Here is a 288358-nt window from a genome sequence, read left to right as displayed (position 1 = left end):
ATTAAACCTGAGAATGTGCACTTTCAGCCCACATCCATTATATAACTATAGCTTGAATATGTGTTGGTAAATACCTGAAAAAAACTAAATTGTGCCTGTGTCCAAATATATATAGCACTAACTGTATGTATAATATTTTTCTATGTTGTATAGAACTGCATCAGTATTTTTTCTGTAGTATGCTGACATCTAATGGTAGTTTAGGGTCACTACATCTTTTTTTTTATATGATTTGCCATCTTCCTCTGTCCTCTCCTGTTTATTGCTGGTTATGGAATATATTCTTTTTAGTTTTGGACAGAGTGAAGATGGATTAGAATACCTGCCTGGTATCTCTATTTGTCCTGTTTACCATTATTGAAAGTGAAATTAAAAGAAAATCCTACATTTTGAGTTGCCTTCCGAAAACTAATAGAGGGGAAATCTTCACTGGTTCTGGTGACCTGGGGGTCCCAATGGATTCTTTTAATTTGTAGGGATTTCCTCTCACTTCCTGTTTTGGCTATGGGACAGGAAGTAATGATATGTCTCCCCAACGCGACACAGATGGCTAAAAAGATTTGACAAGGGTTATAACTCTCACTCAATCCAAAATAAAAAGAAAGTTTTGCCTATAGTTCTACTTTAAGTCCCAGCTATACTCTCCTTCTTTATTCCATGTTCATTCAGTGTTAGTACTTTGCAGAGACAGGACTTAGGAAAGTCTCTGTCTTCTTACACTTCAAAAAACTGAAATGCAATTAACTGAAGTAAAATTGCTTTGGATTCTGCTTCTGTGACTTATTGAAGAGTTAAGCTGCCTATGGATGGAGTCAAGTCTGCGGGTGATCATACTCTCTGGACAGACTGGGTTTAATGGCATACATCAATGCATATGGTTTGTAGCATTTGAAACAGAACAGTGAAAAGTTAGATTAATAAAGCCTTAAAGTGGTTGTAAACCTCAGACATGAAATATGAACAAAGCACATCCCTCTATAGTGTGTCTCAACCAAGAGCACTAAGTGTCATTTCAGCCTGCTGCTTCCTCTGCTATCTTCATGAACCACTCCTGACAAGGTTTCTGACACCAAGAGAAAAAAATCACAGGGGGAGATCTCCAGAAGATTGATAGCCCCACCTCTGTTCCTGTGTGCTCTGTTCGGGGGGGGGGGGGGGGGGTCCCGGTGTCCCTTCCCTTCCCTCCAATCAGCTCTCAGAACTCTCCTGACTGTGCTCTGCAGTGTGCAAGTTCAGCTCTCGGACCCCATTTTTTCTGAGCTCTCAGACAAGCTTTATAAATTCAGCATGACGGATGTAGGGAAGGAAAGTCTGCAAATAAACTGGAACAACTTATGTTTCATCTCTGTGTATCATCTGAGGCCAGCCACTTCACTGGGTATATGTAAGGGTTTACAACCACTTTAATACTCTGCTGCCTCTTTTGTGAAGTTTTTACTATGTCTCAGTAAGCCCATGGTATTTGCACTGAGCACATGCTGCATTGCAGACTCAGGGACCTACAGTACATAGAAGCAGCTGAGGATCAGATTAGGCCTGGTTCGAACCTCTGTGTTTTTTGGTGTTTTTTGCAGAAATGCACTACAGTCCATTTAACATGGTTTCCTATGGGACTTGTTCACATCTATGCTTTTTTTTCAGCTTCTACATTTTTGGAAAGTGTCAGGAACTTTTTTTAAATGCAAAATGTTTTTTAGCCTTCAATGGAAATGCTGCAGAAAAGCATGTAGTGCATTTTTGGCACATGTTTGACACTTTGTGCATGTTTTAAACTGACCAATAACAAATTGGCCAAAAAACCCCCATAAAAACCACAAACCACATAAAAAAGTGTCAAAAATGCATGTGCAAAAAGCACTACAGAAATGGATGAATAGCAAACTGCATAGGTGTGAACCAAGCAGTCTACTACATTTTCATGTGTTTGCTCTCACTATTTAGAAGCAGCAGTTTTCTGAATATTGAATTTGCCCATGGAATTACAAGGACTATTGTTTCTAGAATTATCTCTGCTGTTGGAATTGCACTGCTGAGATTGACGCACAGTTAAGCTTTCCTTGAAGTTTAAGTAGAATTATGAAACATAAGGCAGAAATGACTAATAGTTTATCTGATATGTGGAATAGGACTATGCAATGCATAATTGCTGCTGATGAAACATATAATGATGCAAAGCAACTATACAATGCACTCACATAGCTAAAAAGAGCTTATGAAAGCTATAAGAGACTGTCTGAAAAATATTCCTTTCCTATGTCAACTATAGATAAAGAAGAGACATTTTACATTTTGAGGCCAAGGCACTTAATGATGACAATATATCACAACTGAATAAAACTGTTGTCTACTACTCTATTTCTTCAAAGAATTCTAAGGCATTTTATGGATTGCTAAAATCCTAGTCCCAGCGATCATCACTAAACTCCTACTCCCGGGGATCCTCATTGCGTACTTAAGGCAGTCATTGCCAGTAAAGGATTCTCAAAAGAAGCAGCAGCAAAGACAGAAGCCTATTGCATTAGAGAGAAGAGCTCTTAAATCCGAATCTGCAAGAAGCAGGCACATATGCAGACTCAAGGCACTGCCCTATAATGCACAAGTACAAGCACAAGCTGCAAGGATTCAAGCAGAGGTGGTAGCACCATTAAATGTCCTTTAAAAAAAAAAAAGCGGCGGATGTAGCTAAGTTCATATTTCTGGAACAAGCTGTGGAGAAAGAAGTAGACCATCCATCCATCCCAACTTGACAACCTCTGAGGACCCTACAAGATGAACCCTGTAATTCATTCTAAGTCAGGACAATGTCAACCCACAGTACATTCGCCAGCAAGAGAACCTGCAGCACCCAAACACACAGATCATTCTGGCACATTGAACACTTCTCTATGTCCCACATTACTAATAGCCTATGCAGCAAGTTGTGTGCCAAAACAGACTATACTGAATCCAGCTAACAAATTCACCTCAAAACTTTCTGAGATAGGTCATACTGTTCTCGAGACCCACACCATGAGACCTCTAGATCCCAATCCTTCATGTAAACTGAACCCATTTGCTACTCCATTCTCTCTTCCAGAACCTAAAACACCAGGCATTAGATTCTACCACCTTCAAAAAGAAACACCTTCACAAAGGAACACCTGTTATGACAAGGCCTCAAGGAACGTGGACCTTGCTAAGTTCATGACCTGCAAAGAACTTATTAATCTGGGCTCCGTGAAGTTTTACAATTCTCCAGAGAACTACTGGTCTGGAGATTCACCTTTTAAGTCAGTAGTCAAGGACCTCAGCTTACCACCTATGTAAGAACTTGATTTGTCACGCAGATGGTTAGGTCCTCAGTTGTTAGACTGTGTTAAGGTACTTAAAACTGTTCACATCCATGACAAAGGCCTTAAACTCGTATGGGAGAGGTTAAAGCAAATTTATAGGTGCTGTGAAGTTATTGAGCTTGCCTTTTTTAGGAGTCTGCAGAACTTTCAAAAACTATCCAACAAAACAAACCAGAAGTAATCTTGAGATTTAAATCGCCAAGACACACATCTACCAAGTCTTAGCTAGGCAGACACTGCGCACGTTGTTAACCCGGTTGTAGCAAAATTATCATACAATAATCAGGAAAAATGGGAAACAACTGGTTCCAAGTACAAGCAGTAGCATCAAGTGTCCAGCCTGCTATTTTTGTTCTTTTCAAAGTTCATCAAAGACTTAGTCAGAGCTAAGTATGATCTAAGCTTCTCTATTATCAACTTGAGCATTCCTAATCCTCCAACTTCAAATAAAATAAAACCTGACCACTAAATACAGATACTCTAGAAATGCTGTCTGTTAGAAAAACAGGAGTTATTCTCTCAAAAGGTGTTGTGCATTCAAAGGAAAACCTTTTGGAGAATGCAAGAAGTTTCCAAAGAACCATGAACTTTGTTTCTGTTGATCCAAAGTGCACTTCACCAGAGACTGCAAGGCTACAGTTATGTGCTTAGAATGCAACAGCAAAAGGCATGTATCAGCTATACACCAAAACACCTTTAAACAAAACTCTACATCCGCCAAAGATCTTGTACCTGTCTCAGTTCATGACAGGAAGAGCCATAAGCATCTAGCCTCTGGACATCTAGTCTTATACATACAACCAGCCCTTTGAGGGCAACCATAATGTTGATGCGGCCCACAATGAAACTGAGTTTGACACCCCTGCCCTACACTGTGCACACATATGCTAGCACAGTAGAAACCAGATTTGCCCATACTGGATAAGTAATTATTTCAAATATGACAGGAACTAAAGGAATTCAACTTCTTAAATGTATCAAGAGCAATCAAATACGAAACTATAGAGGACAAAGTTCAGGACAAGTCTACACACCACCATTGAAAGATAATTCCAAAATCATGCTTCTGCCAGGAGGAGACATTTCAAGAATCCACAAAGTACAAGAACAGCGCATAGGTGATCTTCATAACGTTCACTATATCTGGTCTCCCACAGTACAGAGAACATGGAAGTGCAATTATTTTAGTAAATATAAACTGCTAAATACCTTTTCTCATCAGCAGTTAGAGCAGTCTTGTGACTTCTATCAGTGTCCATCCGAGCACATGTTAAAGCTTGTAGGAGGAGTTTTCCTTCTGCTCTAGAAAGATGCAGGACCCCTGACCTCTGACTGGACAGTGCTGATTGGCCCTGTGCTGATCACATGCACTCGTCCAAGAAAAAAAAAAACCTCTATAGCAATACACACCAAACTGAGCATGTGCAGAGTGACTCCACACAATATGTCTTATCAGGAGACAAACTAAGTTGGATTGTTATTGGCGCTCCTCACTCCAGTAAAAGGCAGAATTCAATTATTACGTAAAACTATTGTTGAGAGAACTCAAGAAATCCCATTCATCTCTCAAAACTTGAGTTATGGGATGTCAAAAGAGATAACCACTCAGAGAATTAGACTTCCTCTGAGCAATCAAGTCTACATCAGAGAATCATATTACAGCAATGTCGGTAGAAAAAAAATGTCAAATTTCTACTGATGATGGCATCAAGACTGATCTTTTAATAGGTGTCCAGAAATCTACTATTGCCAGGAATTTGCAGGACGATACCAATATTCATCAGTTCATGGATTGTGTGACTAGCAACTCTAAGGCTCCATTCACATGCTGTGATTTGAACACATCTGTCAACTCCAGTCAGTTCCAATACCAGCTACAATCTAGGCTTTCCATCAATGTTGCTTCACATAGATTGTCCCAGCAAGAGCCCCAAGGAGTTCGATTTCTCATTATTGCCACAGAGGATTGGCCTAAGCTGCAATTCATTTGCATATAAATCTACCTAGATCCAAGCTATCATGGTTGACAGCTTGAGCGATGCATCACAAGTCTTTCTATCAGGTATTAGCCCAGGAGATTCATCTAAGTCTTATATCAGTCTTCAGAAAGGTGCATCCTTCACTTCCCAGGCTGAGAGCGGAACCTACTCTAGACAGAATCATCCAAAATTCCTTCAGATTAACAGAAGAGACTTTTTCACTTCTGCCTCAAAGTGGTTACATGTGCTTTGCCACCCAAGCATTGTTAGGTATCAAGACTGCAACGTCTTTCAAGTTTTCATAGATAGAGATATATATCCATAAAATAGTTCCAGAGGTAGCCATGGCTCTCTATATTTGAAGTATATGCCCAGGTGCTCACGCACAATGAAATCCATATACTGTAAATCCCAAACTGGTTTAGAGGCACTCTCAAAGTGGTTACGCATGCTTTGCCACCCAAGCACTGTATTAGGTATCAAGACTGCAACATCTTTCACGTTTTCATAGATGGATATATATAGATACACTATGTTGCCAAAAGTACTGGGACACGCCTCCAAATCATTGGGTTCAGGTATTCTAATCATCTCCATGGCCACAGGTGTATAAAATCAAGCACCTAGGTATTCAGACTGCTTCTATAAACATTTGTGAAAGAATAAGTCATTCTCAGGACCTCAGTGAATTAAAAGCATGGTACTGTGATAGGTTGCCACCTGTGCAATAAGTCCATCCGTGAAATTTCCCTGCTACTAAATATTCCACGGTCAACTGTTAGTGATATTATAACAAAGTGGAAGCAACTGGGAACAGCAGCAACTCAGCCACGAAGTGGTAGGCCACATAAAATGACAGAGTGGGGTCAGCTCATGCTGAAGCGCACAGTACACAGAAGTCTCCAACTGTCTGCAGAGTCAACAGTCAAACTTCGTATGGCCTTCAGATTAGCATAACAGAAGTGCATACAAAGCTTCATGGAATGGGTTTCCATGGCCGAGCAGCTGCATTCAAGCCTTACATCACCAAGTGCAATGCAAAGTGTCGGATGCAGTGGTGTAAAGCACGCTGCCACTGGACTCTAGAGCAGTGTAGACGTGTTCTCTTGAGTGACAAATCACGCTTCTCTGTCTGGCAATTCGATAGACTTGTCTGGGTTTTGCAGTTGCCAGGAGAACAGTACTTGCCTGACTGCATTTTGCCAAGTGTAAAGTTTGGTGGAGGGGGGATTATGGTGTGGGGTTGTATTTCAGCGGTTGGGCTTTGCCCCTTAGTTCCAATGAAGGGAACTCTTAAGGCATCAGCATACCAAGGCATTTTGGACAATTTCATGCTCCCAACTTTGTGCGAACAGTTTGGGGATGGCCCCTTTCTGTTCCAACATGACTGTGCACTAGTGCACAAAGCAAAGTCCATAAAGACATGGATGAGTAAGTTTGGGCTGGAGGAACTTGACTGACCTGACTTCAACCCGGTAGAACACCTTTGGGATGAATTATGTAGAGCGGAGACTGCGAGCCAGGCCTTCTTGTCCGACATCAGTACCTGACCTCACAAATGCACTTCTGGAAGAATGGTCAAACATTCCCATAGACACTCCTAAACTTTGTGGACAGCCTTCCCAGAAGAGTTGAAGCTGTTATAGCTGCAAAAGGTGGGCCAACTCAATATTGAACCCTACAGACTAAGCCTGGGATGCCATTGAAATTCATGTGCATGTACAGATAGGCATCTCAATACTTTTGGCAATATAGTGTGTATATATATATATATACAGTATATATATAATCTATATTATATATACTGTGCATGTTTATATATATATATATATATATATATATATATATATATAAACAGTTCCAAGGGTAGCCCCATTACTCTCTATGTTTGAAGTAAATGCCCAGGTGCTCATCCACAAAGAAATCTACATAAATCCAAAACCGGTTCAGTGGTCTTACTCCTCTACATGACACAGGAATGCCTCTAAACCAGTTTTCAATATATATATATATATATATATATATATATATATTTATTTACAGCAGCGTTAGTGCATACATGGAACAGTCTGTGGTGATCAAGTTTCTTGTGAATAAAGGTGTAAAACCCACAGATATCTACAAACTTAAAGCACAGTGCGGTGATCACGCTCTCAGCTGCAGTAAGATATTTGAATGGTGTAAACATGTCAAAGATGATGATGATGATGTATGTGATGATCTCAGCCGTGATGGTTTCCAGCGCACAACAATCATTCCTGTGAACATTCAGCGAGTGGAAAGCCTGATCCTGGATAATCAACACATAACCTGTTGTGAAATTGCACAAGAGACAAGTCCTTCTGTGGGAACGGTGAACACATTCATTCACAAAATTTGCATTTTCAAAAAATTAGTGCACGCTGGGTACCAAGACAACTTTCCTGTTTTGACCAGAGACAGAAGAGTTGAAGTCTGCACTGCATTGAAGGAGCGTTATGACAGGGAAAGCCAGGATTTTCTGGATCGCATCATTACATGTGACGAAACCTGGACACACATAGGCATGCAGACTGCTTCTACAAACATTTGTGAAAGAATGGGTCGCTTTCAGGAGCTCAGTGAATTTAAGCGTAGTACCGTAACAGGTTGCCACCTGTACAATAAGTCCATCCGTGAAATTTCCTTGCTGATAAATATTCCAAGGTCAACTGTTTGTGGTATTATAACAAAGTGGAAGCAACTGAGAACAACAGCAACTCAGCCATGTAGTGGTAGGCCAAGTTAAATGACAGAGCGGGGTCAGCACATGCTGAAGCGCACAGTGCATAGAGATCGCCAACTGTCCGCAGAGTCAATAGCTAAAGACCTCCAAATTTTGGGTGACCTTCAGATTAGCACAACAACAGTACATAGAGAGGTTCATGGAATGGGTTTCCATGGCCGAGTAACTACATGCAAGCCTTACATCAGCAAGTGCAATGCAAAGTGTCGGATGCAGTTGTGCAAAGCATGATGCCACTGGACTCTAGAGCAGTGGAGACAAGTTCTTTGGAGTGATGAATCATGCTTCTCTGCCTGGCAATCTGATGGATGTGTCTGGGTTTGGCGGTTGCCAGGAGAACAGTACTTGCCTGACTGCATTGTGCCAAGTGTAAAGTTTGGTGGAGGGGGGATTATTGTGCAGGGTTGTTTTTTAGGTGTTGAGCTTGGCCACTTAGTTCCAGTGAAGGGAACTGTTAAGGTGCCAGCATACCAAGACATTTTGGACAATTTCATGCTCTCAACTTTGTGGGAACAGTTTGAGGATGGCTCCTTCCTGTTTAAACATGACTGTGCACTAGTGCAGAAAGCAAGGTCCATAAAGACATGGATGAGCGAGTTTGGGGTGGAGGAATTCGACTGACCTGCACAGAGTCCTGACCTCAACCCGATAGGACACCTTTGGGATGAATTAGAGCGGAGACTGTGATCCAGGCCACCTCGTCCGACATCAGTGCCTGACCTCACAAATGCGCTTCTGAAAGAATGGTCAAACATTCCCATAGACACACTCCTAAACCTTGTGGACACCCTTCCCAGAAGAGTTGAAACTGTTATAGCTGCAAAAGGTGGGCCAACTCAATATTGAACCCTACAAACTAAGACTGGAAAGCCTTAAAGTTCATGTGCGTGTAAAGGCAGGTATGTAAACATGACTGTTCATTCAATCCATGGTACAGAAATATGTAGCATGAAATGTTTATGGTTTTACCTATTAGTGCTCACTGCAGTATCCTTTGGTAGTCTGAGTAAAAGGTATGCACTAATTATTTATTATATAGGCCATTTTTGCCCTTCTGAAAGCCTACTAAAAAAACTCCCATAGTGGGAATTCTCTCATTCTGCCCTATTGCTATGATGTTCCAGCCGTTAATGCCTGCCTCTGCCATCACAAGTGCAGATTCTCTCTTGAATTCCAACACTGTGCATGCACAGAACCCTATTTACCCCTTTGCCATGGTGCTGAGCCCAGAGCTACTATGACAGATAAGAGAGAGCACATGCATGAAGTTTTGAATCTAAAGGAGAGAGTACTGCCACAAAAGAAGATAGCAGAGGTCAGGCAGGAGATATCTCAGGTGGATGCCAGGGTTGACTCCCTGGAGGAAGCAAGGGACTTGGTTAACTCTCGCCTGACTACACTGGAGGAATATTGTGCCTCCTCCCGCAGACGCTTCACCAGCATTCTCCTCTGCCTGGAAGACGCCGAGAATCACAGCTGGTGAAATAATCTGTGCTTAAAGGGAATTCCTGAATCCACGTCTGGTGCTGATCTTAGAACCACGGTCCAGGCTATTTGTAATACCATTCTGGGCAAAGCCCCAGATACAGAGCTGGAGTTATATGGAGTACCTTCCTTTGCCCAGATCTGGAGGCCCAGATTCTCCTAGGGACGTTTTAAGTTGAGTCCACTTTTACATCGTTAAAGAAGATATTCTCCGTAAGGCTTGGCAGAATGGCCCGTTGGACTTTGATGTGGCACATATCCAGATTGATCAGGACTAGAGATGAGCGAATCGAACCAGGCGAACCGGAATTCGAGTCGAATTTCAGGAAATATTCGATTCGCGGCGAAACCGAAATTTTGCCTACTTCGGGTGCGCGAATCGAACATTTCCCGATCAGCCGGCAAAAGTGTCCCTGCAGTGAGCTCCGCTATTTCTGACAGTTCTCTGACAGAAGGAACACATGTTTAGCGGTTGAAACATTGTATCTATTAGTTTACATTTAGGATACAGATGTTTCAACCACTGTACATGTGAAGAAGCTGTGAGAGAACTGTCAGAAATAGAGGAACTCTGCACATACACTTTTTGCCGGCTTGGAATTATTCTTCTTTTCATCCTACTTCTTCTTCTTCTTCATCTTCATCCTCAGAATAGACTATTTCTGACAGTTCTGGGACAATCACTCCATACAGCTGTTTCAACCGCTGTATGGAGGGAATGTCATGGAACTGTCAGAAATAGACTATTAATGACAGTTCTGGGACTGTCCTTCCATACAGCGGTTGAAACATTGTATGTATTTGTTTCCATAAATGGGTTGAAACATTGTATGTATTTGTTTCCATAAATGGATCCATTTATGGAAACAAATACATACAATGTTTCAACCGCTGTATGGAAGGACAGTCCCAGAACTGTCAGAAATAGTCTATTTCTGACAGTTCTGGGACATTCACTCCATACAGCTGTTTCAACCGCTGTATGGAGGGAATGTCATAGAACTGTCAGAAATAGACTATTAATGACAGTTCTGGGACTGTCCTTCCATACAGCGGTTGAAACATTGTATCTATTTGTTTCCATAAATGGATCCATTTATGGAAACAAATAGATACAATGTTTCAACCGCTGTATGGAAGGACAGTCCCAGAACTGTCATTAATAGTCTATTTCTGACAGTTCTATGACATTCCCTCCATACAGCGGTTGAAACAGCTGTATGGAGTGAATGTCCCAGAACTGTCAGAAATAGACTATTTATGACAGTTCTGGGACATTCACTCCATACAGCGGTTGAAACATTGTATCTATTTTTTTCCATAAATGACATTCTGCAGATACACTTAGAGGAGCGCTGCAAATACACTTTTTGCCGGCTTGGAATTATTCTTATTTTCATCCTACTTCTTCTTTTTCTTCTTATGAGGATGAGGATGAAGAAGAAGAAGTAGGATGAAAATAAGATTAATTCCAAGCCGGCAAAAAGTGTATCTGCAGCGCTCCTCTAAGTGTATTTGCAGAATGTCATTTATGGAAAAAAATAGATACAATGTTTCAACCGCTGTATGGAAGGACAGTCCCAGAACTGTCATAAATAGTCTATTTCTGACAGTTCTGGGACATTCACTCCATACAGCTGTTTCAACCGCTGTATGGAGGGAATGTCATAGAACTGTCAGAAATAGACTATTAATGACAGTTCTGGGACTGTCCTTCCATACAGCGGTTGAAACATTGTATGTATTTGTTTCCATAAATGGATCCATTTATGGAAACAAATAGATACAATGTTTCAACCGCTGTATGGAAGGACAGTCCCAGAACTGTCATTAATAGTCTATTTCTGACAGTTCCATGACATTCCCTCCATACAGCGGTTGAAACAGCTGTATGGAGTGAATGTCCCAGAACTGTCAGAAATAGACTATTTCTGACAGTTCTGGGACAATCACTCCATACAGCTGTTTCAACCGCTGTATGGAGGGAATGTCATGGAACTGTCAGAAATAGACTATTAATGACAGTTCTGGGACTGTCCTTCCATACAGCGGTTGAAACATTGTATGTATTTGTTTCCATAAATGGATCCATTTATGGAAACAAATACATACAATGTTTCAACCGCTGTATGGAAGGACAGTCCCAGAACTGTCATAAATAGTCTATTTCTGACAGTTCTGGGACATTCACTCCATACAGCTGTTTCAACCGCCGTATGGAGGGAATGTCATAGAACTGTCAGAAATAGACTATTAATGACAGTTCTGGGACTGTCCTTCCATACAGCGGTTGAAACATTGTATCTATTTGTTTCCATAAATGGATCCATTTATGGAAACAAATAGATACAATGTTTCAACCGCTGTATGGAAGGACAGTCCCAGAACTGTCATTAATAGTCTATTTCTGACAGTTCTATGACATTCCCTCCATACAGCGGTTGAAACAGCTGTATGGAGTGAATGTCCCAGAACTGTCAGAAATAGACTATTTATGGCAGTTCTGGGACATTCACTCCATACAGCGGTTGAAACATTGTATCTATTTTTTTCCATAAATGACATTCTGCAAATACACTTAGAGGAGCGCTGCAGATACACTTTTTGCCGGCTTGGAATTAATCTTATTTTCATCCTACTTCTTCTTCTTCATCCTCATCCTCATCCTCATAAGAAGAAAAAGAAGAAGTAGGATGAAAATAAGAATAATTCCAAGCCGGCAAAAAGTGTATCTGCAGCGCTCCTCTAAGTGTATCTGCAGAATGTCATTTATGGAAAAAAATAGATACAATGTTTCAACCGCTGTATGGAGTGAATGTCCCAGAACTGTCATAAATAGTCTATTTCTGACAGTTCTGGGACATTCACTCCATACAGCTGTTTCAACCGCTGTATGGAGGGAATGTCATGGAACTGTCAGAAATAGACTATTAATGACAGTTCTGGGACTCTGACAGTTCCATGACATTCCCTCCATACAGCGGTTGAAACAGGTGTATGGAGTGAATGTCCCAGAACTGTCAGAAATAGACTATTTCTGACAGTTCTGGGACAATCACTCCATACAGCTGTTTCAACCGCTGTATGGAGGGAATGTCATGGAACTGTCAGAAATAGACTATTAATGACAGTTCTGGGACTGTCCTTCCATACAGCGGTTGAAACATTGTATGTATTTGTTTCCATAAATGGATCCATTTATGGAAACAAATAGATACAATGTTTCAACCGCTGTATGGAAGGACAGTCCCAGAACTGTCATTAATAGTCTATTTCTGACAGTTCCATGACATTCCCTCCATACAGCGGTTGAAACAGCTGTATGGAGTGAATGTCCCAGAACTGTCAGAAATAGACAGAAACTGTCACAGAACTGTCCTTCTTCTCATCCTTCTTCTCATCCTTCTTCTCATCCTTCTTCTCATCCTTCTCCTTCTTCTCATCCTTCTCCTTCTTCTCATCCTTCTCCTTCTTCTCATCCTTCTCCTTCTTCTCATCCTTCTCCTTCTCCTTCTTCTCATCCTTCTCCTTCTTCTCATCCTTCTACTTCTCCTTCTTCTCATCCTTCTCCTTCTCCTTCTTCTCATCCTTCTCCTTCTCCTTCTTCTCATCCTTCTCCTTCTCCATCTTCTCATCCTTCTCCTTCTCCTTCTTCTCATCCTTCTCCTTCTCCTTCTTCTCATCCTTCTCCTTCTCCATCTTCTCATCCTTCTCCTTTTCCTTCTTCTCATCCTTCTCCTTCTGCTTCTCCTTCTCCTTCTCCTTCTCCTTCTTCTCATCCTTCTCCTTCTTCTCATCCTTCTCCTTCTTCTCATCCTTCTCCTTCTCCTTCTTCTCATCCTTCTCCTTCTTCTCATCCTTCTCCTTCTTCTCATCCGTCTCCTTCTTCTCATCCTTCTCCTTCTCCTCATCCTTCTCCTTCTTCTCATCCTTCTCCTTCTCCTTCTTCTCATCCTTCTCCTTCTCCTTCTTCTCATCCTTCTCCTTCTCCATCTTCTCATCCTTCTCCTTCTCCTTCTTCTCATCCTTCTCCTTCTTCTCATCCTTCTCCTTCTCCTTCTTCTCATCCTTCTCCTTCTTCTCATCCTTCTCCTTCTCCTCATCCTTCTCCTTCTCCTTCTTCTCATCCTTCTCCTTCTCCTTCTTCTCATCCTTCTCCTTCTTCTCATCCTTCTCCTTCTCCTCATCCTTCTCCTTCTTCTCATCCTTCTCCTTCTCCTTCTTCTCATCCTTCTCCTTCTTCTCATCCTTCTCCTTCTTCTCATCCTTCTCCTTCTTCTCATCCTTCTCCTTCTCCTTCTTCTCATCCTTCTCCTTCTTCTCATCCTTCTTCTCATCCTTCTCCTTCTTCTCATCCTTCTCCTTCTTCTCATCCTTCTCCTTCTTCTCATCCTTCTCCTTCTTCTCATCCTTCTCCTTCTCCTTCTTCTCATCCTTCTCCTTCTCCTTCTTCTCATCCTTCTCCTTCTCATCCTTCTCTTTCTTCTCATCCTTCTCCTTCTTCTCATCCTTCTCCTTCTTCTCATCCTTCTTCTCCTCATCCTTCTCCTTCTTCTCATCCTTCTCCTTCTCCTTCTTCTCATCCTTCTCCTTCTCCTTCTTCTCATCCTTCTCCTTCTCCTTCTTCTCATCCTTCTCCTTCTTCTCATCCTTCTCCTTCTCCTTCTCCTTCTCTTTCCTCATCTCCAAGGGCATTTAAATTAAAGGTACAGTGTTCTGCACTAATTTAAAGGCTCTCTGAAGCCTAGAAACCCTTTTTATAAGTCATCTTCGTAGCGAAGAAATTCGCATCGAATCGAATTTCACACTGGAATTCGCCGAATCAGCCGAATCGAATTTTTGAGAAATTCGCTCATCTCTAATCAGGACCTTTCTCGACATACCAAGCAAATGCTGGGCATGATGCGCCCTCTGTTGGAGATGATACAAACTGCAGGGGCTAATTACAGATGGGGATACCCCTTTCATATTCTTATCAGCAAGCAAAACGGTTCTTCACTTTGCATACCCCTTCCCAGCTGCCAGATCTTTTTCAATTTCTGGAAGCTGCCCCATTGGAAGTTCCAGACTGGCTGGAGTGGCCTGACAATGGCTGTGCTGCCACCAATATGACTCCTCACCCGTCTCGGGTGCGCCGTGCAAGATCAAGAAATGTCTCCACCTGTTGTTAGTCTCCTATGCCTGTGGAACCAAAGCTCTGAACACAGAAACCACAGAGGAAGACAGCTACTACTAGCTCTTGTGAGTCAAGGATCGGGTTTGGCATCATACGGGGGGTTTGGGCTGCTTTAGGCTATTTTGTTATATGTTTCACCCAGATGTCCAACATGTCAGATGTAGGATAACAGATTTAGAGGGTTCCTGCAGCCCACATATATTTCCCCGTGTGAGGGTCCCTGATTTAACTGCTATTATGGGATGGACACTGGTGGGGATACGGGGCCTCATTCATCTGAATATGCTATACACATAGGAACCCTCTTACAGTTCTACGTGGGGTACGTAAGTAGCGTCAGTGCTGCTACATATCATGCAATGGGGAGACTAGTAATGAAGGATTACGGTGGGATTCTGCTTGGGTGGGAGTGGGGAGTGGCGGTGTCCCCAAGGATGGCTGTCCTCCCATGCCTTAATGACAGCTGCTTCTTTCTGGAGAGGATAGGGTTGCTAGTTCATTATTTACTGGTTATATTGTTGTGTGTTGTTCTGTAAAGTAGTATTACTAGGCTGCCCTTGAGTAGTCTGTGGGGGGGGCTTGGCATTTACGATACGTGTTTCTTTTTCTTTATACTTTTCTGGTGCCAGTGCATAGTTCTACCCCTCCTCCCCCGAAGGACCCTCCCGATCCCATGGGTTAGATAGGGAGCTTATACCTACATATTGTAGATGCTGAGGCAAGCAGGCATTCAGTATTTGCCTGTTAGCATTTTTACTTCAGCGAGCCCCCCACCCTTTTTTATTTTACTCTTTCCCCTCCTCCTCTTCTTTTCTGCACCCCCCCCTTTTTTTTTGAGATGAGACTGGGAGAGATGGACGGAGGGGGGAAACCACGGCAATACCTCATCAAGTTCACCTCATACAACTTCAGAGGCTTGAACGCACCTGAAAAGAGAACAAGATTGTTATGTGACTTGGCTAAGATGCAGAGCCAGGTGGTCTTTTTACAGGAGACTAATTTTCACTGGGAGAAGTTGCCCAAGCTGTTTAACCATAAGTATCCTGTGGCATATCTCAGCACTTCCTCTATACCCAAGGCTAAGGGAATGAGTATTTTGTTAGCCTGATCCCTTGCATGGACTTTGGGAGCATTAGTAGCAGACAATGACAGCAGATACCTCATAGTCAAAGGTACAATAGGGACGACTAAGGTGAACATATACTTCTCTAACACTGGCCATCTCTTATTCCTAAAAAGAATGCTACCACGTATTCTGGAACATAGTAAAGGGTATTGATAGTGGGGGGAGACTTTAACTTCGCATATGACCCCCTATTGGACATGTCTAAAGGGTCTTCCCTCCTCTCTTACTCCTATTTAAAAAGGCTAAAGTCAGAACTCCACCTCCTGAATCTAGTGGACACATGGGGGTTTATTTACTAAAGCTGGAGAGTCCAAAATCAGACTCCCTTCTGCATAGAAACCAATCAGCTTCTAACCTCAGCTTGTTCAATGAAGCTTTGGCAATGAAACCTGGAAGCTGATTGGTTTCTATGCAGAAGGGAGTCTGATTTTGCACTCTCCAGCTTTAGTAAATAAACCCCATGGTGCCTAGGCCATCCAAACAACCGAGACTATACTTTTTTTTGTCCCGTCCATTAAACCTATTCATGCCTAAACTCCTTTTTTCTCCTGCCTGGAAAACAAGCCAGAGTATACAACACTTCTATCCACCCAATAATTCTCTCTGACCATGCCCCCATACATATGGAGCTAGACTGTTCACTTACTATACCCAACTCTCCTCCTGGAGACTAAATGAGGCATTACTAAAGGACCCTACTACCATGGCAAAAGAATCACAGGCGCTTACATCTTATTTTCAAACAAATGATGTACCTTAGACGGGATCCTTGACCCTTTGGGAAGCTCACAAGTGTACAATGCGGGGGTTCTTTATTAAGCATGGAGCTAGACTAAAGAAGGAGAGGACAATGCAGACGACCACACTGTTTGTACGCATTAGGCAATTGGAGGTTGTTCATAAAAAATCCCTAGCCTTGACTACGCAAAAGGAGTTTCTGCAGTTGAGAGAACAACTAAGATAGTTAGTACAGGTGACCATACAAGATAAAATTTGTAGATGCCGATGGTCATTTTATGAATTCGCTAGTAAGCCTTTTAGTGAACACCCTTCGGAGCACTCAGTTGAAACCCATGGTAACTCAGATCACCACCCATACTGGGACCAAGGCTACAGATTCCTCCACAATCGCCAAGACGTTTCAGCGATTCTATCATAATCTCTATAACTTGAACGATCACACTCCCCAGCTCCTTCCTCAGGGACAAGAACTAATAACCTCTTTATCGGCAACCTCTGGCATGCCATCCCTACCCCCCGCGAATTTGCGAAGAGATGGAGAGTCCAATTACCACAGAAGAGTTAGACATTGCTATAGCCTCCACCAAAGCGAATTAAGCCACTGGCCTGGATGGCCTAACTCTAAACTATTATAAAGCTTTCAGAGAGTCCCTCTCTCCTTACTTCCTAAGGGTGTACAACTCACTTTCAGATGGTCATCTCCCCCTGCCAGACATAATGAGGGCACATATCACTATTCTTCCGAAACCGGATAAGGATCACACCTTATGTAGCAACAACAGACCCATTGCCCTTCTTAACGTCGACCTAAAATTGTTTTCGAAGATCATAGCAAATACACTGCTCCCCTACATTCCTGAGCTTATCCATGCTGACCAGGTGGGATTCGTCCCCCAGAGAGAGGCAAGAGATAACACAATGAAAGTTATCGATCTGATCCATTCTGCTCGTCGAGGGACCAACTGTGTGGCCTGGAGGAGGCTGGTTTCACACAGTGTAGGCATTTTACGACTTGGCAGGGGTAGATGCCCCTTCAGACAATTAGCAGTCTAGTACAACTCCCTTTAAGTTCCTGGTCAGCTTATCAGCTGCGTCAGTTTATTCAATCTATTCCAGACTCGGTCAAGTACGCCAGATCACTCACCCCCTTTGAGCACTTTTGTAAAAAAATGTTAACCGTGCCAAAGGAGACTTTCATCCCTCCTTACATGCGCAAATGGTAAGCTGATTTGCTGGTGTCCTTTTCAGGAGAACAAGTGAAGCGAATCATTCAATTAGCGCACAAATCCTCCTGTCCAGGTGGTATAGGGTCCCAGTGCTGCTGAACAAATTTTACCCTTCAGTCTCCAGGTTGTGTTGGGAATGTCAGGAGGAAGAAGGCACTTTACTACATATTTGTTGGCAATGCCCTCTGCTGAATAAGTTCTGGAAGGGAGTGAGGAACTTAGTCTCGCAGCTGACCTCAGTGGACCTGGGAACCGATTAATTGGTCTATCTACTACATCTCAACTCTATTTCGCTATAAACCTCCCGTCCTCCCTGACAGTTCATCTTCTGAATGCATGCATTCCTGATCTGTGGAAGCAAACCTCTCCCCCAACTATGAGTCATTGGTTTGCGAAGTTGAATGAAATGATTTCTATGGAAAGTCTATGCCTCCCTTAACAATAAGGAAGATGTATTTCTGGAAATGTGGTGGCCTTGGACGATGTTCACTTGTTCTGCACAATACCTATACGTAGTGTCTGCTTCCTCTGAGCACGATTGAGTCCTTTCAAGTGTTAATGCATACTTTGAACTGTTTGAGTGTGCTAGTTCTATGGGGGGGAGTAGAAGGAGTGGGGGGCCGCTGTGCCACTGTGCCCCTGCACCCCCCGATCTGCCTCCAGCACTGTCTGCGTGTTCCCACTCCATCCTGGCTGTCTGGTCCCTCCCTCTTTTGGCATCTCCCCTTCCTCTCAACCCCTTGATAGACAATTTGTATCTATCCTAACGTTCCTGGTTACTGGAACATTTTGACATGTTGTGCCATAATGCTCTAGTAAGTGTTTCATGTGGAGTGTACCTTCACACCTTTTGTCTGCTGTGTGATGGAACTTCTTCGTAAATGCACAATGTCTAAATAAAGAATTACAAAAAATAAAGGAGAGAACATGCTCTTGTGATAATGAAGTAGAATATCTACATGTTAACAAGATGATGGTGAATTAATTAGTGACTTGTTTTATGCTGTATATATCTGATTGTCTGCATTTAGATCACCTGTCTACAGGCTCCCCAGTGGGGAAGGACCGCCTTCCCTTGGGAAGCACAGGGATTATAAAATGGGCTAGTAGGGGGACATGTCTTTCTCTTCATTTTTTGCAACATTTGTACCAGGATAGTGGTGTGTTCTCATGTATGCAATACATCAACACAAGTGCTGAGTGTTTTAGACCGGTATGGCTTTTTGAATTTTTATGACTGCGTATGATGCTGAATGTCCTCTCCCTGTGTTTTGTTTGATTCTTTTAGAGAGGCCAAACCATATAAGAGACACACATCTCCTATGGCCATTATGGTCTGTCTCTTCATTACATATCTCTATCATATACAGTATCTCACAGAAGTGAGTACACCCCTCACATTTGTGTAAATATTTTTTTATATATTTTCATGTGACAACACTGAAGAAATTACACTTTGCTACAATGTAAAATAGTGAGTGTACAGCTTGTATAACAGTGTAAATTTGCTGTCCCTGCAAAATAACTCAACATTAATATCTAAACCGCTGGCAAAAAAAGTGAGTACACCCCTAAGTGACAATGTCCAAATTGGGCCCAATTAGCCATTTTCCCTCCCCGATGTCATGTGACTCATTATTGTTACAAGGTCTCAGGTGTGAATGGAAAGCAGGTGTGTTAAATTTGGTGTTATCACTCTCACTCTCTCATACTGGTCACTGGAAGTTCAACATGGCACCTCATGGGAAAGAACTCTCTGAGGATCTGAAAAAAATTGTTACTCTACATAAAGATGGCCTAGTCTATAAGAAGATTGCCAATACCCTGAAACTGAGCTGCAGCATGGTGGCCAAGACCATACAGCAGTTTAATAGGACAGGTTCAATTCAGAACAGGCCTCGCCATGGTCGACCAAGAAAGTTGCGTGCACATGCTCAGTGTCATATCCAGAGGTTGTCTTTGGGAAATAGACATATGAGTGCTGCCAGCATTGCTGCAGAGGTTGAAGGGGTGGAGGTCAGGCTGTCAGTGCTCAGACCAGGGGCAGACTGACAACTTATGGGGCCCCCGGGCAATAGGGGATCATGGGGCCCCTGTGTCCTTGCCCAAACTCAAAAAAGCCTATGAAAAAGGTACCAAGGGCATCTCAAGGGCCCCCTACTGACCCCGGGTCCTCGGGCAGTGCGCGTGTCTCCAAATGGTCAGTCAGCCCCTGGCTCAGACCGTTCACCTCACACTGCATCAAATTGGTCTGCATGGCTGTCGTCCCAGAAGGAAGCCTCTTCTAAAGATGATGCACAAGAAAGCCTGCAAGCAGTTTGCCGAAGACAAGCAGACTAAGGACTTACTGGAACCATATCCTGTGGTCTGATGAGACCAAGATAAACTATTTGGTTCAGATGGTGTCAAGCGTGCGTGGTGGCAACCAGGTGAGGAGTACAAAAGACAAGTGTGTCTTGCCTATAGTCAAGCATGGTGGTGGGAGTGTCATGGTATTGGGCTGCATGAGTGCTGCCGGTACTGGGGATCTACAGTTCATTGAGGGAACCATGAATGCCAGCATGTACTGTGACATACTGAAGCAGCACATGATCCTTTCCCTTCGGAGACTGGGCCACAGGGCAGTATTCCAACATGATAACGACCCCAAACTCACCTCCAAGATGACCACTGCCTTGCTAAAGAAGCTGGGGGTAAAGGTGATGGATTGGCCAAGCATGTCTCCAGACCTAAACCCTATTGAGCATCTGTGGGGCATCCTCAAATGGAAGGTGGAGGAGCGCAAGGTCTCTAACATCCACCAGCTCCATGATGTCGTCATGGAGGAGTGGAAGAGGACTCCAGTGGCAACCTGTGAAGCTCTGGTGAACTCCATGTCCAAGAGGGTTAAGGCAGTGCTGCAAAATAATGGTGGCCACACAAAATATTGACACTTTGGTCCCAATTTGGACATTTTCACTTAGGGGTGCACTCACTTTTGTTGCCAGTGGTTTAGATATTAATGGCTGTGTGTTGAGTTATTTTGAGGGGACAGCAAATTTACATTGTTATACAAGCTGTACACTCACTACTTTACATTGTAGCAAAGTGTCATTTCTTCAGTGTTGTCACATAAAAAGATATAATAAAATATTTACAAAAATGTGAGGGGTGTGCTCACTTCTATGAGATACTGTATATATGTTTCATCTTCATTTTGAGTAGTGGCGTGGCCTTTCCTATGAATAATATTAGCTGGGAAATCTCCCACCTGCTATTTGGGAATTTGAACTACATTGTTAAATCGGAGTAAGTAGGTTGTGGACTAAGAAATGTAATCCACATATTTTTATTATTTATTTAATGACCACACTCTATTGATCTATTTTTAGATATGTTTATTATCCATTTATTGACACTATAAAATTGAGGATATCGTGGCTATTGCTGCCTGTCTATGGTCTCTTCTTTGTATGCCTCCCCCTGGTCCCCTCCCCCTATATGAAGATGACCACATCTGGAAGCTTTTGTAAGTTGCTTGTTGTGTGTGTATTTTGTGTCTTTTTTTTTCTTTCTTGATGTTGTGTGTCCATCTTTCTACTCCTATGGGCCAGTTGATATTTTGATTATTTATGTTATGTACCTATGCATATATATGTATCTTATATAAAAGGATGCTAAGCGAGCGCTACCCTTAGCGTTAAAAAGTAAAGATTAAGCTGCTGAAACACCAAAAAGGTAACCATAAGAAAACCTCCAGTACAATATATATCACAGTAAATAGGTGCAGCGCTAAACATCTGGAATTGTGATCCCTCAGGATCCACACGTTGTTATCACTTTGAACTATCTAGTCACTAATAATAATCACCATTAGGTGATATTCTCCTGCACTTGCTGATATTGTATCATACAGTATATGCCATATGTATCTTATATATATATATTTTCTATTTGTAGAGATGCTATGAATATTTATCAAACTTGAGTGCAATAATCTGAAGAAGTGGTTGTTACCGTGAAACTCGTTATTATCACCAACAAGTATATTGTGCAAATCATGATTTTTCAATCATTTTATCATATGTAGTTTGGATATTTTCTTTGAATAAAACTGTGATGCTATTTTATACTATTATATGTGTATCTTTTTGATTTTTCATATGCCTATACTGGTAGGTCACCCTTGATTCTCCTTTTTTTTTCTTGTATATTGGTAATGAAGTAAAATATCAACAGCTGGAGAGTCAGCAGAAGTGTCATAACACCTTCCTAATAACAAGGCAGGACAAGGGCATGTCTACTATGGAAGCTTTTTGGGCAGGCTTCTGAAGGGGTGGAAATTAATAATTGTATCAAAGGCCATCATTTTCCTTTCTTGAAACCAATCCATGGTAGCATACCTATGATAGAGCTCTATCCCTATCCCCACCTACAAGACCACTTTAAATCTATAAATGGAAAGAGGGAGAAACCCCCCCCATTCTCCCTAAAAAAAGAACAAGGGAGGGTCCGTATCCTGCCATGGATTGGCATCAGGAAATTAAAACTGCAGTCAGTATATGATACAATTTTTCATTTTCCTGTTGCCAACATGGCAGCACACCTATGATCAATAAAGAGCTGAACATATTTTATGTATGTTGGACATACAGAAGAAGCCTGAATTGTCTTACCACCAAAGATCACTGTCATGAGAGCCCCTGGATGTATCCTGTAGTGTCTCAGGAAAATGCACTCTTGCATACCTTACCCAGGATATAAAGACAGATGTAGTTGAATGAGCTCAGCCACTCTGTATGCTCTCTGGACTTGAAAATCCAGGATGACAAGGTCCTAGCTGTAGCCTCCTTCCCTTTGAATTTTCTTTACGGCAGTATGGACAGGCTTTTGGAGGACCTAAACAAGGCAGTGTCTTATAGGTAGGCATTCAAGACTTTTGGAACATCCAGGCTCCTGCTAGGTTCTATTTCTGCTGGAAAAGATGGAAGTACACACTTGTTGGTAGGATGAAAAACAGAAGCCACGCCACTGTGAGGATAAAGTGTTCAAGTTTTCTAAGCACGACTCTGTCTGGGAAGTACAAAACATAAGGTTCTGTTGCCTCAACAGCTTGCAGTTCTGACACTCTGCCCCAGAGGTTATTGCTACTAAACATACTGCCTTTTGTGTGATGATCCACAGCATATTATTTTCTGTTGGTACAAAAGGAACCTGGGCAAGGAAATCTGGGACCAGTGGGAAGTCCTACTAAGAAAACCTACTCCTCCTTGGGGGGGGTTGCAGAACAGCCCTCATGATGCACTCCACTAGCTGTTAATACGTTCACTTCTGGATAAAAGCTGAAATAGCTTGTACCTTAAAGGAACTCAGGCTAAGCCACAATTCCAGACCTGTCTGAAGAAAATTTAGCACTTGGACCCTCTGTGAGGGTCAAAAGCTGTGAATTTGTTCCAGACTTTGGAATAGATATTGTTAGTTGACAATTTTCAGGAACTCTGCAAGGTTCCAGTTACTTTCGGGGAGCAGCCTAGCTCCTTCAACCCTTCTTTTTCAACTTTCAGGCCACTAAGACCAAAAGTGTAGGATGTGGATGCAACATTTCTCTCTGAGACAACAGATGTGGAAATTTTGACAGCTGAAGAGATGGGTATACGCTGAGATACATTACAAGGGCAAATCACAGTCTGCAGGGCCAATAGGGCATGAACCATAAGACTCTTGGGTAGAGAAAGGGGTGGAGCTCTAACTTAGGTATGCTGCCATGTTGGCGTCAGGAAAATGGCCTACAGCAATACAGGTACAGTATTCAATATTGTTCATATCAGCACAGTTGGTATTTACCAATGCCACTTACCTGTTGAGGCAGTTTTTTTTTTTGTAAATGTGAACTAACCCTTTAAGGAGTTTTCTATAGTCACAACCAATTGAGACTACAAGAATCAGCAGATATTGACCATCTTTATCTTCAATATACACTGCTCAAAAAAATTAATGGAACACTTTTTAATCAGTGTATAGCATCAAGTCAATTAAACTCCTGGGATATTGATCTGGTCAGTCGAGTAGCGTAGGGGGTTGTTAATCAGTTTCAGCTGCTTTGGTGTTAATGAAATTAACAACAGGTGCACTAGATGGGCAACAGTGAGATGACCCCCAAACCGGAAATGGTTTTACAGGTGGAGGCCACTGGCATTTTTTCCCCTACTCATCTTTTCTGATTGTTTTTCACTAGTTTTTCATTGGGCTAGGGTCAGTGTCACTACTGGTAGCATGAGGCAATACCTGGAGACTACAGATGTTGCACAGGCAATCCAACTCCTCCAGGATGGCGCATCAATACCTGCCATTGACATAAGGTTTGCTGTGTCTTCCAGCACAGTCTCAAGAGCATGGATGATATTCCAGGAGACAGGCAGTTACTCTAGGAGAGCTGGACAGGGCCGTATAAGGTCCTTAACCCATTAGCAGGACCGGTATCTGCTCCTTTGAGCAAGGAAAAACAGGATGAGCACTGCCAGAGCCCTACTAAATGACCTCCAGCAAGCCACTGGTGTGACTGTCTCTGACCAAACAATCAGAAATAGACTTCATGAAGGTGGCCTGAGGGCCTGACATCCTCTAGTAGGCCCTGTGCTCACTGCCCGGCACCATAGAGCTTTATTTGCATTTGCCATTGAACACCAGAATTGGCAGGTCCACCACTGGTGCCCTGTGCTTTTCACAAATGAGAGCAGGTTCACCCTGAGCACATGTGACAGACATGAAAGGGTCTGGAGAAGCCTTGGAGAACGTAATGCTGCCTGTAACATTGTTCAGCATGACTGTTTTGGTGGTGGGTCAGTGATGGTCTGGGGAGGCATATCCATGGAGGGACGCACAGACCTCTACAGGCTAGAAAATGGCACCCTGACTGCCATTAGGTATCGGGATAAAATCCTTGGACCCATTGTCAGGCCCTATGCTGAGCTGGTGCATTGGATCCTGGGTTCCTGCACGACAATGCCCAGCCTCATGTGGCGAGAGTATGCAGGCAGTTCCTAGAGGATGAAGGAATTGATATCATCGAATGGCCCCCATGCTCATCTGACCTAAATCCAGTAGAACACTTCTAGGATATCATGTTTCAGTGCATCTGACGCCGCCAGGTTGCACCTCAGACAATCCAGGAGCTCAGTGATGCCCTAGTCCAGATCTGGGAGAAAATACCCCCAGGACACCATCTGTCGTCTCATTAGGAGAATGCCCCGACAATGTCAGGCATGCATACAAGCACATGGGGGCCATACAAACTACTGAGTACCATTTTGAGTTGCTGCAATAAATTTCAGCAAAATGGACTAGTCTGCTGCATCATTTTTTCACTTTGATTTTTGGGGTGTCTTTGAATTCAGTCCTCTGTAGGTTGATAATTTTAATTTCCATCAAATGATGGGGCAGCCTTACATTCCTAACACACTACCTAGTCCATATTAGTATAGATATCCAGCATTATATTTTTCTCCATTGAGATCTGATGTGTTTTCACATTATAGTGTTCCTTTAATTTTTTTGAGTAGTGCAGTAACATATAATGGTAAAAATGTATGTAAAAAAAAGAAAAATGCCCATGATCAAACCCGTGGCATGCAGGTCATTCCTTACATATGCTTCAAATGCTCAATTATCACCAGGGAAAGTAAGTGATGGTGAATATACAATTTTAGAGTTGACACTAGTACAGGAATTGAAGGAAAATCTCACAAATGAGATTTCTGTTTTAGTGACAGCTCTCAAAGGTTGGATTTCCTCCTATATTAGGGGGAAACATTTTTTCTTGCTATCTTCCTGGTACAGAATGTGAGACCAAATCTCTGTAATGGGGAGAAATACAGCAATAAAACCCAGACGGGCTCTTGGCCTTCCCCACTCTATGTACCCAAAACTTGCATTGCTGCATTGCAATATTTTAGTGCTGAACTGTGGGTTTGATGAGTTTAGGAAGAGGGGGAAGACACAGTTTAATTGCAAAGTTCAAGTATTAGGTCATCATTCCCATGCAGATCTGATCATACCCCTTGTTGTGTTTTCAAAGCTTTGTTAACGTCTGAGCTTTGTGTCCTGTGTGTTTCCATTTGTTTTCACTGGTCACCCCATTTTTGCTTTTGTGCTAAGAAGCCCCAGTTTGTTGAATTCGCCCCCTATAGCATTTCTGCTGTCTGTCTTCTCCCTGTCTTTATGTACCTTCCATCGTCCCCGTATTAGCCAGTTTTCAACATTTTATTAGCCTACAACCCAAAAGCACCTCAAAATAGTCTATAGTTGTCCTGAGCTGATAAAAAAGATGGAAGCCCTACATACATTTCACTAGGGAGATTCCTGACAGTGCAAAAATGTGGGTTTTAGGTATGGAACCTCTAAGCTCCAAAAAGCCAAGGTTTGCTTAACTGACTAATTGGGGTTTATTAACTAAAGCTGGTGAGTGCAAAATCAGGCTCACTTCTGCACAGAAACCAATCTTTTCCCAAGTTTTATTGCCAAAGTTTAATTGAACGAGCTTAGGTTAGAAGCTGATTTTGATTTGGTGCCATTGGCCATTTTACCTTCCATACCAGAGGCCTTTAGCTCTTATTTTTAATAAATTAGTGGATTGGGATGATTTTGCAAATCTTGTTGTTCCATTAAAGTGTGTACAGCCTTAAGGTAACCCCCAAACATGTAATTTAAACTTTTTTGATTTCTCCATGTCACCATCAAAACAACCCAGTTGTACTTTTTGGCCTTTTCACAATTAGCTCATAATAATACCTTGCTTTCCATGTTTTGTTTTAGATTAGCTTGCCTAATAGTCCTGGAAATGGCTAAAATCAAGATTTTTCAATTGCAACAGTGATCAAGACTGGGCATTTGACAGCCTTATCTTTCCAATAGATCATTGCTATCTCACAAAGCCTAATTTTACTAGTGCCTAGTGCCCTGGTAGTTCATTGAGAACTACAAGCCGTCAGCTGCATAGGCTGTCGGTGCTGGTAATTCATTTATTCACAGATCTCTGTGAATGAATGACATGGCCATGTGGGTGGAGCCCTGCACAGCCTCATTATTTTCAAATTGTGACAGTGGGTGCAGGGAGAAGATCCCTGGCCCGCTGTCACAATGAGGTGGGGGGATTGGTGAGAGGCTGCAGGAGTAGAGACATGTTGGAAGTTGTACCCTAAAAACGGGTGGAGCATGTAACATTTTCCTTAAGGTGAACCTATTCTTTAACACTAAACCATAAATAAAACGTTCTGCTGAAAAGTATTGATTTGCTTCAAACAGGCCATCACATTTGTCAATAAGGCGTCAACAACATCCTCCTCATGCTGAATGCTGCAGTAATGACAGAGTAGTGACAAAGTGGTCAGCGAGAGGACCCACTGAACACTGTGGGGGACCACAAGATTGATACCGCTGAAAGTTTCAGTTTCTGAAGAAGACATCAGCCAAAGATTCGGTGGTGCAGGCATCAGGAAGAGCATCCATTATCTTCTTTACAGGTACAAGATTTTGTCCGATGTTTTAATTTGCTGATAGGGTCACTTTAAATCTAAAGGCAGCACTTGCTTACCTCATATATATGGGCAGGGAAGATGGGCCTATAGATTCTATTTGCTGTTGTATTTTTGTTGGGAACCAATACAAAGACACATAGTCTATCCTTCCTGTTCTCCATCTATTGGAATAAGCAGGGCAAGCATCATGCTGCACCTCTGTTAAGTGCATAAAGAGCAATCTAAAAAATATACACATTTAAGGGCAGTCTTGCAAAGCTGCAAAACTATGTTGCTCTTGGTGACAGCCTGAACTAAATATAAAGTCAAGATTTTTAGCCAAAGAGATCATTGTGTGTGCTGTATATCCCTGCAACAAGTATGTTTGTATTCATTTGTTTTTATTTTTTGTCTTATTTTAAGAATATCTTTATAACTGGTACTTTTGGGTACACTATATTGCCAAAAGTATTGGGACACCTGCTTTTATATACACATGAACTTTAATGGCATCCCAGTCTTAGTCCGTAGAGTTCAATATTGAGTTGGTTCACCCTTTACAGCTATAACAGCTTCAACTCTTCTGGGAAGGGTGTCCACAAGGTTTAGGAGTGTGTCTATGGGAATGTTTGACCATTTTTCCAGAAGCACATTTGTGAGGTCAGGCACTGATGTCGAACAAGAAGGCCTGGATCGCAGTCTCTGCTCTAGTTCATCTCAAAGATGTTCTATTCAGTTGAGGTCTGGACTCTGTACAGGCCAGTCAAGTTCCTCCACCCCAACCTCCCTCATCCATGTCTTTATGGACCTTGCTTTGTGCACTGGTGCGCAGTCATGTTGGAAGAGGAAAGGGCCATCCTCAAACTGTTCCCACAAAGTTAGGAGCATTAAATTGTCCAAAATGTCCTGGTATGCTGATGGCTTAAGAGTTCCATTCACTGGAACTCAGGGGCCAAGCCCAACCACTAAAAAACAACCCCACACCATAATTCCAATGGATTACATTGCACTTGGTGATGTAAGGCTTGGATGCAGCTGCTCGGCCATGGAAGCCCATTCCATGAAGCTCTCTCTGCACTGTTGTTGTGATAATCTGAAGGCCACATGAAGTTTTGGATGTCTTTAGCTATAGTATCTGCAGACAGTTGGCAACTTCTGCACACTGTGCGCTTCAGCATGCGCTGACCCCACTCTGTCATTTTACATGGCCTACCACTTCGTGGCTGAGTTGCTGTTGTTCCCAGTTTCTTCCACTTTGTTACAATACCACTAACAGCTGACTGTGGAATATTTAGCAGCAAGGAAATATCACGGATGGACTTATTGCACAGGTGACAACTTATCACGATACCATACTTGAATTCACTGAGCTCCTGAGAACGACCCATTCTTTCACAAATGTTTTAGAACAGGAATGGGCAAACTACGGCCCGGCGGACCTTTTAATCCGGCCCACGGAGCGTGATACAAAAAAAAAACAGCCAGGGCAGGAAAACATTTGCATTATTCAGCGCGCTCAAATGCAATGATTGGCCAGTCTCGCTGCCACTCACATCCTGATAGCCAGTGATTGGCTGTCAGGATGTGTGTAGGCGGGGCAGCGTGACGAACGTGAGGGGAGCTAGGCTCCTCTCACAGTCCGTCCTGAAGACCGGAACGGCGCGGGAACACGGCGAGAGGAACGCGCGGAGCAAAGGTAAGTAAATTGACACGGGGGACTTGGCTTACTACTTGGGGGGAAATAGTACTATGGGGGATGAAATGTTACAAATTTTAATTTAATTTATATTAATTCACACATACACATCATTCATCTACTCTTGGTCCGGCCCCCGGGTTTAATATATGAACCCATTGCGGCCCTCAAGTCAAAAAGTTTGCCCACCCCTGTTTTAGAAGCAGTCTGCATGCCTAGGTGCTTGATTTTACACACCTGTGGCCATGGAGGGGATTGGAACACCTGAATCCAATGATTTAGAGAGGCGTCTCGATACTTTTGGCAATATAGTGTATTTGTAGAATATTTTTAAATGTACAGTTAACAAATTTGCAAATATGAAATAAAAATAGAAGCAGAACATTAGATATACTCTAGATGGCAGTGTTGATACATTCTCAGAAGTTTATTGTGCAAGGTATTCATTTACAAGTTTACAGCTAAATGTCTTCTGATACACAGCTTGCAAATGTTTCCAAAAATTAAAAGATTGTTGGTGAACACTGTCCAACATTTCTTTATACAAAAACATGCTAAAAGTTAATTTTCTAAATGTTTTTGAACCTGAAATATTCAAATACTGTTCTATGCAAAAGTTAATTGAGCGTATGGCTCACATTGATGTTGTGCGATTTCTATGCGTTTTCAAGTGCAATTTCAGGAGCAGCTGTGGTGCAATTCTGCAGTGATTCTGTTACAATTTTTACACAGCTGCGATTTCTGTTTTGGCTAATTATAGAACATAAGGCTGAGGTCCATTTACACTGTGCATAAAAAATGCTGCTTATACAGGTGTTTTAGGGTTTTTTTCTTCAGCCTGAAGAAGCAGCTTTATGTTAGCCTATGTATCCATGCACATTAGCGAATTTACAGGCATACTTTCAGGAGTGCTTAGAGGCAGAAAAAAAGACCTTCAGAATTGTGTTTTTGAGAGGAGCCTAGACAGAAAAAAATTGTGTTTAGGAACATTCGGCGTTTTCAAGTGTACATTGAAAAATGAGCAGAGGAGAATGTTTTGGAAAAATTTATTTTAAAAGCCAATGCTGAAGCTGTCAGGCTAGGTTTACACTGCTGTGATCCAATTTGATCCGACTTTTAGTGCGATTATGCAGTGCAACTTGGATGTAGTTTGCATATTCTATGGGGCCAAAATCACGCTGGAATTGCACCAAAGTAGCACAGGACCCTTTTCCAAAATCACGTCGCCCTGATTCAACGTTCACCATTGAAAACAAAGTGATTTCCATTGTCATGCGATTCTGTGTGACTCAAGTTACCTCTGAAATCACATGAGTGTGAACTGAGCCTCAGCAGAGCCATGTTCAGATACAATTAATAGGAATCTTCAGGAATCCCCCAGGTATGTTATTTAAATGAAATTTGCATTTTTAATGTTTAGTTTTAACGCTGATCTGCAGCTTTTTGTGAGGTCTAAATAGTTTGGACCAAGCCGGATCAGAGACCGTGATGTCATTATCCTGCCTCTATGCCACAGCCAATAACAGAAAGTTTGTATTCAATCATAGAATACAGAGCTCCTTGTGAATGGCTAAGCACAGCTCAGCCCATCTTGATTTTGTTCTGGGAGGGAGACAGGAAGGTCTTGTCCCACTGATGGAACACAGTGCAAGTTTAGACATTAATGACTGTGTGTTGAGTTATTTTGAGGGGACAGCAAATTTACACTGTTATACAAGCTGTACACTCACTACTTTACATTGTAGCAAAGTGTCATTTCTTCAGTGTTGTCACATGAAAAGATAGAATAAAATATTTGCAAAAATGTGAGGGGTGTGCTCACTTCTGTGAGACACTGTATATATGTTCTATCTTCATTTTGAGTAGTGGCGTGGCCTTTCCTATGAACATTATTAGCTGGGAGATCTCCCACCTGCTATTTGGGAATGTGAACTACATTGTTAAATCGGAGTAAGTAGGTTGTGGACTAGGAAATGTAATGTAATGTCACATGAAAAGATATAATAAAATATTTACACAAATGTGAGGGGTGTACTTACTTCTGGGAGATACTGTAATTGCTACTTACAGTAGTGGACAAAGTACAGAAAAACTGTTTAAAAAAAACAAAAAACATGTTATAGTTACCTGCTCTCTGCAGTGATTTTGCACAGAGCAGCCTCAATCCTCCTTTTCTTGGGTCCCCCTGCTGGTGGTCCTTGCCCCTTCCTCCTGCCGAGTGTCCCCAGAGAAAGTTTGCTTTGGGGGCACCCATGCAGACTCGCTCCCAAGTCACCATTCTGGGTGTCCAGCCACACACAGAGCCATGGCACGGCCCTGCTCCCTCTCTCTCCACATTGGCTCACTAGTTGTGATTAAGAGGTGAGGCCCAATCTAGCCAGTCTGAGCTTATCTGAACCTAATGGCCCCTCAGCGCCCTCCAGATGATAAAATGGGTACCGTTTATACCTTTAGGTGTCAGCTGTTAACTTCTGGGTAATGTTTTAAGTTCATTTTTCATTTTAAGAACATGTTTCTTTAAATGAAGGAGAATAATATTACCATGATTATACAGTATCTCATCTGCAACAGAAAAAAAAGAGGTATACATTTGTACAGAGGAAATAAAAAGTACTACATAGCAGTTGTGTTACTTGATTCAGGAAAAGCGCCTACTAAATCTTTTGTCCATTGTATGTGTTAAGCGACTGTCTGGCAGTTTCATAATTAAGCAGCTATAGCTCTTTTAGGAGATATTGATATGGTATAGTATGTACATATGATTTCATTAGCCAATCATTATTTGAGAACCACTCGATTCTCCACTCAGTTAATGAAGTGTAAAAAAGAGGTTCACAGAACTATTTTCTTGAAATCAATTTGCAAGGTGATATCCAGTAGGCATATCATTTTGGTTTGCAAGTTACAAAATGGGCTTAGCATAAATCTAGCTAATTTTAACGCACTTCCTAAAACCCAGTAAAACCTTTTTATTGGTATTCGTTATACACTGCTTAAAAAAATTAAAGGAACACTTTTTAATATATTGAACTGGTCAGTTAAGTAGCAGAGGGGGTTGCTAATCAGTTTCAGCTGCTTTGGTGTTAATGAAATTAACAACAGGTGCACTAGATGGGCAACAATGAGACGACCCTCAAAACAGGAATGGTTTTACAGGTGAAGGCTACTAACATTTTTTTTGCTACTCATCTTTTCTGATTGTTTTTTTACTAGTTTTGCATTTGGCTAGGGTTAGTGTCACTACTGGTAGCATGAGGCGATACCTGGATCTTACAGAAGTTGCACAAGCAGTCCAACTCCTCCAGTATGGCACATCAATACCATGCAGAAGGTTTGCTGTGTCTCCCAGCACAGTCTCAAGAGCATGGAGCATGGAGCAGATTCCAGCAGGTAGGCAGTTACTCTAGGAGAGCTGGATAGGTCCATAGGAGGTCCTTAACCCATCAGCAGGACTGGTATCTGCTCCTTTGTGCAAAGAGGAACAGGATGAGAACTGCCAGAGCCCTACAGAGCCATACAAATTGACTTCCAGCAGGCCACTGGTGTGAATATCTCTGACCAAACAATCAGAAACAGACTTCATTAGGGTGGCTTGAGGGCGTGACATCCTCTATTGGGCCTTGTACTTACTGCCCAGCATTTGCCATTGGACACCAGAATTGGCAGGTCTGCCACTGACGCCCTGTGCTTTTCACAGATGAGAGCAGGTTCACCCTGAGCACGTGACAGACGTGAACGGGTCTGGAGAAGGCATGAATAACATTATGCTGCCTGTAACATCATTCAGCATGACTGTTTTGGTGGTGGGCCTGTGATGGTCTGGGGAGGCATATCCATGGAGGGACACATAGACCTCTACAGGTTAGACAATGGCACCCTGACTGCCATTAGGTATCGGGATGACATCCTTGGACCCATTGTCAGACCCTATGCTGGTGCTGTGGGTCCTGGGTTCCTCCTGGTGCGCGACAGTGCCCGGCCTCACGTGGCAAGAGTATGTAAGCAGCTCCTGGCGGATGAAAGAATTGATACCATTGAATGGCCCCTACGCTCGCCTGACCTAAATCCAATAGAACACCTCTGGGATATCATGTTTCCATCTGACGCCGCCAGGTTGCACATCAGACTGTCCAGGAGCTGAGCGATGTCCTGGTCCAAATTTGGGAATAAATACCCCAGGACACCATCTGTCGTCTCATTAGGAGAATGCCCCAACATTGTCAGGCATGCATTCAAGCATGTGGGGGCCATACAAACTACTGAGTACCACTTTCAGTTGCTGCAATGAAATTTCAGCAAAATGGACTAGCCTGCTGCATCATTTTTTCACTTTGATTTTCGGGATGTCTTTGAATTCAGTCCTCTGTAGGTTGATCATTTTTATTTCCATCAAACAATGGGGCATCCTTACATTCCTAACACATTACCCAGTCCATATCAGTATAGATATCCAGCATGATATTTTTCCCCATTGAGATCGGATGTGTTTTCAAAATGTTCCTTTTTTTATTTTGAGCAGTGTATACAATTATGGGTACTACTCTTTCAAATTGGAGCCTTAACACCCCTGCCCATTTATGCCATTTATTATTGATAAATGTTAGGTAATAAAAAAACAAAATATAAAGAGTCAGTATCTTGTAGCAAAAAAGCATGTTTCAAGTGATTAGTGTTGGAAGTGCTAGAAGGCAGAGGCTTTGACAGAATCCCATAAGAACAAGGGAGTTATTGTCAGGCAAAGGGCACTGTAGTAAATTCTGGATGTGGTATAAAGTATGGCAAAATTTCTGGTAAATGAAAAAAGGTGTTTTTTTTATGTTGTGCATTTGTTTATGTGCCACAGAAAAAAATACTAACAAAATGAACAGAACACTAATACAATAAAAAAAATTAGAAATTAATAGTATAGAATAAAAATAAGAAGCAGAAAAATAATAACTAAAGGGAGAAGAGGAGGAATGAGTTAGAAGGGTAGATAGATGAATAGGAGCGCATTTTGTTTAAACTTTTTTGCTTACTTGTACAGTGTTTTTAACTGACATCATGTTCAAATCAAAATTTACACTATTGCTCTATATAAGAATAAAATAGCAAATACAAAGTAACAATACATTGTTACACTGTATTACTCATTGACACTTGCAGATTATTGATCATTGACACTTGCAGACACCTGCAGATTAACCACTTCCTGTCCGGACACTTTTACCCCCTTCCTGTCCAGGGCAATTCTCAGCTTTCAGCGCAATCACACTTTGAATGACAATTGCAATACTGTACCCATATGAATTTTTTCCATTTGTTTGAGACAGATAAAGCTTTATTTTGGTGGAATTTTTATTTTTTTTTGGTATGTAAATGAAAAAGTCCAAAAATTTTGAAAAAAAGTGTTTTTCTTATAAAATATTGCAAATAAATAATCTTTCATCATAAATCTTGGCTGAAATGTATTCTGTTATCTTTTTAGTAAAAAAAAAAAAATAAGCCAAATAAGTTTATAACCAAAAATTATAATTTTTAAACATTTTTTTTACATTTTTATTTTATTTTTTTATATTATTATTTTTTTTTTTTTTTTTTTTTTAACATACTGTCACCCTAGCAGTACAGTGTCACCATGGTGTCACTGTACTACTTGTGGGGGGTGATGAAGATTTTTTTTTTTTTACAGTGATTGCTTTTACACCCATATAGGATGTAAAAGCAATCATTTCTGCTTCTCTCTGTCTGCATTCTTGCAGCCATTGAGAAATACTGAGTGAGCTGTGATTGGTCACAGCTTGTCACATGGTACAAGGCTGTTGTGAATAGCCTTGTACCATGTGACCTCTGTGATCATTCACAGATTTCACACGTAGTAAGCAATGATGTCACAAGTGACATCTTGCTTACTACTTTGCATGTGATCACTGACTGGCCAATCACATGATCGGGATCCCGTCTGACGATCGGTGTTTCACTGTGTCCGGAGGACAGAGCGGGCAATGGATCACGGTGCTGTGCACTCCCAGGGAGCGCGCACAGCTAGAAATGGCGGGCGCCATTTATTTACGGCAACCTGCCCCTGGAATGCCACCATCCTGCCGTTTATAAACAGCAGGCGGACGGCAAGTGGTTAAGTGTCATTGCATTATGCCTTCTGACATACTTTTTTGTAATAGTGATTTGTGGCTGTCATTTTGACAGCCATTAATAATCTTAGGGGAGTTATAGCATGGGGAGAAGAGCTGACCAGCTGAATGAAGGAGATACACCTAGAAGCTTTGTGGAAGTTTTTATAGGATAAATATCCTACATTTAAATCGTGATTATAGTGCATTTTTAATGAACTGATCTTTTTCTGCCATCCTCAACCCCCTCCAGAATGGTGAACATAGCTTGTAGTTTCCTTATCTACAACATTGCTGTCATCTGCATGGAATATTCAGAAATCCTCCAAGCCGTGCCAGAGTACACTGTGGTCTCCATTCATTTCAGTGGAAAATACTTCTGCAATCTAGCTGAAGTTTCACTTTAACCAATGTTAACCCCTAAAACTGTATGCTTACCTGCTTCAAGATTTAAATGCCCTGTTGAATCTTCAAAGTCCCTAATCTAAGGTGCCTTATGGTGCCATTCTCCTTGTGCTGAACTGAAATGATTCAGAGACTCCAATAGGTAAATGCTTACATGCAGTGTTTCATTGCATTATTCCAGCAACCAAATGTTTTTATTCCATAGCAGCCACAAATGTATATGTGTTTGTGCAAGTTTAATTGAAGACGGGTAGGTGGTGGCCTAGGTAAGGAATAACAGAAAAGAATAGAAGAACAACCGGTGAGATTATTGGAGTGAACACCACCTTTAATAACTGCAGTTGCCAGTCAGGTTAAAACACACTGACATATATTGAGGGGTCATTGGACACGGTGTGCCACTTATAGCACTGGTTGCCTCAGCCTAATGTCACTGCTGGAGGAAATATTTGTCAGACCAATGGCCAAAAAAATTCCTGTTCTATGGGTTTTGATGGTTCTTTAGAATAGCATATCATGGGCCTCTTTTGAGGGTGACTTGGTGGCCTTCTTTGGGTAAGCATTGATTCTCTGGCAATGATATTGAAAGATACATTTTATAGCCTTAACTTGATAGAAAAGAAGAACTCCAGGCAAACTACACTATATACTCCAAAAAAAAAATTATTGGAGTCATGCTACCTATGAGATGATCTGTATTTCTGTCCATTCAATCTTGAGATTTATACAGATCTACCAAACAGCACAGCCCTATCATAAAGGGTAGGAGGCCCACTTTATTCTGTGCTGCAGTCCAATAACACTTTAAGGGCTTATCCCTTCCCCATTTTGTGAAAGAATGGTGACAGGAGAAGCAGTATACTAGTGATCTTATTTCTTTGTCACTCTGCTTCCTTCTTATATCAAGATACTCCTCATAAGCACATCTGATTGTGCTGCTTCTCTTTCTCCCTGCTCTGCTGTACAAGGATTGACAGGGGCTGATACTTGGCCAAAATCAGGATTGCAATGCACTGCTTGCATGAAAATATATTTAATGATGTGTCAATGAATGCAGACCTGCAATAAGTTGTGTCTTTTATATCTGCCTGGAATTTGGCTTTAAAGCAAATACTGTATTTTGCAGGAAAATATTCTTTGCTAAATATGGACCCTGATTATTCTCATATACAGTATAATGCTCGATTCTGCAGATAGTAAAATATCTCTGCTCACCAGTGTTGTTGATTATTTAGATATCTAATGAAATCTATTCATTTTTAGTACTTTTTGTTTCGAGTACGCTGCATAATATCAGATATTAATATTTGATGATATGGGTGAAGTTATCCTGTGAATAGCTGTGTGATACACGTAATTATATTCTTATTTGACTTTTGAATTATAAGCTCTAACAAACAGGGCTTCTGTTGCGTTTTGTACTCTTTGTATTCTTCACCCTTCACAGTCAAATTTGATAAACTCCCACTATGTGATTGCCAATACAAGTGAAGGGATGGATGCTGCTCACCCGACCCCAGGAGTCCAATGTTGAGGAATGGCCTCAGCCGCCATTCTGGCCACTAAATGCAAAGAAAACAGAGGGCGCACCGGCATAGTGCATTACCTTAAAAAACATTTATTGATAAAAGGTGATAGGTAATATACTCACAAATGACAATAATTTTAAAGGTACATCATAAAAGAACAGCACTGTCCAGTCCACACTAAGTGTCCGCAACGAGAACCTTGGACCTCCAACAGGCTAACGTGTTTCAAAGACTTGCCTCTTCTTCAAAGCCTTCTCTGTTTTCTTTGCATTTAGTGGCCAGAATGGTGGCTGAGGCCATTCCTCAACATTGGATTTCTGTGGTCGGTTGAGCAGCGTCCATCCCTTCACTTGTATTGGCTGACAATGGAATCGCTCGGACTCATGGTCACTTACTTGCCGTGGGGGTGATCCTTTTCCTTCCATCCATAGCTTGAAGCGGCACAAAAAGGTATACTTTTACCACTATATGTTTGTTTTATGTTCCTCTTCACACTGCATACCTGAGAATAATTTTAAAATATTTCTTACTTTTCTAGTTCTTTCTTTGAGCAGCTTTACATATAGGACACTATAGACAGCTTGCATTCTTCAGGAAAGCTTGCATTGTGCAATTTGGGGACAGATTTAGGGACAGTTTTTTTAAAATCCATTAAAGATTAAGTTCACCATGCAGGTAAAAAAAAAGTGCATTTCTTATGTAATTAGGCACCTGGAAAGCATTGCACCTGCGATCAGCAGATCGCGGGTGCAATGTCAGGCTCCTGCAGACTATCAGTGTAGCTGTCTGTCTGTACCTTTGATAGGGGCAGACAGTTATTTCAGTCCAGGAGTGAACTACAAGGATGCTCACCAGCACCCTCGTAGTTCATTGGAAACTACAAGGCATCAGCCGCAAAGGCTGTCAGTACTTCTAGTGTATTCTTTCACAGAATGAATGACACGGCTGTGTGACAAATTGTGACAGGGGGTGGAGGATAGAAGATCCCCAGCCTGCTGTCATGTTCCTGAAGGTGAACTTATCCTTTAAATATTTACCCCTGTGTTAGGACAGTGTACATATCTAGTTTACAACTCATAATGAAGATCTGCCAGTACTATACAGACAGAGTTAACTATTATAAGTAGAGATGAGCGAAGAAATGAAAAATTCGATTCGACTGATTCGGCGAATTCGTGGACAATATTCGATTCGAGTCGAATAAATTCGCTGTGAATTTAACTTAAAAAAGGGTGTTTCTAGGCTTCAGAGAGACTTAATATTAGTGCAGAACACTGTACCTTTAATTTAAATGCCCTTGGAGTCTGCTGGGGAAGAGAAATAATACTGTCTGTCAGTATGACATGCAGATGAGTGCCGTCGATCTTAGAATCACTGCACACTTCACTCCTTTGGCCAGTCACGGGGCCAAAACCAGTGTTTGGAGCCACAGTGTGGCGGTGGAGGCAGCAGCAATGGGAGGCCATACAGCAACCTATGACAAAATGGAAACCAGCAGGAGCGTGAGGAGACCTGAAAGTGGCACATGGCAGAGTGGGAGCAATGGGAGGCGGTACAGGGACCCAGGTCACACTGTGGGCCCAGCAGCAGCGTGACCAGGCGGTACGGGGGCCCATGGCCGATATGGGGCTTGGTGGCACCTATGGAAGGCCTGTAATCTGCCAGCAACCTATGACAAAATGGACAACCGCAGGAGTGTGAGGAGATTTCAAAGTGGCACATGGCAGAGTGGAAGCAATGGGAGGCCGTACAGGGACCCAGGTCACACTGTGGGCTCAGCAGCAGCGTGACCAGGAGGTACGGGGGCCCATGGTCGATATGGGGCCTGGCGGCACCTATGGAAGGCCGCTAATCTGCCAGCAACCTATGACAAAATGGACAACCGCAGGAGTGTGAGGAGATTTCAAAGAGGTACATGGCAGAGTGGAAGCAATGGGAGGCCGTACAGGGACCCAGGTCACACTGTGGGACCAGCATCAGCGTGAACAGGCGGTACGGGGGCCCATGGCCGATTTGACCTCATTCATCCCATAGTCCTGCCGACTCACGAATAGCGTGGCCTCCTCAAAGGGCCTGAGCAAGCGCAGGTGTCACACATGAGCTGACAATGGCTGACATCTAAGTTACACAGGGAGTACCTTTATCCGCTTTTAACATCAGGAAATCTGTGATGGCCTTTAGCTGTTCGTAAAGGCGGTCTAACATATGTAGGGTTGAATTACACCTTGTTGCAACGTCACAGCATGAGGAGTCGGTACGGGGGCCCATGGCAGATTACATGTCTGGCAGCAGCAATGGGAGGCCCGTAATCTGCCAGCACCCTATGTCAAAAAATTTAACACACCAGCAGTGTGAAGAGACCTGAAAGTGGCACATGGCAGCAGAGTGTGGCGATGGAGACAGCAGCAATGGGAGGCCGTACAGGGACCCATGAGAGACTCTAGACTTGGCAGCAGCATGAGGAGGCGGTATATAGGGGCCCATGGCAGATTAGGGGCCTGGCAGCAGCTATGTGAGGCCCGTAATCTGCCTGCACCCTATGTCAAAAAATTTAACACACCAGCAGTGTGAAGAGACCTGAAAGTGGCACATGGCAGCAGAGTGTGGCGATGGAGACAGCAGCAATGGGAGGCCGTACAGGGACCCATGAGAGACTCTAGACTTGGCAGCAGCATGAGGAGGCGGTTTATAGGGGCCCATGGCAGATTAGGGGCCTGGCAGCAGCTATGTGAGGCCCGTAATCTGCCTGCACCCTATGTCAAAAAATTTAACACACCAGCAGTGTGAAGGAGACCTGAAAGTGGCACATGGCAGCAGAGTGTGGCGATGGAGACAGCAGCAATGGGAGGCCGTACAGGGACCCATGAGAGACTCTGGACTTGGCAGCAGCATGAGGAGGCGGTATATAGGGGCCCATGGCAGATTAGGGGCCTGGCAGCAGCTATGTGAGGCCCGTAATCTGCCTGCACCCTATGTCAAAAAATTAAACACACCAGCAGTGTGAAGAGACCTGAAAGTGGCACATGGCAGCAGAGTGTGGCGATGGAGACAGCAGCAATGGGAGGCCGTACAGGGACCCATGAGAGACTCTGGACTTGGCAGCAGCATGAGGAGGCGGTATATAGGGGCCCATGGCAGATTAGGGGCCTGGCAGCAGCTATGTGAGGCCCGTAATCTGCCTGCACCCTATGTCAAAAAATTAAACACACCAGCAGTGTGAAGAGACCTGAAAGTGGCACATGGCAGAGTGTGGCGATGGAGACAGCAGCAATGGGAGGCCGTACAGGGACCCATGACAGACTCTAGACTTGGCAGCAGCATGAGGAGGCGGTATATAGGGGCCCATGGCAGATTAGGGGCCTGGCAGCAGCTATGTGAGGCCCGTAATCTGCCTGCACCCTATGTCAAAAAATTTAACACACCAGCAGTGTGAAGGAGACCTGAAAGTGGCACATGGCAGCAGAGTGTGGCGATGGAGACAGCAGCAATGGGAGGCCGTACAGGGACCCATGAGAGACTCTGGACTTGGCAGCAGCATGAGGAGGCGGTATATAGGGGCCCATGGCAGATTAGGGGCCTGGCAGCAGCTATGTGAGGCCCGTTATCTTGCAGCACCCTATGTCAAAAAATTAAACACACCAGCAGTGTGAAGAGACCTGAAAGTGGCACATGGCAGCAGAGTGTGGCGATGGAGACAGCAGCAATGGGAGGCCGTACAGGGACCCATGAGAGACTCTAGACTTGGCAGCAGCATGAGGAGGCGGTTTATAGGGGCCCATGGCAGATTAGGGGCCTGGCAGCAGCTATGTGAGGCCCGTAATCTGCCTGCACCCTATGTCAAAAAATTTAACACACCAGCAGTGTGAAGAGACCTGAAAGTGGCACATGGCAGCAGAGTGTGGCGATGGAGACAGCAGCAATGGGAGGCCGTACAGGGACCCATGAGAGACTCTAGACTTGGCAGCAGCATGAGGAGGCGGTATATAGGGGCCCATGGCAGATTAGGGGCCTGGCAGCAGCTATGTGAGGCCCGTAATCTGCCTGCACCCTATGTCAAAAAATTTAACACACCAGCAGTGTGAAGGAGACCTGAAAGTGGCACATGGCAGCAGAGTGTGGCGATGGAGACAGCAGCAATGGGAGGCCGTACAGGGACCCATGAGAGACTCTGGACTTGGCAGCAGCATGAGGAGGCGGTATATAGGGGCCCATGGCAGATTAGGGGCCTGGCAGCAGCTATGTGAGGCCCGTTATCTTGCAGCACCCTATGTCAAAAAATTAAACACACCAGCAGTGTGAAGAGACCTGAAAGTGGCACATGGCAGCAGAGTGTGGCGATGGAGACAGCAGCAATGGGAGGCCGTACAGGGACCCATGAGAGACTCTGGACTTGGCAGCAGCATGAGGAGGCGGTATATAGGGGCCCATGGCAGATTAGGGGCCTGGCAGCAGCTATGTGAGGCCCGTAATCTGCCTGCACCCTATGTCAAAAAATTAAACACACCAGCAGTGTGAAGAGACCTGAAAGTGGCACATGGCAGCAGAGTGTGGCGATGGAGACAGCAGCAATGGGAGGCCGTACAGGGACCCATGAGAGACTCTGGACTTGGCAGCAGCATGAGGAGGCGGTATATAGGGGCCCATGGCAGATTAGGGGCCTGGCAGCAGCTATGTGAGGCCCGTAATCTGCCTGCACCCTATGTCAAAAAATTAAACACACCAGCAGTGTGAAGAGACCTGAAAGTGGCACATGGCAGAGTGTGGCGATGGAGACAGCAGCAATGGGAGGCCGTACAGGGACCCATGACAGACTCTAAACTTGGCAGCAGCATGAGGAGGCGGTATATAGGGGCCCATGGCAGATTAGGGGCCTGGCAGCAGCTATGTGAGGCCCGTAATCTGCCTGCACCCTATGTCAAAAAATTTAACACACCAGCAGTGTGAAGAGACCTGAAAGTGGCACATGGCAGCAGAGTGTGGCGATGGAGACAGCAGCAATGGGAGGCCGTACAGGGACCCATGAGAGACTCTGGACTTGGCAGCAGCATGAGGAGGCGGTATATAGGGGCCCATGGCAGATTAGGGGCCTGGCAGCAGCTATGTGAGGCCCGTTATCTTGCAGCACCCTATGTCAAAAAATTAAACACACCAGCAGTGTGAAGAGACCTGAAAGTGGCACATGGCAGCAGAGTGTGGCGATGGAGACAGCAGCAATGGGAGGCCGTACAGGGACCCATGAGAGACTCTAGACTTGGCAGCAGCATGAGGAGGCGGTTTATAGGGGCCCATGGCAGATTAGGGGCCTGGCAGCAGCTATGTGAGGCCCGTAATCTGCCTGCACCCTATGTCAAAAAATTTAACACACCAGCAGTGTGAAGAGACCTGAAAGTGGCACATGGCAGCAGAGTGTGGCGATGGAGACAGCAGCAATGGGAGGCCGTACAGGGACCCATGAGAGACTCTAGACTTGGCAGCAGCATGAGGAGGCGGTATATAGGGGCCCATGGCAGATTAGGGGCCTGGCAGCAGCTATGTGAGGCCCGTAATCTGCCTGCACCCTATGTCAAAAAATTTAACACACCAGCAGTGTGAAGGAGACCTGAAAGTGGCACATGGCAGCAGAGTGTGGCGATGGAGACAGCAGCAATGGGAGGCCGTACAGGGACCCATGAGAGACTCTGGACTTGGCAGCAGCATGAGGAGGCGGTATATAGGGGCCCATGGCAGATTAGGGGCCTGGCAGCAGCTATGTGAGGCCCGTTATCTTGCAGCACCCTATGTCAAAAAATTAAACACACCAGCAGTGTGAAGAGACCTGAAAGTGGCACATGGCAGCAGAGTGTGGCGATGGAGACAGCAGCAATGGGAGGCCGTACAGGGACCCATGAGAGACTCTAGACTTGGCAGCAGCATGAGGAGGCGGTTTATAGGGGCCCATGGCAGATTAGGGGCCTGGCAGCAGCTATGTGAGGCCCGTAATCTGCCTGCACCCTATGTCAAAAAATTTAACACACCAGCAGTGTGAAGAGACCTGAAAGTGGCACATGGCAGCAGAGTGTGGCGATGGAGACAGCAGCAATGGGAGGCCGTACAGGGACCCATGAGAGACTCTAGACTTGGCAGCAGCATGAGGAGGCGGTATATAGGGGCCCATGGCAGATTAGGGGCCTGGCAGCAGCTATGTGAGGCCCGTAATCTGCCTGCACCCTATGTCAAAAAATTTAACACACCAGCAGTGTGAAGAGACCTGAAAGTGGCACATGGCAGCAGAGTGTGGCGATGGAGACAGCAGCAATGGGAGGCCGTACAGGGACCCATGAGAGACTCTAGACTTGGCAGCAGCATGAGGAGGCGGTATATAGGGGCCCATGGCAGATTAGGGGCCTGGCAGCAGCTATGTGAGGCCCGTAATCTGCCTGCACCCTATGTCAAAAAATTTAACACACCAGCAGTGTGAAGAGACCTGAAAGTGGCACATGGCAGCAGAGTGTGGCGATGGAGACAGCAGCAATGGGAGGCCGTACAGGGACCCATGAGAGACTCTGGACTTGGCAGCAGCATGAGGAGGCGGTATATAGGGGCCCATGGCAGATTAGGGGCCTGGCAGCAGCTATGTGAGGCCCGTTATCTTGCAGCACCCTATGTCAAAAAATTAAACACACCAGCAGTGTGAAGAGACCTGAAAGTGGCACATGGCAGCAGAGTGTGGCGATGGAGACAGCAGCAATGGGAGGCCGTACAGGGACCCATGAGAGACTCTGGACTTGGCAGCAGCATGAGGAGGCGGTATATAGGGGCCCATGGCAGATTAGGGGCCTGGCAGCAGCTATGTGAGGCCCGTTATCTTGCAGCACCCTATGTCAAAAAATTAAACACACCAGCAGTGTGAAGAGACCTGAAAGTGGCACATGGCAGCAGAGTGTGGCGATGGAGACAGCAGCAATGGGAGGCCGTACAGGGACCCATGAGAGACTCTGGACTTGGCAGCAGCATGAGGAGGCGGTATATAGGGGCCCATGGCAGATTAGGGGCCTGGCAGCAGCTATGTGAGGCCCGTAATCTGCCTGCACCCTATGTCAAAAAATTTAACACACCAGCAGTGTGAAGAGACCTGAAAGTGGCACATGGCAGCAGAGTGTGGCGATGGAGACAGCAGCAATGGGAGGCCGTACAGGGACCCATGAGAGACTCTGGACTTGGCAGCAGCATGAGAAGGCGGTATATAGGGGCCCATGGCAGATTAGGGGCCTGGCAGCAGCTATGTGAGGCCCGTTATCTTGCAGCACCCTATGTCAAAAAATTAAACACACCAGCAGTGTGAAGAGACCTGAAAGTGGCACATGGCAGCAGAGTGTGGCGATGGAGACAGCAGCAATGGGAGGCCGTACAGGGACCCATGAGAGACTCTAGACTTGGCAGCAGCATGAGGAGGCGGTTTATAGGGGCCCATGGCAGATTAGGGGCCTGGCAGCAGCTATGTGAGGCCCGTAATCTGCCTGCACCCTATGTCAAAAAATTTAACACACCAGCAGTGTGAAGAGACCTGAAAGTGGCACATGGCAGCAGAGTGTGGCGATGGAGACAGCAGCAATGGGAGGCCGTACAGGGACCCATGAGAGACTCTAGACTTGGCAGCAGCATGAGGAGGCGGTATATAGGGGCCCATGGCAGATTAGGGGCCTGGCAGCAGCTATGTGAGGCCCGTAATCTGCCTGCACCCTATGTCAAAAAATTTAACACACCAGCAGTGTGAAGGAGACCTGAAAGTGGCACATGGCAGCAGAGTGTGGCGATGGAGACAGCAGCAATGGGAGGCCGTACAGGGACCCATGAGAGACTCTGGACTTGGCAGCAGCATGAGGAGGCGGTATATAGGGGCCCATGGCAGATTAGGGGCCTGGCAGCAGCTATGTGAGGCCCGTTATCTTGCAGCACCCTATGTCAAAAAATTAAACACACCAGCAGTGTGAAGAGACCTGAAAGTGGCACATGGCAGCAGAGTGTGGCGATGGAGACAGCAGCAATGGGAGGCCGTACAGGGACCCATGAGAGACTCTGGACTTGGCAGCAGCATGAGGAGGCGGTATATAGGGGCCCATGGCAGATTAGGGGCCTGGCAGCAGCTATGTGAGGCCCGTAATCTGCCTGCACCCTATGTCAAAAAATTAAACACACCAGCAGTGTGAAGAGACCTGAAAGTGGCACATGGCAGCAGAGTGTGACGATGGAGACAGCAGCAATGGGAGGCCGTACAGGGACCCATGAGAGACTCTGGACTTGGCAGCAGCATGAGGAGGCGGTATATAGGGGCCCATGGCAGATTAGGGGCCTGGCAGCAGCTATGTGAGGCCCGTAATCTGCCTGCACCCTATGTCAAAAAATTAAACACACCAGCAGTGTGAAGAGACCTGAAAGTGGCACATGGCAGAGTGTGGCGATGGAGACAGCAGCAATGGGAGGCCGTACAGGGACCCATGACAGACTCTAGACTTGGCAGCAGCATGAGGAGGCGGTATATAGGGGCCCATGGCAGATTAGGGGCCTGGCAGCAGCTATGTGAGGCCCGTAATCTGCCTGCACCCTATGTCAAAAAATTTAACACACCAGCAGTGTGAAGAGACCTGAAAGTGGCACATGGCAGCAGAGTGTGGCGATGGAGACAGCAGCAATGGGAGGCCGTACAGGGACCCATGAGAGACTCTGGACTTGGCAGCAGCATGAGGAGGCGGTATATAGGGGCCTATGGCAGATTAGGGGCCTGGCAGCAGCTATGTGAGGCCCGTTATCTTGCAGCACCCTATGTCAAAAAATTAAACACACCAGCAGTGTGAAGAGACCTGAAAGTGGCACATGGCAGCAGAGTGTGGCGATGGAGACAGCAGCAATGGGAGGCCGTACAGGGACCCATGAGAGACTCTAGACTTGGCAGCAGCATGAGGAGGCGGTTTATAGGGGCCCATGGCAGATTAGGGGCCTGGCAGCAGCTATGTGAGGCCCGTAATCTGCCTGCACCCTATGTCAAAAAATTTAACACACCAGCAGTGTGAAGAGACCTGAAAGTGGCACATGGCAGCAGAGTGTGGCGATGGAGACAGCAGCAATGGGAGGCCGTACAGGGACCCATGAGAGACTCTAGACTTGGCAGCAGCATGAGGAGGCGGTATATAGGGGCCCATGGCAGATTAGGGGCCTGGCAGCAGCTATGTGAGGCCCGTAATCTGCCTGCACCCTATGTCAAAAAATTTAACACACCAGCAGTGTGAAGGAGACCTGAAAGTGGCACATGGCAGCAGAGTGTGGCGATGGAGACAGCAGCAATGGGAGGCCGTACAGGGACCCATGAGAGACTCTGGACTTGGCAGCAGCATGAGGAGGCGGTATATAGGGGCCCATGGCAGATTAGGGGCCTGGCAGCAGCTATGTGAGGCCCGTTATCTTGCAGCACCCTATGTCAAAAAATTAAACACACCAGCAGTGTGAAGAGACCTGAAAGTGGCACATGGCAGCAGAGTGTGGCGATGGAGACAGCAGCAATGGGAGGCCGTACAGGGACCCATGAGAGACTCTAGACTTGGCAGCAGCATGAGGAGGCGGTTTATAGGGGCCCATGGCAGATTAGGGGCCTGGCAGCAGCTATGTGAGGCCCGTAATCTGCCTGCACCCTATGTCAAAAAATTTAACACACCAGCAGTGTGAAGAGACCTGAAAGTGGCACATGGCAGCAGAGTGTGGCGATGGAGACAGCAGCAATGGGAGGCCGTACAGGGACCCATGAGAGACTCTAGACTTGGCAGCAGCATGAGGAGGCGGTATATAGGGGCCCATGGCAGATTAGGGGCCTGGCAGCAGCTATGTGAGGCCCGTAATCTGCCTGCACCCTATGTCAAAAAATTTAACACACCAGCAGTGTGAAGAGACCTGAAAGTGGCACATGGCAGCAGAGTGTGGCGATGGAGACAGCAGCAATGGGAGGCCGTACAGGGACCCATGAGAGACTCTAGACTTGGCAGCAGCATGAGGAGGCGGTATATAGGGGCCCATGGCAGATTAGGGGCCTGGCAGCAGCTATGTGAGGCCCGTAATCTGCCTGCACCCTATGTCAAAAAATTTAACACACCAGCAGTGTGAAGAGACCTGAAAGTGGCACATGGCAGCAGAGTGTGGCGATGGAGACAGCAGCAATGGGAGGCCGTACAGGGACCCATGAGAGACTCTGGACTTGGCAGCAGCATGAGGAGGCGGTATATAGGGGCCCATGGCAGATTAGGGGCCTGGCAGCAGCTATGTGAGGCCCGTTATCTTGCAGCACCCTATGTCAAAAAATTAAACACACCAGCAGTGTGAAGAGACCTGAAAGTGGCACATGGCAGCAGAGTGTGGCGATGGAGACAGCAGCAATGGGAGGCCGTACAGGGACCCATGAGAGACTCTGGACTTGGCAGCAGCATGAGGAGGCGGTATATAGGGGCCCATGGCAGATTAGGGGCCTGGCAGCAGCTATGTGAGGCCCGTTATCTTGCAGCACCCTATGTCAAAAAATTAAACACACCAGCAGTGTGAAGAGACCTGAAAGTGGCACATGGCAGCAGAGTGTGGCGATGGAGACAGCAGCAATGGGAGGCCGTACAGGGACCCATGAGAGACTCTGGACTTGGCAGCAGCATGAGGAGGCGGTATATAGGGGCCCATGGCAGATTAGGGGCCTGGCAGCAGCTATGTGAGGCCCGTTATCTTGCAGCACCCTATGTCAAAAAATTAAACACACCAGCAGTGTGAAGAGACCTGAAAGTGGCACATGGCAGCAGAGTGTGGCGATGGAGACAGCAGCAATGGGAGGCCGTACAGGGACCCATGAGAGACTCTGGACTTGGCAGCAGCATGAGGAGGCGGTATATAGGGGCCCATGGCAGATTAGGGGCCTGGCAGCAGCTATGTGAGGCCCGTAATCTGCCTGCACCCTATGTCAAAAAATTTAACACACCAGCAGTGTGAAGAGACCTGAAAGTGGCACATGGCAGCAGAGTGTGGCGATGGAGACAGCAGCAATGGGAGGCCGTACAGGGACCCATGAGAGACTCTAGACTTGGCAGCAGCATGAGGAGGCGGTATATAGGGGCCCATGGCAGATTAGGGGCCTGGCAGCAGCTATGTGAGGCCCGTAATCTGCCTGCACCCTATGTCAAAAAATTTAACACACCAGCAGTGTGAAGAGACCTGAAAGTGGCACATGGCAGCAGAGTGTGGCGATGGAGACAGCAGCAATGGGAGGCCGTACAGGGACCCATGAGAGACTCTGGACTTGGCAGCAGCATGAGGAGGCGGTATATAGGGGCCCATGGCAGATTAGGGGCCTGGCAGCAGCTATGTGAGGCCCGTTATCTTGCAGCACCCTATGTCAAAAAATTAAACACACCAGCAGTGTGAAGAGACCTGAAAGTGGCACATGGCAGCAGAGTGTGGCGATGGAGACAGCAGCAATGGGAGGCCGTACAGGGACCCATGAGAGACTCTAGACTTGGCAGCAGCATGAGGAGGCGGTTTATAGGGGCCCATGGCAGATTAGGGGCCTGGCAGCAGCTATGTGAGGCCCGTAATCTGCCTGCACCCTATGTCAAAAAATTTAACACACCAGCAGTGTGAAGAGACCTGAAAGTGGCACATGGCAGCAGAGTGTGGCGATGGAGACAGCAGCAATGGGAGGCCGTACAGGGACCCATGAGAGACTCTAGACTTGGCAGCAGCATGAGGAGGCGGTATATAGGGGCCCATGGCAGATTAGGGGCCTGGCAGCAGCTATGTGAGGCCCGTAATCTGCCTGCACCCTATGTCAAAAAATTTAACACACCAGCAGTGTGAAGAGACCTGAAAGTGGCACATGGCAGCAGAGTGTGGCGATGGAGACAGCAGCAATGGGAGGCCGTACAGGGACCCATGAGAGACTCTAGACTTGGCAGCAGCATGAGGAGGCGGTTTATAGGGGCCCATGGCAGATTAGGGGCCTGGCAGCAGCTATGTGAGGCCCGTAATCTGCCTGCACCCTATGTCAAAAAATTTAGCACACCAGCAGTGTGAAGACACCTGAAAGTGGCACATGGCAGCAGAGTGTGGCGATGGAGACAGCAGCAATGGGAGGCCGTACAGGGACCCATGAGAGACTCTGGACCTAGCAGCAGCATGAGGAGGCGGTATATAGGGGCCTATGGCAGATTAGGGGCCTGGCAGCAGCTATAGGAGGCCCGTAATCTGCCAGCACCCTATGTCAAAAAATTAAACACACCAGCAGTGTGAGGAGACCTGAAAGTGGCACATGTTTGAGGCATGATTCATGGCGGATTTAGTCAGTTGTGTCAGGAACTGGTGGTTTGAAATCCAGACTAATCCACGCCTGATTCATTTTCACAAACGTGAGTCTCTCCACACTTTGGGTGGACAGTCGTGTCCTCCGCGGAGTTACAATACCTCCTGCCGCACTAAACACGCGCTCCGATGCCACGCTACTGGCCGGGCATGACAGCCTTTCAAGGGCAAATTCAGCTAGTTGGGGCCAAAGGTCAAGTTTCGTTGCCCAGTAGTCAAGGGGATTGTCTACCTCGGTTGGCAGGGTGCTGTCCAAGTAGGCCCAAGCCTGTTGTTTGAGCTCCTGCTCCAGGTCCACCTGATGCTGCTGCTGCTGCTGCGGCTGGTTAGTAGTTTCCTCACTGCGCTGGTGAAGAAAGCTACTCATCATCGACTGCAGACTGAGGCAGCCACTGCTGGTGGAGCTGCCACTGCTCCTACCACCCCACCCCTCCCCTGCTGCCATGCCAGCGGAACGCGAGCGCACAGGGCCCACAGTGTCTGAGGATGGACGTTGGCGCACAAAGGCAGAGACCAACTGACTACATAGGTGGTTTTTATAGTACGTAATTTTGGCCTCCCTCTCAGCAGGTGTGAAAAAGGCCACCATTTTGGACCGGTAGCGAGGGTCCAACAAGGTGGACAGCCAAAAGTCATCCCTCTGTCTGATGGTTATTATTCGGCTGTCGCTACGCAAGCAACCGAGCATGCTATGGGCCATTTGTGCCAAGGAATGCGAGGGACTCCCTGCCTCCATCTCCACAGCATACTGCCACGGTGCGTCTGGGTCCTCTGTCTCCTCCTCCTCCTCCTCTACCAGATGCTCCTGCTCCTCCACTCCTGTCCGCTGAGTGGAAAAACCACCCATTTCACTCAATAATTCCTGAGCACAAATGTCCTCCTCTACCTCCTCCTCTTCTTCCTGTCCTGCCCCCACAGGGGTCATGTGGCGTTGAGATCTGTGCGCCACGTCTACCGCACCCTGACCAGCCATTGTTAACAGCATTTGTTCCAGGACGTGCAACAGAGGAATGACGTCGTTCATCCCATAGTCCTGCCGACTCACGAATAGCGTGGCCTCCTCAAAGGGCCTGAGCAAGCGGCAGGTGTCACGCATGAGCTGCCAATGGCTGACATCTAAGTTACACAGGGGAGTACCTTTATCCGCTTGTAACATCAGGAAATCGGTGATGGCCTTTCGCTGCTCGTAAAGGCGGTCTAACATGTGTAGGGTTGAATTCCACCTTGTTGCAACGTCGCAGATCAGGCGATGCTGTGGAATTCCGTTCTGCCGCTGCAGCTCAATGAGGGTGTTCTTTGCGGTGTAGGAATGGCTGAAATGCATGCACAGTTTACGTGACATTTTAAGGATGTCTTGCAGTGGGATGGTGGATTTTAGGAACCGCTTGACAACCAGATTGAACACGTGAGCCATGCATGGCGCATGGCACAACCTTCCTTGACGCAGAGCAGACACCATGTTCTTTCCGTTGTCAGTCAACATGGTTCCGATTTTTAGTTTGCGCGGAGACAGCCATCTGTCGATTTCTCTGTTCATTACACTCAGCAGTTCCTCCCCTGTGTGACTACGTTCGCCAAGGCATACCAGGTGCAGCACAGCGTGACACCGTTGCGCCCTGCACATGTGATATGCCGGTCGGGTAATGGGACTTGGCACGGGGGTGGCGGCTGAGGACACGGCGGAAAAAGAGGTGGTAGAGGCGGACATGCTTGCTGGACCAAGGACGTGCAAACGTGGAGGCAAAAGCGTCGTGACCTGTCCAAGTTGCTGGTGCGGCTGTGCCGGCACCACGTTCACCCAGTGGGCCGTAAATGACATGTACTGTCCCTGACCGTAGTTACAGCTCCACACGTCGGCGCTGCCGTGCACTTTGGCAGAGACCGACATGCTCAAAGACTGGCCCACCATCTCTTCTACATGTGAATGCAGGGCTGGCACTGCCTTTTGGGCAAAGAAATGACGGCTTGGCACTCTCCACCGCGGCGCGGCACAAGCCATCATTTCTCGGAAAGGTGCTGAGTCCACCAGTTGGAAAGGGAGGGACTGCAGCACCAGCAACTTGGACAGGAGGACGTTCAGCTTTTGCACCGTCGGGTGCGTGCTCGCAAACTGTTGTCTCTTGGATACGGATTCCAAGAAAGACTGTTGACGGAATCCGAGAAGAGGAGTAGCAGGAGAAGGAGCATCTGAACGAGCGGAAGATGCCAACGAGCGACAACTCCCCTCAGCAGAGGTGTTGGAGCCTTGACTGGCTGATAGAGGGCGATTGACGACGTCGGGTGACGGAGCAAGTAACGGAGCGGGTGATGGAGCGGGGGCTGGGGCAGGCAGAACCGCCGTATGTTTATCACGGTTTTCCCAGGCCACCGAATGGTGACGCTGCATATGCTGACGCAACGCTGTAGTCCCAACATGGGCCCCCTGGCCACGCTTGCATTTCTGGCCACATAGTCGACATACGGCTACGTTTACTTCCTCGGGCGGCTTGAGGAAAAATTGCCACACCACCGAGTAGGAAACTTTGCCCCCGCTACTCTTCACTGGCTGACTGCTACTTCCTCCGTGCGCACCGGCACCACTACTGGCCGTGGTGGTAGGCTGCAGTGGAGCTGGTGCTCTACTCCGTGGACGTTTGGCTCCACTGACACTGATGCGACCCTGCTGCTGTCTCCTGGGCAACCCACCGACTGTTTTGCTCGCTGCCAAGCTGCCACCCTCTTCTCCTGATGATGCGGAAGAAATTGCCTGATGACGACGAGGCTGCCAAGTGCGATCAACCTCCTCATCATCAAGTAGGGTCTCCGCCTCACTACTAGCCCCCTCGGCTGCGTCTGGGTCAGGAGACAGACCTGTCTCTAGACCGGCTACCGAGCCACTCTCCTCGCCAGTACTTGTTCGCTTGGCTGCTGAAAAGGCCGATGTCTCCCCCCGTTCCTGACCGCCCTCTGTTAGCTCTTCCTCACTGTACAGTGGGGCTGAGCCCACAGCATGCGATACTTCGCTTGGTGAGGGAACAGCAAAGGACAGGGGCAGGTAGAGGACACGTGATTTCAGTGGGCTTGCTCCCGGGCCATGCCAACTAACGGTTGTGTCTGACGTACCCACCGACCGTTGGCTGTAGGTGTCAGAGGTGACCTGGGAAGAGGAAGACGACCGAGCCAACCAATCAATGACGGCAGGGTTGTCGGTGGAGACACGACCGCTGGATGACACCGGGAGCACTGGCCTCTGGCTGCGAATACTGCTGCCTCGACCCCTTCCTCTGCTGCCACGTCTGCTCGCTCCTAAAACATTGCCTCCTCTGCCACTCCTCTGCATGTTGTCTGACATACTATTTAATTCAACGATTAGGTGTCCCTGAGTAACAATTCTCTGGCACTCAGTAACAATTCTGTCTGTCCCTGAGTATGAATTCTGTGGCCCTGAGTAACAATTCTGTGTCTGTGCGAGTAACAATTCTGTGTCTGTGCGAGTAACAATTCTGTGTCTGTGCAAGTAACAATTTTGTGTCTGTGCGAGTAACAATTCTCTGGCACTCAGTAACAATTCTGTCTGTCCCTGAGTAACAATTCTCTGGCACTCAGTAACAATTCTGTCTGTCCCTGAGTAACAATTCTCTGGCACTCAGTAACAATTCTGTCTGTCCCTGAGTATGAATTCTGTGGCCCTGAGTAACAATTCTGTGTCTGTGCGAGTAACAATTCTGTGTCTGTGCAAGTAACAATTTTGTGTCTGTGCGAGTAACAATTCTCTGGCACTCAGTAACAATTCTGTCTGTCCCTGAGTAACAATTCTCTGGCACTCAGTAACAATTCTGTCTGTCCCTGAGTATGAATTCTGTGGCCCTGAGTAACAATTCTGTGTCTGTGCGAGTAACAATTCTGTGTCTGTGCAAGTAACAATTTTGTGTCTGTGCGAGTAACAATTCTCTGGCACTCAGTAACAATTCTGTCTGTCCCTGAGTAACAATTCTCTGGCACTCAGTAACAATTCTGTCTGTCCCTGAGTAACAATTCTCTGGCACTCAGTAACAATTCTGTCTGTCCCTGAGTAACAATTCTCTGGCACTCAGTAACAATTCTGTGTCTGTGCGAGTAACAATTCTGTGTCTGTGCAAGTAACAATTTTGTGTCTGTGCGAGTAACAATTCTCTGGCACTCAGTAACAATTCTGTCTGTCCCTGAGTAACAATTCTCTGGCACTCAGTAACAATTCTGTCTGTCCCTGAGTAACAATTCTCTGGCACTCAGTAACAATTCTGTCTGTCCCTGAGTATGAATTCTGTGGCCCTGAGTAACAATTCTGTGTCTGTGCGAGTAACAATTCTGTGTCTGTGCAAGTAACAATTTTGTGTCTGTGCGAGTAACAATTCTCTGGCACTCAGTAACAATTCTGTCTGTCCCTGAGTAACAATTCTCTGGCACTCAGTAACAATTCTGTCTGTCCCTGAGTAACAATTCTCTGGCACTCAGTAACAATTCTGTCTGTCCCTGAGTAACAATTCTCTGGCACTCAGTAACAATTCTGTCTGTCCCTGAGTAACAATTCTCTGGCACTCAGTAACAATTCTGTGTCTGTGCGAGTAACAATTCTGTGTCTGTGCAAGTAACAATTTTGTGTCTGTGCGAGTAACAATTCTCTGGCACTCAGTAACAATTCTGTCTGTCCCTGAGTAACAATTCTCTGGCACTCAGTAACAATTCTGTCTGTCCCTGAGTAACAATTCTCTGGCACTCAGTAACAATTCTGTCTGTCCCTGAGTATGAATTCTGTGGCCCTGAGTAACAATTCTGTGTCTGTGCGAGTAACAATTCTGTGTCTGTGCAAGTAACAATTTTGTGTCTGTGCGAGTAACAATTCTCTGGCACTCAGTAACAATTCTGTCTGTCCCTGAGTAACAATTCTCTGGCACTCAGTAACAATTCTGTCTGTCCCTGAGTATGAATTCTGTGGCCCTGAGTAACAATTCTGTGTCTGTGCGAGTAACAATTCTGTGTCTGTGCAAGTAACAATTTTGTGTCTGTGCGAGTAACAATTCTCTGGCACTCAGTAACAATTCTGTCTGTCCCTGAGTAACAATTCTCTGGCACTCAGTAACAATTCTGTCTGTCCCTGAGTAACAATTCTCTGGCACTCAGTAACAATTCTGTCTGTCCCTGAGTAACAATTCTCTGGCACTCAGTAACAATTCTGTGTCTGTGCGAGTAACAATTCTGTGTCTGTGCAAGTAACAATTTTGTGTCTGTGCGAGTAACAATTCTCTGGCACTCAGTAACAATTCTGTCTGTCCCTGAGTAACAATTCTCTGGCACTCAGTAACAATTCTGTCTGTCCCTGAGTAACAATTCTCTGGCACTCAGTAACAATTCTGTCTGTCCCTGAGTATGAATTCTGTGGCCCTGAGTAACAATTCTGTGTCTGTGCGAGTAACAATTCTGTGTCTGTGCAAGTAACAATTTTGTGTCTGTGCGAGTAACAATTCTCTGGCACTCAGTAACAATTCTGTCTGTCCCTGAGTAACAATTCTCTGGCACTCAGTAACAATTCTGTCTGTCCCTGAGTAACAATTCTCTGGCACTCAGTAACAATTCTGTCTGTCCCTGAGTAACAATTCTCTGGCACTCAGTAACAATTCTGTCTGTCCCTGAGTAACAATTCTCTGGCACTCAGTAACAATTCTGTGTCTGTGCGAGTAACAATTCTGTGTCTGTGCAAGTAACAATTTTGTGTCTGTGCGAGTAACAATTCTCTGGCACTCAGTAACAATTCTGTCTGTCCCTGAGTAACAATTCTCTGGCACTCAGTAACAATTCTGTCTGTCCCTGAGTAACAATTCTCTGGCACTCAGTAACAATTCTGTCTGTCCCTGAGTATGAATTCTGTGGCCCTGAGTAACAATTCTGTGTCTGTGCGAGTAACAATTCTGTGTCTGTGCAAGTAACAATTTTGTGTCTGTGCGAGTAACAATTCTCTGGCACTCAGTAACAATTCTGTCTGTCCCTGAGTAACAATTCTCTGGCACTCAGTAACAATTCTGTCTGTCCCTGAGTAACAATTCTCTGGCACTCAGTAACAATTCTGTCTGTCCCTGAGTATGAATTCTGTGGCCCTGAGTAACAATTCTGTGTCTGTGCGAGTAACAATTCTGTGTCTGTGCAAGTAACAATTTTGTGTCTGTGCGAGTAACAATTCTCTGGCACTCAGTAACAATTCTGTCTGTCCCTGAGTAACAATTCTCTGGCACTCAGTAACAATTCTGTCTGTCCCTGAGTAACAATTCTCTGGCACTCAGTAACAATTCTGTCTGTCCCTGAGTAACAATTCTCTGGCACTCAGTAACAATTCTGTCTGTCCCAGAGTATGAATTCTGTGGCCCTGAGTAACAATTCTGTCTGTGCGAGTAACAATTCTGTGTCTGTGCAAGTAACAATTTTGTGTCTGTGCGAGTAACAATTCTCTGGCACTCAGTAACAATTCTGTCTGTCCCTGAGTAACAATTCTCTGGCACTCAGTAACAATTCTGTCTGTCCCTGAGTAACAATTCTCTGGCACTCAGTAACAATTCTGTCTGTCCCTGAGTAACAATTCTCTGGCACTCAGTAACAATTCTGTCTGTCCCTGAGTATGAATTCTGTGGCCCTGAGTAACAATTCTGTCTGTGCGAGTAACAATTCTGTGTCTGTGCAAGTAACAATTTTGTGTCTGTGCGAGTAACAATTCTCTGGCACTCAGTAACAATTCTGTCTGTCCCTGAGTAACAATTCTCTGGCACTCAGTAACAATTCTGTCTGTCCCTGAGTAACAATTCTCTGGCACTCAGTAACAATTCTGTCTGTCCCTGAGTAACAATTCTGTCTGTCCCTGAGAATGAATTCTGTGGCCCTGAGTAAGAATTCTCTGGCACTCAGTAACAATTCTGTCTGTCCCTGATTAACAATTCTCTGGCACTCAGTAACAATTCTGTCTGTCCCTGAGTAAAAATTCTGTGGCCCTAATAACGTTTCTGTGGCCCTAAGTAACAATTCTCTGGCACTGAGTGAAAATTCTGTCTGTCCCTGAGTATGAATTCTGTGGCCCTAACTAGCGTTTCTTTGTCCCTAAATAACGATTCTGTGGCCCTCATTAACAAGTCTGTGTCCCTGAGTAATGGTTCTCTGTCCCTAAGTAACTTCTCTCTGTCCCCAATTCTCGTTTCTGTGGCCCTAACTCTGTCCCTGTCCCTAGTACAGAGCGGTCTGCCTCTGTTCAATGACTGCAGGCAAATGAAGATTTCCAAAATGGCCGCTATATATACCTCGACCATTACACAGTGCTGGCTGGCTGGCTGCTGATTGGCTGATGCGATCACATGTCGTTGAGGAATGCATTATGGGGCAGCGCGCCTTGTCTGCGCGCCTTCCCCGACATCCCCGCTCCGTCGCCGCACATGTCAGCCGCCATTTTCGGAAAAATTTCGATTCGCGCGTCCGAATTAGGCTGTTTTTCGGATTCGGCACGAATCGAAATTTTTCCGATATTCGACTCGAATTCCACTTCGGATACTTCGATTCGCTCATCTCTAATTATAAGCATAACTCCCCATCCCGTTCCTTAACATTACATAGAAGTGGAAAGCCAAGTAGGACTTTTCAGCACATAAAACGCAAGAAATAAGGTACATAGCTATTTTTTTTATCCCAATTTAGCTCCAAGACTGCAAATACATACTGTACATTTACTGTATATAAAATATAAATTAATCTGAAATGCAGTACTGAGGGTGTAAATATAATAACAGAGAAATATGTCTAGAGTAAAATCCTTGGGCAAAAGCTGGCCTAGTTCCAGGGTACTGCATGTCTTGAAATGAAATGTTGAAGTGTGTGGTGGGCATGGTAAGTTCATAGCCCCCAATAAATTCATTGTGCAGTGATGGGGCTTATAATAAGACCCTGACAAGGATCACTCTTCACTTCCCTGAAAAACAGCTGCAGTACAGTCCAAAGAATTGTGACTCCAAGATCCCTCCAGGATGACTTTGATCCAGATTAAGAATACTGACAATGTAATTAACGTAACGTGAGTAATGTGCCTTCTCTTGCCAAACATTGTTAAAGCGAGCTAGAGACCATCATGCGGAACACTGCTGAATCACTGAAGCCAACGTGATAAAAGGTCGGTGGAACAAATAAAAGACACTTTCATCAGGGGGGAGCTGGTGAGGTAGTGCTGGGTTACTGGAGATGTCAAGCAGGCTATTCACACTCTTGGTATAAGATTCTAACTCGCCTTTTTCTGCTAGTGGTGAATTGTATAAGTATCTGTTCAGAAAGCCAAAAAAATGGTGTTCATATGACTAATAGGCATCTGTAGATCACTTCATGTCAGGGTGATTAGTTTTTATTCAAGTCATGTCCACATTTTCTTACTAAAGTTTCAATGACACAACATTCCTGATATTCCAACAATGAAAAGAATGTAATAGGCTATAGCCGGGCTTGTAGAATGCAATCTACAACATGAATTAAAGTGACACTAAATGATATCCCTATTCTCCAAAAATAATCCTTACATATCCACTACTTAATGACCCTAACATCTTTTTTTTATTAAATTGTTTCTTATTGTGTTTTTCTGCCTCCTTGTAACATCCTCTGTGAAATCTACTTTACCCCCTCACTGCCATTTGTACTGAGCAGTATATGTTTGTTGTGGTCATATGCGCTGCTCTATGCACACTACTAATCCCATAGTCCATCATCATCAAGAGAGGGTGGCTACATTCCTACATACAATGTGACCATAGAGAACAAATGTAGCCACCCTCTAACTGGAAGTCAGATCACAGCAGCCCAAAAAAAGTTGAAGAATTGCAGAAGCCTGAAACCAATAGAATGTACTAGTTTGAGTACATAATTGAATAGATTTGTAAAGCGCTGCGTAAATTGACAGTGCTATATAGGTACCTGAAAATAAAAAAATTAAATACATTTTCTGTTTTAAACCAGACTATAGTTTAACTTGTCTCTTTTGCTGTACTTTATGGAGGTGAAACTGATAATAATGTGGTGTCTCTTCTTCCTATCTTAAAGAAATACATTTCCTGGAGGAATTACAGTAATGTGATGTCACTTTCTCCCTTAAAATAAACAAACATCTGGAGTAAGGGTGGTAATTATGTAACTTTCTGTTCATAGAAGAATGATACCTTCTTAGTAGTTCAGTTTTTACCAATACTGCCCATATAAACACACAACAAATCCTACAGTTCTACTCTTTGTGCCACCCACTTTGGTGCGTTGTGACCTGTGGCTGGGTAGCCTATACATGGGTGTTTGTTTGCCCCTTTTGCTTCTGGTGCCTTCCTGTGTCTAAGGTTCTGTTCACACTTAAGCATGGGCATCTTTTGCTGTTTTCCGCAATTTAATTGTACATATGTACAGTTGTGTTCAAAATAATAGCAGTCTGTTGAAAAAGTGAATAAAACTCAAAATCCTTCTAATAGCTTTTATTTCCATACACACAAATGCATTGGGAACACTACACATTCTATTCCAAATCAAAACATGAGAAAAATATATAACATTTGTGTTGTTCCTCTAAAAAAATTGAAGAAAAGTGAATATTAGACTGTTCAAAATAATAGCAGTGTTTGTATTCTTCTTTACAAACTCAAACATTCATTATATAAACTGAAAAATGTTTGAAGATTTTGCTTTCCTTTGAATCACTTAATTAATATTTAGTTGTATAAGCACTGTTTCTGAGAAGTGCTGTACATCTGTGTTGGAGTCAACCAACTTCTGGCACCTGTGAACAGGTATTCCAGCCCAGGATGATTGGACTACATTCCACAGTTCTTCTCTATTTCTTGGTTTTGCCTCAGAAACTGCATTTTTGATGTCACCCCACAAGTTTTCTATTGGATTAAGATCCAGGGATTGGGCTGGCCACTCCATAACGTCAATCTTGTTGGTCTGGAACCAAGATGTTGCACGTTTACTGGTGTGTTTGGGGTCGTTGTCTTGTTGGAACACCCATTTCAAGGGCATTTCCTCTTCAGCATAAGGCAGCATGACCTCTTCAAGTATTCTGATGTATTCAAACTGATCCATGATCCCCGGTATGCGATAAATAGGCCCAACACTGTAGTATGAGAAACATCCCCATATCCCCATATCATGATGCTTGCGCAACCATGCTTCACTATCTTCACAGTGTACTGTGGCTTGAATTCAGTGTTTGGGGGTCGTCTGACAAACTGTCTCCGGCCACTAGACCCAAAGAGAACAATCTTACTTTCATCAGTCCACAAAATGTTGCGCCATTTCTCTTTAGGCCAGTCAATGTGCTCTTTGGCAAATTGTAACCTCTTCAGCACGTCTTTTTTTCAACAGTGGGACTTTGCGGGGGCTTCTTGCAGATAGCTTGTCTTCACATAGGCGTCTTCTAATTGTAACAGTACTCACAGGTAACTTTAGACCTTCTTTGATCTTCCTGGAGCTGATTGTTGGCTGTGTCCTTGCCATTTGGCTATTCTTCTATCCATTTGAATGGTAGTTTTTCGCTTTCTTCCACATCTTTCAATTTTTGGTTGCCATTTTAAAGCATTTGCGATCATTTTATCTGAACAGCCTATCATTTTCTGCACTTCTTTACATGTTTTCCCCTCTCCAATCAACTTTTTAATTAAGGTACGCTGTTCTTCTGAACAATGTCTGGAACGACCCATTTTCCTCCGAATTTCAGAGAGAAATGCACTGTAACCAGCATGTACAACATTTGCTGCCTTCCTTCCTTAAATAAGGGCAATAATTACCACCTGTTTTTCAAAGAATGAATGACATCACTAATAGAACTCCACACTGCTATTATTTTGAACATGCCCCTTTCAATTAGTGATTCAATTACACAGAATCAGCAGCATGCATGTCATGACTGTTGGGTCTGTTGGATTTCTATTACTCTACTACACCTGCTAGTAAATTATTTGCCATGTAGAAATATTATTTCTACCAAAAACAGTGATTGATCAGATTAGTGATGTCTGATTGCTATTATTTTGAAAACAACTGTACATGCATTTTTTGCGTATTATTTAGGTTTGCGCATTTCTGTTTTATCCAGTGGAAAGCTAATTGTGAGATAGTTGCTATGTGCAAAATCCCTTAAAATATGCAAATTTTTAAATGCTCCATTTGAAGTCTATTGGGTTCAAACTATGAATGGGGTATGTAGCGCTAGAGAACAAATGACAAGCAAGGAGGATGTCACCATATAAAGTAACAATACAGCAGTTCATATAATAGTTCATATAATATAGCCAGAAGGAAAATGGATATGATCCAATGGTATTCCAGATCCCATTCAGTGGAATAAGAAAAAATAGTGAGGTTGTGCGCTTACCACAAGTACACACAATATGAGCATTGTATGCAAATAAACAGCAACCGGGCGTCACGGTCTGGTCAGCAGCCTGGGCAACATCTGGTCATATACGGACATCTGGGTCACAGGTCCACCGCTATCCAGGCCCCCTCTGGCTTTCAAATCCAAAACGCCACCTTGCAAAGCTCATTAAAAAATGAGCCGGGAGGCAAGAAAGTGCTAATAGTGAAGTACGTTTATTAAAAAACACAAGAAGTGAGCAAAGAAACCAGAACTCACATCGATAAAATATATGCATCCAGGCCCAAATAGATAGGCTCCCTGGTGGTTAGTGGTTCACTCAGCATGCACCGCATACATATCCTGGTCCAATAGATAAGTCCCTGGTGGCTAGTGGTATCATTAGCATAAAGCCATAGAATAAAATAAGTGATGACAGAAATACTCATCCAGGTCTGGTGAAGATATTCCCTGGTGACTAGTGGTTCCCTAGTAGCAAAGGCGTCAGTAGGGTGGATCCCCTAACATGTTTCGAGCTAAAGCTCGTTTTTCTTATTCCACTGAATGGGATCTGGAATACCATTGGATCATATCCATTTTCCTTCTGGCTATATTATATGAACTATTATATGAACTGCTGTATTGTTACTTTATATGGTGACATCCTCCTTGCTTGTCATTTGTTCTCTAGCGCTACATACCCCATTCATAGTTTATATTCCAAGGTATTGAGGATTACCCTGTATGTTAGCTGCTTACCTGATCTGTTTGCGCTCACTTACCCACCCTTTACATATTGGGTTCAAAAACACGTGATCGTGACCCAAAGAATCTCCTTTACTTTTTCTGAGCATTGAGTGGAAGCACATCACTCAGATGCAAACAGACACAATAGAATAACATGAAAATCTGAGTGTATAACATTGAAGTTCTCTTGGAAACACACTTCAGATTGCTCAGTTGTGAATTGGGGCTTAAATTCTTGCCGACTGTGTAACACATCGAATCATGGCTGGGACTCGGTGTTCGGTGGAGAAGCTGACAGGGGAGATATCTGTGTGTAAACAACACAGATTTCTCTCCTGTCAGCAGGGACATGCTGCTTACTATCTTTCTGCAGAGAGATAGCAAGCAATATGTCTCCTAGTAAAACAGCAGACAGTAAGCACAAAACAGTCCACAGTTACCCTTTGATCGTCCCAGATGTTAACCCCTTTCTGCCCAGTGTCATTAGTACAGTGTCAGTACTTTTTATTAGCACTGATCACTGTATTACTGTCACTGGAGATGTCAATGGCAGTTAGTCAGTTCCCACCCAGTGTCAGTTAGTGTCAGAATGCCCACCGCAGTCCTGCTATAAGTCGCCAATTACTAGTATGAAAAAAAAAAAAGTAATAAATAAAAATTCCAATATACAGTGAGGAACAGAAGTATTTGAACACCCTGCGATTTTGCAAGTTCTCCCACTTAGAAATCATGGAGGGGTCTGAAATTTACATTGTGGGTGCATTCCCACTCTGAGAGACAGAATTAAAAAAAAATTCAGGAAATCACATTGTATGATTTTTAACGAATTTATTTGTCTTGCACTGCTGAACATAAGTATTTGAACACCTAAGAAACAGCAAGAATTCTGGCTCTCAAAGACCTGTTGCTGTGCCTTTAAAAAGTCGACCTCTACTCCACTCATTAATCTAACTTAGTAGCAACTGTCTGAGCTCTTTAAAGACACCTGTCCACCGCACAGTCAGTCAGACACCAACTACTACCATGGGCAAGGTCAAAGAGTTGTCAAAAGACACCAGAGACAAAATTGTGGACCTCCACAAGGCTGGAAAGGGCTACGGGGCAATTGCCAAGCAGCTTGGTGAAAATAGATCAACTGTTGGAGCAATTGTTAGAAAATGGAAGAGGCTAAACACGACTGTCAGTCTCCCTCGGACTGGGGCTCCATGCAAGATCCAGTGCAGCTATGCTGTTCCTTCAGATTGCATGCGCCGGTGATATCACTGCTGTGTGAATTGTGCAAATTTAGGAGATATTCACAGTACCTTCAGGTAAGTCTTAGTATAAACTTACCTGTAGCAACAACTTAAACAAAATACTTTACTACCACTTTAAGTGCTGCAGCATGGGTTGAATATCGGATGTGGCTCTCACACACCATGCCTGACTCTCCTGTGGTTTGATACCCCCCACTAAACACTGGTCCAATCAACATTGCTGCCTCACTCTAAGCAACACTATTTATTAGGCAGCGATCAGAAGGTTGTATCAGAGAGCTCCTTTATGAAGCTGGCAATACACTGATTAAAATCAAGTTGTCCAGCAGGGACCTACTAAACATTGATCAATGTGTGAGCTCCCTTGCTTGACAGAAGTTGATTGTTTAGTCTGACAGGACAGCAGCATATGCCGCTGTATAAATACAATATACCAGTGTAGTTTATTCCTCCGTCCACTCCCTTTAACAACAGTAACCATGTATGGCCAGCTTGAGACTCTCCTATATGCTGCCAGCACAGGGTTTTCTTTTAACCTTTGTAGAAGCACAAATAATAAAAAAAACAGGTCTACTTGTTACTGTAGATGCAGCCTGACTGTATAACAGTGAAAAATTAAGAGGTTCACCTGGAATTTAAAACAAGCCACCCCTACCTCTCAAGTTGCTTGCACTGTGAAGACATTCATTCCCTAGCTGCTAATTCATTATTTTGCTTTGATTACGTCTCTCAATATTTGACCTAAACTGATACTTTTTTCGAGCTTAGCTAACACCTTAAGCTTTAATGAAGAGGAAGTGTTCTTGCCCCTGAAACTTGTTGGCTGTATTATACTTCCTTGTTACCAGTGAATACAACTAATAAAAGATTCTGAACTCTGAATTTTGATCTGGTGCTCCCTTGAGACTTTGTATATGTGATGCAGATATTAATTGAATGTATAGACAGATCCATTAAGCTGCAATTATTGTCTTCTGTGTTCATTTTCTTTACAGCTGTTGCTTAGATTTTCTGGTTTTATCTTATTTTCTGTTTTCTACCATTTAGGCTGTACAGTAATCCATATTATATTTTCTCGTTATGGCTATTTATTTTAAAGCAGCAAAGTAAAAAAAAAAAAGAAAAAACATTTTTTTAATATCTGCTGTATTATGCCTTGATTTTCATATGCTCATAGGGATTTCTTCACTGAGTGTGCCTGTTTGTGGTTTTCTGCCTCCAGGGCTTTATATCTTCTGACGGAGACCAGAAACCAAGGCTTCATACTCATTCAGGGGGTTCCTAGTGATATAATACAGTTAGCTACTGCATGAAAACCGCTGCTCGCACAGATTTGTCATCAATGCAACAGCCACACTTTCCAGTATCATTCAACAACTGGTACACACTTCTTACACATGACATCAGTAAGAAGGATATTTTTAAATTTTAATAGTACTTGGAAAATTAATAAGACACATAGTTCACCAGTTTTTTCCCTTTACACATTAATGTAACATTGTACATCGCCTTAAAAATAAACATTTATTATAAAAATATAAAACTTTAAATCAACACATCCAGTTACATCCTACACCAAGAAAAAAAACTGTACAGTTTTAAGTGAAAAAACAAATACAAATCCACAGGAACACACATTGTACTTCCAGTCATTGTTTAGACGTAATAAACGTGCTGCTCCAGTGTTCACATCACTTGTTTGACAGAATCAGGTTTGTAAAGTGTGTAATCAACTGCTCAAGCCTAAACAGTGCAACCAAGCTTGTGTTCTGGAAGTGGCAGTTTCTGAGAAATCAACTTAGGTGAACTGGAAACTGCTTTCCTACTTTGTCTAGAGTGATGGACACTTGATTTGTTTAAAAGTCTTCAGTTATGACTGACTGCCTATGTTTCTATCAATAATTGGTCCATCTCTTTTCTCCGATGAAAGTTTTTAGCACAACATTGCATGATGAGCTTTCCAGTGTTGACCACTCTGCTTTGAGAGTTACATTTGATAAGTACAGTGTAAAATAAGAAAACATAAAATACAATTTTCTCAACAATAATAAACATAATATACCATTTTAATTTTTATTGGGGCTTATGTACATGAATGCTGTATTTCCATCTGTGTTCTGTTGCAGCTAAGCTTCATTCATTGCTGACTGATCAGAGCCATTTAAGAAAGTGCCAGAAGCATTTATGAGTGTCAATAATTAATGTTTAACCTGCCTCTAGCATTTTCAGTTTTTACTCCAGTGTACACAGCTTGCACCTTTCCCTAAAGAGTTTAGTGAAACTTTCATGGGGATTTGGATCTGTCAACTTGCAGTGACTAGAACTTGGCTCTAGCAGAACACCAATGCTAAAATCGCACCAGTACACAAACCCTTTATTACGTTTGGTCCCTGATGACATTTGCTTTGTAGACTAATACATGAGTTTCTTCATCCTGTTATCCTTTATAAAAATACTACCTTCTTTAGTTTTCCGCCTCCCAAATATAAAACACAGAAATGTAATGGGGCCATTGGTTGAGGTACCATCGGCACAGAAGGTGCAATTCTTCTAGGCCCCAGAGGGCACTGTAATGAAATGATCATGTCCTATGCTTTGCAAATGATTTTGTATGCTCCAGAAATTACAGCACACTATGGCAGGAAATCTAGAACCCTTTCTGATATGTTCGGACATTTTCAAACTCCTAGCACTAGTTTATGCACGCTTTTTTCAGCTTTGAGACTTTGGCCTTCATAACCTGTTCATAGAAACACTGGTGCATCACTGCTGCATTATATTGCAGCTACTGCTAGTGTGACTGTACTAGATTTCCTTGGGATGGTAACCATTGTTTGTATGATTTATATGAGTTTTGTTAAGTCATCTGCTCCCAATATTCATTTTATTATCATTACTGCTCTTTTATTCATTTTGGTTATATATTCTTCTCCAGTAACAAAATGTTCTTCAATTATCGTCCACCAATTTCCCAGTATCTGGCTGAGAATTCTGCACAACTACAGTCAGCAGTTATCTGCCTACATAAAAGTGCTATATAGACATACAGCATAGAACTCACATTGTTTTGGAGATGTTCTGAGAGTAGCCATTCATTTCCCACTATCAGTGAGAGGCCACTTTCTTAGAATTGTGCTGAACACATAGCATCAATATCAATGTTAAACACAAGAAACAAGTAACCGCTTTCCAAATATGTCAATAAAAATGTGTTTCATGTACCATCCTTTTGTACAGCAGTCTGTAATCACAATAATGAACAAATGTCTGCTTCTAGTGCAAAATAACAAAAGTGAAAGCAACGTCAACTGCGTTGACATATAACATCGAAGAAGTACTTGGACAAAAAGATCTCTTTGAAATTCAAGAGTAAGAGACTCAGTCACATGGGTGGGTAGTAAAAAGTCATGTATCCAGATTGAAATCCATGTTTTCTTCAGCCGGTAGTAGAGATGGATAGGGAGCAGTACATTTTATATTGACGTATGTTGTGTTGATAAGCACATAATGCTCCCCAATGAATGTTGAAAAAAGAGATGAAATTTTTGAAACTAATTCAGAAAATGTTGGACGCGACTCTGGTTTTGGATGCCAGCACTTCAGCATGACTTCAAACCTAATGTTTTACAGAAAAAAACAGAATGTTAGTAAATCTGTAGTGAACAGGCCTAGAGAATAAAATACTAAATACATACGTATATCAAACTTCTGCTATCAGACATGTGATGCATACGAACAATGCACTATGATCTTAGTCCTCAGAGAAACTGTGCTTCACATACGTCTCTCACTGGCTACATAAGGATGCTTTTTTTCATTATGTTCACTATGGTTCAGCATGTTCACTTTACATGTAATGTACATTATAAAAATGTACTTTTCAAAGGATAATTGGAAAATACATATGTGTTGAGAGTGCATGCCCTGTACGCTCCCAGCACATATGCCTGTGACTCACGGAAAGGTCCTGATCTCCCCTTTTGATTGGGGCCTTTTCCGATCATGTGACGGCGAATCACGGCGGTCACATGACTCTAAAACCCCGCCCACCTCCCGGCTTCTGAAACTCTTAAAGGGCCGGGAGGTGCCGGTGCGAAGTGGTTAATCTTGTGATTAAAGTACTATTAAACATTCTTATTCAGCAAAACATTGTTGTAGCAGTTATATACTTGGGACAAGGAAATTTTAGAAACAAAGGAGAACCTTAATCTGGAAAGTCCCAAATCAAATTTATGTATGTATATTTGTGTATGTATGTATGTATTTATTTTTACTACTCAAAAATTACATTGTGGGAGTTAGTCAATTCCTATGCTATAAATTCATCTGACACTTACAGTGGATCCGGACAGTATTCAGGTTGTAGTAGTCTTCGTCCTTGTAGTAAATAAATAGTTATATCAAATGAGTTGACATCAGGATATGGGGGTGCTCCTCTTGTCATTAGCTCCCATAGCAGAACACCGAATGACCACTAGAAACAATCAGACACTTTAGTACTGGCTAACACTTTCTATGTGAAAAAAAGATGAAATATTGAAAAAATATAGAAAATAATCTTATAGGTAAACACTATCATTAGTGTAGAAAACCTTGGGATTTTTAAAACCATGTAATAATTTCATTTATTTTGCATATGTTCTAGCTACAAAATTAGTTCATTAGTTGAACTCTACTATGTTTGCTTTTTAATCTGCAGTTTAAGGGTCCATGTAAACTGGGCTTAAAAGAGAAGTACAGCCAAAGCTCTTTTGGCTGTACTTCTCCTGTGGATCACAGGAGTGCTGTTCGTTCTGCACTCCTGTGACCCGTTTTCAGCTGATGGGTCACGGTATAATGTTGATTAAATATATGTGTGCAGTTAAAACACACTATAATTCTATAAGTAATTTCTTTTTTTGTAAAGATCCACCCTAACAAATTATATGAGTGAAAAATTAACAATGTTTTGTGTTCTAGAATTGTATTTATGAAATGTGACAAATGACATTCCTTTGTTTTCATGTACTTCCAGGCCTTATGTAATCCCTTAGTAATATTGTATGGCAACATATTGTATTGCACCGAAACATTCCTAGACCTCCAGTTTCACTTAATTTAAGAAAGATGTTTTTCTGAAACATGTTTCTCACACAGGACATCTCTGGTCCCATGTGAGCATATTAATATAGTAAGCAGATGTTTAATGGAAACCCCATCATAGTTTATAAGTATCCACTATGCAAGTTACAACCTCAAAGATTTGTGTGGTACTGGCTTAGACAATTTGGCTTCCAAAGCAACTACAAGACACATGAGCTTTTCTTCAGAGAAATTATCACATAGTTTACTCGTTCAAACTGATGCAATTCTCAGCAGTTATGACAACAAAGGTTTATTAAATTGGAGAAAATAGCGTCTGCCCTGCTCCTAGCAACTAATCAGTTATATTTTTCTTGTATGTATCAGATAAACTATTGCTGGAAACAAACTGGTTGCTTTAGGCAGCTCAGATACTTTCTCTGTGTTCAGTCACTATTATACAGACTCTGTGGGGTTGATTTACTAAAAACTGGAGAGAGCAAAATCTGCTGCAACTGTGCATGGTAGTCAATCAGCTTCTAACGTCAGTTTGCACAATTAAGCTTTGACAAAATACCTGGATGTTTATATGCAGAGCTGCACCAGATTTTGTACTCTCCAGTTTTAGTAAATCAATCCTTATGTCTCAAGACTAGTTTATTCTTGTTGTACCCCTGCATTATTCCTATAACAGAAAATTACTTTATGTTTATATGGAACTGCTAATTTTAGATGTTCCAGATTGTGTATTTAAAGAAGTTCTGTAGTAAACTTAAGGTAAATAATTGAACCACTTGCAAGCATTTTAGCTGGTTCACCTGCACTGTTCTGTGGCTTACAATGAGCCCTTCACTAAGATGTGGAACCTTACTGACCCATAATGAGCCAAGTAGGGCTGGGATGGGGTGTGTGGGGATGGAACAAGGCACCTACTACCTAGATGAAGCCAGTATTTGCTCAATTAAGCATTCCAAGTTTGGGGATTTTGGGATGCTTCAGAAATAAGCTGAAACTACACCACTACTGGCATGCCCTGATGCTCAATTCATTGCTTCTCCTGGCCTTAATCACCCCCTCTCCTTCGTATGTCCCCTTCTACAATTTTTGCATTTTGTTTTTTCCATTTTTTCCATACTTAGCTTTTTTCCACAGTTTTTGGGCTGATCACTTAACTCATCTGGGCTTAAAGATGAATTCCAGGTATGGAATATATTTACCTAGTCACATTGGTCAAGCTTGGACCAATGTAACTATGTATATACCATATATGGCTGATGCTCCTGAAAGATGGAAATCACTGAAACTGCTACTCCAGTGATCTCCACTTGCTTCCAGGTCCCCTGCCGAGTGGCTGCTCTGCTGCATTCTGAACACAAGAGGTCAGTATGGGTACCATAAAGAGAATGTTTTGTATTTTCTAAATAAATGCGAAGTGTTCTCTGATTGGACAAGGTGAAGAGGTTGGGCAGTGCCATCAAGTAGGGATCACTTGAGTAGTGGCGTCTACTTTTGTGATTTCTACCTTCCAGGGGCATCGGCCAGGTATGTTATATATATTCTATAGTTACATTAACCCAATACCTGGAATTCCTCTTTAAAGCCCCACTTGTTTTCCTCCAATATTTGTTTATTTATAGCACTGGTAAACAAAGTAAAAAAGTGAGCGCTAATCAGTTCAGCAGCTGTACACTCCAGGCAACCAACAAAACCTCAATATAAAATATCAAAGAAATAGTGCAGCGCTTAAATTAATAGTCCTCAGTAATTCCCGATCGGTGGATGTTCCCTTAAAATTAGAATGGAAGAAATGCCCACTCACCGGAACTACACTTGGTACAGTGCAGTATATGAATATTATTCCCTGGTGTCACTGGAAGTGTACATCTGGATCAGCATGTGGAAGGGTATCCCTCTCTGGATCAAGCAGGTCCAGGATCACAATAATTTAGACTCCGACACGGAGTTCCCCTTAAGGGATGTATGGGTGTTGCTCTTACAGTAGTAGGAACTTCCCTCTCTGGATGGATTTGGAGTAACACAGCTTCTGGAAAAAAGTACTCCCCATGCGGGGTTAAAGCAAAAAGGTGCCCATAGTGTGATAAAGTTTGAATAAAGCGAATTTTATTGTGAGAATAAAGGATGCATCCAATGAATATCAGTTGGAACGGCAGATAGCAACATAAGCACTAACCGTCCCTAGAAGGAAATGACCGCCGGAGCTCCACGATGCTCCGACGGCGTGACGTCAACGGCGCGAGCAGGCTCCTCCTTACGCGTTACGTGACACGCACATCGTCAGACGGTGAGCCGGTAACTTACCCTCACACTATGGGCACCTTTTTGCTTTAACCCCGCATGGGGAGTACTTTTTTCCAGAAGCTGTGTTACTCCGAATCCATCCAGAGAGGGAGGTTCCTACTACTGTAAGAGCAACACCCATACATCCTTTAAGGGGAACTCCGTGTCGGAGCCTAAATTGTTGTGATCCTGGACCTGCTTGATCCAGAAAGGGATACCCTTCCACGTGCTGATCCAGATGTACACTTCCAGTGACACCAGGGAATAATATTCATATACTGCACTGTACCAAGTGTAGTTCCGGTGAGTGGGCATTTCTTCCATTCTAATTTGAGGAACATCCACTGATCAGGAATTACTGAGGACTATTAATTTAAGCGCTGCACTATTTCTTTGATATTTATAGCACTGTTTGATAAATTTGAGTAGCACCATTATTATGCTTGAAACTTTATACATGCACACAATGGTAAAATTATTTGTTTAAATATTTTTTCCCCTGAGTATTCTGTTGATTCATAGTAAATTATTGCGAAAAGAAAGGGAACATATTTACCAGTGTGTACTATATATTCCGTGTGCTTTGAAGTTAGAACATAGATTAAGGAATTATTAAATTATACATAAAACATAATTTACCACATCTGATTTTGTAGTGAACTTTTGCGTCTGCAAGCTTTCAAGTGCCATCCATTTCACAGGTAGTTTTGCTCCAGTTTTATTGTGCACACTGTAGTATTCCTTGTCATAAACGTCTCTTGCAAGGCCAAAGTCTGCCACTTTAACGGTGAATGTCTCATCCAGCCTACAAGATAATATAGAATGGTTATGGGGACACAGGTATGGCATAAAAAAGCCATTGTATGCCAGCTTTCAAAGTGTTAATAAAGTACATTTTTTTAAAAATTAAATAACAAACATGTTATACTCACCTGCTCTGTGCAGTACTTTTGCACAGAGCGGCCCTGATCCTCCTCTTCTTGGGTCCCCAGCAGTGCTCCTGGCTCTTTCTCTTTGTGTGTCCCCATAGCAAGCTGTTTGCTATGGAGGCACACAGTGTCTGTCTGTGTGTCAGCGTTGCTGCGCTCCATAGACTTACACAGCGGAACTTAGCTACACCCTCACTGCATTTGACAGCAGAAGGAGCCAATGATTCCTGCTGCTGTTGTTCCGAGTGCTCTGTGAAGAGGAAGAGAGGGGAGAAGAGATGCATCCGTGCACAGCACTGAATTTATTCTCCCTCTTTTCCCCTTTACACAGGGAAGGGGGGGACGACAGAGGAATAGAAAATGTTTTTTTTACCGTAATGTAAGAAGTGCATTAAATTAAAAAACATTTTTTGGTTTAGTATCACTTTAAGTCAATGTCTATTTTAAATATTATACTTACCGGTACTTAGAAGACTACAAATTATTTCCATTCAAGTATTTAAAATGAAATGACTAACTGCTAAAAAAATATATTTTTTTTTACTCATTTTAAGTCAAGTCTGTGCATTGTGGATAGCGACCTTTCATACTAATGTAGAAATTCCTTGAAAGCTGAAATTTAGGTATGGTGATTTTTATATATACACACACAACTGTTAAAAAAACTATTAAAATACAGCTGAAGTAAAACCATTACAGTTTTCTTTTAAAGAACATATTTAGTAAGAAAATGTGGGGACTTTCAAAACAAATCTCACAAACCAAAGTCAGAAAAGTTCCAAGTCTTTTAAGCTTTGCACACACACCTCCAGTGTGCAGGCAGATGTTTGCAGATTTAAGCACAGCTCATTTAAACTTTTGCGGTGCTTTAATGTCTGCCATGTCATGCTGTAATTTGTGCTGCGTTAAGGGAGCCCATTCATTTGAAGTGTATCCTCATGCATTCTGGTGCACTGCAATGCAGGTGTGTTGGGAAAGGAGCACTGGAGCGCAATTTAGAATGAATGGCACCACAGTGGCTGCATATGCATTTGTTCCCCTGTCCATTAGAAAAGCAAACTATCCCCCTACTTTACACAAGCCAAAAAATGTAAAATAGAACAGAGGGTGCACCAGCCTCGCACATTATCTTCAAAACTTGACTTTATTAATAAAACGTGGTAAGTATTATACTTAAAAACCAACAGATGTATATAAGCTTGTCCCAATATAACAGTAAATTCCAACCCAGAGTGCATCACATCACATGGTAGAATGTACAAAGATCCAATCAGATAATGTGTTTCGAGACCTTGCCTCTTCCCCAGAGCCACAGATTTTATTAATAAAGTCAAGTTTTAAGGATTATGCACTAGGCTGGTGCACCCTCTGTACTATTTTACATTTTTAGTGTTCTCAGATGTCCCCAGTCTTGAGAGGTCAGCAAGGTGAAGCATGTCCAGCAGATCCAAGAGGGAAATTTAGCCAACTGTCCTTTTTGGGGTCCGCTTCCAAGTGCAGGAGACTGTGTGGATATATTCACTTTGATTTTACACAAGCCAAGTCAACAGTCAGTGTTAGGCCAATAAAAATATTCTGATATTTGCAAGGGAACTAAATTAGCTTTAGTACTGCTTTAACTGGAAATACTAATTTAGCAACACATTTTCCCTGTAAGAAAAGAATTTAATACTTGTACTGTATTGTCAATTAGAATAAATATTACTTTTTACAAATTTTCTAGCATTGACTTCTGCAGCTAGCACTTTATCCTATTCATTTAACTTCAATTTACAGCTTTATGGCATGAAAATAATTATGTCATAGTAAATTTAAAGACTTTTTAAGTACACTGACCTGTCTTTAATTAAATGTGGATTTTATTGCTACAAGTTGAAATGAGAAATGACTCAGAAATTGCATCAATCAGGTAGAAACTGTATTAAAGGTGGGACTGATTGTAACAGCTCAGAAACCATTCTGGATTGCAAGGGCAGAAAGCCATGATGAGCCAGCCAAAGTCTACACTTAGAAGGCTATTTATAGTGGAGAGCAGATACCACTGCTTAACATCACAAAATTTCTCCAAAACCTGCAATATCATTCATAAAATGCAGGCCACAGTTTGCAGCATGCAGTGCCTAACAGAACAGAAAGAACTCCATGTTTGGAAGAGAGGCTGGTCACATAAATTGTTTTTTTTTTTCATTCCAATTATTTGTACAGTGCTCCACTTGCTTTGGCGTTCTGAAGCAAAGTGAGTGCTAAGCACATTTAAAACCATGCTTCACGTACAGCATGTATGGGTTGTTATTTTTTAAATCAGCGGTGCAAGACCATACTGCTGCTTTCAAAATGTGGCTTTGGTCAATTATTTTCAAATTAGTGATGTCACAGTTTTAACCTTAACAGAGGTTCTAGGTCCTCATGCAAGTTCTGGGGCTGTCAGTCGAGAACTAATTTGAGGTCTAGGAATTACAAAACAGCCACTGCTGATAATGTTTAGAAGCTGTTTATCCGATACAGTACATGCATGTCCTCTGTGTGCTCGAATGAGTTTTTGTCAGGGAAGGAGCTGTGGAACGGACAGGCAGGCCTAGAGGCAGGGTCACGCACTGACTGACGACAACCACCACCCACAGACCGGAGTCCCTCAGGGCGCGGAGTCTAAGTCCCAGGCTGCCTTTCACCAGGGCCCCTGATGGTGGGGATGGACTTGACACAGCCAGGAACCAGGTCGCGGCCTGCGAGACACCCCAGCTGCGGTAATGGCCGCCGCCAATGGCGTGTAGCTGGTAGGAATCAGATCAGACAATAGCGTAGTTGGGCAGGCCAGGTCGACAACAACGGGACAAACGGTACAGAACAGTAGACAAGAATCACAGGTCACATGCCAGGTTCAGCAACGGGAGGTCAGATCAAAGGAAAACGCAGAGAATGGTCTAGTCACAAGCCGAGTCAGATTCCAGGAGAGTCACGAGAGTATACACAGAGCTGTTGCAACACTAACACACAAGACACGAATGCAAAGGGCATGTGCGGACAAGAGACTTATATGTAATCAACCACACCCCTCCAGGGGATGGACCTCAGAGGCCTGAAGGCATAAAAGACTGCCACCATGCTCTTTGCAGAGACCCAAGATGGATGCCAGCACATGGAGCAGCACAACCTCTGGGAAAAGGTAGGACCTTGACAGTTTTATCCTTTTAGGTCCAGATTTATGCATTCTCTACAAAAGCTTTCATCTAGGACAACTTGGCTGCTTGTGGTTGTATACAGCCATCCACACATCATCGTTGACTGTCAGCAACATATTTGCATGTACGTATAATAAAAAGTTCCAGACTGCCGCACTGCCTTCCAGAGCAATTCACCCCAGTCCTAGTTGTCCTTATTGTTGGTGTACCTGCGCAGTTTGTGTGCTTTGCTGGAATAGTTTGCTGTGTACTTTCCAAACAACTAGTAGAAAAGGCTATTTGCTTTACCCACCTACAGCAAACTTTTGCTTTCTGCCTCTCCAACCCCAGCCTTGGTATGTCTTGTCTGGCTTATATAACGAAACAACAAATAGCCAGTAGAAAAAGGTAGAAAAGGTGGGATAGCACAAGATAGTTGGCATTGGGGGGCTGGAAGAAAAAATCTGGCCTTGCCTTCAGGTGATCCATTTTTTTGCAATCCAACAACATGCTAGAAGGCTGTTTTTCTCCCAAAATGACTCTAGTGTGTGTATGAAGTAGGCAGAGACTTGAACTCCAAGCCCCTCCAGAGAGGCGACATGGATTGATTGGTCATATGTACTCTGTAAACCACTGCTAAATGTAAGCACAATATCTTTATAGCTTCTAACTGTCCCTCCTTTGGTGGGACTGTCTCTCTTTTGGAACCCAATGCCTCTGTTCCTTTTTTCTCCTTTGTTGTCTATTAGATATAATACAAAGAACTCTAGCAAAATGGTCTATTTAATGAATAGTTAGGTTTTTATACTAGACTGAACCTTTCATCCCACTTCTAAAATATTGCTTTTGGTATTTTGAAGAACTAGTATAAAGGGAAAGTGGTGAGAACTTGCAGGTTCAACCAATGATTTTGTGTATTAATTTCTTGTGCTAAAGGTTTTCCATCTTTGTCATTTTGGAAATTTGGAAGGTATGCACCTGAGTTTTGTATGAGGCCATGCTAGGTAAAGAACCCTCCAAGGACTTTTTTTGAAGAGGTGAACTGGGTTCTGACTCATTGACTTAAATCTGGACTCCAGGGAAAGGAAAATGCTTGTTTAGGTCTAGTGGCTGCAAAAAGCAGTTTTACTTACCTCATCCTCTTTTTTCTCAGGCTCGTCCTCTTCTTCCCTATGCTCTGGCAGTTGAAGGTCCTCTGATGTCATCAAGTGCAGTGCAGAGCCTATATCCCTGCAATGGATTTGAGGATCCTAAGGGGCAGTCCACTACCAGAGATTAGGGGAGTACAAGAGAGCACTGGCTGCGAGGGAAGCAGACGATTGGTAAAACTGCTATTTGTGGCCACTAAAGACCTAAAAGAGTATTTAACCCTTGCAGTGCAGAGGCCGCCCCACTGCAGGAAAACATTTTTCCTTTCCTCAGAGATAGGCTTTAGGGCTTATGCTCTACAAATTTCCTTTTCTCTCTTCAGGGAATGTGGCCTCGTTGGCCATTGTGGCACATTCTTGCAGTAGGATAATGATACCTGATAGGACTGAGCTCTGAAAAACTTTGTTAATGCTGACAATAGGTCCAGTGGCATTGGAAAAATACATCCACAATGTGTAGCATTCGTTAATATGGCTCCCTTCTAATAAACATTTTAAGGAGGAATACAGCCAAAGCTCTTTTGGCAAACTTCTCCTGTGGATCACAGGAGTGCAGTTCGTTCTGTACTCCTGTGACCCGTTTTGAGCTGACAGCGGTCACCTAACCGATCCAGGCTGGGGAAAAGATCCTGACTTTAAAGCCTGGATCCACCCCAGAGTCTGGAGCAGCACCTGGCTCAGCTTCTCAGTGAGGCGCTGAGAGCCGGAGCCACCCACTCTCTCCCCCTCCACGGCCAGCGCTTCAGTGAGCATGGGGGGGGGGGGGGGATTCAGAGCGACTGTGAGAACTCAACGATCAGTGGCCATGTGGTTGATGAGTTCTCACCCTTAGAGCCGGGGGCACAGATGCAGCGTATGTATTTAAAAAAAAAAAAAAAAAGAATCCCCATACATCTCTATTCAGTATTTTATGTTCTTTCATGGGTGGGATACCTTAAAATCCATTCAATGTGTTTTGTCTATATGTCAACACTATATGCCAACATTAAAAAACAGAATGGAGAGAGCACCCTTAACCTTTGCTCTCTAAATCCTACATGCTCATGCACTGTCATTCACCTGAGCAAACGCTTTATCTTTACAGTATAGGCTAGGCCTTGTCTAGATGAGGATAAAGTGCTTACAGCGGTGTGAGAAGATATCCTGAGACATCTAATGGATATACATTTTAGGTTTATTGCTCATACTCAAGCTAACAGTGAAAACAATCTTTAAAATCAGGCAGTTCAATTGCTACTTTAATAAAAGCTCCCCTCTGTGTCTTCTTTCATACATACATTTAGTAACTGTATTTATACCCTGGGGGAATGTGACTGCATAAGCGTGAGAGATAGGCATTTCTTAAAAGAATCAACTGATAATATCAATATACACCATTCCCTAAACTTGCTATACGCTGACCATAGACAATGTATAGTCTCAGGTGTCAAAAACACAAAAAAAAAAAACTGCAGACGACATTTACAATTGTACTATATTTATATTTCATGGCATATCAACTTCCTACATTTTCACTGACTACAGTCTGGTTTGCTTGACTGGATATCCTTGTACAGAAACAATCCCATTTCCTGGAATAAATATTATCCCTCAGGGACACACAAAACAAAAATATGCTGCAGGTCAGCACTGCACATGTGGAGGAATAACATTTATTCACATTTCTCTTTGAATGAAGTGGCTGATACTTACAGGCTTATCCAATACAACTTTGCAAGGTACTAAAACAAATTCAACAATCTTTACAAGTGCCAGGGGTATATGGCCTATGTGCACATCTGTGCTTAGGGGGCATTACTACGCAGTCATAAGACCCTTTAGCCTTAGTTTAACCACTTGCCCTCCAGAGGATTTACCCCCCCCCCCCTTCCTGACCAGGCCATTTTTTTGTGATACGGTGCTGCATTACTTTAACTGACAATTGCGTGACCATGCAACGTTATACATAAATGAAATGCCCTTTTTTCCCCCACAAATAGTGCTTTCTTTTGGTGGTATTTGACCGCCTCTGCATTTTTAATTTTTTGCGCTATAAAAAAAAAAAGACTGCCAATTTAAAAAAAAAAAACACAATTATTTTTGACTTTTTGCTATAAAACATCCAGTATAAAAATTAAAAAAAAGTAATTTTGTCATAAATTTAGGCCAAAATGTATTCTGCTACATATCTTTGCTAAAAAAAAATCCCAATTTGTGTAAATGAATTGGCTCACGGGTGATAGCGTATACAAATGGCGGTATAGATACTGGAATTTTTTTTTTATATACTAGTAATGGCGGCGATCAGCAACTTCGGCGGGCATTCTGATACTGGGGGGGGGGGGAACTGACTAACTGTCACAGACATTCCCAGTGACACCAATAAATTGATCAGTACTAATGATACTGGGCTGGAAGGTGTTAACATCTGGGGCAAACAAAGGGTTAACTGTGTGCTTCTTTACTGTGTGCTTTACACTGTAAGCACACTGCTCTGTATAGCTCAGAGCCTTACAAAGCAGTGTGCAGGAGCTGAGAGGGGAGAGATCTGTGTTGTTTACATACAGGTCTCTCCCCCATCGGTGATACAAAGCAATCGCCAGGTGCTGGCGAGGAATCACCAGCTGGGATCTGGTGATTGGCAGGTGAGGCTGCCAATGGCGGCACGCGTAGGGTAGGGTACCCGGAAATGCGAAATCACTTATATATACGTGATTTTGTGCACCCCTGCTGCTCTGTACCAGTATTTCTGCTATACGGCAGTCGGGAAAGCGGTTAAACTGGAAGATAAGGCTAATAACAATTATGCTTAAAAATACTACCTCCACCCATTTTTGATATATCATGCATATCCTATATATAAAGATCTGTGGAAATACCTTTTTTAGTCCAGTCCAGACATGTGATCAAGCAGCAACGATTACCCTGTGTCAGAGAGCAGATGCTGCAGGGGAGAGGAGGGAATGCAGACAACCAAGGGGCAATCAGAGCCAGAAGGTGACGTCACGGCTCCTGGAATTCACAGCTGTTGTTGTGTGCTCCCTGATACAGGGAAGCCAGAGCTGCTGGATCACGTGATCAGATTGGATTAAAAAAAGGTGTTTACATTGCTCTTTTATATACATGATAGGTAGGAGGGGAGAGGCAGCAATTTTTAAAATATTTGTAATTAGCCCTTACTAACACTTTAAGCTGCCAGTTAGATCTTAGCACATAGCTCCCCCCTTTAATTGAACACTAAAGTACACATGTAGTGTGATTATATTAGAAAAAGAAAAATGCCCAGCATAGAAAAATCCAACAGCCATCAATCATAGAAACTGAATTTACAATTTAATAATACATTTAGAGTATATATTTGCCACTGTTAACTGATACAAGATTGAAACTGGGTGTTAAGGCAGAAGTTATTTTTACCCTACTGCATTCTATGCATTGCATTAAAAAAACTTTCTGTGTGCATCTCCCCCCCAGTCCCCCTAATACTCACCAGAGCCCGATCTCAATCCAGCTCCTCATTGGCTCAGATATAGCAGCAGGAGAAACTTGCTGCTGTCATTCAGAGCCAGTGACAAGGAGTGGGGGCGGTGTGTCTTATGGAAACACAGAGAAGGGCTCGAGAGCTAGCACGTATGAGTGCCCCCAGAGCAAACCATTTGCTATGGGGACACTCCAGGGGGGTGGGGGTTGGGGTGATGTAGTCAGGAGTGCTGGCAGGGGACCCTAGAAAGGGAGGATCAGAGCTACTCTGTGCAAAACCATTACACAGAGCAGGTGAGTATAACATGTTTCTTAATTTAATAAAATAAAAACAAAGCTTTACAATCACTTTAACTTCTTGTTATTTCAGAAGCTGCATTCAGGCTATTTTAGGCTTCCATTGAATAAATTGTGATTCTGCTACAAAGGTATTTTCGTGCACGTGCATTGTCACCCTGTAACATGAGCCCTTGTTTGAGACTACAGGTGGCCACATCATCAAACAAATTCACTCACATTGTGATTATATATGTACACTGCTCAAAAAAAATTAAAGGAACACTTTGAAAACACATCTCAATGGGGAAAAATATCATGCTGGATATCTATACTGATATGGACTGGGTAATGTGTTAGGAACATAAGGGTGCCCCATTGTTTGATAGAAATGAAAATTGTCAACCTACAGAGGACTGAATTCAAAGACACCCCAAAAATCAAAGTGAAAAGATGATGCAGCAGGCTAGTCCATTTTACTGAAATTTCATTGCAGCAACTCAAAATGGTACTCAGTAGTTTTGTATGGCCCCCACATGCTTTTAAGCATGCCTGATAACGTCAGGGCATGCTCCTAATGAAATGACGGATGGTGTCCTGGGGTATTTCCTCCCAGATCTGGACTAGGGCATCACTGAGCTCCTGAGGTGCAACCTAGTGGTGTCAGATGGACCGAAACATGATATGCCAGAGTTCAATTGGATTTAGGTCAGGCGAGCGTGGGGGCCATTCATTGATATCAATTCCTTCATTCTCTAGGAATTGTTTACATACTCTTCCCACATGAGGCTGGTCATTGTCATGCACCAAGAGGAACCCAGGATCCATTGCACCAGCATAGGGTCTGACAATGGGTCCAAGGATTTCATCCCGATACCTAATGACAGTCAGGGTACCATTGTCTAGCATGTAGAGGTCTGTGTGTCCTTCCATGGATATGCCTCCCCAGACCATCAATAATCCACCACCAAAACAGTCATGCTGAACGATGTTACAGGCAGCATTACGTTCTCCAAGGCTTCTCCAGACCCTTTCACATCTGTCACATGTGCTCAGGGTGAACCTGCTCTCATTTGTGAAAAGCACAGGGCGCCAGTAGCAGACCTGACAATTCTGGTGTTCAGTGGCAAATGCCAATCGAGCTCTATGGTGCTGGGCAGTGAGCACAGGGCCTACTAGAGGATGTCAAGCCCTCAGGCCACCTTCATGAAGTCTATTTCTGATTGTTTGGTCAGAGACATTCACACTAGTGAAATGCTTGAGGTCATTTTGTAGGGCTCTGGCAGTGCTCACCCTGTTCCTCCTTGCACAAAGGAGCAGATACCGGTCCTGCTAATGGGTTAAGGACCTTCTACAGCTCTGTCCAGCTCTCCTGGAGTAACTGCCTGTCTCCTGGAATCTCCTCCATGCTCTTGAAACTGTGCTGGGAGACACAGCAAATCTTCTGGTAATGGCACATATTGATGTGCCATCCTGGAGGAGTTGGACTGCCTGTGCAACCTCTGTAGGCTCCAGGTAACGCCTCATGCTATCAGTAGTGACACTGACCCTAGCCCAATGCAAAACTAGTGAAAAACAGTCAAAAAAGACGAGTAGGGAAAAAAAGCCAGTGGCCTCCATTTGTAAAACCATTTCTGTTTTGGGGGTCATCTCACTGTTGCTCATCTAGTGCACCTGTTGCTAATTTCATTAACACCAAAGCAACTGAAACTGATTAACAACCCCCACTGCTATTTAACTGTAACTGACCAGATCAATATCCCAGGAGTTTAATTGAGTTGATGCTATACTCTGATCAAAAAGTGTACCTTTAATTTTTCTGAGCAGTATATATATATATATATATAAAATCTATATCTATATATATATATCTATATATATATATATATATATATATATATATATTTTTTTTTTTCTTTTAATACACACACTATATGTAGGTTACTGATAAGAATAATCCCAATTCCATTGTAGTGCAATGTGAAGCTTATATACTAAATTTATCACAGCTTTTAGATTAATTTTTTTCTGCATCAGGGGCAGCAAAATATCATGAAAGAAGGATTAAGTGAAGTTACTGCTCCAGCAATAAGATTTCTAAACCTGCATTAAGCTGAAAAGTTAGAGTTTCACTAATCATTTACTTACATACAGTTTCTTGCTGCCAGATCTCGATGGACAAACTTTTTGCTTGCAAGATACTCCATACCTTTAGCAACTTGTAGACCAAATCCTATGAGGTCTTTCACTGTTGGATTCTGAAAAAGACAAAACATACTTGTATGTAATACTACTCCAAGTTTAAAAAACCCCACATTTTTCCCTGGGGTGGCCAGGTCAGCGAATTCTAACCTTTATTCTGATTCCCATTTACTAAAGATGACTTCAGTTTTCAGCATTATTAGATATGGCACTATTTTTAAGCACTCTGATGCTTCAGAAAGTGTGTTCTGTATATGTTTGCTATACCTGTGGATATACAGGAAACATTTTCTGAACCAATATATTCCAAGTGTATGCAGTGTCAATAGAAATTACTTATTTATTCACAAATCAGAAGGTAGTTTAGACATTAGCTGCGGGGCTTATCTGTAAGCTGCATCTAGCTTTATAATTATGCACTGCCTGATTCATTTTTGTTTCCATGTTTTTTGATGCAGATGAAAATTGAAAAATGGCAATGACAAAATTCTAGCTTCAATTTAAATGTTTTCTAAAGGTAAAAAGTACACTAGGTTCACACCTAGGTCCTTGCACCTTTGCACCATGCGATTTCCTGCACTGAAAACATGCTGAGTTTTCAGGTGTATGGGGGTGCCATTAAAAATGAAGTGCAACGCTGCGTGTCTGCAAAAGATCAACACGTTTTGGCTGCAGGTGGTTATGGATGCAAAAATATTGTTATTAATATTATTATTATAATACAGGATTTATATAGCACCAGCAGTTTGCTCAGCGCTTTACAATATAATGGGAGACAATACAGCAACAATACAGTTCAATACAAGAGAGTTAGGAGGGCCCTGCTGCTTAAAGCTTTCAATCTTAGAGGGAGGGGCTAATGGTACAAAAGCTAGTAACTGAGGGGGATGGACTGGTAGGAGGAGTAGAAGATTCCATTATTAGCTGAGGGCTTGATAGGCTTCCCTGAAGAGATAGATTTTCAGAGATCGCCTAAAAGTGAGCAGAGTAGGCGATAGTCTGATAAATTTGGGTAGAGAGTTCCAGAGGATGGGGGAAGCTCTGCAGAAGTCCTGGAGATGAGCATGGGAGGAGGAGACAAGGGAGCTAGAGAGCAGGAGGTCGTGCGAGGAGCGGAGAGTACGGTTTGGGTGATATTTGGAGAAAAGATTGGTGATGTAATTTGGGGCAGAGTTATAAATGGCTTTATATGTTATTGTTAATGTTTTGAATTTTATCCAAAGGGCAATGGAAAGCCAGTGGAGGGATTGGCAGAAAGGGATGGCAGATATGGAACGGTTATTAAGGTGGATGAGTCTGGCAGCAGCATTCATGATAGATTGAAGAGGGGATAGCCTGCGATTAGGTAGGCCAATGAGGAGGGAGTTACAATAGTCAAGGCGAGATATAACAAGGGAGTGAATAAGTTGCTTAGTATTTTCAGAGGTTAAGAATGGGAGTATCTTGGAGATGTTGCGGAGGTGAAGTCTACAAGATTTGGACAGTGATTGGATTTTGGGGTGAAAGGACAGATGGGAGTCTAGGATTACACCTAGTACCCTGGCATGAAGGGAGGGACTGATGACTGTGTTATTGATCTTGATGGAGAAGTCAGGGGAGGGGGCACGGGCTGGAGGGAATAGTATGAGCTCAGTTTTGGAAAGATTGAGTTTGAGGAAGTGGAGTGACATCCATGCCGATATGTCACTTAGTAGGTTAGTAACGCGAGAGGAGACTGAAGGGGTGAGGTGAGGAGTAGAAAGATAGATTTGTGTGTCATCAGCATAGAGATGGTACTTAAAGCCATGGGAGTTTATCAAGTGACCAAGGGAGGAGGTGTAGAAGGAGAATAGTAGGGGTCCAAGGATAGAACCTTGAGAGACCCCTACAGAAAGAGCGAGTGGAGAGGAGGAGCCAGAGTTATAGGTAACGCTGAAGGAGCGCTGCGATATGTAGGAGGAGAACCAGGAGAGAGCAGAGTCTTGGAGACCAAGAGAGTGGAGTTTTGTGAGGAGGAGGGGATGGTCAACTGTATCAAAAGCTGCAGAGATGTCAAGTAGTAAAAGTACGGAGTAGTGGCCATTGGTTTTAGCAGTTAGTAGATCATTAGTGACTTTTAGTAGGGCAGTTTCAGTGGAGTGTAGCCAGATTGTAAAGGGTCAAGAAGGCTGTTATCAGTGAGGTTGCAGCTCAGGTGATTGTAGAGTAAGCGTTCTAAGAGTTTAAAGGTAAACGGGAGCGATTTACAAGCTGTCCCACACCCACAACCACCCGCAGTAGTGTGAACCTAGCCTTAATAAAGAAAATGATGCTAATCACATTTTTAGCCAATTTTCTATTCCTTTTTTGGTGCAAAAGCATTGCACTGTAACAGCAGAGAGGCCAACAACTTTGAAGAAAACAAAAATTATTTTGGGGGACTGTGCATCATATGGGGTATAAATTGACATAAAAAGTCTTCCATAAACATTAAAGTTAACCTCATTTTTTTAATTTTGGATAACTTGGGGAATATTTAGAACCTCTTTTGGGTTCCTTTTGCTGAGTATGTCCCCACCTAGGAGGGTTCCCATCACTTTCTGTCACAGGGACACAACAGGAAGTAGAAATCCCACCTTTGGCAGCTGATCTGTGAACATGGAAATGTTAAAGTGTTACAGTAACTAATGTAAAATTTTGAATCCCCTTAGTTCTATTCCAAAACCAACGGCTGCCATGATAAATGGTGAGACTGAACCTCTGGCAAAAAAGTTTGACAAAGGGTATAACCGTTTCACAGTTTGGAGAGGAACAGCGTAGGCATGGGGAAGCTTGCAAGATGTCAAAGTCATCCCAATGTGAAAGTGGCACAGAACTTTACAAATGGAACAGCACATAGAACCAAAACATTTTGAAAGTGAATCAACCATTTATTTCCAGTTTTCTGAGCAAATCAATTTCCTTCATGTAAATTGAAATGTTATGTTTATATTCATTTTCTATGATGAGCACATCAACCATGTATTTAGAATACTGTAGTAACTGTAATGTACACTTACATGAGCTTCATTTCTTATAAAGTTCCTGAGATCTCCATGTTTCATGAAAGGCAGTACTACCAGTGGGGAACCCTCTGTGGGAAGGCAGATACCCAACAGAGATAGGACATTTGAGTGTGTAAAATCTTTCATGATGATGCCTTCCTTGAGAAACTGGGAAACTTCTTCAATATCTGTGATTCCTTGAAAATTGTACCAAAACAACAAATCAGTTGACAATAAACTGTAAATGTTACTCTACTGCATGAACATTCGGAATGGCTGGAACCAACTCTAAAAGACATATAAAGAGACTACAAAGGTTGAAAACTGCGATTTGTAAGCCTTACTTAGAAAAAAATGCAGAAATATGCTTGCAGTAGCTCTCGGTCCCCTCTTGCCTCCCTCACATTTCTACTGACTAAGAGAAGTTAAAAGAGAAGTTTTCTTGTGGGTCAAAGGAATGCACTTACTTGTGCACTCCAGTGACTCAGAATCAGCCGACATAAGGTTGATGTCTCAAAGTTGCTGCAGACTCTGAAGGGATCCTGATAATAATATCGGTATTCACCCAAATGCCTTACAGGCAGCAAGCTGCTCCTTCCCACTCTCCTGCCTGGACCTCCAGTGAGCACTGGAGGGGCAGAGCAAGGAGCAGTGACTGCCAGTCACCGGTCCCTGTTCACAGCAGACCCAAGAACCGAGCGATCAGTGCTTACATAATCGCTCGGTTCTTGGGCTTAGAGCCAGCAGGGTACAGATGCTGTAGCAGGTAGGTAAGTTTCATTTTTTACCATTCCCATTTAAGCAACCCATTTTAGTAAGAGTGTGAATAAATCAAAGAGTGCGCTAAATATAAGTAAATACAAAAATTATTAGTTTAAAATGATGTCCGTGATAAAAAAATATTATATAAAAGTCCATCCACCATCACAAAGTAATTAAACAGTTCTGAAATCTTGTATAAATCAAACACCGTACAAAAAAAATCCACCACCGAATGAAATGGGTACACTCACCAAAGCTCCATGCTGACCAGATTATAAGTCAGCAAAGATAGTGTTTGCTCTGGGAGCGATGATCAGCAGAAGTAATCCAAACTGGGAGCAATATACTGCAAGCAGCCAATCAGCACAATATGGAATAGCCTTAACAGCAGGTAGTCATCACGTCTCCAAACCATAGATCATGTTCGGAGAATCAAAAAAGGAAATCATGGTGCAGCACGTTTAAAACCCAAATGTTTAATTAAAACGTCAGAAATGCACTCACAAACAGGGTGTCTAGCCGACACCAGCAATGACAGCCTTAAGAAAGCAGGGACGAGCCTTATCACAGCCGACAGTCTACGAGGAGCGTCCTGACGTCACATCCAAAAGAAGCCCGCCCTACTAGTTTCGTCATCCGACGTCCGCCCCAACGTCGCTCCCAGAGCAAACGCTATCTTTGCTGATTTATAATCTGGTCAGCATGGAGCTCTGGTGAGTGTACCCATTTCATTCGGTGGTGGATTTTTTTTTGCACGGTGTTTGATTTATACAAGATTTCAGAACTGTTTAATTACTTTGTGATGGTGGATGAACTTTTATATAATATTTTTTTATCACGGACATCATTATTTCAAACTAATAATTTTTGTATTTATGGATATTTAGCGCACTCTTTGATTTATTCACATTTTTACCTTTTTTTGGTTAGGAGTGCAGCTTTTGTTCTATTTAGTTTGTGGCGCTTTTTTTCTCTATTTCTTATATTATCATTTTAGTAAGAGGCCTAGAGGGATGCATTCAGGCAAAGGGGACCAAACAAGATTTGACAATACTCAGAAGTGCTGGAGCTTTGCCCAGTCAGATTTGCCTGCCATTCAGGTGCAACAGTGTGTACCGAAATCTGCAGATATGCGCAAGCACTTAGCAACAGATTTAAGAAAAGTAAAATAAAATTTGCATGATTCATGAATGTTTCCTGGGCAGCTATTATATGTGATTCACGTGATGAATGTCAATACCTCATCACCTCCACTGAATGCCGCTGTAATGAACAAAGTCACTCCTGGAAGACTCAAGAAACTGAAAATTTTGTAGTCTTGATCTTCTGGTTCCTCACTTTCTGCATTTCCTCCCACCAACCCCATGTCACTACAGTATACAGTAGTGTTCAGTGATGCAGGAGAAATTAGTATTTTCCTCCTTACTTGCGGGAACAACAAATATTTGCAGTTTTATTTTAGTGACTAAGTTGCTTTTAATGTCTGCAGTGATTAACACTACATATTTCCTCCAGAAAGCTTTCCACGGACCCTCTGCCATTTGTATATATGACAGCTATTTTTAAATTCTATTGTTACGTGCTGTACTTTTTTTAGGTTGTGACTTAATTAGTATTGAAACAAGGACAAAGATGGCAGCCCTGGAACTTTCACCCTTTAATTAATTGCTTGCAGTTCCAGAATTTTCTTTGGTACTTGCATATTTTTATTTTGTCCGGTTCCATTTGCTATATGGCAATGTAAAACATGATACATATCTACTGTATTTTGGCATAGGCTGACCATTAATATCAAACTAGTACTAAAGGCTGCTACACATTGTTATACTCTACTGCATTTACAGCATTAGGGTAAAAAAAGCCTCAGTACTTTACTACCTCCTTTGTCCCCAAACACCTGCTGTCCTTGTCACCAGGAGCAGGACTGATCAGCACTGTTCCCCGAATTTCCTGTTGATGTTGAGGACAGCTGAGTGATGGATTCTTGCTCCCATCAGTCAAATTGCTGGATGGACGGAGCAGGGGGGAAACTTGCCTGTGCTTCGTGTATCTATGGATGCACAAATCTTGGCAAAGCACATGACAGCTACAACACCTGCAAATAGAGAGGTGTGTTCACCAATATATTCTGGAACTGCCAACCCATTACTGTTTTCTGGAAGGATGTTACATTATGTATCACGGAGGTTCTCACTGCCCCTTTCCCTCTGAATGTCTCTTTATGCCTTTTGGGCCTGGTAGATGAGGTGGTACCGGCTAATGAATAGAACCCTTCTCAACATCTTAATATTCTATGCTCATGAGGCTATTATATTGCACTGGAAGAAACCCACTGTCCCCATGGTCTCCTTCTGGAAAGGTCTAGTAAATATGATGATCCCATACTACAAGGCCACTTACTTGTCTAGGGGTTGTGTCAAGAAGTTCACCAAAGTATGGCAAGCACGGCTTTCCTCCTCTTCTACACAGGGTAGGCCACATGGTTTATTTTATCGAGGTCTCTTACAAATTCCAAATACCTGTAAGCCTTATAAATATCCCCCATGTTCTCTTATAGTGATGTCTGTGATGGCCTGAATGAGGGATTTTACCTGCCTGTATCACTTCTGTGTTACTATTAGTCAATGGTTGGAGGGGGTTGCACTTGTGGAGGGTTCTCCCTGGATAATAACAATTGGATTGGAGGGGAGGGGGGATGGTCTAACAGGGAGGGGGGAATCTAGGTTTCTTTTAGTCCTGTTAGTCGGTCTCTGTGATTGGATAACAACGCAAGTTAGTTTTACTGTTCTTTTTGTAATTGTTCGGGGCCCTACAAGGCCTGTTTTATGTTTTACGTTTGGCACTATGTGATGCGCAAGGTTAAGCTTATGTATCTGTTTTTATGCAGAGATTGAATAAAAATAATTTGCAAAAAAAAAAAAACATGGAAGTGTGGACAGGAGGAAAGGGAAATTTCAGAAGAATATACATTGTAGGTTTGAAAAAAAAAAAGGTTTAACATCACTTTAAACCAACCATTTTATAGATACTTACTATTTAAAGATTTGACTGCACAGTGTATTTTCTTCCCATCTGCATCTAAAAGAGTTCCATGATATACGCATCCAAAATGCCCTACAATGAAACCACTGATTATTTTTCTGCTGTTTGTTGACAATGGTCACGTATATTTGATTAAACTGAAATATAAGTTGCAAAATAATATAATCAGCTTAGTGATAATTCATTTTGGTTTCACAGTCATGCTTCCTGTGCACTTCCCACTGTGCTATGCCTCAATAAGCTCAATACAGTCTAGTTGTGTTCAATTCAATCATCCAATTATGTGCAAGCAAAACATTTTCAGGGGTTGATTTACTAATGACAAAAAGGCTGCTCACTTTTCAAAGGAAGTTGCACTTTGCAAGGGAATTATCCTCAGTGCTTAGTGAATGTGGTGAAATTTCACGTGCAAGGAAGATTAAAAAAACAGCAGCGCTTCACCTCATTTCATTAAGCTCTGGATAAAATTTTAAATACTGTTATTATTAATTAAATACCTCAAATATATATTATACTAAATACCTTTATTAAAGTATATGGGACCTTGTAAAACAACCTATTTAGTGTAAAATAGAAATGAAAGGCAAATAATTTATACATACAGTGTATATATATATATATATATATATACAGTAAGGAACAGAAGTATTTGAACACCTTGAGATTTTGCAAGCTCTTCCACATAGAAATCATGGAGGGGTCTGAAATTCACATTGTAAGTGCATTCCCACTCTGAGAGACAGAATTTAAAAAAAAAAATCAGGAAATCACATTGTGTGATTTTTAAAGAATTTATTTGTCTTGCACTGCTGAACATAAATATTTGAACACCTGAGAAAATCAGTGTTAATATTTGGTACAGAAGCCCTTGTTTGCAATTACAGAGGTCAAACGTTTTCTGTAGTTCTTGACCAGGTTTGCACACACTGCAACAGGGATTTTGGCCCACTCCTCCACACAGATCTCCTCTAGATCTGTCAGGTTTCAGGGCTGTCGCTGAGCAACACGGAGTTTCAGCTCCCTCCAAAGATGTTCTATTGGATTTAGGTCTGGAGACTGGCTAGGCCACTCCAGAACCTTGATATGCTTCTTACGGAGCCAGTCCTTGGTTATCCTGGCTGTGTGCTTCGGGTTGTTGTCATGTTGGAAGACCCAGCCACGACCCATCTTCAATGCTCTGACTGAGGGAAGGAGGTTGTTGCTCAAAATCTCACAATAAATGGCCCCATTCATCCTCTCCTTAATACAGTCATCCTGTCCCCTTCGCAGAAAGGCACCCCCAAAGCATGATGTTACCACCCTCATGCTTCACAGTAGGGATGGTGTTCTTGGGATGTGTTAGGGATCCGGGTATGACCAGAAATGTGTGGACTGACACAGGGAAACGCAGACTTCAGGAATAGTGTGAATAAGACAATTTATTAAGACTAAACAAAACATAAACGCAGTGCAAGACTAAACAAAAACACAGTGCAAACAAACCAACCCAAACCTCCAACAGATAACAATAGAAACAATACTAAGCATAGTCGGGCAGGCCGGGTCGGTAGCACACGGGCAGGCAGGGCACAAGGAGCAGGCGGAAGAGTAGTCAGGAATAGCCGAGGTCAGGACAGGTGGAGTTCATGCAGAGTCAGGGATCGAAGCAGAATCTGGATCAGGCAGAAAGCAGACAGGATGCAGGTACAGGGGCCCATGGGAAACATACACCAAGGCCCTGATCACAGGCCTGGCCATTCCTTAAATACATCTGTTGTAATCAGCTTCAGGTGATGGCTCATTGCAGGAGTGAGCCTCTGGTTGCTGAGAGCACCCGCTGGCCAGCCCTGGTACTGCAGCCCACAAGGCAGGTGAGTCCCACCACCACTGGCAAGTCCATTCCTGACAGGATGCAACTCATCCTTTTTCCTTCAAACACGAAGAGTGAAGTTTAGACCAAAAAGTTCTACTTTGGTCTCATCCGACCACATGACTTTCTCCCATGCCTCCTCTGGATCATCTAGATGGTCATTGGCAAACTTCAGACGGGCCTGGACATGTGATGACTTGAACAGGGGAACCTTCCGTGCAATGCATGATTTGAAACCATGATGGCGTAGTGTTCTACCGACAGTGACCTTTGAAACTGTGGTCCCAGCTTTCTTCATGTCATTGACCAGCTCCTCCCTTGTAGTTGTGGGCTGATTCCTCACCTTTCGTATCATCAGTGATACCCCACGAGGTGAGATCTTGCATGGAGCCCCAGTCCGAGAGAGACTGACAGTCGTCTTTAGCCTCTTCCATTTTCTAACAATTGCTCCAACAGTAGATCTATTTTCACCAAGCTGCTTGGCAATTGCCCTGTAGCCCTTTCCAGCCTTGTGGAGGTCCACAATTTTGTCTCTGGTGTCTTTTGACAGCTCTTTGGTCTTGCCCATGGTAGTAGTTGGGGTCTGACTGACTGTGGGGTGGACAGGTGTCTTTAAAGAGCTCAGACAGGTGCTACTAAGATAAATTAATGAGTGGAGTAGAGGTGGACTTTTTAAAGGCACAGCAACAGGTCTTTGAGAGCCAGAATTCTTGCTGTTTCTTAGGTGTTCAAATACTTATGTTCAGCAGTGCAAGACAAATAAATTCTTTAAAAAATCATACACTGTGATTGACTGAATTTTTTTTTAAACTCTGTCTCTCAGAGTGGGAATGCACCTACAATGTGAATTTCAGACCTCTCCATGATTTCTAAGTGGGAGAACTTGCAAAATTGCAGGGTGTTCAAATACTTCTGTTCCTCACTGTATAGTATAAATATTTATATATACAGTATAAATAAATAAATTTTTTCTTTTTTTTTTTAAATATGTGATCACATAATCTCTGTTCTGAGCTGCATAAGGAGCTCAGAGTGCTAGGGGTGGAGACACAGCAGTGCACTGATCTTCCTAGTGAATGGCTGTGCAGGGGGTCATGTCAGCACAAGTTTTGGTCATTGGAGGAGAGGTAGGCCTTGTTCCCAACACAACCAGAAAGCTGCTGAGACAGATGTGCTCTCATGCCTATCGTGATCAGTTTAAAACAGGAAAGCAGAGGGTCTGGCAGAATCACCAAGTATTTCACAAAAAGGAAATAATACAAAGAGAACAGGGTATTTTTTAACCTACTTACATGGCACAATAGCACATATCAGGAATATGAAATGTTGGGGTAACATATTCTTTAAGGTAAGTTAACATTCACTTTGCAAACTGAACATTCTCTTTGATTAGGGAACAGTTTCTGCTCATTTAGTAAATAAATGCCTTGCTTTTAATTGAAACAGCAACACAGTAGAAGTCTTGTACACTGTCTAACAGGACTGTGTGTATATTATTATTTAGAATATGATAAGAGTCACACACTAAGTACTTACCTCTTCCAATTACTTTATTGAAGTGTACAAGAAGGCGATCCACTCCAATAACCATGTGCTCAACTTTTTTCATAAGGTCTGCGCTTAGGGCATTTATATCAATGTGGACATATGTCTGCAACAATGGGCTGGCAATATCTGAATCTCCACTTGACAATATAGGAGAGAGGTCCCGATGAGGGTATTGAGTTGGTCGGCATGATCCACTATGGGATGAGTTTGGAAACTGATCTGCAAATTTGAAAAGATATACCAGATGTCACAAATCCTTACAGTTTTTGTATAAGTAATTTAAAGTATTACTAAACCCAGGACCCTGCATTCACTATATCTGGTCTCCCACAGTACACAGAACATGGAAACGCAAATATTTTAGTAAATATAAACTGCTATATACCGTAGTTTTTGCTCCATAAGACGCACTTTTTCCCCCCCCAAAAAGGGGGGAAAATGTCAGTGCGTCTTATGGAGCGAATATGGAGCGGCCGGTTCAGTATTTCCACCGCCGCTGTGTCAGAATACCGGGCCGGCCGCTCAGCTCTGCAGTGGGACCTTACCTGTTCCTCTATCCAGCGGCGCGCTGTCTTCCCGGCTTCTGTAGTGTGCTTGACAGCCGGGTGCCAAGTGCGCATGCGCAAGAAGCGGTGCTCTTTGTGAATGGTAAGGCGGTACCTGGGATACATGACAGATCCCAGAAGACGCCGGACCAATCACAAAGTGCAGCGCTTCTCGCTCATGAGCACTGGGCATCTGGCTGTCCGCTGAGCGCCCACACTACAGAAGCCGGGTAGATAGCGCGCGGCTGGATAGAGGAACAGGTAAGATCAAAGAACGACTCCGCGGAAGTAAGAGCGGGTACCTGTCAAATTCAGGTACCCGCTCCCCACCTCCCCAAAAGTCAGCAGTCATCTCCTGTACTGTCTGCAGTCTCTGGTCATCTCCTGTACTATGTCCGCAGTCTTTGGTCATCTCCTGTACTATGTCTGCAGTCTCTGGTCATGTCCTGTACTGTGTCCGCAGTCTCTGGTCATCTCCTGTACTATGTCCGCAGTCTCTGGTCATCTCCTGTACTATGTCCGCAGTCTCTGGTCATCTCCTGTACTGTGTCCGCCGTCTCTGGTCATCTCCCGTACTGTGTCCGCAGTCTCTGGTCATCTCCCGTGCTGTGTCCGCAGTCTCTGGTCATCTCCCGTGCTGTGTCCGCAGTCTCTGGTCATCTCCCGTACTATGTCCGCAGTCTCTGGTCATCTCCCGTACTGTGTCCGCAGTCTCTGGTCATCTCCCGTACTGTGTCCGCAGTCTCTGGTCATCTCCCGTACTGTGTTCGCAGTCTCTGGTCATCTCCCGTACTGTGTCCGCAGTCTCTGGTCATCTCCTGTACTGTGTCCGCAGTCTCTGGTCATCTCCCGTACTATGTCCGCAGTCTCTGGTTATCTCCTGTACTATGTCCGCAGTCTCTGGTCATCTCCTTTAGTATGTCCGCAGTCTCTGGTCATCTCCTGTACTATGTCTGCAGTCCATTAGTTCACAATTTTTTTTTTCCTGTTTTCTGCCTCTAAAACCTAGGTGCCTCTTATGGTCAGGTGCGTCTTATGGAGCGAAAAATACAATACCTTTTTTTCATCAGCAGTTAGAGCACTCTTGTGACATTAATCAGTGTCCAGCATATGTTAAAGCTTGTAGGAGGAGTTTTCTTTATGATCTAGGAGGATGCAGAACCTCTGACCTCAGTATATAACATGCATGCTTTACTGCATTTACAGATTTATTTTACTGTTTTGGGTTTAGTCACATTTCAAAGTGAATCTTTTAAAATAACAGTGTTTAGACATGCAGCAGCTCAATAGCTACTATAATGTTTGTATTGAGTCTGTCTGGGTTAATAGTAATTATCCCACTAATCCCCATTTCATTAACAGGTTGACTATTTATTTACCTAACAAAACTGTGGATTCCCCTACATATGAATGACTTCAACTCTTTACTATTATTATCTCTACTAATGTATACTTTATACAGATTACGATCAACCAATGGCAAATCAGACATAGATACAAATCTTAAGGTGCAGCCACATCACTACTCACCCAATTGTATCTGCCATGCCCACTGACCTTTCACTTGCCAGTAGACATGTAATATTAAGCAAAAAGCTGTCAAATATTTACCTGCAGCTTCAGGCTTTCCCTAGGTGTTTTGAGTAGGTATATTTTGAACGTTTTGTATGTCAGGCAATGTGGGTAAGAATTAGCTTAGCTTTACTGTTGACTTTAGGATGTACAAACACAGGCTAATTGCTGTGCATGGAAGGTTCTTCTGGACCTGATCTGACAATACCTGATGTATGAGCTACCTCGACATTTTAGGCCAGAAGATATTTTCCTGCACACTGAATAAATAAATTGAAAGATACAGTTGTACAAAGCCTAATCTGAGCTATATATCCTGCCCTCTGCACAATTCAGATTTTTAGTTGTTCTGTTGGAGCCTGGAGTAGCGTGATCTACCTACGTATTCCCCAGCTTTAGAAATGTTGATCTTCATACTGTTCTTAACTATGACTTCATCAATAACCAGCCATTCTTCTGACTTGCACAAGCTGATATTTTGACTATTCATTTTTTCATTCTACTTTCCTTTCTTGAAAAAATGACAGACAGCTCAGCAAAAAAACCCAAAACTTTTCAAGGCTGATACATTACATTATTTATAAATCAGTAGCATATTCTTAGAACCATACAATCAGATTATGTGCTAAGAGTTGGTTTAGATACAAAAGAAACAATACTTAAAGCGGAGTTCCACCCTTTTTTTCATGATCCTTGCCACACAATGCCCACCCGCAGAACAGTCTGTTATGGGATATTTTTTTTAATTTATTGATTTCTAAATACCTTTTTTTGCTGTCAATATTCTGCACTTCTGGTCCGGCCGGCTAGGCGATTTCGCCATTAGGCGATTCCCGAGGACTCTTGGGAAATCGCCATTGGTTTTCCCAGGTGTCTTTGGGAAGCCTAATGGTGAAGTCTCGCTGTATTTCTTGACTGGAAGTGATGTTAGGAATGATTGACAGGTTGCCATAATAATGGGGAGTGTTCTTCCGTCGCCACCTCCATTGTTATGGCAACCTACAAACAACAGTGTGCTGTCCTGTGTCCTTACAGCGCAAGATCAGAAGGTGCATGCTGGGTAGCCAGCTGCACCGAATCCAGAAGAAAGTGGGAGATGGCTTCAGATGCCCACACTAGTAATGGCCGCTGCCTGCCTGCCTGCCAGGATCCTGCTGAGGAATGTCACATTTACAAGTAAGCAAACGACATACACTTAGAACACTGTCCTAATTATACAGGTGAAACTCGAAAAATTAGAATATCGTGCAAAAGTTCATTTATTTCAGTAATGCTACTTAAAAGGTGAAACTAATAAATGAGATAGACTCATTACATGCAAAGCAAGATAGTTCAAGCCGTGATTTGTCATAATTGTGATGATTATGGCTTACAGCTCATGAAAACCCCAAATCCACAATCTCAGAAAATTAGAATATTACATGCAATCAATAAAACAAGGATTGTACATAGAACAATATCAGACATCTGAAAAGTATAAGCATGCATATGTACTCAGTACTTGGTTTGGGCCCCTTTTGCAGCAATTACTGCCTCAATGCGGGGTGGCATGGAAGCTATCAGCCTGTGGCACTGCTGAGGTGTTATTGAAGACCAGGATGCTTCAATAGCGGCCTTCAGCTCTTCTGCATTGTTCTGTCTCATGTCTCTCATCTTTCTCTTGGCAATGCCTATGGGGTTCAGGTCAGGCGAGTTTGCTGGCCAATCAAGCACAGTAATCCCATGGTCATTGAACCAGGTTTTGGTGCTTTTGGCAGTGTGGGCAGGTGCCAAGTCCTGCTGGAAAATGAAGTCAGCATCCCCATAAAGCTCGTCTATGGAAGGAAGCATGAAGTGTTCCAAAATCTCCTGATAGACGGCTGCGTTGACCCTGGACTTAATGAAGCACAGTGGACCAACACCAGCAGATGACATGGCTCCCCAAATCAACACAGACTGTGGAAACTTCACACTGGACTTCAAGCATCTTGCAGTGTGTGCCTCTCCATTCTTCCTCCATACTCTGGGTCCTTGGTTTCCAAATGAGATGCAAAAGTTGCTCTCATCAGAAAAGAGGACTTTGGACCACTGAGCAACAGACCAGGTCTGTTTTTCTTAGCCCAGGTAAGACGCTTCTGACGTTGTTTGTTGTTCAGGAACGGCTTGACAAGAGGAATACGACATTTGAAGCCCATGTCCAGGATCCGTCTGTCTGTGGTGGCTCTTGATACACTGACTCCAGCCTCAGTCCACTCCTTGTGAAAGTCCCCAACACTTTTGAATGGCCTTTTCCTGACAATCCTCTCCAGGCTGCGGTCATCCCTGCTGCTTGTGCACCTTTTTCTTCCACACTTTTCCCTTCCACATAACTTTCTATTAATGTGCTTTGATACAGCACTTTAGGAACATCCAACTTCTTTTGCAATTACCTTTTGAGGCTTTCCCTCCTTATGGAGGGTGTCAATGATGGTTTTCTGCACAACTGTCAGGTCAGCAGTCTTGCCCATGATTGTGATTCCTACTGAACCAGACTGAGAGACCATTTAAAGGCTCAGGAACCCTTTACAGGTGTTATGGCTTAATTAGCTGATTGGAGTGGGACACTTTGAGCTGAGAATATTGCACCTTTTCACAAAATTCTAATTTTCTGAGATTGTGGATTTGGGGTTTTCATGAGCTGTAAGCCATGATCATCACAATTATGACAAATTGCTTTGCATGTAATGAGTCTATCTCATATATTAGTTTCACCTTTTAAGTTGCATTACTGAAATAAATGAACTTTTGCACGATATTCAAATTTTTCGAGTTTCACCTGTATATACTGCAACTGAAGAGAATCACGGAGGTGCTTTTTGTAGAAAAGTGCAGAGGAGACTGGTACTCTGCTTTAACTGCTTCCTTCCCACCCACAGTACATTTACTGCGGCCGGGCAGCAGCTACAGGCTGTATATTTGCTGCTTATTTTCAGGCACGTATGCATGTGCCTTTTGCTGACCTGTGCTGTGATTGGACACAGCACAAGTTTGTCAACAGGTTTCAGCCAATGATTTAGGCTCTATACCTGCTGATCGGCTGTAGCCAATCACAGCACAGAGTTCTGTGTTTACAAATACACAGACAGTGATCTGGCTGTTTCTTCTCCCTGAAATTAACTCTGAGTTCACGGAGAAAAAGCAGCCAGACTTGTGAGTAAAAGCAGCACACAATACACATACTACACTTATTAGGCACACAGTTAACATCTTGATTTCCCCATGATGTTAACCCCTTCCCAGTCAGTGTCATAAATACAGTGTCAGTGTACAGTATTGCCACTGAATTAGTGTCACTATTGACGTAAGTGTCATTTAGTATTCTTCCCAGCCAGTGTCTGTTAGCGCCATATTACCCACCACACCATCACGGTCACACAAGGAGTCGCTGATCGCTATTAACAGTAAAGCATTATAATAGCTGCGTAAATTCCAGTATATATACCATAGTTTGTAAATTTTTTAACTCTCATACAAACAAGTTAATATACAATTATTAGGATTTTGTTTTACCAAAGACATGTAACAGAATACATTTTGGCATCAAGTCATGAAGAAATATGATTTTATTGGATATGTTTTATAAAAAAAAGTAGAAAATATAATTTTTTTCAAAATCTTCAGTCTTTTTTTGTTTATATATATAAAAAACTAGTGGAGATTAAATACCACCAAAATATTTTTGTGTGAAAAAAATGATACAAATTTCATTTGGGTAGTGTTGCATGATTGAGCACTTGCCAGTTAAAGTAGCACAGTGCTGGATAGCAAAAAGTGCTCTGGTCATCTGGTCATGAAGGGGGTAAAACCTTCCGGAGGTCAAGTGGTTAAAGAAGAACATTATATACAATAGTAATGTCTGCAGTAGTATCAAAGTTTCTTGCTGAAACATACTGTATTATAATATTTTATGTTAAATACGAAAGATTACCATTTAAAACATGTACACTGTTGCTCAATGAGAACTAGATTAATAAAAACTAGAGGAAAGGAGTATGCATTGCTCATGGCAACTGGCAATCAACCAGGTTCTATCTGCCAAGGTAAACAAGCAAGACTTGTTATCAGGCTGTATGCATTCTTTTTCGCTTTGGTTATTTATCTTTTTGTATATTTGATTAAACCAGTAAACTAAAGGGTGTTAAAGCTGTGCATTAAACAGTTAAATTTGAAACTATTACTGGAATCACAAAAAAATAAATGAGTTTGTAGGTCATATCTTATATTGTGTGTTTGCCTTAGAAAATCAAGGTTCAGTGTGCATGAAACCAAGGAAATGCCAGGAGGTGATTCATATCCTGCAGTCAGAAATGGGAGTTTTGTTAGAAGTCTTCCTCTTATCAGGCATACAGAGAAGCAGATAGAAAAGGAAAAAGACTTATTTCATACACAAAGTCCTCGTTATCTGATCAGCAGAGAGAACAGGACTAAACAATCTAATGAGCTAATCTTGAGGGGTGTTATACAACGCTGAATGTAGGGCTGAGCAATTCTCCATTGGCTTCCACTTAACTCATAGGATTAAAGTATCCTTTACAAGGAAAACCCTAAAGCTTGTTCATTTCCCTTGCTTATAAAAAAATGTAAAAATCTACGTGCTCAGAAGTCACCACTTCTTAACATCAGACTCAGTTTCATTAATTAGAAAATAACATTTTAGTTTAGTAATACATCATATTACATACAATATATTAGGAATTTTGTATATAAATACCATAAGAGTTGCTGTTATCTATTGAAAATTTAGTTTGTTATCAACATAATAAAGTGAAATAAACAAGAATATAACTACTGTAAATAATATATGTATTTCTGTGCAGAGAATTAATTGTGTGTGTGCACAGTGTGGTGCGGAGGGTGCGGACTGCACCCGGGTGACACCTGGCAAATGGGTGACACCAGGGCTGGTGCTACTTCAGAGGTTCTGCAGCTTACACATGTACTGCAGGGATGTTCAATACATATCGCCCGACACCTGGGACATGTAGTTCTGGGTGCCAGGAAAGCAGTTTTTTTTCACCTTTAGCCCTGCTGTTTGCAAGCAGCAGGGCTCATCCGTCAGGTGGAAGCATTCAGTGGCAGCGCTTCCGCATGATTGCTTCCACACAGCCCACTATGTTGCCAGCCTCCACCCCTCTCCTCTGCCCACTATGTCTCCTGGGCTCCGCTTGCCCATCTGCAGGCCCGGACCAGTCAGTGGCTGCCTGAAGGTATAGAGGAGGGAGGATAGTGGACACATCCGCTCCCCTACCCTTCTTGTCCTGACCCGGAATGTGACCTGGATGTGACGCCACTTCTTGGTCCCCGGTGACAGATTCCTGGCCATTGAGGCCAGGAAAGAATGTAATACGGTGTGATGTGCACTGCATTACATTCAATAGAGCACAGGGGAGACATGCAGGATCTTTTAGACTCTCGATGTATCAAAAAAGAGAACCTGTTACCAAAAATAATCTTTTTGTCCCCATATGATGAAATAAAAAGTAAAAAATATTTTAAAAAAATTAAAGTTTCACCCAAACATATAACCCCTCCAAAAATTTTCAAGGCTCCCCACCCCCACATATATGCATGTACAAATGTAAAAGCATGCGCTGGGGTGCCTACATATGAAAACGACGATTGCGATACACATCTTACATATTGCCACGCACGCCAGAATGAGAGCAATAATTCTAGCACCAGACGTCCTCCGGAATGCTAAACTGATGATCTATAAGGAGCTTTAAAAGCGTCGCCTATAGGAAATATAGGGTACTAAGCATGTTGCCATTCCATGAGTGCACGCAAATTTAAGGTTTGACATGTTGGATTACTATTTACTCGAATCAACCTCGTCTTTTATATTTAAGAAAAAAATTGGAAAATGTATTGCTTTTTGTGCCCTAAAATGAAATTAAGTGTATTTTTTAGTGAAAATTAGCTTTTCCTAGACCTTTGTGATAATATCGTGTAACATGGAGCTACCACTATTTTATTCTTTAGGGTCTCTGATTTCAGAAAATATAAAATGTTTTGGAGTTTTTTGTAATCTTCAGGCCTTAAATAATTTTTTTATACGTGCAAAAAATGCAAAAACAAAATGCAAAAACATGACAGCGAAAGGGCTAAACGATAAGCCCGACACTCCATATCCCTGACAACCACCCAATCGGTGCTCATTACACTGCAAGGTCTCTCTCCTCCCTGCTAGTCCCTGGGTGCGGTGCTGGAGACAGGCATGGAGCGGAGGAGGAGATATACAGTGCAACACCATACCATACTGTACATCATATACATATCAGTTTATATAACATACAGTATGGTGTCGGGGGAGGATGACACCATATTTTACAACACCAGGTAACACCAACTCTAGTGACTGTGTGTGCAGCATTTTAGCTGCATTGATATGCGGTTGACTGCAGTTCTCTGGGAATCTTCACAACCAGTCTAAAACACAACAAAAACTTGCTAAAGCACAGGTGCAGTAATGCATATGTTATAATATGAATGTAGCCAGTGGTGAGTTAAAGGGAACTTTGTTCTAATTTATGTGTAGGAACCTTTAAAAATCAAACTGGCCTGCTAATACCAGGAAACAGGGTGATCGTGTTTTAAAGCAGATCACCTGAAAGTGATATATTTTTTTAGATGGTGTCTGGTGGGCTGTATAAGTTCCTGGCTTCCTATATGTCATGGATACCTTCATGGCAAGGCCTCTTAGCTACTATCCCCTACTGGGTTCCTGTAACCTGGGAAATTTTGGGAGTTTCTGGCTCCTCCTGTTGCATGCTCCATATTACAAAATAAGAAGAAATCCAACAGAGTGTGCAGACCTAGGAACCTAACCTGTTTGCGCTGACAGTATACATTTATGTGGCCTCTCGGCGGTTGGACCTTGATGCCCAAAGGGCAGGCTATATGAATACCAAATTGTAAACAAAGCTGTGCCAAGAACGCACAACCTGTACGCTCCTGGCACAGTTACGAGTGCCTAAAGGAAAGCTGCCGATCGATACTTGCGATTGGGAGTTTTCCAGGCATGTGACCTCTGTGACAGTCAATAACTGCGGACATATGATCATAAACCCCACCCCACCTCCCAGCATCAGAAACATCTTAAAGGGTTGTGAGGTTCCGGTGTTAAGGGGTTAAAGTGATGCCAAAGGCACAATTTTTTAAAATAAAAAAGATGTTACACTTACCTGCTCTGTGCAACGATATTGCACAAAAGAGTCGCTTACCTCCTCTTCTAACAGTCCCTGCCGGCGTTGTCTGCTCCTCCCTCCTTCAGGCCCCTCCTGTAGCAAGCCAAGTGCTAAGCAGGTACCCATGCTGGGTCCTGAGCCAGGCTGTGTGTGTCTATAAACACACACAGCACCTGTAAGCCATGCCCCCCCCTCCTCCTCACAGGAGTGTGACTGATGGCAGCATGAGCCTATGACTCTACTGCTGACAATTTCTCCCGGTAACGCAGGAAGTGAGGGGTGGAGTGCTGGAACTAGAGACAGAGCTGGAGTGCTGACATGGAGCCAGGTAAGTGTTTTTGACAGAGGGGGTAGGACAGATAGCAAAGCGTTTTTTACCCTAATGCAGAGAATACATTAACCCCTTGACGCCAACCGCACGCAAATTAGCGGCCTCACAGAACTGCGCTTTTTCTGCGGGACCACATGCTACACTCCCAGCACAAAGACCGGGGTGTCACTGAGAGCCCCAGATCCCGTGCTAATGTTCGGGACCCGGAACTCCCAATTCCAGGTCACCTGATTGCTGTGATAGCCTCTGATTGGCTATCACAGTGATCAGTCACTGTGAAGCCTGCCTGTCTAGTTTTCTCTCTCTGAATGGAGGAGAGAGATACATTGTATCCCTCTCTGTCCTTTCAGAGAGAGAAAAAAAAATTGTGAGTAAAAAATAAATAAGTAAATAAAAATAATAGTAAAAAATAAACAAAAATACCTAGATCAAGGTTTGATCTAGGTCTGTGACAGGGTTAGTGTTTTTGTCAAGGTCAGGGTCAAGGTCTGGTTTTTTTGGGGGGGTCAGGTTTTTGTTTTAATTTTTAAATTAGTATCGGTGTCAATTAGTGGCAGAATTAAAAAAAAGCAAATTTCAAGCTATTATTTCTGGGTTGTACTACAGGTACAAACAATTAACATACACACATGTGGTATAGTTGCGATTGTCAGGAGCAGGAGAAATTATTTTGGGTTGTTATTTGGTGGTAGGTTATGGTAGTACCAAGAAGTATACAGCTAAATTAAAAAAGGTTTTTTTTTTTTTACAATTTTGGGCCAGTTTTCTTTTGGTAATAAACAAAAATCAGGAGATATGCATTAACATTTACCACCAAATGAAAGCCCAATTTGTCCTGAAAAAAACAAGGTATAATCCACCTGAATGTACAAAGTAGTTGTGATGATATGTAAGGTCACATAACTAACACATGTCAAAGTTGCAAAATTGTGCTTAGGCATTAAGATTTGTTTTACCCTTAGGCACGAAGGGGTTAAGGTAAAAAGTTTTAGACTTTTGAACCACTTTAAACACAGATATCTCCTGAAATGTACAATATATTTGCAGGTGATTTACCTTTCTAAAATGTGCCAGAATCAGTTTGAATGGGTCAGCCAAAAAGTGCAGTTTTTTTTTAAGGTTAGTTTTGGTTGACGTGCAAAAAAGAGCAGAACTTTTGGTTCTTGCTGTTGTCTGTGTCCTTGCTGTTAAGAATTCCCCTTACTTCTAGTTGTAGCGACCACACAGGAAGAGAGACCTCCCAAAGGTAATTTGTTTTCCACTTCAGCGACTGTTAAGCTGGCCATACACGTATAGATTTTCATTGAAGAATGTTTGTTTCAAGAATATTTGTTTGATTTTCTAATCATTTGTGGGGTCAAACCAATGTTCGTTTTCGACAGCAGGGACGGTAAAATTTGAAGGGACAGGAAGGAAAACTTTTCTCGATCAAACTAATTTTCGGCTAGTGTATATGGTTATCATTCAGAAATTACATTAATTTTAAAATGGAATGTTAAAAGCAACAGACAATTTTCAAATGACATTTATCCATTCATCATATTTTCAAAGAATTTTTATATGACTTTTCTTACAAATATTCTCGTCCAAAAATCTACATTTGTATGGCCAGCTATAGCGTTATTTACACCCCAGAAACTAAAGTGTAAAATTCTTTGAACATTCAATGAATGGGCGAAATGTCATTCAAAAATAGTTTTTTTCTTTTAACATTCGACTTTAAAATGAATGTAATTTCTGAACAATAACCACATACAGTACACTGGCCGAAAATTAGTTTGATGGAGAAAGGTTTTCCATCCTGCCCGCTCGAATTTTCCCGTCACTGCTGTCGAAAATGAACATCGGTTTTACCACACTAATGATTAGAAAATCAAATTAAATTCTTGAAACAAAATTTCTCAAACATAAATCTATACATGCATGGCCAGCTTTAGTGTCGTCACACAGAATGGGTTATTATTCAGTAACAGTGGAATATCTTTCTTGAAATTAAGCTCTCTTCTGGTTGCTGGCTTGCTCAAAACCTCTCTTAAATATCTTTCCACCATTATAGTCCTCTTTGCTTAATATCATGGTCCCATTGGTAAAATAATTCATAAAGGTCACAATGTGTATATGCAAATCCATATATAAGCAGAAAATATTTTGATCTTTTGCAGATACTAAAGCACACCTTTGATGGCTGCAATTTTGTAAATTGAGGAGATCATATACAAAACTACGGTATATATTTAATTTGTAACGTGTAATTAAAGCAGAACCTCACCCAAAAGGGGAAGTTCTGTTTTTCTGCCTCCCCTCCTCTATCACTTTTATACACTTTAAATTTTGGGGGTGAGCGGGTACCTGGTTTTAACAGGAACCTGCTCCCACTTCTACTCGGATCACCAGGGCATGCGCCCCCCCTCCTTTGCCCCCAGCCTTCTGGGACGCATCAAATTTTTGGGGGGTTTTGAGGTTTTAACAGGTACCCACTCTCACTTCCACTTGGATTGCCTAGGGCATGTGACCCCCCACTTTGTCTACAGCCCTCTGGGACATGTCACAGGTCACAGAAGGCTGTGGGACCATTCACAAAGCGTAGTTCAGTGCGCAGTGGGAAGCTGGCCGTGAAGCTACAAGGAGTCACAGCCAGCTTCCCACAGTTAATATGCCAGTGCCAGAGACCAGAAGACTGGCAAATAACTGGCCCTGGTGAGGACTGCACTGAATCCTTTGAAAGGTAAGAGTCCTTTTTTTTTTTTAAAGTCAGCAGCTACAGTATTTGTAGCTGCTGACTTTTATGTTTTTCTATTGGACTGAAGATCCTGTTTAACACAGCAGACATTTCTACAAAGATCTCTGTATAAAATACTTTATGCATCATTTCCTAAAACCTAAAAAAATGGAGTCGGGCGGGGATATTGCTCAGTGGCATTTTGTTACTTTAAACAAAAAAAGTGAAAACACATTTACAGTTGTGACCAAAATTATTCAACCCCCAATGCTGTAAAGGGGTTTAGGGACTATAGTGTACATTTGGAATTGTATTCAGAATCAAATCCTACAAGGACGTTGTAACTACCCAAATGCAACTAAAATGACATCAATTGTTTATGTAATACAGTAGTAAATGGTTCTTATGTGGTTTCTTCATTGCCACAATTATTCAACCCCTTAAAGACTACCACTCTGAAGAACAGAGGTTCATACAGGTGCTTTCCATCAGGTATTGAAAACACCTGTGGATGTCACCGAGCAGCAATCAAGCATAATAAGCACCAATTAGGCAGCTTTAAAATGACTGTGATACTCAGCTCCTTCTAGACATTTACTGGTGTGGTTACAAACATGGTGAAGGCAAGAGAATGGTCCAGGAAGACAAGAGAAGAGGTGATTTCTCTTCACAGGAAGGGCAATGGCTATAAGAAGATTGCAAAGATGTTAAACATACCAAGAGACACCTTAGGAAGCATCATTCGCAAATTCAAGGCAAAGGGCACTGTTGAAACGCTACCTGGTCGTGGCAGAAAGAAGATGCTGACTTCGACTGCTGTGCGCTACCTGAAGCGTAGAGTGGAGAGAAGTCCCCGTGTGACTGCTGAGGAACTGAGAAAAGATTTGTCAGATGTGGGTACAGAAGTTTCAGCCCAGACAATAAGACGCACACTGCGTAATGAAGGCCTCCGTGCCAGAACTCCCAGGCGTACCCCCTTGCTGTCTCCAAAGAATAAGAAGAGTCGACTGCAGTATGCCAAAAGCCATGTGGACAAACCACAAAAGTTGTGGGATAGTGTTCTGTGGACTGATGAAACAAAATTAGAACTGTTTGGGCCCATGGATCAACGCTATGTTTGGAGGAGGAAGAACAAGGCCTATGATGAAAAGAACACCTTGCCTACTGTGAAGCATGGTGGAGGGTCAATCATGCTTTGGGGCTGTTTTGCTTCTGCAGGTACAGGGAAGCTTCAGCGTGTGCAAGGTACCATGAATTCTCTTCAGTACCAGGAGATATTGGATGGAAACGTGATGCAGTCCGTCACACACCTGAGGCTTGGGAGACGTTGGACCTTTCAACAGGACAATGATCCCAAGCATACCTCCAAGTCCACTAGAGCATGGTTGCAGAGGAAAGGCTGGAACATTTTGGAGTGGCCATCGCAGTCACCAGACTTAAATCCGATTGAGAACCTCTGGTGGGACTTAAAGAAAGCAGTTGCAGTGCGCAAGCCTAAGAATGTGACTGAACTGGAGGCCTTTGCCCATGAAGAATGGGCGAAGATACCCGTAGATCGCTGCAAGACACTTGTGTCAAGCTATGCTTCACGTTTAAAAGCTGTTATAACTGTAAAAGGATGCTGTACTAAGTACTAAGATTGAATGTCACTTGGGGGTTGAATAAAACTGATAATGCTGTGAGCACAGAAAAGACATTTGTGGTTATTTCATTATAACTGTTATGTTATATTTGTCTGACCTACAAGTGCCTCTTTAATGTAAATGTAAGCAAGATGACTGAATGATCAAAAGCAATGTCAAACTGGCCAAAACACTCAATTTCAGTGGGGGTTGAATAATTTTGGTCACAACTGTATATATGCTTAAAAACTGAGACTGTCTGGGGAGGGTTATTAGGAGAATCCTTCGTTACCTCTTTCACTTTTCTACCTTAATCTCGGCAATATGAATTCTGGGGGAACGTTTGTATGAATCCTGCAGCAGGAACAAGAGCTCACTTGTTATAAGTGGCTGACTAATATCAAAGCTCATGGATCTATGACAAGTGGAAAGAGTGCTGATATCTGCTATACTGCACATGATATTGTGCAAATATGAATCATGAAATTAGAAACTGCCCAACAGTAGGACCACAATGATGATTCACAGCTAAGTCACTAGCTTCAAAGACAATCAGTCATTGCTATTGAAGTACATTCAAACTGTATCTGAACAAAACCTGTGAATGAGCTTTAAAATGAGATATACAGCTTGCACTTTTTGACCTACCAGGTTCTTAGTGCTCAACTTCAACCAAAAAGTTATATTTAGTTTTGGATGGAGCAGGATAGGGTTAGAGCCTGCTGTCTGTATCCCCATTGTAGAGATTTCCCTCACCTTTTGACAGGAGGAACAAAGAATCACATTTTGTCTGAAGTTAGGCAGGGGGCATCTATTCTTCTCTGGTCATCTTTTATAAAAAACTGTATTCTGTATGATAAACAGCATTCATACTGTCTGTAGGGACTCTGGTCTGCAAGTGTTTAATACATCTCATTGCTACATTGTTGCAGTATTAAAGAATGGCAAAGCAGTCACACAAAGCCACAGAGAAAATTATTAGTGGAAAGCCTGTCTGTGGTTTACTGAAAAAAAAAAAAACTGACTACTAACTGAAAATTGAGTATTCTTATTACATATGGAAAGGGCAAGTGAAGAAATCTACCAGTGGAAGAAGAGAAAAGATAAAACTGAAAAAATGACAGTGGTGATAAGGTTTATTCCTGAATTTATTGAATGGTTGACTGATGGCAGCATGGTCGAATGGTTATATTTTAAGGAGAAATTAGGGGCTCAGTAAAATTGATATAAAATGGGCCCACTTCAAATGTATGTCCAAAATAATTCAGAAATGGTATCTCACCTCATACAGACTTTCAAAATTCCACCCTGCTAATTCTTGCCAGTGTTGGAGGCAATGTGGAGCTATAGGATCTCTAATTCACATTTTAAGGCATTGTAAACCTATGAGGTCCTATTTGGATTAAATTTTAAGATTGATTTCAGAATTCGCCCCCCTGAACTGTACAGCTTTCCATTGAGCTAGCATTATTACATCCTAACATAGAGGATATCCCTACTAGCTTCAGAATGATTGTTGACAATATTAACCAGCAATGGGGGTTATTTACTAAAACTGGAGAGTGCAAACTCTGGTGCAGCTCTGCAGAGAAACCCATCAGTTTCCAGGTTTTTTTTTTTTTGGTCAAAGCTTAATTGAACAAGCTGAAGTTAAAAGCTGACTGGCTAACATGCACAGCTGCACCAGATTTTGTACTCTCTCCGGTTTTGGAAAATCAACCCCTTGTATAACTGCAATAATGTAACCTAATATGGTTTAATGGAGTCTGTATGTCAGGTACATGCTATTTTAAATATCTATGTTCCTTTTTATCTTTTAGGTAATGTTAGGCTACATGTACACTGGAACTGCCATTGACGTTATTTCTACTGGCAGCAGAAAAACGCTAAACGCTGCAAAAAGGTGTGTACACGTGGTACCGTGTTCAGCTGCATTTACCAGCGTTTTGCACGTGGACGTTTATTCATTTCGTTGGCCAGAGTACACGCATTTTTGTTGCGTTTGGTGTGTTTTTACCAAAATGGGACATTTAACTACCCCTAAATTCTGCTGCTGCTGAACTTTGATAAAAGCCTGTAGGAGTTGTCTGTGATTCCTCAGGAAGCCACATCTGGCTTCGTATCCAAAATAGCTGGTTTGTTTTATTTATTAATATGTAAACCATTATAACAAACACAATGTAAAATAAATGCCAAAGTCTCCCACCTTCTGGAAATGTAGCCCGATAGTCCACAGATTCACTAGATACCATTTCGGTGGTGGGACTAACACTCCTTGCGCTCACTAGTCTGTCCAAGTGAGGGGTATGTACTCTGCCATCAAACAAGACACGTTCACCACCTTTATCTGCAAGAATTGTCATTGGAATGTTAGCTCAATACCCAAAATCCATATTGATTTTCCTTTCATTATATATAAGAAAAAAAGTTTACCTTTCAGCTGCCTTCTTTTTTTCACACAAATACAAATTCCAAGTAAGACAAAAAGCAGGATCACACAGGACAAGACTCCAGTAAATATTCCAGTGTAGTTTTGATTTTGCTGAACCATCACTTTGCCAATGACAATAGATGAAACTTCTTGTAGCAGCTTGAAAATAAACAGGTATTTATTTTCACTGTGTGTGAAGAAAATGCTGTATAAGCAAGCAGTGTTCAGACAATCAACCTGCTCATTGTCTTGACTGGTAAAAGGCTGCAGGAAGCACAATTTATACACATCTTTCTTTTTCTAAATTATCTACACAAAGCCCTCAGTGTAATTAGAGGCACTTTATGTAATTATTCTATATTTTCAGTCTTCTTCTAATCTAACACAAAATTCATGATTGTCCCACTCTACACATGACTCCACACTATTCACATTATATGGTTTTTAGCATAGCTTCTTTTTGATACCTTAAACGTCTGGAACTTATCGGAAAGGCGAGGACATGTAGTCATTAGCAGAGATACACTCTTTCTACAACCTCATCAACCATTCTCACCACTTGTTTTTCAAGATGATGTCTATTTATCTATTGGCTAACTTCAAACTTTACCTAGACTAGCTTTTCTTTAAATTAAGTCTGCAACAACCCAGTCTTTTTGATATGTGGACTACTATACAGTTGTGTCCAAAATTATTCAACCCCCACTGAAATTGAGTGTTTTGGCCAGTTTGACATTGCTTTTGATCATTCAGTCATCTTGCTTACATTTACATTAAAGAGGCACTTGTAGGTCAGACAAATATAACATAACAGTTATAATGAAATAACCACAAATGTCTTTTCTGTGCTCACAGCATTATCAGTTTTATTCAACCCCCAAGTGACATTCAATCTTAGTACTTAGTACAGCATCCTTTTACAGTTATAACAGCTTTTAAACGTGAAGCATAGCTTGACACAAGTGTCTTGCAGCGATCTACGGGTATCTTCGCCCATTCTTCATGGGCAAAGGCCTCCAGTTCAGTCACATTCTTAGGCTTGCGCACTGCAACTGCTTTCTTTAAGTCCCACCAGAGGTTCTCAATCGGATTTAAGTCTGGTGACTGCGATGGCCACTCCAAAATGTTCCAGCCTTTCCTCTGCAACCATGCTCTAGTGGACTTGGAGGTATGCTTGGGATCATTGTCCTGTTGAAAGGTCCAACGTCTCCCAAGCCTCAGGTGTGTGACGGACTGCATCACGTTTCCATCCAATATCTCCTGGTACTGAAGAGAATTCATGGTACCTTGCACACGCTGAAGCTTCCCTGTACCTGCAGAAGCAAAACAGCCCCAAAGCATGATTGACCCTCCACCATGCTTCACAGTAGGCAAGGTGTTCTTTTCATCATAGGCCTTGTTCTTCCTCCTCCAAACATAGCGTTGATCCATGGGCCCAAACAGTTCTAATTTTGTTTCATCAGTCCACAGAACACTATCCCACAACTTTTGTGGTTTGTCCACATGGCTTTTGGCATACTGCAGTCGACTCTTCTTATTCTTTGGAGACAGCAAGGGGGTACGCCTGGGAGTTCTGGCACGGAGGCCTTCATTACGCAGTGTGCGTCTTATTGTCTGGGCTGAAACTTCTGTACCCACATCTGACAAATCTTTTCTCAGTTCCTCAGCAGTCACACGGGGACTTCTCTCCACTCTACGCTTCAGGTAGCGCACAGCAGTCGAAGTCAGCATCTTCTTTCTGCCACGACCAGGTAGCGTTTCAACAGTGCCCTTTGCCTTGAATTTGCGAATGATGCTTCCTAAGGTGTCTCTTGGTATGTTTAACATCTTTGCAATCTTCTTATAGCCATTGCCCTTCCTGTGAAGAGAAATCACCTCTTCTCTTGTCTTCCTGGACCATTCTCTTGCCTTCACCATGTTTGTAACCACACCAGTAAATGTCTAGAAGGAGCTGAGTATCACAGTCATTTTAAAGCTGCCTAATTGGTGCTTATTATGCTTGATTGCTGCTCGGTGACATCCACAGGTGTTTTCAATACCTGATGGAAAGCACCTGTATGAACCTCTGTTCTTCAGAGTGGTAGTCTTTAAGGGGTTGAATAATTGTGGCAATGAAGAAACCACATAAGAACCATTTACTACTGTATTACATAAACAATTGATGTCATTTTAGTTGCATTTGGGTAGTTACAACGTCCTTGTAGGATTTGATTCTGAATACAATTCCAAATGTACACTATAGTCCCTAAACCCCTTTACAGCATTGGGGGTTGAATAATTTTGGACACAACTGTATATACTGTATGTGTAACCTTACGGAGAAGTGCATATACAAATAACTTTGAGATGATTAATAGGGTGACCATATTAGTTCACTATTGCAAAACTCTAGCTGAGTACTGTCTTTGTACTTTTTTATCTGCACTATCAGTTGCATTTTCAAGACAAGCATCTGGGGCCTACCTAAGCAGCACTTTGTCTGTTTGCATCTTTTTTATTTCTCAGAGATTGTTGTCTTGCAGATGTCTTCTTAACATTTTTATGAAATCTTTGTGTATCAGTACTGCTTGGACCGTAGAAGTGGGTGTTCCTGACATTTTAACTAATGCAAACAAAAAGTACTCAACTGGATGATTAATAACAAACAAATGTAGGGATCTACTGCTCTCTGTAGTTTGTAGGAGTTTTTAGCATTTATCTTCCATCCACAGAAATACACATTCAGCCTTCGGGCTTATACATGCAGCACTCCTGCTCTGGCCTTACCCCTTTAGGCCCTTTTCCTCATACAAATAGTTTTCATACACAACCCTGTGCACCTAACTTGCAGCTCCTTCCTGCTCTGGCTCCTAGGTCAAGCCTTCCTGACTCCTGGCAGTGACCTCCTCTGTCTGCTGTGGTGGAGCCCATAACCTGAGTACCAACTGTACAAAAAACCCAGGGCATATCTGAAAAATCAGTGTGCCGGTTATTCACAAAGCACGGACCCAGAAATGGAGATTTCATCCCTCCCAAATCTCTAAGAAATCTCTGGGCTCAAAGACCCAAACAAAGGTGTCCTTTTATGAAACAGTAATCAGCGGCAATCCTGAGGATCGTTGCTGATCTCCGATCATTAGTGGTTTAGGAAACAGAGATTCAGTGGAGAACATGTTCTCCACTTACCATCTCAGCACACAGATGGCCAGTGTATGAAGGAGCGATGTCAGCCCTTCACTAGCGATTTGTGTTCTCCCTGCAGATTCTCCAGCCCAGAGCTGGAGAATCGGAGGACCAGCAAACGAAGCAGTGGTAATTTACCGCTGCTTAATAAACAGTGTTTGACTGATTTCTTACTGTAATCTCGTGAGATTATAGTAAAAGCAGCCATTTTCCAGCATTTAAAGCGCTTGTAGATCGCTTCTCCCTTCATTCGGAGAAGTGATCTAAACCACTTCATAAAAAGGCATTCAGGGGAGAACTCTCTCCTCTGAGAATGCCGGAGAACTGAGCAGTGGTCATCTACCGCTGCATGATAAAAGGACACCTAACTGAAAAATGCAAAGGGGGTCAGGGCCTACAGTTCCCTTAAAAAAAAGGTAAAAAACTAAAAAAAAACAAAAAACTGCTATCCATGCACAGGTTCAGGGGATTGGTGGAGAGCAGAGATCATGCTGCAGAGGGTGAAGATCTTCTTTAAACTGAGGTGCCGACTATCAAATTTTAACCTGTAAAATCTATTGTTTCTTAAAGTGAACCCCACTTTTGTATCTTTTACCTACTGGTAAGCTTATAATAAAGCTTACCTGTAGGTAAAATAAATATTTCCTAAATGTGCACCATTTAGGAGATTTTTGTTCCTTTTGCTCTGAAAGAACGGCATAGCTGTGCCATTCCCAAGCTTCGTTTTAAGGTAAGTCCTTCATAATGTGCTAGTATATGATGCATACTGGCACATTATGACATTACCTTGCAGGGGATTTTTAATTTTTGTTTTTCAAGCTACGGTTTACTACCGCTTTAAAGAGAGAAAAAATAAAGTAAAAGACTTCCTTTGATTTACCAGCCATTTTTCTGTTATCATTTGTCCCTGAAATCTACTTGGTCTGCTGTGTCACAAACTGTGTCACAATAGGTTGTATGCAATTAGAACATATCGAAACTATCTGTATGCCTGGTAGGAGATATTCACAGTCTGAACTGCACCTGTCTTGTACAGCTTCTTCAGTTAATTATAAGGGAGCTGTACACTGCTACGAGATGACAGAAGTTTATAATTCACAGCAGGTGAACAGCTTAATTATTCATGCTTTTTTTTCAAATACATTTTGAAAATGCAATCAACTGTAACAAAATGACTGCTCGACAAAATAATTACAAATATGACAAAGGAATACTCTGACCTTCAAAAGCACAGTATAAATAAATGTACCCAGAGAAAAGACGCTTCACAAATAATGAAACTCTTTGAAAAGCAACAGGTGATGCAGCGAACTGTATTGCATGAGGATCTTACCTCTATTTTTAACTCACTGTTGGATTTGATCAGATCAGTGGAAACAGCGCAAGAGACAAAATCAGATTTGGACTGGATAATTTCACAGCTTTTGTTACCAACCTTCAGTACTTCACCTCTTACAGCTTCAGAGTCAATATTATCTCCCTACAATCAAATGGGCAAAACAAATTGTACAACATGAAAAAAAACTGTATGAACTAATTCTAAACAATATGTGTAATGTAAATACTTATAATAATTAATTCTATCAGGGTAGATGTCAACCATTAAAAAAAAAGCTCCCTACACAAAATCTCAGGGGTTGGATTTAGTCTTTTTTCAGCCAGACTAACTATGTAAACTATGGAATATGGTCTATTAAATCATGCATAATATTATCCCACAATTTGTTCGATCTAATGGCTTATATCTTGACATCCTCATACTTATAAAAAATATTAGGACGTTTTAGATGATTTACAGAGCCTTCTTCAATTGAACAAAAACTATATGGAAGCAGCTGATTGCACAGTATGAGACCTTAAGCATTGTCTGGTCCCTTAAGATCTATTTAGGTATGTAAATCATGTTGTCTATTTTAGCAGTACTAATTTTACGAAGAATGGAATTTTTAGGGTTGGGTTGAATTTTCCCTAATTCAACCATGTTGTTGGGAATATTAATAAATGAATATGCCTTTTGCAGTGTGAGCTGTCCATTTAATTGTGCTGACATCTATACAAAGTCTCCACTGCTTATCTCCCTGTCATGCACTCTCCATCAATGCAGATGTGATGATGCCAGTTTGTATGCTTTGAACACTGTCTGCAGCATTTATACTTTGCATAATGGTGATAGCCAGAAACAGTTCTTTTTTTCTTCTGTCAATGACTTGTCACCAACCTTAATAGCACAGACAGTAAGCAAGGGAGGACATCAAGGTGGGTTCTCTGGTAGTACCTAGGTCAAAAATGGCCTTGGGTAAATAATACCAATCCACTTACTTGTGGAAATGTTGAGCCCAGTTAAACTAAAAAAGTATGCATATGGAATGATATTATTTAAAAAAAATAAATGTTTTAATTTGTTACCTTATTTGGAGTCATTGTAGGTATATCCCTGGCTTATACTGGATTAGTGCTAGTGCATTTCCACTTTTGTAATTAGATTTTATATAACCCCACTATGTTATATGTTCCCACTCATACAGCATACGTAAAAAAAAAATATTTTTTCACTTTTAGATATTTCTAAGGAGATGGTATCATGGCTGATTTGAAGAATTTCTGCAGAGTCTCAAAGTGACCCTGTCACCACACAGACTCTTGCTATACCTTATTAACATACATCGTAGGAGGCCAATTTCTAGATTTTTAACCTTTTGTTACAAAGGCCAGTGTTCAAACCTAGTTTACAGCTGATCATAGAGAACTGCAAACACAGTACAGACAGGGATCATTATGTTAAAGTGTTACTAAACCCATGACCCTGCATTCACTATATCTCCCACAGTACACAGAACATGGAAGTTCAATTATTTTAGTAAATACAAACTGCTAAATACCTTTTCTCATCAGCAGTTAGAGCAGTACAGCAGTCCTGTGACTTCAGCTAAGCACTGGTTAAAGCTTGTAGGAGGAGTTTTCTTTCTGCTCTAGAAGGATGCAGAACCCCTGACCTCTGTCTGGACAGTGATGATTGGCCCTGTGCTGGTCACATGCACTCTTCCAAGAAAAAAAAACCTCTCTAGCAATACACATCAATCTGAGCATGTGCAGAAGGGCTACGGGTTCAGTCTGTCTTATCAGCGTGGACATTTGAACAAGAGGAAGGGCAGTGAAGACAGGATCAAACAGCCTTTTTACACAATGCAGAGAATTAACCCCTTAGGTTCCACTAATTAACAAGTATGCTTTACTGCATATACAGGCTGATTTTACTGTTGTGGGTTTAGTAACACTTTAAACATTACTCCAGACCCCCCTCCTAAACACCTAAAAGGAGAGAGAGCATGTAAAGATATTTAAGCAACTAAAAAGCATTTAAAAAGCTAACCAGCAAATTAAAACATTTTTTGTTATGCTGTTATTAGGACCATGTAACCAATAAAAAGTGAGCGTTATCTCAATTTGGCTGCAAAAGTGGGAACACACTTTATAAGATATAGCTGTTTAAATAAAAACAATGGCTCTTTGTCAGTTTTAATTTACATTATTTTTTACATGTTTATATACTGATCTTTTTGATACATTTGTTCTGTTTCAATAGTTGTTATTGAGTGTAATAGAAAAAGTTTTACAAACATTTTTCTGGTTTGTTATTTAGACATAGCACAATAGTTTTCTACATTTGTTCTAAGTGGCTCTGATAGTATCTGGTGCCAAGAACTAATGTAGTTCCTAAGCTATTGTACATACAACCCTCAGAAGTCTATGCAACCTGCTGGCACAGGCACATTACTGCACTCCGCTGGCTCAGCAAAAGAAAATAAAAACACAGCCAGAGCGCTGTGCTTCTGAGGACATGACAAGTGTGATTTGTGATGTTCCTTTTTTATTTCATGTGAGGGTAGGGCAGGACAAAAGCCAAATTATTCTTATAACATGAATTTCAATTGAACTCTTAACCTGTCCTTTAAGCCCCCCAAAACTAACAAAGTTACCCATTTAACACTCCCTTCTATAACTCAACCCTAAATTTAGGCCCTTAATACCGAATTTCTCCTCTAGCACTTGCCGCAAAAAACAGACCCTTACTGTTTAAATTTCCCTCTTACAATTAATTCCTAAAATGAGCTCTTAAAGAGGATCTTCACCCTCTTTCTCATGTTCCCTTCTCTGCAAACCTCTTCCCCTCTGCTGTTGAAGTCGGGATCTTTTTTCAGTTGGTTTATTGACCATTTTTTGGGAAAAAAAAACTCTAGCCTGCCCCCCGTGCATATAATTTGCCTAGGTGAATGAAGTGCACTTTGCCAATTGTGCCTCCTGTGATAAGCATGTCACATATCCCGGGAGGCATTAGCTTTCATTGAAAAAACAGGAAGGGGGTGGGTCATTAATGGTGAGTCATTGGGAGAGCCACCGGCTGTACATGGAATTGCTAGAGGCTTCCCGATGCTGTTATGCATGAAGATGGTGATGTGGGACCGAGCATGGGGCAGAAGGGAGAAGGATCACAGCAGGACACCGCTGGATCTGATAGGCGGGTGAGCATGTTACCCATACAGGATCTGAAACCAGGTAAGCAGGGGCTAAGGGAAAAAAATGAGGGTGGCAGGGTGAAGGACCACTTTAATACTTACCCCAGTACTTAAAGCGGAACTTCACCCTAAAGACTAAATTCCGTTTTATGTCCTCCTCTCCCTCATCTACGTTATTTGGCACATTATAACCTAGTTTTGATCACCTGCTCCCACTTACGCTTACACCACCTAGGGATTGGAGCAGAAGTTCCCCCCCCCCCTTTGCTGGCAGTCTCCTGGGACATGTCACAGGTCCTAGAAGGCTGCAGGATCATTCACAAAGCATAATCCAGCTCATGCATGCACAGTAGGAATCCGGTTCTAAAGCCGCAAAGAGTCACAGCCGGCTTTCAACAGTAAGCATACCACCGCCATGGACCCAAAGAATGGAGAAAAACCAGCCCAGCAGCTCTGGATCCCTGGACAGGTACATTAAGTGTCTTTTTTAAGAAACGTCAGCAGCTACAGTATTTGTAGCTGCTGACTTCTAGTTTTCTCTTTTTAGGGTGAAGATCCTCTTTAACCCCTAAAACACTGAACTTCTTAGTCTAACAGTATCCTAACTTAACCTCTAAGTTAAGTCTTAACACTTAACTTAACTTAATGTTCTTCTACATGCTCACTTGGCCTGTTCTGCATCTCTCTGTGCTGTAGGTCCCACGCAGAAAACATGCAATGCTAAGAGCCCAGGTCCAAGATAACTTGATTTATAATCTTGTATATGATTTTATCAATACTTATTGATATTGGAATCTTTTGTTTATAAATTAAAGATTTAATACTGGGTAAATCTATGCCACTAATTTTGTAGAATATGCTATACTTTCTAGTATAAAAGCCCAACATAACCTGCATATTTTTTAACTATCTCTGTCTAACTTTAAACTTCTACTTTACACAGATCCTGCCTTTGTTAAGGGGGTATCTAACTCTGATTCATTCAGTCTATTCAGAACTTAGCTTTCAGAAAAGTAAAAATAGTACATCAGCCTTAAGCTTGCCACCTGTTGGCTGCAAATGGTAAAAAAGAAATATGTATATGCAAAATTTTATAGTTGTTGACTAAGGGGACATTTAAAATATAGCACTGAAAGCAGACATGGAGCAGGAAGACTCTGGAGCAGTTGTGCAGGGCAACCAATCCATTTCTATCTTCAGCCTGCTCAGTTAAAGCAGAACTTCAAAAAAACATTTAGGGCTCACTCACACCATGGTGCAGAGATATCAGTTTTTCTGCACACATTCTGCAAGGGAACAACAAAATCAATTGTTCTCTATGTGCCCTGTTCATACCACAACACTTCTATCACATGCAGATCTTTTCTGCTCAGTTATCTGCAACGTGTATAAACTCATTGATAGGGAAATTGCATATTACATTTTCCTTATTAATATTTTGACTCACTAATACTTAAGAATGCCTCCATGCCTTGGTTAAAGGGCTACAGAAGGACAAAGTCTGATTGCCTTAAATAACAAAGGAATGTGACTATATGGACAAGCCAGCCCACTCTACTTTCAGGAATGTGTATGTTGTTTGCAAGGGGGGTGGCAACAGAGGCTAAAATGGTAGCTTCCTTGATGAAAAGGATAGGAGGGTTTAGTTCTGCATTAAAATAGAACTGAACCCACTGATTTACCGCTTCCTGTGTATGATAACTGTCACAATTGCTTGTTTGTCAACCCAACTTTTAAGCCATCCAATGGCTGGTGTCATAACTGATCACATGTGCAGCTCTATGACAACTACAGATCAAAGCAGTTTGAAAGCAGCTTTAAAGCAGAACTAAACCCTCCTATCCTTTTCAGACAAGGAAGCCACCATCTTATCCTCTGTTTGATCTGCAACTGCGATAGTGCTGCACATGTCATTAGTTATGACACCAGCCATTTTTATGGTTTGACAGTTTGGTAGAGAACACAAGCAAATGTGTCAGTTAGCATTCCTGGCATGCCAGGAATGTAACTGTTTTTTGAAACTGTTAAATTGATGGGTTCAGTTACACTTTAAGCTTTGAAAATGAAAGTTGATTGGTTGACATTCACAGCCGCTCCAAATTCTGGCTACTCAGGTTTTGATAAATTCCCATCTACACATTCACTTTAAAATACTGAATATATTAATAAAAAGTATACAAACAAAACATTAAATAAGATTTTCACTAATGCACATTCAAAATTTGAATTTCAAAACATACCTTAATTTCTAGGATGTTTTTACTGCCCCCAGAAATAATTAGTGGCTTGTCTATTGTTTTAAACACAGGGTTGTTTACGAAAGTGAATCCAGAAGCAGAAGATATCACACCATCAAACATAAAAAAAGCCTGTGTGACAATTGGTGGCTTCAAGTTTAAATCTTTCAGGGATGGGGTTGAACCACAAACTAATTCAGAAGTAGATCTGTGGGTACAGGTCTGCAAATAAAAAAGAGAAAACATATAATTGCACATTATACATTGGCACTGTAAAATACAAGCTAAAGAACTACTAGATGGTAGTTTTACTATGGTAATATGACTTAAGTCAGTGTCAGGATCATATGGGGTGAAATAATTCATAAAAAACAATAGGATTTCAGTGTTTACACATTTCACATAAGAAATTAGCTATAAACGTTTAGTGCTGTTTCAGTTACTGTTGGTTAAGGTAAAGGATAAGTTCACTTTTTAGAAATAAATAATAAATGCACATTTTATTGCAGGTAAAACAATGTGCATGTATTATTTTTGTCTGCAGGAGTCTGAAAAGCATTGCACCAATGATCAGTAGACCACTTATGCCATGCAGGTCTCCTGCAGACCTGTCAGAATATCTGCTTGCCATATGGAATGTACAGGAGAGCAGATATTCTGACAGGAAAAATGAATGAACTACCACGGCACTGTGGTAGTTCATTGAGGACTACAAGCAGTCTCTCAATCACAGATGACTGTGAATGCGTGATGTGGCCTTGTGGGTGGAGCCCCGCATGGCCAATTTTTTAAAACTTGAAACCTAGCGAGGGGTGAGAAGATCCCCCACTAGCTGTCAAAGCAGGGATCAGAGGGCAGCGGGTCTGGTCTGAACGTGACATGTTACATGTTACACCCTGAATATGGGTGTAACATATAACGTGTTACAAAATGTGAAATTATCCTTTAAAACATATCAAAACTATAATTTTAGACATTACAGCTTTCCAGGCTTTAGATACGGTGGCTGCAAAAGCTTTCTTTCTTTCAGGCTTTTTTATTCATTTTTGCTTGGTGATCTTGCCAGTAACTTTTCTAGGGTGACAGCGCTCATGCTGTCCTGTATCTATGAAGGAGCAGTGTTGTCACCCTAGGCTGCTCCTTTGATTTGGACTTCAAACGTCTACTCTTCTCAACTCTACTACACAGGGAGAAGTGTTCTGTAATTCTTAGAACTGGAAAGGCTGTTTGAGATTTGAGATCAGTGCAGCTACAATCACACCAATTTTCTGGCAGGATCAACATGCATTTTTCCTCCAGAAAATGCATTAAAGCAGACCACATACATGGGTCGATTTCCGAAAGATCTCTCGAGTGAAAAGCAAAAACATTGTTCATTCTGTAATCCGATGGTGCCACCAATGATTTAGAAAATTGGTAGTTTTTCACAAATTTTCCAGCATCCCCGATAAATGAAATGGGAAGGAAGCACGGAAATCAGCCGGTGCCACTAACAGAGCAAAAATCGGCCGATTATTCTTAGGTCCGATTTTCGAACGAAAATCCCATGTATGGCCGGTCTAAGCCTGAAAAAAAAAACAAATGCAGCCACACCCAATGACTGCCAAGCTGCAATATATTAAATACTGTATTTGTTCTTGTGTTTCGATATGCTCTAAGATTTTATTAGTACAGGTAGAAATACTGTTCCAAAACAGTATTATATAAAAGGAGGTGTTCTGTTAAATTGTAATGTGTGCATAACCCCTAATTTTGGTAACAGCAGTCTATCTTTGGATTGAAAATATTCAGTTTCTTTAATATCACTAAACTTTTACAATTGTGCTCAAACTAACATTCCAACGCAACCAAAGCACAAAGATTATAATAAAACTCTCCAGCAGGACCTATTGTATTATTGTATGCCATGTCTTTGCTGACGTCTTTCGTAGCCGCAGACTTACCACAAATCACAGCAATACAAATTGTTAACCTTTTTGTTAACACTTTGCCACCAATAGAGAGGAGTTTTTACAAGCTGGTCCACTTTATTAGCCAACTACATAAGCACTTAGTGATGATTAGAGAGTTACTATAAGAATGAACAGCAGCTTATCCCAAACAAAACCCTTGCTGTGTTTAGAATCATGTAATTAATGAATACCTAATCACTTGACAACCACACAGAAATGACAATTAATTGCTACCCACTGGGAACTTAATCTGTTTTATGCACAGTTGTATGAAAAAAGCTTATTTCATTTCGAAAAAAAACCAAATGGTTTATATTTATTTATTTCTGTTAACTTAACTAGGCATTTATTCATTAATGAATATTTTTTGAATTATGCATTTTTAAAATTATGGTCTAATACTCCCTGATTTCTGTCTATTTTTAGACACACTTTATAGCCACTTTTTAAAAACATAAGCTGGTCATACATATATTGAAATTCGTCCAGATCAGCAAGGAACGGAGAAATTTCAATCCATGTATGGGCAGGTACAATCGCCTTGTTGGATTTTTGCTGCTCGATCAGTGCTGCCGGGCTATAGCCTGCATCACTGATCTGTGTATTCTGACAGTGAGGAAGTCTCCCCACTATTAGAATACAATAGCTCATCAGGGAAGATTCCCTCATCCACATCCAAGGAGCTACAGTATATGTCCATTAGTATGTTTCAGATATGTATCAGAGATTATTGAAAGGCCTCTTGCTCCTCCAACATATAAGGTAATATCAATTACCAAGCCAAAACTATTACTTTCAACAATGAGGATTGGTCACTAGGAAATATCTAGGATTGATTATCAAAAGAAAAGAAAAACTACAATGGGACTCAAGGGCCATGTGATGCAAGTAAGCCTAGGCAGATCTCCAAATACCCATAAAGTGCACAATAAAGTGATTCTAAAGTTAATTTTTTTTGGTCTTTAAAATAACAAACATGTTATACTTACTTGCTCTGTGCAATGCTTTTGCACAGTGCAGTCTGGATCCTCCTCTTCTTGGATCCCCCGCCAGCAGTCCTCGTCCCCTGCTCCCTTGTCACTGGCTGTAGATGACAGCAGCAGGAGCCTCTGCTCTCATGCACTTGTGCAAGCTTGATCCCAGGCTGGGCTGTGTGTGCCCATTGACATACACAATGTAGCCCAGCCCCGCTCCCCACTCTCTCCTTAAAGAGTGTGATTGACAGCAGGGGGAACCAATGGCTACTGCTGCTGCCTACATGCCCAGTGAGAAGAGAGCAGCGCTGCTGCTTTCAGGTACAGCGCTGGATCGGGAATGGACTCAGGTGAGTATATGGGGGGGGGGGCGCTGCATGCAGAAGGTTTTGTACCATAGCATTAAGGTAAAAAAACCTTTTGCCTTTAGAACCACTCTACAGACCCAGAATTTGGTTTGGACCACGACAACCACATCTTTACCTGATTTGGCCATACTTGTAAAGTACCCAAGTTAACATACTGTATGTTTGCAATCTAAAACAAAAAAATTTTCATTATTGTATGACTTATTTTGCACTCTGCCTGCCTAATAGTTAAAATAATATTTAAAAAAAAACTATGAAAATAACCCCCCATATATGGGCAGACTACTGTATATCTAAAATTGAATGTTCTTCCATAACTTTTACCTTTCATGTTTTTCCTTTAGAGTTTATCTTCAATATTTATTCTTGGCATGTACACAATAATAATAATACACAACAAAAAGCATCTTCAGTATTGGAATAATATCATTAATGTGCATGGACACAATTGGAATGATTTATAAATGTAGTAGACAGTGTTCGCAAAGGGATGTAATTTTAGAATTTGCAGAGCTATTCATGCTGTGAAATTGCATGTATATTTGTTCTGTGAGAATAGGAGTAAAAGTTGATTGTTATAAGGTTATTTTCTCACCAGGTCAAATGTAGGAATCAGGAAAATACCTCATTATGGCCAGTAGATTAAGCTGACCATCACAGTAAATAAGTATTTATTTCCTATGATCAGCAACTCCATATAGCAGCCAAAATGTAGTATTTACTTCATTCATACGTTCAACCTGGAGAGAAAAAAGCCTCATGACAATCGATTTTGCCCCATTAGCACAGAAGATGTATACACACAATTTCATGAATAACTCTGTGAATAAAAAAAAAACCCTTTTAGTGTAGTAAGGCCCTGACTGGCCATAGGGCACACCGGGCATTTGCCGGGGCCGTCTGGATAGGAGGGGTGGCACATAGAGGAACCGGACCGTGCATCTCTCGGTGCCACCCAGCCACCCCTCCTATCTATCTCTTGCATGCCCTGGGCTCCTGTATGCTCCCCTGTGGCTGCCCCCCCCTCATCATCTCCTGAAGTGCTGCCATAGGGTTCCTCCCTCCCTGCGGCTGCTGCATGGGATCTGTCAGCATAGACTGTCCCCAGTGCTGACTGTTCCCTGCCCACCACAGACGGGAGAGGAGAGAGAAAGCTTGTTCTATCCCTCCTCGTCCTGCCCTCTCCTCCAGTGTCTGCCCCGTCCACACTTCCGCCAGCCTTATGCCTTCTCTCCCCCCTTCTGCTTTCTTTCTCTCCTTCCTTCTTTCTTTCTTGTTTTCTTTCTCTCTTTTTTCTTTCTTTCTTTTTTTCTCTCTTTTTCCTTCTTTCTTTTTTTCTATCTTTCTTTCTTGTTTTCTTTCTTTCTTTTTTTCTATCTTTCTTTCTCTCTTTCTTTCTATACTTCTCTCTTTCTTTCTATACTTCTCTCTTTCTTTCTATATTCTCTCTTTCTTTCTCTCTCTCTGTCTCCTGTTTCCGTCTTTCTTTTTCTCTCTCTCTGTCTCCTGTTTCCCTCCTTTCTTTCTTTCTTTCTTTCTTTCTTTCTTTCTTTCTTTCTTTCTTTCTTTCTTTCTTTCTTTCTTTCTTTCTTTCTTTCTTCCTTCCTTCCTTCCTTCCTTCCTTCCTTCCTTTCCCTCCTTCCTCTCCCTCCTTCCTTTCCCTCCTTCCTTCTTTCCTCTCTTCTACAAAAAAAAATGTAAAAAAATAATAAAATATAAAATTGTCCAAACATTTAATAAAAATTAAAAGGATTAATAGAATATAACTGAATCCATTTTGTATACACTAATACAAGATGCTTGTTTAACATACACATATATATGAAGTTTGTACACACTAACAAAACTGTCTATGCCAGCTTCATGTAGAAATTAGTGTTTTTGCAAACTTTACAAAAAGGCAGATAATCTTTACTCTTATTTCTGAAAAGTTGTAACCACAGATTGGGCGTTGGGTCAGATTACAGCCATGGTCTGGGCGTTAGACCTGATATGGTATGAAAGATAAAACAGAAGAGTGTAAATGCAGACCTCATACAAATAATTGTTGAGTTAAGGTAAAAATAATGTACATGTATTTGATTGGATGGTCTGAAGGAGTGTCTGCCCAAAGACTACAGTATAAAAACCCTGATGTTATGCCAATAAAGCTGAAGTGTTTGCAATCGCAACTGAGGTGACTTGAGTGCATTCACTTTCCGAGATCTCGTAGCTGTGTCCAGGTGTGACCATTGGTACCTGATTGGGCCCCCATGGAAAAGGAAAAAGACCACCTACCTACCTGCAAAAATAAAAACCTACTGACACTAGTGGTGGAACTACCAGGGTCACAAAGGTCGCTCTTGTGACTGGGTCCTGGCGTTCCATCACTAGGCTCCGAAAGAAGCATCCCCCGGCTTGGGACTGCTCAGTCCAGAATACCTGGGCCTATTTTTTGTCCCAGTCTGGCCTGAGTATAGTGAATGTTCTCTTAGTAGTGTAAATGCTCACTGAACTTACTATTTAAAGCAGAACTTCATCCAAAAGGGAAAATTTCCTTCCTTCCTCTAATCTTCTGGGGCACATCACAGATCCCAGGAGGCTGCAGGACCATTTACAGGGCGCAGTGCGCCTCGTGCATGTGCAGGGAGAGGGGGGCTGTGACACTGCAAAGTATCAAAGCTGGGCTCCCACAGTAACCATAGCGGAGCAGGGGACTAGGAGACTGACGAAGAACTGGCCCTGGAGAGGACAATACTGGATTCCTGTACAGGTGAGTGTCTGTTTATTAAAAATCATCAGCTACCGTATTTGTAGCTGCTAATTTTTAATTTTGGAAACCTGGCTGAAGCTCCTCTTTACGTTAGTGCTAATTTTAAATATCAAAGCCTAAGCAAGGGAATACCAAAAATGGAAACTGAATACTCTCAACTTTTAGAGAAGAAGCACAACCAAAACTCTTTTGGCTGTACTTCTCTTGTGGATCACAGGAGTGCAGTTAGTTCTGAACTCCTGTGATCCGTTTTCAGCTGACAGTGGACTGAAGTCTGATGTCGGCTGGTGTCACTCAGCTGGTCCAGGCTGGGGAACGATCTTCAAAGTTGGGATCCACCCCAGACTCTGGAGCGCCACCTAGCTCAGCCTCTCAGCAAAGTGCTGAGAGTCTGAGCCAGTTGCTCCCTCCCCCTCCACAGGGGCACTCACTGGAGTGCTGGGGTTGGGGGGCAGAGCAGACAGCGGTGACTGACAGTCACCACTTTCTACTCAGAGCGGCGGTGGGAACTCAGCAATTAGCAGTGATGTTTCTGAGTTCTCACCCTTACAGCCGACAGGGGGATAGATGCAGCATCGAATCAAAGCTGCATCCACCTAGGTAAGTATAAATGGGGTAAAAAAAAGCGCCCTACTTCTCTTTTAAGTAAATAATCTGCATTAACCTATAGCATAAATGCTCATGCATAACAATAGTATAACGCACACTTTTGAAGTCAATAGTTTGTGGCATATGTAGTTTTATTTACATTTGCATAGCATGAACTTACTATCATTGTGTCACACTGGTACTACAAAATGTCTTGGCTCTCTAATATAACATAATGTGAAACTGAAGCTCACACATCATAAACTGTCAATAAAAAGCCACAAGGAAATATCTTCAGGACAGCAACCTTTTCATTGTATACAAAGTCAAATGACATCTTAGTCATCAGAGACATGTGGTAACAATACACTCCTAGAGTGAAGTTCAACAAAAGAGATCCCTTTGAACTTTTTTACACCTCAAACCACAATTGGTCAGCTCAGTCAGCACTGACCAAAGTTTTATTAACCACTTCAAGTTCGGCCACTTTTACCCCCTTCCTGTCCAGGCCAATTTTCAGCTTTCAGTGTTATCACACTTTGAATGACAGTTGCGCAGTCATGCAACACTGTACCCATATGAATTTTTTAGCATTTTATTGAGACAGATAAAACTTTATTTCGGTGGTATTTACTCACCACTGGGGTTTTTATTTTTTTGCTATATAAATGAAAAAGCCCAAAAATTAAAAAAAAGTTTTTCTTATATAGTTTTACAAATAAATAATCTTTCTTCATAAATCTTGTCCAAAATGTATTCATCTGTATTTTCAGTAAAAAAATAACCCAAATAAGTTTATAACCAAAAATTATAATTATTCAAAATTTTTTTTACATTTTTATTTTTTTTTATATTACTATTTATGTTTTTTTTTTAACATACTGTCACCCTAGCAGTACAGTGTCACCATAGTGACACTGTACTATTTGTGGAGGGTGATGAAGATTTTTTTTTCTTTTTTTACACTGCTTTTACACCCATAAAGGCTGTAAAATCAATCATTTCTCCTTCTCTCTGGCTGCATTCTTGCAGCCATTGAGAAATACTGTGTGAGCTGTGATTGGTCACAGCTTGTCACATGGTACAAGGCTGTTGTGAATAGCCTTGTACCATGTGACCTCTGTGATCATTCAGCGATTTCACAAGTAGTAAGCAATGATGTCAGGGAGTGACATTTTGTTTACTGCTATTCATGTGATCACTGATTGGCCAATCAGGGATTACATGAATCGGGACCTCACATACAGGTCCCGTACTGTGATCGGTGTTCCATTGTGTCCTCCAGACACAGCGGGCACCGATCACGGTGCCACGCGCTCCCAGGGAGCGCGCACAGGCAATGGATGTGGGGGAACATTTAGAGACGTCCACCCGCTCCGGCAGCGCTCCCCTCCGGCCATTTATGTACATGGGTCGGACGGGAAGTGGTTAAAAGATGGGTCACTGAGATCTGTCTTTTAGTAATATGCTGTATATTGTGACAGTGTGGTGCCTGTCATGGTGTTTAAAGGGTTTTAGGTCACCCAGGATTCTCAACTAGGCAGGTTAAAGGGCTCCAGGGTGCTTATTTAATTCGGAGGAAACTGGGTTTGCAGTTTCCTCAGTGTTTGGTAAAGCCTGGTTTGGGACCTGGAGCCCAGAGATTTCACAGAGATTTGGGAGAGGAAATCTCCAATCCTGGGACCAGGTTTTGCATGCAATCATCATACTGATGGTGCAGGTGTTCACATCTGTTATACTCTGAGACCTGACAGTAGATTGAGGCTCCACCCTCCCAAGGAGCCCATTTGGTTGCAAGGGAACAGCCAGAAGTGTGCATGTCTGCATGGTGCAATCTGTGATAGAACAGACAGAGGACATGAATATAGGGATGCTGTTTTAGAGGGCCAGAGCACAAGGCTTATGCTACATTGCTGATAAAGATGCCGGGAGGCTGAATATTACCTTTTTTTTTTTTTTTGTGTTGACGGTGGAAACCCCTGTGAGGGAAGCCATTTGCTTTGTTGGAATTTTCTTTCTGTTTTAAGAAAAGCAGGCCAACAAGCCCTTAAACAGCATATCTGGCGTGGACTGTACTCAATGGTAAGCGCAATAACTCCTAAATATTACTCTTTCTCTCTCTCTCTCTATTATATATATATATATATATATATATATATATATATATATATATAAAGAGTAGTAACCCCTAAAGAGTGGTTGGATCTATCCCTCTCAAGGATGGCCTGCCCTGAACTCTCCCAGAACTCACAGCAATGAATGTCAAAAAATAGTTCAAGTGTTACTATCAAGGACAAAGGTCTTGAATATGTTGCCTATGTGCAAACAAGAGGCCCTATCTATGCCACTAACTAGTGGGGTCTCAGTTTGCCATTATTGGGGCCTTGGAATTCCCACAGGAGAACTCAGTCTGGGTGGCAGCAAAGTACACTGAACTCATGTGGGCAATAGGCCTCTCACCACAAATGCTGGTCCAAGTCTGTCTCTCGAAGGCAAGGTGTGAGGTCTTGCCACACTCAGAGGGCTTCCCTCTCAAGCTGGTGAGTCTGCAATCTTCTCTAACTATAGTCTCACTCTCCAAATATCTGGACACCACTCTAAAGATCTTGACACCATTCTTTGTGGCTCTGCCCTATATAGCTCTGCAAATATTGCTATCTACAGTCAGTCTTGCGCAGTTTGACTCGCTGACCCAGCATCGCACTGTTTGGAAGCAGCCCTTTACATCGTATAGCTCTCCATTGCCCTCAGCGCTCTGCCCAGCATAGTACAGCTCACAATACATCAGTTTTGTTGCTCTACTCTCTGTGTAGCACCTGTATAGTGGCAGCACAGCATAGTACACACAACACAGCCTCTGGTCAGAACCACTGTACTGGCTAGTAACTCAATGTTTTTGTCACTTGTGGGGATAAAGGGCTGTGCTTACCCCAGTCCCCCAGCACAGCACAGATCCTGGGCACCCACAACAACCTTCTGTCACCACTCAGGACCTCTCATGCAGGCTCTCTGTCAGTGGTCAACAGAAAATCATTCCTTCCTGTTGCTAGGGATAGGCCAATAAGCATCTTGCCTTGCTCCTCTCTTTTCCCTGCACTCTATCAGTCCTTGCAGGGGGGAAGCAATGTTCTGTGGCTGAGAAAGAAGTCCTGTTGCAGGCTTAACGGGGGCTTACATCCATGGTTCATTCACTGTATATACACTGCTCAAAAAAATAAAAGGAACAATTTTTAATCAGAGTATAGCATTACGTCAGTTAAACTCCTGAGATATTGATCTGGTCAGTTTAAGTAGCAGAGGGGGTTGTTAATCAGTTTCAGCTATTTTGATGTTAATGACTGTAACAACAGGTGCACTAGATGGGCAACAATGAGACAACCCCCATAACAGGAATGGTTTTACAGGTGGAGGCTACTGACATTTTTTCTCCTATTCATATTTTCTGACTGTTTTTCACTATTTTTGCATTTGGATTGGGTCAGTGTCACTACTGGTAGCATGCGGCGATACCCGAACCATACAGAAGTTGCAGAGGCAGTCCAACTCCTCCAGGATGGCGCATCAATATGTGCCTTTGCCAGAAGGTTTGCTGTGTCTCCCAGCACAATCTCAAGAGCATGGAGGAGATTCCAAGAGACAGGCAGTTACTCTAGGAGAGCTGGACAGGGCCGTAGAAGAACCCTAATCCATCAGCAGGACCAGTATCTGCTCCTTTGTGCAAGAAGGAACAGGATAAGCACTGCCAGAGCCCTACAAAATGACTTCCAGCAGGCCACTGGTGTGAATGTCTCTGACCAAACAATCAGAAATAGACTTCATGAGGATGGCCTGAGGGCCCGAAATCCTCAAGTGGGCCCTGTGCTCACTGCCTGGCACCATAGAGCTCGATTGGCATTTGCCATTAAACACCAGAATTGACAGGTCCGCCACTAGCGCGCTGTGTTTTTCACAGATGACAGCAGGTTCACCCTGAGCACATGTGACAGACGTGAAAGGGTCTGGAGAAGCCGTGGAGAATGTTATGTTGCTTGTAACATCGTTCAGCATGGCTGTTTTGGTGGTGGGTCAGTGATGAACTGGGGAGGACTATCCATGGAGGGCCGCACAGAACTCTACAGGCTAGACGATGGCACCCTGACTGCCTTTAGGTATCAGGATGAAATCCTTGGACCCATTGTCAGACCCTACATTAGTGCAGTGGGTTCATGGTTCCTCCTGGTGCATGACAATGCCCGGCCTCATGTGGCGAGAGTATGCAGGCCATTCTTGGAGGATGAAGAAATTGATGCCATTGAATGAACCCTAAGCTCGCATGACCTAAATCCAATTGAACACTTCTGGCATATCATGTTTCGGTCCATCCGATGACGCCAGGTTGCACCTCAGACTGTCCAGGAGCTCAGTGATGCTCTGGTCCAGATCTGGGAGGAAATACCCCTAGGACACCATCCGACGTCTAATTAGGAGCATGCCCTGATGTTGTCAGGCATGCATTCACATGAGGGCACATGAGGGCCATACAAACTACTGAGTACCATTTTGAGTTGCTGCAATGAAATTTCAGCAAAATGGACTAGTCTGCTGCATCATTTTTTTAACTTTGATTTTCAAGATGTCTTTGAATTCAGTCCTCTGTAGGTTAATAATTTTCATTTCCAAACGATGGGGCATCCTTATGTTCCTAACACATTACCCAGTCCATATCAATACAGATATCCAGCATGATATTTTTCCCCATTGAGATCTGATGTATGTTCCTTTAGTTTTTTTGAGCAGTGTATAATTGAATAGGCAGAGTGAGCTACAATGCAATCAGGCCCCAAAGGCCATATATAAAAAGATAAAAGCCCAAGATTGTTGTAGTCAAAATGTCAACATTTATTGTAATACATTTTGGCTACAGCAATCCTGGAATTTTTTTTATATAGGGCTTATATAAGACTGAGCTTCATTCAAAAGCTGTTGCTATCCACTCTAATATGTGGAAAGAAAAAAGGAGAGAGGCACGTTCTAAGTGCAGTATTGTACAGTTTAATAAGCCCCAAGTGATTTAAAAATTCACAATAATGAAGTGGTTTAAAAGCCCATCAATAAAGTAATCTCTAGGTTTGCCGCCGTCATCCGTATCCTGCAGGGATCCGTCCGACTGCAATGAGGCCACCATGGGTGGTGAGGAAGGTCCCAGAGCGCTGTAGATGGTGAGAAGTCACAGGACACTGCTGCCGGAGCCAGAAGTGACTGTGACCAGCGTGAACCGCAAGCTGGGTGGACGTGACATCACCAAGGGGAAAGGTCAACAACCAGAGAGAAGAGAGGCAAGGCAATCTTCCAGTTTCAGCGGAGGTGTCCTGGGACTCCTTACCATCTACAGTGCTCTAGGACCTTCTTCACCACCTGTGGCGGCTCCATTGCGGTCAGACAGATACCTGCAGGATAAGGATGATGGCGGCAAACCTAGAGATTACCTTACTGATGGGCTTTTAAAGTACTTCATTATTGTGAGTTTTTAAATCATTTGTGGCTTATTAAACTGTACAATACTGCACTTAGAAGGCACCTCTCTCCTTTTTTCTTTCCACATATTATCTTCTTTGGAGATGGCTCACTTTGGGGTGGCTGCCATTTAAACGGTTAAACAGTTGCGGACATTATGGACTCATGGACTTTTTGTATATATATTTTTTTGTATATTCACAGGATATGAGACAATAGTGCGCTGAGAGAGTTTTTACATTGTTGCTACCCCCTCTACAAGACCCATGAGTTCTTCTATATTTTTTGGATTTTTATGGATATTTCCTTGTGGGTGAGCTTCCAGGCACTTATATATAACTTTGTTATATATGGGATTTTCCAAAACTATAACAATAAGAAGCTGAATCGCAAAAAAGATGTGGTTTTAAGTAAAGACCAACAAACCTGCTTCCGAAATCCAAGCATATGCAATTTATTTTAATTCCTTTGCACATGTTCTGTTAAAATAGTCATTGGTTGCCTGGACCAGCATACAATTCCCTATTTAAGTCAATCAGCCCCTATATAAATGAAAAACATCTCATTTTGTGATATTTGCTTCTTTAAATTTTTTTAAAGAAGGTTTTTTCACGTCATTTTTTGTTGGTTTCTTTTATTAACATTTGCATTCTAGTTCACCATATTTGTGCTTTCAGTTGGTCATTATTATTATTGCTATACAATAGCTGTCCAGGACAATGGTTTTTGACTTCAAGAGAAGATTACATCTCGTCACCAGTATCTCCACTGATGGGTGCTGACATTAAAGGGAATTGAGTTTCATCAATTTCACATAAATCAAATATTTAAGGAGATGTCAGCTTGTTAAATGGCAGTAATATTACCCCATTCCTTATTATCATTCTGTTGACAATGTTAATGTGTTGCAGGATAAGACTCTACTATAATATTCATTAAATTTGAAACGATTTAGAACAAGGCAAACAAAACATTATTTCCATGAACAAATGGCATTATATTTGTAGCTAAAGATATGATAAATAATTCAGGAGGAAGCAAGGTAAAAATTAATGCTTGTTAAGCCTTTCTGCACATAATGTATAGGTTTGCTTAACAAAGTGGAGCCATGAGACTAGGGAATGTCATACACCGGTCATTATTACTGGTATTTAAAAAGTTTGTCTGCTTGCTGTTTCATGACTAGCTGAAAAGTGTCTGTACACATGGGGATTGGACTACTTGAAGTGAATCAAAGGAACCTCAGGCAATCCCTTTTCACCAGACATGCACATCCGCTATTGAGTGCACAACAAATCAGCTCCCCAGCTGTATCAGAAGAGATCAAAACAAGTCAGTCAAAATTTTCCAAACCACTGCTCACCTAGCATTATCCGACGCTGTGATTTATGCCCTGTACACAGCGAGATTGTTTCATGATGGCTCCAAAATCATTTCTGTCAATTGAGAGTATCTTGTTTATTTGTTATATTTTAGTGACTTCTAAAAATGAAACTTTTTGGAAACTAGCTAATTAAATATTGAAAGTGAGTTATATTAGATATATATCTTCTACATTTTATTGTGTAGTACAGGAAGGAGGACCTAAAGATGCACATAGCATACATAATACAAATTCTGGAAAAAAAGGTAATAATACACTTAATTTACTGATAATGTGTCAGACATCGTTCAGTGTTCAATTAAGGCAATGCCGAGATGAATGTACTCCCGGGCATGCACAGCAGTCACATCATCTCAGCTCAGCCAATAAAAATGGCCGAAGATCAGTACCTGGAAGCAGATTGTCCGAAGATGTAAGTGCCCAACAAGGAGCTCTAGAACACTACATCACACTATATCTCAGCTTTAAGTTTACTAATCAACTTTTATCCATTTGGATCTTGTTGAAATAAGTCCAAAGATCCAAATTTGGATGCTTTTTTGTCCTCAAATCAATTTAGAAGTATAGCAGAGATGACAAAAGACCACAGGCTCATTTCACAAAGCTAACAAACCAGGGTACATAGAATACGTATAAAATAGTCCTCGGAACCCGATAATCATAAAGTAAAATTAAAAAATAGTTGTCTGTTCTTCTAGCTGGGTAAGGATAAATTGGTGGTACTGTCCACATTGGTGATTGACGGAAGTATATTCAAAGTTAAAAGTTTTTTGTTTTGGATAGAGTAAAGAATGGTTAAAATTCCTGCCCTTTTTTGTTTGTCATCTGTCTTCTTCTCCCTGATCTCTCCTGATCTCGGAGTGCTTTTTGGTACCCCTGTCTGACGTGATCTTGCTGGTCCCATAATTTCAGATTAGCTGCAAGCCCCTCTTAGATATCTATGTTGAAATACATGCTCAGGTTTTTGTATTGTTGTCTTAAGGAACGCAGACTCAAACAGGTGTTGCAGCTAATAGACCAGTGTGCCATGGCTGCATACATGGCCGCCTCATGTGCCTGCCTGAATGGTGCCTTAAGGGGCATGTCATATGACTGATATTGTAACAGATACAGAGTTGCTCTCCCAAGTTTTTAGTTATTAGAAAAATATGGCTGATAAGTAGAGAAATGTGTGACTGTTACAAGTCTCTGCTACAGTGTTGCTAGTGTGATACTGTCTAATGGTTTCTCAATGTAGGTATCTCATAATAGTATTTTTCTCTTTTACTCTCAGGGTTGGCAGTAACATCTGTACCTCTAATCTCAAGAACTCATTCTTGCGTGATCCCTGTGTTGCTCAAAACCCGTGAATGCCAAAACTCTAAGTTTTCTTTTTGGATTCCTCATCACTTGCATGGGTGCCCCCAGGTTCCTTCTGACCCCAGGGTGACTTGGCTTGCAAGTACTATATACCTTTTGTAACACCATCACAGCTGTGATGGTGGAGGTGAACAGAAACAGATGGGAGTCTCTTAGCAACATCCTAGCAACAAGGCAGGATGGGATGATGTGATTTCTGAGAGTTTTTCAGTCAGGCTTCAGAAGGTACATAAATGGTCTATAGCAAGAGCAGTATTCAACGTTGGTCAAAGCTGCACAGTTTGTTTTTATCTAAGTACATTTTATATATAGACATTACCTTCACAGGCAGTTTTTTTGTAAAGGTGAACTGTGCCTTTAAACATCTTTGTAATCAATGATAGGCCCCAGAGTTATTCCAGTAGACTCTGACATTACTCTGTCTATGCTGTGGTATCTTCCTGGCACTCATTAGAGCTGAAGAAGTGGATTGGAAACGCTATGAATTGTCCTGAACATAACACAACAAGTCCAATTGAATGTGACTAATTACTACTACTAATTACTACAATGACCTGGATAAATGAGAACAATCAGAGACCTACTCTGTCTGTACAAACAAAATAATGAATTCCTTTCTCTCATCATGTTACATTCATGTGTTTTGGTTAATATTATTTTATGCTGTCAGTACATTTTAATACCTTCTAGGTGCATACACATAAGTGATAGGTTTTACAGTACACCACAAATCTCATATCTGAGATGGCCATGAGGTCCCAAACTTTAAAAAAAAACCCAGCTGCATATGATATTAAAGGAAAAATTCACGTTTTGCCAAAAAATAATAAAAGCACATTTTTATGCAGGTAAAAAAATGTGCATTTATTATTTTTGTCCAAAGGAGCTTGGAAAGCATTGCACCAGCTAAGGCTGTCGGGACTTGCAGTTCATTCATTCATGGAAGTCTTTTGGATCCTTTTTAAAGTGACCCTTTTTGTTGCCATTAGTGCATGTCTGCTTTATACCTTTATATTGTGATACACTTTTTGTTATGGAGTTGCTGTTTACTATCCATGTCACTCCATATTCATTGTACTGTTCAGAAATTTCAATAAATACATATTCAGCTTAAAAAAAGGGTGGTATTTACAAAAGCAGGCCTTTTGCTCTGTTGCCAAAATATAGCATATTTAATCAAAATGGCATTATACTTTAACTGCAGAAATTTTAACATGAAAGACAGAAATTATTTTATTGATAACTACTGAAAAAAAACCTCTTAATTTTTAAAGAGAATGCAGCTCAAAGAAAGATCATTTTCTTTTAGTTACTTGACTTCAATGCCTGAGCTGACACAGAGCTCTGAAGAGGGTTACACATTCTTTGAACTGTGACTGGCTCCCATATTCGGTAATCCTTCCTTTTATTGTATTATTGGTGAATTCATTGCTCTTGTTATCAACTGTCGAGTAGTGATGTCCTTTAAATTAATAATGGTGGTATATGTAACTCTCTTTGAGGCTATTCTATAGAAGTGGTTCACAAGTGCAGACCACACATTTTACCAGACAGGTCAGTGGAGAAGATGCTCTTACGGAATGATAAAATCTAATAATGCTCTTTAGAAGTGATGCAATATGACTGATTGGTAGGGGCAGGAAAATCTCATTTGCGATGACCTTGCTGTTATGTGATTTGACATGACATTTTAAGCTCCAAATTGGTTTTAGCAATTGAAGAATATGATGGTTTTAGTTTTCAAGAAATATTGGATTGCAGAACAATGAGGAAATGCTGTAATTTAATCTACTGGCTACTCAATTAGAATACTGCCCACAAAGCAGCACCTTTACATGTAATTGAATTATGTATATTTTAATGGAAAAAAAGTTATACCGCCTTTACATTTTGTTTATATTATTGGAGAAAACTGAAAACTATCTGTTTGTCAATATGAATCAGAAGAGACAGACTGAATGGGATACTGTGTTGTATTTTTGAGAATATAACACTGTGAAATTTAAAAAATAGAAAAAAGGCCTAGGCTTGTTCATATGGTTGTATGGTGGCCGGACAAAAATTACAGCAAGCAAAGACATTTTGCACTTTTAACCTTGTGACAAGAGATTTGGGAAGCCCTTTTCTGTTCTAGTGTGGATATTCTCCTGCACACAAAGCCAGGTCCATAAAGAAATGGTTTTGGTGCCATTGGTGTGGAGTAACTTGAGTGGCCTGCACAAAGCCCAGACTACAACCTATTGAACACATAAGGGATAAATTGGAATTCCAGTGTGACCATCAGCTATAATGGTCAATTATCCACAAACTTGGCCATATAGCATGATTGTTCACATGGTTGTAGGATTTGGTATGCCCTATGAAAATAATGGCTGTGCATATGATTGTAGAATAGTTCTGCTGGACATGTGGCTGTAATTAGGATGCTTTCAAAAATAGCTCTGGGGTAGTTTAGGGGCTCAGTGGTCAGCAATGAAGCATTGTAGCACTTGGATTCTGATCTCAATTAAAAGTGGGAAAATATTTTCTTTGAGTTCATGTATTTCTGCAAATTTGTGCAGTTATTTTGGCTCTATATTGGCCCAAAAGTGGCCCTGTATGCATTAGGCTCAAAGACAATTGAGGTTGGAAGTGGTTCTAATTATCAGGATGATGTCAGAAGATGACACGCATGTGCACCAATCTAAACATGCTAGCTCATGTAAGCATGTGACTCATGTTAGTTTGCTAATTCACGTGGGCACGCTGTGCGAAACATATGGGCATATATGTATACAGGCATGCACACCTAATCCCAGTCTTGACACAAGATGGCCTATTTGAGGAACAGAGCTGAGCCAGGAAGTGTTTACCTGAGTCTATTCCTGTGATCTGCTTATTCATTGCTGACTCAGCTATTTTCTGACCATGGCTCATTTTTTCTGACTTCTTAGTGTGATGTTAGCCTGCCTCTTGACGAAGATTCTACTGATCTACCCGAGTGAAACTGATCTGCCTTCAGACTGCAAAGCTGTCTTCTGCCTTGCCTGCTGTCTCCCTCCTCGGTTGATGACCACAACCTGTCTCAGACCATGCTTTCAGCCTGTCATGGGCTCATGTCTTCCTACCAGCTGCTGTCCAGTCTGCTTCCCCAAAGTGTCTCCTATCAGTCTGTATGCACACCTCACAGTCAACTTTCACGGACAGGACTTTTGGCACCCATGCTCGTGCACTCTCATCCCCTGTTCTCCATTCCAGCAGTGTTTGGACCAGAGGTGTACAGGAAGCCCTCTTGTCAGCCCAGCCTCAAACCAGATATGTGATACTAATACAAATGATGCAATGTGCTGTATATAAATGAAAACAGCAATGGTGAGAACAAGTATGTGGAAAAAATAAAGTGAAAAGAAGTGAAGAACAAAGAGTAAGGGCGGTGTTTCCCAAACATGTTCCTTAATGTCCTCCAACACTGCAAATGTAAGTAACATCACACAAGTGGAGTCTTTTGTGTCTCGAAAATAAGATTTAAGTGTCTTTGTTTATAGCCATGATGCAGCAAACTCATGGCTCATTTTCAGCAATAAGGCTCCATGCACACTGGGTGTTTTAATAACGCTGGTAACATTAGCTGTGTAGCATGAATTTTTCGGAGTTTTCTTAGAGTTTTTGCATTAGCGATTAGCCACTTTTTTTGAGTTTGCGGTTTTCAGCGTTTTTAGAGTTTTTTTAAGTAAAAAAACATCCAAAAACGCTGGTTTGCAGCGATTTACTGTGTTTTTCAGCGTTAGAGCATTTTTACAGCTATAAAACTTCTCTAGAAACCCACTTGTCCTGGGTTTTTTTTCCCAGCCAAAAAACGCTGATTACAGTCTATGTGTGCATGGACACATAGGATAACATGCTGGGGAGTTTACTATCTATAGGAAAAAACATCAAAAGCCAGAAACAGCAGCTGTAAAAACATCCAGTGTGCACAAGGACTAAAAGATATCCAAATAGGATGTACATTAAGGAGAAAACAAATCTACTTTAGAGATCTATAGATTAGCTGTCACCCAGACATACTCTATATAGCACATACCTATTTTGCAAACACACAGAGTGTACTTCCAAAGCCATCTAATTATGTGTAATGTGGCTTACAAATTTTTCAGATTCTTAGTTCCCTAAGGCTGTCTGACTTGATCCTTCATACTCTGTACTCTGTGGGATTATAATATGAATGGGTCACAACTGCTAGAATTGGATTACTATCACCTATTACCTATGAGTACCTTAGGACCTTTACCTCTGTTGTTATTGACTTAAGATAGTGATACAAATGGCTTTCAATGTAAAGTTATCTTATCAAGCAATGTTTTAAATGCATTTGTTAGTAATGCTTTAGTGCCAGACTTTTACTGAAATTACCACTGAGCAATATGATAATGAAAAAGCAACTCTTCTGACTGCTAAGGTTTGAGTCCGGATTTGTCATAGTTACAGTATATAAAAGTAACCTTTGTCTCACAGATTTGGCAGGTGTGTGGTATATGAATAAGATCCATTCTATTCTCTTATACACAAGAAAATGATAGACAGGAGGAGTGCGACAGTATGAGAGAGAACAGCGGAAGGTTAAGCAGACTAGTATTAGGAGGAAAGTAACAAGGATTAGGAGCTGCAACTTGGCAAAGCCTGAGATTTTCCCATGTCATGTTTTATCTTGCCCAATAAGACTGGCTGGTTTTGTTTCATAGAATGTTATTTTTAGTTCAACCGTGTTTCCACCATGTTTCTGGTAAACAGGCCCACTTTTCCTGTCGCTGAAAAAATAACAATCATTAAGCTTTAAACGCACACTTAAATATATAGCAATGATTAATAGCATCCTACAGAATGTGTTCTAAAATGCGCTGAGCTTTTTAAGACCATGTCAGACAGGAGATTTATTCAGAGCAATGCTCTTTTTTTTTCTTTTTGCGATTTCTCGTCAAGGAAATCATAGTTATTGAACTTGCTAACTTGGTAATTTTACAGCGATTTGTAGCTCAGTTGGTCAGCGACAAATGCTCTGCATTCACCTCTATGGCTTACCAACAATTTACTCTAGAAGAGCGGTTTGTAACAGCGAACTCTACTGTAATGATGTAGCACGGGCTTGACCTGTAGCTGTAATAAATCACTTCTTAGCAACAAATAGCCAGTGACTATGGCAATTACATCGTTAATTACAATTTTCTATTAATTGCTGATATTAGCAATTTTTAGCAGAAGAGCTTTAACTCTTTCCCAAAAAAGTCACTCTGCACTAGAGAAAATAAAAATCTGGGGATCTCTAAATAACCAGTATAGTACAGGCATAAATGAATGCACATGTTTAACATTTCAACTGGTAAACCTTATAATAAGATGACAATCATGCATGGCCCAACGCAAAAACAGACACAAATTCAGTGGTATTTAACTCCTTTGAAATCACAATATTGATTTGCACTAGAAATCCATCCATTATTGATATAATTCAGGCAAAACAGCAGAAAGCAAAAATTTCAGGATATTCATTTTAATGTGATTTATGGTGTCTTTGTGATATCTTGTGGTGCAGGAAAACTTAGGAAGAAAACAAGTACAATTTATTTTTGAGGTTGCAATTGACAGGTAAATGAGAAAAAAAATGACTGGGAAAATATAATAAATAAAACATATCACTCACCATATTAAAACGTTTTTCTGGTTCTGATAACTGGATTACCATCTTTGGTGAGGCAACTGCATTGAGATTTCGCCCGTGTGCTGTGATTGTGCTTCCTCCACTGTGAAAATACAGCAATATTATTATTAGGCACTGTGTCAGTCCTAGGAAATTTATATTATGCCACTAAAAAAAGACTACAAAACAGTAATTTCAAAGGTGATACCATGTAATTATTGGATAGTAACGTTCATGGATAACTGGGGTAGAAAACACAGGATGCAAGGTTTCTTTGTACATTTTTTAAACTGTTTAATGGTTACTTATTCCATGAAAGCTTGCTATGATTTTGCTATGAGCTAATATCCAAGTACTACCCAGCACGCACACTCCGCTCCTCACAAGACCTCCTTCTCTCTAGTTCCCTGGTCTCCTCCTCCCATGCCCGCCTCCAGGACTTCTCCAGGGTGTCACCCATCCTCTGGAACTCCCTGCCCGAACCCATCAGATTATCACCTACTCTCCTCTCCTTTAGGCGCACCCTGAAAACCCACCTCTTCAGGGAAGCCTACCCCACCCCCTGCTAACTAGCCGACCTTCTCCACTCTTCCTACCACTCCATCCCCCACAGCTATCTCCTCCTGTGCCACCATCCCCTCCCTCCTAGATTGTAAACTCGAAAGAGCAGGGCCCTCAATCCCCTCATGTTTTGCATTGTATTGTTATTGTTCTGTCACATGTTCTGTCCCCCTTTGTAATGTACAGCGCTGAGCGAACTATTGGCGCTTTATAAATACTGTATAATAATAATAATGATTTTCACTTCAATCATGCTATTAAAATGTATTATGGCTAGTTATTCTTTTACTTTTACCCACAAAACTACTACTCTGGCTATTTCAATAAAACCTTGCTGCCATTGCAGGTTAGAATAGATGCAAATATTTTTTTCTTTGCTTGACAAATGTAATAACAATTATGGGATTAGGTAGTAAATAATTATTCTAGATTACAAATTAGTGTATTCCTTTCTACAGTTACAGGCACCACTGCTTTTTAATGAGGTTTTTAAGAGAAGTATGGGTTTTGGTATATAAAAAAAAAAATTATGCTCAACTAGGTGGATTCAGCATGCAATGATGCATCTGTCCCCCAAGGCTTCTAAGACTGCTGATCACTCACTTTTCGGTCTTCAGTGAGCAGAGAGCCAGTGACTATCAATCCCCAGCTCTCTGCTCTGCCCCTCCAGTGCTCACTGGATCACCGGGCTTTGGGAGCAGCTGGGAGGTGGATTCAGTTCATATGGTTAGGATCTTTTCAGAGCCTGGACAGGAGCTTTTCAGAGCCTGGATCAACTCTGTGATGTCAGTTGACAGAGGGCTTTAAACCGCTGTCAAAACTGGTCACAGGACCTATATTAGAAGTTGAGCCAAAAATACTTTGGCTATACTTTTCCTTTAACATCAAATTACAATTTAATTTCTGTTTTTGTTGTTACATAGATAGGACTACCTGTCTTATACTTTCTCTGTTTCTCAAAGACTAAAAGTTCAGCTTTTACCTGTAGTTGAAACCTGGTATCTAAACCTCTACATGCAGGCACAATGAAGAACTATACACTCTGTCATGTCTGAAAGCTTGATCTTTAAGTTGGCCATACACTAGAATAACTTTGTTCAAATGTTTTGATTTGAAGAAAATGTATTTGATTTTCTACCCATTAGTGGAATCAAATTGACATTCGTTTTTGACTGCAGTGGCAAGAAATTTCGAAGGAGCGGGATCCCACATCCATAAACCCCCCCTATCCCCTCCTCCTGAGTATAACATGTTTATTTAAAAAAAATACCTTTACATTCCCTTAAAGAGTATGAAAAGTCAACATTTGATAGTCTTGATATATGATTGCTGTACTTGTATGAAAACGTGTCCTGTTTTCTTTGTATTGCTTTCTTTGTGTGAAATCCCTGGTGTTCTTGCCAGTCCCTCTGTTTTCTTAATAAAACTGACTACACTAGGCATGAGAGCACAATATGGTCAGTTTTCTAGCAGTGCTGGGAACATAGTGTGCTCTCTAATGATCAGGCTTGTCCTGAAAATGCTGCCCCCCTCCACCCCAGCACGGCCTTTCACTGGAAAGGTCAGTGTTCGGCTGTTTCTCCTCCCCCAGCTCTCTGTTCTCAGCTGCATAAAGAACTTAGAGGGTATGTGTTCACCTATACAACAGTGAAAAAAGGTATTTATAATATTTTTTTATATCTATACACAAAATGTTTTGTCTTTCATTTCTATTTTAAACTGAATGGGTTGTTTTACAAGGTAAGGGTTTACATACACTTTAAAGCAGAAGGTATCTGCATATCTTGATTTCGTAGCAAATCCAAAAAATATTTTTCTTCATTTAGGATAATGGGAGATAGTTAATTTTCTCCTAGGCCAACTGTGCATCCAGAACCAAAGTCTGTACTGTACTGCACACTGGTTCAGCAGATTAATTTTTTGGTTCCTTTGAGCACACCTCACCATAATCTGTCTGGTTATATTTTACCATCAGTCTTCAAGCCCTATTCCACAGAAGCCATTATTTTGATACACAGTAGGGGTGGACTGACCATTCCAGCATTCAGGCATAGCCCGAGGACGTTGGGTCAGTAGGGGGCCCAGTGAAAGGCTCACTGGGAACAATTCACTAAGCGGTAAGCTACTAAAATACCGCATGAGACAGCTGACTGTAAAAGAAAGAATTGCCGGCAAATAAAAAAATGATTTGGGTCTGGTATGGATTTTGAGGGGAACCCCCACACCAAAATTTTAAAAAAAAATGGCGTGGGAGTCCCCCCAAAATCCATACCAGACCCTTATCCGAGCATGTAGCCTGGTAGTTCAGGAAAGGGGGGGGACAGCCGAGCGCCCCCCTCCTGAACCATACCAGGGGGGGTCTGCGGGCAGGGAGCTTATCGGAATCTGGAAGCCCCCTTTAGTAAAGGGGCCCCCAGATCCCACCCCCCATGTGAATGAGTATGGGGTACATGGTACTGATATTCATTCACAAAAAAAAAAGTGTTGTGTGAAAAAAGACAGGATAAGGGTCTGGTATGGATCTTGGGGGGGACCCCACGCCATTTTTTTAAATTTTGGCGTGAGGGTTTCCCTTAAAACCCATACCAGACCCATAGGGCTTGGTATGGATGGGAGGACCTCACGATGTTGTTTTATTATTTTTTTAATTATTTTTAGTGCCGTTTCTATGCAACTGAGCTACAATATGTAGATGGGGTCTTGTGTGGGTGTGGCTTTGGCTTGAGTGTAGGTGGAGACACAGGGGGCCCCATTATCTCTTATTGCCCGGGGGCCCCATGAGTTGTCAGTCCGCCCCTGATACACAGAATTGATGATAGCCAAAAAGCCTGAATTAGCTGATGGCACTTTCAGTTAAGTGGTTGTACAATATTAGTCTGTGTCTGTGCTGAAAAATTATTTACGTGGCCCAACCAACATAAATTGCAATGTAAGGCAGACATGCAGATGCCTTCTATTTTTAGATTGTGTTTTGGTATAGTAGAGGAACTTTTGGTTCCTTTTTAGCCCTATTCACAATACCGCTATACTGTCTTTAAAACAAATAACTTAAAAAAAACTTAAAGAAAAAAATCTATTACACAGGTGCAACAAAACAGATATTTGTGCATAGTCCTAAACCTGGCTCTAACCAAACTTTTATTGAAAGTGAACTTTACTTTCAAACAGTTCTGGGAACCAAATATTGTATATTTTTAAATCTAGCTTTACTCTGTAGCTGATATCCCCAGAAGCCACTTTTGAAATATTTAAGGATTCCAGAAACATTACCCAAAATAGCTACAGAGCTTAGTCACAAATTTCACCATTTCAGTTAATCAAAAATAATCTTCTTATGTCCTGGCATCCTAGTTATGGAATGGTTTCCTTAACTCCCCCAAGATTCCTGACACTCTGCAAACCTACATTTTCTAAAGAATGTACATATCTAGATATATTGATTACCCCTAAATGTAATGATGTGCGCTATGTGCAGCAGTTCTCTCCAGTGTAATATAATAGATGGAAGATCTAATAAAATGTAATTAATTGAAATGTTATCATAAAACACTGAACAAAGGAAAAGAAAATGTTCTGGTTTTGCTGCTTTCCTAGGTGCAGATATTGCACATTGACTAACACCCTTGTTTTCTATTCTCTCTTTTTTCCAGTCTATCAATAGATAAATATGGATAATTTGTGTGATAAAATGTGTTGGTGCATCTGGTGTGGTGCCAATGACTGGGAATCATGAATGGAAAGATACTACTTTAGTAATATCTCCCATTTATCCAATTAACTATGAAACTACTTAATATTTATCTATATGTAAGGAAATAAATTACACAAGAAAAGTAGAAAGCTGTAGTATAGTATAGAAAGAAAAACTGATGTTTGCTTAAATACAGTGAAGCGTAAAATAGTCTTAAAAGACCATTAACAGTTTGCCATTACTGGTACCTGGAAGAAGTGAAAATGTCCCTACGTTTGAACCTGGGCATTGTGTTAAACCTTAATGCTAAAATCAGAAAAAAAATCAGTATTTAGTGAATATTCTTGTCAATATTTTCATTCAAATAGCTAGTTTCACATTTTATATTCATTTACAATGTTCACTCACTCATTAAAGAATATCTCATAGCCAGGCCAATGCATCAAAACCAAAAGGTCTTACAGTTCATTTTCTTTAAAAAGCAGCCACAACCTAAGTGGAAAAGCATCTTCCCTGCCAGCATGCTGAAGAGAACGACCCTTTCTCTCTGTGTGTAAGCACTGGTCTCTTTGCAGAAGTATGAGACACACTCAAAGCTAGAGTTTGTCATTCAGCAAAGGCCATGCTTTCCACTGAATCTAGTTGCTTTAACCACTTCCAGTCCGGACACTTTTACCCCCTTCCTGTCCAGGACAATTTTCACTTTGAATGACAATTGCGCGGTCATGCAACACTGTACCAATATGAATTTGTTAGCATTCTTTTGAGACAGATAAAGCTTTATTTTGGTGCTATTTATTCACCACTGGGATTTTTTATTTTGTTTGCTATATAAATGTAAAAGTCCAAAAATGTTGAAAAAAAGTGTTTTTCTTATAAAATTTTGCAAATAAATAACCTTTCTTCATAAATCTTCTCCAAAATTTATTTGGTTATCTTTTTAGTAAAAAAAAATAACCCAAATTAGTTTATAACCAAAAATTATAATTTTTTAATTTTTTTTTTACATTTTTATTTTATTTTTTTATATTATTATTTATGGGTTTTTTTCTACATACTGTCACCCTAGCAATACAGTGTCACCATGGTGACACTGTACTACTTGTGGGGGGTGATGAAGATTTTTTTTTTTCTTCAAACGCTGATTGCCTTTACACCCATAAAGGCTGTAAAAGCAATCATTTCTCCTTCTCTCTGGCTGCATTCTTGCAGCCATTGAGAACTACTGTGTTAGCTGTGATTGGTCACAGCTTGGTACATGGTACAAGGCTGTTGTGAATGGCCCTGTACCATGTGATCTCTGTGATCATTCACAGATTTCACACGTAATAAGCAATGATGTCAGGAAGTGACATCTTGCTTACTACTCTGCATGTGATCACTGATTGGCCAACCAGTGATCACATGATCGGGACCACACACAGAGGTCCCGTATGACGATCGGTGTTCCACTGTGTCCGGAGGACACAGCGGGCACTGGATTGCGGTGCTGCGCGCTCCCAGGGAGCGCGCATAGTCCATACTGGCGGGTGCCGTTTATGAACGGCAACCCGCCCCTGGACTGCCACCACCCCTGGACAGCGGCCGGACGGCAAGTGGTTAAGCTGTAAATTGCATTGGACTTTAAAGTGGAAATTCACCCAAATAGGGAAGTTCTGCTCTTTCTCCTCCTCCCCCCTCCTCTGCCATATTTGGAATATATTATTTTGCTGGGGGAGAAGCGAGTACCAACTTTTAACGGGTACCCACTCTCACTTCTGGTCAGATTACCTAGGCGATCTGAGAAGAAGTTCTTCTCCCTCTCCCTGCCCACAAACCTCTGGGACACACCACAGGTCCCAGAAGGCTGGACCATTCAAAAGGCACAGCACTGCTCACGCATGTGCAATGGAAAGTTAGCAGTTAACATGTCGGCACTGGGGACCCAAAGACCAGTGAAGAAATGGCCGGGGTGAAGACAGTGCTAGATCCTTAGAAAGTTGAGTGTTTATTAAACGTCAGTAACTACAGTTTTTGTAGCTGCTGACTTTTAATTTTTGCTGAACTGACTGAAGCTCCTCTTTAAAGTGCACATGTGCCCAGAATATGAACATTAAAGTTTTTTGTTTTTTTCTGAATGGAGTGGAGAGGGATTAAAACCCTTGTCAGTTTTTTTTTTATATTCTGTGTCCCCGTTAAGGAGAATTACCCTATTTGTCCTGTTTACCATTATCACTGCATATGAAAGTAAAAGAAAATCCCTAATTTTTTCTCCCAAAAACATACAGACATAGAAAAGTGACGGCAGAAAAAGACTGAGTGATCCATTGAGTCTGTCCGTTTTTTTTGGGGGGGGAGGGGGTTGTTTGGTTTTCTGTTTTTTGTTGTTGTTTTGTTTTGTTTACTTTTTGTCTGAGTATAGATCTTGTCTCACGCATGTTTGAAGCTATTTACTGTTGACTGGCTCACTATCTCTGCTGGAAGTTTATTTCAAGCATCAACTACTCTTTCAGTAGAATAGTACTTTCTGAGGTTAGTTTTGAACTTTCTGTGGTTAGTTTAAGGTCATGTCCCCGTGTTCTTAATTTTGATTTCATGTTGAAAATACTGCCCTCCTGAACCTTATTCCACCCCCATGATGTATTTAAAGGTTTCAATCATGTCTCCCCTTCCCTTCTTTCCTCCAGACTGTACATGTTAAGTTCCTGAAGTCGCTCTTGATATGTTTTATCCACCAGACCTTTCACTATTTTTTGTTACCCGTTCTATCTTATCAATTTCTTTTTTGTAAGTGAGGTCTCCAGAACTGGATACAGTATTCTAAATGAGGTCTAACTAAAGATCTATATAGGGGAATCAGGACCTCCTTCCTCCTGCTGGTGACCCCTCTAGTGTTGCATCCTAGAATTCTATTCGCTTCCCCCACTGCCTGGCAACACTGTTCGCTCATTTTACAATTATATGAAATAAGTACCCCCAAGTCTTTTTCCGCTGAAGTGCTGGCCAACACTGTACCCCCAATGTTGTACTCTTTCAAGGGATTCTTTTTCCCTGGGTGCATTATTTAACATTTAGAAACATTTAACTGAAATTTCCATTTTTTGACCAATCTTCCAGCAATGCCAAATCATGTTCCATGTTACATACACCTCCAGGGATATCAACCCTATTGCACACCTTTGAGTCATCAGCACAAATGCATACCTTACCCAACAAACCTTTAGTTATATCACTTACATATAGAATAAATAGAACAGGACCTAGTACAGAACCTTGTGTTACACCACTAGTGACTTGTCTCTTTTCCGAGTGAACCCCATTTACAACCACACTCTGGTATCTATCCTTTAGCCAGCTGCATATCCACTGAACCACCCAAGGGCTAAGTCCTAGCTTGTATAACTTTTGTACTAGATCATTAAGTGGAACAGTATCAAATACGTTGCTGAAATCTTGATATGCTAAGTCCACAGCACCACCCTGTCCAAAACATTGGTAATATAGTCAGAAAATCCAATCAGATTAGTCTGACATGATCTGCCCTGCCTAGCCATGCTGCTTTGGATCCAGCAAGTTGTGTGTTTAAGGAGTGATTCCATTAACTTGACTACAAACGATGTGAAACTCACTGGCCTGTAATTACCAGCTTCTACCTTGCTGCTCTTCTTGTGGATAGGTACAATATTAGCTGTTCGCCAGTCATAGGGAACATCTCCTGTTGGAAGAGATTAATTAAAAAGATCAGTTAATGGTCCAACAACTATACCTCAAAGTTCTCTTAGAACTCTGGGATGAATACCATCAGGGCCTGTTGCTTTATTAATCTTTAACCAAGCCAATTCCTCTGCTACCTCTGTCTCCTGAAATCCTAAAAATGATCCATCATTACTAGAACTATTATGATTTCCCAACTTATAATTGTTAGTATAATTTATTTCTGAGAAGACTGAATAATAGTAATTGTTTAAGTGGTTTGCTACATCCAGGTCTCCCTCAACATAAGTGATGTGCCCACTTTTCATTTTAGTGATCCCATCGTATTTTTTCATTTTTTCACTAATGTACCTAAGCAAGGTTGTATCTCCTTTTTTAATAAATTGAGCAATTTCCTCCTCTTTATGTGTTTTGGCAGTGCTGATAATGTGTTTGGCCCCTTATACTCTTTTCTGTCAGCTAAACCTCCTGTTGCCTTGAATCTCATATGCTGATTTTTCTTCCTTTACTATCCTACTTATCTCTTTAGTGAACCGTATTGTTTTTTTCTTCTGTTTATTCTTACTAACTTGCCTGACATATAATCTACAGTTGTGACCAAAATTATTCAACCCCCACTGAAATTGAGTGTTTTGGCCAGTTTGACATTGCTTTTGATCATTCAGTCATCTTGCTTACATTTACATTAAAGAGGCACTTGTAGGTCAGACAAATATAACATAACAGTTATAATGAAATAACCACAAATGTCTTTTCTGTGCTCACAGCATTATCAGTTTTATTCAACCCCCAAGTGACATTCAATCTTAGTACTTAGTACAGCATCCTTTTACAGTTATAACAGCTTTTAAACGTGAAGCATAGCTTGACACAAGTGTCTTGCAGCGATCTACGGGTATCTTCGCCCATTCTTCATGGGCAAAGGCCTCCAGTTCAGTCACATTCTTAGGCTTGCGCACTGCAACTGCTTTCTTTAAGTCCCACCAGAGGTTCTCAATCGGATTTAAGTCTGGTGACTGCGATGGCCACTCCAAAATGTTCCAGCCTTTCCTCTGCAACCATGCTCTAGTGGACTTGGAGGTATGCTTGGGATCATTGTCCTGTTGAAAGGTCCAACGTCTCCCAAGCCTCAGGTGTGTGACGGACTGCATCACGTTTCCATCCAATATCTCCTGGTACTGAAGAGAATTCATGGTACCTTGCACACGCTGAAGCTTCCCTGTACCTGCAGAAGCAAAACAGCCCCAAAGCATGATTGACCCTCCACCATGCTTCACAGTAGGCAAGGTGTTCTTTTCATCATAGGCCTTGTTCTTCCTCCTCCAAACATAGCGTTGATCCATGGGCCCAAACAGTTCTAATTTTGTTTCATCAGTCCACAGAACACTATCCCACAACTTTTGTGGTTTGTCCACATGGCTTTTGGCATACTGCAGTCGACTCTTCTTATTCTTTGGAGACAGCAAGGGGGTACGCCTGGGAGTTCTGGCACGGAGGCCTTCATTACGCAGTGTGCGTCTTATTGTCTGGGCTGAAACTTCTGTACCCACATCTGACAAATCTTTTCTCAGTTCCTCAGCAGTCACACGGGGACTTCTCTCCACTCTACGCTTCAGGTAGCGCACAGCAGTCGAAGTCAGCATCTTCTTTCTGCCACGACCAGGTAGCGTTTCAACAGTGCCCTTTGCCTTGAATTTGCGAATGATGCTTCCTAAGGTGTCTCTTGGTATGTTTAACATCTTTGCAATCTTCTTATAGCCATTGCCCTTCCTGTGAAGAGAAATCACCTCTTCTCTTGTCTTCCTGGACCATTCTCTTGCCTTCACCATGTTTGTAACCACACCAGTAAATGTCTAGAAGGAGCTGAGTATCACAGTCATTTTAAAGCTGCCTAATTGGTGCTTATTATGCTTGATTGCTGCTCGGTGACATCCACAGGTGTTTTCAATACCTGATGGAAAGCACCTGTATGAACCTCTGTTCTTCAGAGTGGTAGTCTTTAAGGGGTTGAATAATTGTGGCAATGAAGAAACCACATAAGAACCATTTACTACTGTATTACATAAACAATTGATGTCATTTTAGTTGCATTTGGGTAGTTACAACGTCCTTGTAGGATTTGATTCTGAATACAATTCCAAATGTACACTATAGTCCCTAAACCCCTTTACAGCATTGGGGGTTGAATAATTTTGGTCACAACTGTAGTTGCCTCTAGGATGGTAGACTTTAACAGAGCCTACTGATTACTTACTCCTGTCGTTTTACTCCAAACTTTACAATTGATTTTTTAGACTCACACATTTCAGCAAAATTCGTCTTTTTGAAATCTAAAACTTTTGTTTTTGTATACAATTTTTCAGTTCTTATTTTAGTATCACAGCAAAGACATTGGTGATCACTAGAACCCAAATTTTCTCTCACATCAATATTAGACAGTCGATCCCCATTTGTCAGTACTAGGTCTACAATATGATCACCTCGGGTTGGACTTTTTACTAATTGTTTTAGAGAAAGCCCATTCAGTGCTTCCATTACATCCCTGCTCCTGTTTGTAATAGCAGTTTGAGAATTCTGGTTAATGTCAGGGATGTTGAAGTCACCCAAAATCAAAACCTCCTCTTTCATTGCCATTTGAGTTATCTCGTCAATCAAGAAGTTATCATAATCTTCAGTCTGTCCTGGGGGTTTGTATATTACACCAATTCTAAGAGAAGATACCTCTCTGGTTGGAAGGCAGCCCCAGAGGGTTTCAAGTATTTCATTTGTTTTTGAATTAACGTTAGCCTTATGCTCATTTTGACATATATGGCAACTCCGCCTCCCCTCTTCCCTACTCTATCTTTCCTGTATAGTCTATAGCCTGGTATAGTTATTTCTCAGCCATCTGAATACTTGAACCACGTTTCTGTTATTGCAACAAGGTCCAAATTGTCCCTAGACATAAAAGCTTTCAGCTCAAAAAGCTTGTTGCCTAAACTACGAGCTTTAGTGCAGATGACATGACAAACACTGCTATCTACTGCTTTATTTTTACCACCAGAAACTTTAACTGAAGTGACCACCCCATACCCAATCAGCCCAGTCCTTAGCAATGCAAACCCTCACATTTGTTTCAACCTGCTGGGGACAGAAATGCTCCTCAACAATTACATCTCTCCCCCCATTTTTCAGTTTAAATGCATGTCCAAAAAACTCCTAAATTCCATACTAAGAAGCTCAGTGACCCTGGTGTAAGGGGTGCAGACCATATTTTTTAAACAGCTCAATGTCAGCTGATAGCATCATGACTAATAACCAAAACCTTCAGCTTTGCACCAATCCTTCAACTAAACATTGAACACTGCTATATGAAGTACTTTCTCTTGTTCTTTATGCACAGGTAAGACCTCCAAAAATGTAACAGTACACTCTAAATGTTGAAGATCCTGTCCCAAATACTGAAAATCCTTCTGTACAGAATACACATCATTCTGAGACAAATCATTTGTGCCAAGGTGCACAAAAATATCAACGTTGCATTCTTCACTAGCTTTTTTGATATTTTTTAAAATACGCCTTTTATCTCTCCAAATAGTAGCACTGGGTAAACATCTAACTTCCTTTGACACTTCCACATGATTTCCTAAAGAAACACCTCTTACAATTGAATCACAAACAAGAAGATGGCTTCTCCTTTTAGGAGCCTTTTCCACAACATTTGCTTGGAATGGAACCTCAGATAAAACAGTTACTTTTGGCAAAGCAATATTTTTCTCAGCGTCCTCCTTCCTATGCTCACAATTAGCTATGTTTGCAACCTTTGTATCTGCTTCTAGCTCAGAAAGAACACTATAGGAGTTATGCAGTGCCACATCAATAGCTATATGTTTATGGTCCACAGACCTCACTCTTCCTGACCCAAAGGTTGTTCACACTTTCCTGCTCCTGCGCAGTCTTTGAGGAAGAGGTGGCTTTTTGCAGGGCAGCTCAACAGAACACATTGGCTTAGACAGCCTCATGATCTCAGACTGCAGGGCACCAACCAATGAATTTAGGCAAGCAATGTCATCACGTATGTTAGAAATCTGCATACAAATGGGACAACATCTAAAAAGCACCATGAAAAACAAATGCCAAACAAGTACTGCACTGAACTAAGCCAGACATTTTAAAAAGATATACTCAAATTCAAACACAAGTACTAACCAAAGATAGTTGGCTGTTTCCAAACTCCTGCTGTTTTCAAACTACTGCTGTTCAAACTATGAACATTTGTCCTGTTGCACTTCCAACACGCAAAGTCTACAAAGTAAAGTCTACAGAGTAAACTCTACAGAGTTTGCTACCCCTCTTAAATACAACACTAATTAGGCACCAGTTAGGACAACAGGTCACCTCTCTTCCATATGCTAATTGATAACACCCCGTACTCAACACCTCAACAGCACAAAGACAATTACTCCAGTACTTAGTAAACATTAACCAGAAGCAACACAGACCCAATATCAAGGTTTTGCAAACATAAACAATTTAAGAAAAGCAACTAGAAATACTATAAAGAATTTAGAAATAACTTAAGCTTACTGTATCCAGCTACTGTCGTTCTAACTATGCACTTTTGTACTGCTGTACTTCCAACAAGCAAAGTCTACAGAGTAAAGTCTACAGTAATGCAAAACACTAGAAAAAATGTACACTTAAAAACGCTTGAAACACCTAAATCTCACTTTTACACGCGTTTAGACATGTCAAACATTTTTTGTGCCCGAAAGCTCCTCTCAAAAACAGGCTGTGTTTTTTCAGCCTGGAAATGCACCTCTACAAATGTGCCTATAAAGCCAAATGTGCATGGATACAGGCTAAGTGCCGGTTCACATATATGCGGATTGGATGCAGTTTGAATCTGTATGACGTGAAATACTATTGCTTCCTATGGTGCTTGTTCATATATGCACTGGCAGTGTGGATTCAGTGCAGTTTGAAAAAGAGTCCTGTACGATTTCTGAACAGTGCCTTCAGGTTCAGGTGTAGATTACAGGCTATTGACTTCTATGAGTACTGTTTCTAAACCACAAATGTGTGATCAGGATAAAATCCTGACCTAATCCTGTCCTGAACCTGATGTAAACCTGACATGAACCGCTGAACAACTACTGTGAATCCTAAGAGGTGAAACCTGAGCTTCAATCCGCACCGCATATGTGTGAATCAGCTCTAACATAGAGTTGCTTCCACAGGCTGAAAGAAAAAAAACAAAACAGATGCCTGTATAAGCAGCAGTTTTATGCCAGGTGTGCATGAGGCCTACAAAAAAAATATTTAAAACAAGCCACCCATGACCTCTCTAGCTGCTTGTATTGTGAAATCATTAAATAGGTACTAAAGGCAAAATTAAAATGACATATATGAGACAATATTTCACCAGCATTAACAAGCATTCTATGTTTTTCTGAACTTACTTTTTTTTTACCTGTTGACCCTGCTGACCAAGCCATGCAGCAAAAGTGGAAATTATAGGGTACAGAAAAACCATTTAACACTGACAGGGGTGCTTACAATGATCAGCTTTTATTCATTTATTGAAAATATTTATTTAAAAAAACTGTACCTGCTTAAAAACGTCTGCTTAATCACTTATGTAAAGTCCATGTAACACTACCCACTCTAGACAGTGCTGCTGTCAAAGGGTGTCTCTGCTGCACATCCATAGCTGTTCATCCAGAAGCCACCCTAATACAGGAAGCATGTTGCTGGCTAGATCACCAGATGAAAATAAAGTGAAAAACTAAAAACAGTAAACTAATGGAGCCTCAACATCTAAGGATTGGTGAATTGTAATATATAAAAATTTGGGGGTAGATTTAGTCCTTTTCTTACAGTTCACATTAGTGGCTAGCAAGCTCCCAAGATTCTGTTGCAATAGAAAACAATAGCCAAACTAATATTTTATGTCTCTGCTGTGAAATTTGAAGATTAATTTCTCCACAATACATTTAGCTACAGATATTAAGGAGACCTTGTTTTGTAGTGTTTGTTCAGAAAATGTAAATATTTTAGTGTGTAGTCTGGCCACATGTTCATTTTAAAATATTTTATAATCCCGTGGATTACTTTTTAGTTGCATATAACTATTTTAGCATTATTGGGCATTAGCAGTGCAGGATATGGAAAGTATAAGAATACTAAGCCAAGAGTGGTGATTTATTTTGGTCTCCTTTACCATATGGCAAAATATCCTATATTAATACCACAGAAGCTTTGATTACAGGATGTCACATTTTAGTATATTCAAGTTAGTGATGATTCTCATTCATGCACAGCATGTGGCTAACTCAAAGCCTAATGTGAAATGAAGTAAGAAATCTTATGATACACTTCCCCGCTGGGAGATTAATAACTTGAAGCAGAGTGCTGGCTTATGCAAAGCTGGATAGGCTGATTCAGCTAATAACTGAACCCATTTCAAAGACCAGTAGAGCTCCACTAGCTCAAGCAAGATAAACCAACCAAAGAAACAAAGTCAAGTGTACATCATTTCTTATAAAACACGTATACATTTTTTTTCTAATTACCTTAACTGACAACTCCAGTACAATATAATTTTTACAATAGGTTAGGGTCGGTCCCTTCCATGAGGAATATCTAATGGCATTTACCTAAGAAAAGACTTTGTTGGTTCGATTTTAAAAATAGATGGATCCTCTTTATAGGTAAAAGATGTGCTTGCCTTGCGAAGGGCATTGTCAATTTTCAGCGTAACAGGATATGTATCAATTGTGTTGCCTGGAGTGTAGCACTCGATGGCAGTACTGGATACACTAGAAGAAAAAAAAACCCCACAATGCAATAATAAGTAGAGTTTCTCACAGAACATAGCAAAAGACAGTCACTTTGAGAAAGCCATAAATGATCTTAGTAATAATACTGTTGACAGCCTAGAACTCTGTCTTATTAGATCAAACTTAGAAGCTACTTTGAAGATTTTGAAATGCAAGCAATGAAAGGTCAGTATCATCTCTTCAAAAGCCCATGACAGCAGTGATTCATGTTTTAACCCTTGGACAATTACTATTTCTACAATAACATATGATGACTTTTTAAAATCGTACAATACTTTCTTAAAAGTGCAATTAAGGGTACACATGTAATATTTTATAATCTATTAAAGCCATGTTAATAACGATAAGCACTTAGCAATTACTTTGTTTTAGTTCTTATCTAGATTGAACAAAGGGGCAGAACTGGCCTGAATATATCCTGTATATGATTTGTGCAACACCCCCCCCCCCCCAAAAAAAAAAAAAACAAAAAAAAAACAAGGTTTAATTGGAGATCATTTGGCCTGATTGACTTTGCAGCATTTTTGCTATTCATTTTGGTCAATAGAAAGGTCACCATCAGATAGTCATTTCAAAAAGAAAACATAACATCTTCCATCATGCAAGTAGATAGTCATTATCGTCTCTCTATGTTTCGTATATAGTATTTACCTCTTGATGGTGCATACATCTCCCCCAATGTAAACTTTTCTGTCCTTCCCGCTGTTCAGATAATGTCCTTTCAGGGTAAGCAGCGTCTTTCCTGACTGTGGTCCATAACTAGGAGTAATGCCTGCTATCACAGGGTTCTTGTAAATAAATACATAAAAATCCAAGTAAGTACATACATTCCGCAAAAAAACAGCACTCTGTTTATTTGCTATTAATATTCCTTTATATATAAAGCAAATCACACTTCAAAACAATACCTACCACAAATGAAAAGGTGGCAAAGTTCACTGCCTGTTTTCCATTGGACACACTGCTGCTAATGTTGAAATTGACAGTAGCTTCTTGATTGACCTTGCAGAGCAACCTTAAATACAGATATTATTCTACAATGGTACACCTTTTAGTATATAAAAATCATGTCATATTCCAAAAACGTATTTTTACATTGACTTTCCTGAAATTATTTTACCAAGGAATAACTATTACACCCTTATTATTTATAATATCTACAGTAAGTAACAAAGATTTAGCCACCAAGAAACTCTTACTTGTTTTGACTGCTGTTCTTTGCATCTATTCTGCATTTACTTTTTCCAATCAAAATTGCAATATCCTGAAAGCTCATAGAGTTTAACATAAAATCCCATCCACATATTGTTAGTTGAGTACCACCATCAAAAGGAGCAGATGTTGGAATGATCTGAAAAAAAATAACATTTAGATACAAATTAAATTTTAAATATATGATGCTGTGTTGCAGTTAATATAAAACACTGTATAAAAAAAACAAAGATGGCAGTAATATTACAGAAGGGTATACATACTATGAGCTACATCAGTGCAGGGCACCTGACTTTGAAAAGTTTAATTATGGTCCTAGATTGTTCTGAAAGCCTGCACATGATATTTGTGATTTTTCAAATCAAAAAAGGAAATAAGGAAGAGCATTGATTCAGCTTTTCTACACTTGTGGTTGGGGGGTGGCACCACTGTAGGGTTGAGCCATTTTTTGCCGCCTGCCAGCCACCCCCCTTAAGCCGCAATAGGCAGCAGACAGGGATGTTTAAATTGTAGCACTGCAATTTTTTGTTTACAGCACTTTAGGATTTTGGTATATCTTTATCCATTGCACACAGCTTTAATATTGTTTTTGGATTAGCGCTGACCTTTTTATGATCTTTGCAGGGATATTTAAATACTGCATCCACAATGCTTCACTCCTGCGGCAAAGGTCATGCGACATGTAGCGATCAGCTGGTGACAATTAAATAGGGAAACACCACAAATGCTCCGCAACAGTGTGCAATGCACGTAGTTGTGGGCATTTGTGGTAAAAAATGTTGTTAAAACAGGAGGCGTTGCATTGCTGCTTCACCATCTGTCAGTAGCCTCTGGAGTATAATCCGAATGTGAATTAACAGCTTCCCGACTGCGCACAGAACTACTGCTACAGGGTGGCAGGACTGAGCAAAATCACGTATATATATATATGATTTTGCATTTCCGGTTAGGGGGCATATACGTGCATTTGCCACCCTACCCACCCTGCCATTGGCGGCTACAACTGTTGATCACCGGGTCCCGGCCGGAGATTCCCCGCCACCGAGGAAGAGTGAAAGGGGAGAGGTCTGTGTGTAAACAACACAGATCTCTCCCCTGTCAGCACCGACATGCTGCTTTGTATTGCTCTGCATAGCAGAGCAATACAAAGCAGTATGTTTCCCTAGTAAAACACACACACAGCACACAATGTAAAACAGCACACAGTTAACCCTTTCATCGCCCCAGATGTTAACCCCTTCCTGCCCAGTGCCATTAGTACAGTGTCAGTTCCCCCCAGTGTCAGAATGCCCGCCGCAGTCCCACTATAAGTTGCTGATCGCCAGCATTACTAGTATAAAAAAAAATAATAATTTCAATATATATACCGCCATTTTTAGACACTATAGCTTTCACGTAAACCAATGAATTTACATGTATTGGGAGGTTTTTTTTAGCAAAGACATGTAGCAGAATACATTTTGGCCTGAATTTTTTACTGGATATATTTTATAGCAAAAAGTAAGTAGTAAGCACAACACAATCAGTGCTTGATTTGTCCCATGATCAGAAAGAATTTGAGTATCAGTTTAAAAGTGTATGTAATAATTCCAATAATAATAATAATAATAATAATATATCTATACCTCTTTTATCCCTGGGGGCTCAAAGCGCCTATAAAATTGGTGCTTGCATATTTGCATACTCCATTCCATTCTGTGCTTAACAACTTCTAAATGCCCATAAAACACCCTGGAAGCCTTTATATAGTGTACCTGTGTTAACCTCTTGCCCTCCAGAGGATTTACCCCATTCCTGACCAGGCCATTTTTTGCATTATGGCGTTGTGTTACTTTAACTGACAACTGCATGGACATGCAACACTGCACCCAAATTAAATTTACGTCCTTTTTTTCCTATGAATAGAGCTTTCTTTCGGTGGAATTTGATCGTATAGCGCATTTTTTATTTTTTGCGCTACAGAAAAACTATTTTGAGAAAAAAAACAATATTTTTGACTTTTTGCTATTAACCACTTCCATACAGGGCACTTTTACCCCCTTCCTGCCCACGCCAATTTTCAGGTTTAAGCGCTCTCACACTTTTAATGACAATTGTGCAGTCATGCAACACTGTACCCAAACAAAAATTTGATAATTTTCTTCAGACAACTAGAGCTTTCTTTTGGTGGTAGTTAATCACCACTGGGGTTTTTATTTTTTGCTAAATTAACAAAACAAAAGACCGATCATTTTGAAAAAAAAAACATGTTTTTCTTTGTTTCTGTTATAAAAGTTTGCAAATAAATAATTGTTCTTCATAAATTTAGGCCAAAATGTATTCTGCTACATTTCTTTGGTAAAAATAACCCAAATTAGTATTTATTTAGTCTGTAGGAAAGTTATAGAGTTCACAAACTATGGGATATATCTGAAAATTGATCAATCCTGAAGTACTGACAGCCAATCTAATTTCTTGAGGTCCAAGAATGTCAGAATAGTACAGATATTCCCCAAATGACCCCTTTTTGCAAAGTAGACAGTCCGACGTACTTCATAAGAGGCATGGCGAGTTTTTTGAAGTTGTAATTTTTTTGTCATAATTTTTCGGAAAATGAAAAAATTAAAAAAATGGTTTTCACAATTTTTTTTTTTATATACTGTCACCAGTGCAGTACAGCGTCGTCATATAACTGGCATGGCGGTGATCAGGGACACTGACTGGAGAGAGTACGTAAAAAAAATTGATTATTTTTTAAATTTTTTTTAATTATTTTAAATTTTGTATTACATTTTTTCTTTCTCTTTTTTTAAGATTTTTTTTCATATTGCATATGAACAAAGTAGTATAATGTTACCATAGTAACATTGTACTACTTTGAGGAAGTGATCAGTATTTTTTTTTGCACAATTTGCTTATAGCAAAGAATTACTTTGCTATAAGCAAGCATTTACCTGAATGACATCGATTCATTCAGGGTTTTTTTTTTGTGATTAGCTGTGATTTGGCCATGGCTAATCAATGACACAGCACAGAATTTCTGCTTTGAATCAAGCTGTTTGCCTAGGGTTAAGCTTAAAGCAGGCATTTTTTTAATTAAAACATTGAACATATTATACTCAACTGCTCTGAGCAATAGCAATAGTGTCCCCCACTGGAGCTCCTCCTCTTCTGTGTGTGCTTCCATAGCAAGCTGTACTATGGGGGGGAACACGTACAGGTGTGCTTCTGAGCCAAAGACACATGCAGACTGGCTTGGCCACTCTCCCTCTATATATATATATATATATATATATATATATATATACACACACACACATTATATTGCCAAAAGTATTGGGATGCCTGCCTTTACATGCACATGAACTTTAATGGCATCCCAGTATTAGTCCATTAGGTTCAATTCTTCTAGAAAGACTGTCCACAAGGTTTAGGAATGTATCTATGGAAATGTCTGACCATTCTTCCAGATGCGCATTTGTGAGGTCAGGCACTGATGCTGGACGAGAAGGCCTGGCTCACAGTCTCTGTTCTAATTCTAATTCATCCCAAAGGTCGTCTATTGGGTTGAGGTCAGGACTCTGTGCAGGCCAGTCAAATTCCTCCACCCCAAACTCGCTCATCCATGTCTTTATGGGCCATGCTTTGTGCACTGGTGCACAGTCATGTTGGAACAGGAAGGGGTCATCCCCAAACTGTTCCCACAAAGCTGCACAAGGCAGTTAGGCAAGTACCGTTCTCCTGGCAACCGCCAAACCCAGACACGTGCATTGGATTGCCAGACAGAGATGTGTGATTTGTCACTTCAGAGAACACGTCTCCACTGCACTAGAGTCCAGTGGCTGTGTTCTTTACACCATTGCAACCGACGCTTTGCATTGCACTTGGTGATGTAAGGCTTGGATGCAGCTACTCGGCCATGTACACCCATTCCGTGAAGCTCTCTATGCACTGTTGTTGTGCTAATCTGAAAGCCACACGAACTTTGGAGGTCTTTACTTATTGACTCTGCAGCCAGTTGGTGACTTCTACGCACTGTGGGCTTAAGCATGTGCTGACCCCGCTCTGTCATTTTACATGGCCTAGCACTTTGTGGCTCAGTTGCTTTTGTTCCCAGTTCCTTCCACTTTGTTATAATACCACTAACAGCTGCCCGTGTTAATTTAATAGCAAGGAAATTTCATGGATAGACTTATTGCACAAGTGGCAACCTATCACGAAACCACGCTTGAATTCACTTAGCTCCTGAGAGCGACCCATTCTTTCACAAATGTTTGTAGAAGCAGTCTGCATGCCTAGGTTCTTGATTTTATACACCTGTGGCCATGGAGATGATTGGAACACCTAAATACAATGATTTGGAGGGGTGTCCCAATACTTTTGGCAATATAATATATATATATATATATATATATATATATATATATTATTCTGTATATCCTTGTATGCAAATGTATTATTCAAAGAACTGTCCCGTTCACACATGACTGTAACCTGAAAAGACATTGGGAAACAATAGATTGCTTGGAAGGAAGTTCAGGACAAACAAAAAAAAAGCTCTGATTTCTGTGCACACGGCATACACTGGCATGCTTCCCCTGAACCTTTGTTTACCCCTATTCTTTCTCTAATAGGAATAGAGGAATATGCCAAGCTGTGCACTGACAATTATCAAAGGAAGCGCTTTTTGTATATTGTAAATTGTGTTAAAATTACAACAATGGTGGGAAAAATAAAAATCTGGTTAGATGGTTTTAGAAAAGCAATTTCAATAAAAGTCACTACATGACATTTGTATGATATTTATGCTACAATGGACAAAATGATTTATTTCTACATTATGCTTTGAAGCATTTATACTTCATCAGTGTAACAATGTACTCCAAGAACTTTGCATGTGGTCCTTTTATTCTTTTTGAAACTTTATAGCAAGGCTTTATGTAAAAAGAGAAACAAAATGGACATTTTGCCCTTATCAACCACTCATGTTAGCTTTTATTTCGTTACTCCAAATAGATAATCAGCGCCACTTAGGCAATAAATGTTCCTTCTTTATTTGAGATCAACATTTAAAATCCATATCAGCTATAATGATGCAGGTATTGTCTAAAACATCGAGGGTATATCACACCATACTTTTGCAATAAACGTCATTCCTAAGCAAGTACGTAGCAACAGCATGGATCGTCAATATTGGTACTTGCTTTTCTTGAGGGTCTAGCACTTGCAACATGCCTAAAAGGGTGTGCTTGTCTCTACTGACAACAAGATAAGTACTTATATACTTGCACTTTATCTCACCCTTATGTATGCTGTTGATACTTAGCTGCTATGGAATGCAGTCAGCACAAGTAGTGGTGGAGGTGGGCACACAAAAAGAGCCCCAGCATCAGGCTCTACACTACATTCCATTTTTCCTCCATTACAAGTAAATAAAAAGCAAGGACAGCTCTTCATTTGTAGACTTATCCTGCCTTCCACTAGACCCACACCCTTTTCAATAATTGTAAAATTCTTAATATCTTTCTTTACAAAGTATGAGATGACTCATAAGAAAAACAAAAAAAAAGATACACACCAACTTTTACATTAATTTCCTGATATAGCGGTTGCAGTGCAGGCATGTTAGAGGAATGCCCTCCAGAGGATTTACCCCCCTTTCTGACCAGGCCTTTTTTTGCAATGCGGCGCAGCGTTACTTTAACTGACAATTGCGCAATCATGCAACGTTGTACATAAATGAAATTTATGTCCTTTTTTCCCACAAATAGAGCTTTCTTTCAATGGTATTTGATCACCTCTGAGGTTTTTATTTTTTGCGTTATAAACAAAAAAAGACTGACAATTTTGAAAAAAACAAACAATATTTTTGACTTTTTGCTATAAAACATATCCAGTAAAAAAATTTAAAAATCAAATTTTGTCATAAATTTAGGCCAAAATGTATTCTGCTACATGTCTTTGCTTAAAAAAATCCCAATACGTGTAAATTATTTGATTTTCATGACAGTTATGTCTACAAATGGCGGTATATATACTGGAATTTCTATTTTTTTATACTAGTAATGGCGGCGATCAACGACTTATAGTGGGACTGCGGCGGGCATTCTGACACTGGGGGAACTGACTAACTCCCACTAACATCCCCAGTGACTCTAATACAGTGATCAGTATATAAAAAGCACTGACACTGTAGTAATGACTCTGGGCAGGAAGGGGTTAACGTTTGGGCAGTCAGAGGGTTAACTCTGTGCTGTGTCTGTTTTACTATGTGTGCTGTGTGCCGTTTTACTACAGAGACATGCTGCTTTGTATTTCTCTGATGTGCAGAGAAATACAAAGCAGCATGTCCTTGCTGACAGGAGAGAGACCTGTGTTGTTTACACACAGTTCTCTCCCCTGTCAGCTTTACACAGTGATCACTGGGTGCCGGTGGGGAATCTCTGGCTGGGATTCGTGACTGACATCTCTAGCCGCCAATGGCAGCTCGGTTGGGTGGCATGTGCGTGCCCCCTACCTAGAAATGCGAATCACGTGTATATGATTTTGTGTAGTCCTGCTGCCCTGTAGCAGTATTTCTACTATAGGGCGGTTGGCAAGTGGTTAAAGTGTTACTAAACCCAGGACCCTGCATTCACTAAATCTGGTCACCCACAGTACACAAAGCATGGAAATGCAATTGTTTTAGAAAATATAAACTGCTAAATACCTTTTCTCATCAGCAGTTAGTGCAGTCTTGTGACTTCTGTCAGTGTCCTGCAGAGCACATGTTAAAGCTAGTAGGGGGAGTTTTCATTCTCCTCTCACTGCCCTATGAGATTGCATAACATCTGATCCTCTGTCTGGACATCACTGATTGGCCCTGTGCTGATCACATGCGCTCTCCCAAGAAAAAGAAAAACCTCTCTAGCAGTACACACCAAACTGAGCATGTGCAGAGTGTCCCCTGAGACTGTGTTCTATCAGGAGATGAAATGGGTAATGTAAAAGAAGGAGAGGATCAGAGAAGACAGGATCAAACAGCCTTTTTACACAATGCAGAGGATTAACCCCTTACGTTCCACAGTGAGTATAGCAAGCATTGTTTACTGCATATACAGACTGATTTTACTGTTGTGGGTTTAGTAACACTTTAACAATGAGATACGCAGTTTAACAGAACAAGTTTACAAAATGCAAAAAACAGCTATAACAGCTATGGTATCTCAACCTAAACCCCTAATAGTCCCCAATAAAACAAAAATTGTTGATGTTCGTTTCTGGATTGGGATCTTTATAACAAGAACTACTGCTATGCCGATAGCAAGCTGTGGCGTAGGAGGTGTGATACAATGGAGAGGGGGATGGAATGCTTATATTCATGGAAAACGTTGTCCCCGCCTCAGGGCACTGTTGATGGGATCCTACTTCAAGATAAAATATGGTAAAAAAAAGACTTCACACTAAGGTGTGTTATACAAAATATGCACAGCTATCACGAATAATCCTTGTAATTTGCTTACTACGTTTATTTCTTGTGATTGTCAGCTCCATCCAGTGGCCACAATGCAGTCACTTTGTGAAATACCTCAATCAGGAAAATGCAGCATCATGGCAATTAGATGGAGGTTTTAGGAAAACTGCAAGGTATATTTCAAATGGCTGTGTGAAAGCTTGAGATACTTGTACAGCAGATGTTATTTCTTTTTATAAATAAACCCCTTAGCTTCAAACATTATTTTTTTATTTTCATTTAACTAAATCAACATGAATTTTTTCAACCTAACTAGAAAGGCAAAGCAAGTGAGGAATCCAGGAAGTTGTGGAAAGAGGTGCCCAGCAGACAGGCAGAATGAATATATGAAAAGGGATTTTTCAAGTAAGCTTTTAATGGATTGTCGAATATAACTAATGTTTGTATTGTTATTGCTATGAAAGTGTGACCAGAAAAATCCTTTACATGCATTATTCTGTATTTTATAATACCCCATACTTGGTACATACCTATCAAACAGGAGACCCTGAAAAATGCAATATCCTCAAGAAAAATCATCTGCCTGGATTTTTTTTTTTGTGTGCTGTGCTTATGAATTGTCTTAGATGAAATGCACATGACCAGGGTCATAAATGGGCCTTATATCATGTGACTGATATATTACCTCAGACACAACTGGAGAGCAAGTTTTCTGAATCCACCCATCACCAATGCAGTTGTTTTTCCTGGTACAATGGTTCTTACACCAGCCACATTTCATATATGAAGGAGTTGAGATACAATGACTACAAGATTTGTAGTGTTCACAGCCAAGACCTACTAATGGAATCTTCATTATCTGCATGAAAATAAGCAGATTAACAGTTATGACATACAAAACATGAAATGTGCTTTACATTACTTAATTATCTGGGCCCCCTGATGTTAGTATGTGCAAAATGTACCTGTAAATAAAAAGGTTAACTATTTTTACTTACCTTAACCACTTCAGCTCTAGAAGATTTACCCCCCTTCCTGACCAGACCATTTTTTGAGATACAGTGCTGCGTTATTTTACTGACAATTGCGCTGTCATGCAACACTGTACCCAAACTTTTACTTTTTGGGTTATAAACAAAAAAACCCAACAATTTTGAAAAAACCCCCCAATATTTTTTATTTTCTAATATAAAACATATTCAATCAAAAAATTAAAAAAATCTAATTTCTTCATGAATTTAGGCCAAAATATATCGTGCTGCATATTTTTGTAAAACAAATTCTCAATAAGCGTATATAGATTAGTTTGCGCAAATGTCATAGTGTCTATATACTATGGGATATATTCTGGAATTTTTGTATACTAGTAATCGCGGTGATCAGCAACTTATAGCGGGACTGCAATATTGCAACAATTGTACACTAACTGACACTTTGTGGGAACCAGTGACACTAATGTAGTGATCCGTGCTAAAAATATACACTGATCACTGTACTAATGACAGTGGTTGGGAAGGGTTAACATTTAGGGTGAGCAAAGAGTTAAGTGTGTGCCTAGCTATGTGTTGGTGTACACTAGGTGGTGCTGGTACAAGGGGAAGTGATGGATCGTGTTCCCAGCTCTGCTCTGCCACACAATTGATCACTCTCCGCTATCAGAACAGAGCTCTATTGTTCCTCCCTGCCCAATGATCTGTGAGTGGCGGTGAACATCCATTTGCCGGGATTCGGAGATCGGCTTCTGCTGTGACGTTTCACAGTAGAAGCGATCCTCCAGTGGCATGCACATGCCCCCATGAGGAAGAAGTGCAAAATCACACACACACACATATATATATATATATATATATATATATATACAGTTGCAAGAAAAAGTATTTGAACCCCTTGGGATTACGTGGAGTTTTGCATGAATTGGGCATAAAATGTGCTCTGAACATCATCTAAGTCACAACAATAGAAGAGCACAGTCTGCTGAACATAATACTACACAAACATTAGATGTTGCCATGGTTTAATTGCACATAACATGTAAACATTCACAGTGCAGGGAGGAAAAAGTACGTGAACCTTTGGACTTAATAACTGGTTGACCCTCCTTTGGCAGCAATAACCTCAACCAAACGTTTCCTATAGTTGCAGATCAGACCTGCACAACAATCTGGAGTAATTTTGGACCACTCCTCTTCACAAAACTGTTTCAGTGTAGCAATATTCTTGGGATGTCTGGTGTGAATCGCTCTCTTAAGGTCATGCCACAGCATTTCAATCGGGTTGAGGTCAGGACTCTGACTGGGCCACTCCAGAAGGCGTATTCTGTGCTGTTGCAGCCATTGTTTTGTTGAATTACTTGTATGCTTTGGGTCATTGTCCTGTTGCATCACCCATCCTCTGCGGAGCTTCAGTTGGCGGACAGATGGTCGTACGTTTTCCTGCAAAATGTCTTGATAAACTCTGGAATTCATTTTCCCATCAATGACAACAATCCGTCCAGGCCCTGAGGCAGCAAAGCAGCCCCAAACCATGATGCTCCCTCCGCTATGTTTTACAGTGGGGATGAGGTTTTGATGTTGGTGTGCTGTGCCTTTTTTTCTCCACACATAGTGTTGTGTGTTCTTCCCAAACAACTCAATCTTGGTTTCATCTGTCCACAGCATATTTTGCCAGTAGTGCTGTGGAACATCCAGGTGCTCTTTTGCAAACTTCAAACGTGCTGCAATATTCTTTTTGGACAGCAATGACTTCCTCCGTGGTGTCCTCCCATGTACTCCATTCTTGTTTAATGTTTTCCTTATTGTAGATCTGTCAACAAAAATGTTAGCATGTGCCAGAGATTTCTGTAGGTCTTTAGCTGACATACTGGGATTTTTCTTTACCTCATGCAGCAATCTGCGCTGTGCTCTTGCAGTCATTTTTACAGGACGACCACGCCTAGGGAGAGTAGCAACAGTGCTAAACTTTCTCCATTGGTAGACAGTCTGTCTTACCGTGGACCCATAAACATCAAGGCTTTTGGAGATACTTTTGTAACCCTTTCCAGCTTCATGCAAGTCAACAATTCTTATCGTAGGTCTTCTGAGAGCTCTTTTCTGCGAGGCATGGTTCACATCAGACAGTGCTTCTTGAAACCAGTAAACCCAAAACAAGTGTGTGTTTTTTAAGGGCAGGACAGCTGTCAGCAACACATCCAATATCATCACACTGATTGGAGTCAAGGTTGGCTCACTCCTGGCTCCAATTAGCTCTGGGAGAAGTCATTAAGCTAGGGCCTCACATACTTTTTCCTCCCTGCACTGTGAATGTTTACATGTTATGTGCAATTAAACCATGGCAACATCTAATGTTTGTGTAGTATTATGTTCAGCAGACTGTGTTCTTCTATTGTTGTGACTTAGATGACGTTCAGAGCACATTTTATGCCCAATTCATGCAAAACTCCACGTAATCCCAAGGGGTTCACATACTTTTTCTTGCAACTGTATATACATGATTTTGCACAGAAGGGCAGCTCTGTAACAGTAGTGCTATAGGGCGGTCTTCAAGTGGTTAAGCCAGTCTTCCACATTACTGAGTATGACTGCCATGTCCTTCTGGGAAGATGCCTGGGGAATGCAGATCAGGCAAAACATCACAAAAAGACGCTCTATTCCTTTGCAAGCGCATCATCTTGTGAGATTTCAGCTACTTTGAAACTCCCAGTATCTCACTGGAAGGGGGGTGTTGTTACCTTTGTCTGGGCTTCATGGATATAAAATGGGGTTAGACAAGTATAAATCTCACTTTTTTTCATTACAGGTACATTTTGCAGCTACTAACAGCTGGTGATCTTTACAGGACACACATTTCACAAAACATGTTGAGATTTTACAAGCCCTACTTTGATACCACTTCCTTTAACAGGAACATGAAGGGCGCATCTATGTCTTTGGTTGACTAGTAAATTATTGCGTGTATTGCGTATATTTGTTACCAGACAGGGCTGTGATAAAATTGACTGTTAATGTGATTTCAATGTAACAACCTTTGATGAGCATCATCTTATGGAATTACCATGATATATAATAAACAGATTTTATGCTTGAACATTTTATGCTTGTTCAGATACTTTGAGTACCACAACAGTCCCACTAGAACAGTCATGTGGTTTCAAGAAGCAGGTACTGTTGATATGGAGCCATCCATCATCTAACTACAATTTCATATACAAAGAGATGTCTTTTGTGCAACTATTTTACATTAATATTCTTTCAATTCTCATAAACTTGAGAAGTTTGCATTACCACACTTATGCGAATGTAAAAAAAAATGCTAATTAGGTATTGGTAATGATGGAAGATTACTCAATTTTGTTTGAAGAGGCTGTGGGCATTCTGCAGCTACATAAACAAATGCAAGTAGATATTTTATATTACGCACATACTCTGCTGCTTGGAGGTTGTGTTATATGTGGGATCAGTCTGCATGTAACTGGCTTCAGTTATAATATATTTTGTTACATAATAAATCATTTTTGAGAATGTGGAACCTGATGAAATTCCTTCTGAAAATGAAGGACCAAAATGAATGTGAAATCATAAAACACAGTCTAGGTTTGAATTACTAAAGGAGAAGACTGTTTGCTTTGCCAAGTGGATCCTCTCTGATCTTAGTGAAAAAAATATAGCTGTGTTCACATTTCAAAACCAATCATGTGCAGGTACGTTAGAAAGAAAAATTCTTGCACAAACTGGACATTTGAAGTTAACACAGGTCCATCTTATATACTAAATTGTGTAACCACTGCTTTGCAAAGTGAACATTACCTAACTGACCAGTGTCTTCTCCTTTGGTCTATCAATCCCTTTGTGTCAGTTACAATGTAAGTCCAATAATGTATATTAACCTAATGCATTGATTAATCTGTGTAAGTTTTGGTTTTAGTGTAATAGAATGAGGATATTTGAAACGTTATAAGGATTCATCCCTGAGTTTGGGACCTTTACAACTGAACTTGACCTTAAAATTTGAATATGGTCACACAACTCTTGCTTGATGAATCCTAACATTGTATAATTTACAGGACATTATTAGGAAATCTAATTTAAATAAATGAAAGGTTTTTGTGAGCAGAAGTGTTTTATTTTGTGCATTTGTTGTATGTTTATTGGGAAATAATGCTAAAATCAGAATATAGCTATAAAAACTTGTAAAAATGATTATATCTACAACTCAAAATACATTAGTGTGATGGTAAGTGGGAAGAATGTTCCTTACACTTGTGGTCATTGGGAAGAATTACCCCCTAATATATATCTAAAAAGGTGTTAGTGGGAACTTATCTGAGAGGCAGAAATTGCTCATTGCTCAAGGAACCTCTAGTAACCTCTGTAGGAACCCATGTTGAGAAATACTGCACTACCACATACTAAGAGAAAAATATGTAGGGTTTGCTTGAAGAGAGTAAAAACATATGGCTTAACCAGAGATAACCAGAGAGACTGTAAACATATCAAAACGAGAGTCAGGTAAACATATTGTACTTCTAGTCGTTAATGGGTTAGGTTGATTTACAATAGTATCTTTCCCGTCTGGTGATATTACTTATGATCCTCAACCATTTTCAGTTTAACTGGATTTATGTTGTGTTCTCTCTATATTTCTGATATAATTGACATATTTATTCCACTTTCATAATTAAGAAGCAGCATTTCATCATGACTTATAATGTGTAATGCAAAGAACAGGAAAAAAAATTACATTTAATAATATTTAAAACATATGCTTTGAATGCAACATTTTGTGCAGACTGGCAGTGATCAATCATAATGCATTGTATTTCCTCCATGATTAAATATATGTTTCTATTATGTCAATTATCATAAATGCTGCTCAGTATGTATGGCTGCGTAGGATGATATAATTCTAAGAAAAAGATCATGTATGGTCTTACCTTCTTTGCTGTACTAACTAGGACATATTCGTTCTGCTTGGATGTCTCATTGATCACTACTACAGAAGTCACAGGATGTGTGTCAAGAGCAATATTGACATGAGGTTGAGTTTGATCAGAACGAGAAATCACAACCTGAAAGACAAAAACAAAGATTTTTTAACAACATTGACTGGTTTCTTTATTATTAATCCTGTATTACACTAATCAAACACATGTACTTAAAGTGAAGGAACAGTATTGAAATAATTTTAAAAAATCTTAACGATCGGAATGGGGTACTTTAACTTTTTAACTTTGTTTCCTCTTTTTATATGGAGGAAAATGTCTTGAGAAAGGAAGAAGACTGATGACTTCTAGTAGATTACTTTACTTAGTCTAATTTATTTTCCCCTGGTTCTTGGATCTGGGGTTGAACATTGGGGGCAAATTAGATGCACATAAACATCACACTTCCTAAACTTCATCCAGAGCACTAAAAAAATAGAAAATCTGCATCCCCTTCAAGGTTGTTATTTTCTGAGAAGGAGGCTATAAGGTCATTGTGGCCACTTGTTCCTAAAGAAAACAACTTGATATTGATTGTGCATATTGGCTTGTATTTTTTAATTGCAAGAACCCAAACTAGAGCTAAAGATCATTTCAAAATCATCAAAAAAAAAAAACACTAAAAAGGGTCATCTCATATAAAAAAAAAAAAGATGGGTTCAAGGTTTAATACATTCCAGCATAAATAACAATCAAACAGGTAGAAATATTGCAATATTGAAAAAAATAGTTATGTACCACACTTTCATGGTTGTGGAGTTTCAATGTTCATGCAAAGTTCACTGTGTGAGAGAAAGATGCCATTCTGTTTATGATATTTAGGCTTCATGCTCTGATTCTCACACAGAATGAACACAATATAATTGACCCAAACTACAGTTTAACAAGTTTATCAGGAAACAAATTCTGACATTCCGTTCACATTTGCCCTGAAATATCTAATTACCATAAATACATTCAGTAATGGCTGTGTGTTGTTAACTGGCATAACTCTCCAGTATGAAATATTCATAGTGAAATACCTGACTAATAGTGCAGCTAACAGCTGTACTTCTGTATTTCCCAGACTCAAATTGGACACAAACAATAAGAGCCGCTGAAACAGCTGCAAGGTTTCACATAAAATTAAAAAAAAAAGTGAGCGTGAAAAACTTTTCCCCAAGTTTTAACATAGGAAGGAAGCAAAATTTGTGCTATTTTCCTGACTTCTTTGGCAGCTGCCCCAATAACTATATTACCCATGTGTTTTGTCATATTCACACTGACTAATCATGTAATGAGGCAAACAGGCAGCACGCAGGACCTGGTTAACACTTGATCAGTCAAAACAGCTCGCAATTACCAGTTCAAGGCCTTTCATCAAAAACATCTGTCACAGTCAACAAAAAGAATAATCAGAAAAATATCCATCTATTGTGCTTTTCACAATGGTACAATCCATACTGCCACTCAACAATTGTGTATATGTTTAATATTTTAAACCACTTACTCTCAGTGGAAAAGCTGATAACAAAAGCTAGTACAAATGGCCACAGCTGGTTTTCTTTATGACCCAGGATTTGAGTGCTACTATTAAGAACCTGTAGAACCTAAAAGTTGGAGGGCCAATCACACCACTGTGTATCAAGGCATTTATTTGTGTTGGCAGGTTTTGGTGTCATTCATTGTGAATGACACCTCCAAAATGCATGTGATTGGTGTCCTATGCAGCTTACTCTATTTACACATTTGTTGCTGTGCATTGCAGTCCATTTTTAAACCGGCTGTTTAGTGCACCTCAGTGGACCACAATGTGTGAATTGCAGGACACTGCATTGTGGTGCGAATGGGTCCTTATTCTTAATTTCTTTTTATATTTAACTGCTTGCCAACCTGCCGCAATACACGTACTGTGGATGGGCAGCTTGTACAGGCACCGTAACGTACTTGTACGTTGCTGCGTTCTTCCATGTTCAGGGTGCGCACAAGCCCCCGCCTCTTTGGCTCTGCTGTGCTTGAACACAGTGGGACTTAGGCAGGCAATAAATGGGTTGATTTCTGAATGCATTTTCTTTTAAAATTTGGAAATTTTGTGCGTTTTGTTATCCAAAGGTGCCACCATTGATTTTGAAATTTGACCAACCAAGTCTTCAATTTCACCTCATGTTGTTACAGAAAAGAATTTTCGTAGCTGAGAATCTTCTTTTCTTTCCAGGTCACAGCTCATGCTCATTTCTTTTTTGATTATAATTCTCACATTATTCTCCCATCACTGATGAGAAATTAGTTAGTTTTTCAATAAAATTCCAACATGCCCGGTCTCTCAAATTCGATGGCAGTACAAAAATCGTACAATTTTATGGCCCACTAACGGTGCGAAATTCAAACGAAAATTATTAGTTACAGTTTTCTAATGAACATTCTTTCGAAATTCAACCCATGTATGGCCTGCATAAGTCAGTAGGTCAGTGATTCATGGCCTGGACCAGCCGATCAGCTGGGTCCAATCACAGCCCAGAGCTCTGTGTTGACAAACAACACATGGCTCTGTACAGAGGAAACGATCTCTGAAACAAGGCGATCTTTAGCAAAAAGCAGCATACATTACACATTGTTAGGCACACCCTTTAATTGCCCTTATATGTTACCCTCTTCCCAGCCAGTGCCATTAGTATATTACTAGCACTGATCACAGTATTAGTGTCACTAGTGATGTCAGTGGCAGCTAGTTCCCACAAAGTGTCAGTTAGTGTCAAAATACCCATCACACTATCACGGTTCCACTATAAGTCACAGATCACCATTACTAGTATAAAAATTTTTTTCCAGTAAACTGTACCATTGTTTGTAGACATAACTTTCATGCAAACCATTTAATATACGCTTACTGGGATTTTTTTTTTTTACCGAAGACATGTAGCAGAATACATTTTGGCCTAAATTTATGAAGTACCGTATTTTTCACTCCATAAGACGCACCTGACCATAAAACGCACCTAGATTTTAGAGGAGGAAAACAAGAAAAAAAGAATTCTGCAGCAACGGACTGCAGACATAGTACAGGAAATGACCAGAGACTGCAAGCATAGTACAGGAGAAGACCAGAGACTGCAGACATAGTACAGGAGATGACCAGAGATTGCGGACATAGTACAGGGAATGACCAGAGACTGTGGACATGATTAGACACTGCGGACATGCTACAGATGACCAGAGACTGCGGACACAGTACAGGAGATGATTAGACACTGCGGACATACTTCAGGAGATGACCAGAGACTGCGGACATGCTACAGATGACCAGAGACTGCGGACACAGTACAGGAGATGATTAGACACTGCGGACATACTTCAGGAGATGACCAGAGACTGCGGACATACTACAGGAGATGACCAGAGACTGCGGACATGCTACAGATGACCAGAGACTGCGGACACAGTACAGGAGATGATTAGACACTGCGGACATACTTCAGGAGATGACCAGAGACTGCGGACATACTACAGGAGATGACCAGAGACTGTAGACATAGTACAGGAGATGACCAGAGACTGCGGACATAGTACAGGAGATGACCAGAGACTGCGGACATGCTACAGATGACCAGAGACTGCGGACACAGTACAGGAGATGATTAGACACTGCGGACATACTTCAGGAGATGACCAGAGACTGCGGACATACTACAGGAGATGACCAGAGACTGTAGACCTAGTACAGGAGATGACCAGAGACTGCGGAGATAGTACAGGAGATGACCAGAGACTGCGGACACAGTACAGGAGATGACCAGAGACTGCGGACACAGTACAGGAGATGACCAGAGACTGCGGACATAGTACAGGAGATGACCAGAGAGTGCAGACATAGTACAGGGGACGACCAAAGACTGCGGACACAGTACAGGAGATGACCAGAGACTGCGTACATACTACAGGTGATGATCAGAGACTGCGGACATGGTAAAGGAGATGACCAGAAACTGCGGACATAGTACAGGAGATGACCAGAGACTGCGGACATAGTACAGGAGATGACCAGAGACTGCGGACACAGTACAGGAGATGACCAGAGACTGCGGACACAGTACAGGAGATGACCAGAGGCTGAAGACATAGTACAGGAGATGACCAGAGACTGCGGACACAGTACAGGAGATGACCAGAGACTGCGGACACAGTACAGGAGATGACCAGAGACTGCGGACACAGTACAGGAGATGACCAGAGGCTGAGGACATAGTACAGGAGATGACCAGAGACTGCGGACATAGTACAGGAGATGACCAGAGAATGTGGACACAGTACAGGAGATGACCAGATACTGCAGACATAGTAGAGGAGATGACCAGAGACTGCAGACATAACACAGGTGATGACCAGAGACTGCGGACACAGTACAGGAGATGACCACAGACTGCAGACATAGTACAGGAGATGACCACAGACTGTGGACACAGTACAGGAGATGACCAGAGACTGTGGACATAGTACAGGAGATGACAACAGACTGCAGACATACTATAGGAGATGACCAGAGAGTGCAGCCCTTTGGGGAGGAGGGGGGGTGGGTACCCGAATTTGACAGTTACCTGCTCCCACTTCTGCGCAGTTGTCCTCCCCCCCCTCCTTGTATTCTTCTGGGACATGTGACAGGTCCCACAAGACTACGGGGCCATTCACAAAGCGCAGTGCTTCGCGAGCATGCGCAGTGGGCACCCGGCTGTGAATCCGCAAGCTGTCGCAGCAGGGTGCCCATACTGAAGATGCTGGTGTCAGGGAGAGAAGATGGCTGATGGAAGCAGGACACCACTGGACCGAGGAACAGGTGGGACAGAGGAATGGGTTCTTCTGCACAGTAGGCCGGCCCGATATTCTAACACGGCGGCGGCAATACCGGGCCGGCCGCTCCATATTCGCTCTATAAGACGCTCAGACATTTTCCTCCATTTTTTGGGATGCAAAAAAGTGCGTCTTATGGAGTGAAAAATACGGTAATTCGATTTTTTTGTATTATTGGATATGTTTTATAGCAGAAAGTAAAAAATATATATATTTTTTTGTTTATATAATAAAAAAAATTTAAAACCCAGTGGTGATCAAATACCACCAACAGAAAGCTCTATTTCTGTGAAAAATTATATAAATTTCATCACGGTACAGTTAACAGTTAAAGTAGCGAAGTGCCGAATAACAAAAAATGGCCTGGTCATGAAGGGGGTAAAACCTTCCAGAGCTGAAGTGGTTAAAGTACACATACTCAGCATGTAACAGTGCATATGATGAATAGCAATGTGGTTTAGGTAGAGAAGAATGAATAAATACATACATAGAATGCCTGTGCCACAATACGACCAGAGAAACAGTTGTAAAATAAAATGTTGACGACAAGGCACTAAATGGTCTTACTAATATCATGAATCAGTGTGGAGCTCAGTTTGGAGGAGTGTGTAAGTACATCCCTGTTTGATATGTTTTAAAGTGTTACTAAACCCACAACAGTAAAATCAGTCTGTATATGCAGTAAAGCATGCTTGTTATACTCACTGTGGAGCCTAAAGGGTTAATCCTCTGCATTGTGTAAAAAGGTCATTTGATCCTGTCTTCTCTGCTCCTCCTCTTGTTCAAATGTCCACATCTTATCTCCTGATAAGGCAGACTGAACTGTAGCCATTCTGCACATGCTCAGTTTAGTGTGTATTGCTAGAAAGTTTTTTTTTCTTCTTGGGAGAGTGCATGTGATCAGCACAGGGCCAGTCAGCACTGTCCAGATAGCGGTCAGGGGTTTTGCATTCTCCTAAAGCAGAAAGAAAACTCCTACATGCTTTAACCAGTGTCCGGCTGAACACTGATAGAAGTCACAAGACTGCTCTAACTGCTGATGAGAAAAGGTATTTATCAGTTTATATTTACTAAAATAATTGCATTTCCATGTTCTGTGTACTGTGGGAGACCAGATATAGTGAATGCAGGGTCCTGGCTTTAGTAACACTTTAAATCTGGTAGGGTTGAGCAAGGTAGGGGGCAGCAGTACAGGGGGAGGGAGCATGAAGAATTAGATCTTCATTCTTGCTTCACTCACTAAGTGACACATTTACAAAGCAGTAAATTTGGCATTCTTCAAATCACAGTGTATATTACTAGCACTGATCACTATATTAGTGTCACCGGTGATTCACTGAAAGCAATTCTTCCTATTGCATGTGTTTTAAACTTCAGGGATTGAGTCAAAGCTTGAATGCCTGATGGATGCCACATTCACTAATTTATAAATATGTCCCTAAATATGTCATTACAATTAGGTTGATTTATAAAAGGAGTAGAGAAGGTTAGATTTACAAAGTCAATGTTCACATAATTAGAGGATGGAGGTGAACCCAGCCCCACATTATTCACTAACTTACCGTATTTTTCGCACCATAAGACGCACTTTTTTCCCCCCCAAAAAGGGGGGAAAATGTCAGTGCGTCTTATGGAGCGAATATAAAGCGGCCGGTCCGGTATTTTTGCACCACCATGTCAGAATACCGGGCCGGCCGCTCAGCTGTTGTCTCCTGCAGGGCCTTACCTGTTCATCGCTCCAGCGCTGCACAGTCTTCCCGCGCTGGCTTCTGTGACAGCCGGGTGCCCACTGCGCATGTGCTGCGCTTTGTGAATGATCCGGTGTCTTCTGGGACACATGAAGGGTCCCAGAAGGCGCCGGGCCATTCACAAAGCGAAGTGCTTCTCGCACCTGCGCAGTGGGCACCCGGCTGTCACAGAAGCCGGCCCGGGAAGAAGAGGAAAGGCAACTCCGCGGAAGTGGGAGCGGGTACCTGTCAAATTCAGGTAACCGCTCCCCCTCCCTTCCCAAAGGTCAGCAGTCTCTGGTCATCCCCTGCACTGTCTGCAGTCTCTGGACATCCCCTGCACTGTCTGCAGTCTCTGGACATTCCCTGTACTGTCTGCAGTCTCTGGTCATTCCCTGCACTGTCCGCAGTCTCTGGTCATTCAATGCACTGTGTCCGCAGTCTCTGGTCATTCCCTGCACTGTGTCCGCAGTCTCTGGTCATTCCCTGCACTGTGTCCGCAGTCTCTGGTCATTCCCTGCACTGTGTCCGCAGTCTCTGGTCATTCCCTGCACTGTGTCCGCAGTCTCTGGTCATCCCCTGCACTGTCCGCAGTCTCTGGTCATTCCCTGCACTGTGTCCGCAGTCTCTGGTCATTCCCTGCACTGTCCGCAGTCTCTGGTCATTCCCTGCACTGTCCGCAGTCTCTGGTCATTCCCTGTACTGTGTCCGCAGTCTCTGGTCATCCCTGTACTGTGTCCGCAGTCTCTGGTCATCTCCTGCACTGTGTCCGCAGTCTCTGGTCATCCCCTGTACTGTGTCTGCAGTCTCTGGTCATCTCCTGCACTGTGTCCGCAGTCTCTGGTCATTCCCTGTACTGTGTCCGCAGTCTCTGGTCATCTGCACTATGTCCGCAGTCTCTGGTCATCTCCTGTACTATGTCCGCAGTCTCTGGTCATCTCCTGTACTATGTCCGCAGTCTCTGGTCATCTCCTGCACTGTGTCCGCAGTCTCTGGTCATCTCCTGCACTGTTTCTGCAGTCTCTGGTCATCTCCTGTACTGTGTCCGCAGTCTCTGGTCATCTCCTGTACTGTGTCCGCAGTCTCTGGTCATCTCCTGTACTGTGTCCGCAGTCTCTGGTCATCTCCTGTACTGTTTCTGCAGTCTCTGGTCATCTCCTGTACTGTGTCCGCAGTCTCTGGTCATCTCCTGTACTGTGTCTGCAGTCTCTGGTCATCTCCTGCACTATTTCTGCAGTCTCTGGTCATCTACTGTACTGTGTCCGCAGTCTCTGGTCATCTCCTGTACTGTGTCCGCAGTCTCTGGTCATCTCCTGTACTGTGTCCGCAGTCTCTGGTCATCTCCTGTACTGTGTCCGCAGTCTCTGGTCATCCCCTGTACTGTGTCCGCAGTCTCTGGTCATCTCCTGTACTGTGTCCGCAGTCTCTGGTCATCTCCTGTACTGTGTCCGCAGTCTCTGGTCATCCCCTGTACTGTGTCTGCAGTCCATTGGTTCAGAATATTTTTTTTTCTTGTTTTTCACCTCTAAAACCTAGGTGCGTCTTATGGTCAGGTGCGTCTTATGGAGCGAAAAATACGGTAAGTGAATGTTCAATTTGCAAAATTAAGCTTTTTTACTCTTTTAGTAAATAAACCTCAGAAAGTCGGAAGCAAATGATGGAGCAATTACAGAACTGCAATTTTAGGTGTCCGTTTATGAACCAGCGGTAATAGATCGCTGCTCAGTTCTCCGGCATTCTCGGAGAACACAGTTCTCCTGTGAATGCAGTTTATGAAGCAGTTCTCCGAACGAAGGGAGAGCGGTCTCCAAATGCTGGAGAACGGTATACAAACTCTGGAAAACGGCTGATTTTACTATAATCTCGCGAGATTACAGTAAAAGATCAGTTTACTAAACAGAGGTAAATTATCTCTGCTTAGTTTTCGGTCCCTCTGATTCTCCAGCTCTGGGCTGGAGAATCTGGAGGGAGAACATAGATCTCCAGCGAAGGGCTGACATGATCTCCTGAGTGTCATAAACTGTGAATGACCAGAGAATAGCTGAGATCCGTTAAATCGCAGCTATTCTCTGTGTCATAAACGGACACCTATATGTGAGGATGGCCAGGCCTTGTTTCTGCCTATGCTTGGCTAAAACCGGATATAGATTAATGAGAAAACTGTTTGTAATTTTGTTGCATGTTTTACATTGCTGTTACTTTCTTATTCAATTGTTATCATACTACAGGAAGCCATTCAGAATTGTAAACTGAAACTGAAATGAGAAACATCTCATGTTAAAAGGCATAATTTTTACATATTTAAAGTGTTACTAAAGGCTAACTATAACTATTCTTAAAAATGCTCCCCCACCTCCAACCTATACTGCATACCTTGTATAGATAAGATCTCTATACTCATTTTTTAAATCCAATTTGATCACATGATTCAGCAGCTCCAGCTCCTCTTTGCAATGAATTGCTCTACAACAGCTGTGAATTCCTGGAGTTGTGACCTCACCCATGGCCCATACTGGTTGGTGCTCCCTCCTCTCCCCTGCAGCAGCTCCTCACTGACACAGGGAAGTCGAAGTTGCTGGATCTTGTGGCCAGGCCGGATTAAAAAAGGTAAGTTTAGATATTTTTTTACAGGATATACAGGTTAGGTAGGGGAAGGGAATGCTTTTAAGAAAAGTTATAGTTAGCCTTATCTTCCACTTTAAGAATGTAGAACTAAATCCATGTATAATACAAGTGTGAACAAGCTGCAGTCTTGTTGCTCCTTGAAGATAGGTGTTGAGGTGTATATATTGGTGTATAAAATATGGTAATTCCCACTTGTTTATACCTGTTACATTATTATGAGCACTATCCTCTTTCATATATGCATCATTTGAATATTGTCTGTATCAGAAGGCTGTCATTTTTACAAATGAAACAATCCACAGATTCCATTTTTTTTACAGAAACAAATGAAGCGCTATCTTACCTGCATGAAGCGTCCTCCAGATGTGCCTAGATTGGCTATGGTGAGGCTGCCTTGAGTGAAGACTGAGATGGATGTCAACAACACGTTATTAAACTGACCCATGAACAGGTCAAGACGTTTTAGCGGGCTAGAAACTTCAACACGATGTTCATCAATTGGAGAAGAACACTGGGAGGCATTCCGCAGATATGTCTGGAAATGTAACACTTAAAATCAGCAATCAAGACACAACATGACACGAATCTTAGAGATGCACTTAAGCTCAGATTAACATGGCAAAATAATGTCAACAGAGCTACAACATTGCAAACATGTATATGACAGGTTGGTACAAAACAAAAGACCTATTGTGCACATTACTAACAGGGTAAATCATGTACAGTTAGTATATAATATTGCTGTGATAGATTGCTCCTGATTGGTTCTAGAAAGCAAGCACTTTGAACATGATTTGTTGCCAATTTTTATGGTAAGACTTTTATGCAAACCATCCCAATTAACCACTTGCCTACCAGGCACTTATACCCCCTTATTTACCAGGCCAATTTTCAGCTTTCAGCGCTGCCGCACTTTAATTGACAATTGCGCGGTCATGCAACATTGTACCCATATGAAATTTTGATCATTTTTTTCTCACAAATAGAGCTGTCTTTTGGTGGTATTTAATCGCCACTGGGCGCTTTACTTTTTGCGCTATAAATAAAAAAAGTGCAAAAAATTTGAAAAAAAAAAAATTTCTTTGTTTCTATTATAAAATTTTTCAAACAGGTAATTTTTCTCCTTCACTGATGTGCGTTGATGAGGCAGCACTGATGGGCACTGATAGGCAGCACTAAAGGGCACTGATAGGCAGTACTAATGAGGTGGCACGGATAGGCGGCACTGATAGGCATCACTAATGAGGTGTCACGGATAGGCGGCACTAATATGCAGCACTGATAGGCGGCACTGATAGGTGACACTGATGATGGGTACTGATAGATGGCACTGACTGGCATCACTGCTGGGCACTGACTGGCGGCCCTGACTGGCACAACCGCTGGACACTGACTGGTGGCACTGACTGGCAGCACTGCTGGGCTGCACTGGTGGGTGGCACTGGTGGGCAGCACTGGTGGGTGGGCACAGGTGGGTGCACTGCTGGGCACAGGTGGGTGATCTGCTGGGCACAGGTGGGCGGAGCTAGTGGGCGCACTGCTGGGCACAGGTGGGCGGAACTTGCGGGTGCCACTGCTGGGCACCGATCATCAGGGCACTGATCATCAGTGCCCTGATGATCGGTGCCGATCCTCGCTCTGACAACTGCCGGTTCTCGGCAGTACTTTCCTCACGATCTGACAGCGTGAGGAAAGTGCAGCCGAGAACCGGCACTTGCATTTCCCTCTGATCAGCGTGTCATTGGACACCGCTGATCACGTGGTAAAAGGCCGCTGTGATTGGCCTTTTACCACATCACGTGATCAGTTGTGTCCGTAGGACACAGCGATCACGGAGATCGCCGGGTGCGCGCCCCCTGGGGCGCGCACGAGAGCGTGTTCTGGGAGGACGTCATATGACATCCACTCAGAACTGGCCGGCCGCAGTGCAGCCGTCATTCGGCTATCTGCGGTCGGCAACAAGTTAACCACTTCAAGTCCGGACACTTTTACCCCCTTCCAGTCCAGTCCAATTTTCAGCTTTCAGCGCTATCACACTTTGAATGACAATTGCACGGTCATGCAACACTGTACCCATATGAATTTTCTAGCATTTTTTTGAGTCAGATAAAACTTTATTTTGGTGGTATTTATTCACCACATTTATTTTTTTTGCTATATAAATGAAAAAGTCCAAAAATGTGGAAAAAAAAGTGTTTTTCTTATAAAGTTTTGCAAATTTATAATCTTTCTTAAAAGATCTTGGACAAAATGTATTCAGTTATCTTTTTAGTAAAAAAAAAAATAACCCAAATTAGTTTATAACCAAAAATTATAATTTTTAAAATTTGTTTTTTAAATTTTTGGATTTTTTTATATTATTATTATTGGGTTTTTTTTGTTTTTTTTTACATACTGTCACCCTAGCAGTACAGTGTCACCATAATGACACTGTACTACTTGTGGAGGGTGATGAATATTTTTTTTTTTTTTACACTGATTGCTTTTACACCCATAAAGGCCGTAAAAGCAATCATTTCTCCTTCTCTCTGGCTGCATTCTTGCAGCCATTGAGAAATACTGTGAGCTGTGATTGGTCACAGCTTGTCACATGGTACAAGGCTGTTGTGAATAGCTTTGTACCATGTGATCTCTGTGCTCATTCACAGATTTCACATGTAGTGAGCAATGATGTCAGAAGTGACATCTTGCTTACTAATCTTCATGTGATCACTGATTGGCCAATCAGTGATCACATGATTGGGATCTCACACAGAGTTCCCGTATAACGATCGGTGTTCCACTGTGACCGGAGGACACAGCGGGCACTGGATCACAGTGCAGCACGCTCCCAGGGAGCGCGCACAGGTGGGGAGCTGGAGGCCGTTTATAAACGACCACCTGACCCTGCACTGCTCCTGTTCGGCTGTTTATATACATAGGCCGGACGGGAAGTGGTTAAGGCCTAATTCCAGACAGTAAATTTTGTTTTTGTTGTGCATAAAGCAGGGAAGCGTTAGCATTTCTGTTAGGTAATTTTCCTGTAAATTATCCCACTTGAGACATTTTTGTTTTATGTCCCATCTCTGTCCTGAGAATTTTATGAAAAATTACTCCTCTGGCATTTTTGTACATGCTGATTTTAATCCTATGTAAGTGCAATTCCCCAATACATTTTTAATACTGGTGGTTTTACATTATGTGGAGCATTTCTCTATTGCATGTGCTTTATTGCGAGTTCTGGCTATACTGATTTATACTGAAGGGTCTGGAGCCATTACCTATGAATCGTTTTGGATGACTCCTTGCTACACTTTTGGAATGCTGTGAGGACCATTCATATCCATGATGTTACCAATATGACATTAAAGAGCATTGATTGACCACTCTTAGTAAGTGGTCACAACCCTTCTGGTAAGCCTTGCATACAAGTGGATGGTGTCACACTGGTTATATGAAGTTCTCTGGTTTCATCACAGCACGTGCGACTGATCTAATTTGACTTTATTAGAGACTTTCACACGGTATCATTATAATTTATTATGTAAAATTCCTATTAGTAAGATTTAGGATTTTACTGGTTGAGCTCTGCGCTATTTGTTTTACACTACTTTGACATATCTAGTATCGCGGTATTGTGTACAACTGCTATTAGGTTGCAATATTGGCACTTTTTTCTGAGCACAGATTTTTTTGTTGTTGATATTTTAAGCATAAAGTTTTGTCTTTACAGGCAGATCTAATTTTTAAGTTTTTATTCTCAAAAACAAAGCCATTTTATATTTTTAATTCTACACTTTAAATGGGAACAGTAGTCTTTTTAAAAACATTTTAATATATACATCAGAAAGTGAACAGATTTATATTAATAATCTGGCCAACTCACCTTGGCCTTCATACATGCTGATTACATATGCAGGTTCTGCTTCCCGATTTCATAACAAGTCTAGCAAATAGAGTCCACCTCACTGAAAACAGGCAATGCAGTCTCTAACTAAGTAAAATGCCCACAATGTTCTTGCTATCCAAAGACCACATACTGTTTGCCCAGGCTTTATGTCAAAGTAATAAGATGACATGTTAAGTATAAACTTCACTGATATATCCCCCTAAAGTGTATTTGAAGCCACTAGTTTTTAACTTTCAGAGTAATAAACATGCATTTTTAAGCAGATTGGTATCTTAAAAGAAATGTTTTCATAGTAAATGTAATTTGAAAGTTGGACTTCTCATGCACCCTGCTAGACAATGCTGAAGGGAGTAGGAGGGTCTGAGCAGACAATTTACATGAGTAACCTAAAAACAGATTGAGCAATGTGCTGGCAATCTAAAGGTGTGTGGGTGGTGCTAAACATGGCTATTCAGTTATAGGGCAATTAACAATGCCAGCATCCAAGCAGCTACAGTAGCAGCAAGACTGCAGTGATTGTGAAGTGTGTTGTCATCCTGTCAAAGGAAGGTCCTATTCAAAGATTCTACTGGCCAAATCAACAGGTATTTACCAAATGTAACAGGGGATACCTAAAAACACAGAGAGCCTCGTCCTTCTGGTATAGGCAGCACATATCACTTATGTTTTTTTATAGCTTGACCACAGTTCCAATATAACCTGTTTTATTTGAAACGATTTCTAAGTATAATTGGTATTATTTTTATTCCTGGGAGTTAAAGTTGGGAGTTTTCCACAGTTGTAGAAAGAGTTCTAATAAAAAGTTCTACCATAAATCATGGAAGAAACGCTGTATTTGCAGGAGTTATAAATATTAAAACAGGTATATTTTTGCAATGTGATGATTCATTCTAGCATCACCTTCTCCTCAACCTAATCAAGGGCTGTGCAGTTATTTCTGAGGCTAAAAATAAGTAAATGTCTGTACTATTTCTACTGCAATACAGTTCATTCTATTTTCAGGTGTTTAATATAATTTTGCAGGCACGTCTTATATAATCTCCACTAATGTCCTTATTTGATTCCTCGCAGACTAGCTACTAATATAGTCTACAGAGCTCATTTAAATTCTATGGCAGTGTATTGCGCTTCAGACTGCTTCTCTGTGAGCATGTTAACTGCCCAGTAAAACTCAATAGGAATCTATTAATTGGTAATGTGGTTAGTATTGATGATATCCTTTCATTTCAGAAAGATGATACACAACGTATTTAGACATCCCATGAGCATGAACATCAATATCTAAAAAGTCAGTAATTTTTTTTTTTTTTACCTTGCCACTTTCTTTGTCTGTGTTATATAATGTTATTTTATTTGTACTTTAGTTTGTTTAAGTGGTCAGTGTGATGTCTCTTTTAAAGGGATTTTTTCCTTCCAGCTAAAAAGAGGTAAACTTCTTCAACTGGTAGGCAGTGGTATGATGTGAAGGTCACCAATCTCATAGATCAGCAACCAGCTTTCAGGTTACTAAAGCATTAGAAGCTGCTCCTCTTACTGTGATTCTAAATGAAGATACCATAGTTTCCTTTGGAAGTTTCCAAGGCTCAGTCAGTGAGCCTTTATTTGAAACCAAAGAAACCAAGTAGCTCCATCTGCATATAAATGTAAAGGGATTTCCATTTTCTAGCTATAAGGGGAAACTCTTTTAATAGTAAGGAGTTCACAAGCATATTAAAAAAAGAGCTTCAGCCAATTTTTTAGAAAGTCTAAAATGTAAAAAAAAGATACGTCTTGGGAGTTGTATGTTTACTTTAAATATTGATGTAATTTATTTAATGTTTACACTTTAATTCAGGCCAGATAGTAAGCTGTGCTGTTTGTCTGCTTGTCTTCTCCCCTTGTCCATTCACAGAACACATTGTGTTCTGTGAACCAATCACAGAATACAAAGCATTCTGTGAATAGGAAAGGGGAGAGGAGATGAATTAACAACACTGCAGTTTCTCTGTCTGAGAGTCACAGCCTGCCAGAAGTATAGAGCTATACTATCTGGCCTTAATGAAATTGTAAATCCCTTCTAACATTCTGCTTAAACTTTGTGATTTGTATAGTACTGCTTGGACTTTGAAGAAGGGGACATACCCCGAAAGCTTGTCCTCAAAATTGTATGTTAGTGCAAATAAAAAAAGTATCACGGACAGTACTCAATTGTTTCTGTCGCAAATGCACTAATACAGCTACAATCACCTCAAGCAAAATGGAAGATACTGCATATAGCCGCATAAAGAAGCAGTTAACCAACCTAATCACAAAGGAAACACAGATCAACAGTGATATTTTCTTTCTCTCAAGATGCAAAAAGAGGAATCTCATACCACAAGGCCTCCGGATTAAAAATCCTTGCGTAAATACAATCAACTCTCCTTATGCAGAAGGACTTTGCAGACGCACCAGTGAGAGATTAAGGAATCACCTCATTCACAAACTGTATGGAAAAAGGGTAACTATCAGGATACAAAAGCAGTCTTTGTTTGAAACCCTAACATCATTGGACCCTACCAACATTAACCAAATCAAGAATGAATTGGAAACTTTACAAAGACAAACACAAAAACTTGCCATGAATGGGAAACAAAAAAAACTTCAGAAGCTGCACCAAGAGCAGACCTTTTGGATACAACCTAAACATAAAAGCAACCCAATATCTATACCTCTTACCATCAGTGACCTGGAATCTAATCGGGAATCCCAAGGGATCCCTTGTGTAAATGCTGACCCAACTGAAAATGTGGATATAACAGAGGAACATGGAATCATCAACTTGTCAAATCATAAACTTTCCGAACCAGAATTAACTATCCTCTCCAAAGGCCTTACATTCTGCTCAACCACCAAATTGGATCATTTACAAGTATTGTCAGATATGGAGGATTTCTTCAGGAGACTAAGGCTCAAAGAATATTTCCACAATAATGAAAGGAATCCTAGGACAATGGAGTGCTACACAAAGAAAAAGAACAGCTGCTTCACACCTCCACAAGGACGCAACCCCAAACTGGACACCTATATTGATAGCTTTAGATTGCGAGCTACATCCTTGATATCCACCCAGCAAAAGAAAATTCTGTACAATCTTTCACCACTAAAGCGAAGGGCTATACACGATTTGCGCAACAATCAGGCCATCACCATCAAACCAAAGGGGGAGCAGTTGTTGTGATGGATACAGACAAATACAGTTGTGTCCAAAATTATTCAACCCCCACTGAAATTGAGTGTTTTGGCCAGTTTGACATTGCTTTTGATCATTCAGTCATCTTGCTTACATTTACATTAAAGAGGCACTTGTAGGTCAGACAAATATAACATAACAGTTATAATGAAATAACCACAAATGTCTTTTCTGTGCTCACAGCATTATCAGTTTTATTCAACCCCCAAGTGACATTCAATCTTAGTACTTAGTACAGCATCCTTTTACAGTTATAACAGCTTTTAAACGTGAAGCATAGCTTGACACAAGTGTCTTGCAGCGATCTACGGGTATCTTCGCCCATTCTTCATGGGCAAAGGCCTCCAGTTCAGTCACATTCTTAGGCTTGCGCACTGCAACTGCTTTCTTTAAGTCCCACCAGAGGTTCTCAATCGGATTTAAGTCTGGTGACTGCGATGGCCACTCCAAAATGTTCCAGCCTTTCCTCTGCAACCATGCTCTAGTGGACTTGGAGGTATGCTTGGGATCATTGTCCTGTTGAAAGGTCCAACGTCTCCCAAGCCTCAGGTGTGTGACGGACTGCATCACGTTTCCATCCAATATCTCCTGGTACTGAAGAGAATTCATGGTACCTTGCACACGCTGAAGCTTCCCTGTACCTGCAGAAGCAAAACAGCCCCAAAGCATGATTGACCCTCCACCATGCTTCACAGTAGGCAAGGTGTTCTTTTCATCATAGGCCTTGTTCTTCCTCCTCCAAACATAGCGTTGATCCATGGGCCCAAACAGTTCTAATTTTGTTTCATCAGTCCACAGAACACTATCCCACAACTTTTGTGGTTTGTCCACATGGCTTTTGGCATACTGCAGTCGACTCTTCTTATTCTTTGGAGACAGCAAGGGGGTACGCCTGGGAGTTCTGGCACGGAGGCCTTCATTACGCAGTGTGCGTCTTATTGTCTGGGCTGAAACTTCTGTACCCACATCTGACAAATCTTTTCTCAGTTCCTCAGCAGTCACACGGGGACTTCTCTCCACTCTACGCTTCAGGTAGCGCACAGCAGTCGAAGTCAGCATCTTCTTTCTGCCACGACCAGGTAGCGTTTCAACAGTGCCCTTTGCCTTGAATTTGCGAATGATGCTTCCTAAGGTGTCTCTTGGTATGTTTAACATGTTTGCAATCTTCTTATAGCCATTGCCCTTCCTGTGAAGAGAAATCACCTCTTCTCTTGTCTTCCTGGACCATTCTCTTGCCTTCACCATGTTTGTAACCACACCAGTAAATGTCTAGAAGGAGCTGAGTATCACAGTCATTTTAAAGCTGCCTAATTGGTGCTTATTATGCTTGATTGCTGCTCGGTGACATCCACAGGTGTTTTCAATACCTGATGGAAAGCACCTGTATGAACCTCTGTTCTTCAGAGTGGTAGTCTTTAAGGGGTTGAATAATTGTGGCAATGAAGAAACCACATAAGAACCATTTACTACTGTATTACATAAACAATTGATGTCATTTTAGTTGCATTTGGGTAGTTACAACGTCCTTGTAGGATTTGATTCTGAATACAATTCCAAATGTACACTATAGTCCCTAAACCCCTTTACAGCATTGGGGGTTGAATAATTTTGGACACAACTGTACATACAAGAAGGCCAGAGGCAGCTGAAAAATGCCATTTACTATAAAAAACTGGATTATGATCCAACCCAGGACTTTACAAAGCAATTAAAAGGTCTCATTAAAACACTTCCAGCCCACCTACATTCAGAACTTATAAATGCGATTCCGGATCATCCAGAAATCGGGGACTTCTACATGCTGCCCAAAGTCCACAAGCCAGGAAATCCAGGCAGACCCTTCATAACAGGTATAAATATACTCACCGAACAAATCTCAGGCTTTGTAGAAAAATTTTTAAAACCGTTAGTCATGAATACTGCTAGTTTCCTGCAAGACACAACTGACTTTCTGAACAAGATCAACAACATCCAGCAATTACCATCTAATACACTTCTAGTGACTATGGATGTAGTATCCCTGTATAGTAATATCCCTCACAAGGATGGATTAGCTGCATGTCACAGATCCTTATCATCCTCACCAAACAACAAATACACTGCTGAGGATGTTACACAGCTCATTGAATTCATACTTACACACAACTACTTTGCTTTCAATAAGGACATCTATCTTCAATGTATGGGTACTGCGATGGGAAGTAAAATGGCACCCCAATATGCAAATTTATTTATGGCTAACATGGAGGAACAATTCCTGAACAGCATGGAACAAAAACCATACAGATACTTTCGCTATATTGATGATATTTTCATCATATGGACAGAAGGTGAAGAAAATCTAAAACAATTTTACTCATTGATGAACACTTTTCATCCATCAATCAAACTAAAAATGGAATACTCAAACACACACGTTAACTTCCTAGACACCACAGTATACATCAGGGATGATACGCTTCACACCTCAATATACAGGAAACCCACTGACAGATGCAACTACCTCCACAGTTCCAGCTTCCACCCCTAACACACGAAACGTGCCATCATACACAGTCAGGCCATCAGATACCACCGAGTATGTTCTGACCCAAGAGACAGAGATAAACATCTTGGGACACTAGCAGACGCCTTCCATAAGAAAGGTTACAAGGACAAAACTATCAACACCGGCATAAACACAGCCTTGAGAACCCGAAGGGAAAATCTACTTCAGTACAAAGAGAAAAAAACAAACAACCGTGTACCTCTAGTAACTACATACAACCCAGCACTAGAGGGAATAAGAAAAATAATCAAAGATTTACAACCCATCATAACAGAGGATGGAACTCTGAAAGAAATATTCCAGCAACCCCCAATACTGGCTTTCAGACAACCCCCCAACCTCAGAAATAAACTAATCAGTAGGAAACTTCCTTCTGATTATGATGCCACAAATAATGGAAGCAAACCCTGCAATAAAAAACGCTGCAAGCTGTGCAACCAAATCAATCCATCAAAAAGTGTCAGACACTCAAAAGGGATCTTCAATATTTCCGGATCATACAGCTGCACCTCCAGTAATGTTGTGTACCTTATCCAGTGCAGAAAATGCAGCAAAGGATCTTATGTTGGTGAAACAGGACAGAGGTTGCAAACACGGATGAATTTGCACAGACATACCATCAAGGAACATAAAGAAGATGACCTCTGCACACCTGTAGGACACCATTTCTCACAACCAGGCCACAATATGGAAGACCTCAATATTTTAGTTCTGAAAGGAAAATTTAAATCCATCCAGGAAAGAAAAACATTTGAACTAAGAATGATAATTCTATTTGACACAAAAGATAACGGTCTTAATTTGGACATGGGATTCCTCAACCATTATCCGACAGCTTTATGACTATCTATTAGCTAAAACTTGACCCCCTCTGTGTGAGTGTTGTATCCCCCCCTCCCCCCCTCGCTTTTGATGTATCTTATCTGTAGCCCTTGTTTTTTTTTTTTTTCTCAATCCCTTCTAACATTCTGCTTAAACTTTGTGATTTGTATAGTACTGCTTGGACTTTGAAGAAGGGGACATACCCCAAAAGCTTGTCCTCAAAATTGTATGTTAGTGCAAATAAAAAAAGTATCACGGACAGTACTCAATTGTTTCTGTCGCAAATGCACTAATACGGCTACAATCACCTCAAGCTAAATAATAAAGAAATTACAGAAATACGTAAAGTGTCATACACCTTCAAGACCTAATATTTTTCACATTGCAGATTACAAAAAAAAGTTTTTTTTATTAAGATGGAGCTCATCTTTAAGAAAACTGTAGAATGTTTTTCCATCTCAATTTTGTGAGCATTCTACTGTTTTTTAATACATTTTCCAGGTAAGCACTGGAATCCTGAATCCACAGTCTCATAGAATATCTTCCGGTGTAATCTATCAGTTTTCTGTAATCACAAACTGGGAAATTAGATTTGACATAGACTCCCAAATAAAAAGTCCATCAGGGATTTTCCCATGAAGGGAAAATTGTACGTATAAAGTCAAACTCCAAAGATCTCAATAATAATGTATACCAAAAGTAAATTTTCTAACATACTTTTCACATGGGGAAGGCCATACTTGCTCCTTAGGGGGGGATATCCTCCTGCGCTTGATATGGGTAAGTCCCTATCTACTAGCTGCAATCACTCAACCTCAACCAATAAGTCGTAGTCGTAACCAATGGGAACGCCATTCCCAGTTCGAGATTACGTCACTTCCAGTCACGTGGGGACGTTTTGTCCGGACACAGTGGCCATATTTGTTTCCCTCCCTGTATGAGAATACACCCATGATGTGAGGTGGAAAGCACTATATACAAGGATTACATGTGAGTGGGAAAAGTATGTTATGCCAAATTACTCCTAATAAACGGTATTACACTATGGGAAGCCTTTGTTTGTGTCCTATATGACGTGTTGAGAGGAGGTGGAGTGGAAGTCCTGAGGTCCCTTGCTGAACTGCCTGGAGTAAAGGATTGCCTTTGAGGAGAGTTTTTTGCCTTGTGGCCCTGTGTGGGTCGAGGAGGGGAGGTGAGCAGGCATTGCTGCCATTGGAGGATTCCTTTTTGAGCACTAGAAGTGAAGATCACAGAGTGTTTTCACATTTTGCATGGACTTTTTTAGTTTATTCTGGACACTGAGTTCATTTATTTTATCACTGAATTAAGTAGCTATCCATTTTATTTTTATTCTGTTATAGGGTTTATCACAGGATATATGTATTATATATTTTGTTGCAGAATCACTATTTTTGATCTATAGGTTTGTCACAATTATCACGATTTGTCACATCTTTTTATTATGAATTAGTATTATTATGATAATTGATTTTATCACTGATATTTGAGTATTTATCATGAATTTTATATTCGTTATTTTCCATCACAGATTTATTAAGAGGCAATAATAATTGGTATATATGAGAGGTGTTTATGTATTTTAGTTTTTTCACTAATCGATTTAGTTTATATGGTTTTCATCACCTTATAGTATTGATTATTTTTAAGTTCAGTTGGTATTTATGGTATGCATAGAGGGAATTTTTTTCAGATAATTTGGGAGCGCTTCACTATTTAATGTATCATACTTGCTCCTTAGCTTTCCCTTTGCAGTGTTGCAGTGATTGTGCTTTTAATGTTCCTTCTCTCAGGACAAGTCTATGTCTGACTGATTCATTGAAAATGCACTCACTGCTAAATAAGTTGTCTCAACAGGGAGACACTGGAGGTTACTTATTTAAACTGGAGCATGCAAAATCTGGTGCAACTTTGCATAGAAACCAATCAGCTTCCAGGTTTAATTGCCCAAGCTTAATTGAACAAGCTGATGTTCCAAGCTGGTAGCTACCATGCACAGCTGCACCAGATTTTGAGTGCTCCAGTAAATCTCTCCTAGAGTGACAGCTAAGTATTCACTCTTGCAGCTAATCTATACATTGCTCTGTTAAATACCATGGAAGAGCAAGAGTGTCATGGTTCTCTCGAAATAAAGTACCCTGTTTGTATAAAAGGCAGACAATAGGATCCATGTATAAAAGGCAACAGAAATATTTTTTTTTCTCCAGGAAGTCAGAAGAATAAAAAGGAGAGAGTCTCTAAAAGGAGACCAGAAGAAAAGACAGGAAAAACAATGGAAACAATAGAGAAGAGGGAGATCCAGGAATCCCAAGTGGTAAAGATCTCACATAGTTACATTTGGCAGAAAGATATGGATAGCTTCATGTAAGTTGCCCATGGTTCCCAAGTTTGTTCAAACATTGCTTGTTTATTATTAATCACACTAGTAACCTACAATTTAGGATATTTTATGTTTCAGATGGAAACAGAGGGTGTCTTCCACAACTCCACAATGGTGATCTTGGCTGCCAGCAGGACAAAATAGACCAAACGCCATATGGGGTGAGATAATCCTGGTGGGGAGTCATTTAGCAGTGCGACCTGAGCCTGCTGTGGAACAGTGACTCCTGTTAACTTGATGAGTATGGAAAAGACCCTGTTCCAATAACTGCGGATCTTAGGGCATGCCCATCAGGTGTGAAGCATGGTACTATATAAGTAATAACCCCAAAACACTTCACCGATGCCGTTGGATACATTCTGACCAGGCGAACTGGGACTAAGTACCATATCCTTAAAACCTCAATACCAGACTCTCTTAGAAAAAACATTCAATATATCCTTATAGGTTTGAAGCTTGGAACACCAAGCCTTTGGTTCTATTTCACAATCTAGGTCCCTTTCCCACGCCAGTATATATGCATGCTTCTCGGAAGAGGCAAGCAAAGATGCATATACCAAAGTGATACCTCCCCAAGAACCCTGGTCTTTGGTACACCACTTTTCACAAGCTGCTAGGGAGGGAGATCTGTAGAAGAACGAAGAGTCCTCAAAAAATGGCATATCTGGGCAAATTGGAACCGTTCAATAGGAGGCATGTCTAGATTTGTGGTACAATGGGAGAGTGTGAGGGGGCCTCTATATATAAAAACGACTTTAAGGTTAAGACTGCAGTATTGATTCAAAATATGTGCTTGCTAATAGTACACTATAATATCCCTTTAAGTCAGGTAGAAAGGATTGTGTGGTTTAGGAATTGAGATCAGCCTTCCAATATTCACACTGGCTTTTCTGGTAAATCCCAGATCTGTAAAACAGCCAGCCTGAGCATGTAAAGAGTAAAGCTGCATATGCGTTTACATTTTTTATTCACATAACCCCCCCTATAATATTTAGAGGACATAAATAATTTTGCTTCAAACTGCAAAATGATTCTGTGTACCATCGTATGTTTGACTATAAATATACCTTTGTCAGTTCACACATAATATTTTAATGGCACAAAAATTGGGCTATTATATTATCAGAATATATTCCAAAAGTTGCAAATGGTAGATTGATGAAAACTGCACTATTTTATCAAAGATTAAAACAACAATGCATGCTGGCTAAATGATCAGATTCTGTGTATTCTTGTAGTAGACCATTTTCAATTTCCCTGGAAAATTACAACTGGACCTCATTAGTGTGTCTAATTTTTGTATATAATTATCAAAAAACAATTAGGTGCTTTTTATGCTTAGTCAGTTGATAGATTTAGCTTTTCTATTGAATGCTGTGTTTGTGTAGATACAAATTCAATTAGCACGGTAGAACTAACCATTATTGACTTAGAAAATATAATACAGTAATTAGTTTGTCCTATAACCATGGAGCTTAATGTGAAATTCATTTATGCTTGGAATGAGTTAATCATGTATACCTTGAAACGTCACTGCTTTGAGACACACACGCATATATTCAATTTAAACAGGATTTATGCTAATATGAGTAATTGGGGAAACACTCTTTAGAGTAGATATAAATTTAATTGCCTTTTTCCACAAGTAAACTCCTAAGTGTCTACTGTCTGATAAGTATAGGCAGGGCTATATTTTCTCCCAAACATGTGTGGGTCAGTGGCTAGGGCAGTAGGGTAAGTAGAGCACATCACAAAGATTTCTTCTTTCCTTTCTGCCTTTGTCCCTTCTTTTCTTATTTTTTTCTTCTTATGCCTTGCCATACATTTCCAAGTCTTTCTTCTTATGCCTTGCCATGCATTTCCTAGTCTTTCTTCTTATGCCTCACCATGCATTTCCTAGTCAATACTCCCACCAGTACAAGGCAGGTGCTTTAACATGAAAATGACAACAAACTCTTCTACATTACTGGTACTCTGTGGCATCAAAGGATCTCTATGCCAGGTGAGAAAGCTTAGGTAGCAAACTACTCACTTCCCATAGGGAACAAGTAAGTTGCACATAAACTCATGCTCCATGCAGGCACCACATCTTGTGTTCCAAGAATACCAAATGGCCCAGTGTCCCTTTTTTATTTTATAAACACATATTTCTCTGTCTTAAGTGTTGCTTTCTACCTTTGTACAAGCACACATAAACAAAAATTTGGATAAACATATATAAATGTATGTACATAAAGGAATAACAAAATAGTGATGTTCTTCACTTTAAACCCCTAGTGATATCCCTTCATATCTTTTTGCTTCTATTTACTCTTTTTTTAACTTAAAGCTGAATTCTGGACAGATTTAAAAAGTCCAAATTAATGTTCTGTAATCATACATACATCATCAAATGCATCAATCTCCTGCAGTCATGTTAAGCAGAGCTCAGAGAGGGGTTGATTAAAGCAGCACAAGAAGCCAAGGAGGGCACTGTAGTGTGGAAGGAGCATGCTGGTAGAAAGAGAAAACAGAGTGACAAGCTTATTAGCTTGTTAGTTTGCCGCTTCTCCTTTCACCTGTCCTGTCATAGGTAGGGTGGAGACCTGTGGGTGTTTTATAACTGCAGCAGTACAATTATCCAGTCTTCCTACAATACAATGCTGTGCTAGGTAGCAAGGCTGTGTAAATCTCAGGATCGGATGGAGAGAAATACAGATTCTTTGGCAAGTAAAACTGCATAACACATATGTATTTCTTTTCAAAAAATTTGTATTGGGTTCTCAAAATTGAAAAATAACATGGTACAAAATTAGACAATAGTTGATACCAATACGTTAAACTTATGAGAAAAAAATGTCAGTTGGTATTTGGTTGGGTAGTGCTTCTCGCAAGTTGGGGTTAAGAGGGTGGCCTAAAATAATAGCTATATGCCCATATACATTAGTCCATAGGACATGGGCTTCAGCACACAGCCAAAAAAGCACCAGGCATTGAAAGCAAGTTGAAGGGTACCTGGGTTAAACTGAGCAACTCTTAATGGGACTAGGTACCATCTTGAGAGTAATTAGAAGTTTGTCACTAATGCAAGGACTTTTTGAGAAAAAGTTTTAGTGGTTGCTCACATTTGGGGGCATAGTTCCTCTCCCAATAGGGTACCCAAGCCTGTTTCCAATTTCAAAACTTATGTCAGTGGTGGAGTTTGATAGAAGGTCAGTAGTGATAGCTAAAGCAAGGAAATGAGCTCTAGCTTGTGTGAATCATTTCAACATTTCAGTTTTGAATTGTGTGAAGATGTCACAGACAAAACCTAATCTGAGGATACTGAAACAATTCCATTTATGGAAGCTCAAATTTGTTTTGGAAAAGCTGCAAAGGTTTAATGCCCTCTGAAGAGTAAAATATATAGGGGGCTATTATTTAGTTTAAATGACTTGTAGATTCCATGCCTGGGGTAAAGTTAAAGCGGAACTAAAGTTCCGCTATGATACACTGTGAGCAGGAAGGCATTTTATTGCAGAAGAGACAAGCAAAATCTCAGCAAATATTTTTATGACAGTATTGATAAGGGAGAGAATGATCTGTAATTGGACCAGTGAAAAGTATCCGTGTTAGTTTTTGGGAGCATACAAATAAATGCCATCAAGGATTCTGGTTGAGAAGCACCAAGCTTTCTAATAAGGCTGAAGGTGTCAAGCGGTAGAGAAGTTAATGTCTCTGAAAATTTCTTTGCACTGAACATGAACCTGGAAGTGTTCTGGATTAACTTTTTGGGACCATTCACTGCTAAAATCAGATGAGTGAACCTAAAAGTCATGTTCAGTGCAGTCACTGCCATTGTCTCCCTGCTTTTTATCCTGTAGAAAAGGGCCCTACAGTCTAGTAGCAGAGGATGGGAGTGCCACTGAAGTCAGCCATTGTGGGGATGTTGTTTCCCTATTTTCTAACTTGGTAGAAGTGATTAATCACTTTTACAGTTTACAAGGAGGCCACAGGTTAAACCAACCTCTCAGCTGCTGATTCAGCTTGATGCTGCCACTAATCAAATAATAGTCTGCAACATTTATCTTACTAAAAACAGAATGGATCACATTATGATTCAAATGTTCGGACAGGACTGTATTTACCAGCTAACAGGGACAGCCATGATGTGTAGAATACATTCTAGGCCTTTAAAGGATCAAATAAAAGTAGAGCCAGTAGCTAATCCAAATTGATCTGATCCAAAGAGGGGACATCAAATTGACATTAGAATTAGCAACCCTAATTAACTGATGTAAGATCAAAAGCTTAAAAAAGGAACATTATGGGGACAATTCACTAAGCGATATTTTATCACATCTGAGTAAATATGGCACAGCATTTTTAAAAAAAAAACCCTCTGTAATTCACTAAGAAAAGCTCTTTAATATATTGCATGCATTATATTTGTGAATCATGAGGTAACTACTGCATGAAACCGTGCAATAAGCTATCGCAAGCATATCACATAAGCGTTAATTGCACCAAGCACATTTGGAATTCCAGCAATATGATAAAAATTATTTTTAATTTGATCCCACTCCTGATGAGATTCTGGAAAGTTAATATACAGTATGTGGGTGCTATTACATGGAAACCATGCAATATACTGAAGAGGAGACAAAAAAATGAGGCCTGCCAAATTCCCACTATCCCGCCAGCTACCATCTGATAGGATGTTTTCCCAAAAAATTGTAATGCAGGCAACAATTTAGTAATGGCTGGTATGGTATGACTTCGCTGGGTTGAGGGCTCAAGGTAACCTATGAATTGGGCATACAGTATAGCTCCATAATTAGTGCCTTGGATAACCAGAACTTCTGGATGGTATCAGCGTCCGTCTAATTCTCCAGCAATGTACGTTCCTTAAAGCATCTTTCCTTTAAAAGGACCACTCTTGATCTTCTCTGCTTCCTCTTCTACATTACTTTAAATTCCAGAAGATTGCATTCAAATGGCTCCATCGTCTGTGCTATGCAGTCTGCAGCCTCCAGAAACAACTCCTGAGTGGAATATTGCTGCCACCTGGTCCAGCTTGCACATTCCCACCTATTTTTAAAACCATTCCCTGACCTCCTAAACTGGGTCTAACAATTCCCATACTTATCGCAAGCCAGGACCACTACTTAATTACTGTATTTATTTATTTATTTATTTCCTTTTGTAAATTGACTTTAATGCCTTTTTATGTGGTATTTCTATGCAGTATTTACAGAGCATTTTTGCTGTTTGTGGTAAATACTGCATACAAGCAATAGCAAATTGACATTTTCATTATTACATGCGATATGTTGTCACGTGTTACAAAATACTTTTTTCACGTTTCATTTGGTTTCAGTATTTAAAGTATATCTGTCTTGTGTGTTTGTAAATTATTACTTCACATTGTAAACTGTACTCATGCTTAGAAAGACAAAGTAAAGTTAAAGTGGCATTTGTTTTCAATAGACCAGTTGTTTTTATATAAATTATGTGTGCTGAACTTTCTTGAAAACTGATGATTTTCGCAGAAATGAGCCAATGAAAACATGCACTTTGTAGAGTGAAAGAAAAGTGCACTGCTCTGGTGTTGGCTTTGAATCTTTCATTCCTGCACACATAGCTTAGTATAATGAAAGAAAACGCCAAACACGGGTGATGTCTTTCCAGACAAAACTTTAATTAGCTGACAAACTTTAGCACATAGTTATACTTAATCTCTTTAACTAACCCTTTCACTGCTACTGATGTATGCCATACATTGGTAGCAAGGGGGGGGGAAGGGTTTGCACATACACTCCCAGTTGCTTTAGCATGTGTCAGCTGTCAGGTAGCTTCCACACACCATGGCAAAAGTCAGCCCCCCCACCACGTGTGCCGCTGCGATGTTTCCCGAGCTCCCATCGGTGGACTTAGGACTGACAAGGCAGGTGCTGCTGAGTAGGGTACAGAGGAAGGACATAAGTGAACATGAAATATCACCTTCCTACTAAGAACCAACGTGTAAAATGTCATTTATAGGTCTGGCGATCACTGTGCTCTGTTAACTTTAATAGAGGGCACGTGAGACATTGGGAGTCCAAAAGAGCCTCTCCCCAGCCCCACATACAAACGTAAACATTCAGGTGGGGTGCACCTACCCACAAAACCATTGGTTGTGCTACATGTTACATATCTCTGTGCATGCCTCATCATTCACAGTTAACTGATGATCTGTTGGGACTTTTAAAGCATCGCCTAAGGAAAATTTGGGGTGCCAAAGTTTGTCATTATTGCATGGGCACACAAAATTTTAAGGCTTGACATGTTGACTATCTATTTACTCGACACATCCTCATGCTTTATATTTTACCTAAAAATTGAGTAATATATTGAGTTTATGTTCCCTAAAATTAACTTTTGTGTATTTTTTACAGAATTTTGCATCTGATAAATTGCTAATATCATGTGACAAAACTATCATAATTTTACAATGTATCTGCTTTCAGAAATATAAAATATTTTGGGGGTTTTAACTGATATTCAGGCCTAACATGATTTTCAAAACATGTAGCAGGGGATGGGTTAAGTTCATCAGGTGACACATGTTAAAGGGGTTGTCCTGGAAGTGGGACCATGTGCTGAAGCTTGTCAGCTGGTTTAAGGACATCATCGGTGTGTGGCTTTTCCTTTGAACTATACCAAGCAAGGAAAACATGCAGTCATCGGTGCCTACACTGCCTACACTGGCACCATGAACATCACAAATGGCAGTAGAGTGTTCTAGGCTCTGGGAACAATGAAAAGACTAAATTAACAATTTTAGATAATCACTGACTACATAAATTGTTAATGTATAATGTTAGCTTCACTCAAGTCTCTCAGTATATTATCATTAAACAAAACCTCTGCTGCCAGATTCAGTCATTTCCTCTTTGGGAGCTATGATCTTACCTGCTGCACATTGTAAAGAAGGCAAAACAAAGTGTGTCAGGACCAGCCAACACATCAGACACTTTTTGCCATTTTGTGGCAGTCATGTGTCACTGCCCATTAATAAGTCAGTGATCAGGGAGAGTAGTTAGAGATAAAATTAGGACTTTGAGGAAATGTGTCATCCAGTAACAATTTTGTTTACTCTGCTTAGGTCACACATTTTGGGGACACAAATGCATTTGAAAGGGCTGATTGAGCAGATTATTGAGGTAACACTTTGTGTTACATACTGTGGCATTTAAAAGTATTTAGAAAGTAGTTCTAATGCTATTCCCTGCATTCAGGTAAAACATGCTTTACAGCTTGCTTTGCTCCCCCACCTCCTTAAATACTTACCTGAGTCCTCAATCGATCCAGCGCTGTCCTTTTCCGGCATCTCTTCTCTCCCCTCTCCCTCTACTCACAAGGACCGAGGCAGCAGTAGGAACCATTGGCTTCTGCTGCTGTCAATCTTGTCAGAAGGAAGCAGGGGCGGGGCCGATCCCCACTGTGTGGTCAATAGACATACACAGCCTGGCTCGGGATCAAGCCCACATGTCTGCCCTCAAAGCAAATGGCTTGATACAGGGGAATGCAGAGAAGAGAAGGAGCCAAGAACACCTGCGGGGGATCCCAGAAGAGCAGGATTGGGGCTGCTCTGTGCAATACCACTGCAAAGAGCAGATAAGTATAACATGATTATTAAACCTTCTGTGTGCAGCGGATCCCCCAGCCCCCAATCCCTAACTGAGTCCCCTCTGATCCAGCAATGTTCTTAACAGCATCTGCTGTCTAGGAATTCTCCCTCCTCATTGGCTGAGACAGCAGCGCCACTGCTGTTAATCACAGTGAGCCAATGAGGAGAGAGTGGGGCCGAGCCACGGCTCCATTTGTCTTATGGTCGCATAAAACAGAGGTTCGGGGACAAACACACGTAGCAATGCCCCCAGGGTGAGCGGCTTTTTATGGGGGCATTTGAGGGGGAGGAGCCAGCAGCACCGGCAGGGACTCAAAAAGAAGAGGATCGGGGCTGCTCTATGCAAAACAACTGCACAGTGCAGGTAAGTATAGACATTTTTGTTATTTGGGGGGGGGGGGAATAAAGCTTTAGTGTCACATTAATACTGCCTTAGGCCAACTGTTTATGACATATTTACCCCAGTCAAATAGCTAGTATCACACTAACAAGATCAGACATCAAGGTCACATACGTCATACCAAGACTGGGGGAACAAAGGCTGAAAAAGACAAATTCAAAGTTCTTCTTTAAAAACTGTTGCCCTTTTTCTACTAGCAATTCAGTTGTGAACAGCATACCTGAACTAACTGTGCAAGCAGGGCAACAGCTTGTAACCTTTTATTATGTTACTGACAGTCAGCAATATGATGGGTGTGATTTTTGTACTGCACCTGGCAACTCTGATGCCCCAGGCCATGGTCAATAACAGCTATGCAGTATTGAATCCTTGACTGTATTGTGCAGGAAAGTTGTATTTACTCTCTACTATGTGAAAATTGAGACATTGCGGTAAGCTCTGGGCAGTTCTGGCAGGAGAAAACGTGAAGCTAAAGCTTATACTGTAATTTACCGTAGATTTGCTCTAAAAACAAATAATAAAGTAAATCTTAATACAAGAACAAAATTTTAATTTATTGCAGCTTACAGTCATTAGATGTGATGGCTGTACTTGTTTTCTATTTTCAGGCTAAGAATATATTCTGCAAACACTTTACAGCATTACTTAAGTAGTAGCTCTGCTGACATCACAACCAACTGGTGCCCAGCAGCAGTTTCAGGGCTTCTGGACATCTACAGAACAAATGCTTTTGCAGGTAGACACATGCATAACATGTTAAACGCACATAACATTTTAAGAATAGATTTTTGTTAAAATAAATTGACTAGTGGTAAAGTCTCTTTGAAAATGGAAAGTATTGCAGCCACCACATCTATGGACTGGGTAAGCTGTAATATATTACATTTTTGGTTTGGAGTTTAGATATGCTTCATTTATTTGTATATAAAAAAAATCATTAGCTTTTGAGCTAGGTTGTTCTTGCAATGGAATCTCTACTGAAAGCAGATTACAAGTTTGCTTACAAGACCTCACAGGAGTTCAAAGTTAAAGCAGAAAATATTTCCACAATGTACTTTGTACACTGGTGACTTTAAAGCAGTCATTCATTTGGTGCTTCAGATGCTGACCTGAACCATAAACCCCATGCATATGTGACCCAGAGACCAAAACTGTTCCACCCATGGGTTGATGCTCTGGTTCAGAAAAGGACATGGCAGTTTTTTCAAACTTATAGGGGAGGGATTTCACAAGAAGGCCTTTCCTGTATTGACTTTCACCCAGAGGTCTTTTGTCTTTTTTTAATTAAACCCCGGTCACATCAAAGCCGATTTTGAAATCATGCGACTTACAGTGAAGTCGCATGATTTCAAAATTGGGTGACCTGGGGATTTCAGTTACGATTTGCAAGACATCTGACATAGATGTCTTTGCAAATTGCAACAAAAGTAGTGCATGCACTACTTTAGAAGTCGATGTGGCTCCTACCAAGTAGATACCACGTTGATATGACCGCTCTAATAGCAGACAATGTTGTGCGACATGGCATATGATTTGTAAGTCGCAGGGCATGCAAAACACATGCAAAGGCGCACCCGATATGACCGGGAGCTTAGGGTTATTTGCAAAAAAATTTCAAGCTGAAGTACTTTCACAATTTACAATCCACTGAAGTCACTCCAATGGTGACCAGACTCTCCATGCTCCATACTGATGAGGCCCAGAGGCTGAATTGTTATTCCTTTTTGGTTAGTGTTACGGCTCTAAATGGGCAGATTCACTTTACAATGGGAATAGTGGAGATACATGCTTCACCTTCCATTGGGTTCTGATTAACACTGTGATTTATAGCACATGAATTTGTATGTCAATCTATTGCAAAATGTGTTGTTTTAAACTGTATCTTACACTGAAATGTTGCATACCTAAACACTACGTTGCTAGAAACGGTGCTGTCATATTTCTTGCACCACATCGCATCTCAGTTACAGGTTTTAGGTAATTGATTGTCAGATTTACCACAGGCCACACAATAAATTAATGGGTAATTTTGAACAGGTTAAAATAATAGATGCTGAATCAGCCACTAATCTAATAAAAGTCTGCAACATTTATCTTACTGAAAGCTGAATAGATCACATTACGATTCTAATGCTCTGACATGACTGTCTATCTCTTAGATTACTCAGTTGTTTTAAGGCATTTGGTTTCTTTTTGCATTAATCTGTATTGCTCAATAGTGTCTTAACCACAGTGCTGTAGATTGGTAGTTTCTCAAAATCTTTGTGACTTCCTCTTATGAGTGCACACTGAGCTGTAATCCAGTTTTATTTTTCGACAATCTGAGTTGCTAAAATAATGTAAGTTTATCATCAATGATATCATAGTGTGTTTGCCAGCCATCGTCCCAATTGCAACACCTGTGAAGTAAGCTATATTAGGATTTTAAGAAACTAAATTGATTGACAATAATTAAGCTGCATGTCAAACATTTGGACTTGCTTCAAATAACTACTGTAAGTAATAAGTAAAACTTGCTGACCCACAGTAGCCAAATGTTCATAGCAATGCACTCCATCAGGAGAAGCTATTCCCTTGGGAACTAGTAAAGGAGCACATCAGATCACTAGCTCAGTTTAATCCCTTCATACAGAGTATGCAGTGGGCCTCGCCCATCCTTGCTACCTTACTGAGTTCTAATTATTCAGAAGGGATCATACTTGTCTGGAGTGTGGGTGAGTAGACAGATATGGAAGTTGACTGGTAAGATCCAATGGACCCCTTTTCCAGTTCACTTAAGCCAACTATACATAGATCAAAATTCTGCAGGTTCAGCAGGGACCGACCTAATTTCAATCCATGCATAGGCAGGCTGAATGTACCCAAGTAGATCCATCGTACAACCAGCCTTCTGGATTTTTTGGCATGCGATTACTGCCGGCGGCTATAGCCACTAGCAGTAATTAGTGTATTCTGCCAGCAGGGAAGGCTCTCCGCACTCCCCCCCCCCCCCCCACTGAATGAGTTGATGAGAGAATCAAAAGTATCATCTTTGGGCTGCCCTAATTCACTGAGAATTGTTAATTCTACAAAGCTGATTGCAGAGTTAAAATGTTCTTATCACTAGCTTTCACTGTTAAAAAATAAATACCAAAACATTTTACTAAATTTATTTTCTTACTATATTTTCCATAGAAATTTTTTTTTAAATCTTGTAAAATGCCAAATCCAGCACAGTCTTTCTCTAAGTGATTATAGGAGTTCCCTCTTTAAATGAGATCCATTTGTGTTTTAATGGAGAGGGCCACTCTCCCTGAACTCCCAGTTTTATCAGTATTGGCAATCATTTTTGAAGAGTCACATGCTGCTTGTGTCCACTGTTGTGTGATTTGATTTTGCACCTGTGACAGTTGAAGATAAAAGTTTATTAACGGAGTGTCAAATCCTATTTGCAACCTTTTATTTATCATCCTTTTTTGTTTGTAGTTAAAGGTCATCATATTCTTCCTCTGAAATAAAACCTTTTTTCTTAGATGTTCAGCTGCTTTTAAATTCTTCTAATGCTTCTATTTTCACAAAGTTTTATATTACTGTTGTCAGATCATTTTGATTGGTGTGAAAGCTTTTTGTTATGCAGCTGTGTTATTACTTTTAATTTAGTCAAAATTACTAGACCAAATGATGTGTGGGACCCAGCTGATAAGGTCCCTATGGAGCCATTTGTCTTAGTTTAGTTTATTTAATCTTATTGGACAAGCCTCAAGCATGATGAATTGATATTAGCTATTGTGGTTTTCTTTGATGCAACATCGCAATTGTATTCTTCCATTAAACTGCATAATGTTACCAACTCTAACTGTATATCATATTTTTTATTACAATATAGGTAATGTGGTTCATACATAACTTTTGCTATTTTTAAAAATTATTTTTACATTTGCAGGTTACCAAACAATAACTGTTTACATTTACCTAGCAGCAGCTGTATTTTTTTCTACTATAGTCAAAAGGATCTGATAATCTAATAAATGAAAATATGTCTAATATCCCAGTGTTAGCGTGTCTCCTAGCTCTTCTTTAACCTTTGCCCCCAGTTCATGCTCTCCAGGGGCAAAAATGATGTCTCCTTTTCTGGTTGTGATCGTTATCATGTACTATGCATTTTTTAGAACTTTAAATAATATCTGATATCCTTCATTTGATTCCTAAAGAAAAATCTTCATCACTAACTAGCAGTTGTGAAATGAAAAACTCACATGGCCTATTTACTTGTACACCTCCTAGAATCCATGTTTCTCTGTGATGGGTATGCACAGGTATTTGCAGCCAGCAGCCTGTACTGGCCTGTATTAATGACGGGCACTGCGGCTGTTCACATATTATTGCACATCTGGTTACATGGATTAGGGACAGATGAACAACCCTGGACACAGATAGTTTGCGTACAGGGCCACTCATCCATCCCTTATCGCAACCACACATTCAAGCGGTTTTAGGTGCTGCCTGTCAGCCTGTCATTAAATTTGTACAGGCTGCTGCCCATGGCTGATCACAAACAGCTGTGTATACCCGCCACAGAACAACATTGATTCTTGGTGGCACATGGCCCAAACTGGCCATCCGAACGAGCATTAAACATGTATGCAGATCTTTTGTTGATTTTGATGAATGATCTAGCATCATGCCTTTGCCAACAACAATTGCCTTTTTTATTGATTAAATTAAAACACTGATATACCATACTGAGTATGTAAATTATTTAATGAAACCCTGTTACCAGACCATTTCAAAAAAAGATTCACCATAAGATTATACGTGTGTTTATTGTTAATTATGCATGTTTTACCCATTAAAGCATTCCCTATGTAGACATCCAAAAGCCCTGAGACTGCTGTTGGGTGCCACCATCTTGGATAGGATGTCAGCAATTCCAGCAAACTTAAATCTCTCAAGGGACACTTTATAATATTCCCCTTCGATTCTCACCCAACAGCTCCGTAAAAGATTATGTAGGGAGGTTAAGAGAGGGTTGGAGGTGATGGGCCAGTACAGAGATTAATTGGACACTCTCATAAGAGGAAAGAAAAATGCCGTTCAATGAGGGTTCGTACTGTGCTAGCAAATCAACTCTCCTGGAGTAGTCAAGCTGTCTAGCAAGTTCAAAGGCACATTGCAAATGAATAAAAGAGGAAAAAGACTGCAAGTAAAACTCAAAATAATTAATTTTCTGTGCTTTACCAGGACATAACTGACCTCTAATGAAGTGGGTCCCATGTCCAGGTGGCTGCTACACAGTGTAGACATTTGGTGCTGGGGTTAACATCAGCTGCTGCCAGCCCGTTGGCAGTTAGTAGAAGATTCCTACGCTATATAACAGTCAGCAGGACATGGGACACACTTCATTCCAGGTACGATATGTCCCTGGTGCTGAATAGCAACCAAAAAAAAGGAACTAAACTTCAGCTTTGACCAATCAACCATGAGATTTGAAATTCGGTAAACTTCAAAATTCCATGCTCCAGTTACTTTGACAAATTTCTATACATATTTATTTATTGCATAAAATGCCCCCTTTACCAGTTGATTGGTGCATTAGTAGCAGCTTACACCTAAGTTATACCAAGACCCCTTGGTTCTTTGTCACTATTTAGGTACATTGATGCACTAAATATGCTAAATACACAGTAAAAACAGGTTGTGATTGAAGAGGTGACTTTTTGAGCACATCTCTATATTTAGGGCAGAAGGGTTGTGAGTGCTAGATAGGTTTAAAAAATAATAGACTGGCTTGTTCATCTCTGTTGTGAACAATGCAGAACATAGTAGTAAACAAGTGAGAACCTTGCTTTCCATAGAGGGAGCAACCCATGGTTGCAGGAAAGAAAACAGCTTGATTTCCCCATCAACACTGTCAGTGAGCTGTCCCCACCTGGGAGAACACAACGATTACTGCTAGCGGCTATATTAGCTGCTAGCAATAATCGCACGTAAAATCCATCATGCTGGTTGTACCCAATCCAATTGACGATCAACTCTGATAATTTCAACCTGCCCATACATGGTTCAAATCTCAGCTCGTCCTTGCTGAACCAGCCAAGATTCAAACTGTCTATGGACTGTTTATGTCTAAAAGATATTCTTGGTTCTCCTGTATACAGTTTACATTTTCCTCTGATTAGGCAGTAGCTTTCTGACCAACATATACGGAGCACTAGGAAACTCTCTTGGCCCCTATGTCTTGAGCCTGATGGCATTCCTCCGATGGAAAAATTCAATACCCCTATTTAAGTGACTAAACCCTGATGTGGACTCTGATTTTTCACTTGCCCCTTGAGAACTTTTCTACTACATGTCTAAGTACACGTATGTACATATATTTGTGATCTTTTTCTAAAATTAATATTAAAACCCTCAACTCCATTTGTGGCTTTGATGCCATCTCATCCCCAACACCTTTATACCAGGAACAAAATTTAATTTCTGCAGTATTTTTTCATGGAGCATTTTTCTTCGCTGGATTAGTGTAAGGCCAATGTGTTGCCAATATTTAAAAAGGGGTCAAAATCTTTACCAAGTAATTATAGACCTTTTAGTTTAACTTCTATAGTTGGGAAGATACTGGAGAGTTTAATAAAAGACCACACAGGTGAGTTCTTGCTGGAAAAAAATATTTTAAGCAACAGACAGCATGGATTCATGAAAGACAGAAGTTGTCAAACTGATTTCTTTTTATGAAGAGGTGAGCAAAACCTTGGACAGAGGGGTGGCTGTGGACGTGGTAAAGTCCTCAGGCTTGGAAAAATCTGTATGTAAATGGATAGAAAACTGGCTAAAAGATCATATTCAAAGAGTAGTGGTTAATGATTCATAACTGGATACTAACATTTATAGTTGATCCAGGGAATATCCGATTGCCTCTCGGGGGATCAGGAAGGAATTTTTTTCCCAGCAGGAGCAAATTGAATCATGCTTTGCTGGGTTTTTTTGCCTTCCTCTGGATCAACTGTGGGTATAGGATTATAACTTTTTTTTTCTATGGTTGAACTGGATGGACTTTTGTCTTTTTTTCAGCCAGACTAACTATGTACTGTAACAACACCTAGAAATGTATTTGGAAATGCACTTCCTGCAGGTTATATTAGCATTTTGTGAGGGCTGATTCACACCAGATGCGGTGGGACTGCATTGGGCAGCTATTCCAGCACAGTCCCACCACATGGACAAGGCAAAATACCTTGTCTTCTATGTGCCAGGTTCACACTACTCTATTAGGGTGGTTTGTGGGCACAGTGCGCTGAGAAAAAATACAGCATGCAGTACTTTTTCTCAGAGCAGCGTGGTGAGAGGCAATCCACTGCCTCCCACTGCACGGCCAGCGATTAAACTCTATGAGATGTCTTTGTGACAATTTGTTTTAAAAAAAAAAACAAAGAAAAACGGTACAAACAGCCAAGCTCAGCAGATCATCACTGTGCTGAGCCTGGCGAATCTCACTGCACACCAGCCACTGCGCTGCAATGCAGTGTGTAACAGCCCTTGCCTATTATATTGATATTTTTGTGTTTTCATTATGCATCTAATTTCACGCTTTGCTTCACCTGTGAGTTGAATTGTCATTACGCGTGTTGTGTCTTTAACTATGGACATGAATAAAGAATAAAAAAAAAGGTATTCTTAAATAATACAAAAATAAATCTAGAGGTAAATAGTCAGCTATATATAAAATAAAGTAAATCAAAATTTTAAAGCTAACTTTTTGGCCATTTTAAGTTGCTCACCATCAGCAGCTACTAGCCCTACCAAAGAGTAGACTGTACTAGACACCTGCCTATGTTAGTTAGAAAACACTCCTCTCATGGCTAAAATATCCTGACTATGGGGCTAAGCTAAACCCACTGCTACCAATTCAATTTAAATGCCTTATTGGCTAATAGCCCTACTCTGATTACACAGTGGGAAGGAAAATGGGTAATGGGTACTCATTTGCCTTCCTGCTGTGTAATTAGAATACCGTCTCTCTAGATAACAGCAGGCATCTTGCAGTGGTTACTTTTGAACAGGTTTTCTTTATTCAATAGTTTAAAATGACTCACCGGTTTGCTTTCAAATATGTGTGCAAAGATATAGATGTATCTTTAGTTTTCGATAGACTGGGGAAGGATTACACCATCTGAAAAGGTTTTATTGCTGTCTGTTTCCTGACTAGAGAGAACCACCCCTCTATAGGACTAGGAAAGCAGCCTATATACATACAATATTTACAATGCCCTTATCTAATTATAGTGTCACATTCAATAAATAGGCAGGGTATAGCTTATCATCTGGTTGACAATGGGCACTTCCAAGTGTTAGACATAGTCATTATGGTTCTTCACACCTAGTCTACTCATGATATAGAGTCCTCAGTTGGAGGCCTATTTCATCTATAAAAACTTTATTAAAGATGGCATTAGAGGAATTAAGCATGTATGTGTTTCTTCACATGTGATTACTGTATATATAGCTCTCCACTCCTGCTTCTCCTCATTTCTACCATTGAGCCCAGCTCTGTAGGTGAAGAATGCTGGTAAAATACACCAGAAACCACAATCACCCAATTATTGGAGAATTAGAGAGGTACACAGAACTATAACTTAAAAATGATTCTAAGCAAATGGGAAGCACAATATGTTAAAATTAACTCATCCTGACTTTCTATTATCAAGCCCAACTTTCCTTTCAGATAGACTTACCAAAAAATTATAATACCTAGGATTACATATTACCTAAACTATTGATAATATATGTGAGGAACTCCTCTCCTAACCATGATCCATCAAGATTTCAAGCAATGGGACAAAGACTCCTATACATGGTTTGGTAGAAACAGTATAATCAAAATGAATGCCATACCCAAGCTCCTATACATTCTACAAACACTTCCCATACACATAACCACTTTGTTTCTTTGAATCCTAAAAAGTGCATGCATTGGATTTCACCTGGCTCATAGGACTCAGAAAATTACCAATTCAATAATATTTTTACAAAGAACACAGAAGTTTCAGCTTTCTGGACCCTACCACGTATCATAACATGATACATCTGGCAAACGTGTCTGACTGGTGCAAGCACTCAATAGGTAAAATTTTGAGTAGACCTGCAACAAGAAAAGTCAGATATTCCTCTACCTGCTTTACCTTGAATCTAACAAGAGATTCCTCTGCATATTAAAAACCACCCCATGTTAGGTACAACCCTAAACGTGGTGAGCAAAGCAATTTGTCTCTCTTTTAAACCCATGTAGCTTGATGATGATACCAGTGGTATGCAGCCCAGCATTCAAGTCTGTCAGTTGAGACCTATTATATACACTAACAACATTAGAGTCCGTCATTTTATTCCCCATAAATGTCTGAAAACTATAGCAGACATTCAAACAGCAATTGACCCACAACTAAAAAAGGTGGAAAACCGTGCAAACAAGACATTTACTTGTCTCCTCGAAACGCAAACCTTCAGCCTCCACACTGACAGCTACTTATGCTCAACACTGACCCTTTTAAACATGCAATTTCAATATGACACAACATGGTGAAGACCTCGAGGGAAGAAACATGAGCAAATACTAACAACAGAGCAACAGACAATGTGCTGTTTTCTACACATAAATCAACTATTTCTGGCAGAATCCAGGAGTCCAAGTACAAACATTTAAGCAGATGGTATAGGGTTTCCGTCCTCCTTAATAAAATGTTCCATAGTTTTCCCTGATGTTTTAGCAATGCAATACTGATAGAGAAGCACTGCTCCATATTTTTTGGTCAAGCACACTTTTGCAAAAATATTGGAAAGAGGTTGATTACCCAACTTACAGGGATAACTTTGAAAAATGATCATGCCGCATTCCTTCTCCATCTTAACCTATTCCCTAGAAAAAGGAATTCTCTCCTCAGTCACCTCCTGAATGCAGCAAGAACCTGTATTCCAGGTAGATGAAAATATGTTAATCTACCCTCAGTCAGCCAATGGATGCCCACCATTAATGACATCATGTGAATGGAAAACCTCATTTCCTCTCTGAAACTCCAGGAAAAAAAATGGAATCTGGTTCTACTGGCATGAGTTTCAGTTTAACCAAGAATACCAATCTAATATCTCAGACTCAACTTTAGAAGTGACCTCAGCTTACCAGAGAGGTTCTCTGAACTCTCTACACATGGGCCCAACCACCCCCCTCCAATTTTTTTTTCTGCCGTCTCTTTTTCCATCTCCTCCCCACTCCTATTCTAGATTCCCTCTGCTTTATTACAAAAAGAAAGCATACTTAGATCAGTGGCTGCACTGTGCTTTGCATTGCTATATTATAAACAATAAAACCAGTCCATGTTCCTTATAACTATTCTTTGTTTTTGTGCCTGGTTCCAGCAAACAGTATTTCTACAATGATTGTTTATATAGTTTCTTATGTGTGGTTTTATAATAGCTGTTTCTTTGCATCCCTTGGGCTCTTAAATTCTTGAACTGTACATTTTACTAGGTTATATGCTATGAAATGTTCAGTGTATGCCAAAGTATAGAATTTGAAAAAAAAATAGTCATTATGGTTTGGAGATACTTTTTATCACATCACTCTGTTTCAAAGGAATCTGCTGCCCGGTGCATTTTATGATCTATGATCAACAGGAGAGTGAACAAATGTGAAAATTATAAAAATGTTTGGAAGTTTTATAGTTTTTTTTTAATATATATATATATAATAAATGTTTATTGAGAGGTATGGTGCTATATCAGCAATAGAAACACTTAATATCCTTTACCACATTTACATGATATCCACTAGGCATTAGAAGTAATAACAAATATATCTGTCCTACAACTCCCAGATGGCACATATTCATACAATTGTGCGATGACAGGATGTTTACAAACAAGGCGATCGTAGTCTGCTGGTTTTATTATTTTTATGCAAGGCAAAGAAATAAATCAATAGTATTTTTTTTCTAATTGTTCACAATTTGTATCTATAACCTGTCTAATTCTGGCTTACATCCTCTGCAGTTGGTTGCCTTGCTTTCTGAATCCCTATACTTGTCAACCTTATCTTTTGAATGGCTCTGAACTAGAGGTTGCAAAAAGGATTTTCTGTTTGCTGATTCCAGTACTGTCCACTCTGCATCTTTGCCTACACACACTAGAGCAGGAGAAGGAGGTTGCACATTACTGATCACATGATGAGAGACTATAGTTCCACCATGACACTGAGTGAAAAGTTCAATAAGTTTGATAGCAATTATTGCACAGTGGATTAAAGAGAAATGTTGTGTGCTAAAAAAGCTATATTGGTTCTTGGATTGCATGAATGTTTACTGGTTCTCTTTATTAGTTATCTGGGATTGGTTATGAATTTGAGCTTTATTTTTTTTAATGTAACATACTTACAACAATGCAACATACTTAAGTCCAACTTCAGCTAAAACCTTTTACAACAAAACAGGAGAAACATAGAACCAGCGTTAGACTTTTATTGCTGTCTGTAGATTTGTTGGGGAAATTTTCCCTCACTTCCTACTTTGGCAACAGGAAGTGATGGGAAATCACCCCAAAGGGACAGAGCCAGTATGTTGGTAGAACTGGGAATGATTAGAACTGCTGTGAGGATTTTATTGCTGTCTGCATCTTTCTGTCCCAGAGATATCCACTCCACTTGTTTGTGGGTCTAGCATCACAGCAATGAAAAGTGATGGGAAATCTCTTCAACAGTCAGACAGCAATAAAACCCTACCCTTCTTCATTCTCTTTAAAAAAAATGGCTGGAGCTTGGAGTAAACTATACATTTCAGTAAGGAAAGTGTCTATTTAAACAATTTCCTGTTAATTGCCCTTAGAACATCTTGCTATTAGAAAATATACCCGTGTCATAGAACAGCTGTTTTAATGTTCTCAGCCTTTCCAGCTGAAATCACTTCAGTGGTGACGTGTTAAAGTGCCTGGCAAATCCTCCTCTGTTACAACAGCATGAGTGTTTCAACATGCAAACAGTATCTTCAATCACTTGCATTTGACAAGAATTTCACTTTCAACATGCCACTACTAGGGTAATATTATGTTTATGAATATTGCTCATTTTTAACGGGAACATGCCATATGTCACCACCCTTTTAAACACTATTAGTAGTTGCTTCCTCACATCCAGTTCATTTTACTTTTTGCAACCCCCTATTTCATTGCTTTCATCAGTTGTCAGCAAATAAAAGTTGTTTAAGGTTTCAATATATATATATATGTACATACATGTGTATATAAATATATATATATATATACATACACACTATATTGCCAAAAGTACTGGGACACCCCTCCAAATCATTGGATTCAAATCAAGCACCTAGGCATGCAGACTGCTTCTACAAACATTTGTGAAAGATTGGGTCGTTCTCAGGAGCTCAGTGAATTCAGTGGTACCGTGATAGGTTGCCACCTGTGCAATAAGTCCATCCGTGAAATTTCCTTGCTAATAAATATTCCACGGTCAACTGTTAGTGGTATTATAACAAAGTGGAAGCAACTGGGAACAACAGAAACTCAGCCATGAAGTGGTAGGCCACATAAAATGACAGAGCGGGGTCAGCACATGCTGAAGCACACAGTGTGCAGAAGTCGCCAACTGTCTGCAAAGTCAATAGATAAAGTCCTCCAAACTTCATGTGGCCTACAGATTAGCACAACAACAGTGCGTAGAGAGCTTCATCCAAGCCTTACATCACCAAGTACAATGCAAAGCGTCGGATGCAGTGGTGTAAAGCACACCGCCACTGAACTCTAGAGCAGTGGAGATGTGTTCTCTGGAGTGACCAATCACGCTTCTCTGTCTGGCAATCTGGTGGACGTGTCTGGGTTTGGCACTTGCCAAGTGAACAGTACTTGCCTGACTGCATTGTGCCAAGTGTAAAGTTTGGTGGAGGGGGATTATGGTGTGGGGATGTTTTTAAGGGTTGGACTTGGCCCCCTAGTTCCAAGGGAACTCTTAAAGTGTCAGCTATTTTGGACAATTTCATGCTCCCAACTTTGTGGGAACAGTTTGGGGATGGCCCCTTTCTGTTCCAACATGACTACACACCAGTGAACAAAGCAAGGTTCATAAAGACATGAATAAGCCAGTTTGGGGTGGAGGAACTAAATTGGCCTATACAGAATCCTGACCTCAAACCATCAGAACACCTTTGGGATGAATTAGACTGGAGACTGCGAACCAGGCCTTCTCGTCTGACTATATATATATATATATATATATATATATATATATATATATTACATGATCAACCCATGACACAAGGCTGAGTAGCACACTGCATCTTCCATAGCAGGGCACAGTCAAGCAGTCAAGCAACACAATAAAGGAACATGAGAGAGGTAAGTAAGGCAGCTATCCCCAAAACTTATGACCCTGGCATACATACTGTACACCCTAGCAGAGTGCAAACTCTCTATGATATTGATTAAAGAGTGCATGCAGTGGGGCTGATTTGCTAAAACTGGAGAGTGCAAAATCTGGTGCAGCTGTCCTTGGTAGACAATCAGCTTCTAACTTCAGCTTGTTCACTTAAGCTTTTTCCAAAATCCTGGAAGCTGATGGGTTTCTATTCAGAACTGCCCCATAATATTTAATATTTATATGACAAAAGACTATTTTGGAAAGAAATATGTACAAGGTCACTATGGGGTTGATTTATTAAAACTGAACAGTGCAAAATCTGGTGGAGCTCTGCATATAAACCAATAAGCTTCCGTTTCTTTTTGTCAAAGCTTAATTGAGCAAGCTGAATTTAGAAAGGGAAAAGTCACAAATTTCTGCAAAACATGTAAGAAGGTGTATGGCAGCCTCAGCCCAGGCTACAACCAGGGCACCCCCCAAACTCAATTCACTTCACCCACGGAGCTTGGTCATTCCCCGTTCTAGGACTCTTACCTTTTCCATTAGACGTCTAGAGATGGGACGAGCTCTACCCTTGTCTGCACTCCAAGTGGTTACTACAAGGAGGAGGGACCTTCTAACCCTTTTGTATTGCACTGTATTGTTGCTGTATTGTCTCCCTTTATATTGTAAAGCGCTGAGCAAACTGTTGACGCTATAGAAATCCTGTATAATAATAATAATCTTAATAAGAGGACCCGGTGGAGCCTTGAACAGCACCTGTCAATTTAGTTTGAGTTAAAGTTGAAGTTAAAAGCTGATTGGCTACCAGCTGCACCAGATTTTGCGCTTTTCAGTTTTAGTAAATCAACCTGTATATGTCCTGTTTAATACACAGCTTGAGAAGACTACAACAGAATATAGACTTCATTCTTCTTTCTACTAACCTGTTTCCCAGGAACTGACATAATACTTTAATGTTAGCCATTCTTCTTAGAAATATAAGTGATTCAGCACTTTTGGTATATTTGTAAACAAATATTAATTTCCCACAGATTTCCCACTGTAGCAATCCTTTACAATCCGCTGAAAATATATTGCATAAATCAGTTGCAAAATTATCAAAATACTAAGGATTTTAGGAGGACAGAAGACATGAAAGAGCATTTCTTACTGACTCCCACATTAAAACAATTTTGCAATACATCAGTAAGGAATTTGCATGCTGCAACTGACCCAGCTGCCTCAAACTGTTTACAGCTCTGTGCATTAGTATATTAGTTCCTTACATTACTGCTATTTGTTGAACCCCATTAATTATCAAATTAGCTATTCAGTAATTATTCTGTCACTAAGACTTGCACTGCTACCTAATATAAGACACTGAAGTTATTTACCAAAGCAATACTTCAAAAAGGGAGAGAAAACTCAACATGACTCATAATAACATTAGCTATACAATGGAGTAATGCAGAATAACCATATATTTCAGTATAATTTCTCCTCATAGTTGGAAATAATTTGAGTCAAACACTTTTCCACTCATACTCAATATTTTGGTGGCTAGGATCACTACTAAAGGTTTTTTGTATATAGGATCACATATACAGATATTGAAATGTTTGAGCAATGAAAAAACTGCTCCATTGATGATTTGCAGATTTTACACTCAAAGCTTGTCTCTGTTTATGACAGTTTTTATCAGTACCTGGACCAAAAAAGCAATTTGATATCAAAACAGGCCTCTGTGTTTTATCTAAAAAGCAGCTTTAGCTCCCATAAACTAAAACAGCAAGGTATGTGTCAGGAGCGTGTAGCGCTCCTGCTCCATCACAACTGTTGATCTCATTCCAGCTTCCTTGTTTTGGTTGTGATACAGTCTCCCTATCTGTCTGTCTACCTGCAAAGTGATTGATGTGGCAAATCTCTGGATGGAGACCAAACCTGATTTAAGCCAGCCAAGTCTGCAGCCTCATGCTTGTGATAATGTCACGCTTACTCTAGCGCAGGTGGTCAGACATTATAACTGGCTTCTGTGTTCTTCACCTATAGCAGCCCATTTTCCCATAAGGCAAGCAGTCCTACCAGTACTCAGTTTCTACCAGGACTTATACACAATGCTATAGTGCCTGGCTACCACGCCGGGCCAGACGCGAACTGAGAACAGCAAATAGGTACTTGCGGTTGGCAGACAAGCAGAGGGATTCAATGACAGTCCAGATACAAGGCAGGCAAGGATCAGAATAGTCAGGGTAAAATCTGTAGTCAAAAGGCAGGCAGAGTTCAGAGAAGTCGATATCCAATCCAAAGTCATCAACAAGAGAATCCAAACTAGCAGATCAGGGCAGACAAACACAATATCACAAGCATGAGAATGCAGGCTTGGCCTGCTTAAATCAGGTTTGGTCTCAGAGACCAGAGACTGGCCTCATCAATCACCTTACATGTAGACAGACAGACAGACAGACAGACAGGTATGATGTATCACAACCAAAACCAGGATGTTGGCATAATACCAGAGGCTGTGATGGAGCAGGAGAGCTACACACTCCTGACAGTATATTTTAATGACCTCTAGGTTGTCCCAAAAAAGAGCTGACCTGAGTTTGGAAATATATGGTCAGTTTCTGAGACTAAAAGGAATGTGTTCCATGAAAGCAAGCCTCTATTTTATCCCCTTTTACAAGTTATATTGTGAATTTAGTAAAGCCTAAAGGTTTTTACTGCTGTTTGGAGCTGTTGAAGGGGAAATGAAGGGAAATCAACCACACCAACACAGAAAAAAAGTATTAAAAAAGTGGAGAAAAACTAGAATTCCTGGACAATTTTCATTGCTGTATTTATACCTGGTGAAACTTGTCAGCAGGATAGGAACTGCCTGCCATAACCAGCAATTCTTGCTATATTGTCTGAAACTCAAGATGTGGGTGGCCCTGGTGGCACCACCTGGCTTGAAAAAGGTTATTTTGTAATCATATACAGTCACTGTTTGGCTATTCTGACTGCCGTGGTTCAAAATACAAGCCAGCAGGGGAGTTTCCTCCATTCAAACTGTTTAGTATATAAATAAAAATATAAAAATCTGACATAATTTATAATCCTTTCCCACTCTATCCAAAATTAGGTATATACTATAATCCACGGGTGTCAAACTGGCGGCCCTCCAGCTGTTCCCAAACTACAAGTCCCATGAGGCATTGCAAGACTGACCATTACAAGCATGACTCCCAAAGGCAGAGGCATGATGGGACTTGTAGTTTTGCAGCAGCAGGAGGGTTGCCAGTTTAACACCCCTGCTGTAACCCCTTAAAGATAACGGTAAAAACAAACCTTTCACCTGAACCCATTTTTGCAGCACGTTAAGCAGGCTTAGGTTTTAGTAAAACTGTACATAATTTTGCAACTACATAGTTGGGTCCTCTCAGGCTCTAAAGAACTTGATCATGAAGAGACAACTGGTCAGTACTGGCACAGACTACAATGCAGGATCACCGGTTGTCACTTCTGCAAGCGGCACCACTGAGGGACATGGGTTTCCAAGTTAGGTAAGTATAAACAATCTTCAGAAGGTGTCTACTTTTAAAAAACTTGTGATTGGGTGGGGTGAGACTCTGTATGTATGCTGTAGACAAACCACCTTGTGTGCCAACGGTTGAGAAGTCTTATTAGACAATGGGTATGAAGATGGACACCACTCAAACTGATCCCCAGGAGTTAAGAGAGGAACATTGTGTAGTGGGTGGCCTCAGCCATCACTCTGGCCACGCTCTCTGATGTGTTTCGCCCCTCCCATAGGGTTCTTGGTCACAGAGGCTTAGACAACAGTCTGACAGCTATATGTAGCATCATTGGCCGTGAGAACAGGTGTGTGTGCAGGTGATGTGGAGAGAAAATGATAAGGTGAGGATGGTGAAAGACCTTTGGAAAAGGTTTGTGTTTGACATAAAGAGTGGGATCACTAAGCTCAAAAACAAAAAAAAAAAGGAAAAAAAATTAGAATTGTTAAGTAAATTGAAAGATACATAAAAAATGAGAGAAAAAAATAAAAATAAAAAATCGATGAAAAATAGAAAATGAGAAATAAAAATAAACAATAAAAATAAAGATAAATGAAAAAGAAAAATAAGTCAAATGAGATGAAAAGATGAGAAGAAACAAGGTGAAATGACAATGAAAATAAGGAATTACAAAAATTGATATAATAAAAAAGGAAAAAATAATGAAAAATAAAAGGAAAAAACAAGAAGAAATAAAAATAAAAATGGAAAATAGAATAGGGAAAAACCAAAAAGATACGTATTTTAGAAAATATAAGAAAATTAATAGTAAAAATATGAAAATATATGGAATGAGGCAGAGGAAAGGGTATGTGTGTGTATGTTAAATAATTAAAATGAACACTTTATTTTGTAAACGGAACAAAAATTAAAATATATGTATGTAAATGTATTAAAATATATGTATGTCCATCTTCTCTCTGCTGGCAGGGTGATTACTATTTACTGTCAGCCTCGAGCGACGCCAGAAGCACACTTAAAAGTCTATAAACTACTTGATAATTATTGGCAGTGGTGGAAAATGCATCTTGAAGATGAGAACTAGTCTGTTACTGTACTTTGTGTTAATATCGCCCACTTAAGAAAAAAAAATCTCTTAATAAAAGGGCCAACATATCACATGTAGTTACACATGAATGTAACTAAACTGGACAAAATACTTGTACTCAGCACTTGGGTCAAGTGGTTAGATCTGTCTGGATCAGGATGTTGGACAGGATATTTTGCAATTGAAATATCTTCATGAAGTAAAACATTAGATAATTTCACTAAGGTTCTACAGGTCCTCTGTGGATTATCTATTTTCTACTTTCTACAATATCTTTGCAAACTATAAAGTCATGATTAATCAAATGCTACAATAAAATAAGCTTCAGATGTCTAGGCTCTAGTAAGAAAATGTGGAGTAAAAGTGATCCCTTTCATTGGCTAACCGAGGAGCTTTAAATTAGCTAAAGAGATTTAAGATGAAAGCTTTAGAGACTACTTATGTCTCTTTGTCAGGCATGACTCTAGTGCCTAAGAATTACATTTTAAGTTTAAGTGATAAAGTATATTGAATCGTAATATCCTAAAAGCAAGAGGGTTTGACTATATTTTGATTTACTCATTTTAGCCAGCTTTCCAACACATGGAACATATTTGCTTTCCCTGATGTAATTTCAGTGCTGTATGTTCTGGAACATAACCTTAGTGTGACCTTGTGTATCTGTGATCATTTTAACCACAACCTGGTCTACATACCATGGCCAATAAAGACAAGTTATAATATTAGCAATGGCATTTATGATGTAATGACAAATCCTAAGGGAGCTGAGTTATGAGAGTTATTTATTACTGAATTGCCATTTCCTATCACATGATCTTTACACTGCGTTTAGCGGTAATGTAATGTTTCTTATTTCCCAAATATGTAACTCTGCGTTAACTGTAAATATCCTGAAGAAACCATCAAAAAATATTTGCATGCTAACGAAAATGGAGTCAACATTTATGAGAAGACAGAGAGAAACTATTAAAAATTGCTTGGTTAGCAAAACTTTTAACGCTCTAGGAAAGAGTCCTACGCTTTCATGGTTGTGAACCTAAGTAAAAAATATTTTTTTATGTACCAAAGAATATTTTTTTCAAACTTCAACCATCTAAGCTGATAATACCAATTCATCTTATCAGCACCATATGCTTGCTTCAAGAGTAGGACCCTAAAAAAACCTAAACCCCAGACAAGGTTTTCATTGTGCACCATTATGACCTTGTAGCCGCCAGCACCCTTACAACCAATGCCTAGTTTGACCCTCCCCTGCCCCTCTACATCAGTGCTGGGGTTACATTAGCTCAGGGATGGATAAAAACGGAGGGAGAAGAGAAACACTGGAATACTACTCAGTACCAGTGTGCACCTCCAATGTTGGGTGTCCTACATGTGTGGATGTTGCTGTGTTATATAAAACTATTAGAATAGTTTTTCACAGTTTAGAATGGGGTGCCTCAAGACTGTCCATAATTTTAAAGGGTTCCTTGACTGAAAAAAGGTTGAGAAAAACTGCCCTAGACCCTAAATCCCCCTCTCCCCTTTCAAACATCAACCTAGGGCTAATAGGAACTGAACTCTTTCACATCACTGGTGCTACCTAAAAGATGTAGAATGTGTGTTGAGGGCATAAAGGATAAGTTCACCTTTGGAACATGTTACATGTTCCACCCATTTTTAGGGTGGCACCCCTTCCCTCTGACAGATAGTACAGGGAGAAGTTTTACCATACTATCTGTCAGATTTTAAAACAACACGGCCACATCATTCACAGTGTTCTGTTAATGAGTGCCTACAAGTCCCAACAGCCATAGTGGCTATGGGCTTGTAGTTGTCAATGAATTACCACGGTGCTGTGGAGCGCTGTGGTAGTTCATTGAAGCTTCCCGTCAGTTTATCTACGTGGCTGTACATCCCATACAGCAAGCAGATATTCTGACAGGTCTGTGGGAGACCTGCATGGCATCAGTGATCTTCTGATCGCTGGTGCAATGCTTTACAGGCACCTTTGGACAAAAATAATAAATGCACATTTTTTTACCTGCAAAAAAATGTGCATTTATTATTTTTGTCTAAAAGGTGAATTTACCTTTAACTAGCAACTTGCTTCTTCTATTTGTCATGCATTAGATGCCTATCTTCAGTTAACAAACTCACATATGATCGTAGCTCTGTGGGGCTTCCGAATGCACTCTGAATGCTGCTACAATGTGAGCATGCATGCTAGTATTTGCAGCCTTCTTGTTATAGCAATGCAAGCCCATTTAATTGCTATGTTGAACAGGAATCTTTTAGGGGAGGGAGATATTTTTGCCATTTTCTTTAACACAAGATTGATTTATCTACACAGACGATAGCTATTTAATTTCATTTTACAGGTATCTGGTGGTATTATCTTCTGTACAGCAAGGTCTGGAAAACAATGCTTTTATCATAACTGTACAGATGAGGAGTAGCAGGGCACTATGATTTGGGGTCATCTCATTAGGGAATCTACACAGAGATGCTCATTGCTCTTTCGAGGTATTGCTATCCTTTCCAGAGGTCTGTCTGCCAGGAGATGCCACACCATAGTATAGTAATGTATTAATGAGTTATGCATTACATGTACTTGGATTTATGAGAGAATGTAAGCTAAACAACACTGTTGTGTAGTGTAATTATGGTCTGGATCGGGCTTGTCCAACCCACGGCCCACGGGCCACATGCGGCCCAAGATGACTATGAACATGGGCCAACACAAAATCATAAACTTTCTTTAAAATGTTGATTTTTAAAACATTATTTGTAAAAATGCCTTTACACTTACCGAACACATGCGGTCAAAGAAAAATTTGACATGGGGGTTAATTTAGTAAAGGCAAATACAAGCGTACCTCGGTTTACAAATTTAATTCGTTCTGTGGGACTTTTCGTATTGCAAAAAATTTGTAAACCGAAACGTGGTTTCCCATAGGAATGTATTGAAAACCAACTAATCCGTTCCGGAGGTCAGAAAAAAGTAAAAAAAAAGTCTTTTATCTGTTCAAAACTCTTTATAAAGTGCACTTTAAAGGCATAAATACTGTACAGGGCCATGATTAAAAATTAATTCGTAAATGCATTGAAAACCAATTAATCCATTCCAGAGGTCAGAAAAAAGTCAAAAAAAGTTTTATCTGTTCAAAACTCTTTATATAGTGCACTTTAAATGCATAAATACTGTACAGTGACATGATTAAAAAAAATTTATAGATGCATTGAAAACCAGTTAATCCGTTCATATTAAGAAAAAAATTCATAAACCAAAGCATTATTTTCAAAGGATTTTCATTCATAAACCGAAATTTACACTGACCGAGGCGTTTGTAAACCAAGGTTCGGCTGTATTCTGTGCACTGCAAATGCAGTTGCTCTAAATCTGAGGGGAAGCTTTGAAATGAGGGAAAGCTCTGCTGATTTCTATCATCCAATCACGTGCAAGCAAAAATACTGTTTTTTAAGGTATTCTTTGCAAAATGAAGCTTTACCTCATTTACCAAGCTCTGGAGCAGCAGCACTTGCAGTACACAGTATATTTACCATTAGTATATCAACCCCAGTATCTCTTTACTGAACTTTTATAAGTTATATCTTCCCAAAGAAAAATATTCCACTCTACACTATCACACCTTATTAATGTGATCAGTTTTTGGTAGCCCCTATATTTGTGAGCGACTATTTTCAAGGATGAAGCACACAGAGGGCAAAATTAGAACCAAAATATCTGATGAGCACCTTGAGAATTCATTGAGAATTGCTACAACATCCATCAAACCAGATATTGATGTGTTAGTTTATCAAAAACAGTGTCAAATATCGTCCTAGTTTTATATTACCTTCTTTTACTTTTATAATAAAAAATATTTTAAGAAAATGATCTATATCAGTGATCATTAACGTGTGATTCGTCTGACTTTTTTTTATTATTATTTTTATTACAGGTACTTATATAGCGCCGTCAATTTACACAGCGCTTTACATATATATTATACATTCACCTCAGTCCTTAACCCTCAAGGGGTGTACATTCTATACATTCATACACATACTAGGGCCAATTTAGACCAAAGCCAATGAACCTACCAGCATGTCTTTTTCTAATCATCAGCTATCCTTTTTCTTAGTGTATTTTATGTGTGGCCCAAGACAATTCCTCCTCTTCCAATGTGGCCCAGGAAAGTCAAAAAGTTGAACACCCATGGTCCAGACCAGTGTTTCTCAACTCCAGTCCTCATGGACCCCCAACAGGTCATGTTTTCAGGATTTCCATTATTTTGCACAGGTGATTTGATCAGTTTCACTGCCTTAGTAATTACCACAGCTGTTTCATCTGAGGGAAATCCTGAAAACATGACCTGTTGGGGGTCCATGAGGACTGGAGTTGAGAAACACTGGTCTAGACTGAGTAGAACCTGTGACAATCTCTCTTTTTCTGTCTTAGAAATTCATGTCATTCTTTCAGGATTACCGAGCACAGTTGCACCTGTTCCTAAATCCTATCTGTGTTGTAATCATTTTAGGTTTACTTACACTCAGAAAGAGTTTTTGCTGGCCTGTTAACATAGTTACAGATCTATATATAATTTTATGATACTATGAAGACACCACAGATATTATGAATGGCTATCAGTATGGCAGCTCATTGATGTCTTTCCTTACAAACTACATTTCAAATATATTTTTTATCCCCTCAATCATCACTCATTGTAGTATGGTTCAAATGCACACATTTTTCACTAGCAGAATTAATATACACTCACTGGCCACTTTATTAGGTACACCTGTGCTAGTGCCAAGAAAATATCACCAACACCCTTACACCACCACCACCACCAGCCTAAACGTTAATACAAGGCAGGACGGTCTTTGCTTTTTTGTTATTTACACCAAATTATGACCCTAACATCTGCATGACGCAGCAACCAGTCTGCCCATTCTCCTCTGACCTCTGACATCAAGAAGGCATTTTCATTCACACAACTGGTGCTCACTGGATGTTTTTCAGATCATTCTTTTTAAACCCTAGAGATGGTTGTGCATGAAAATCCCGGTAGATCAGCAGTTTTTGAAATACTCAGACCTGCCCGTCTGGCACCAACAACCATGCCACATTCAAAGTTACTTAAATCCCATTTTGTTGCCTTTCTATCATCTTGAACCAGTCTGCCTATTCTCCTCTGATCTCTGACATCAACAGGGCATTTTTGTCCACACAACTGGTGCTCACTGGATACTTTTCAGATCATTCTCTTTAAGCCCTAGAGATGGTTGTGCATGAAAATCCCAGTAGATCAGCAGTTTTTGAAATACTCATTTTCGTCCACACAACTGCTGCTCAGTGGATATTTTCTGTCTTTCGGACCATTCTCTGTAAACCCTAGAGATGGTTGTGCATGAAAATCCCAGTAGATCAGTAGACCCTGCCACCTTCAAAGTCACCCCCTTCCTTCCCCATTTTGATGCTCAGTTTGAACTTAAGCAAGTCGTCTTCACCACGTCTACATGCCTAAATACCAGGGGCAGACTGACCATTTGGAAACTCGGGCACTGCCTGAGGGCCCGGGGTCAGTAGGGGGCCCCATGAGATGCCCCCCGGTACCTTTTCATAGGCTTTTTTGAGTTTGGGCAAGGACACAGGGGCCCCATGATCCCCTATTGCCCAGGGGCCCCATGAGTTGTCAGTCCACCCCTACTAAATACATTGAGGTGCTGCCATATGATTGGCTAATTAGCAATTTGTGTAACCAAGCAATTGAACAAGTGTACCTAATAAAGTGGCCGGTGAGTGTATGTTCTACTGGAAGATTAAAAAAAAAACACCTGTTGGGCAAATGATTGATGTTATCAGTACAAAGCAGATGACTATTAAATCCCTCATATAAAGATAAACATCTATGGAGCTGTGGAACAAGGTGACAAGAAGAAGATATAGTAAAGTAGAACATTCCTGATGTTACATGCATTGTCATTGACTTGATAAACGTGCTTGCTGATAATCCAAACCTGATGTAACCTTAGGTTCTTATGATTAAAGTTAAAGGGCTTCATCCCAAGCCATGCACAGCATAATATCCTGGGAACAATCAGTTTACTTTGTACATACAAGACAAGCTTTCTTGTGTCTTTTGTCTTGGATAGTTACCAGGTTCTCTGCTAATGCTTACTAAGTATCCCATATGTGTGTACATATGTATTGTACAATCACTCTGTTTTTAATAATATATTACTACCGTTAATCTGAGCTACGGTGAGCTGATCAAGTTTTTTAATATCTTTTGTCTTCTGGTATACACATATAGTATTCCATGGACATCAAGCAAAGTAATATGAACTGGTAGTATATTTTCTGTGTTACTAAGTATAAGAAATAAAACAGTACTTAAATAAAGATTCCAAACTCACCAATTAATTTCAAATATTGACCCATGCAATATATATGGTATTGATTGAAAATTCAATCTATCAGAAATGATCTATTGAAAACAATCATTTAATTGATCTGTATTACGATCGGCTGTCTGACATACATGCAAATATTTATTTGTTCGATCAGACATGATCAATAAAATTCTGCAATGCGTGATTGACTTGCCAAATCACTAAATCAATCTAATGGAGGGTCTGTGGTTTATGGTTCTAAATTAATCTGGTCATGTTGGTCACTTGCATGATCAATGGAATGATCATATGGAATTGTGTGTGGCCACCTCAGGACTACAAATAAGTAAGTGATTCGTGACGTGGTAAAACATGACATGACTGGTGGTAAAACATGACTGGTGGTAAAACATGACATGACATGACTGGTGGTAAAACATGATATGACATGACTGGTGGTAAAACATGATATGACATGACTGGTGGTAAAACATGACATGACATGACTGGCGGTAAAACATGATATGACATGACTGGTGGTAAAACATGATATGACATGACTGGCGGTAAAACATGACATGACATGACTGGTGGTAAAACATGACATGACATGACTGGTGGTAAAACATGATATGACATGACTGGTGGTAAAACATGACATGACATGACTGGTGGTAAAACATGATATGACATGACTGGTGGTAAAACATGATATGACATGACTGGTGGTAAAACATGACATGATATGACTGGTGGTAAAACATGACATGACATGACTGGTGGTAAAACATGACATGACATGACTGGTGGTAAAACATGACATGACATGACTGGTGGTAAAACATGACATGACATGACTGGTGGTAAAACATGATATGACATGACTGTTGGTAAAACATGACATGATATGACTGGTGGTAAAACATGACATGACATGACTGGTGGTAAAACATGACATGATATGACTGGTGGTAAAACATGACATGACATGACTGGTGGTAAAACATGACATGACATGACTGGTGGAAAAACATGACCGTTGGTACTCAACTACTCAAGTTTTAGTTGTAGGGATGCAAATTCTTCCTAATCTGTTTTATACATGAATGTAGCATGTAGACACAAAAGCTTCATCTCCCTATTCTTCATAGGAAAGTGGGAAATTTTGGAAAATCACTTTTGCAATCACTTACTTTTGGAAACGTGTTTTAACACACAAAAGTTACATGATAACTACATACAGACAGAAGCTGTAATTACAGATGGAATTTATATCTCCTTTCTGCGGTTAGGGTTTTGTTATACAGATCCTTTTTGGTCTCGGGATTTGGGCCTCATTGATAATTGAACTAGCTTTTCTACATGCAGAAGTCGCAGTCATCTGGGAAATGTAAACAACCTTATTGCCTCCCAGATCACTTTTTTCCTGCTTTTAGATGTGCATACTTTAGCCGCATTTAGCCACATTTATGTTTACATGTGTTTACCTGTCCTTAGACGTGTTTAGAGTTTCTAATCTGATCCCGGATGCGCAGAATTCTATTTTCTATAAATGTAGCTAAACTGACTGCACTTAAACACAGGTAAAAGCACAGTGTGAACAGCATCACTGAAAAATCATTACATGCATATACTGTATGTGCACTTAGACATGTCCTTTAAAAGCATGTAAATGCAGGTTTGACAGTACCAGTGTAAATGAGAGCTGACTTACGTAATTATTCCTAAACCCACAATCAGTGGTCAAATAGGTAGCAGAGATTTTGAATGTGAAAGAATAGACTGTGTAGCACAAACCTTAAAGAGGTAGTAAACCATCCAAAAAAAAAAAAATCCCTGCAAAATAATGTCATGATGTGCGAGTATGCATCGCATACTCGCACATTATGAAAGACTTACCTTAGAACGAAGCCCTGTCACCGCTGACAGGGATTCCATCTTCACCTGGTCTTCGGGTTGATTGGCCGAGCCAAAATGATATCACTCCTGTGCATGTGCTCTGAAGGAACGGCAAGTGTCTGCTGTTCCTTCAGAGATCATGCACCGGTGACGACATCGGCTGCAGAGACACTGAATATCTCCTAAACGATGCATATTTAAGAGAAATACTAGCAAATTTAAACACACTAACAAATTGAAGCTAAACTGAAGTTGATACTTCATTTAGGTGCATGTTTAAAGTGGTTGTATAGGCATAATGTTTTTTACCTTCATGCATTCTGTGGGCTCTCTGGGGACTTTCCCTCCTCATTGGCTGAGACAGCAGCTGGAGCCATTGGCACCTGCTGTTGTCAATCACAGCCAGTAAGCCAATGAGGAGAGAGAGGGGGCAGGGCTGAGCACACAAGGAAGCAGCTCAGAAGCAAGCCTGCGTGGGTGCCCCCATAGCAAGCTGCTTGCCCCGGGGGGCACGCAGCAGGAGGGAGGGGCCAGGAGTGCCGGAAGGGGGCCCGGGAAGAGGAGAATTGGGACTATGCTGTGTAAAACCACTGCACAGAACAGGTAAGTATAACATGTTTTTTTTTTTTGTTTTTTTTGTTTTAATTTTGCCTTTAATATCAATTTCACCCTAATGCCAGGCTGCTGTTAAATTTACCCATGCAGTAAGGATCCCCCCCAACCCCATGGTGCAGTGGTTAAATGCTCATTTAGCTAGCAGGGAAAGGAATAAGAACAAAACCTTTTTCTGCTTATTCTCCTGGCAGCCTGCGTTCTATGCCACTGTCCAACATTTTGCAATGCGGGCCTTGCTGCCCTTCCATACAATGTTCAACTGCTGGTACTGCACAGTATGTGATGATGTCAGACAGCTGCAACTGGTGAGGCTGAAAAAATAAGCAGCTTTGGGGAACTAGTCACATGCTGAAGAGGAATCCTGCAGGGCTGAGGAGTAAAGTAAGCATTTGTATTTATTCCTTTCCCCCTAGCCAAACAAGCGTTTAACCTGTGCAATTTGTTTATTATATCAGGTACTTATATAATACCATCAATTGACACAGGGCTTTACATATATTGTACATCAGTCCCTACCCTCAAGGAGCTTACAATCTAAGGCTGGCCATACATTATACAATTTCCTTGGACAATTTTCCTTTAGATTTACCAAAAGCTTATAATATGAGATCAAACCTAAACATTTTCAATTTGTATAGAAACAGGCAGGCCCTTGCACTACATAGTTGAAGGTAAATCTAACGGAAATTTGAATAAGGGCTCATGTACACAGGGCGTTTGGAAAACTCTTCTGAATGATGGAAACTGACTGCTGGAAACGTAGGTTAAAAAACGCCAGTTTAGCCGCGTTTGCATACCTCGTTTAGGCACGTTAAAGTGCGTTTGCGTTTAGAAGCGTTTTTAAAAGATAACCTCAGGAGACCTTCCCAAATGCCCAGAATGCACTGAAAAATAATAAAACAATTTACTATTTCAGACATTTTGAGAGGAATAGAAGCAGAGAGAGCAGTATGTGTTGAGGTGACCTGTCTTTTCTGGTTGTATTCACTATGGATCCCATCATGAGCATAATGCAGCACGTTCTAACATTTTTTGCTTCATGCAAAATGTGGAACTGACTGCACTGGTGTACTAGGTCCATTTGAATACATGGAAAACGCTTTGCATGCATTTCTGATGATGAAAAAAGGCACGGGACAGCATCTGGACATGGAACAGTTAAAAAACGCTTCTAAACGCAAACGCGGTTAACCACATTTACAAGCGTTTACACACGTTTACAAGCATTTGGCATTTGAAACGCCGGTAAAATCTACTCCTGAACGCAAGTTTGGTGTGTTCAAAAAAACGACTGTAACCTCAACTGCCTGTAAACGACTGTAAACGACTATGTGTACATGGACACATAGGAAAACATTAGGGAGAGTTCAGGGATTGCTGAACGCTGAACAGCTCCTGAACGTCAGTTTAAGAGCTGCAGTGTACATGAGCCCTAAGAAAATTGTATAATGTAATGCCAGCCTTTGGTCCCTAACCAGGGGCAGACTGACAACTCATGGGGCCCCCCGGCAATAGGGGATCATGGGGCCCCTGTGTCCTTGCCCAAACTCAAAAGCCCATGAAAAAGGTGCCAGGGGCATCTCATGGGGCCCCCTACTGACCCCGGGCCCTCGGGCAGTGCCCGAGTTTCCAAATGGTCAGTCCGCCCCTGTCCCTAACTCACAATCATACACTTTGGCCAATTTACCTGCCAGAATGTCTTTGGAGTATGGGAGGAAACCCACACAGACACAGGGAGGACATGCAAACTCTGTGCAGGTAAGGCAATGGTTAGGATTCAAACCGATAACCCAAGTGCTGTTAGGTGGAAGTGCTAACCACTGAGCCACTGTGCTGCCCAGCAAGGTGAATGCAATGTAAGGGGAAGGGAAGTAACGTGAGTAAATTTAATAGCAACCTGGTGTTGGGCTTAAAGCTGATTATATCATGGAGTCACACCACATCTCCTAAGGTGGGCATACACATAGCGATTTGTGATTGATCTAGAAATAAGTCATTTAACAATTAAAATACGGTACAATGCAACACGCATGCTGTTCTTCCACGTTTTGCGATTAACTGAAAGTATCAATCACTCTATATTATATTCTATAAATCATAAATGTAAATGATAGATTACAAATGGTTTTCCTATCAATCTATATTACAAATGGCTCTCTGGCACACACAGATATTTCTTTGAGCAATAAGGGACAATTGATATTCGATAAACTTGATAAATCTCTGATTTATTAATTTTATTCTGTTTTATCAGTTTAATCGCTTATAATCAGTGTGAATAAATATATCCAAGCCTTTTTTTGTGCCGGGACAGTACTGTACTTAGGATGCCACTACTGACTTGTCACTTGCCATTATCAGTGGCTGGGTGGGGGGGTAGTTCTTGCACCTATCTCCTGAAAAAAAAAGCCCTGATTAGCTCAATTCATGTAGCCAACATTAGGAATGTCTCTAAATGGCAGCCCAAGACAATCGGAGTGGTAAGTCCTGGTGCAAGATGTGACTATACCTTGCATCATGGAATTTCACACATGCAGTATATCAGTAACCTTAGTTATAACCAGGGTTAAATCAGTAAAGATGTCCACCAAAAACAGGATGTTAATAGCTGTACTCTCTGGAATATCCCCTGATTATTAAATGTACTCTTGATCAGAGACATTAACTTGGCTCAAAAGCCAGATCCTTAAACTGGCTCTGTCAGTTGCTGTAATGTCACATATGACTTCCAGACTACAAAGAGAGAGACAGGATTTATATGACAGCTGCCGTGCACTGAGAGGACGAAAGCAAAATGAAAGGGTTAATCCATGCTGTGATTGTTGTGCCACTGTGTCCCCCTGAGACATTTTCTGTCAGCAAGTAAATGATTCACCCACCAAGAAGCAGCTGCTGACCAGGAACACCGCTCTATGCCAGACAAAATTTTATTTCCCCAGATTCAATTTTACTCTGCAAATGCTTTCTTTATATCAGCCTTAAATCAATGTTTTTAAACAGAATGGAGTCATCTGTGTAAATTATAATGGCACTGGTGGTGTAATGGTGTGACTTCTGATCTTAGGGCCAGGTTTGCATCATAGGCATTCCTAGTCATTTCTAAGTTTTGTTCATTTTATAGACACATTGGGGTTTATTTACTAAAGCTGGAGAGTCCAAAATCAGACTCCCTTCTGCATAGAAACCAATCAGCTTCCAGGTTTCATTGCCAAAGCTTCATTGAACAAGCTGAGGTTAGAAGCTGATTGGTTTCTAGGCAGAAGGGAGTCTGATTTTGGACTCTCCAGCTTTAGTAAATAAACCCCATTATGACTGTAAACATGTGCTGGGTGTCTACTGAGGCCTAGTTGTAGTGAAGAGTGTATATCTTGGTCCGCTCTTCCTTATACACAGCATAGTTCCTCCCCACAGTGGCCTGCCTTTAACAGCCTACTTCTAAAATGAAGGTTATTGCAGTATGGAGCCTGCGGTGTCCTCGAGCTCTATACCTGAGGGGGATGTTCACCCTAGAACTACTCTATGAACAGCCATATAACACATGTACCTTTAGGGCTCATGTACATTGCAGCTGATAAACTCACATTTAGGAGCTGTTCAGCGTTTTTTTCAGCAGCCCCTGAACTCACCCTAATGTTTTCCTATGTGTCCATGTACACATCTTCGTTTACAGTCGTTTACAGGCATTTGAGTTTACAGTTGTTGTTTTTTTAATGCAGAAAACTTGCATTCAGCAGTCAATTTTATCAGCATTTCAAATGCTTGTAAACGCGGCAAATCGCGTTTATAAGCGTTTGCAAATTTTTTTTAACTCTTCCAGTTCCCGATGCTATCCAGAGCCTTTTTTCATCATGAAAAATGCATGCAGTGTTTTCAAGGTACTCAAATGGACAAAACACTAAACACAGGATGTTCCTACTAAGCTTGTCACACATTGTAATGACCAATTCACACTTCAGACCTCTCCCACCCTTGGAAACAAAAAAAATGTTAATGACCATTCACACTGCAAAGTCCTCATCAAGACCCCCTGCCAGGTGGCCTTAATGATTCCCTCCACCAGACACCTTTCCCACCATTGGAAACAAAAGAAATGTTAATGAGCAACTCACACCTAAACTAATCTCAACACATACTGCTGTGTCTTCTTCTACTCTCTGTATTTCTCTGAAACAGTCTGAAATAGTTAATCATTTACCACTTTTCAGTGCATTCTGGGCATTTGGGAGGTTCTCCTGTGCTTATCTTTAAAAAATGCTTCTAAATGCAAATGCGCATAAACGTGCATAAAAGCGCAAAAAAGCGTTATGCGAACGTGGCTAAACAGACATTTTTTAACCTACTTTTTCCAGCAGTCAGTTTCCATCGTTCAGAAGTGTCCCGTGTACATGGGGCCTTATAAATTCATAGTGCTTTGTTTGACCTCTGCCTGCACTCTTATTTTTCAGCAATCAAAATTGGAACATGCAAGCCATGCACACTCATGTGTCAATCAGCCCCCACCCCATATTAGCTACATACACTCACCGGCCACTTTATTAGGTACACCTGTTCAATTGCTTGGTAACACAATAGCTATACAGCCAATCACATGGCAGAAACTCATTTTATTTAGGCATTCAGATGTGATGAAGACTTGTTCAAGTTCAAACCGATCATCAGAATGAGGAAAAAAGGAGATTTAGGTGACTTTGAACATGGCATGGTCTACTAATCTACTGGAATTTTCATGAACAACCATCTGTAGAGTTTACAGAGAATGGTCCAAAAAAAAGAAAAAATATCCAGTGAGCGGCAGTTATGTGGACGACAATGCCTTGTTGATGTCAGAGGTCAGAGGAGAATGGGCAGACTGGTTCGAGATGACAGAGAGGCAATGTTACCTCAGATAAGCACTCGTTACAACCAAGGTATGCAGAACACCATCTCTGAATGCACACCATGTCGAACCTTGAAGCAGATGGACTACAGCAGCAGAAGGCCACAACGGGTGCCACTCCTGCCAGCTAAGAACAGGAAACGGAGGCTACAATTAGCACAGCCTCACCAAAATTGGACAAAAGAAGATTGGAAAAACATTGCCTGGTCTGTTGAATCTCAATTTCAGCTGCGACATTCAGATGGTAGGGTCAGAATTTGATGTAAACAACATGAAAGCATGGATTCATCCTGCCTTGTATCAACTGTTCAGGCTGGTGGTGGTGGTTTATTGGTGTGGGGGATATTTACTTGGCACTAGCAAGGCGTACCTAATAAAGTGGCTGGTCAGTGCATTGTGATTGCAAAGCCTAGCTGGAAAAAGCTTACTCTGTGCCTTAATGCTGTCAAAGACATAGATAGCATGTAGGGGTGCTGAGTGACACCATGAGTTTCACAATGTCACTGGTAAATGGTCAGCAGTTTCCAGTGCTGACTGCTGGACAACCAGAGTGCAGACAGAAGTCAACCATGGTGCTATGCATTTATCTTGACACAATGTTCACACAGTAATTCTAGGGTAAACTTTCACTTTAACACTTAGAGGCTGGTCACAGTGACTTTGGCAGATTATGTGACTGGGCGCTCTTCCTGACTTTTTTTCTTCATTCATTTTAAATGTGATCTGCTTGCTTTAGAGTTTTAGGCAAGCGGAGCTCAATGCAGAGTGCTGAGCCTTATAATTGTGCAGTGTTTTTTAACATTACATAGAAACTTTGTATAGACCACTTAAAAAGTTATATTTTAATTATAGAGGGAGTTTGATGTATATTGAGTCAGTCCCTAGCTTCTTGGATTTGCCAACAATGCAAATATCTTTACATCATTCCTGAACATCTAACTCTAAGAGAAGTATGAGCGCTTCCACCCACTCTTGAACAGTGTTTATAAACACTAAGGTCAGACTTTTGACAGCAGAAGCTGTATTAGTTGCTGCATAATACAGGAACTCCTGGCTGTCATTTTGACATTAAGGAATACCCAGCAAAAGAAGTGGGAGAGGCAGTGGTGGGAAAAGTAAAGGGTGTACTGTGTATGCTCAGTGTACTTTAACCCTTTCACACGTAAGGGTAAACCAAATCTAAATGCCTAAGCACAAATTTGCAATGTTCACATGTGTTAGTAAAACTGTACTTATCATCACAACTACTTTGTACATCCAGGTGAATTATACCTTGTTTTTTGTCAGGACAAATTGGGCTTTCATTTGGTGGTAAGTGGTAATGGATATTTCCTGATTGTTTTGTATTAACAAAGGAAAACTGGCCCAAAATAGTAAAAAAAAATAAATCTTTTTTTAAATTTAGCTGTGTGTTTCTTGTTACTGCCATAACCTACCATCAAAGAACAACCCAAAATAAAGTTTCCAGCTCTTGACGATCGCATCAATACCATATATGTGTATGTTATTTGTTGTTTGTGCCCATAGTACAGCCAAGAAACAATAGTGCGCATTTCGTTTTTTTGTTACCTAAAACACACTGACACTGACACTGATACCATTTTTTTAAAATCCTGACCTTTGACCCTGACCTTTTGACCTTGACCTTTGACCCTGTCCTTGACCCAAACACTTACCCTGGCACTGAACTAGATCAAACCTTGATCTAGGTATTTCTTCTTTATTTTTTCTTTTCTTTTTTACTTTTTATTTATTTATTTATTTTTTACAAACATTTTTTTCCCCCACTATGCCAGGAGAGAGAAAAAAAAAACAAGGGGCCCGGGCTGTACAGTGACTGATTACTGTGATAGCCAATCAGATGCTATCACAGGGATCAAGTGACCCGCAATCGGGAGTCCCGGGTCCCAATCGTTAGAACGGGACCCGGGGTTCTCAGTGACACTGCGGTCTTTGTGCTGGGAAGGTGCTGTGTGGCACACTCCCAGCACAAAGACAGGTACACAAATATGCTGCCCCACGGAAAAAAGCCCAGTTCTGTGAGGCCGCATATTTGTGTTACAGCGGCGTCAAGGGGTTAATGAAGCTTTTTTTGAGTCTGGTTAGCATGCATACACTCAAAACTTGTTAACCCCTTTACACCCCAGTAACCCATATGTGTGGTGGCAGCAGACTGGGCTTTAATGTCTGCATGCCAAACATATGCGTTGCTGGGCGGGCAATGTTTAGGTGGCGGAAGCGTACTCCCTGCATGCTCCCAGCACAAAGACCAAGCTGCCGAAAACGTCTCTCAAGAAACCATTGGTAGCTGGCACATGATCAGTTTCCGATCATGTGATTACTGTGACAACCAATCACAGAGGTCAAGTGAATGCTGATCCTTCCCGCCCCCTGGGCTTTAAGAAGTTTTAAAGGAGATGCCAGGGTGGGTAGCACGGGTTTAAACAAAAACTCCACATTTGTGTTAAAATAAAATAAGATATACAACTGCTGCTCAAGTCAGTTTGTAATTGGTTTGCTGCTTTTACCAGAAGTCTGTGTAGCTCTTGGAATTCAAATTACAGGCATTCACTGCAATAGGTGTTTCGTCTTTGGTTGGAGACTGGGGAAGGGTGGTGCACATGTAGTGGGAAGCTGTTGTTTCTCTTCCTAACACAACCCTGAGACTGCAGCTGGCAGTGATAGATAGTAAAGGTATAGACTAATGCAGGCCATAGACGGGTCGAAAATCGGCCGATTTTTTTTTTGCACCATTAGTGGGTTATTTGGTCGGCCGTTTTTCGGGGTTTTGGTACATTTTTTTTATTGGTAAAGTTGGAAAAAAATCGGCCGATTTTGCAGATTGGGCGATTTTCCCGGCAACGATGGGCAAATCGGCCGATTGTTTTACCGATAAAAAAATCTGCGCATGAGTCGTGACCTGCAAGAAGAAGAAAAAGAAGAGGAAGAGAAAGAAGAGGAATAAGAAAAAGAAGAAGAAGAAGAAAAAGAAAAAGAAGAAAAAGAAGAATTCCAGTCCGTTATTATATTTGACATGAAAAAGTATTGCGGTTGTAACAATGTATCTATTTGTATCCAAATAAAAACATCTGTATCCGAAATGGATACAAATGGATACATTATTGCAACCGCAATACATTTTCATGTCAAATATAACAGCGGAGCTCTCTGCAAGGGACAGAAATAATTAAATGCCGGTCGTATACGGGACAAAAATCGGCCAATTTTTTTTACCATTGGTGGCAACGTCGGCCTATTGAATGACCAATTTTTCTTTTTTTTTTTTTTTTTAAAGCATCTGTATGAAGTCTGCTAATGTTTATATAAAGTGTATACTTCACATGGGAAGCTGAGGGAATAGTTTGTTTCCTAAATGAAAATTGAAAGCTCTCCCAAATGTTGATAACTTATATGCAGTAAAACTGTATTGGAAATAATGGGCCACCCACCACATACTTTATGGCACCAGTTGATACTTTTGGTTAACTTAGTGCTGCAAAAATTCATCCACAACTTACTATTCAAAGACAAGTGACTTCTATAAATATGAGTGATGGTGGTTTTATGAATTGAGTGAAATGTTTTCTTATATTATGTTTTGTTGAGAAGCATGATACACTATATAACTTTTTTTAACAAATGTGAATAGATTGCGCTTCATGGCGGAAATGCAATACACTGTTATGCTAGTATATAAGTAGTATTTATATGAAGAGCTTACTGTGGACAAAACACATGAAACCCACCTTGTTAATACATGCATTGTGGCCACCTCTTCCATAAAAATGATCCAGACAGTTGGTGTGCATTCCTACACCTTGGCTGAAGACCTCATTGATCCTGTTTATAGATACTGCACATACAGCAGATCTGTTTGTCAATTCGGCAGAGTCCGGCTTACTTTGAGCAAAGACAGCGTACAAAATGTCATCATCCGGACTGAAGTTAGTCTCACTTGCCAATGTTTCCCCTGCCTTACTGATTGTGGCAGCTTGTAAGATATTGAAATTCTCTCCCATAGCCATCCTTTTCCTTCGCCTCTCTGTATAGAAACACTCAAAAGGCATTTCAATATAGGAACGCAACTCAGAGTCTGAAGCACAGAATCTGATGATTCTAGTGTGATAGGCCTGGGAGTCCAAAGATTCTTTCTGTACTGTTAAAAAGTAAATAAAGTCTTTACTTTTAAAGGTATAAATGTAGTGGATTGGATATGATTCTCTAAATTTGGGGAGGACATCCATGTAAGAATCATCTGTGAGAAACTCAAAGCCATCTTGTGTCTCTTTTAGTCTCCGGACCGACACTGAATGAAGACTAGAGGGTGACCCTCTAAGAGTGTTGCCTGCATAGAATGTGACAAACCTATCCTTTTCCATTACCAGGATTTTACTTCCCAAGTCACTGACAACACAGTCAGGACAATAATCTGTAACATTTGTAATCGGTGAGGAGAACAAACAGTGAACATCATGACCTATGTCCCAGGGTTTCTTAGGGTTGAGCACATGCCGCTGACAGGTTCCTTGATGGACACTTCCACAGCTTATCAGCTGCTCCTCATAGAAGTCTTCAAAAAGTAAAGCCATATTGACATTGTCCTTCCAAGTACCATTTGATGACTTTTCCTTTTCCAGACAGCCCTCACAAGGTCCTCCACAGTCAGACAGCTCCATTACAGGTCCTGTTTTGTACTCATATACTTTAGTGAGGTTTTCATTCAGTACAAAGAGCTTATTCACTGCCCCCACATAAATGTAGCCATTGTGCTGAAGAATATTATGTATTTGTGTATCAGCGGTGAAGGACTGGAGGTTATATTTGATATCAAGGTTCATCTCTGAAATCTTAGCTGCCTCCTCGCACTGTTCAACACTATTCCAAACTAGTCCAAAGAAGATTACCAGAACTGATGGAACCGACACATTCCCTGACATCTTGGTCCAAATAAGCTGTTCAGAAGAAAAAAAAAACAGTCAATGCAGGAAAACTATAGTCCCCTTGCACATGTCTAGACAGCACAAACAAGCACTATGGGATGATATAATAATTAAAAATAGAAATGAGGGACAGATTTAACATAATAGAATTGAGCTCATTCTTAAACAATGATGGTCTGTATTTTTGTGGTAACAACACCAATTTTATCCCCAGCAGTGATTAAGTTTACTAAGCTCACACTTTTCTTTTATCCTGAGATAGAATGGTGTGGTTTGATGTGGTTCAGACCAATGACCAGTGTGACATTTCGTGCTCTGTGAAACGCAAGGCCAATTACAGTGGCTTCATACAAGTGTGAGCACCACAAACACACTATGAGTCACGCATCTTGTTTTTCTAGTGGTACAACGTTAAAGTTATTGAGTAAAAATGAATCACACAATTAAAGAAAAATGTCAGATGTTGTTAGCAGAGGCCAAGGAAATGCATAATCTTTCCTGAAAAATACTACCCTACTGTATGTTAACTAGCAAAATAAGCTAGCAATTAACAGCAGACCAGGTTGGTCACTGAGTCCCATGACTTCAAGGGCAAACCAAGGGCTTATTTTGTCTGTTGGTGGTTATATGACAGCCACAACAAAAATGTTAATCTCAAACTTTGTTTGGCTAGTATGGGTTAAGATATTTTAAGGCTTCCTTAAAATGCACCTGTCATGATGTCTACTTAAAAAACATAGTTTCACTTTTGCCAATGGAAGATATGAAATTGAACTTGGGTAGAGGACACAAGTCTTCCGACACTCCAGGATGAAAGAAAAAGTATGTTTCACTATACTGTGTATTATTAGCTATTTCTGCAAAAAAAATAAAATGTGCAAATGACCTTTGACTTGCTATTTTGTATCTCTTCATAGCTTCTGCAGAGCATGAAATCAACAAAGTTCTTTAGCATTAACCAGCAAATGTTCCAAGCATGGTTGGTTGCTGGCCTAGCAATTCCAAATATTTAGTAATACATAACCAATCAGATATGTCCTTCAACTGCCATAGTTAAACTAAGTCACAAGGATTATTACACCTATGGAATTTGTTGGTAGTTTCAGTGTTTTGAAGCATTAAGTAAATCTTAACCACTTGCCCTCCTGAGATTTTATCCCCCTTCCTGACCAGGCCATTTTTTGCGTTACGGCGCTGTTACTTTAACTGACAATTGCGTGGTCATGCAACGCTGCACCCAAATGAAAGTTATGTCCTTTTTTTCCCATGAATTGAGCTTTCTTTTGGTAGCATTTGATTGCCTGTGCATTTTTTTTATTTTTTTTTATATGAAAAGAAAAAAGACCAACAATTTTGAGAAAAAAACTATAGTTTTGCTATTAAACATGTTCAGTAAAAAAAAAAAGTAAAAATCAAATTTCGTCATAAACGTAGACCGAAATGTATTCTGCTGCATGTCTTTGCTATAAAAAATCCCAATATGTGTAAATTAATTGGTTTCTGTGAAAGATATAGCGTTTACAAATGGCGGTATATATACTGGGATTTTTTAATTACATTTTTTATTTTTACTAGTAATGGTGGTGATCAGCGACTTACAGCAGGACTGCGGCAGGCATTCTGACACTGGGGGAACTGACTTGGTGTCACTGACATCGCCATTGACACCAATACAGTGATCAGTGCTAAAACAAATCACAGGCACTGTACTAATGGCACTGGGCAGGAAGGGGTTAACATGAGGGGGGATCAAAGGGTTAACTGTGTGCTGTTTTACTTGTTTCTGTGTGCTTCACTGTAAGCACACTGCTTTGCATGGTTGTGCTGCGCACAGTCACCCAAAGCCGTGCGCACGAGCTGACAGTTCTCCTCCCCATCGGAGATGCTCAGTAATCACCAGGTGCCAGCAAATAATCACTGGCCGGGACCCAGAGATTGACAGCCGTGGCCGTGAACGGCGGCGTGGGTAGGGAGTGCACCCCCTACCTGGAAATGCGAAATCACGTATATATACGTGTTTTTGCGCACCCGTTCCACCCTATAGCAGTACAGAAAGCAGTTAAAAAATGTCAACATTTCTTGTCTTATTGTGGTTGATATATTAAAGGGTTAAACAATTTTCACTTAGTAAAGTGAATGTTTACTGAATGAAGGTGCATTCACTTTAACCATCAATTCAATCATTCAACGCGATTCAAAGCAGTTGTAGGTTCACCTGATTTACTAAGCTAAGACAACATTCTTTACGGATTTAGTAATTCAACTAATGGCAACATCTAATGTTTGTGTAGTATTATGTTCAGCAGACTGTGTTCTTCTATTGTTGTGACTTAGCTGACGTTCAGAGCACATTTTATGCCCAATTCTTGAAAAACTCCACGTAATCCCAAGGGGTTCACATACTTTTTCTTGCAACTGTAATCACATTTCCTTTCTTCCTTCCACTCTGTTTGGGTAAGAACAGAAATACCCAGTATTGATCAATTGACTCACTCTCCTATTAGTTGACAGCACTGGTGCTTGGTGATTGGAAGAGGACCCTCAAACCTGTGTAGGCTTCCATTGGGATTGACTCAGAACTTACACAGGCCTTCTTCTCAGAGTCATAATGTGCCACAGTAGACAGGGGTGCAAGTCTCCACCATGGACATGACCAAATGCCCTTATGGTAGTTTGTGGGCTGCACAGTGGATAAATGGTTAGCACTTCTGCATAGCAGCACTAGGGTCATTGGTTCAAATCCCAACCATGGCACCACCTTTCTGGAGTTTGCGTGTTCTCCCTGTGGTTGCGTGGGTTTACTTCCACACTCCAAATACATGCCAGTAGGTTAATTGGCTTCTGTCCAAATTGGCCTGTGTGTATATGAATATGAGTTAGGGATCTAAGATTGTATGCTCTTTGAGAGCTGTGTAAAATGACACAACTATATAAGGACCTGTAATAAATAAATATGATCACTAGCTAGGCTGTGGGGCTCTAATTTAGTTCTGCATATGCTGTCACATATTTCCCAATAATAAAGTGTAATTATACAGAAATAAAGTGTACAAGAATATAAAAATGTAATGCAACAAAACAGATGCATCCACACATTACAAACAGTTAGGAACATACTGTGCATGCAGAGATCACTTTATAGTCTGTGCGGTGTATTTTTTGGTACATACAGTCAGGTCCATAAATATTGGGACATTGACACAATTCTAACATTTTTGACTCTATACACCACCACAATGGATTTGAAATGAAACAAACAAGATGTGCTTTAACAACTGCAGACTGTCAGCTTTAATTTGAGGGTATTTACATCCAAATCAGGTAAACGGTGTAGGAATTACAACAGTTTGCATATGTGCCTCCCACTTTTTAAGGGACCAAAAGTAATGGGACAATTGGCTTCTTAGCTGTTCCATGGCCAGGTGTGTGTTATTCCTTCATTATCCCAATTACAATGAGCAGATAAAAGGTCCAGAGTTCATTTCAAGTGTGCTATTTGCATTTGGAATCTGTTGCTGTCAACTCTCAAGATGAGATCCAAAGAGCTGTCACCATCAGTGAAGCAAGCCATCATTAGGCTGAAAAAACAAAACAAACCCATCAGAGAGATAGCAAAAACATTAAGCGTGGCTAAAACAACTGTTTGGAACATTCTTAAAAAGAAGGAACACACCAGTGAGCTCAGCAACACCAAAAGACCCGGAAGACCACGGAAAACAACTGTGGTGGATGACCGAAGAATTCTTTCCCTGGTGCAGAAAACACCCTTCACAACAGTTGGCCAGATCAAGAACACTCTCCAGGAGGTAGGTGTATGTGTGTCAAAGTCAACAATCAAGAGAAGACTTCACCAGAGTGAATACAGAGGGTTCACCACAAGATGTAAACCATTGGTGAGCCTCAAAAACAGGAAGGTCAGATTAGAGTTTGCCAAACGACATCTAAAAAAGCCTTCACAGTTCTGGAACAACATCCTATGGACAGATGAGACCAACATCAACTTGTACCAGAGTGATGGGAAGAGAAGAGTATGGAGAAGGAAAGGAACTGCTCATGATCCTAAGCATACCACCTTGTCAGTGAAGCATGGTGGTGGTAGTGTCATGGCGTGGGCATGTATGGCTGCCAATGGAACTGGTTCTCTCGTATTTATTGATGATGTGACTGTTGACAAAAGCAGCAGGATGAATTCTGAAGTGTTACGGGCAATATTATCTGCTCATATTCAGCCAAAGGCTTCAGAACTCATTGGATGCCACTTCACAGTGCAGATGGACAATGACCCAAAGCAGACTGCAAAAGCAACCAAAGAGTTTTTTAAGGGAAAGAAGTGGAATGTTCTGCAATAGCCAATCACCTGACCTGAATCCGATTGAGCATTTCACTTGCTGAAGACAAAACTGAAGGGAAAATGCCCCAAGAACAAGCAGGAACTGAAGACAGTTGCAGTAGAGGCCTGGCAGAGCATCACCAGGGATGAAACCCAGCGTATGGTGATGTCTATGCGTTCCAGACTTCAGGCTGTAATTGACTGCAAAGGATTTGCAACCAAGTATTAAAAAGTGAAAGTTTGATTTATGATTATTATTCTGTCCCATTACTTTTGGTCCCTTAAAAAGTGGGAGGCACATATGCAAACTGTTGTAATTCCTACACCGTTCACTTGATTTGGATGTAAATACCCTCAAATTAAAGCTGACAGTCTGCAGTTAAAGCACATCTTGTTCGTTTCATTTCAAATCCATTGTGGTGGTGTATAGAGCCAGAAATGTTAGAATTGTGTCGATGTCCCAATATTTATGGACCTGACTGTATGTAAACCTTACCATGCATGTTACAATTTGACTTTACAATCTCCTTAGTATGCAATAAAGATCATACCTGGAGTTCAGCTTTTACGACTCAATATTAGTTCTTGTACCAAAAGGATAATTTACAATATAACCCATGTTTTGTATCAAGAAACCTTGCACTTGTTTTATTTGAAATCAACTATAGTAACTTTCCCCATTATTGCACCTACTGGGAGAGAATTACTAAAACTGGTGCACACATAATCTGGTTCAACTGTGCATGTTAGCCAATCAGCTTACAGATTTTATTGTCAAAGCTTATTTGAGCAAGCTGAAGTTAGAAGCTGATTGGTTACCATGTCCAGCCACACCAGATTCTGTGTGCACCAGTTTTAGTAAATCTCCCCCACTGTGCGGTTTGTAATTTTGTGTTGACATAAACTGGTACTTGTTAGCAGTACAAATGTGTTTTTACTTTCGCACAAAGTTTTGTACTTTGGTCCATATGCTTTTATCTTTTAGATAAACAGTACCTGGGGCTATGTACTTAGTGAAGTAGACTGTGCAAAGGAACTCACACTAAAAGGCAGCTGTGACGTTTCCCTTCCAGGGACACAGTGTGCAATGCCTAAAGGCTGAAAAAAAGGTTATTCTTTTGATGGTTGGTACAAATTTCTATTATGAATGCCCTAAGAAACTTTCCCAGGACAGCCCAAAAAATGAAATGCTGCAGATCTGTTTCCATGTGTAACTGATCTATTGTAAACAGGTGTTTCACAAACCTAGTAAATTAGGATATTTTCCTCTTATCACCTTTCATGCCAGTGTAGAACTTAGAGAAAGGAAATAAGATGAAACGTAGAAAGGTCGTAGGTCACTAATATGTCAATGGATGAGAGTCTTTCCGAACATGAAAGCCCAGGCACATTCCAGCCTATCTATAACATTCTAGAATACACAAAAATATTACATTACATCTGACAGGATGGTGGTTCCCACTGGAAATGTTTCATTAAAAAACAGAGCTTTCCAGAAACTGACCATTCATAGATTGCATACTTTTCTACAGCGTGATCATGTTATGCACAGCTTTAGCACAATACAAAACAGATCGTTTCATTTTTTCTTTTTCTTTTTTTTAATTTGTTCATTAAATTTATTTATAACAACTCTAATACATTTAATAAATAATCAATCAAAAAATTACCAAAAAACACATAAAACATGCTGATTCCAGTATGTTATCCAAGCAACAGAAACCTTGGAAATGTGTCTGTATATCTGGCTTAAAGCCTTTTAAAATAACTCTTGTTTTTCCAAGGCCTACTGCCTAGAGCCCCATAAAACTCCAATATCAAAAATGTTAAGGTCTGTTGCAAAAAAGTTGCTTATTTGAAGTAACCTTTCCACCTTCCATTTTCTACAGCTAGTCAAAAACTGTACAAATTTGCTCACTGGGTGGCCCTGTTGACTCCCTCCCCTTGAAAATCCCTCTATTGATAAAAAAACTAAGGAGCCAGGCAGAAAACTGATGTTCAAGTATTTTGTATTTTAAAATACAAAAGCTGCAGTGGGAGCTTTGTCCATCCATGGTTTATATAGTTGATAGAGGATGTAGCCACTGGTCCCAATTTGACAGCCACATGAGTGTGGATGGGTGGACACTATGTTCAAGGCCACTCTCCCCCACTCACATGGCTGTCAAATTAGTACCAAAGGCTGTATCCATACAGCTGCTACATCCCAACTGACATGAATGGGACTACCTGCACGTGGATTCATGGAACACCTGTGTATCCCACATGGAAAACAGCCTTTTGCATGGGTATACGGATTGGTATGCCCATGAAAATGAGGGCGTAGTGCTGATATTTGAATTTGTGGTTTAAACTGCTAATTATAACAGATCGGAAAAGCTTTGCTTAATTTTGCCAGTAAGTGTGAATTTAACTGGACTCCTTTTCCACCGCAGCCCCCACAAATCTGCAGCCAATTATGACTTTCTAATACTGACAAGACGCTCAACGTCACTACCTTGTAACCACAACAAAATGGGCACATTTTGTATATGGTTTGTGGAAGCCCCTCACAGTGCCTCACTGCTTTTTCTGGCAGGTTTTTCTTTTTTTACTGCACAGGGACTAATCAAAATCATTATAAATCAATATTATAATAAAGAGAAGGTGCCAGGTGGTCCTACCTTACATGCCTTGCCTTACTGCATTTGAAGGACAAAGCAGCAAGTTCCCTTGAATGATAGCCAGTTCATTTGGTGATACTTACCTGGCCACAGGAAACTTCATTAAATCCCAACAAAAAATCTACCCTTGTACTCACTTTTGTTGCTAGTGGTTTAGACATTAATGACTGTGTGTTGAGTTATTTTGAGGGGACAGCAAATTTACACTGTTATACAAGCTGTACACTCACTACTTTACATTGTAGCAAAGTGTCATTTCTTCAGTGTTGTCACATGAAAAGACATAATAAAATATTTACAAAAATGTAAGGGGTGTTGTACTCACTTCTGGGAGATACTGTATATATATATATGTATATATATATATATATATATATATATATTATGTATATATATATATCAATTGCTGTATGCAGGTGTACACTGGAACTTGCATAAACACACACATGCATATAGACACATATACTTCCCAACTTTTCAAAATGAGAAAGACACCTTATACCATAAAGTATGTAAGCAATGGGCACGCCCCTGCCACACTCCCAATTACACGGATCATGAAGAATTAATATGTAAAAAATGATTGGTTAAATATACAAGTGTAAAAAAGCACTGCTTTTACTTTATACTCTTTTTTTTTTAAATAGCTAATTAAATTATTTAAAGGTAGAAGTAAAGTTTTACTGTAGTTTAACACTTTTAGTAGTTGAATAATGCATTCTTTTAACTACTTGCCTACTGGACACTTATACCCCCTTCCTGCCCACACCAATTTTCAGCTTTCAGCACTGTTGCACTTTGAATGACAATAGCGCAGTCATGCAACATTGTACCCATATTAAGTTTTTATAATTTTTTTTCACACAAATAGAGCTTTCTTTTGGTGGTATTTGATCGCCACCAGGTGTTTTATTTTTTGCGCTATAAACAAAAAAAGAGCAAAAAAATTGGAGAAAAAAAAGTTTTTCTTTGTTTCTATTATAAAATTTAGCAAACAGGTAATTTTTTTCCTTCACTGATATACGTTGATGAGGTTGCACTGATAGGCATCACTGATGAGCACTGATGAAGTGGCATGGATAGGCAGCACTGATGGGCACTGATAGGAAGCACTGATAGGCGGCACTGATAGGCAGCATTGACAGGCGGCAATGATGAGCTGGTACTGATGTGCTGCACTGAAAGGCGGCACTGATGGGCACTGATAGGCGGCACTGATGGGCAGCACTGCTGGGCAGCACTGATGGGCAACACTGCTGGGTGGCACTGTTTGGCACAGGTAGGTGGCACTGCTGGGCACAGTTGGGTGACACTGCAGGGCACAGGTGGATGGCAGTGATGGGCACAGGTGGATGGCACAGGTGGGCGGCACTGCTGGGCACCCTGATGATCAGTGCCGAACACTTCTCTGACAATTGCCGATTATCGGCAGCACTTTCCTCATGCTGTGACAGCGTGAGTAAAGTGCAGCCAATAACCGGAAACTATATTTACCCGGTGACTTGTCATTGGACACCGCTGATCATGTGGTAAAAGGCCGTTTACCATATCATGTGACTAGCTGTGTCTGTAGGCTGGGGGCACGCAGGGGGCATGTTCTGGAATGACATCCAGTGACGTAGTCCCAGAACTAGACAACCGCGCTGTAGCCGTCTTTCGGCTATAGTGCGATAGGGAAGAGGTTAAAAGAAATCTATGTATCAGACTAAAAAGAGGGACAACTGAGGAGTGAAGAGGAACAGAGGGACATGGTTCCAGTTGGGAGCTTTGCATGATGACACCAAGGGACCACCAACAGAACGAAGCTATTTTGAGAAGAGGACATCACTGAAGTCTGCAGGAGTAAGGGCTGGAATAAGTAATACTGCCAATTCCTGAACCTCCCAGACATAGGAAGCATTTAACATTTAATTTAGCATTTAATTCTGCATTCTGGATGAAGTAGTAAAGCAGGCATTTTTGGACAGCAGCATTGTCAGCCTGGGGGAATGGCAGTGTTAGAGTAGGAGATTTAGATGAACTTGACTAACAAATTGAAGCTGAACTCCAGCTAACACTTTATAAGCAGTTAGAGCAAGCAGTTATTTTTCTTTTTGAGCTAAAGACTTCACATAAATGAATGAAATTTAAATATTGTAAGCACCCAAATCAGTGTTAAATGCTTTGCCTCAACCCTCTGAATGACACTTTGTCTACGCAACTTGGTCTGTTTACGTAAGTTGAAAAATAGCAGACTTACTGGTCGGATCATCAGGTAAAAATAAAGGAAAAAAGCCTATAAAAATAAAACGAATGCAGACACTACATTTAAAAATTGGTGAGCTGCAACTTATTACCATTTTGTTTTAGGGATTAATATGGCTTTTTAAGTGACTCGAGCCATTCCTCTTGCTGTCCCATTACAGTACCTGTACATAGATGTTGTTGTAAGCTCTTAATTGCTCACTTTATCTTGTCACACCTCTTCACTAGATAGCAGCCGTGAAAATTCTGTGTAAAAATATACACTCATTGGCCACTTTATTAGGGACACCTTTTCAATTGCTTTGTAACACAAATTGATAATCAGCCAATCACATGGTAGCAACTCAATGCATTTAGGCATCTAGACATGGTGAAGATAACTTGCTGAAGTTGAAACCAAGCACCACAATGGGGAAGAAAGGGGATTTGAGTGACTTTGAATGTAGCAAGGTTGTTGGTGCCAGATGAGCTGGTCTGAGTATTTCAAAAACTGTTCATCTACTGGGATTTTCACGCACATCCATCTCAAAGGAAGTCGAGACTCTTCAGACCAGGCAACATTTTTCCAGCCTTCTGTTGTCCAATTTTGGTGAGCCTGTGCAAACTGAACTCTCTGTTTCCTGTTCTTAGCTGACAGGAGTGGCACCAAGTGTGTTCTTCTGCTGCTGAAGCCCATCTGCTTCAAGGTTTGACATGTTGTGCGTTCAGAGATGGTATTCTGCATACTTTGGTTGTAACGAGTGGTTATTTTAGTTACTGTTGCCATTCTATCATCTAGAACCAGTTTGCCCATTCTCCTCTGACCAACAAGGCATTTTAGTCCACACATCTACCGCTCACTGGATATTTTTTCTTTTTTGGACCATTCTCTGTAAACCCTAGAGATGGTTGTGCGTGAAAATCCCAGCAGATCAGCAGTTTTTGAAATACTTAGACCAGCCCATCTGGCACTAACAAACATGACACGTTCAAAGTCACTTAAATCCCCTTTCCTCACCATTCTAATGCTCGGTTTGAACTTCAGCAAGTCGTCTTCGCCACGTCTAGATGCCTAAATGCATTGAATTGCTGCCATGTGATTGGCTGATTAGCAATTTGTGTTACCAAGCAAATTGAACAGGTGTACCTAACAAAAGTGGCCAATGAGTGCATTTTACTTTCTTTTTCTAGAAATTACCAGACAGTGTGAGACGGTAGCAAAAGGAATGAAATGGGTCAATGTATATATTTGTATATAAAAACAGTAAGTTATGATGTGCAAAGATGCTATTTTATTAGAGCTGGCAAAGGCTTTGTTTTCCATACTTGTTTGCTAAGCAGATTTTCACTTGTAGTGTGCGCCAGCCTTTATGCCTTCAGCTGTTTTTTTAAGCTGGTTATGTTTTATATTTGTGCTCCAAGTCTTACAAACATAAAGTTCCTTTAACTGGCATTTGGTATTTACTTTGGTATTTACTTTGCAGGCTATTGTTTAGATAGTGGATTGCTTGCAGGGAAGTGGAAGATTAAAGGGAATTTGGGAACAAAGAAAAAACAAAATTCTCTTCACCTCACTGTTTTTTAATAGTAAAATTTATAGGCTAGTGTGCACTGCCACGTACAAATTTCATTAATCACAACCTCAAAAATGATTTTTCATCGTACATTTATTAGATATAAGTTGTGCCATGGTTGTGAAACTCTTACTAGCAAATTTCTCCCGCATGGTGAACATAGGATAACTTGACAGCTTTTTCATATGACACCAATCTCTAGAGATACTTTACAATTAATGATTTACAATTGCCTGAACCACATGCATTATGGGATGGCTGCAGCTTTCAATCAAATTAATATGGACCTTCCACTCTATCTTGCAATACACAATAGTGGTGGTTTGAGTTAAGCGACAAAGAATGATTTTTATTAGGGAATAAACGTACCTATTGCGCCACAGACAGTTCTCTTTTTATTCACTGTTGATCTATTTAATACATTACTGTTCTTTTTATTTATTACATGTAATTTCATGAAAATTACAATGCTACATTAGAATGCAGGCTTCTGCAAATTTAACGTGTACCTGTGGCCAGGGGTGTATCTACCACGAGGCAAACAAGGCATTTGCGTAGGATGGCACCACCCCCCGGAAGAAGGGACCTGGTGAGCAGTGGTGGACAGAGCCATCCAGGACTGCCATCTGAGGGGTACCACCGGTACTCCTGTAGGTGGCCCAGACAGCAGGAGGATCGGTGTGGTGGGGGAGAGCAGTTGCAGGAGGATGCATCATGTATCTCTCCCTCCAGCAGCTGAAAACTGGATTGAGGTTTCACCCCCCTCCCTCCTGCCAGCTTTCTGCTACTGGAGGAAGAGACAGACCTGGCTGGTGTTCCTGAGTGGCTGTTCTCTAATGAGTTTCTTCCCCTGCCCACACCCCAGAGCCAGGAGAGGAGAAGTGTCGGAGAGGAAAGAGCCAGGAGGAGGTGAGCTGTGTTGTGTTCTCTGGGCTCTCCCTTCTGTCATCCATCCAGCACAAGACACTGATAGATCGTATGGGACTGTACACACACAGTGTGATTACCACCCCCTACCCACATTTCCTGCTGCCCGGAGATCAGCAGCCTCTGGAGGAGGTGGAGGATTAAACTGTGTGTGTGTATACAGTCTCATACGATCTATGAGAAAGAGAGAAAAGATAGAGGTAAGAGGGAGAAGAGAAAGGGAAGAAATAGAGGGAAGAGAGAAAGACAGAAGGAAGAGAGAAAGAGAGAAGGAAGAGAGAGAGAATCATATACACACACACTCATTGAACTCTCTCGCTCTCTCATGGGGGGGGCGCACAATGTTTGTGTTGCCTAGAGTAGCACAAAACCTAAATACACCACTGCCTGTGGCATATATATGAAACACAGTTCTTTAAATATTAGTCATAGTCACAGACAGAGTTGGGCTTGATGTTCGAGTCGAACATAAGTTAGACTCGAACAACGGCCATTTGTGTGTATTGCGAACACACAAACGGTAAGGGCGCCTCACAATGCACTACATCCTGACAGTGCATTGTGATTGGCCAAAGCAATGCACCTGGCCAGGTGCAATGCCTTGGCCAATCACAATGCATAATGATGTCACAAGTAGGCAGAATCACCCCCTTAGATATTTAAGAACTGCCAGGCAGGCGCAGCTGTCAGGAGCCGGAGTCGAGTGAAACGTTTATTTCTTTCTTTTTTTGGATTGGCGGTGGTGGCGGGCATCTTCTGCCATTGCCATTTTTTTACACTATACTTTTTTTTTGTGAATGAGCAGCGGAACCATGTACCCCATATTCCTTCACATGGGGGGGAGGGATCTGGGGGCCCCCTTGTTAAAGGGGGCTTCCAGATTACGATAAGCCCACCCGCAGACATCCACAACCACCAGGTACGGTTATGGGGAAGAGGCTCTTGTCCCTATCAACATGGGAACAAGGTGCTTTGGGGAGGGAGCCCCCCTGCCCCAAAGCACCGCCCCATGTTGAGGTCACGTGGCCTGGTATGGTTCAGGAGAGGGGGCGCTCGCTCGTCTCTCCCTTTCCTGACCTGCTGGGCTGCATGCTCAGATAAAGGTCTGGTATGGATTTTGCAGGGGGATCCCCACGCTATTTAAAAAAAAAAAAGGCATTGGGGGTTCACCTCAAAAGCCATACCAGACCCGAAGGGCTTGTTATAAATGGAGGGGGGGACCACACACCATTTTTTAAAAAATGTTTTAATTGCCGGCAATTCCTTTTATATTCAGCTGTCAGCGGGGAACCCTAAATGTTTTCACTACTAAAATACCGCATGACTTTATAATACAACTCATGCGGTATTTAAGTAGCTGTACGGTATCTTACCACATACTCAAATGTGGTAAAATACCGCTTAGTGAATTGTCCCAGTTCGAAGTTCGCAGTCAAACTTTCGTTAGGTTCAAATGTTCGACCGCGAACCAAACAGGGTGGTGTTCTAATGACAGACATTCTAGGCACTAGTCGCAGAGATTCTCCAACTTTAGTTTGAGACAAATACTGATTTTCTTTGATGCTCCTTATTGTAGTGTTACAGGTGCAGTGTATACATAAAGCAGAGGGGAAAAAGATGGTCAACCCTGTCAGCATATACTAACAACAAGTACATATGAACAGAGTCAATCCTTTTTTTAACTATCATCACTGTCCATTCATTTTTGTGTGCTGTGGGAACACTAGTGTGGGAGTGCTCCCAAGCCAGGCTGTGTGTGTCCATAGTCACGCACAGCACGGATTGGCTCTACCCCTGCTTTCTTTTCACAGAATTTGGCTGACAGCAGCAGGAGTCAATGGCTCCTGCTGACTCCTGAGTCCTTGTGAGAACAGGGAGAAAAGATCTGCAGACAGGCACAGTGCTGGAGCGATATAAGGCTCAAGGAAGTGTTTGAGGGGGAAGTTTTTATTTCTGTCTGTGCCCCAGTTGAGAGATTCACCCTTTCTATATGTTCTGTTTACCATTATCAACAAGAGTGAAAGCTAAATTTTGGGTTGTCCCAAGGACAGTAATACTGTAGAGGGAAAATCTTCCAATGGGTACACTAGTTCTGGTCAACCTGGTGACAATCAGGGATTTCCTCACTTTTGAGGCATATCCTCTTTCTTCCTGTTTTGACTAATGAGCAGAAAGTGAAAGGAAATCTCCCCAATGGGGCACAGGGGGTGAAAAAAACTGACATGGGTTTTAATCCTCCCTTATTCTATCCAAAAAACTTTTTGCCTTTAGTTTTACTTTAATGCAAGGAATGTATTAGGGTAAACAAATGTCATGACATATAGTCACAGTCACAGTATTTAGCCATGTCCTCTCCCTTTGCAGGCTGTAAATTGATGTTAAGAGCTCTGTAGGCAAAGCACCCTGCTTCAAATGGAGTATTCTGGTTTTAGAACTTTTCCATAACAGCAAGCTACGCTGAATGTCCAGCCACTGGTGTGTGTTGGGAGACAAAGTGCAGGTAGGGCCAGTTTAGACCTTGGAGGACCCAGGGCACTTCAGGTTTTGGGGGGCCCCTTATACACAGAATTGGTTTACATTCTCAATGGCAGTCACACATTTTTAAAATGCATGACACAACATCATTCTGAGGTCTTGTGTGCACATACACGCATAGTCATAGTGCTCTATGTGTGGTTTTCTTTTTTAAGAATGATACAATATACCAATCCACAGTAAAAACATTTACAGCTGATGGCTGGCAAAAAATTCTTTCCAAGATACATTTAATAATGTAATACATTTTATTATTATTTATTTGTTATTATTTTATATTTTTATATTGTTTTATATAATTTTTATATAGAGGGGGACCCCTTTCTGTCAGGGGGGTCCAGGTGAAGTTGACACTTTTGCCCCTTTATAAATCCGAGTGTCAGTGCACCAATCTTGGCATCTGGTGTGAACGAGAACTGAAAAGTTACAAACAGATATCATGGATAGTAAAAATGCTTAGAGGTGGTATTATAGAGTGCATCATTACTGTTTATTAAAAACTGCACTACCTATATTGTGGGTAACCAGATATATTGGGGGTGATTTACTAATACTGGTGCACATGGAAACTACTGAAGCTGTCCATAGTAACCAATGAGCTTCTAGGTTTTATTTTGAAAGCTTAGTTGAACAAGCTGAAGTGAGAAGCTGATTGGTTACTATGCAAAGCTGCACCAGATATGGTGTACACCAGTTTTAGTAAATCCCCCCCAATGTTTTACCTGTGTCCATATGTAGATCCCTAATGCTGGGTACACACAGACTGAATTTTGGGCAAAATTAGAAGATACAGTATAAACTGGCCAACTTTCAGCCTGTGTGTACAGCTTCCCATGTGACAGAAGCTGATCTCCTGACCGGCTTCTGTCAAACAAGCATGCTGGAAAACCAGCAGCTGACCGGCATCTGATCAGCACTCTCAGCCAATGGCTGCAAGTGCTGTCCAGTGTATCCTGGCAGGAAGGGGAGGGGGCAGTCCCCTGTCAGAACACAATAGCACAACAGGGAAGATTGCTGCACTTACATCATTTGTGTTTTCTTTCATTCAGCCCTCTGGGCTGAACAAAAAAAAAAACTTATAGTGTGCACCAGGCTTTACACTAACTACAAGTTCTATATACATTTTTTTTTCAAAATGTGACATATCCAACACAAAAACAAACCTGGGGTGAGATATTTCATACATCCAGCAAGAAGATTTAAAATATCAAACTAATTTTGGAAAAGTGTCACTGTGGATTAGAATGAGTAAACACCGTACAAGAAAATTACTGGTCAAAAAGCAGAGCACAGACTTGATTGCAATGCCTAGGCTGTTTAACCACTTCCCGACCAACTGGACGGTGGCAGTGCAGGGTCAGGTGGCTGTTTATAAACGGCCTCCCCGCACCCTGCTTGTGCGCGCTCCCTGGGAGCGCGTAGCACCGCGATCCGGTGCCGCTGTGTCCTCCGGACACAGTGAAACACTGATAGTCAGATGGGACCTCTGTACGATCACATGCAAAGTAGTAAGCAAGATGTCACTTGTGACATCATTGCTTACTACGTGTGAAATCTGTGAATGATCACAGCTATTCACAGCAGCCTTGTACCATGTGACTAGCTGTGACCAATCACAGCTCACTCAGTACTTCTCAATGACTGCAAGAATGCAGACAGAGAGAAAGAGAAATGATTGCTTTTACATCCTATATGGGTGTAAAAGCAATCAGTGTAAAAAAAAAAAAAATCTTCATCAACCCCCACAAGTAGTACAGTGTCACCATGGTGACACTGTACTGCTAGGGTGACAGTATGTAAAAAAAAAAAAAATAATAATATAAAAAAATAAAATAAAAATGTAAAACAAATGTTTAAAAATTTTAATTTTTGGTTATAAACTAATTTGGATTTTTTTTTTACTAAAAAGATAACGGAATAACTTTTGGCCGAGATTTATGATGAAATATTATTTATTTGCAAAATTGTATAAAAAAAACACTTTTTTTCAAAATTTTGGGACTTTTTCATTTACATAGCAAAAAAAAATAAAAATCCTAGCGGTGAATAAATACCACCAAAATAAAGCTTTATCTGTCTCAAAAAATGATAAAAAATTCATTTGGGTACAGTGTTGCATGACCGCGCAATTGTCATTCAAAGTGTGATAGCGCTGAAAGCTGAAAATTGCCCTGGTCAGGAAGGGGGTAAAAGTGTCCGGTCTGGAAGTGGTTAAGTAAGTAGTAAAGATACAGTATGAATAGTTTTTGAAGATAATTGATACCATGTAAATTTTTTTTATTAGTTACACACTGAATGCTAAATGAGAAAATGTAACACTTGGAGGACCTGCAGTTTAAAGGTCAATTAAGTGGAGTCAGTTTGAAGTAAGTATTTTAATATTCCAAACATCAGATATGGAGAAACACATAAAGCTACCCTGAACACTGTAAATACTGTAATTACCAGTAAATACATTGACATTCAGAGTGGTTTTATGTCAGATAACATTTATTTACAGAAAAGTGTTGTATATATGCAATACCAGGTTAAACACTGATAAGAAAAACAAATATTAAAGTACACATTGTGAAGGTAGACAGCCACCTACAGTATATCAGCTATCTTTGTAAAGGAAACTGCTCAGAGGAGATGGTTGATGGACATTCATACACCTTACCACTGCCAAAACACCTTTCCACAGAATGGGAAAAACATATATGTGCGTGAATGAATTCTATTATCTAGTCCAGCCTTTCTCAACCTTTTCAAGATAGAAGAACCCTTGAAACAACTTTCCAATCTCAGGGAACATCTGCTAAAAATGACTATATCTACAACTCTTGACACATTAGTGTGATGGTCTCTAGCAATGATGCTCCATACACTTGTGGTCATTGGGAAAAATTCCCCCCTTACTGACAACTAATTGGATCAATGGTGTCAGTGGGTACTTATCTAAGAGGTATAATTGTCTCATTGCTCAAGGAACCCTTAGCAACTTCTGAGGAACCCTGGATGAGAATCCCTGATCTAGTCTATGTGTTCGGCACCACCTTGCAGATGGTGCCTAGCTTGGGAGAAACATTAAATTATCAATAAAAAAGCCAACCTGACCAGTAGCCATTTCTGCAAGGAAAGTTCTGGTGATGGTCTCTACTAAAGATATGGTTACCTTGCTCATTTAATATTCACTGGGCAACTTGCTGCTCAGTTAAGTCTTCAAAAGCATTTACTGGTTCAGATGAATATCACTACTAGCAATTATACTCAGAGCAAGACTTGAAAAATGTTTAAGGGGTAATAAGCCAACTTACTACTAGCTTACTAACTCTAATCTTTGTAAAAACATATACTCAAAGGGATGGTGGGTGAAAATACTCAAATTATCCCACTCATTTGAGGAACACATGGACATGAATACATTAATTCTATGTTTTCTGCATCATCCTGCAGCTTGGAAGGAACAATAGAATATTAATAAGAAGCCAGCATGACCAATAGCTGTATCCATCAGGAAAGTTCTGGCAAAGGTTTCTATTGAAGGTATGGTTTCCTTGCTTTCTGCATACCTATTAATCACAAAGCAAAATGCTGCTTAGCTGAGCCTTCAGAAATCAATCTTTGGTTTAGATGAATATCACTAGTTGAACGTCTAGCAAAGTGTTTAAGAGGATCGAAAAATTAGAAACTTTATGGAATCATTTTGTTACTCAACCAGCATCAATTATAGCAAAATAATAAAACTAAGCAATATATACCTATGCATACTTCATGAAAAGTATCCATATGCAGCTGTTCCCACCAACCTGACTTTGAGGAATCGTTCCTCAATTATAATAGGCCTTTGTGAAACCACATTTTAGCACACCCTGCTAATCAGTCTTTGTAAAGTTAATTCTAAAATCAAGACTTCCCATCAGTTATAGAGGAATGTAAAGTTATACCATGCCTACTTTTCTGATTGGGGTATCAAAATGGTAATTCATTATTAAGTAAGTGAATTTATGGGCAGATTACAAATAACGTGATAAGGAGTGATCTTGATCTTTCTGATTGCTTGCTAATAACTTGACAAAAGATGAGGAAACGTGGGTTTTGGTTTGTGGGGATGGCAAAAAGATGTCCTTAGACACAAGAGAAAACTGCAGGCCTGTTGGCCCAAAGCAGGTATAGAGATAGTGGTTGGGCAGGTTGTAAAACCTACTCAATGCAGTTCTTTTCTACGGAAGTGGGGTGTCCTTTTCCTCTCTGTAGCATAGCCACAAATGCTTGAGTGATATGAACCTTCATGGTTATGCTATAGGCTGTATGCACAGGCACCAAGAAACAGTCAGATTGGTCCTAGCCATTCAGCTGTGTCTATAGGCATTTATTCTCACCGCATTGCAAGTTGGGAATCTTTTTTTTCTTCCATTGTTTTCAAGAATATTGTTCCATAGTTCTCTGAGTATCACTCATTTATCAGTTCATTTAATAGTTTTATGCTGTTGCCATCACTTTACAAATAAACAGAAAATGAGTCTTTCAAACTTGTTGAATGATCAGAATAACAGCATGGCAGATAATTAACATCTTCAATAATCTGAAATGAGGCAGAGTGATCAATCACCTTAATGCACTCATTCAAATTCCTTCACTCCCTTTTGTTTTCAAGGCTGCTGTCTAGCTCAATTGATTAACAATAAAAGTAGGAATGAAATGTTTTATGTGATAACAAAACACCAAACAATGAATATGCCAATTCATATTCAAATTAATATAAACCACATGAAGGGAATATTTGCTACTTTTTTTACAGCTAAGAAACATTAACACACTGCAGCATAATTTGCTATTGTCGTACCATAACCCTAAGAATGGAATAAATATCTGTTTTTATTCTGCGGTATAGGGAAAAACGTATAGTCCCAAGCAAAACAAGTGGTTTGTGACAATAGCCAAATTGTTCTCAATTGTAGAACGACATTTAGCATGAACAACATATGCACTGGAGTGATTCACGGTTTTCCCACACGGACAAAATATCTATGATAATGCATATTTCCTAAAGAACATTTATATATGCAATATTTCAGCAAAATTCTTACAAACTCCAATGGCCTTCATAATGAAAACTAAAAAGAGTATACATTTCTTGTACTGTATAGGCATTGAAGGTAGTCACGTTTAATCTGATGGTATTCAGGGCAATGTAAAAATCTAATAGGAGAATCCCAGTAAATATGGGTGAATAGCTTAAACCCCAAATCCACATTTGTTTTTCCATTTTAGAAAAGGGGATATGGGTTAATATGCTTGTAATGTTGAGTGTGTTTCCATGCTGGGATAATTTCCTCTCACTTCCTGTCCCAGTGACAGGGTATCGCAGAGACAAGATGTGATAGGAAATCTATTCATACATAAAAAAATATAACATGTGTAAGCACATTTTTAGAAAAAGAAAAATTATATTGTTATGTCAGCTAACCTCTATCTATGAACTTTGCTGTAAGGTTTGCATATTCTGGTAAGAGATTGTAGAAAAATATGTGGTGTACAGCTGAAGTACTAATAGTATCTCACAACTGCTCAGTTCTTACAGTGTGCTTAAAATAATCACAAAAGTAAAAAAAAAAAAAGAGTGATGAGAACAAAGTGCTTTATTTTCACAACCTTGGCTAGAAATCAGCCTAGAATGGTACCAACTAGCATGGTCAGGTATAGTGAAATATTCCATCAATGCTATACACTTATGTTATATAGCTTAGCAAGAAAGAAAAAACATATGTACCACCATATCATTTTTTTTTATTTAAAATTTGAGTACGTGTCCAGCTTCTGTCAAAATCATTGTCTCATGTATGGATACAGTGGAAAATGGTTAGACCCTATGCCTATGCTATTTCTTTCATTGCTGTCTGCATCCATATTAAAATGATCTCCTTTAAATTTTTGTAAGTAGATTTTCCTTAGTATATAAGACTTTCTATGTCTCATCTGGAAAAAAATAACACATTTTTTCTATCAAATTTTTTGTACACTGCTTCTGATGCATGCACTGTGCAGTCTACACTTTCGGCATACGTACGATTCTGAGAGTGGGATGCGTGTACAATGATAAAGCATCTCTACCACGTATGCATCGTCACTGACTACACAATGGTCATAGATAGGATATTCTTGGTAGGTTTAAAGAAATAAAAAAGATGGAAGCAGTGGCAATAGAGAGCACAAACATGTAATTGCTGGAGGACAGCAAACTCAGAAGTAAGTGTTTCATAAAGTGTAAGTGTGCAGTGTTTACTTGCATATCATGACAAATGCTCCCATGGCCATTCCCCAACTACTTTCCAAATGAAGCCATTGACTTCTGCATTATACGTATTATACAATGGGTGCAAAAACCTTACACTCCAAGCAGGCCAACTTTTTCTTTCAAAATATGTAATAAAAGTAAAATTACATTTTGTCTGTTCGTGCGAAAAGGCATCAAGGGGTACATTAATGTCTGCTGTATCTCAGACACGAAAAGATTTGATTCAATATGACTTGTCAAGCTGGTAGCAACAATGTCTCACAGGAGACAGCAGAAAACACATCTGCATAAGAAAATCCCCTGCTGTTTCCTTTCATAGGATCACAAGTGGCTCGGCTGCATAAAATGAATTTTAATAAATGTCGTCCATTGTGAGACGCAGGCAAATTTCAAAATGTATCAGCACAGGTCAAAAACCTGAGGCAGACTTGATGGGAAGGACTTAGCTGCAGAATTTCCAGGCATCAAAGCAAGACGATGTTGACATTAATATGACATAGAGAGCAAGACTAGCACCGGAAAAACTGCTGAAGAAGAGACATTTATGCTGATATTATGAGCTGCTGAAATAACAAATTAAAAATACACTAAAAGCTTTGCTATGATGCCCCTGTTTAATTCTAAGGTAGTTGCTGGAAGCACGGCCTTGTAAGCCTACTAAACACCTTATCACCAGACAGAACGTAAAGTCTATCAAAAGCCAAGAGCACAAATGTATTATAATGCAACTTACCAGTCCTTAGACATAGTAGCTACACTCCTTTTTTTTGAGCATTTTTTCTTTTAATTTCAGATAGTGACCCTGTACTGTACTGTATCTACAGAACAGAAAGTTTTTCACCCTAGGTTGCTTGTTTCTGATATAGACTACAGAACACCCCCCTCATCTCCATAATATAAGAGTAGATGTTGTTGTGCATTAAGGTGTACTGAGTAAAGGCAACCCATTATTTTTAAATAAGCTGTCAGCGCACCTTTATGAAACATACATTCAATGCACAGCACTGATGATCTTGTGTCTACATATGTTAACAGTATGCAACACTGTATAGGAAAGTATAGAAAGGAGGTGCCACTGAGTAGGGAAGATAATCTTCCGGAAAATGTACAAGAACCTTCCAATGGTAAAGGGAATGGGGCTAAACTGGAACCAGTGTGTGGTCAACATGAGAGAGCGTGGCCAGCGCCACGGGTGAGGTCATCCCATAGACCGGACTTCACAGACAGATAGAGCGGCGTCTTTTCTGTTGACAATATCTTAAAATCACTGGAAGCATGTGTGGATGCCGCTCCCCCTTCTCTTGCCAGTGAGGTGATTTCAGACTGTTGCCCACCTTGGAGTGGCGCCAGTAAGCCTTATGAGTTAGCATGACCACACATTTGTTCAATTTTGGAGCTTCACCCATTGTTTACCAAACCTGGCCTTGGCTTAGTGCAGTGCAGAAATCCTCAGAAAACCCCGATAATCATCAAGTGTGACTGCCCACACTTTGCATGGCAGTCATATTCTCCATTCTCCACATGTGCTAAAATAGATTGCTTGACCCTAGAATGGGTATCCAACAAACCTATTATTGTGAGTATACGCTACTACACTTCCTGTTATTTCCATATGTGTACAACAGAATGCTATTCTCTTGCAGCTTTTTATCCCTTTTTTGCCTCCTTGTCTCTGCTCACCTGCAGCTCCAATGACTCACAAAGAACCTTCCAATACTACTCATAAGAAACAAGAGGTACCCTTTTGCTACGGTTTACTACACTTGCCTTTCAATATTCCTGTCCCAATTTAGCTTACATTGATGTCTTACATGAGTTCTCTTCCACTGACAGGAACAGGTGTCACTTTCTCAAAGCCTGTCAGATGCCTCAGGCACGGTTCCTGAGGATAAAACTCTTCACCAGCCAATGTTTATTAAACCTTTTGGCTCCTGAGGTTCAATAGCAGCCAGCAGTGGCAGGTGATTAGGTTGTGTGCATGGTGTCTCTGTTGGCCCCTGTGTGCGTGGCCTCTAACAATATCATGTCAAGGTGGCTTTATTATTTCCAGGAATTAATTTGCGCACAATACTTGAAAGTAAATATTTTCTTGACTCTTAGGCGAAGCATTGTTAAATCCTGACTGAAACAAAAGTAGAAGGAAAAAATAAGGAGGGCTCAGATGTACCTTCCACTTGTGGAATTCCCAAACAGGAGTAATGTATTTATACTATATAAACAGACTTCCTAAAGTAGATAGCAAGTAATGATCTCTAAGCATTTGATTACCCATTGCCGATTAGCTTACAATATGGGATGTGGGAATCCAACATGCTGTTGTCTGCATATGATGAACTGCAACCGTTTTATCCTTATTTTTCATCTATGTCCCTATGAGGGAGAGTTACTCTCTCTGTTTCTCCTGGTGACTAGTGTTGCAGAGACTGAAAGTGAGTGAAAATACAGTATGGTCTAATTGTCACCAGAACAGGAATAGAAGAGGCATTGTCTAATGGGGACTCTTGTTCCATTTACAACTAACAGAGGATTTCCCTTACTTTGCAGAGATTTCCTCTTACTTACTGTTACTTTTAGATATACTTTAAGTGTAACATCTCTATAATATAGTACAATGTACAACCCCCAATTTAAAAAAAGTTGGGACATAAAAACAGAATGCAATGATTTGCAAATCTCATAAATCCATATTTTATTCACAATAGAAAATAGAAACCCTATCAAATGTGTAAACTTTGAATAGGTAACATTTTAAGAAAATAGAAAATACAGAAATTGATGGCAGCAACATGTCACAAAAAATTTGGGGCAGGGCAACAAAAAGTTGGCAAAATAAGTGGAACTAACTAGGAAGAGCTGGAAGAACATTTTGCAACTAATTAGGTTAATTGCCAACAGGTCAGTAACATGACTAGGTATAAAAAGGGCATCTTAGATAGTCTGAGTGTCTCGGAAGTAAAGATGGGCAGAGGTTCACCAATCTGTTAAATGCTGCATCTAAAAATTGTCAAATAATTTCAGAATAATGTTCCTCAGCATAAAATTGCAAAGACTTTAAAGTGGAACTTTAGTCAGAAAATTAAGTCTTGCTAGATTACTTCATGCTGGCCCATTCTGCAGGTAGAGCTATGTAAAACATTAAAAATAAGTGCCTATACTGTATAAAATCCAGTAATACACTGTCTCACCTTGCATTGCATATGCTCAGTTGCCCTCTATGCTTCAGCACTGTGCCAAAAATGTAGAGGCTGATCTGCTAACAGTCTAAGGATTTACTGCTGCTCAGGGGCTCTGGGCTTCGGCAAAATGCCAGTCACCATCAAGAAGAAACATGAAAATTGTTGAAAGGTATTTACAGCACACATTACTTTTGGTAACATTATTAATGTGGAATGTATGCTCCTTGTTAAAGAACATCATTTTTCATGAAGTTGTTACGGGTAAAGTTCTGATTTAAATATATCATCATCTACAGCACATAATATCATCAAAAGATTCAGAAAATCTGGAGAAATCCCTGCATGCAATGGACAAGGTAATAACACAATATTGGATGCCTGTGATCTTTGGGCTCTCAGATGCCACTGCATTAAAAACAGGCATGATTCTATGATGGACATAACTGCATCATCTCAGGTATGCTTCCAAAAATTACTGTCTGTGAACCGTGCCATCAAAAAATGCAAGGTAAAGCTCTATCATGCAAAGAAGAAGCCATATCTGAGCATGATCCAGAAGAGCCAATGTCTTTTCTGGGCCAAAGCTCAATTAAAATAGTCTGTTGCAAAGTGGAAATTTGTTCGGTGGTCAGAGGAATCAAAATTTAACAGTCTTTTTGACAAGCATGGGCACTGCAAACTCAGGACTAAAATAGAGAGGGACCTTCTGGCTTGTTATCAGCACTTCAAAAGCCTGCATCTCTGATGGTATGGGGGTGCATTAGTGCATATGGAATGGGCAGCTTGCACATCTGGGAAGGCATCATCAATGCTAAAAGATATATCAAGGTGTTAGAGCAGCATGTACACAGGAAAAATGGGACAACATTCATTTCCCAAAACTTCAGCAACTGGTCTCCTCAGTTCCCAGACATTTACAGAGTGTTGTTAAAAGAAGAGGGAATTCTGCACGATGGTAAACATGGAGTTGTCCCAACTTTTTTGGATTTGGGACTGCACTTTGCCAGCTTGTTTTCCTGTACCAAATTTTTTTGAGATGTCATGCTGCCATCAATGTTCAAATTAGCTTATTTTCTTTCTTAAAATGGTAGATTTTCTCAGTTTACACATTTGATGCGTTTTCTATTTTCTATTGAGAATAAAATATGTGTTTATGAGATTTTCAGATTATTGCAATCTGTTTTTATGTAGATTTTACACAGTGTCCCAAGGTTTTTGGAATTGGGACCAATGTGGAAGCTTACTGGAGAAAACAATGATCTGAAAAGCTTGTCGCTCTTGTTCCAGTTGCACAAGCTAAGCTGGTACTGGAGGTGTCTGCCATGCTACCCCCTGTCTTGCTCCATGACTAAACACAAGTAGTCCCTGAAGATGCATAGTTGTGTTTAAGGACCTCAGAACCACCAGCAATATCTGATGGGTCTGGAATGAGTCTGTACTTTCTAGCACCTTTATGTTTAATTTCATTGATAAATGGCTCATATATGGGCTCCTTTAACATTTTATCTTAAAGAATAATTGAAGGCAAAATGTTTTTTTTTTTTTTTACATTTTAGAAGGAGAGCTGGTAGTGGATAGGGATTAGAACACCTGTCTGGTTTTATTTGTTTCCCCATTGGTGAGATTCACCCTCTCAATTTGTCCTGGTGACCATTACCTATGAAAGTCAAAGTTAAAAAGTTGAAAGAAAAATGTCAAATTGTTAGTGCTCATCAGAACAGGAATAGAGAGGAAATCTTCCAATGGGGGCAAAAGCTCTGAAAACCCTGGTGACTTCCAGCTATGGCTATGGCTAGTTCTACTGTAAGTGTATGCATAGTCAAATCTTCTTTCCAGTTTTGAATAGAGTAGGGAAGGATAAAAACCCCAACCAGTTTATTTTTTTGTGGTCTTTTTCCTCAGTTGGGGAGACATATGTTACCTTTCTATTCTGCAGCAGAAACAGCTGCAAAGCATGCGGGGAATCCAGGAAGTTGTGGAAAGAGATGACCAGACAGGCAGAACTCACAACATGAAAGGAGATTTTCATGGAAGTTTATATTGGATTATGAAAAATAACTATTGTTTGTATTGCTATTACTATGCTGATGTTATGAAATGAAAGTGTATGCTGTGAGCATAGATTTCCTTTAACAATAAATTTGCTCTTCTGCAGAAAATGTATCTATTTTCTGGGCAGCATGATTTCACTGTTTTATGTGAGCTTATCAGACTATGGTGTACTAGTTAGTTAAAAAGTAACTGCAGGTGTGTCAGCTGTGGAATTCTTCCTAGAGATATTGTTCTGTTTCATGAAACGTCATTCTTCCTGGAATAGTTGTAATACACAGCTCACACATTTCCCAATCACTTGGAATACACTGTTTTCACAATTCTCCAATGAGATCATTAGTTCTGTGTATAGCAGAAAAACAGTCTTGGACTGAATGTCCAAATGATAAGCTCAGGTATGTTTATTAAACATTTTTTTCAAGAACTACATGCATGGTGTTGTGAAGATTTCCATTAAACAAGCATTGTTAGTTGTTCAAGACAGATTTTGGAAACACTTAGTCCTTATTTATACATGCAGAGCTGTTTATTGCCCCTCTATAAAATGATTCACTTTACATTTGATATGTAGTTCAGAGGTGATGTGTCCTCTCCTGTATGCCCCTTGCAGAGTGGTTGCAGCATGGTCTCGTACACATGAATGATCCATGTTTGGTAGTGCTTTCACCTGCCATATGGGACAGGTTGTATAATGTGCTTGCTGTAAGTGCGGCTTAGTGGTTGGAGGGGAGATTCAACTGTCCCTTAGCCATTTGCACAGGCTTAACTAGAACCTTCAGAGCCCTGGTGCAGGAAACCATGAAAGGCCCCCCTGACCCCAGGCTGGGCTTCTCTCCAAGCCTAGTGGCGGAATGCCAGGGCCCAGTCACAATTGTGACCTTTGTGATCCTCGTAGTTCTGCCACTGGTGTCAGTAGTTTTTTATTTTATTTTAAATTTTATTTATTTATTATTTTTACAATATCATTTTTTACAATGTTTCTAAGAGCCTCATTGGGGGGCTTTTGGAAGATATTGGGGGTATAAACAGACCTCTGATGTTCCACCTTTGAGACAGAGAAGGGAGCCAAGAAACAGCATGGGGGGACTGGGAGAGAGTACAGGGGCCCAGGGGCAGAAGAAAGAGGCTGGATAGGAAGGTGCGACGGGGGCGGCATATAGAGGAGCCGAGCCGACTCCTTCATTTTCCTCCTGCTAGGGTCAAATCCTCAGACTCACTGCACAGACTGAGAATTCAGGTCAGCTGGTCTCTGCTTCTGATGAGGACCCTGTTGAAAAGGGAGAATCTGATAGGGACACTGATGTATAGGGGAACTCTGAAAGAGACCCTGATGTAAGAGGGACTCTAATATGATGGGGGGGGCTCTTCTCATACGAAGTTTTTTCTTGGGATGTGTTAATTCATTCATTTACATTTGATTAATTCATATTTAAAATATACAATGTGGCCCTTGTGATGAAAAGTTTGGAGACCGCTGCTATAAAGAATAGGCAACAACGTAAGTTACAACAAAGGTGAGCTTGCCTGGCATACACTGAACTGTAGATGTATATGATGGATAAACCATGTATTTCCCAATAAACCCAAGTCCTTTAAGGCCCATACACACAATGAGAATATCGGAAAAATGAACATCCATTTTTTTTTTGCATGCTAGTTTCATATCGAACGTGGAGAGGTTACTATAGTTACAAAGATTCTTGTATGATAGAACAAAAATTTGAAAGTGATGTAATGTATTTTATTGTATTTGTATTGTATTTTTGTACGAAAACTGATGAAAATCGTACGATCTGGTATCCTACGAGAAAAAGTTTCGTGCTTGTCCCTTTGAATAATTTTGGACGAAAGCTGTGTGTACCATACAATGTGTGTGTATCATACAATCACTTCAAAAGCAGTATTTTGCGTATGATTCTCTGATCATGTGTACTAAGCTTCAGTAAGGAACCCTTAACCGTCTGAGTGGGCTGAACACAGATGACTGGGACAGCTGCCTAAACCTAGATAACATACCACTTTGAAGTGTTACTCTATGAGAGTCCTATTGTTGGTCAGAAATATTAGAGGAAAATAGCTTGAAGGCTATGTCATGAGGACATAAGAGTGTAAGTATATAACCTTAATATACAGCTAAATCTAAAATGCATTCAAATGACCTATAAAACATAACAGGGGAAATTATCAGCAGGAATTAGCAATAACAACTACAAAATGTATTAAAATAATTGGGGACATATTTAATTGAAAATAAGTATTAAAGAGATATACATTTATTTTATTATATTTTGCAGTTTAGTGCGATTGGTAAATCCATATATATATTTTATTATTTTTGCAGAAAAATCTTGAGGTGAAAGTCTGTGTTTAAAGCTGAACTCCATGCAGATAGAAAAGACACGAGCGGCTGCAGCAATGTATTCTTTAATAAATAAGAAATATCTTTTTGAATGCAATTAGTGTAGAGCTCTTGCATTAAACTTCACCTTCTGGCTGAAAGTTATAAATATAAAATACTCATCTGCAATATTTTATTTTTATTTTATTAAATAAAAAAAACAATTTCAGTGCTGAAAATTATAATGTAAGAAAAAAATATACACAAAACATTAAATAATTCCTGAAAGTTCCAATATTGGCAAATCCAGCTGTATGACGACAAATGAGTGTATGCATTGGTATTTAAACAAGGATAGCAGAGGTTGTGGCTGCAACCAGTTCCCTACATTGAGGGCCTATAGGGGATACATAGCTATATCCAAAATCCCTCTTCATCTCCATCACCTTGAGTATGCGTGCTGCTAAATTGCTTCTCCTGGAAGAGAGAGGGCATGCTGTGCAAAGTGGAGGGGATTACAGGCGTTAACGCAGCCTTTTTCAACCAGGGTGCCCAAGCACCCTGGGGTGCCTTAATGTTTCTTCAGGAGTGCCTTGGCAAAATGTCTAAAAATTGGCCAAAACTTGTACACAAGCCAGTGGATGGAGCAAGCCTGCCTTTTAGTTACACAAAGCCACAGGTTTTCATTGTGCACCATTACAACCTTCTAGCCGCCTGCATCGTGGCAACCAATGAAATCATAAGTTGATAAGGAGGATCTCAGCTGCCTGCACAGCATCTTAGTTTGGCCCTCCCCTGCCCCTCTCCATCAGTGCTGGGGTCACGTTAGCTCAGTGATGGAGAAAAACTGCGGGAGAAGAGAAACACTGGAATACTACTCAGTACTAGTGTGCAAAAGTGTATATGCTTTGGAAGAATAAATTACCTCTAATGTTGGGTGTCCTACATGTGTGGATGTTGCTGCCATTAGAATAGTTTTTCACATTTTAGAATGGGGTGCATCAAGACTGTCCATAATTTTAAAGGGTGCCTTGAGAGAAAAAAGGTTGAGAAACACTGTGTTAGGGGTTGGGGATTAAACCCCAATTTTCACATTTTAGAATGGGGTGCCCTTTTAAAGTTATGGACAGTCTTGAGGCACCCTATTTTAGAACGGGGTGCCTCAAGACTGTCCATAATTTTAAAGGGTGCCTCAGGACTGTCCATAATTTTAAAGGGTGCCTTGACGGAAAAAAGGTTGAGAAACACTGTGTTAGGGGTTGTGGATTAAATCCTAATTTTCACATTTTAGAATGGGGTTCCCTTTTAAAATTATGGACAGTCTTGAGGCACCCCATTTTAGAATGCTGTGCCTCAAGACTGTCCATAATTTTAAAAGGTGCCTCAGGACTGTCCATACTTTTAAAAGGTGCCTCAGGACTGTCCATAATTTTAAAGGGTGCCTTGACTGAAAAAATGTTGAGAAACACTGTTAGGGGTTGGGGATTAAAATGGTACTAAATGCAAAATCAAAAAATGACATATGTGATGCAGTCTGTCACTAGCATTAACAAAGGACTCCCCACTGTTTCAACTTCCTGTAACAAACCTAACTGTGCAGCAAAAGTGGAAGCTAGAGGGTTGACACAAACTTTTTCACACTGACAGGTGTGCTTACAATGGGCAGCTTGCATTACATTTGGTTAAAACTTTTGCCAAAAGGAAAAAAAGTGTCTATAGGTGCTAAAAAAATGTTGGCTGGAGTTTGACTTGTATCTGTTAGCCACTTATCAAAAATCCATCTAAATCTATTAGTCCATCCAACACTACACTCTTCACAAAATGCTGCTTCCAAGGGTGTCTCAGGTGCTCCTCCATGGATAAAGTGTTTTACTGGCTGGATCTCCAGGTGAAAATAAAGACAAGCAAAAACTTAAAACAGAAAACGAATGCAGCCACCACATGTAATGATTGGTAAATTGCAAATGATTATTTTTTTTTGTTTAAGGGTTTAGATACATTTTAAGGGAAAAGGATTATGAAGATTGGGGTTTTAGGTAGAGGATGTAATAGAATGGCATGTTAGCTGCAAGTAATAGCAGCTTAGAGCAGTTATAGGACTGAAGGTCAGAGTTCTTGCTCATATCTTCCCTACTGGGTGTCCAGATCTATATCAAGTTTGATAATATAGGCATATATCAGATTTGGGTATTGGCATAAAGACAAGACTTAGAGAGGTTTGTGTCAGTGAGGTGGATTTAGCAAAGGAGCAGTAGAGACTATTCACTTTGCAAGTCAATGTTCACTTTGTAAAAGCTTAGTAAATAGAGTGAAATTGTGTTCAATGCCAGTAATATACAAGGAAAAAAATAGCTTTTTTATTAATTTTTTTTGCACATGGTTGTAAGCAAAATTTCACTATATTTAATAAGTTCAATGAACATTTACTTTGCCACATTTCTACTAGTTTAGTAAATCAACCCTAGATTATAGCTTGTTTAGCTGTATTTCTCCTGTGGATTACAGGACAGCGGTTTGTTGTGCACTCCTGTGACCCATTTTCAGCCGACAGCAGGCTAAAGCTCGCTGTCGGCTGGCGTCACGGAGCTGGCCCAGGCTGGGGAAGAATCTCGATCATCCTGATCAGCAGTGTCTGATCGCTCAGTTCTCACACTTAGAGCCGGCGGGGGACAGATGCAGCATCTGATCGATGCTGCATCCACCTAGGTAAGTATGATATAAATTAAAAAACAAAACCCATGCTTCACTTTTAACCTTTCTACAGTATATGTTCATATGTCTTATTTGCTTTATTGTTGCAGCTTTAGTTAGTAGCAGGTGTTACACATTTTTGAGCCAACCGTGGTTTTGTTCAGCCAATTTCCTTCAATAGCTGCACAAGGGAGCGATATCTCACTTTTAGAATACCGAATCTTGTTTTCTCAGCTTATTCCACATATAACAACTAACAGTCCAAGAATTCTGGATGGCTCTAATACGATAACAGGGACGTTCTGACCATTTGGGGTTTTGAAGCCTGTGTAGCTACAAAGAAACACTCTGCACTATTGGCAAGATGTTGAATTGTTTTAAACAATGGTCTAATTGCACAAATGTACTTGCCTTGCTGCAACAGTCATGACCTAACCTAATTTATTTTGCTAAACTCTATTTATGAAAGAATCACAAGCAGCTGAATCCAAAGGAACAAGTTGGAATATGCATAACGTAAGAGAAAAAAGTCTGAAGTGGACATACTGCATTCGGAATCAGCATAATACTATTATAAACAGACTTGGAATAAATAAATATTAATCCATATGAGATACAAAACAGATGACTAGCACTAGAATGACATTTATCTATCTTGACAACAAGGAGGAAAAAAGGTATGCATATTGCTACATGGCATACTCAGTACTTAATGCATATTAAAAGAAAATGATGTCCTTTCTAATAGTATACGAAGCTAAACATATGTGTATTTTGGTATTTAGTTTATGCTGTTTTATGTCAGTGATGCTACAACATGAATTATGTATTCACTAGTTAACACAATCAGATAACAAGAAGAGGCTTATGCGCTAACAAAGCAGAAGTATGAAGCTGTACAAAACATCAAGAGCATCCCTTCATGGGAGGTAGATCTATGAAATATGTGACAAGAGCAGTGCCAGATTACCAAATAGACAGAGTAGGCACTGGCCTAAGGGCCCCACGACAATGGATCAAAATTAATGGTGCACGAAATAAAAATTCTGGTGCCGAAAACCGAAAATTCAAAATGCAATTGTATTTAATGGTTTTTTGGGTTTTTTTTCACTGTCCCTTTAAAAAATGTTTTAATCACTTTTATTCTTATCACAAGAAATGCATGCATCCCTTGTGATAGAAATAATTAGTGACAGGTCCTCTTTATGGAGAGATATGGGGTGAATAAGACCCCACATCTCTCCTCTGCAATGTAAAGCATTGGATCAAAAAAAGCATTGATCTAGTGCTTTAAAAAAAAATAAAAATGGCTGGAACCAGAAGTGACTAAAACACTGAAAAACTCATGTTTTTAACTTGACTTTACATAGCTAACGTTACCAGTGTTATTAAAACGCCCCATGTGCATGGAGCCTGAAGCTTTCATAAATTGTTTACAAAAGATAGAAAAAATTAATCAACTCCAAGAAATGAAAACCTTACATTAAAGTCGCTATAGAGAAAATACTGTATTAATGTAATGTACCCAATAACAACTTAAAAGTGCATAAAACATCATATTCTTCAGCTGTCAGTTTCAAAAAACTTTGGTGCAATCTACGTACATGTAATGTACAGTTGTGATGGTCGTCTCCATCTAGCAGCCAACATGCACACTACTTAGTCCAATGTTATCCCACTAGAGCTCACAAACATGAGAAAACTCCAGTAACCTGCCAGAGGGGGACACCAAGGTTCTGACTCCCTAGGGGCCTTCACAGAGTTTATTCTGGCGCTGGACAAAAGTTCAAGTGATTCTAAAGGCTTATTTTTTTTTTAATTAACAAACATATCTATATTTACCTGCTGTGTGCAGTGGTTCTGTACAGAGCAGCCCAGGTCCTCCTCTTTCACGGGGTCCCCCGCCAGCACTTCTGGCCCCCCCGCCTGTCAGGTGCCCCCACAGCAAGCAGCTTGCTATGGGGGCACTCGCTGCTCTCTGTGTCCATTCACGCAGGGAGCCGTGGCTCGGCCCCGCCTCCTCTCTCTTCTCATTAGCTCACTGGCTGTGATTGACAGCAGTGGGAGCCAATGGCTCCTGCTTCTGTCTTAGCCAAGGAGAAGAGGGAGTCCCGGCATAGCTGAGACTCCATTGCACATCGCTGGATCAAGAGGGGGCTTAGGTGAATATTAGAGGGGCTGGAGGCGCTGCTACACACAGGTTTTTTACCTTCATGCATAGAATGAAGCTTTTACAACCACTTTCAGCTTTAGTCATCTCCATGAATGGGAGGTTGAACCCAGCTCATATGGTCCCCATCAAACCCTGATATACTAAAGTGTGAAACAATGTAAAGCATGATGCAGTAAAGTGGATCTGGGCCTGATTTACTAACGTTACACATGTTGTGAGGCAAACTAACCTCTATTAATTTCAAGCACCTAATCATCCACAGGTAAATTTAAAGTTAAACTTCAGGCAGATATAACAAAAACTGATATATCATTAAATACAAGCAGTGTAAGTACCTGAATTTGACCTGGTATCAGCCTGTTGCAGTCCACTGTACAGCAGAACAGGACTGGGAGAAGGAGAAACAACACATGGAGGCAATCAGATGTGCTGCGTTGGTCATCTACTGATATGCTGATAAATGATAGCAGATTGACAAAGCTTCTCCTATCATTGTCAAACCACATGATGGACATATGAGAGTGACAGAAGTTTGTTGGCACATGGCGAAGGCAAGGGAAAGTGACACTTGAAATGCTGTTAAAATTGATTTTTTCGTTTCTGTAAGGGCTTGTGTATACTGCCTATTTATTTGTAGCTGTACACTGATTATTGTTAGGTAAAAGTTTTCAGCACTCATTCACACAGATGGTGAACATTTTCTGTGATTTTGGAAAGGTTTTTTTTTGCATGTTTACACGTGTTTTTTGGGATGTTTTAAGCTTAAAGTGAATGTAAAGGCAGATTTTTTAAAAATAACAAACACATTATACTTACCTGCTCTCTGCAATGGTTTTGCACAAAGCAGCCCTAATCGTCCTCATCTCGAGTCCCCAGCAGGCGCTCCTGGCCCCTTCCTCCTGCCAAGTGCCCCCGCAGCAAGCAGCTTGCTATGGGGGCAACCGAGCTGCTGCTCTGTGTGTTCATTCACACACAGACGCGGCTCAGCTATGCCCCTGCTCTCTCCTCATTGGCTTACTGGCTGTGATTGATAGTAGAGGGAGCCAATGGCTCCTGCTGCCGTCTCAACCAAAGAGAAGGGAGAAACCCGGGACAGCTGAAGCGCTCGTACACATCGCTGATCGAGATGGGGCTCAGGTAGGTGTTGGGTTGGGGGGGACTGCAGCACACAGAAGGCTTTTTACCTTCATGCATAAAATGCATGTAAAGCCAATATAAAGCTAGTTACAAGGAGAAGGACAGGGAACAAGCTGTGCAAAAAAATATGTGTTAAGCGCTTCCATTGAAATCAATAGGAGCCAAAAATGCACAACTCTGCCCCAAAGAAGCTCATGGACCTATCCTGAACTTAGAACACCAAACTTCAAGTGACATGATTCTCAAGTGTGAACAGACACATTTATATTTTGAATGGAAATCTTGATGGTAAACTGGTATTAAATCCAAAACCAAAAATGGAATATATTGAAGCTTACCAATCATTAGATGTGGTGGCTACATTTCTTTTCTTTTTGTAATGCTTTTTCTCTCTGTTTTCACCTGGTGATCTGGCCATTAACCTCCCTGGCGGTATTCCTGAGTGTAGCTCGGGGTAAAGTTTCTATACCAAAAGCGGTAACTCTGAGCTACACTCGGGCTTACCATGCGGCGCTGCATAGGGAGTCCCAGCAGAGCTTACCTTGTCCTTCGCTCCCGCGATGTGTCACCTGCAGCGTCCCCGGCCATCTCCTCTGGCTGATGCCGGCATCCGGCTTCTGTGTTCCGGTCCCTGTGACATTGGGACGTGCGGGCGCCGCTGGCGGCGGCGGGAAATTTGAAAATTTAAAAAAATTAATTCATGTCATTTTTTTCAAAACGAATTTTACATAGTTAAGCATTGCTGTTTCAAAGCATTTCACTTACATTTTGTCCCTAGTGCTTTGTCCTGTCCCCTGTCTGCATTTTGACTGTTCTTTCTGCCTGGAAACTTAGAAAAGTCCATGGCATCCAAAAAGCGTCCCTTTAGGTCAAAAGCGGTTTTAGACCGGCTAGAGAACAGCGATAGTAAATCAAAACCACTTGCAGAATTGAGTGATAATGATTTGTGGAGAAATTCGTCATCAGACACTGAAAACAATTTTGCGACTTTGCTCAGCGATGTGCGAACTTGGCGCTATATTTCAAATTTCAGTGTTTTTGGTTTGATTATATTATTGAATTAAATGTAATATTATTATATTATTATTTTTTATGATTATTTATTAAATTATAATTTATGATTTAGTGTTTCAAATTTTATCATACCCGGGATGTTTACTAGACTCTTGTTCGGACAGATTTCAGTGAGTTATTCCTAAATATTACAGCCTACAATAAAAAAACGACATATTTCCATGCAAAATAATGGTACCGCTTTCAGCACCAAAAATCTGAAATAATCATACCGCCAGGAAGGTTAACACATCTCCTGTATTAGGGTACCCCCTACACTAGATGAATGAACACAGGGGCAGCTCTGGACAGTAGCATTGTCAGTCTGGGGTGAAAGGAGTGTTAGATAGACTAGAAGATTTAGATATACTAACAAATTGAAGTCAAACTCCAGCTAATGCTTTTTTAAGCAGTTACAGCAAACAGTTTTTTTCCTTTTGGGATAAAGGTTTTACATGAATAAACAAAACCTGATCATTGTGAGCAACCCTGTCAGTGGTAAATGGTTTGTTTTAACACTTTCAACTTTTGCAGGAGAGCTTGCTCTGTTGAAAAAAATGATAGACTTACCGGCCAGATAAACAGAAGAAAAAAAGAAAACTAATGCAGCCACTACATCTAAGAATTGGTAAGCTACAATATAATAAATGTTTGCTTTTGGGTTTAATACTGCTTTAAGTGTTAAAGTGCTTTTGGGAATCATTCAGGTGTGAATGAGGTCTTAAGATGGTAATGAATAAAACATGTTTTACCACAACACTTGAAATCTGTGATCCTTCTCTAGACCCGTACACAAATGTCTCCTTAACCTGGGAGCACAAGTTTGTAGAACTAGGATTTGCTATTGTAGACAGGGAAGTCTAGCACGTGACTAAAGCAATTGCAAGGTTGTCACACTTGTCTTCATTCTGAATTATGTAATATGACAGCTTTGCTTGGTATCATCATCAGAGGCAGTGGGAAAATTAAAGAAAAATCCAAGAATTCAGCTACAAAACATTACCTCTGGTGTGCTAGAGAGAAGACATCTATTGTCTGGTTGAACCTGCCTGCATTGACCTGAAATTAAAATATTGGTTTTCAATTGACTCACTTAACTAACTCATCCCCTTGTGAACCGATATCATGTTGATGCTTTACCACTGTTCCAGGAAGATCTATGGCTAACAATGGCACCAAGCTCAGCCAAGGATATGTGTCAGCAGCCGTGACATTCTGAGGTATGGGTGTACCACCAGTAGTGTGAAGAAAAGCAGGACATGTGGTTGAAAGGAAATCATAAAATGACTCATGCAGGAAGTGGGCTCTCTAATCCCTCTATGAACTGCAGGAATGAAAAAATTGTTGATAAAACTATTTAAATTAACAACTTGCCCTCCTGAGGATTTATCCCCCTTCCTGACCAGGCCATTTTTTGCGTTACGGCGCTGTGTTACTTTAACTGACAATTGCGCGGTCATGCAATTCTGCACCCAAATTAAAAATGCGTTCTTTTTTTCCCACAAATTGAGCTTTCTTTCGGTGGTATTTCATCGCCTGTGCGTTTATTTTTTGCGCCATAAAAAAAGAAAAGACCGACAATTTTGAGAAATAAACAATATTTTTTACTTTTTGCTATTAAACATGTCCAGTAAAAAAATTTTAAAAATCAAATTTCGTCATACATTTACGCAAAATTGTATTCTGCTACATATCTTTGCTAAGAAAAATCCCAATGGGTGTAAATTAATTGGTTTGTGTGAAAGTTATAGCATTTACAAATGGTGGTATATATACCGTGATTTTTTTTTTCATTTTGACTAGTAATTGCGGTGATCAGCGACTTATAGCAGGACTGTGGCGGACATTCTGACACTGGGGGGAACTGACCTGGTGTCACTGACATCCCCAATGACAACAATACAGTGATCAGTGCTAAAAAAGAAGTACTGATACTGTACTATTGGCACTGGGCAACATGTGTGCTGGGAGCGTTTTACTAGGGGGTGGGATGTGTGTGCTTCACTGTAATCACACTGCTGTGGATGGCTGTGCTGTGCACAGCCATCCACAGCAGTGTGTCCGAGCTGACAGGGAGGAGGACTGTTAGTAAACAAAACAGTCCTCCTCCCAATCTGAAATCCTCGGAAATCACCGGGCGCCGGCAAGTAATTACGGCCAGAGCCCGTTGACTGACAGCCGCAGCCGCGAATGGTGGCGAGGGTAGGGCACGTGTGCTGCTCGCATGTGCTCCCTACCTGGAAATACAAAATCACGTATATATGTGATTTTGCGCACCGCTGCCGCCCTGTAGCAGTATTTCTGCTATAAGGCAGTCGGCAAGCGGTTAAACAAATTTAGGATGAACACAGAGGTTCTCTTGTTATAAAACCCATTCTACAAAAAGCTGTTTATTTGTGTCCTTTTCTAAGAGCAATACGACATATTATGGACCCTAGGTGACAACCATCTAATTCAGGGTAACCACTTGGACAATGCACATTGTACATGGCTAGGAGGCCTTAAGCCGGGTACAAACTGGGAACTGAGGAGTTCGTGAGAAGGTCTCTGCACTAACGAAGCAAACACCACCTCCTCGCTAGAACACTCCGGTCAGCACTTGCAGCCGCTGGCTGAGAGAGCTGATCAGATGCTGGTTGGCTGGTGGTTTTCCAGCAAGCCTGTTCTACAGAAGCCAACCATAAGATCAGCTTCTGTCAAACAAGGGCCTGCACACATGGGCCGAATGTCGGATGGTATCTACTGTACTGGCTGACTTTGGCTAACATTCGGCCCGTGTGTTCGTAGCTTAAGAATGGTATTCTGACAAAACTGAATAATTGCCCATCTTTATTACAGCTAGACAAGAATACCTGATGAAGGAAAGAGTCCAGAATTGCTCTCCACCCTCTTACAAGTAGCCAGCAGTAAACCATTAGCACAGTAGCCAAAGGTGACATACTGCAGACTAGCAACTGGCCAAACATATCCTTCTTCATGTCTGCCTTGGAATGGTAAATGTAGAAATAAGTCAGCAGTTAATAAACCCACTTTCCTTAGGATTCACAGATACCATGAAGTAATAATCTAACAAAATCATCTTTTTCCCAGGTTTTCGATATAATAACTCAAAGAATCTGCATGTTTATCAGACAGGAGCTGGGACTACTCATTAGGAAAATGAATACAGGTGTAGCCATTGTTGAATAGCTGTGTTGACTTATAGAGCATGCACCAATTTACACTAGGTTGAATCACTAATCCCTACATAAAAGCTCTCGCGTAATGCAAATGCTGTAAAAACTTAAGGAAGTGATAAGTGTGTTTACTATGTTGTGTAATTCTCACCTAGTGAGCTCTGACTTAGAACTGAAAGCAAGAGAGTCGATCAAGTCAAAACCTCTGGTGTGTATTCTTGTTCTAGGTCAGTGACTCCAAACAGTATTACAACCATTAGCAGGACAGATAAGCAACTAGCATTTTCATAAAGATATCAACATGACAGCCTTCATATTTCTCTCCTGTTTTCTTTAAAGGATATCTGTACACAGGGCCGTGGATAAGGGAGTACCACCAGTCCTCCTGTACGGGGCCCAGGCCAGCAGGGGGGCCCAGGCAGTTGAGTGAATCAGATGTGGGCTGGGAGGGTGATTGGCACAGCACGGGGGCAATCACTGGAACCAATCTCCTGTATGGTGCTCTCTCTCTGCAGTAGCTTTCTTCTCCTCTCCCTCCCGCTTTCAGCTGCTGCAGAGAGAGCCAAACAGGGGAGATGGATTCCAGTAATTGCATCCCTGCCACATCCATCACCCTTCCTGTGCATGATGCAATTCCCCCTTATGTCCAAGCCCCCCTGTGTGCCCCCACCCCCACAGTGCTGCCAGCTTCCCTCCTCTTCTTCCCACCGGCAGCTTCAAGCACACAGTAGGATCCTTCAGGATAGAGTGTGGGGGAAGCGTCCAGTAAATATTTAATCTTTACCAGCCCCTTTCTTTCCTGAAGGAACACAATGAGTGATCGGTAACAATCACTTGCTATGTTCATTCATAAATGAAGCATAGGAAATTGTTTTTTTTGGGCGGGGGGGAGGGGCCCCATCAGGTTGACTTATGGGGCCCCGTTTTTTCTAACAGCAGCCTTGCCTGTACATACAAGAAAAATACAGTTATACCACCGTACACCCTTCTTCTACCCAACATGCATATTTCAGGTGGAGGGGATACTTTGGGTTAAGGGGTGTAGGCCAAAAAGAAAACTAGTTTTTTTGTCTAGTCCAGTCCTTTTGGGTAGGTTTATACTTCCACAATACAATTTTGATCCAACTTTCAGTGTGATTATGTAGTGCTACTTGGATGCTACTTTGATTTAACCTTGATAAGATTTGTATTTTCTATGGAGCCCAAACTGCACTGGAATCACACCAAAGTAGTACAGGTACTTTTTACAATAAGTCGCATTGATGTGAGTAGACCTCATTAAAAATAATGGGGTTTGCCTTGTCATGCAATTCTGTGTGATTTAAAGTCAAATCTGAAATCTCACTACTGCAAACCAGGCCTTACTACAGGCTGCAAACTTTCAGCAGAAAAAGTAACAATGTTTACCCAACTGTCCACAAAGGGACTCTTGGCACATTTTGTCAAATTGTTTAACCACTTGAGCTTCGGAAGGTTTTACCCCCTTTTTTACTATTTTGAACTGTGCTACTTTAACTGGTAATTGTGTGATCATGCTATGTTGTACCCAAATTATATTTGCACCATCATCTTCACACAAATAGACCTTTCTTTTGGTGGTATTCAATCACCACAGTTTTTTTTACATTTTGTCATATAAACAAAAAAATACAGAAACTCTTGAAAAAAAATTTTTTTTTACTTTCTGCTATAAAAAACATCTTACGGATAATAAAAAAAAAATATTTCTTGATCAGCAACATACAGTGAGACTATGATAGTGTGGTGGGCAATCTGACACTAACTTACACTGGCTGGAAGGTACACTCACTGATTAACTGACACTGACATCGTCAGTGACAATAATACAGTGATCAGTGATAATACTATACACTGTCATTGTATTAATGACACTGGCTGGGAAGGGGTTACCATCTCAGGGTTTGATGTGTATAATATATGCTGCTTTTTACTAAATATCTGTTTTTTCCTTCTCTGTACAGAGCTGTGTGTGTGTCAACACAGGGCTCTGGGTTGTGATTAGACACAGCTGATCAGCAGGTCTGAACCCTATTTACAAAATCCCACTGTGTCCAATCACAGCAGGAGTTGCCCCGGGAAGGGGGGGGTATGAGTGCCCTGAACCCGGAAGAAGGTGCCGACATACAGATACGTGATTATAAAATTACTGTGGGTGGTTGGCAAGTGGTTAAAGGTTAAACCTCAGGAATGGCAGGTGTTTATCATGCATTTCTCAAAACATGGTAGTTTGTATACATGCATTATTCAATGCATAACATGATTTTGGAATTATTTACAGTGAGGGAAATAAGTATTTGATCACCTGATGATTTTGAATGTTTGCCCACTCACAAAGAAATGATCAGTCTAAAAATCAAATGGTAGGTGTATTGTAATACTGCAAGACAGAATATATAAAAAAACTCAAAAGAAGTGCATGTCTAACAAATGATACACTGATTTGCATGTTCATGAGGGAAATAAGTATTTGATCCCCTATCATTCAGCAGGATTTCTGGCTACCAGGTGTCTTTCATACAGGTAACAAGCTGAGATTAGAAGCAGTCTCTTAAAGGGAGTGCTGCTAATCTCATTGTGTTACCTGTATAAAAGACACCTGTCCACAAGAGCAATCAAACAATCAGATTCCAAACTGTCCACCATGGCAAAGACCAAAGAGCTGTCCAAGGATGTCAGGGACAAGACTGAAGATCTACACAAGGCTGGACTGGGCTACCAAACTATCGCCAAGCAGCTTGGTGAGAAGGTGACAACAGTTGGTGTAATCATTCGCAGATGGAAGAAACTCAAAACAACTGTCAGTCTCCCTAGGTCTGGTGCACCATGCAAGATCTCACCTCGTGGAGTGTCAATGATCATGAGAACAGTGAGGAATCATCCCAGAACTACACGTGAGGATCTTGTCAATGATCTCCAGGCAGCTGGAACCACAGTCACCAAGAAAACAATTGGTAACACTCTACTCCGACAAGGATTGAAATCCTGCAGTGCCCGCAAGGTCCCTCTGCTCAAGAAAGCACATGTCCAGGCCCGTCTGAAGTTTGCCACTGAACATCTGAATGATGCAGAGGAGGACTGGTTGAAAGTGTTGTGGTCAGATGAGACCAAAATCGAGATCTTTGCCATCAACTCAACTCGCCGTGTTTGGATTAGGAGGAATACTGCCTATGACCCCAAGAACACCATCCCAACTGTCAAATATGGTGTTGGAAACATTCTGCTTTGGATGGGGCAATGTACCGTCAAATCTTGGGTGAGAACCTTCTTCCCTCAGCCAGGGCATTGAAAATGGGTCATGGATGGTGTTCCAGCATGACAATGACCCAAAACACAAGGCCAAGGCAACAAAGGAGTGGCTCAAGAAGAAGCACCTTAAGGTCTTGGAGTGGTCTAGCCAGTCTCCAGACCTTAATCCGATTGAAAATCTGTAGCCACCAGCCACCAAACCTTAATGGCTTGGAGAGGATCTGCCAAGAGGAGTGGGCCAAAATCCCTCCTGAGATGTGTGCAAACCTGGTGGCCAACTACAGGAAACGGCTGACCTCTGTGATTGCCAACAAGGGATTTGCCACCAAGTTCTAAGTCATGTTTTGTGAAGGGGATCAAATATGTATTTCCCTTATGAACATACAAATCAGTGCATCATTTGTTAGACATGCATTTCTTTTGAATTTTTTGTTGCTATTCTGTCTCTCAGTGTTACAATACTCCTACCATTTGATTTTTAGACTGATCATTTCTTTGTGAGTGGGCAAACATTCAAAATCAGCAGCGGATCAAATACTTATTTCCTTCACTGTATTATCAATTACAGGTACTTATATAGCACTGTCAATTTACGCAGCACTTTAAATATATATTGTATATTCACAACAATTCCTAACCCTCAAGGGGCATACAGTCTAGAGATCTCTAACACACATTCATACATACACATACTAGGGCCAATATAGAAAGGATCAGATTTACCTACCAGCATGTCTTTGAAGTGTGGGAGGAAACTGGACTACCCGGAGGAAACCCATGCAGGCACAGGGAGAACATACAAACTCCAGGCAGGTGGTGCTGCGGCTAGGATTCAAACCAATGACCCTAGTACTGCCAGGTGGAAGTGCTAACCATTCAGCCACTGTGCTGCCCATGATGACAATAAAAATATGCACACATACATTCAGAGAGAGCAGGTGTACTCCATGGGTCTTGCATAAGAGGAAGTTTCCATAAGGGGTTTGTTATAGTCAGTGTTTCCATGGGGAGCAGCCCACCTTCCTCAAGGCTCCACTGAAGCATTGACGATATAAACTCCTTGAACCTTCCTCCTGTTGCAAGTCCCGTGACATGCACCTGCTTTCTCTTTGGAATTCTACACATCATCTTCATGGACTGCACCTGGGCTGCTATCTCAAAAGGCTTGTGTATATAAACTTTGTAACTTTGTATCAATGTAGCCAAAATGCTTTTGTTATCAAGGACAGATTATATTGAACCACTCAATAACAACAATTCTTTCAATGATGGTGATGACAGCCATAATATAATAATATATATGATGGTGATAACAACAACAACAATAATATAATAATATAACAATAGCAATTATAATAATAATAACAACAATGTATTAATGAATGAGTTAAGAGAGAATCCACATTTCTACACTTCCCATGTCTTGCTCATTGCACTGCAAGTCCACATTAGTAGGTGGTAGGATCAGTAGGATGTCCTGTAGAAGTTATCCAGGCTGAAGTTCAGAGGTGTTCTAGCTGTATGCTGGAGTTAGATCAAGCTGCTCTTGGGTCTGTATTAGTTTTACCAAATAGGTAATGGCTACAAGCACTGAAGGTGAAATACGACAAATGGCACATACCTAGAGCCAGGAGCCTTCTATTCCTATATAGTCAATGTAAACTTGAATATAAAGGCTGTAAATCTTTACAAATTGGTTTAGTGAAAGGTTATAATTATATCAGATTTACTAGTTACCCAATTCCCTCACACACCCCTGTACAGTTGCAACATTTGCAAACATTTGGCCCATGTTATCTCAGAAAGGGTATATTAACTCTGGATACACAGTGTAACAAATACAATGACTTCAGGGTTTTATTATACATCCCGTACAGTACGAAGCATATTACCCTCACCTATATTCATATTCTAATATTCAGCTTGAAAATATCAAGAACTCCATCAATCAGCTTGGGCGATGAATGTAATTTCCCATCTAGCGATCAGAATAAAACACCTGGGCCCCAGTGATATCTAGGCAGATATACATATAACTGCAATGTTCCTCTATAGACATCCTATATCTACAATGGACCTGTGTGCAAGCAGGACAAAACCACACTCCTGGCAGCGCCAGCAACTGCTTTGTCAGGAAATTACTGCAATCACTGGAATACTCCAAATTGTTCTGTACGTACTCATTTCTGTACTATGCACTCTGTATTCACCAGATACAAAACTCTGGATTAATAGTCATGTCATTATCATTCACTCTGCGTTCACCAGATTCAAAACTCCAGATTTATACTCGTATCTTTACCATTGATTCTGCATTCACCAGACACAAACTCCAGATTTATACTCATATCTTTACCATTCACTCTGTGGTCACCAGATTCAAAACTCCAGATTTATACTCGTACCTTTACCATTCACTCTGCATTCACCAGATACAAAACTCCAGATTTATACTCATACCTTTACCATTCACTCTGCATTCACCAGAAACAAAACTCCAGATTTGGAGCTGGTTCACACTGGTGTGATTTCTGATGTGACTTGAGTTGCACAGAATTGCATAACAAGGGAAATCACATTATTTTCAACGGTAACCATTCTAATCAATGCGACTCTGTGCAGTGCGCTATTAGAAAAGGTTCCTATGCTCCTTTGGTGTGATTTCAGTACAATTTGGCTCCATAAAATATGCTAACCACATCCAAAGTCGCACTACATCACTGCACTGAAAACTGCATCAAAAGTGCATTGCAATAGTGAAAACCGAGCTTTATACTCCTATCTTTACCATGCACTCTGCATTAATTAGCTACAACACAAAACTCTAGATCAGGGTAGATACAGTTGACACATGGTTAGGGTATATGTACCAGCCATGGTCACCTGCTCATCTACAATCTATATCTTCTGCTGTGCAATGGAATTCTTTTATATGTTGTACAGGTTTCATACAGCTGTAGTACAAGCACAACTATATTACTACATAAACAAATAAATAAAATCAATACATTTATATATATAGATTTTTTTTAAAATATATATATGTGTATGCTGTTATATAAATATATATATATATATATATATATATTCTTTTCCCCCGTATTTTTCTTTGAAATAATAAAAAATTATATATATATGTATATATACACACACACATTATATATATATATATATATATACATACACATAAATGTATATATATTTTTTTCTGTATTTTTCTTTAAAATAAATAAATACAATTATATATATATACATATACATATATAAATACATTTTTGTTTTTAGATATATGTAAATATATGTACACATTTTTCTGTATATTTCTTTAAAAAAAAAAATATATATATATATATACATACACACACATGTATATATATATATATATATATATAAAATGACTGCAGATGACAAGTTAGCACCCCAATGATACAGTTACAGTGCAGTGGAGCAGACCTCTAGCCATATGAACAGATTGGAGGCAGTTTGCCATCCCCCCATAGTCTTGGTCGGTCAGTCTGTATACAGAGATAAGTGGGTGATATGGGGAGGGGGCGCTTACCCCCAACATAGCACCCCTGATAAAAGAATGACACCCATCCACCTGTGAGCTGTCATCCTCCTATCATTCCCAGTCCCTGATCTGTCCTCTAACAAGCAATGAACAATGTAAAAGTATTTGTCGGACTCCATCTGCAGTGGTGAAGTTGGACCCCGGCACAGAGGAGCCAGCCCCCAGTATACAGAGTGTGCCCACAGTGTGCACTGCCCTGACTTCTCACCCACCTGGTAGCAGCCGGAGTAGAGGATGGGATCAGAGCAGAGGGTCCCTCATAGCCTTCCAGTGGTGGGTCAGGAGTCCTCCCTGGGAGCGGAGGAAGGTGGCAGAGAAGTGAGAAGTGCAATGAATGCCGCTCTGCTATTCCCACATGAGCTCCGATTAGTAGATCAGCAGTGAGCTCGGGAATCCAGACTGTGCATGAGGAGGGAGAGAGGGAGGGAGGAGAGAGGAGGGGAGCGGGCTCCTCCTCACCACCGGGGACTACACAGACCAGAGACAGAGGTGCATGGTGGACGGAGGGCAGCCAGTGTGCTGACCACTGCTATCAAGTGTCTCTATTACATTCCTATGGAAGATGACATTATCAGTACAAATAGGAAGAATATTATTGTTGCAGAGTACTGGGCATTATTAATAAGTGTGTTTATTATCGCTGAGCTTTGTTTATAAAAATAATAAGACAAATATTGTTGCAGAGTGCTGGGCATTATTAATAAGTATTTGTTATCACTGAATTTTATCGTAGCGAAAATCTTCCTGAATGTATCCCATTGTTATAATGATAATAATATTACTCGTGTTACATAGTTCTGGCCTTTATTACTGTGGGAGAGATTTACTAAAACTGGAGAGCAGGGGCGGACTGACAACTCATGGGGCCCCCGGGCAATAGGGGATCATGGGGCCCCTGTGTCCTTGCCCAAACTCAAAAAAGCCTATGAAAAAGGTACCAAGGGCATCTCATGGGGCCCCATACTGACCCCGGGCCCTCGGGCAGTGCCCGAGTTTCCAAATGGTCAGTCCGCCCCTGCTGGAGAGTTAGAAGCTGATTGGCTGCCATGCACAGCTGCACCAGATTTTGAGTGCTCCAGTTCAGGGGTGGAATGATAACTCATGGGGCCCCCGGGCAATAGGGGATCATGGGGCCCCTGTGTCCTCGCCAACACCCAAAAAAGTCTATGAAAAAGCCATTGAAATGTACCAGGGGCATCTCATGGGGCCCCCTACTGACCCCAGGCTCTTGGACAGTGCCCGAGTGCTCGAATGGTCAGTCCGCCCCTGCTCCAGTTTTAGTAAATTAACTCTTAAGTGTCTCTTTAATACCACTGAAACATAATGGTAATAATAACAATACTATGGTTGCTGAGTGCTAGACATTATTAATGAGTGACGTTTTGTTATCACTGAACTCTACTATTGCTAGTGTCCTGAAAGTATTCTATTATTATTATTATTATTAATAATAATAATAATAATAATAATAGTAATATTGTTGCAGAATGCTGGACATAATTAATAAGTGTCTATGTATTATCACTGAAATCTTTCTGAAAGCATTTTACTGTTAATAATAATCATAGTAATAATAATATTAAAATTATTGTTTCACAACACTGGGCATAATTTGTAATTGTCCTATTATTATTATACATGAGCTTTATTTTTGGGTAAATCCTTCTTCTGAAAGTATTTTATTGATAATACTAATAATACTCTTGTTGTATAGCCCTGGGAATAATTAATAAGTGTCTCTTAATTACCACTAAAATCTTTTTTGAAAGTGTTTTGTTGATGATAATGATAATAATAATAATAATAGTGCAGTTTTAACCGCATCCAATCTGCATATATCTGAACTGGCACTCAGAGGAAAATATAAAGGATCATAGCTTAATATTGCTAAAGCACCACTTATTTCATGTAAATATACTCACAAGCATCTCAGGTAACAAAAGCTCAAAAACACCATGCTGTGGTACTTCAGTAGGTGTTATAATGTCATAGGCCACTAGCCCCACCATACGCGTTTCGTCTATGCAAGGGACATTCTCAGGGGACATAGGGGAGACAGTTACAGTTTGAAAATGAGTTTAGTTTTGTCATCATTTTCAAGAGTTTTTTTTCTCAATACCCCATTCTTGGGGAATGTTATACCTCAGCCATCTCCTCTTCTAATTTACTGGTAGTTTTCTGAGCAAGAAGGTAGAGCAGTGCAATTGCACTGGAGTGCAAATTTGGTGCTTACCATTGTGTGCCTGCTTGAGAGGAGAAGAAGACTGAGGGCCAGGTCACACGCATGGCATGTCTTTTAAAAATGCACCATACCAAACTGCATGGTACTGTGGTACCATGCGATTTGGTCCATGCAAACGCACTGTTGCATTTGGAGTGACTTTAACATTTATTTGGTGCCTGCATACAGAACACACGGATAGTGTGGTCAGCTGTAGTGTGGCAAGCATGCACGGAACATGCCTTTCACGCACCACACTCTGGTGTGAACTGGCCCTGAGGCAATAGAGAGGCAGAGAGAGACAAATGAAGAGAAGATGGGTACATCCCCTACCATCCCTGTGTCTAACTAGAGGATATTTTGTCCAGGTGTGTGAGGAAATCAGAACCTATCCTGATACATTTCACAACTTTATCAGAATGTCAGTGTAGAACTTTTGGACAATGTTTGCAAAGAATCAATACCAACATGAGAACGAATATCAACATTTCAGAAAGAAAATGGGAAATGCGTCATTTTCTGCTGCTGAAGACACTGCAGCGATCTGCAGCTAAATGCAATGCACATTTAGCTGCAGATAGGAATAGAAAGTTGACTCTAGATGCAACACTTTCCTTCCTTTTCTAAATGCAGCTAAACGGTCTGCAACTAAACATTGCTGATTGTTATGTATGAATAACATGATTACTTTGCATTGTGTGGGTCCAGCTGCTTTTAGAAAAGTTTGCTAAACACAGCCAAACTCTGACATTTAGATATCCATGTGAATGTAGCCTAACTTTAGTGAAAAAAAAAAAAAAAACTCAGCACAAAGGTCATTACTTACTATCAATATGATGTGTCACTTGTGTTGCTGGCTCCTGCTTTAGCTAAAATCTTCTGTCGTCCAATTTCTCCCTACATTTGTCGCCATAATCTTGTGGTGCTGCAGGGGTAAATAGAGTTGATGGACCTGTCATATTCATTCGTCAAGAGTGCTGACTATGGGGTTGATTTACTAAAGGCAAATGTACTGTGCTCTTTACAAAGTGCAATTGCCCTCTGCAAGTGCAGTTGCTCTAGAGCTTAGTAAATGAGGTAGAGCTTCACTTTGCAAAGAATACCCAACTGCACAAAAAAACTACATTTTTGCTTGCATATGATTGGATGATGGAAGTCAGCAGAGCTTCTGCTCACTTACTAAGCTCTGGAGCGCCTGCACTTTGTAAAGTGCACAGTCTATTTGTCTTTAGTAAATCAACCCCTGTGCCCACACTTTCCGCCCGCCTCATCCATTCATAGAAGATAGACACATTTACGCTGCTGTGCATGTCACCTTTAGATACATATACACACAATGTAGAGTTTATGCAAACATGTCTTATTTGCCCCCTTTTGCTCTCTCAACTATACTATTTAAAGTGTTTAGTTTTATCCCTTTGATAAGTGTAAAAAATACTTGTCGTTCCTGCTAGAAATCTTTTGAGTTACCAACTTCCTGTGATCTCTACCTCTGCTGACTGTTATCATCTGTATAATTCCCAGCTAACTAACTCCTCCCCACTATACCGTGGAGAAGAGGAGCATGGGAGGTGTTCTGTAGTCCTGTCATAGAGTGAAAATAGTCCTCCTCCATAGATATAGTATATGAGTGTAGCCACCCTACGAAAGGAATTGTGGTACTGGCAGGTTTACCAGCTGAAAATAAAAGAAAAAAGTCAGAGAAAAGACAAATAGTGCACACATCACATCTAAAGACTGGAGCATATATATTCCTAGATTGTAAGCTCAAAAGAGCAGGGCCCTTGACCCCTTCGTGTTTTGTTTTGTTACTGTATTGTCTCATGTTCTGTCCCCCACTATAATGTACAGCGCTGAGCAAACCTTTTAGCGCTATATAAATACTGTATAATAATAATAATATAATATATATATATATATATATACACAGTATCTCATAGAAGTGAGCACACCCTTCACATTTTTGTAAATATTTTATTCTATCTTTTCATGTGACAACACTGAAGAAATGACACTTTGCTACAATGTAAAGTAGTGAGTGTACAGCTTGTATAACAGTGTAAATTTGCTGTCCCCTCAAAATATCTCAAGACACAGCCATTAATGTGTAAACAGTTGGCAACAAAAGTGAGTACACCCCTAAGTGAAAATGTCCAAATTGGGCGCAAAGTGTCAATATTTTGTGTGGCCACCATTATTTTCCAGCACTGCCTTAACCCTCTTGGGCATGGACTTCACCAGAGCTTCACAGGTTGCCACTGGAGTCCTCTTCCACTCCTCCATGCCGTCATCACAGAACTGGTGGATGTTAGAGACCTTGTGCTCCTCCACCTTCCGTTTGAGGATGCCCCACAGATGCTTAATAGAGTTTAGGTCTGGATACATGCTTGGCCAGCCCATCACCTTTACCCTCAGCTTCTTTAGCAAGGCAGTGGTCATCTTGGAGGTGTCTTTGGGGTCGTTATCATGTTGGAATACTGCCCTGCGGCCCCGTCTCCGAAGGGAGGGGATCATGCTCTGCTTCAGTATGTCACAGTACATGTTGGCATTCATGGTTCTCTCAATGAACTGTAGCTCCCAAGTGCCGATAGCACTCGTGCAGCCCCAGGCAATGATACTCCCACCACCATGCTTGACTGTAGACACACTTATCTTTGTACTCTTCACCTGGTTGCTGCCACACATGCTTGACACCATCTGAACCAAATAAGTTTATCTTGGTCTCATCAAGCCACAGGACATGGTTCCAGTAAACCATGTCCTTAGACTGCTTGTCTTCAGCAAACTGTTTGCGGGCTTTCCTATGCATCAGCTTTAGAAGAGGCTTCCTTCTGGGACGAAAGCCATGTAGACCAGTTTGATGCAGTGTTCGGTGTATGGTCTGAGCACTGACAGGCTGATTCACCACCCCTTCAACCTCTGCAGCAATGCTGGCAGCACTCATACGTCTATTTCCCAAAGACAACCTCTGGATATGACGCTGAGCACGTGCATTCAACTTCTTTGGTTGACCATGGTGAGGCCTGTGCTGAGTGGAACCTGTCCTGTTAAACTGCTGTATGGTCTTGGCCACCATGCTGCAGCTCAATTTTAGGGTCTTGGCAATCTTCTTATAGCCTAGGCCATCTTTATGTAGAGCAACAATTCTTTTTTTAGGATCCTCAGTTCTTTGCCATGAGGTGCCATATTGAACGTCCACTGACCAGTATGAGAGAGTGAGAGTGATAACACCAAATTTAACACACCTGCTCCCCAATCACATCTGAGACCTTGTAACACTAACGAGTCACATGACATCGGGGAAGGAAAATGGCTAATTGGGCCCAATTTGGACATTTTCACTTAGGGGTGTACTCACTTTTGTTGCCAGCAGTTTAGACATTAATGGCTGTGTCTTGAGATATTTTGAGGGACAGCAAATTTACACTGTTATACAAGCTGTACACTCACTACTGTACATTGTAGCAAAGTGTAATTTATTCAGTGTTGTCACATGAAAAGATAGAATAAAATATTTACAAAAATGTGACAGGTGTACTCACTTCTGTGAGAATCTGTGTACATATATATATATATATATATATATATATATATATATATATCAGGGGCGGACTGACAACTCATGGGGCCCCCGGGAAATAAGGGATCATGGGGCCCCTGTGTCCTTGCCCAAACAAAAAAAGCCTATGAAAAAGGTACCAGGGGCATCTCATGGGGCCCTCTACTGACCCCAGGCCCTCGGGCAGTGCCTGAGTTTCCAAATGGTCAGTCCGCCCCTGATATATATATAGTCATGGCCAAAAAATTTACACCCCTGTATTTCTGTCAGGTATTGCACCACTTCGCCTAAAAAAATTGTTGCAATTACAAATGTTTAGACATTCTCATGTTTATTTCTTTTGTTTGTATTGGTATGACACAAAAAAAGTGGAGAAAGAAAAAGCCAAATCTGGCACATCCCACGCAAAACCCCAAAAATGGACTGGACAAAATTATTGGCACTTTCAATGTAATCAGGGGCGGACTGACAACTCATGGGACCCCTGGGAAATAGGGGATCATGGGGCCCCTGTGTCCTTTCCCAAACTCAAAAAAGCCTATGAAAAGGTACCAGGGGCATCTCATGGGGCCCCCTACTGACCCCAGGCCCTCGGGCAGTGCCTGAGTTTCCAAATGGTCAGTCCGCCCCTGATATATATATAGTCATGGTCAAAAAATTTACACCCCTGTATTTCTGTCAGGTAATGCACCACTTTGCCTAGAAAATTGTTGCAATTACAAATGTTTAGGCATTCTCATGTTTATTTCTTTTGTTTGTATTGGTATGACACAAAAAAAGTGGAGAAAGAAAAAGCCAAATCTGGCACATTCGACGCAAAACCCCAAAAATGGACTGGACAAAATTATTGGCACCTTCAATGTAATCAGGGGCGGACTGACAACTCATGGGGCCCCCGGGCAATAGGGGATCATGGGGCCCCTGTGTCCTTTCCCAAACTCAAAAAAGCCGATGAAAAGGTACCAGGGGCATCTCATGGGGCCCCCTACTGACCCTGGGCCCTCGGGCAGTGCCCGAGTTTCCAAATGGTCAGTCCGCCCCTGAATGTAATATTTGGTAGCACACCCCTTGGAAAAAATAACTGAAATCTATTGCTTCCTTTAACCATCAATGAGTTTCTCATACCTCTCTACTGGAATTTTGGACCACTCTTTTGACAACCGCTCCAGGTCTCTCAAATTGGAAGGGTTCCTTTTCCCAACTGTTGTTTTGAAATCTTTCCACAGGTGCTCTATGGGAATGAGATCTGGACTCATTGCTGGCCAGTTCAGTACAGTGGAGTCTTCCTGGGTCTCCTACAATAGCATTCTTTTTCATTCAGATTGTGAGGTAAAGTGCGAGCTGACACAGATGTACGCTGCCTGAAGGTCAGCTTGAACTTGATTGAGGTTCTTTATCCACCATTTGAACAATCCTTTGTTGCAATCATTGATCAAGTTTTTCTTTTTCATCCATGGCTTTTTGTTTCTCCACTTTTTTGTGTCATACCAATAAAAACAAGAGCAATAAACATGAGAATGTTTAAATATTTGTAATTGCAACAATTTTCTGGGCGAAGTGGTGCATTGCCTGACAGAAATGCAGGGGTGCCAATATTTTTGGGCATGACTGTACACATATATATATATATATATATATTATAAAGTATTTTTGAGTTTAACTTTTACCTGTTTTACACTAGCTTTTCAGATAATTCATGCTAATGCAAAATGTCTGGTAGATTAATATATTTAGCAGTTAAAGCTGCACCTGTACAGTAGCCCACATATTGCACACAGGGGTGTAACGCTTCAAAGTTAACATCTTGTAAATTAAAATGATCAGCATTTGAAAAATATGCACTTTGTTAAAATAATACTCTAATTAGCCACATGCACATTTAAAGTGCAAATTTGTGACCTTCTTTACCTGCTAAAAGATTTGTAAATTTGTGCAGACCCTCTTATACATACTGTACAGACCCCTTGTTACCCTAGATAGCTACGAGAGTGATGCCATTATTTACTATTGTATTGTATTCTACAATTTTCTTTGTCACTTGCCTGCTTATTGAAGTACGAGTGATTAGATGCTGTCCTACTGTTGACTGTTGCAAGAGATTGTGAGAGGGTATTACAAATACAAATTTCAAGTAATTATATGGGCAGTAGCAGGGGCGGACTGACCATTTGGAAACTCAGTAGGGTCAGTAGGGGGCCCCATGAGATGCCCCTGGTACCTTTTTCATAGGCTTTTTTGAGTTTGGGCAAGGACACAGGGGCCCCATGATCCCCTATTGCCCAGGGGCCCCATGAGTTGTCAGTAAGCCCCTGGGCAGTAGTTTAAAATTTTAATAATAGCAAATACAAATATTTAGCAAAGAGTGTTCTTTTTTTTATTTTTTTGAAGTTCAGCTTACATAGGGTCTTACATATGTAGATGCCAACTGTTCCAGACTTGCATCTAGGTGATCTGTCCCAATGATAGTTTGTTCCAGGCTGTGCCCAGAGATAACAGCATTTGAGTTGCTGAGCATGTGCAGTAATTTAAAAAATGGTAATAACTGAGGGGATCATAACCATGAGTGGGTGGTTCCTGCATAATTAGGGTGGGACTGCCCAGTATGTGGGCATGATCTCAGTGTGTGATAGTGTGAGGACAAAGATGAATATGTTGGCAAGTATGTACACAGTCTATATCTTGATTAAAGCTGACCATACACAAATAGATTTTTATTCAAGAATTTTCCTTTCAAGAATATTCATTTGATTTTCTAACCGTTAGTGGGGTCAAATCGATGTTTGTTTTTGATGGGAAAATTCAAAGGGGCAGGAAGGAAAACTTTTCTTGATCAAACAATCGGCCAGTGTATGGAGTTATCGTTCAGAA

General features: G+C 41.0%; 1 protein-coding gene across 1 annotated transcript; it reads right to left on the bottom strand.

The window, feature by feature from the left end:
* Window positions 1–64202: 64202 nt before the first annotated feature.
* MET (MET proto-oncogene, receptor tyrosine kinase) lies at window positions 64203–280103 on the bottom strand. The gene is made up of 21 exons (XM_089672085.1): window positions 279923–280103; window positions 233354–234559; window positions 177305–177496; window positions 167741–167875; window positions 162497–162670; window positions 154367–154518; window positions 154080–154182; window positions 153819–153955; window positions 152985–153146; window positions 138405–138504; window positions 117864–118082; window positions 112443–112589; window positions 107950–108106; window positions 107723–107863; window positions 91511–91741; window positions 88117–88197; window positions 84337–84518; window positions 81266–81375; window positions 70787–70952; window positions 67126–67262; window positions 64203–66404 (listed from the first exon to the last, which is right to left on the bottom strand). Exons 2-21 carry the CDS (start codon window positions 234542–234544, stop codon window positions 66194–66196), a joined length of 4128 nt encoding a protein of 1375 aa, XP_089528211.1. The 5' UTR covers window positions 234545–234559; window positions 279923–280103; the 3' UTR covers window positions 64203–66193.
* Between the last annotated feature and the right edge of the window lie 8255 nt (window positions 280104–288358).

The sequence above is a fragment of the Staurois parvus genome, unplaced genomic scaffold (assembly GCF_062004578.1).
Source record: "Staurois parvus isolate SC_StPar_1 unplaced genomic scaffold, SC_StPar_1.0 ptg000120l, whole genome shotgun sequence".
Classification (NCBI taxonomy): Eukaryota; Metazoa; Chordata; class Amphibia; order Anura; family Ranidae; genus Staurois; species Staurois parvus.
Note: the sequence above shows the minus strand (reverse complement) of the source record. Positions and strands in the feature narration are given on the sequence as shown.

What these genes read in the sequence shown, in the direction of transcription:
- MET (XM_089672085.1), bottom strand. Translation starts at nt 234,544, where the DNA reads ATGTCAGGGAATGTGTCGGTTCCATCAGTTCTGGTAATCTTCTTTGGA. An exon ending in TAGTTAGTACAGCAAAGAAG is followed by an intron (nt 162,671 to 167,740) that starts GTAAGACCATAC and finishes ATTTTCATGCAG; the next exon opens with ATAATGAAGATTCCATTAGT. An exon ending in CTGGCAGCAAGAAACTGTAT is followed by an intron (nt 70,953 to 81,265) that starts GTAAGTAAATGA and finishes ATTATCTTGTAG; the next exon opens with GCTGGATGAGACATTCACCG.